This window comes from Bos grunniens, chromosome 5 (genome assembly GCF_055505025.1).
Source record: "Bos grunniens cultivar Pamir isolate PY7600 chromosome 5, Bosgru_T2T1.0, whole genome shotgun sequence".
NCBI classification, from domain to species: Eukaryota; Metazoa; Chordata; class Mammalia; order Artiodactyla; family Bovidae; genus Bos; species Bos grunniens.
This window is the reverse complement of record NC_141169.1, coordinates 113298234-113560305: the sequence shown is the minus strand read 5'-3', so window position 1 is coordinate 113560305 and position 262072 is coordinate 113298234. Positions and strand designations below refer to the sequence as shown.

The 262072-nt window shown below is 43.8% G+C and overlaps 6 protein-coding genes, 4 long non-coding RNA genes, 2 other non-coding genes and 1 pseudogene across 34 annotated transcripts; 7 read left to right on the top strand and 6 right to left on the bottom strand.

The window, feature by feature from the left end:
* Positions 1 to 2109: 2109 nt before the first annotated feature.
* Positions 2110 to 2216, top strand: LOC147373136 (U6 spliceosomal RNA). The gene has a single exon (XR_015165004.1). It is a non-coding gene; the product is annotated as a U6 spliceosomal RNA (small nuclear RNA).
* Positions 2217 to 38206: 35990 nt separating this feature from the next.
* On the top strand, positions 38207 to 40169 carry LOC147373135 (uncharacterized). The gene is made up of 2 exons (XR_015164540.1): positions 38207 to 38372; positions 38591 to 40169. It is a non-coding gene; the product is annotated as an uncharacterized LOC147373135 (long non-coding RNA).
* Positions 40170 to 58717: 18548 nt separating this feature from the next.
* On the top strand, positions 58718 to 65329 carry LOC147373134 (uncharacterized). 2 transcript variants are annotated; one of them, XR_015164538.1, is made up of 3 exons: positions 58718 to 58842; positions 59867 to 59930; positions 63759 to 65329. It is a non-coding gene; the product is annotated as an uncharacterized LOC147373134 (long non-coding RNA). The 2 variants fall into 2 exon arrangements; XR_015164539.1 differs by lacking the exon at positions 58718 to 58842 and adding an exon at positions 59262 to 59367.
* RBX1 (ring-box 1) lies at positions 64243 to 77220 on the bottom strand. 11 transcript variants are annotated; one of them, XM_086403002.1, is made up of 7 exons: positions 77132 to 77220; positions 75194 to 75272; positions 70318 to 70388; positions 67519 to 67568; positions 67275 to 67360; positions 66565 to 66694; positions 64243 to 65295 (listed from the first exon to the last, which is right to left on the bottom strand). In XM_086403002.1, the coding sequence occupies exons 1-6, from the start codon at positions 77207 to 77209 to the stop codon at positions 66636 to 66638; spliced, it is 423 nt and encodes a 140-aa protein (XP_086259128.1). In that variant the 5' UTR covers positions 77210 to 77220; the 3' UTR covers positions 64243 to 65295; positions 66565 to 66635. The 11 variants fall into 11 exon arrangements, with proteins under 11 accessions (XP_086259128.1, XP_086259132.1, XP_086259124.1 ...); XM_086403006.1 differs by lacking the exons at positions 66565 to 66694; positions 77132 to 77220 and adding exons at positions 75614 to 75695; positions 76538 to 76895; XM_086403009.1 differs by lacking the exon at positions 77132 to 77220 and adding an exon at positions 76538 to 76892 and having other exon boundaries at positions 65106 to 65295.
* Positions 77221 to 81657: 4437 nt separating this feature from the next.
* XPNPEP3 (X-prolyl aminopeptidase 3) lies at positions 81658 to 126036 on the bottom strand. Of its 9 annotated transcripts, none has more exons than XM_086402986.1 (11): positions 125519 to 126032; positions 116447 to 116563; positions 115513 to 115659; positions 107443 to 107850; positions 105403 to 105605; positions 98241 to 98303; positions 95414 to 95527; positions 90369 to 90454; positions 89040 to 89220; positions 87849 to 87969; positions 81658 to 84273 (listed from the first exon to the last, which is right to left on the bottom strand). In XM_086402986.1, the coding sequence occupies exons 4-11, from the start codon at positions 107792 to 107794 to the stop codon at positions 84107 to 84109; spliced, it is 1287 nt and encodes a 428-aa protein (XP_086259112.1). In that variant the 5' UTR covers positions 107795 to 107850; positions 115513 to 115659; positions 116447 to 116563; positions 125519 to 126032; the 3' UTR covers positions 81658 to 84106. The 9 variants fall into 9 exon arrangements, with proteins under 9 accessions (XP_086259112.1, XP_086259115.1, XP_086259113.1 ...); XM_086402989.1 differs by having other exon boundaries at positions 107443 to 111204; positions 125519 to 125613; XM_086402987.1 differs by lacking the exon at positions 125519 to 126032 and adding an exon at positions 118782 to 119297.
* On the top strand, positions 119365 to 120523 carry DNAJB7 (DnaJ heat shock protein family (Hsp40) member B7). The gene has a single exon (XM_086402997.1). The coding sequence runs from the start codon at positions 119564 to 119566 to the stop codon at positions 120476 to 120478; it is 915 nt and encodes a 304-aa protein (XP_086259123.1). The 5' UTR covers positions 119365 to 119563; the 3' UTR covers positions 120479 to 120523.
* A 92-nt stretch (positions 126037 to 126128) lies between the features above and the next one.
* ST13 (ST13 Hsp70 interacting protein) lies at positions 126129 to 148476 on the top strand. The gene is made up of 12 exons (XM_086402993.1): positions 126129 to 126329; positions 130306 to 130363; positions 131675 to 131750; positions 133750 to 133820; positions 136918 to 136984; positions 139387 to 139471; positions 139595 to 139705; positions 142192 to 142294; positions 143866 to 143982; positions 144829 to 144877; positions 146971 to 147104; positions 147600 to 148476. Exons 1-12 carry the CDS (start codon positions 126220 to 126222, stop codon positions 147726 to 147728), a joined length of 1110 nt encoding a protein of 369 aa, XP_086259119.1. The 5' UTR covers positions 126129 to 126219; the 3' UTR covers positions 147729 to 148476.
* Positions 148477 to 154833: 6357 nt separating this feature from the next.
* Positions 154834 to 202880, top strand: SLC25A17 (solute carrier family 25 member 17). Of its 2 annotated transcripts, none has more exons than XM_086402996.1 (9): positions 154834 to 154985; positions 173834 to 173894; positions 175685 to 175751; positions 177142 to 177293; positions 189118 to 189234; positions 190195 to 190340; positions 190429 to 190524; positions 192688 to 192770; positions 202607 to 202880. In XM_086402996.1, the coding sequence occupies exons 1-9, from the start codon at positions 154932 to 154934 to the stop codon at positions 202680 to 202682; spliced, it is 852 nt and encodes a 283-aa protein (XP_086259122.1). In that variant the 5' UTR covers positions 154834 to 154931; the 3' UTR covers positions 202683 to 202880. The 2 variants fall into 2 exon arrangements, with proteins under 2 accessions (XP_086259122.1, XP_086259121.1); XM_086402995.1 differs by lacking the exon at positions 202607 to 202880 and adding an exon at positions 196647 to 197695.
* Positions 171068 to 171171, bottom strand: LOC147373129 (U6 spliceosomal RNA). Its single transcript, XR_015165008.1, has one exon. It is a non-coding gene; the product is annotated as a U6 spliceosomal RNA (small nuclear RNA).
* LOC147373128 (small ribosomal subunit protein eS27-like pseudogene) lies at positions 180600 to 182085 on the bottom strand (annotated as a pseudogene). The gene has a single exon (XR_015164537.1). The product of XR_015164537.1 is annotated as a small ribosomal subunit protein eS27-like pseudogene (transcript).
* Positions 202881 to 234021: 31141 nt separating the features above from the next.
* On the top strand, positions 234022 to 235692 carry LOC147373126 (uncharacterized). The gene is made up of 2 exons (XR_015164535.1): positions 234022 to 234151; positions 235279 to 235692. It is a non-coding gene; the product is annotated as an uncharacterized LOC147373126 (long non-coding RNA).
* A 7683-nt stretch (positions 235693 to 243375) lies between these two features.
* LOC147373125 (uncharacterized) lies at positions 243376 to 248283 on the bottom strand. 2 transcript variants are annotated; one of them, XR_015164533.1, is made up of 5 exons: positions 248007 to 248255; positions 247253 to 247361; positions 246514 to 246627; positions 244651 to 244813; positions 243376 to 243518 (listed from the first exon to the last, which is right to left on the bottom strand). It is a non-coding gene; the product is annotated as an uncharacterized LOC147373125 (long non-coding RNA). The 2 variants fall into 2 exon arrangements; XR_015164534.1 differs by lacking the exon at positions 244651 to 244813 and having other exon boundaries at positions 248007 to 248283.
* Positions 248284 to 248633: 350 nt separating this feature from the next.
* Positions 248634 to 252193, bottom strand: MCHR1 (melanin concentrating hormone receptor 1). Its single transcript, XM_086402982.1, has 2 exons — positions 251710 to 252193; positions 248634 to 250496 (listed from the first exon to the last, which is right to left on the bottom strand). Exons 1-2 carry the CDS (start codon positions 251789 to 251791, stop codon positions 249517 to 249519), a joined length of 1062 nt encoding a protein of 353 aa, XP_086259108.1. The 5' UTR covers positions 251792 to 252193; the 3' UTR covers positions 248634 to 249516.
* Positions 252194 to 262072: the final 9879 nt, after the last annotated feature.

Sequence of the window (262072 nt, the reverse complement as noted above, 5' to 3'; positions counted from 1 at the left end):
GAGCCTCCAGAAGGAAGCAGTCCCATTACACCTCAATTTTTGGACCTTTTTTAAAAACTTCATTCTCTTTTGGCCATGCCTTGCAGCGTGTGGGATCTTAGTTCCCTGACCAGGGGTCAAACCCATGACATTGGAAGTAGGAAGTCTTAACCACTGGACTGCCAGGGAAGTCCCTCACTTTTTGATTTTTGGATGTTCAATCTCCAGAATTGTAGAAGAATACATTTGTCAATTTAAGCCACTAAGTTTGTGATAACATGTTACAGCAGCAAAAGGAAATGAATACATCAATCTTCCAAAGACTAGAAGGGCCAACTCTTCCAAAAACAGGAGAGAAAATTTCCCAATCGTTGCATGAGGCCAGTATTACTCTGATATCAAAACTAGGCAAAGACATCACAAGAAAAGAAACCTACAGATCAATAACCCTCACAAATTTAGACACAAAAATCCTGAACAAAATACTAGCAAAATGAACCCAAAAGTATATGAAAAGGAAAGAATGAATATATGTGTATAACTGAATCACTTTCTGTACAGCAGAAATTAGCATAATATTGTAAATCAACTATATTTCAATAAATAAGTAAATAAAAATAAAAAATATGTAACAGGATTATACACCATGATCAAGTGGGATTTATTCCAGAAATACAAGGTTGGTTTAATATCTTGTGCAGAAAGGAGTAAACACATGGAATTTAAGACTGCTATCCTTAGAAATGCTGGTTTGCAAGGTGGGCCCTTGGCTGGCATCTGGAAATGGGAATTTCAGGACTGGTAAGTGCAGTTCACTGTGCCTATACTGTGTATACAAATAATGTGGTTTATGCTAACTAAATACCTCCTTTCCTTCTAAGAGTCTGGAATTTTGGTCCATGCTAGGCAAAGGATGCCTGAATGACTGGTCTTTATTTAAAACCTTGGACGCTGAATTTCAAATGAGTTTCTGTGGTAAACAACATCTCACGCATTGTCAGGACTTGTTGGAGGTGTTAGGTATGTTTCCACTTGAAGAGCACGCTGAAAGCTTGTGTTGGTTTCCTCTGGACTTTGCCCCACATGCTGTTTCTCTTTGCTGATTTTGTGCTGTATCCTTCCACTATAATAAAACTTAGCTGTGAGTATGACTACATACTGAATCCTGTGAGTCTTCTTGACCTTGACGATGGTCTTGGGGATTTGAAAATTAATTAATGTAATATAGCACATGGATAAAATAAATGACAAAAACCATATGATCATCTCGATAGATACAGAAAAAAGCATCTGACAAAATCCAACGTTTAATAATAAAAATACTCAACAAACTAAGAATGGACGGTAACTCTCACAACCTAACAAAGATAATCTATGAAAAACCCATCATAATTAACTACAAACATAATTGTGAAAGACTGAATGGTATACTGTTCGATCACTGCAGATGGTGACTACAGCCATGAAATTAAAAGATGGAAGAAAAGGTTTTCTTTCCTTGGAAGAAAAGCTATGACCAACCTAGACAGCGTATTAAAAAGCAGAGACATTACTTTGCTGACAAAGGTCCGTCTAGTCAAAGCTATGGTTTTTCCAGTATGGATGTGAGAGTTGGACCATAAAGAAAGCTGAGCACCAAAGAATTGATGCTTTTGAACTGGTGTTGGAGAATACTCTTGAGAGTCCCTTGGACTGCCAGGAGATCAAACCAGTCCATCCTAAAGGAAATCAGTCCTGAATATTGATTGGAAGGACTGATGCTGAAGCTGAAGCTCCAATACTTTGGCCACCTGATGCGAAGAGCTGACTCATTGGAAAAGACCCTGATGCTGGGAAAGATTGAAGGTGGGAGAAAGGGATGACAGAGAATGAGATGGTTGGATGGCATCACCAACTTGATGAACATGAGTTTAAGCAAGCTCTGGGAGTTGGTGATGGACAGGGAGGCCTGGTGTGCTGCAGTCCATAGGGTCGCAAAGAGCTGGACACGACTGAGCGACTGAACTGAACTGCAAGATATACCCCTAAGATCAAGAACAAGACAAGAATGTCCACTATCATCACTTCTATTTAACATTGTTTTGGAGGTTCTAGATAGGGTAATCAGGCAAGGAAAAAAACTTCATCCAGGTGCTCACTTTAGCAGCACATATACTAAAATTGGAATGATACAGAGAATATTTGCATGGCCCCAGTGCAAGGATGACACACAAATTCATGAAGCATTCCAGATTATTTATTTATTTATTTATCTTTGGCTGTTCTGGGTCTTTGTTGCTGCTTGGGCTTTTCTCTAGTTGCGGGGAGCAAGTACCACTTTCCAACTGCAGTGTGAGGGCTTCTCAATGCAGTGGGTCCTCTAGTTGCGAAGCAGGGTCTCTAGGACACTCAGGCTTCAGTATCTGCAGCTAGAGGGCTCAGTAGTTTCAGCTCCTGGACTCGAGAGCACAGGTTCAATACTTGTGGCCCACAGGCTTAGTAGCTCCAAACATGTGGGATCTCCCTGGATTAGGGACGGCACTCGTGTCTCTGGCATTGGTAGGTGGATTGTTTACCACTGAGCCATCAGGGACACCCACATATTTTTAATTATTAGAGAAATGCAAATCAAAACTACAATAAGGTGCCAGAGTGAGACTGGTCTGAATGGCCATTATTTAAAAAATCTATATATAAGCTGGAGAGGGTGTGGAGAAAAGGGAAGCCTCCTACATCGTTAGTGGGGATATAAATTGGTGCAGCCATTATGGAAAACTATCAAGAAAGTGAAAAGATACTCTCATCCAGAATATGTAAAGAGCATTTACAACTCAATAATAAAAGGACAAATAACTTCTCTAAAGATGTATAAATCAACAATAAATACATGAGAACATTTTCAACATCATTAGCCATCAGGGAAATGCAAATCAAAACCACAACAAGATCCCACTTCCCATCCACTAGGTTTGTTCTTGTTGAGTCACTAAGTCGTGTCCCACTCTGTGATGCCATGAACTGCAGCACGCCTGGGTTCCCTGTCCTTCACAGGGAACATCAGTCAGTCTAGTGAATAGTCCTTCCACTAGGTTGGCTGCAGTCAAAGATAGACAATGACATGTGTTGGTGAGGGTGTGGAGGACTTGGAATCCTCATACACTGCTGGTAGAAATGTAAAATAATGCGGTTCTGTGGCAAACAGCTAAGCGGTTCTTCAAAAAGTTAAACATAGTGGAAACAACATGAATGGTCATCACTGGATGAATGGATAGAGAAAATACAATACACCCATACAGTGAAATATTACTTGGCTTTTAAAAAGGAGGGACTGATGTATACTACAACATGGATAAAACTTGAAAGCATAAAACATCACCATTATAGTCACAGCATGTCACATATTGCATGATCCCATTTTTTTTTTTTTTTGGCTGCCCCACTGGCTTGCAGGATTTTAGTTCCCCAACCAGGGATTGAACCCAAGTCCTTGGCAATGAAAGCGTGGCATTCTAGCCACTGGACATCCAAGGAATTGCCTGTATGAATGATCCCATTTTATGAAATGTGCAGAAATAAGCAAATTCATAGAGACAGAAATAAGATTAGTTTCTAGGGCCTGTTGAAGTTGAGGGGAAGTGGGGAGCGACTGTTAATGGGTATGGGGTTTCTTTAGGGGGTGATAAAAATGTTCTAAAATTGACTATATGATGATGGTTGCACGACTCCATGGATATATTGAAATTCATAGAATTGTACGCTCTAAGTGAACAAATGGTATGGTGTGTGAATTATATCTCAATACAGTTCAAAAAATGCAAGGAAGCAATCAGGCATGACTCCTGAGAGGAGAGGCTGGAGCAGGAGAAATAAATTGAAAGTTACTGGGCCACAGATGGGGACGGGAGAGATCTGACTGGAGAGATGAGTAGGCGGGTAAGAAGATTTGGGATCAAGTCCTGGGACCTTTCCTCGCTGGAAAAGAGGAGAGGAGGGGAGTTCAGGAAAGAAGGCCAAATAGGAGCAGATAATGGGGTGGGAGATACCCATGTGATGTGGGCCAAGGGAGAGGAGTGTTTTGTGAAGGGGCAAGGGCCGAGTATGTCCCAGGCAGCCGAGTGGGCAGGAAAGAGCAAGCAGGATGTAGGGCTAACCCCAGACTCTGCCCTCTTTGGCAAAAAGTCCATGGTGGGCCCCTCTGAAGCCCCCCCTGAAGCAGTAGAGGATGGAGTTAGGTGAAGAGGTAGGAAGAAGGGCACTAGGGCAGTTTCAGCCTGGCTGCTCATTGCCTACGTGACCTTAGAAAGAAGCACACCTGACTCCTCAGCTCCCAGATGGGGCTAGCTGCTGTTCAGTTGCTAAATCACATTCAACTCTTTGTGATCCCATGGACTGTAGCACTCCAGGCAACTCTGTCCTCCACTATCTCCTGGAGTTCGCTCAAATTCATGTGCATTGAGTCAGTGATACTATCTAACCATCTCATCCTCAGTCTCCCTCTTCTCCTCCTCTTAATCTTTCCCAGCATCTTTTCAGTGAGTTGGCTCTTTGCATCAAGTGGCCAAAGTATTGGAGCTTCAGCCTCAGCATCAGTCTTTCCAATGTATATTCAAAGTTGATTTCCTTTAGGATTGATTGATTTGATCTCTTTGCTGTCTGAGGGACTCTCAAGAGTCTTCTCCAGCACCACAGTTCGAAAGCATCAATTCTTTGGCGCTCAGCCTTCTTTACGGACCAACTCACAACCGTACGTGACTCCTGGAAAAACCAGAGCTTAGACTAGACAGACGTGTGTCGACAAACTGCCTTTTAATACGCTGTCTAGGTTTGTCATAGCTTTCCTTCCAAGGAGCAAGCATCTTTTAATTTTATGGGGCTAGTACTGCTGGCCTTTTAGAGTTGATGAGGAGATGAAATACTGTACCCTCTGCAGACCACCTGACACACAGCACCTTAGTTGTTAAAAGCTCTGGGTCCAGAGACAGGCAGCTAGCTGTGTGATCTTGGCCCGTTTCCTTCACTTTGAACCTCAGTTTTCAGGAGGTTCAGGGACATCTGAGTCAAAACTACCTCACTGGCTTGTTGCAGGAGATAGATGAGAAAATGCAAGGAAAGCATTTGGCGAGGGGCCCAGACACGGTACGGGCTTCACGAAGAGCTGGTTGTTCCCTTCTGCTCTCAGCCCCTGCCCTGATGCACGCCCAGGCTGGGTGACAGTCAGGGTCAACCGGGAGCAACTCCCACTAACGATGTTCCTGAAGGAGTGGACTCCCTGCTCCTAGACAACCACTCAGCTCTGCTAGCCTGGCATCAGTGGGCCACGGAGAAGATTGAGACCAAGGGTAGAGGCTGGGCCTTAGCTGGAGCTGGGTGAGGGGTGGATGTGTGCCTGCCTGCGGGGTGGGGGACTGTCGCCTCTCCTTCTCCGGTATTGGCTCCCAGACCCGCAACATGATCACCACCTTGACCCCGGGAGGGAACAACTGCACCGAAGCCATCCTGTGACGCGAGTCCCTCAGTAAGGCCCCCTTAACCTTGAGCAGCTGCCGCGTGCACGGCCAACAGCTGGGCCCCGAGGCCCATAAATCACCGATGGCACAAGCCAGCCAGAGCGATCCGCGGGGCGGCTGCCAGGGGTGGGGGTGGGGATGTGGGTGCAGGCAGAGGCTCAGAAACACTCCCCCTTACCCCCTCCCCCAAGCCATTCCATTCAAGCCCAGGGTGGCGGCTTTATAGGCTTGCTGGGCAAACTTTCCTTGAATCCACTGAGGTCTTCCGACACCACAGACCCTGCACACGGGGAAGCAGAGTGGACGTCCGGGGAGGCTACACTCGTCTTCCAGCCAGAGGCCCTGTGCATCTTGCCTGCGTCCTGGCGGGTGAACCCTGGGGCACACAGGAAGTCAGCTAATCCTGCGGATTCCACAAATGCGCCCAAATATATGCTCCCCGCCACGGCCACACGGGCAGAGGCAGGGAGACCACCATCCAGGGGACTCGGACACACGCCCCAGGCGATGTTAGTGCAGGGCACCAGAAGACAGCCTGGATTTTTCCATTATCTGATGAGAGTGCATTCCAGACCATTCATCCACGTGTTTACTTTGCTTCTGTGTGATTTGTCTAGAAATGTCTGTAATGGCATTTTCCCTTGAACATTGTAATAGGCCGCGGAGAGGAGAAGAGTGTTAACCATTATTTGCCATTAGACTCCTCACAGCAAAAACTGGCAGGTGGTGGAAACACACGTGGGTCGTTGGCAGGACCTTCTGGCAATCTGCCCTGCTTGTTCAGGTCTTGAAACGACTGAAAGGAAAAGTGCAAACATGGAAAGAGTTGTTTGGGCTGGTGGGGTGATTTGCTTTTAATTGTCCCTGGCAAAACGAATCTATGGGGTGGGGAGGACGGTAGCCCTGGCGACTGGTGGTGACTGGGCAGGGTTTCTGGGGGTGTCAGTGGTGTTCTGTGGTCCACACAGAAGTAGGTTATTACCTGGGCTGTTGCTGTTGTTCAGTTGCTCAGTCGTGTCTGACAGAGACCCCATGGACTGCAACACGCCAGGCTCCCCTGTCCATCACCAACTCCTGGAGTTTACCCAGACTCATGTCCATTGAGTTGATGATGCCATCCAACCATTTCATCCTCTGTCGCTCTCTTCTCCTCCGGCCCTCAATCCTTCCCAGCATCGGGGTCTTTTCCAATGAGTCGGCTCTTCGCATCAGGTGGCCAAAGTATTGGAGATTTGGCTTCTGCATCAGTCCTTCCAATGAGTATTCAGGGTTGATTTCCTTTAGGATTGACTGGTTTGATCTCCTTGGTTTCCAAGGGACTCTCAAGAGTCTTCTCCAACACCATGATTACCTGTGTAAGTTCGCTCTATTCACCTAGCTGGACACTTACCATTTGTGTGCTTTCCTGTACATTTTACTTTAATAGAATGTTTGCTTTCACAAATGATTGTGAATGATATTTTCTTATTTGTAAACAGTAAGATATTTTCAAAGGTACTCATAGAGTGAAAGGGAATTGATTGATTACTGAAGCCGATTCCCCTGCTGTGCTGATGAGAAAGGAAGAGTCAGGATGAAACTGTTCACCCAGACCCTTTGAGTCAGAGGCTGAACCAGAAAAGGGAGCTCAAAACCCCCTCATTTCTATTCTACCAAACCAGGTGATCTCTGCAAGCCTGGATTAAGAAAACTTCTCGTGGATCATGATTTTTTAAAAAAAGAATACTGACAACGTTTAAAAATTAATATGGTGTTACTTTAGTTTTTGGATTGGTTATATGTACAAAAGCTACAAAATTTAAAAAGTTACCAAAAAAAGTATATGCTGCAAAGTCAGTCCCATTCTAAGGGACTCTGTCCCACCCCAGCCCAGGTACCATTGCAGAGATTTCTGGGCATCTTTATGGAGCCAATCTGTGTGTGATTAACATGCTTTCCTTATTCACACAAAGGGAACACACTGAACACACCATTCTACACCTTGTTCCATCACTTCATAACTCACAGTGAACCCTGTTCATTTTACCATCTGAGCCACCAGGGAAGCTCTAACCCTGTTCATTTGAATACCCTTAGCTGCTTCCCAACCACACCCCTGCCTTTTAAAGGCTATAGAGTGCTCCTTTGTACGGACTATTTAAGCAAATCCTCTATTAGTGGACATTTAGACTGGTTCTAATCAGTTGATATTAGATCGATGCTGCAATATATAGATTTTTCATGTTATTTGGCAAAAGTGTACATAGATCATAGGATAAATTCCTGGAAGCAGTGGTGGCTCAAGGGTTCATCCACTTAGAATTTTACTAAATATAGCCAAATTGCTAGCCTAAACTGTGTCATCTTACAATCTCATAAACAAGGTACCAGAGCACCTGTTTCCCTCTACTCTTGCGACACAGTGTTTTCAAATTCTTTGGACGGTGCCGATCTGATAAATTCAAAAGGATATGTCAGGCTGATTATCATGTATGTTTCTCTTATTCTAGGCAGACTGAACACTTTTTCATTTGTTTGAATCATTTGTTTTTTCACTGTGAGAACCATCTGTCCATATCCTCTGTCCATTTCTCTATTCTTTTTTTAAAAAATTTTCAATTCCATTTTAAATTGAGTTGTTGGCTTTTTATTATCAAATTTTTATTTGGGAATGTCATTTGTAGAGTGAAAAAAAATCACACTCCTTCAGCACAAAAATCAGTTATACTTTGTGTGTTCCTTTCATGGTCTCTTCCAGGAGCATACATGCTTTGACACCGTTACAACCTATTAACAGTATCTACCATTATAGTGGATGTTTCCCAGGTGGCTCAGTGGTAAAGAATCCACCTGCCAATGCAGGAGACTCAGGTTTGATCCCTGGTTCGGGAAATATCCCCTGGAGGAGGAAATGGTAACCCATTCCAGTATCCTTGCCTGGAGAATTCCATGGACAGATAGACGCCTGACAAGCTACAGTCCATGGGGTCGCAAAAGAGTCAGACATGGCTTAGTGACTGAACAACAACAACCATTTAGTGAGTACTTCCTGGTTGCCAGGCGTTGTTCTAACAGTCCTAAGGGTACATGAAATTTCTAGTTCTGCTTTTTCACATAATGCAGCCGGAGTGGTTTTCATGTTGCAACATTGTCTTTATGACTCTCACTTGCAATGGCTACTTAGCAAGCTGTCAAGATAGTGGCTATCCTATTATGGAATCAGCTGTTTTCTAATTGTTAACTTTCAGTTGCATCTATTGCTTTATCATTTCTGATAAGTAAACTCTTCAAATATATTTAAATTAAATTAAATTCTTCAATTCAATTCAATTCTTACACTGATGTTGTAAGTTGCATCTTACTTTGCCTGCATCGTCACTCGTGTGTCCAGCTCCTTTGTCCATGGGATTTTCCAAGCAAGAACACTGAAGTGGGTTGCCATGCATTTCCTTCTCCAGGGGATCTTCCCAACCCAGGGATTGAACCTGTGTCTCCTGCACTGACAGGCAGATTCTTTACCACCGAGCCACCAGGGAAGGCCTCAAAGTACATAGCAGAGTCTTGATTGATTTCACTCATGCACAGCCAACTCAGAATTTAGCCTAGGCAGGATCTTTTTGCTTTGGAATAAAACAGCAGAACTGATGTCAGATGTGGGTGGAGACAGATCTGAAAGGAGCTTCCCACCCTGGTGATTAAGGTTCATTTGCTCTGTGAACCGACATCTAAATGATAATTATGGGGATAAGGTAAGCCAGCACTACCCAAAACTTGTTGTATTAATTGGTTGTGATTATAGATGATTCCCTATTTCCATGTTACGGAGCATTTTTTTTTTTTTAGTTATAAAGTAGGCAGTGAGGAGAGCTGCTGAAGAGATGAAGAGTTTCCAGGGTGGGAGACAGAGGGGAGTGGAATTCTGAGGAAGAAAATGGGAGGAGGGGTGGGGAGGGTGGGGGAAGGGGAAAACCAAAAGAGTGGATTGCCCCGGGTCCTTGTGACACAGCAAGCCCACAAGGGCATCTGACCCACTTTTAGGCAGGAATTCTGCTTTTAGGCAAGTTGGAACTCTTGCCTACACACCTGAATGGGTTCAGCCAAGACAGACAAAATTCTGTCGGTCCCCAGTACTCCAGAGTGAGGTGACCCGCCCCTTGGAGCACAGGCCGGGGCTGGCAAGTGGGGTTATTTCTTTGCTGTACTGGTGACTGGATGCTCAGCACCCCCAGCTCCTCATATCCAGGGAAATCACCCAGCTCCTTCCCAGAGGTTCCCACCCGGAACACCCAGGACACCGCTTGACTGTTCCAACCTGCACACAGGTTGTACGTTGCAGCTTCTCGGTGTTGTGGCTCTGAGGTTTTATCACTATCAACTTTGGTTGCCAAGGCAACCACACAGCAGTTTAGTCTCCTGATACTCACCCATCTAGGCTGGCTTTTACTGTAGTAGGTAGTCTATCTCTTCTCCAGGGGTTCTCCCTGATCTAGGAATCCAACTGGGGTCTCCTGCATTGTAGGCAAATTATTTACCAGCTGAGCTACCAGAGAAGCCTTCATTAAATCTTCTTTACTTTAAAAAAGCACATAGAAATGGCCACCCAGTGGCTGTTTGGGTTCACACTTCTAGGTCCAGTTCTTTCTCCCTTGTCTTCCTCCTTGCCTACTGGACAAATGCAGAGATCACCAGAGGGAAGGGCCGGCGTGGGAAGGAGGAGGTGTGTCCACAGAGAGGCTCAGTGGTGAGCCAAGCGGTGGTCCTTCATTCTTTTTTTTTTTTTTTTAAGATTTTTTTCTTGGACTTCCCTGGTGGTACAGTGGATAAGAATCTGCCTGCCAAAGCAGGGGACACAAGTTTGATCCCCAGTCCGGGAAGATTCCACATGCCTCGTGGGGCAGCAAAACTCGTGTGCCACAACTACAGAGACTGCCCACCTAGAGCCTGGGCTCCACAGCAAGAGAAGCCACCGCAGTAAGCAGCCCAGGCACCGAAAGGAAGAGTAGCGCCTGCTTGCTACAACTGGAGAAGGCCCTTGCTCAGCAATGAAGACCCAGCACAACCAAAAATAAATAACTTTTTTTTAAGATTTTTTTTTTCTTGATGTGGACCATTTTTAAAGTCTTTATGGAACTTGTTACAATATCGCTTCTGTTTTATGCTCTGGTTTTTTGGCTGGGAAACATGTGAGATCCTAGGTCCCTGATCAGGGATAGAACCCACACTCCCTGCACTGGAAGGCGAAGTCTTAACCACTGGATCCTTCACTCCTGCGTTGTTCTTCACAGCCTGCTGAATAGGTCCCTCCCTTGCTGGTGCCACCAGCCTGAGGTCACACAGCCAGGGTGCAGATCTAGATACAAGCTCCAGTGTTCTCATATCCAATCTGTGGCTCTTTTTCCTGCAACCAAGAGGGAGAATCTAGGGAATCATGGGAGAGGTGAGTCTCCAGGGAGAATGGGGGACAGTAGGGGGGGGGGTCACTGCTCAGCTGTGCTACCCCAGGTGCCAGGCTATGCCAGCCAGCCCAGCTTCCTTCAACCCCAGCTTCCTGGACTCAGACTCAGAACCCAGTACCAACCGCCGTGTGTTGAAATGAGTCCGTGATTTGCCTGCCTCCTTGTAGTGATGTCTGCTTTTGTTTTCCAAGCATCTCTCTTTCCACTGGGAGGCTGACTCTACCCCATCCCATGGCAGGATGGTCACTCCTAGGGACTTGTTGTTGCTGTTCAGTCACTAAGTTGTATCCAACTCTTTGTGACCCCCTTGACTGCACACGCCAGGCTTCCCTGTCCTCCACTATCTTCCAGAGTTTGCTAAATTTATGTTCACTGAGTTGGTGATGCTATCTAACCATTCCATCCTCTGCCACCTTCTCCTTTTGCCTTCAATCTTTCCCAACAACATGGTCTTTTCCAGTGAGTCACCTCTTCCCATCAGGTGGCCAAAGTATTGGAGCTTCAGCTTCAGCATCAGTCCTTCCAATGAATAATCACGGTTGATTCCCTTTAGGATTGACTAGTTTGATCTCTCGGCAGCCCAAGAGTCTCTTGTCTTCTCCAGCACCACAGTTCAAAAGCATAAATTCTTCAGCACTCAACTTTCTTTATGGCCCAGGGCCTTGACTGCCACCTAACTATGGGACTGGGTCCAGCAGTCAGGGTTTGGATAATGAAGGTGCCCAATGTCAACCCAGAGTGACTGGTCAGAGGAACATGCAGCCCTGTCTTGCCCAATCAGTTCCTTCCCATCCATTTGCTTAGGGACATCAGGAGGGACAGGGTTCCACTTTCAGGTTATGACCTTCAAAAGTGGGGGCTGGGGTTTGTCAGCAGCTGCCTTTCCCACCAGGTGGAGGTCTGGCCATGGCCAGAGGAATGAGACACACATTCGAGGAGAAATAGGGACAAGCAGGGTCAGGAAAAGGAGAGCCCTGCCCATCCTGTGCCTTCCAGCCACGCTATGAGAACACCTCCCCTGGGCTTCACCTGGTCACCCAGTTTCTACACCAACTCAAGAGGAGGGCCAGGTATATTTTCTGACTGGGATCCAGAGTTACCAGTGATCAGAACTGCCAGAGTTACTGATTATTCTTAGCATAAATGAAATGCCCAACCTCAGTGAATCAGTAGTGAAAGAAGTAAAGGTGTTAATCGCTCAGTCATGTCGGACTCCTTGCAACCTCATTGACTGTAACCCTCCAGGCTCTGTCCATGGGATTCTCCAGGGAAGAATACTGGAGTGAGTAGCCATTCCTTTCTCCAGGGGATCTTCCCAACTCAGGGATCGAACCCAGGTCTCCTGCATTGCAGGCGGATTCTTTACTGTCTGAGCCACCAGGGAAGCCTGGTGAAGTGAAATGAAATGCCCAAATGAAGTGAATTCCCAGTGAAATGCCCAAATGAAGTGAATTTCCAGTGAAATGCCCAACATCAGTGAATCAGTAGAGCACAGTGCTTAAGAGCACGGTTCTGAAAAGCCAGATTACCTGGCTTTGTGAATTCACTAGTAGAAATTTGGCTATATTAATTGTCTTCCTCTAAACTTCATCCTTTTTATCTGTAAAATGGGGATAATAAAGATACACTCGTGATAAGTACTCAGTATAGGTGGGTTGCTATCTTTCCTTTGTTGCTTGTTATACTATTAGTGGACTTCTCAGGTGGCGTTAGTGGTAAAGAACCCATTTGCAATGCAGGTAGATTCTGGAGACAAAGGTTTGATCCCTGGGTAGGGAAGATCCCCTGGAGGAGGGCATGGCAACCCACTCCAGTATTCTTGCCTGGAGAATCTGCGTGGACAGAGGAGCTTGGCGGCTACAATCCATTGGACCGCAAAGAGTTGGATACAACTGAAGCGACTTCACACGCATGCATACTGTTAGTATTTTCATTTTAATATTTATTATATGTGTTTGGATTATGATGATAAGTGTTGGCTAATGTTTTTTTCTACAATTAATATTTTTTGAAGGCCCATGTGCCAGGCGGTGTGCTGAGTTCTCTATGTGGATGATCTCAGGACAAGAATGAGAAATGGCAACCCACCCCAGTGTTCTTGCCTGGGAAGTCCCAGGACACAGCTTAGCAACCTAACAACAACAACAAATTGTCCTCTTGCAGAGATGCACACAATGCTATTACTGCTCTCACGGTACTCACAGAAGAGAGAGGGAGCCAATTGTGGACATGGAAACCAACAAATCCGAGGAAGAACAGAGTTACGGAAGACGCTGCAATATGGGGGTTCACGAAAGTTGGCAAGAGCAGAGACACCTCCACCCATGCGTTTCCAGCACCAGACACAGCTCCTGGTACCCAGCTGGGGTTTAGTTAGTGTTGAATGAACAGAAGAGCCAGTGATGCTGGGGAAAGGCCCCCTGGGAACGTGTTCTCCAGGCTGGGGCTTACAGAAAAGAGTTGTATTGGGCCGGGGGAGACTGAGTCTGAAAATTCCTGGCTTTGAGAAATCCAGATTTACTTTTAACATGGAAAACTTAAGGAATCTCATATTAAAACCTGGGCTTGGGGGCCTCTCCTGGAAAGTTGGAAGATCTTGCAACCTGGGGCCCACAATTCTTCCTAGTGACTGTCTCTTTGCTGAGCAGCAGTGGCTCCCTCCAGGCATGAGCCTCCTTGGCCTTCAGTCATTTGCTCCTCCTTTCCTTCCTGATCCTCGAAGGCAGCTGTGTAGACTCTTGTATTGAACCCACGCTCCTGGGTTTCCTCACTACTCTTATTTAGAAAGCTTTTAATTCAGGGATTCTCAACTTGAAGGGTGCAGGAGAGATGGCCTCTTACACACTAGAAAGATTCTAGCACAACTCCTTCCCCCGTCCTTCCTCTCCCCACGCACAACCAAGATCAGTTTTTTTTTTTTTTCCAAGATCACTTTTGGAGGCCCAACCTCACCCCTGGCACGCTGGCAGCCCTGAAGTGTGGAAATTCCACCCACAAAGTTTCCCTGATTCTGCGGGAAGATGTGTAGACTCTCATCTCACGCACCAGCATCACCCCCTCCTCTCTAATCATCGCTAGAGCTTGTCACCTAGCAACATAGCATCCGTGGGGTAGCAACCGCTCACCAGTTCATTCATCCCGTCAACAGACACTGACTGAGTTGCTCCCACGCCCTGGATAGGCAGAGACTCAAAAAAGATGGTTGTGAGGATGAATGAAGATACAGGGATGAATGAGGCCCAAAAGGAGGTCAGACTCTGGAGAAAAAACAGATTAAAAAAAAAAAGATTTGTAATACAGGCCATGATAGATGTATGTATGCATATGTAAATTCCAAAGAGGAAGCAACAGTCTTATACAGGGAAGTCAGAGACTGAAGATGGAATAGTTCAGTTAGGTCTTAAGAGAGGCAGGAGTTTGTTGAGACAGAAAGAAAGAACAGGAGAAACCACATTCCCGGGCACAGGAATATCACAGGCGAAGGCTCCAGGCAGGTGGAACCACATGGCAGGTCTGAGGCCACAGGGAAGTATCAATATCAATAGAGCAGAGAATGTACCAAGATTCTGAAAAATCTACATCCATGAAGGGTCAAGCCAGTCTCAACATTCAGACAATAAGATTGGGGTTTCCTTTGACAAAGAGGGTAGACTCACATCCCTGCACAGCCCCCTCTGAGCACAGGGCCTGGACTGCGCCCGTCAGGAGAATGTTTGCAGAATAAAACTGAAGATGAAACAGAGACAGGAAGGGAAAACAGGAACCATCCACACACCAGGCACAGCCAAGACACTGCCTGAAAGTGAAAGCTTCTCAGTCATGTCCAGGTCTTTGCAACCCCATGGGCTCTTCTGTCCATGGAATTCTCCAGGCCAGAATACTGGAGTGCGCATAGCTGTTCCCTTCTCGAGGGGATCTTCCCAACCCAGGGATCGAACCCAGGTCTCCCACATTGCAGGTGGATTCTTTACCATCTGAGACAGTAGGGAAACCCAGATGCTTCCTGGGTGCTTCCCAAATACTTTCTTACAGAAGTCCCCTACACACGAATGAGTTCCATTCCGAGAGTGAGTTTGTAAGTCCAATCTGTTCACGACTCCAACAAAGTTAGCCTAGGTACCCAACTAACACAATTGGCTTTATAGTACTGTACAAGGTTTAGAATACTTTTCACACAAATCATATGTTCATTAAAAAACAAACACAAAAAATAAAGAAAACATTTTTAATCTTACAGTACAGTACCTCAAAAAGTACAGTAGTACAGTAGACAGCTGGCATACAGGGGCTGGCACACACGTTTGCATCTTTGAAAGTCCACAGCCTGAAGATTCATGTATAGGGAACTGACTGTACCTGTTTCCTTCTGGAGAAGGGGACGACGGAGGACGAGATGGTTGGATGGCATCACTGACTCGATGGACATGAATTTGAGTGAGCTCCAAGAGGGATGTGAAGGACAGGGAAGCCTGGCGTGCTGCAGTTTATGGGGTCACAAAGAGTCAGACACGACTGGGCGACTGAACAACAACCCTAAGGCAGCTGGCACACAGGGGCTGGGCGCATACTCGTGTCGTATGCTGCCCCCTCACTCTGTTCTTTACCATGCTGCTCTGTGTTCTCCATTCATTAATTCCTTTGTTCATTTCCAGGCAGGAGAACAGAGACAAAACTAGCTGTTTTAGCAGGGAGAAATTAACGAGGGAAATTGGTTAAACAGATTTTTTTAAATATGTTTTATTGACCTATGGTGGCGCTGGGTCTTCTTTGGACTTCCTTTAGTTGAGGCAAGCAAGGGTTATTCTTTGTTGCAGCGTGCAAGCCTCTCACTGCAGTGGCTTCTCTTGTAGCAGAGCACAGGCTCTAGGTACATGAGTTTTGGTACTTTTGGCGCCAGGGCTCAGTATTTGAGGCTCCCAGGCTCTAGGTCTCCAGCTCAGTAGTTGTGGCACACAGTCTAATTTGTTGCGAGGTATGTGGAACCTTCCTGGACCAAGGATTGAACCCCTGTCCCTGGCATTGGCAGGCAAATTTTTATCCACTGTACCACCAGGGAAGTCCTGAACAAATATCGTAGGACTGAAAAGGCAAGGCTGGAGTTAACACAGAGACAGTAACTGCAGGTGGCCACCACCTGCCTTGGGCCCCGGAGGACAAAGGCAAGAGCTAGAGCTGGAGAACCTGCACACCTGGAGGAGGGGCCCATGGAGCTTGGACTCCGATGAGGCCATCATGATAGTACCACACCTCCTCCACCAATTCCTCAAAGCACCCATTATTCCTCTGCATCCCTAGGCTTCCCAGTGCAAGCGCCAAAGACTCTCTACCTGAAGGACTTTCTTGGGCCGCAGGAACTTACTCAGACTGAATGTGGGCAGTACGAAAGTGCCAGGAAATTAACACTCCAGGAGCAGCCCTGAAGGATGGGAAGTAGAAGTTAGTGGATAAATAGCGTGCTTCCCTAATCCAGAGTAGCACCATCCCAAGGACTGCTCTGCACCACTTCCAAAGGGAGTCTGTGATGATCTCTAGCTGCCCACAGTGGTGCTGTTGTTAGTCGCTCAGTTGTGTCAGACTCTGCAACCCCGTGGATTGTAGCCCAACAGGCTCCTCTGTCCATGGGATTTCTCCAGGCAAGAATATTGGAGTGGATAGCCGTTTCCTTCTCCAGGGGATCATCCCAACCCAGGAATCGAACCAGGTCTCCCATATTGCAAACAGATTCTTTAACATCTGAGTCACCAGGAAAGCCCCCAGGGGTAACCTATCATTAATGTACCCTGTATATCAACCACATCCTGGGCATCAGCTTCCTTACCTTTCCTGTCTTACTTTTCCACTCCATTTACTGGGACTTCCCGGTTTCATTTTCAAAATAAGTTACCTGCTCTCAGATTCTTGCCTAAGGACCTGCATCTGATGAAATCTAAGGTAAGACGTTACCAGAAGTGGTTCTAGGAAGTAAGCTCTCAGAACGGGATTTTGGAATTGGATCACTTGCCAGCCAGATGGCAATGAGGACTCTTATTCATGGTGAGTGGGATGGAGATGACCCCAAATATGCTGGACCAGCACAAGGACTGAGACTCTCATCTTTGGTTGATGGGGATGCAGTACCAGTAGAAGATGCTGCATTGGCATCTGCAACGATGCTACTGCATGAAAAACACCAGGATCAGGGATTATAAGGATCTGGGGGCTTTTTAAAAAATATATTTATTTATTTATTTGGCTGCGCTGGGTCTTAGCTGCAGCATGTGAGATCTAGTTCCCTCACCAGGGATGGAACCTGGGCCCCCTGCATTGGGAACACGGCCTCTTGGCCACTGGATCACTAGGGAGGTCCCTAGTTGGCTGTTTTAACTGCCACAAGAACCCAAAAGGAAGAAAACAATTGGCTCAAGTCAGTCAACAATCAACTCAGAGCATGATGTGGAAGCCAGAAAGTCACCATCTAAAGAGACCCTCATCTCCTGCACCCAGAGGACAGACAGTGCTGGAAATCAGATCCAAGATTTTATTTATGAGTTACAAAGAAGGCTGAACTCGCAGCCCAGCAAGTCTCCTCTGCTAGGGACTAGAAAGAGGAGTGAGGCTCTGAGGCCCGGATGTGACATTGAGTAGATGCCTTAAGAGAAACTTAAACACCTAGATTCACCATAACCACCAGAGACAGCAGGACTGGCTCCTCCCCTTCACTGAGAGAAAATGAAGGAAGATTCCTTGGGATTCCAGACACAGTTTTGTAGCCCCCTTTTTAAGTAACGATGCTTCCCCCATGGCTCAAGCAGTAAAGAATCCGCCTGTAATGCAGGAGACATGGGTTTGATCCCTGGGTCGTGAAGATCCCCTGGAGAAGGAAATGGCAAGCCACTCCAATGTTCTTGCTGGGAAATCCCAAGCACAGAGGGCCTGGCAGGCTACAGTCCATGGGGTGGCAAACAGTTGGACACAACTGAGCATGTGATGGATTTGTAAGTAACAATTTGCTTTGAGAATTCAGGTGAATCACTCCAGCCAGTAGAGTAACCTCTTTCTTTACCAGATGGGAAGTGCCAAACATCCAGATTCCAACTGAATGAAACCATAGCTGTGTCCCCTAATATTAGGACAAATTCCTTCTTTGGGAACTAAGGCCTCCCATCAAGCTAAAGGTGTGGGAGAAGGAGCTGAGCAGGTGTAACAGTGAGAGGTGCTGCTCCTGTCTAGACCTTCAAACAGCACCCACGTATTGACCACACGTGCAAGAAAGCACGTGTAAGACAGACTCCCATCCTTTCAGGGTGTTCTTCTCAACCGGCATCAGAAAAGAACTTCCAGTAGGTCACTCCACCATCTTTCAGGCCAGCTGCCCCTAGGTGGTGGGGTACATAGTAACACTACTGAATTCTATGCACGCGTGCTCACACCTACAGTTCTTTTGCTAGGAAGCCAGTCCCTTGATTGGATGTGCAATGGAATACTATGAAATACATGTTGCACGGAATACTATGCAAGTGCAAAAGGCATTCTAAGAGACTATGGACGGTGATGCAGGGAGAAGCACTGATGACAGGATGTATGTTTTTCTAGAGAGGAAAACTGCTGCCAACACGATGGAAGGGGTCCAGCGTAACCAGCCTACAAGCAAGTGGCTAGTCCCTGGGGGATGATGGCATGCAGGGTTGGGGAGGTGAGTGCTGGTCTCTGCTTGGGAGGTTATACACTCAGGAATGGCAGAAGCCAGGGCAGCTTGTTGAGGGGAGGGCCTTGTTAGCTGTGCATATTATCTTCATCCTCGCCACATGGACCCACTTGAACCAGGGTGGCCAGGGAAAGAGGCTGACTGACAGCCGCAGAATGTATCATTTTGTCCACTTGATAATACTGAGAGCCTCCTCTGCAACAGATATCCTGTGAAGAGCATTCAAATATGACACAAATAGGTCCACACTGCCTGTTCTGAGCACCCCCATCTACATAGCTCTTCCCTAGTTTTCCTGTTGGACTCCCCTGCTGGCTCAGTGGTAAAGACTCGGCCTGCAATACAGGAGACCTGGGTTTGATCCCTGGGTTGGGAAGATCTCCCGGAGTTAGGGCATGGCAACCCACTCCAGTATTCCTGCCTAGAGAATCCTGTGGACAGAGGAGCCTGGCAGGCTGCAGTCCATAGTGTTGCACAGAGTTGGACACGACTAAATTGACTTCAGCAGTGGCAGTTTTCTGGTTACTTGTCTTCCAGTCCTGTCCCTTCAAGTCTCTGTTAGTTACGGCCTGTAAGTCTAATTTCAGGTCATCCCCAAGTCTAGACCATGTAGACAATGACATACACTACTCCAGTTTTGCCCCTTGGGAGGATTTCTCTTCACCATTGCTTTTTCAAGAACACTCATGACTAGGGTTGTAGGGTGACAGGCTGATGGGGAACTTATAATAGAAGGATCAGGCTGAAAACACCTGATCAATCACCAAGAGACAACGAGGCTTTATGGGATGCATCAGGAAGTTCCCAGCACAATTAGAAAGATGTTGCTTTTGTTGTTTAGTTGCAAAGTCATGTGCAACCTCCTGGACGCACCACCAGGTTCCTCTGTCCCTGGGATTCTCCAGGCAAGAATACTGGAGTGGGTTGCCATTTCCTTCTCCAGGGGATCTTCCCAACCCAGGATTGAACTCTCATTTCCTATGTCTCTGGCATTGGCAGGCAGATTCTTTACCACAGAGCCAATGTAGAAAAACTCAGTGTGGAAAATTCTAAAATACAAATGATCTGGTTTCTTAAAAAATTTTTAAAGGAGAGGAAATGTTATAGGTTAAAAGAGGGTTAAGAGACAAATCAATCAAGTGCAATATATGGATTTATTTGTATCCTGACTGTAACACACAAATTATTAGAAAATCACTTATGGGATAATCAGGAAAGTGTGAACACTGGTGACTGGCTATTAGATAATTATTTAGGAATTACTGTTAATTGCTTTTAGATATGAAAATTATTTTGCAGTTATGTTAAAAAACTAAGTTCTTAACTATGAAAGATTGAATCCTTCCCTGTTAGAGATACATACTGAAGTCCATTTATGACTGAAAGAGAATGAATTCTAAGATTTGCTTTAAAGTAACTAGGCAGGTATGGATGAAACAAAATTGTATGTTGATAAAGACAGATGTTAGATGACGGGTATGGGTTCATTATATTATTCTACTCTCTAGTAAGTCTTAAATTCTCTGTACTAAAATGTCATTTCGTTTTAATGTATCTTGACCTTATGCTCCCTTTGGCCTCATTTCTCTAGTTTCTGCTCACATCACAGTTTCTCCAAAGATTAATCACTCCCTCACTCATGTTCTTTCAGGTCTCTCTGGTTTGGCTTTCAACTATGTTGCACTTTTGAAATTACTCCCACCAACTTCACCAAGGGTGTCCCAGTTATGAGATTAAATGGTCACTTTTTCTTTGTCCTCCTTTTCCTTGACCTCTCCATGATATTCCACACTGTCAATCCCTCTCTCTTTCTTTGGAACGCTTTCTTCCCTTGACTTCTGAGAGACCACTCTCCTGATTTCCCTCCAACTTCACTGGCCACTATCTATTCCAGTCCTGTGATTTTAAATACACTACAGGTTCTCAGGGAGAAGGCAATGGCACCCCACTCCAGAACTTTTGCCTAGAAAATCCCATGGATGGAGGAGCCTGGTAGGCTGCAGTCCATAGGGTCGCTAGTCCGACCCGACTGAGCGACTCTACTTTCACTTTTCAGTTTCATGCATTGGAGAAGGAAATGGCAACCCACTCCAGTGTTCTTGCCTGGAGAATCCCAGGGACGGGAGGCCTGGTGGGCTGCCGTCTATGGGGTCGCACAGAGTCGGACACGACTGAAGCGACACAGCAGCAGCACAAGTTCTCAACTTCCGGATTTAAATCTCTAGCCCTTGGGACTTCCCTGGTGGTCCAGTAGTTAAACTCCACTCTTGGAATCTCTAGCCCTGCTCTCATCCCTGGGAATTCTCTTTAAATACCTACCTCCCCATGGTATCTCCACTTGGATATCTCAATGGCAGCTCAGGTGTAACATACCAAACTCCATTTTGGTTTCCCCCAAATCTTCCCCTAGTCTTCTCAAGTCAGTTCAAAGCACTGCCATTCTTCTAGCTTCCCGTCCTCGAAGCCTCTCTCCTTCAAGACTTCTGTCTAATCCATCAGCAAATCCAGTCACTTCTACCTTCGGAATCACACCTCTTCTCCCTGGCTCCTCTCTGCTCAAGCTCTCACTTTGGGAACTTAATACCCCACCCCGCCCCCCCACCCCCGGAAAGCATGGCCTGGGCTTTCACCCATCATTTCAGTCTTTCCACTCCTTCCTCTGTTCAGTCTCCTTTATCTTCATGTTTATCTCCACTCCTTAATGTTTTAATCTATTCAGCTTTTTAAATGTTTTCTAAACAAACAAAGGGCTTTTCATCAAAAGCCAGTAAGTGTCTCAGGGGGCACAACTGAAATCTGACCCGATGCCAAGGATCTGTTTCACAATGACAGGTCGGGGCCGTGGGTGGAGAGTGAGGGTCAGGCAGAACCAGATGGTCACCTGCTTATAATTGTATCTGAGTGCTGCGCACCTGGGGGACTCATCTTACCATCGTGACTTTCGCTTATGATAAAAAATCCTCCATAATATGATTAAACAAAAAAATCCAAGATTACCAACTTTCCTGTAACTTTAAGGACAGGAACTCTCGCCCGGCTCTTCGGGTCAGCCCTTGAGGCTGTGATCTCACCCATATAGTGAGGGCTGACAGTCACTAACTACTATCAGCGTGGCCCTGATCCTGTCTATATTCTCCACCAGGGCAGGGGTCCAGGGCGCTCCAGTGGGCTCGCCTCCGCAGCTCCCAACCCCCGATTCGGTGCCAGCGGCCGGGACACCTGGGCGGCAGCGGGGCGAGAACGGGGCTCCGTGCCCCCTGAGGCCCGGCACGTGCAGCCGCCGGGACCCCGCGCGCGCGCCCACTCCCGCCCCGCCCGGGACCGAGACCGCGGGACTGCCCGCGGATCAGCGAAGGTTAAGGGTCGAGGTCCGCACTGAGCCCTGCGGCCAGGGTGGAGGGGCCCGGGGATCGCGCGCTGAAGCCAGAACAAAGGTTGGAAAGAGCGGAGCCCTAGGGCGCGGCTCTCTCCGCCCCGGGCCCAGGTGTCGGGGTGTGGCCGGACCGAGCCGGCCGCCGCCGCCCGGGTCTCCCTCCTCCGCGGAAGCCCCCGGGGCCCCGGCGGCCGCGGGGTCTCGGGGCGGCCCGCCCGCGCCGAGCTGCCCGCGGGCGCCTTTGTGTCCGGATCTGGGTGAACGAAACCGCCACCGTTTTGCTCTCGCGTCCGAGTTCCCTTTTCAGATTCCCCCCAACCCCACCCCCACCCCGCTCCCCGCCCGGGAGCCGGGAGGCCGCAGCCGAGGCTCCATCGCTAAAAAGTAGACGCGGGCCCCGCCACCCCTACCCCGCCTCCGGAAGTGCCGGTCCCCGCCACCCACCCCAGGCAGGTGCGCGGCCCTGGGGGCCACAGCGAGGCGGCGCGGCTGGGCCGGGGGTGGGAGGGCCTGGGCGGGCAGGCAGGCTGGGCCTTAGTGGGAGTGGAGGTGGCGGAGGGGGGGGGGGCTGCCCCGGGGGTTGCGCCCGGGTCAAAAAAAGCCCGCAGAGCAGGAGGCGGGTACTGCACTGTTGGGGGCCAGGGGTCGCAGGCTTGGGGACGGGATTGACAGGACGCTGCCCGAGCGGCAGGCAGCGCGGGCACACGGGTTGCGTGTGACCTCGGCAAGCGGCCTCTCTGGGCCTCGGCTTCCTGGTCTGTCTAATGGGAATGGCGTTTGTGCGCGCCACCTGCAGGGCTGGGCCGAGCGCCCCTCCGCTTCTGCCGGGCAAACCCAGTTACACAGGTCTGGGCTCCTTCCTCCCCTTAAAACGGAATTCCCTTGTGGCTCAGCTGGGAAAGAATCCGCCTGCAATGCGGGAGACCTGGGTTCCATCCTTGGGTGGAGGAAGATTTCCTGGAGAGGGGAAAGGCTACCCACTCCTTGGCCTGGAGAATTCCAGGGACTGTATAGTCCATGGGGTCGCAAAGAGTCAGACACGATTGAGCGACTTTCACTTTCACTTCCCATTAAAACAGAGGTCGGCAGAGGACCAGAGGGTTGGATGGCATCACCGACTCAATGTGTTTGAGCAAACTTCAGGAGATGGTGAAGGACAGGGAAGCCTGGCTGCTGCGGTCCATGGGGGTTGCAAAGAATCCGACACACAACAGCCCATTAAATATTCTGAGGCTTCTGGCACCGAGCCCATGCTGGGCGGGAGGGTGCAGTGATAAAGGCAGCGGGCTGGGCCTGGAGAAGCCAATAAAGGAGACTTTCCCTCCGGCCAGAAGGTGGGCCCTTGAAGCTGCAAGAAGTCAGCCAGCCCAGGGCCCTTCTGTGTGCCAGGCCTAGGCTCTCCAGGTAGTGCCAGCCACTTAGAGTACTTGCTTGCCCCTTGGCCTGTTTTTAGAAAGGCCATGTGACCTGAACACTGCTTCTAGATAAGATACTAGGTGTAGACTCTCAGAAGCCAGACCCCGACCCTTCAGTAGGCTGAAAGATCCTTTTCTCTTGCCACCTCTGCATTAGGAAGAGTTCTGAAGGAACCCCCTTTTCTCAGCTTTTCCCCATCCCGCAGTGCTTAGGGCCTCAGGCCATCCCTCAGTTAGTTTCAACACAGCGCCTTAGCTGGTCTTGTCCAGGGCCTGTCCCCAGACTGTTCAGTAGGTGAATACTGAGTGAACGGAAGAAGTCTTTTGTTCTCACCCCTGACCCCCACCCCCATGCTCCCTTTTTTGTTTAGTGGCTAAGACTTGTCCAACTCTTTTGTGGCCCCATGGTCTGTAGCCTGACAGGCTCCTCTGTCCATGAAATTTCCCAGATAAGAATACTGGAGTGGGTTGCCATTTCCTTCTCCAGAGGATCGTCCCAATCCAGGGATTGAACTCATGTGTCTTGCGTTGGCAGGCAGGTTCTTTACCACTGAGCCACCAGGGAAGCCCCGAGTGCTCCCTGCAGAGGCTTAATAAATAATCCCACCTACCATTTACTGAGTGTCTGTGCTGTGCCAGGTTCTATGCTAAGTGCTGAGTTCATGCTTTCCTATGAGGGGGCATGGAAGGATCACTTGGGTAGTTCAGCCACACCAAAGCTGGATGCTGGCATGGGACAGATTCTGGAGGCAATGGGCTGCTCCGCCTGTTCAGCTGAGCTGCACAGACTTGCACAACTCCATTGTCAGAGCGGCCTGGCATTCCCCATGCAGGGACTGAAGTCAGTTCGGGGGCCTGTGCTGCCATTCTGGAAGCTTGCAGGACTGTCAGCTCAGCCAGGGTCCAGGTCCTACTGATTCTACCCCTCAGTGTCCCTCCCATCTGCCTGGGTCTCCATTAGTCCCCAGACCATCATCCAAGGCACCCTTCCCTCTGATTGCCAGTTCTCCCTTTTTAACCCATCCTGACCCTCCATCTTCTGGAAAAAGCAAATTCCATTCTTGCTTCTCTGGTGGCTCGGATGGTAAAGAATCTGCTTGCCAAGCAGGAGACTTGGGTTCAATACCTAGGTCCAGAAGATCCCCTGGAGGAGGAACATGGCAACCCACTCCAATATTCTTGCCTGGGAAATCCCATGGACAGAGGAGCCTAGTGAGCTACAGACCATGGGGTCGAAAAGAGTCAGACACGACTGAGTGAGTAACACACACAACCCCAGGGAGCAGGCCTTTTGCCACATTTTGGAGGGAAGTTTATGAGGCTCTGGGCCATATTTTTAACCTATTCTCCAGCCACCCCACTGCAGGCTTTCCAATACAGCAGAACAAACCAGTTCTCACTTCCCTGCCTGGCTTCAGCTGGGCCTTCCATCTGGGCTCCCACCATCCACACCTGCATCGCCAGGCAGGGCCCAGTGGTCTGGATGCTGCCAGATCGAAGCTGCCTCTTGGCTCTTTTGATTCCTCTGTAAAGACTGTGAGCTGCTAGAGGGAGACAGGACTCCCTAGAGGGAGCTTAGACGTCACAGACTCCCTAATGTCCAGCACAGTGTGTGTGTGTGTGTGTGTGTGTGTGTGCAATTGCTCAGCCATGTCTGACCCTTTAAGACCCCATGGACTGTAGCCTGCTAGGCTCCTCTGTCCATGATATTTCCCAGGCAAGAATACTGGAGTGGGTTGCCATTTCCTACTCTAGGGGGTCTTTCCGACCCAGGGATTGAACCTCTGTGTCTTGCTTTTCCTGCATTGACTGTATCACTGGCTCCACCTGGGAAGCACAGCACAGTGTGTGCTGAGGCAAATGAATAATAGAATAAGCGAATGAGGGACTTCCCTGGTGATCCAGTGGCTAAGACTCTGCTCTCCCAATGCAGGGGGTCCTGGGTTCAATCCCTGGTCAAGGAAGTAGATCCCCCATGCTGCAGTTAAAGATCTTTCATGCTATAATTAAGGCCTGGCACAGCCAAAAAAAAAAGAATTAAGTGAACAAAGGGGCTGCAGATGGGACCAGCCTGTCCCCATGGGCTCCAGTGAGTTTCCAAGACACACTTCAAGCAAATAACCCTAACCTGGTTACATTCCACCCAACAGAGAATACCAAGGGCAGGTCTAGGGTGGGAGCTGTGAATCCGGGGAGCCCTAGGCCTTGCCACAGGGCACTGCCGAAGGCCCAGGAGGAGGGCCGGCATGCCCCTCCCCCACCTCAGGCCACCCAGCTCTGCTGTGTGAGGAGGTCTCTGGGCTTCCTGTCGGATTTTTCCATAGAGGATGGGAGGGATGGGAGGGATGGGATTTAATATTAACTAACCTTTACCACCTGCCAGGGATGTCGAAAGGCTTTCCATGTGTATTTCATTTACTCCTCACATAGCCATCGTACAGTTGGGGAAATGAACCAAGTAACTTGTGAGGACGCAGAGTGTCAGCACTGGGATTTGATTGTAGGTTGTCTCGCTCCAGGATGATTTGAATTTAGGATCAACAGGTGGGCCTTTCTCTGCTCACTGGCTTGCAGGGGCCATGGGCTACCTGGTGATAAGCTGGCTTTCTTTCCCTCTCAGTGCGCGAGTGGGGCCAGCCTCAGAGGGTGGGCCCAGGGACGAGGGGCCCTTTGACTGTGTTAGACTGAGGCAACTTACAAGATATAAAACATGCCTGATATAGAACAGTGCCTGTTGTGAAACAATCGCTTTTCTACTCAAAAGCCTTCAGTGGCTCCAGATAATTTGCCATGATTTACCCCTTTGGAATGAGTAGGGTGTGGACTGGCAATAATGTTTTCTCACCATTAAAAACAAACGTCTGTGGGACTTCCCTGGTGGCCCAGTGGTTGAGACTTCGCCTTCCAATGCAGGGAGTGCAGGTTTGACCCCTGGTGGGGGAGATGAGATCCCATGTGCCTCCCAGCCGCCAGCCCCCCCCCCACCAAAAAAAACCCCAAAACCGTAAAACAGAAGCAATAAAAAAAGAAAAAACCAGAAGCAATATGTAACAAATTCAGTAAAGACGTTAAAAATGATCCACATCAAAAACAACAACAGCAAACAAACAAACAAACAAAACGAAATATCTAGATTCTAGCTCTGTAAATCCTTTCGCATCTGGGCTTGTTCCTCTCCCTCTCCTGACAACCCCTGCCCCCACCACACGGGCTTCCCACATGGTGCTAGTGGTAAGGAATCCACCTGCCACTGCAGGAGACGCAAGAGATGCAGGTTCGATCCCTGGGTCACAAAGGATCTTCTGGAGTAGAAAATGGCAACCTCTCCAGTATTCCTGCCTGGAAAATTGCAGAAAAGCCTGGCGGGCAACAGTCCCATGGCACCGCAAAGAGTCAGACAGGACTGAGCGACTGAGCACACCCACACACGCAGGTAGCACAGACCTACTTTAATTTTCACCTTGACCACTGCAGTAATTTCTCCCTTATTCTCCCACTACAAGCATCCATTTGCTCAACATGTATGTCTTAGCTGGAGGCTGTGCTGGGAATTGGGGGCTCCGCAAAGTAGGCCTGCCCCTCTTCTCCTGGAGCTGGTGGTCCAGCAATGCAGGCAACACCAACAATTAGCCATTATCAAGACCAGTCGTGCTGGGTTCAGGGGTCCCCTAAATGCCCAGAAGGAAAAAGGGAAGCTAGGGGAGGAACGGGGTGATGGGCAGAGAGATGGGAGGGGAAGCTTGAGGGCTGGGCAGAGTGGGAGCCCAGAGGGTGTCATACACATTACACTGCAGGCAATGGACGTGGGGCCCACTGAGGGCAACAGAGAGAGGTAACAACTTTGTCCAGGTTCTTTTTTTTTTTTTTTGGTCACACCTCAAGGTATTCAGAATCTTAGGGACCAGGGATCGAACCCGTGCCCCCTGCAACGGAAGCACAGATGCCTAAGCACTGGACGGCCAGGGAAGTCCCAACTTTGTCCTAGTCCTAACCTGGCTACCCCACCATGGCTTACCAGGACAGACCAGATTCCAGATAACACCTTCCAGCCTAGGTCTTCTTTGTAAAAAGGGAGGACTGGGTGAGACCGTCATACATGGGACTCAGCCATACATATACATGTACCCATTCTCCCCCAAACCTCTTCCCATCCAGGCTGGCATATAAGATTGAATAGTTCCATGTGCTACGTAGTAGGTGCCACAGGTTGGTTACCTACCTATTTTGAATAGTGGTTTCCCAAACTCCCTAACTATCACTTCTCCCTGGCAACCATAAGTTTGTTTTCTAAGTCTGTAAGGTCTCACTTTTTTTTTAATCTGTAAAATGAGAATATAAAATAGTGTGACCTCACAAGCCAGTTGTGAGGATGAAATGAGTTTCTGCTCCTATGATGGGAACGATGCCTGTAACAAGGTAATCACTCAATAGATGTTAGGCATTCTTCCTGCTGCTGAGTCACTTCAGTCATGTCCAACTCTGTGCGACCCCATAGACGGCAGCCCACCAGGCTCCCCCGTCCCTGGGATTCTCCAGGCAAGAACACTGGAGTGGGTTGCCATTTCCTTCTCCAACGCATGAAAGTGAAAAGTGAAAGTGAAGTCACTCAGTCGTGTCCGACCCTCAGCGACCCCATCCACTGCAGCCTACCAGGCTCCTCCGTCCATGGGATTTTCCAAGCAAGAGTACTGGAGTGGGGTGCCATTGCCTTTCCTAACACCTTAAAATTATGTTGAAAACCATTGGAAGTGTGTACTCCACAGTCAAAACAGTGGTTGGTGGCCCAGAACTTACCAAGGGGTCTTCCTGACCCAGGGATCTGACCCAGGGATCGAACCTGGGTCTCCTGCATTAGTAGGCAGATTTCTTTACTGTCTGAGCCACCAGGGAAGCCCATAAACATGTAAACACTCAGCACAAATATGAAGTTATTAATTACGATAAATGCAAAGCAAGAAAATGGACCTGAAGGACAAGTGTGGGAGCCAGTAAAATAAAGAGAGGGTGAAAGCTTTGGGGTCTCCTACCCAGGCCACGAGTATTCAGTACTCAGGAATTAGGGAAAGGGAGGGACTTCTGGTGGCCCGGTGATTAAGACTTTCCCTTCCAGTGCAGGGGGCTCTGGGTTTGATCCCTGGTCAATTCCTGGATCGGGAAGATCCGCTAGAGAAGGGATAGGCACTTCAATACTGCCCACTCCAGTATTCTTGGGCTTCCCTTGTGGCTCAACTGGTAAAGAATCTGCCCACAATGTGGGAGACCTGGGTTGGATCCCTGGGTCAGGAAGATTCCCCTGGAGAAGGGAAAGGCTACCCACTCCAGTATTCCGGCCTGGAGAATTCCATGGACTATACAGTCCATGGGCTCACAAAGAGCAGGACATGACTGAGTGACCTTCACTTTCACTTGAGGAGCTAAGATCCCTTGGCCAGGAAACCAAAACAGAAAACAGAAGCAATATTGTAACAAATTCAATAAAGACTTTAAAAATGGTCCACGTTAAAGAAAAAAATCTTAAAAAAACAACAACAGCAGGAATTAGGGAAAAGGAGATTCATGGTGAACGAAGAAAGGTTACTAAATAGAAGCAAAGTAGACATTGTTGAGTGGAGTCGAGGCTTCTTCAGAAAGGAGTAGATGGAATCTTTCCCAAAATACAAGTTGGATGGTGTCATTTCTAGGCTTAAAATGCCCCCGTGGCTCTCTCTCCTGGGGATAAAGACCAAATTCCATGTTTTCTAGCAAAACTGGGCCCCACATTCCACCTCAATCTCTCTGATGCCTGGCTTTTGCTGCCTGGCTTTTCTCACCCGAGAATGGTCCAGGAATATTCCTGTGGAGCAGACAGCTTGTCCTCAGGACCACCTCCTCTCCCTTCTCCCAAGTCGTTCCCGTCTCCCTGGCGACAGCAGGAGCGAGTTTGCTTGCCACTGCCCCCACCCCCAGGACCCCGAGGGGCTCCACGACCTGCCACATGGGGGACCCTGTGCACACACATGCTGAGGTTCCCCGTGCCAGCCGTCTGCAGCACCCACCATACCCCGAGTGACCTGCTCCGTCTCACCTGTTTCCTAAAAGACTCTTCCTGACACGCTTCCATTCACCTCACTAATACCTGAACAACCCTTGGCTCCATGGCTTGGAGGCTTCCTCTTCCGAGAAGCCCTCCCTGACCACTCCTCAGGGCTTCCACACCGTGTTGATTTGTCCCCCCTCCTATTGCCTCACTGAAGTCAGTCCCCCTGCTCCTCCAGGCGCTTAGATCCAAGGGGAGGGAGACAGAAAAGGAAAGAACAAATAGGAAAAAAATATGTAGTGCAATGGGAGGAGGAGGGAGGCAGTGTGGGAAGAGAGGTGGCAGTTTGGGGTGGGTCGGGGGCGGTCAGGGGAGTTCCCGGGAGAAGACCTGCCGGAGGAGAGGGTCAAGCGACACCTGGGGAAGAGCAGGCCAGGTCAGTGCAGAGAGCCTGCCTCAGGGAGCACAGCCAGTGCAAGTGGAACCGGACGAATGAGGGACAGAGAGGAGAAAGGCGGGGAGGGACAAGGGGGCCCCAGAGTACGTAGACTCTGAGACCTTTGCAAGACCTTAGGCTTTTACTCTGAGTGAGATGGCAAACTAAAGGAACCAGCATTCACTACACCTGCCCTGGCCAGGCAGAGTCCTGAGGACAGAGAGAAAAACAGCCCTCCTCCCAGGGGCTCCCAGGGCAGTGCAGTGTCCCCCAGCCAACTCATACCTGCATTGTAGAACAGGCCCTCCGACCAGCACACACGGATGGACTGGAACACTTTACTTGACCTGTATGCTGTGTTCTGATGAAGGTTTATTACATACAGGTGATTAAGACAAGTTCCCTATCAATTTCTTCTTTCTCTTTCCATGCTTGCCTTGCTTTCTTCCAGAAACATTTATTCAAAGCCTATTATACTAGCTACAGAACTGGATTATAACCCATGGAATAAAATATCCACAAATCCATACTGATGTACGTGGGTGAATGAATAAATGAATACATAAATGAGGAAACATGGGAGAGGAAAGAACAGCTCTGTTTTACAGAAGGATTCCAATTAATAAGTGAGAAGGAATGAGGGGAACAGGGGCTCACCATTAGAACACCATAATAGTACTCACGGCAGCCAGCATCCACCGATGGATGGAAAATTAGTGGGAAAAGTTTAAGGAGAGGAGCGTGTGTGCGTTGTCTAAAAGGTATTTATTAACTACAAAAAGAAAAATAATAACTGAACAGTGGAAAAATATGGCAGACACCATCTTAACCAAGTGATTAAACTGCATATCTCAGGAAGAAGACATATGAACATCAGGTATCCCTAATGTAGTGAAAAGAAGGCCTCTTCTTCTGTTATGCTTCCCCAGAAGGCACAATCTCCCTCAAATGATGAAAAAACATGAGATAAACCCAAAGGGAAGGACGTTCTACAAAACACTTGACCAGTACCCTTCAAAAGTGTCAAGATCACGATTTATGTAAGGAAGGACTGAGGGACCCTTATGGGCGAGGGGAGACTAAGGTTACATGATGGGTAGATTTAACGTACCATCCAATGGGATCCTAGAAATGGAGTGGGGGTGGGAGAACATTGGTGGAAAAATTGCTGAAATCTGAATAAAGTCTGCAGTTAATTTTATTTAATAGTATTGTCCCCATGGTATTTTCTTGGTTTTGATCATGATACTGTGGTTATGTAAGATGTTAACTTGAGAGGAAGCTGGGCAAGAGGATACAGGGGAACTCTCGGTGCTATTTTTGCAACTTTTCTGTATGTCTAAAATTATTTCAAAATAAAAAGTAAAAAGAGAAAAAAATTTAAGAAACCAATTATACCCCTAGGACCCAGCTTATGGTCTCTAAACATGATTGCCTTCAAGAGGAACCAGAGCTCCTTAGAGAGTGGCTGATTCTAGATCTGAACCCCAGAGAATTCTGGAAGATCTGGAAACACCAGCTAGCAAAGAGGCTATCAAGACTTACAGGGTGTGGGACTTCTCTGGTGGTCCAGTGGTTTGATCCCACATGCAGCCTGGCCAAAAAGTCAAAACAAACAAAACCATACATACATGGGCTTCTCTCATGGCTCAGTGGTCAAGAATCCACCTGCCAGTGCAAGAGACACAGGTTTAATCCCTGATTTGAGAAGATCCACATGCCTCGGAGTAGTTAAGCCCGTGTGCCACATATACTGAGCCTGTGTTCTGGAGTTCCAGGAGCTGCAGCTACTAAGCCTGTGTTCTGGAGTCCAGGAACCTCAACTACTGAGCCCACGAGCTGCAACTGCTGAAGCCCGTGCAGCTGAAACCCTAGAGCCTGTGCTCGCAGTAAGAGAAGCCACTGCTTCTCGTTCTCCACAATGAGAAGGCTGTTCACTGCGACTAGAGAGTAGCCCCGGACCGCTGCAACTGGAGAAGAGCTCTCACAGCAACGAAGACTCAGCACAGACAAAAGTAAATATGCAAATAAAAATTTTAAAACATATATTAAAAAAACCCCATACATATGTATATGTTTTTGCTAAAAAAAAAAAAAAGACAAAGGACTCAGGAGCTGAGTTGAGGTTTCCAAAGGCCTTTGGTGGATGCTGGTGAACAAACTCAGTATTTTGAAGACTGGTAAATAAAGGGTGAGATTGAAGCGTTTTTCAGGCCCTTCCTTTAAAATCTATACCTCAGATGAGTCAGACAGGTGGTGACAGGAATTTCACTTCACAGAGGTATTCTGGAATTGATCATTCCAGAGAATGATCAATTAGATGATTTTCGTCTTGCAACTCCTCATGAATTTACGGACCTCAACACTGAACGACAAGGCTGCTCATGTCACACCAAAGAAGACAGCCAGACATTTTTTGCCTCCTAGTGAAATCACACAACACCTCTTCTGAATTAGTCTTGTCTAAAAAACTCTAATTTGAATCGAATCAGGCTTTAGGTGAAACTATCCCTTTACGAGAAATACAAAGAACAGAGAAATTTGTTAAATTAGACCGCAGAGATGCAATCAGCAAACTGTCAGCTATTTTAGGATAAATAATGTGTTTTGGAAGAACATAAAAAGAGATGAAGGGGGACACTGTAGATAAAAGATACCTAAACAGTATATCAGCTAATTACATAAAGCGGTCATGATTTTCATCCTGATTTTCTTTAAAGCAGCTGTAAATTGGAAACACCTATGCATATGTGACACTGTTGGAAATCTGAACACAGACTGGCCATTTGATAATATTAAGGAATAATTGTATATCTTCTTAGATGTAATGGTATCGTGGTTGCCATATATATGTGCATATATTTGGGGGGATCCCAGGTGGCTCAGCGATAAAGAATCCACCTTCGAAGCTGGAGATGCAGGAGATTCGAGTTCGATTCCTGGGTCAGGAAGATCCCCTGGAGGAGGGCATGGCAACCCACTCCAGTGTTCTTACCTGGAGAATCCAATGGACAGAGGAGCCTGGTAGGCTACAGTCCATAGAGTCGCAAAGACTCAGACACGACTGAGCTACTAACACACACACACATATATTTAAAGGTCTTCTTTTGAGAGATACACACTGAACTATTTGGAGAAGAGATAATATGATCTATAGGATTTACTGCCATGGAGTACATCACAGAGGGGTGGATGGAGCATGGTCAGGCATGGGTGGTTGGTTACTGGGCTGACAACAGTTCACTAAAGCTTTTGACTGTGTGGATCACAACAAACTGTGGAAAATTCTTAGAGATGGGAATACCAGACCATCATACCTGCCTCCTGAGAAACCAGTATTCAGGTCAAGAAGCAACAGTTAAAACCAGACATAGAACAAAAGGACTGGTTCCAAATTGGGAAAGGAATGCATCAAGGCTGTATATTGTCACCCTGCTTATTTAACTTATATGCAGAGTACATCATGAGAAATGCCGAGCTGGATGAAGCACAAGCTGGAATCAAGATTGCAGGGAGAAATATCAATAACCTTAGATATGCAGATGACACCACCCTTATGGCAGAAAGTGAAGAGGAACTAAAGAGCCTCTTGATGAAAGTGAAAGAGGAGAGTGAAAAAGTTGGTTTAAAACTCAATATTCAGAAAACTAAGATCATGGCATCCAGTCCCATCACTTCATGGCAAATAGACGGGGAGACAGTGGAAACAGTGGCAGACTTTATTTTTGGGTGGCTCCAAAATCACTGCAGATGGTGACTGCAGCCATGAAATTAAAAGATGCTTGCTCCTTGGAAGAAAAGCTATGACAAACCTGGTGGTGGTTTAGTTGCTCAGTCGTGTCTGACTCTTTCGACCCCATGGACTGTAGCCTGCCAGGCTCCTCTGGCCATGGGATTTTCCAGGCAAGAATACTGGAGTCGGTTGCCATCTCCTTCTCCAGGGGATCTTTCTGACTCAGGGATTGAACCCGGGTCTCCTGCACTGCAAGCAGACTCTTCACTGACTGAGCTACCAGGGAATTTCCATGACAAACCTAGACAGCATATTAAAAAGCAGAGACATCACTTTGCTGACAAAGGTTGATATAGTCAAAGCTATAGTTTTTCCAGTAGTCATGTACGGATGTGAGAGTTGGACCATAAATAAGGCTGAACACCAAGAACTGATGCTTTTGAGCTGTGGTGTTGGAGAAGATTCTTGAGAGTCCCTTACACAGCAAGGAGATCAAACCAGTCCATCCTAAAGGAAATCAATCCTGAGTATTCATTGGAAGGACTGATGCTGAAGCTGAAGCCACCTGATGTGAAGAGCCTATTCATCAGGAAAGGCCCTGATGCTGGGAAGGATTGAAGGCAGAAGAAGAAGGGGATGACAGAGGACGACAAGGTTGGATGGCATCACTGACTCAGTGGACATGAGTTTGAGCAGGCTCTGGGAGATGGTGAAGGACAGGGATGCCTGGCGTGCTGCAGTCCATGGGGTCTCAAAGAGTCGAACACGACTGAGCAACTGAACAACAACAATGGTTCATTATCCTATTTTATTTTTCGCATATTTCCATACTATTCCAGCATATTTCAGCATGATAAAAAGTCTTTTAAAAACATCTGCAATCTACAACCTAGAAATAACAACTATTAACATTTTGTAGTCTACCAGTGTCAATTTAAAAAATGTAAGTGTGTATGTACCTGTGTATTTTATAAAATTTGGATCATATGACATAAAATCACACTGCTGTACCAGTAAATACCCTACCCGTGGATAATTTTTACGTCTTTTTTACCCTGGGTGCTGCAGAGTCAAGCCTGATTTCCCACCTCCAAGGCAACCTGTGATCTAGGGGAGTGTGCAAACACAGCCCTGTGACTCAGTTTGCCCCTCTCTATAATGGGAGCACGCTTTCTACCTCCCAGCTGTAGTTTCAAGGACAGAATATTCACTCTGTTGCCCAGGCCTCCCTTGCAAGGGAGACCTGGACTTGATTCCAGACAGGGAACAACTGCCCAGGTCCATCCCAGGGGCCTCCAGACTGAAGGACAGTGTCCCCTGCATTTGGGCACTTAAGTTCTATTCCTGAGCTCCACTTCAGAGCTTGTCCTTCGCCTGTTTCTCTAGGCAGTGTCCCTGCCTTCCAGGCTGCATCAGGAGCTCCTTGGGGGCCCCAGAGCCACCCTGCCCCCGCCTGTGGCTGCAATGTGGTTAGCAGTCACCTTTCTAGCTTCCCCCAGGACCCCTCAGGCCCCCCAGCGCCTGGCAGAGGGTCCCGCCCAAAGGAAGCTCTCATAAATGTGTGTTGGCTAAACAGGAAAGAAAAGCCACGGGGCATGCAGGACCCAGTGTGTGTCTGTGTGTGTGTGTGTTTAATCAAACCCCAAACCCCAAAACCAACTCCTCAGTGAGGCTTTACAACATGAAGTGCCAGGCAATTGAGGATTAGAGGGACGAACTGTCGCGTCTTCCCCACCCCGCACACCCCTGCCCCCTGCTTTCCTTGGGAGGCTCAGGAGGAAGGAATAAGGGGGTGAACCACAGAGGGGCAGCCCGGAGGAGGCAGGCATGCGGGTTCTGGCGGGAGGAAGCAGTGCGAGCAAGAGGAAGGGCCCCTTCAGGCCACACTGTGCTCAGTGAGTCTCCGGGCTTGAGAAAGCAAGCGGGGAGGAAGCCCTGGGAGGGAGTCTGGGGCTGGCATCTCCCTGTGTGGCAATCATGATTGCTCCAGAGCCAGCACTCCCCCTCGCCCACACTTCCTCCCTGTCTTCCCACCCCTCGGCCCATCGGCCTGGGCCTGCACCCACACCCATGGCCCTCCTCTTGGCTTGTTTACCTGGTGAGGTGCAGTGGAGTGTGCTCCTTCAGGCCTCACTCAGCCTGATTGCCAGGGCTATGGTGTGGGAAGCTGCTTTGTTCCTGCTGTAAAGGGGGGACAATCAGTTCACATGGTCTCCCCTTTAGTAGAGCTCATGAGTGGCTAGGGAGACAGAGCCCCCTTGATCAGTTTACAAAACCCAGGAGACGGGTTGCCCAGAACTTAGGACCTGAGCTCCTCCCCCAGGATCCAGATCCATCTCTGTGAGTGTCCCCAGTCTGCAGTAAAGGGCCTGGCATTTCAGGAGAGGAGGAATGCAAGAGGCTTGGGAAATACTTGCTGAATGAATGAGTAAGTGAACCATGTTAAATACACTGCAGTGACCACAGGACAAAGTAGAAAAGAGTAAGAATTCCAGAGTCAAGCAGTCAGATCTGGGTTCCAATCTGTTCTCTGTCAAGTGCTAAATAGTCGCTTGGGGTAGGTTGCCTAAAAAGTTCTGAGCCCCAGGTTCCTGTAAAATGAAAGCAAAAGAATTCTACTTTGTTTATGAATTTTTTTTTTAAGACAACACCTTCTTCTTTTTTAAAATTCTTGTCTGTGCTGGGTCTTTGTTGCTGTGGAGGTTTTTCTCTAGTTGCCAAGAGTGAGGGCTACTCTCTGGTTGCGGTGCTCCAGAGCAAAGGCTCTAGGGCGTGTGGGCTTCTGAAGTTGCAGGTCCTGCGTCAAGAGCACAGGCTCAATAGTTGTGGCGTACAGACTTCGTTGCTCTGTGGCATGTGGGATATTCCTAGATCAAGGATCGAACCCAAGTCTCCTGCATTGGCAGGAGGACTCTTCACCACTGAGCCACCAGGCAAGCCCCTGTTTATGAAATTTGTGTGGCATCTTTGTAGAGGATGTGGCATTAATAGGCTTAATAAATGTTCACTATTGTTGTTAGTATTGTTTACTAATTCAGCAAATATGCATCAAGCACCCACTATGCTGCAGAGGGCGTAGGTTCAATCCCTGGTCAGGGAAGTTCCCCTCGGTATGGCCAAAAAAAAAAAAGAAAAGAAAAGTTTATCATGAAAAATAATAAATGGAAACCCATTAAAAGAAAAAGAAAAAAGAAGGTGACATTTGAGCCAAGACTGGAGGTGAGGGAGACAGACGTGCTAGTATCTTGAGGAAGAATGTTTGCACAGAAGGAACATGCCTGTGCAAAGCTCCCCAGGTGAAACGTGCCTGGCGGGGCTGGGGGTGGGGGCGGTCGGGGAAGCTGAGCTGAGAGATGATGTCACAGGTCAGGCCGCCAGATCCCATGGGGCAGTGCTGGTCATGGTGAACTTGGCCTTTACTCCAGGTGGAGCGGAATCACTGCAAGGTTTTGAGCAAAAGAACGACATGATCTGACTTACATTTTAAAAGGAGGTTCGGAATGAGGCTGGGAGAACCGGTGCAGAGGTCCTGGTAGGGCAGTGGTGGCAATGAGAAATCATCGGATTCTGGGTATATTTTGAAGCTGGGACCAGCTTGGTTTCCTGAGGGCTCTGATCTGGAGTGTGTGTGTGAGACAGAGGAGATGATGGCGATGCTGAGCCTGAACTAACAGAAGGAATCAGCTGCCACCAACTGAGATGGTTGAGGCTGCAAGTGAACCAGGTTTTGGGGAGGAGATCCACTTCAATGTGGACGTATTAAGATCTAGATGTCAGACATGTGCATGAAGATATCTAATAGGATGTTGATGTAAAACAGAGTTGTTAGCACTGGTGGTGGTGGGTTAGTCACTAAGTTGTGTCCGACTATTTTGATCCCATGGACTGTAGCCTACCAGGCTCCTCTGTCCCTGGGATTCTCCAGGCAAGAATACTGGAGTGGGTTGCCATTTCCTTCTCCAAGGGAATCTTCCTGGCCCAGGAATCGAACCCGGGTCTCCTGCATTGCAGGCAGATTCTTTACTGACTGAGCTACGAGGAAGCACTACAATGAATATTTTCCTTCACTTTTACACCTAATCCTCACACTAGCCAGTGAGGAAGGCAGGCCAGGGATTATTACCCCAGTTTGGCAGAATGGAATCTCTACAGAGTATATACCTGAAATAATTGTAAAGAAGTATTCAAGCAATTGCTGGTACATGAATCATAGCAACACTATTCACAATAGTCCAATGGTGTCCATCAGTGGCTGAACAGATGTGTAAAATGTGGGAGGCCCATACAATGGGATGTTATTCAGCCATAAAAAGGGATGATGGACCAATGTATGCTACAAGGTGGATAAACCTCAAAAACATTATATTCAGTGAAAGAAGTCAGTCACAAAAGACTACGTATTATCATTCTATTGATATGAAATATCCAGAATGGTTAAATCTGTAGAGACAGAAGGCAGATTAGCGGTTGCCAGAGGCTGGGGAAAGGGAGAAATAGGGAGGGATTACTTAATGGGCACAGGGTCTCCTTTGGAAGTGATGAAGGTGTTTTGGAACTGGTAGGGGTGGTAGAAAATGGGACTAAATGTCATTGGGTTTTACACTTTAAAATGGTTCAAATCATGTTTTGTGAATTTTAATCTCAATTAGAAAACAATCCTTCTATGAAGAACCTAATGCCAGGCTTGTGGTACTCAGCGCCCTGCGGTGACTCCCGGGCTAGCTTCCTTGAAGCCTGTGAAGGACTCTCACCGGTTCTTCATCCCCCTCCTGAGCAGAGTAGCCCAGCGAGACAAAGGGATGTCTCCCCTGCGAGGTCAGTTCCGGGCTATTGGCTCTCCCAAACTCCAGACCAGGGAATCTGGTCTGACAAGCACGGAACTCGCACCTGAGACCAGCCCTGCCCTGGAAAGCCTGTGGCTGGGGGGTGTTGCTGGCGTCCCAGGGAACCTGTACTTCCGGGTCTGTTCCTGGGAAGGAAGGAGGGGCAGCAGCCAATCAGGCTCCGCTGAGCGGCTGTATTTAACCCTTCAGGGTCCAGGCTCCCGAGACGGAAGGGTCTTTTACGGATCATCTCTGAAGAAATGGAAGCTCCAGAAAGATAAATACCTTCTCCCAAGTCACGCCGCCTGTAAATGGCTGAGTCGGGACGAGGAGGAAGGGAACCAACATGGGTACGGCACCTACTCCGCGTCCAAGAGCCTCACAGAAGTCGTCTTCGCTCCATCTGCAGAGGAGATTCAGGGAGGTTTAGGCACCACGCCGACATCACGCAGCGATGAAGAGGCAGGGCTGGCAGTTGGATGTAGGTCTAGCTGATTCTTTTAATCTGTAATTCTTTTCTTTTAAAAATATTTACTTATTAGGCTGCAAAGGGTCTTAGTTGTGGTCCACCGAATCAGTGGGGGCATGTGAATTTTTTTTTTTTTTTTTCTGGTTGCGGCATGTGAGAACTAGTTCCTTGACCAGGGATTGAAGTCGGCCCCCCTGCACTGGGAGTGCCCACTCTTAGCCACTGGACCACCAGGGAATTCCCATAATCTGTAATTCTTGCTAGACCTTTATCTGTCTGGTTCACACGTGTCTCCCCAACATCGAGGGAATGAATGAAGGAATCAAGCTCTTTCCAGTCTCCCACACCTCCATCCAGATTCACCCTGATCAAAGTTAACAGACCCTAGGGGCGATTACACGGTTGCCATGGTAACCGAACTTTAGAAGTAAGTGCTTCAGGCAACCCAGGACAAAACCAGTGAACCCTTCTCTCTCTGCAATAATTACAGCTTTTCTGTCCAAGCCGACAAAGGTTAACACAAAGCAGCAAAGAGGAGAGAGTCCCTGATGACAATAAAGTCATACTTTATTGCTCTTGACCATCCTTGTTGACCAAGGACCCTGTTTGTCCCACCACCGCCACCTTCACAACAAACCCATAGTTTAAAAAATGGTATCTACCGAGGACACTTGCCCATAAGTGGTAAATAAATTGTAGCCTCATTCTTTATCCATCAACAATTACAGAACTACCATCAGAGCTTCAGGAGATAACCATCCCCTCACGAGCTTTGATAGTATTTTAGCCCCAAATCAGAAACTCCACAGTTTTGTTAAGTAGTTCATGCCTGTAGGGTTTGGACTTTCTGAAATATAGGAAATAGCTTCCTGAGGCCTTTCTAAACAAAATCAGAAGTGAGACTGAGGAAATAATCACTGCTACAAAGAACCTTAAAAGAATTGTGATGATTATGCAAGTAAATGAGAAAGCCTGAACTAAATGGGTGGTTTTCTAGGAAATCATAAATTACAAAAATCAGTCCTTAAGGACCATTAAATTGTAAACAGACCAAATATTACATAAGAAAATGAAAATGTTTATTAAAGAGCTATTCTCCCACACGTAAAGGGGAAAGAAAGTACTGAGTCCAAACAAGACTTCAGGTGAATTCGAGCAGAACTTTATAAAGTGATGAGTAAAAATGCCATTCAAATGGTTTACGGCCCTAGAAGTGATAAGAAAGCAGCTACATTTGTAGAGTCCCAGTGGCACACACAGTTCTGAGTGCTGTGTTCATTTAATTCTCACAATAAAGGATTATTCCTGTTTAAAGATAAATTATTGTTCTCACTCTGGAGATGAAAAAACACAGGCAAAAGGAGTCAATAAGTAGTTCAGGGTGACACAGTTAGTAAGTGGCAGATCCTAATTTGGACCCAGTTGAGTTTAGCTCCAGAATTCACCCTGAACCACTATGTCAGGTCAACTCTTCCAAATTACCTTTATGAATATTACATATCAATAACCAAGTCTGTCACTGATGGCGCAAGACAGCAACAACACAAATTATCTCACTTATGAATACAACAGCAAAAGGTGTAAACCCAATACTAGCAAAGATAATCCAGCAGCACATACAAAGTTATATACTACAACCAAGTAGGTCGTACCAGGAATAAAAGACAGTTCAACATTAGAAATACCATCGATATTATTCACCATATTGACAAATCATTGGAGAAAAATTGTCTGATTATTTCAGAGATGTTGAAAAGGTATTTGAAAAAGTTCAAAAATCCATGTTTGATTTTTAAGACAATTCCTTAACAAGAGGATGGGAAAAATGCATCCTTAAAGTACAATTACACCCCACAGCTACCTCCCTCAACACACACACCCATACACATACATATGTATATACCTCAAGCCAAAAAGTCTAAAAGACTTCTCATTAAAGTCAGGACAAAACTAGTATATCCACTACCATCACTTTTATTTATAATTGTTCCAGAGGCACTTACCAATGTAATTAAACAGTTATAAAGATGGAAAAAGTGATATAATTATTATTTACAGGTGAAATGATACAATTATATTTTAGAAAGCCTACAAAATTCAACTAGAAAATTGTAGCACACAATTCAGTGATGCATCTCCGTACACATTTCATATACAAAAATCAATAGCCTTACTAGATATAAAAAGATTGGTCTGAAAATATACTGGAAGACTTTTTTTTTAGCCAGTTCCTAGTTCCCTGACAAGGGATCAGACCCCCCCCCACCTTGCAGTGAAAACATGGAGTCTGCACCATCGGACCAGCAGGGAGGTCCCAGAGGACTTATATTTTGACCCAGCAATTTCAGCTCTGGGAGTTTATCTTACCAACATACTTGTGCATACATTCACTCATTTATTCTGCAGTTACTACTGAATGCTTACTTATTCCATATCAGATAGCTTTCTGAGTGCCAAGATTGCAAATAAACAAGCAAATTGACAAAAACAAAACAAATAACAACAAAAGCCTTTTTAATCTAGTGGTAGGAAACAGATAAAAAGCATAATTTTAAAAGTAAATGATACAATGTGTTAGAAGATTACTGTCAGGATAGGGAGATTGGGCGTACTAGGTGGTCAGGATAGGCCTCGTGGAGAAGGAGGTGAGGGGCTGAGCCATGTGAATATGGGCACTGGGGGCAGGGGGCATGCACAAAGTCCCTAGGGTGGGATTATGCCTGATGAGTGCACAAGAGTCATGTGTGTAATAGCAAAAGATTCAAAGAATAAGTATTCATCGATAGGGAACCAGTTTAAACAAAGTACATCTACCAATGGAATACTATGCAGCTATACAAAAAACGAAGGAAACTCTCTGCGATGTGAAATGGGAAGATCTCCAGTTTAGTGGAAAAAAGCAAGGAGCAGAATACATTCTAAATCATGCTGGCTTTGCGTATCTAAAGGAGGTAAATCAGTGTTAGAAAGATGTCACTTTTTTCTCAACTAATTTATAAATTTAATATGGGCTGTCCCCAAAGAAAAAGAAAACTAGTTTTTAAGAGCTAAGAAAATTCTTAAAAAGAGAGTAAGTAGAGGAACTAGCCCAGCTGGATATTAAAACATATTATAAAGCTATGGTAATTAAAATTCTTTTGTATGGAAACATGAGTAGAGATCAATAGAGTAAAATATCCTGAAACAGACCTAAATACACATAGGAAATCATAGATTATGTAAGAAGTTTTCCTGGGAGTATGAGTAGCCATTTGGAAACAAATACATTTGTATCCTTCCTGTAGTACTTACACTAAAATAAGCTGCAAATGGCTCAAAGATATAAATCTAAACTACGAAACCATAAAAGTAGCAAATTTAAAAAAATTTATAATCTTGCAGTGGGATGGGCTTACTTAAGCATGACGCAAAATTCAGAAGTCATCAACTCTGACCACAATAAAAGTTTCAAAATTTTCCATGGAAAAAAATAAGAAAATCAAAAGACAAACTAAGCAATAGTTTATGCAACATATGTAACAGACAAATTTCTGTAACATAAAGACAACTCATATATCAAAATACAAAAAGCTAAGATCCTATAGAAAAATAGTCCCAGGATATGAACAAAGAGTTCACAGAAATGGAAATTAACATGGCTCTTAAATACATTAAAAAGATACTTGTGTGCTCAGTCGCTTCAGACATGTCTGACTCTTCGCAACTCCATGGACTTTGTCCATATTCTTTGTCCACAGGATTTTTCCTGGCAAGAATACTGAAGTGGGTTGCCATCCCCTCCTCTAGGGGATCTTCCTGATCTGGGGATCGAACCCACATCTCCCTCATCTCCTGCGTATTAGGCAGATTTTTTTTTTTTTTTTTTACCACTGAGCCACTGGGTAAACCCAAAATCGCTCAGTTGTGTCCGACTCTTTGCGACCCCATGGACTGTAGCGTACCAGGCTCCTCAGTCCATGGAATTTTCCAGGCAAGAGTACTGGAATGGGTTGCCATTTAGACTCAAGGATTGGCAAAGATAAGTGGTTAAGAATCTGCCTTGCAATGCAGAGGACGCTGGTTTGAGCGCTGGTCCGGTAAGATCACACATGCCGAGGGACAGCTGAGCTCCTGCGCCACGGCTGCTGAACCCTCACTGCGGAGCCCACAAGCCACGACCACTGAAGCCTGTGCACGCTAGTCTGTGCTCAGCAACAAGAGAAGGCACCACAATGAGGAGCCTGTGCGCTGCAACTAGACAGTAACCCCCGCTTGCCACTAGACAAAGCCTGTGCACAGCAACGAAGACCCAGAGCAGCCTAAAAGAAAAATAAATTCTTCTTTAAAAAAAAATACAGTGGTTTGATAACATATGGCTCATAATCTATTGTCATTGAATAGTGCTGATCTAGATTGAAACCAGTTCCCCCGTCAGCTGTTAAATCACTGAGCTACAGCACCTGGAGGACTCGTCCTTCCAAATCCACCAGGACCATTGCAGGAGCTGCCGGCCTCAACCCTCTGAGGCCCAGGCAGGGATGCTCATCCCGCCATGCCTGTTAATCCTCAGTCACTGCCCCAGATATCAGCTGTTTTGGCCATCTCTTTTCTCCATACCATTCTGTAATTCCCCTCTTGTTTTAATAGCCCTCTGCTCTCCACCTTCTGAAACTTTTTTCCTTTTCTCTTTGGAAAGCTGATTCTTGGTCAAAAAAATCACCTAAGGACTTTCCTGGTGGTCCAATGGTTAAGGCTCTGTGCTTCCAATGCAGGGGGCACAGGTTCAGTCCCCTGTCGGGGAGCCAAGATCCCATATGCCTCAGTTCAGTTCAGTTCAGTCGCTCATCGTGTCCGACTCTCTGCGACCCCATGAATCGCAGCACGCCAGGCCTCCCTGTCCATCACCAACTCCCAGAGTTCACTCAAACTCACGTCCATCGAGTCGGTGATGCCATCCAGCCATCTCATCCTCTGTCGTCCCCTTTTCCTCCTGCCCCCAATCCCTCCCAGCATCAGAGTCTTTTCCAATGAGTCAGCTCTTCGCATGAGGTGGCCAAAGTACTGGAGTTTCAGCTTTAGCATCAGTCCTTCCAATGAACACCCAGGACTGATCTCCTTTAGAATGGGCTGGTTGGATCTCCTTGCAGTCCAAGGGACTCTCAAGAGTCTTCTCCAACACCACAGTTCAAAAGCATCAATTCTTCGGTGCTCAGCTTTCTTCACAGTCCAACTCTCACATCCATACATGACCAATGGAAAAACCATAGCCTTGACTAGATGGACCTTTGTTGGCGAAGTAATGTCTGCTTTTCGTGGCCAAAAAGTTAAAAAAAAAAAAAAGTCGAAATAACCTGAAAGCCCATCAAGGCATGAATGTATGAACAACATGTGGTCTATTCATTTAACAGAATATTATTGCACTACAAGAACTAAGTACCAACACATGCTCCAACATAAATCCGGAGAACATGCTAAGTGAAAGAAGCCAGACACAAAAGGCCACTAATTTTATGATTCCATTCATATGAAATGTTCAGATTAGGTAAGTCCATAGAGACTGAAAATAGAGAAGTGGTTACTGGGAGAGAAGGGAAGATGGGGAGTGATTGCTAGTGGGTATGGGCTTTCTTTTGGAGATGATGAAAATATTCCAGAATTAGGTAACAATGATGACTATACACCTTTACAAATGTACTAAAATCCACTGGATTATGCATATTAAAATGTGAATTTTATGGTATGGGAATTATATCTCAGAAACAAAGAGAAAGAGGCCAACAATCTGGATCATTGTGAGAAACCTGATGTTTTTCACATTGACTTAAATTCCTTTTTTTTTTTTTTTTTGGCTGCACCACGTATCTTGTGGGAACTTAGTTCCCCAACCATGGATTGAACCGTGGCTCTAGCAGTGAAAGCACCGAATCCTAACCGCTGGATCACCAGGGAATTCCCTGACTTAATTTTTGAGCAAGCAAAGCAAAGTAGTATTTGGCCTGTAGGCCACCAGTTTGGAACCTTGGAACAGAAATCACGCTCTTTTCTGAGGTCACCCATTCCCAGGACCCTCCCTCACTCAAGTATTCCCCCTCCCTTTCTTGCACCCGCCCCAGTCTTCTTCCAGACCCTCGTCCTTCCGCCTCCTCTGAAGTCCCCATCTCGGCTGTGCTCATTCACTGACAGCTCAGTTTCTATCTTCGTCTCCCCTCCAGCCCCTCCTTTGCTCTGCTACCTTCGTGCCCACGTATGAGCCCCTCCTTTCCAGCTGTTAGTGGCTTGAACTCTTGTTTTGTGACCTCAGGCCTGTCTTTGACTCCACGCCTGTCCTCACTCCCTTCCCCTCCCTTGCGGATTCCACAATTCCCCACCATGGCTGCTCTCTTGACAACATCCTCTTCTCCCTGTTGCACCTCCCTGTTGAACCTGCCTGGAACCCCCACCTCGGGGTCAGTCTGATTGCCCTTCCTCTCCTGGGGAGCGCCTGGGCCCTGAGCTTTGCTGGAGGAAATCGTGTCACCACAGGGCCTGTTGCCATCGCTTCATGGGTGATGACTGTCACTGGGTCCTCGTCAGCTCACCCTGCCGCCCACTGCAGAGGCTACCTCTGACCTCACCTTCTATTCCACACAGAGACCGAAGGCCCTCAGACAGGATCTCCCCCAGTGTCCTGCCACCGAGGAGCCCACCTGATTGCCTCCTGAAGGGAATATGTGTCCTTTTTCCATCTTCTGCATCTGAATGTTTGTCCCCCCAAATTCATGTGCTAAATCCTAATACCTGGGACTTCCCTGGTGGTCCAGTGGCTAAGACTCTGAGCTCCCAGTGCAGGGGTCCCAGGTTCGATCCTTGGCAGGGGAACTAGATCCCACATGCTGCAACTGACATGGCATGGCCAAATTAAAAAAAAAAAAAAAAATCCTAACACCTAATGTAATGGTATTAGGAGGTCTTTGGGGGTGATGAGGTCACTCCATGAATGGGATTCATGCCACATAAACAAGGCTCCAGAGGGAGCTACCCTTAGCCAGTCTATCACGGGAGGCAGCGCCAGACACCAGATCCGCTGTTAAACTCCCAGCCTCCAGAACTGTGAGAAATACATGTTTATTGTTCGTAAACAACCAGGTCTGTGGTATTTTACTATAGCAGCCTGGATAGACTAAGACGTCATATAAGGCCAGGCCTCCCCACTGTGCGGACTCGCACACCCCAAACCCCACTTTCCACGCCTGGATGCCCCCTCAGGCTTCTGTGGGCTCTCTGACTCTTTGCCAAGAGCAAACCGAGCTCCTCATGTCTCTTCCTCCCTCCCTGCCTCTCTCCTCCCCTCTGTGTCCTTTCCTAACAACTAGCCTCTTCCCTTCCTAAGCCGATTCTTTTTGAATGAGTTGTCTACACTGGCTGCTTCAGTTTCCCCATACATCCCTTGATCCCCACAACAACCTGGCTTCTGCTCGCAGTTCCACCGAACCCTTTCCTGCAGGCCCCACCTGTCTCCACCTTGCTCAATCAAGGGCACTTCTAAGTTCTTAGCTTCCTGGGCTTCTCAGAGCAGCTAACAGCCCAGGGGTCTGCCCTGCAGCAGGTGATGTGGTGGAGGGGTCTGGGGGAACGCACTCAAGTGACATTTAATCCAGCCTGGAGGGGGCCAGACAGGGCACCCTGGAGGAGGTGACCTCAGAGCACAGCGGGAGAAGATGAGTAACTCAGCCAAGTGGAGAAGGGACACAGTGAAAGTGGAAGTCGCTCAGTCGTGTCCGACTCGTTGCGACTCCATGGACTGTCAAGGGAATTCTCCAGGGCAGAAGAGTGGAGTGGGTAGCCTTTCCCTTTTCCAGGGGATCTTCCCAACCCAGGGATCGAACCCAGGTCTCCCGCATTGCAGGTGGATTCTTTACCAGCTGAGCCACATGGGAAGCCCAAGGGTGCACGAGGGCTTTTTAAAAAATGAAAGAATTCCCTGGTGGCCCGGTGGTTAAGACTCCTATACTTCCATTGTAGGGGGCGTGAGTTCAATTCCTGATCAGGGGACTAATATTCCATATGCCTTGTGGGTTGAACCAAAAAAATAGAGAAAAATATGGACACAAATTTGAATTTCATATAATTTACATGTGTCATGAAAAACTATTCTTGGGAATTCCCTGGTGGTCCAGTGGTTAGAACTCCAAGATCTCACTGCCAAGGGCAAGAGTTCAACCCCTGGTCAGGGAGCTAAGATCTCAAGGTGTGCAAAGTGATCAAAAAATAAGATAAATAAAAAAGAAAACTTCTTTTTTTGAGTTTTTTCCAACCATTCTTAACTCCCAGGCTGTGCAAATACAGACAGTGGGCTGCATTTGGCCTTCATGCTGAAATTTGCCAACCCTGCCTGCGTGCTACGTCACTTCAATTGTGTCTCACTCTTTGAGACCCCATGGACTGTAGCCTTCCAGGCTCCTCCGTCCATGGGACTTTCCAGGCAAGAATACTGGAATGGGTTGCCATTTTCTTCTCCAGGGGATCTTCCCGATCCCGGGATCAAATCCATGTCTCTTACATCTCCTGCATTTGGCAGGTAGGTTCTTTACCAGTAGAGCTACCTGGGAAGTCCCTGGAACAACATGATGAGAACTGAGTTTTATTTTTTGTTTATCTTTTGGCCATGCTGCATGGCATGTAGAATCCCCAACCAGGGATTGAACCTGTACTCCCTGCATTGGCAACACCTGGTCTTAACCACTGAGTCACCAGGGAAGTCCCAGGAACTGGGCTTTATTTTTATTTAAAAAAATATTTATTTCTTTATATTTTGCTGCAGTGGGTCTCGGTTGCAGCACACGGGATCTTCGATCTTCATTGCAGCATGCAGACTCTATTTGCAGCACGTGAGATCTAGTTCCCTGACCTGGGATTGAACCCGGGCCCCCTGCCCAGGGAGCTCGGAGTTTTAGCCACTGAACCACCAGGGAAGTCCCAGAACTGGATTTTAGAATAATGAGGCAGAGTGGGAGTGAGTAAGCCAAAGAGACTTATCAGAAAGTGATCTCTGAGAGAGGATAAATAACCAGGTACGTGGCAATGAGGATGGAGCTAAGTGAGTGGACTAGGGAGCCTCTGGGCACAGACAGGACTTAGAAAGCTTCCCAGCCACAGCCACTCCAGGAGAGATTCAGTAGACCAGGCGCCTTTCCTCCTCTCCTCGCCACCCCAGAACAAAGCACGATCCCTGAAAGCTAGGGTAATGGGAGTGGGTATCACCACTGATCCACCCAAGCTAGTTCCGGATAGATCCTCCCCAGAACACATGCCAGGGGCTTTCCGCTACCACCAGCCCCGCAACTGTCCAGAGAGTGCTGACCTGTGTCGTGACTGTTGACAAGGTCTTCTTCATTCTCATGGATGCTTTGGACGGACTGAGCGAGGCTTCAAGGCAGAAGGACTTCGCCAGCTAGACCACCAGTGGGGTCAGTGCAGGCAGCTGGTCATGGGAGGCTCTACTCGGAGGGCGAGACACACAGCCCCGCCATCCTGGAAGTAGGTGATAGGTGGGCTGCTGGACCCGCTCAAGCGGTGGGTGTTTCCAACGGTCCCAGGAGTTGTTGGACTTTACAGGAGTAAACTCCTGCTCTTCTCCTGAGTCAGCAAGGCCCCACCAAACTCCTCCTGACTCTCTTTTCCTGCCTCTAACCTCAGATATAATCTCCTCCTCCTACCCCAGGTGATGCCTAACATTTTATCTCTTTGCTTTCCAAACTACTGTTGTTAGATAAATACCATGTCCCTCCCCATCAAAGGGGCTGCCCCTCTAGTCTCAAAACCACTATACCAACATCCCTGATGGTATAGTGGAAATGAATCTGCCTGCCAGTGCGGAGGACATGGGTTCCATCCCGGTCCAGGAAGATTCCACTTGCAGCAGGGCAACTGAGCCCATGAGCCGCAACTACTAAGTCCAAGTGCTGCAACAGCTGAAGCCTGTGTGCCTGGAGCTTGCGCTCCACAAAAAAGAGGAGCCTGCACAATGAGAAGCCCGCACACCACACCTCCAGCAAACCTGTGGGTGGCAAGGAAGACCCAAGATCCAGTTCAGTCAAAAAAAACCTAGCTGGTGCAAATCAAAGCTCTGGCTCTCGGCCACAACACTCGGCATGCTCTCTCAGCAGGATGGGTGGGCAGACCTCAGATCTCCTTGCCCTCGACATTCTACCCCATCATCCAGACAAAATGCCTACAGTACCAGTGCTGAGAAGGAGGCTCTACTTAGTACTGATAACTTTATCTCTGAGAGAGATGGGAGGAAAAATAAAAGGACCCACATTTTGGGTGAGGGTGGTTGTTGAGCAGCATGGAGGCCCTTCGTTGTTCAGTTGCTCAGTTGTGTCTGACTCTTTGCGACCCCGTGGACTGCAGCACACCAAACTTCCCTGTCCTTCACCATCTCCTGAAGCTTGCTCAAACTCACGTCCATTGAGTCTGTGAAGCCATCCAACCATCTCATCCTCTGTCACTCCCTTCTCCTCCTGCCTTCAATCTTTCCCAGCAAATGTTGTTACTTTGACTTTCATGTAATAAAGTCAAAGTAAGAACATTCAGCACGTGTACCACAGCTACTGAAGCCTTCGCACCTAGAGCCTGTGCTCCACCTCAGATGGGTGTTATTCCCCCAAGGACACTCAGCAGTTCAGCAAGGAATGAATTAAAACAATGATGGAGCCAATCTGGGTGACAATGGACATGAGGATGGGAAAGGCAGGGATGAGCAGTTAAAAGATGGACAGCCAGTAGCTTAGGGGTCCCAAACATGTGTGTGGGCTAATGGCTTAGTCGTGTCTGACTCCTGGCGACCCCATGACTGTAGCCCGCCAGGCTCCTCTGTCCATGGGATTCCCCAGACAAGAATACTGGAGTGGGTTGCCATTTCCTTCTCTGGGGGATCTTCCAGACCCAGGGATTGAACCTGGGTCTCCTGTATTGCAGGCAGATTCTTTACCATCTGAGCTATAAGGAAGTCCCAGGAGACTAAAAGGGAGGAAACATAGTTGGAGGTAGAAGTACCAGACTAGGGTGTTTGGAAGGTCTGGTTGCTGTGCTGTTTATTCGCTAAGTCATGTCTGACTCTTTGTGACTCCACAGACTGTAGCCCACCAGGCTCCTCTGTCCATGGGATTCTCCAGGAAAGAATACTGGGGTGGGTTGCCATTTTTCCTCCTCCAGGGGAGCGTTCCAACCCAGGGACTGAACCCACATCTCCTGAATTGGCGGGTGGATTCTTTACCACTAAGCCACCTGGGAAGCGCTAGAAGGTCTGGAAATGGAGCTGCAAGTGACAAGGTTTGGGGCATGACAAGATCAATGGTGGCCAAAGAACAGATTCTTGGCAGCACAGAGGTCAAGAGCCTGGGGGTTAGATGGGTGGTCTAACCCGTGGATGCCGGATTCACGAAGAAGGCGGGAAGGAATAGAGGTGGAGAGAGAGGCAGTGAGCCCTGGGGAGGATGAGGAGCACCTGGAAGGAAGGCAGGGGAGTGACTTGAGAGTAGGGACCTCCTCTAAGGGCCTGTGCACCAAAGAGGCGTCCGAGGAAAGGAGAGTGACCGCATCGGGGGAGAGGGGGAGAGGGACAGAGGGGGAGAGGAAACAGGAGCATGGAGGAGACTCACCCCACCTCTGGCCCTTTGGTCCAGGGAGTCCTGAGGAGAAAACAGTCCCCATTTAAGGACTGAGAGGAAGCGGTGTCCCGGGAAGAGTCAGGCTAGCGGAGAAGACGTGGAGACGGACAGGGTTTTGCAGGCTGTGAGTTCTAGAGTGTGGTGGGAGCATTTGGTTGATCAGGAAGTGCAGGGACTGGACCATATTAGGGGCTACTTGGAGTCACACGAGGTTGAGGGTCCAAGTGGTGAGGGGTGAGCTGGCTTTGGACAGTGTGAAACGTGATGGGCCCATGTCCTCTGCCTGTTCCTTGGACCCCTTCTCTTCTCTCCTGAACTCATTCCCAGTTGCCCTAACCCAGTCCCACACCTGGAACACCATCTGCCAGTGAAGCCCCAGTTACAGCTTCACCCTCAGCCTTTCCGTAGGGTTCCCAGCATGACGGTCTGCTGGACATCTCCACTTATTTAAAAGACCCTCCCAAATGGAAGCTGTGGGACTCTTCCCTGGTGGTCTTCCCAGTGGTTAAGAATCTGCCTTGCAATGCAGGGGGCCTGAGTTGCATCCCTGGTCAGGGAACTAAGATCCCACATGCCTCGGGGCACCTAAGCCTGAGCACCACCCTGGAGAGCCTGCATGACTCAATGAAGATCCCACATGCTACAACTAAGACCTGATGCAGCCAAATATATATATATATATATATATTTTTTTTTTTTTTGAAATGGAAGAGGTGAACCGACAAGTCCTCTCTTCCCCTAGTAAATGGCACTAGCATTCACCTTGTCACTTAGAACAGAAGCCTACAAGTCACCCTGGAAACCTCTGTTTGCGTTGTCCTGCTCTGTCCAGCATATCACCAACTGCTAAAAGCACCTGCTTCTAAATCCACCTTGTACCCAGCATCACTCGTGGCCTTCACGCTCAGTCCTGGTCCTGTGATGGTTACTCCCTCCTGGTCCCACACAGTGCCCCCATCGCCACATCTGCCCCACTATGGTCTATTCTCATGGAGCACTGAGAGCGAATGTTCTAAAACAAATATCAGAGCAAGTGACTCCCCTCCTTTGGCTTCCCAAGGCCCTGGGATAGAATTCCAAATCCACAACTTCAGAATCTGGCTGCTCTCCGCCTTCACTCCCACCCGCCACACCCCCTCAACTCCCACACCCCAACACACCCCCAACCCACCCTGGGCTCACCCTTGCTGGTGTCACCCTAGCTGTGCCAGCCTCCAGGTTTCACTCAGACACTGTGTCCGGCCCCAGCCTGGGCCTTTGCCTGGAAGACTTGTCCTCACCTTCAGGGCTCTGCTCCAAGGACACCTTCTCCTAGAGGCCCTCCTGATCGTTCTGCCCCAAATTGCCTCTCCCTCCACCCTCCCCCTTATTCTGCCTTGTTTTTCTTCATATGCATTGGAAGATTTCGTGTAAATCAATACTATGCTTATTTGTTCACTTGATGACATTCTCTCTGGGGGAATGATTCAGCTACACCTTTTTCCACCGCTGTATTGCCAGCTTCATTCAAGCTGCTCTCAGCTCATAGTAGAGGCTCAGTAAGTATTTGTTGAATAAATATCTGCTAAAGAAGGCTATTTTATCTGACATGGGATTCAAAAGTTCATTTTGAAAACCAGAGACTGGATATTGCAGTAGCATTGCATGCATTCCTGCCATAGTAATTCACATTCTCCCCCAAGGAGAACTGGGTGGAGGAGAAAGCCCATGTTTCTCAGCATAGTAACGAACGTGTCCTTTTCTTATAAGGCAGGGGCTATGCTCTGCCTTCCATGGCGTTAGCCTCCTTTGTCTCTGAAAAGAAGACACTGACCTCCACTCCTGCCGGTGGATTGCATTTCAGAGTCCAGGGGGGCTGCACATCAGTGTTCAGCTGGCTGAACCCTGGTGAGGGTGAGGGAGACTCTACTTGAACTTGAGGGAGGAAGAAAGGTCATTCCTGTTTGAGAAAATTAATACGGAGTGGGGATGGTAGTTTTCAAGAGAGAAAGAATGTGAATGTGAAAAGGCCTCCAGGAAACAAGGAGCAAGGAAGACTTGTTCTGAAGGTTGATGTCACTGGGGAGCTGGGGAGAGTCTCTCGAGGGAGAAAGTGGCTCCAGGTAGTGATAAGATCAGTCTGGGTCAAAAAAGATCCTGAGAGGATGGATTGGAGGAGGCAGAGCAGATGCAGAGAAACCAGAGAAGCTGTTGGTGAGTGTCTAAGAGGTGATGGTGCTATAGACCGGGTCGGGGAGATGGAGAGAGATACATGGATTTGACAGGACTGCAAGGAGATCCAACCAGTCCACCCTAAAGGAAATCAGTCCTGAATATTCATTGGAAGGACTGATGTTGAAGCTGAAACTCCAATACTTTGGCCACGTGACGTGAAGAACTGACTCGTTGGAAAAGACCAAGTGACATGAAGAACTGACTCACTGGAAAAGACCCTGATGCTGGGAAAGATTGAAGGCAGGAGGAGAAGGGGGTGGCAGAGGATGAGATGGTTGGATGACATCATCTACTCAATGGACACGAATTTGAGTAAACTCCGGGAGTTGGTGATGGACAGGGAGGCCTGGCGTGCTGCAGTCCATGGGGTTACAAAGAGTCGGACACAACTGAGTGACTGAACTGAACTGAACTAAGAGGTTAAGCTGATGGAGCTTGGCGATAAGTCAAATATAGATGAGGGAGAAGGAAGATGGAAGGAGATGCCCACAGGGAGTTCCCTTGTGGTCTAGTCCTTAGGATTCCAGGCTTTCACTGCCGTGACCCAAGTTCAGTCTCTGTTCAGGGAACTGAGATCCTGCAACTGAGCTGGCCAAAAAAAAAAGAAAAAAATTAGAGACAGATATCCATATTTCTTGGTGGTGGTTTAGTCTCTAAGTTGTATCCGACTCTTTTTGCTACCCCATGGACTGTAGCCCATCAGGCTCCTCTGTCCATGTACTTCTCCAGGCAAAAATACTGGAGTGGGTTGCCATTTCCTTCTCCAGGGGATCTTCCCAACCCAGGGATCGAACCCATGTCTGCTGCTTCTCCTGCATTGGCAGGCGGATTCTTGACCGACTGAGCCAACAGGGAAGCCCTCTCTTTGTTACCGGAGGCTAGATAGTCATGGTGCCATTTATGTGATGAGGAAGACTTCACAGGAAGAGGCAGAGGGAGAAGGACAGACGCTGAACCAGAGAGCAGGAGGGAAATCTGGGGAGTTTGGCATTACAGGAGTCAGTGCAGGTACCAGAACTGAAGTTACAGTGTGTGATGGGCCGAGAGCAAACTTTGCCATACATATATATTCGTCATTGAAAATGTAGAAGATCTTGGAAGAAACAGGAATAACCAACAACTCAACAGAAAACCAGGCAATTGGGACTTCCCTGGTGGTCCAGTGGTTAAGAATCTGCCTTGCAATGCAGGGAACTCAGGTTTGATCCCTGGTCGAGGAACTGAGATCCCACATGCTGGGAGCAACTATTGAAGCCCATGTACCCCAAGGAAAGGCCCCTCTTGCTGCAACTAAGACCTGACACAGCCGTAAGCAAATAAATTTTTTAAAAAGAGATAAAATGATTGAGACTTCGTGCAAGTGCACACTTGCCTTTGACTGTGTGCCCTTGGGCAAGACTCTTAAACACTCTGAGCCCCAATATCCTCATTTCCAAAGGGGGATCCTGATGAACAATCATGATTGCTCAGCATCAGAGAGGGATACGGATGAACAATCTGGGAGACCTGGGACTGAAAAAGGAGTCAGAAATGGTTCGTGTGAACCAGTTGTTATGTTTTATTCTTTGGACCTCAGAAATAGGGGCTGGGAGAAGGTCAGGGCCTGTGGTCAGGGCAGCCAGCTTTGGAGGCCCAGGTCTGATGAGCTGGGGTGTGTGGAGAGCCCCGCCCAGTCAAGGCGGTGACCCCAGGGACCATCCAAGCTTCTCTGGAGGACTGGTTAAGTGCAAGACTTCCACAGAGACTTGGGCAGCAGAGTGACACAGAAACCCGGAGATGCACAGAGATTAAAGTCAAGAGTAGAAGTCTGCTGCAGAGGAAGCTCTGAGCAGGCAAGACTGACGAAGCAGTAAGGGCTGAGGCAGCTAGCTGATGATGGTAGTTGAAGAGGCTGCTGGTACCCTGCCCCATCACCCCTTGGTCCTTTTTATTTTACCTGCAGATACAGGAGATGCTTCTCTGCATGCAGTTTTGTTTTGTTTTATTTATTTATTTGGCCATGCTGTGTGACATGTGGGATCGTGGTTCCCTGAGCAGGGATCAAACCCATACCCCCTGCAGTGAAAGCGGCCAGGGATGTCCCTGCATGCAGTCTTTACCTCCAGCACTCAGTACTCAGCCCTTTGTTCCGGGCAGCCCGGAAGGGCCGGAGACGTGAACCGTCTAGGGCGGTGGGAGTGGGCGGACACACCCCCGCGAGCACGGCGCTGAGAGCTCGGCGAGGCTCCTCCCAGTGAGGCGGAGCCCCGCTGCCCACAGGCGCGTCCTCATTTTCTCCTTTCACTTTCCGTTTCACTTTCCCTTTCCCTTGCTGCGCTTCCGGGAATCGCCTCCGAAATAAGCTCTGGAGTTCTTGTCTCAGGGTCTTCTTTGGGGGCATGTGAATTCAGACAGTAGCGCTGCAGAAACAGATGTGGCTTCCCAGTGTCTCAGTGGTAAAGAATCTGCCTCCCAATGCAGGCGACACAGGTTCGATCCCTGGATCCCCGTGGAGCAACTAAGCCCAGTGCACCACTATTACTGAAGCCCAGGTGCTAGAGCCTGTGGTCTGCAACAAGAGAAGCCCGCGCACTGCACCTCGATAGCATTTCCCACCCTCTCGCCACGGCAGTGACTAGAGAAAAACCTGAACAACATGGAAGACACAGCACAGCCAAAAATGAAGAAATAATTTTTTTAAATGGGTAAAGGATTTGAATGGGCATTTTGCCAAAGGCATACACATAGCCAATAAGCCAAACTGAATGACTGATGATGTTCAGCACATTTTCAGCTCTGGGAGCTGGTGATGGACAGGGAGGCCTGGTGTGCTGCAGTCCATGGGGTCGCACAGTCAGACATAACTGAGCCACTGAACTGAACTAAACTGAAATCAAAACTACAATGAGATATTGTATATACAATTTTTTTTTTTTTAAAAAAAGGGACTCAAGTGACCTGCCCAAGGTCTCATGGCTCCTTGGTGGTGGGCCAGGAGGGGACCCAGGTTTATCTCTTTCTAAGACCGCCTCCTCTCTACTCGCCCACGTAGCCTCTTCTACAGAAAGGCTAGTGTAAGGGAAACACGAGATAACGGAGTGAAAGCCCTTTGTAAATGCTTAAGGGCTGCACAAACATCAGGCCTTATCAATCAGGGAACATGGGGAACTCCTTGGTCAGGGAACGAGATACCACAGGCTGGCAACTAAGTCCTGGAGGAGCCAAATAAATAAATAAATAATAGATAAATAAAGTACTAAAAGAGAAAAAATAAATTACTTCTTTAAAAAAAAAATCAGAGAATATGGCTGTTTTCCCAAGCACCAATCTAATGAACAGCATTATTATTATTACTGATTTGTACATTCTACTCTGACCTTCAATATATTAAGAACTGAGCTTCTAAAAAAACAAAGCAGGGACTTCCCTGGTGGTTCAGTGGTTAAGACTTTGCCTTCCAAAAAAAAAAGACTTTGCCTTCCTTTAATGCAAGGGATGTGAGTTGAATGCCTGGTCGGGGAGGTAAGATTCTACATTTCACCCAAAAAAACAAAACATAAAACCGAAACAATATAGTAACAAGTTCAATAAAGACTTTAAAAGATAAATTAAGAAACAAAGCGAACACACAAAAAACTAACAGGTCTCATCTTCACTCTGTCCCTAAAGGTTGTATCTGGCCACAGTTTAAAAGAAAAAGACTGACAACTCTGGGTATGGATGGCAGCACACTGAGGGGCCAGGCTTCTGGAAGGGGTAGGGTGAGGTGGAGTCATCATCATCAGAGACCAAGAGAGAGGGTGAGTCGAATCCCCTGGGTGAGGCGGCGCAGGTAGAGCTCAGCGCCAACTGTGGGCCTTGGGATGAGCACACCAGCTTTTGCATCAGACCAACCTGCAGTGCTGGAGATCTGGGTTCAATCCTTGGGTTGGGAAGATCCCCTGGAGATGGCAATGGCCACCCACTCTAGTATTCTTGCCTGAAGAATCCCAAGGAAAAGGATTCTGAAGAGCTACAGTCCACGGGGTCACAAAAGTTGAACACAACTGAGTGATTAACACTTTCACTTTCAACCTCAGTTTAAAATCTGCCTCTGCCATTACCTACGGTGAGAATTTATACAGTCACTTAAGCTCCCTGAGCCTCAGTTTCTTAATCTGTAACATGGACTAGCAACAGCACTAATCTTGTAGATTCTACTTTTGTGAAGACTCAGTGGATGATAAAGTTCTCATTGATGCCTGGCAAGTCATCAACAGTAATGAATAATAAAATGGTAAATATAGACATCAACAATAATTACCAAACCCTTAGACTTTAAAAAGATAACATTAATTTCAAAGTGAACCATAGCTATTACAAGGATCAGAAAACTACATCTCCACCGTCAGTTTAATACTCTTTCCCAATAGACCACCAAACCTGGATCACAGTTGATTTGGTCAGCTTAAGTTAAATAAATGAGAGAGTCGATTGATCTCGCAGTCCTGTGTTTATTTCCTCATGCAGCAAAGGCACCTTGGTAGGTGCTGGAGATTCAGGGGTGAATAAGACAGGTGAGGTTTCTGTTCTGAAATTTCAGAACCAGGTAAAACAAGTGATCACATAAGGGACCAAGAGGATTTTAATAGCACCAAGTACTGTGTAGACAATAAAATGGGTTGATGTGATAGAATGAATGGGTGGCAGGGAAGTCCTGCTTAGGCAGTGGCAATTAAGGGGAGCTCTGAGACTTGAAGCCAGTCATGCTGAGAAGTGGGGGAGCCCCAGGCCAAGGTCCTGGCTCCCTTGGGGCAGAGAAGTGGGGGTCAGGAAGGTGGTTGGAGCTCTGTGAATACCAGAGGGAATGACATTCTTAGATGTGGGAAGGCAGGAGGGGTCAGCTCACCTGAGAAGGAGTTGCTGTGGGTGAGAAGTTTCAATTTAAGTTCAATGGGAAAGCCAAGGAAGAACGTCTTAAAGTTAATCAGATGATGCAGATATTTAAAGCAGGACTTCCCTGGTGGTCCAGTGGTGGAGGGTCTGGCTGCCAATGTGAGGGACATGGGTTTGATCCCTGGTCTGGGAGGATGTCACATGCCACAGGGCAACTGAGCTGGTGTACCACAACTAGAGCTTGTGTTCTGGAATCCTAACTCTAGAGCCTGAGTTCTGAAATGAGAAGCCAGAGCACTGCAACTTGAGAGTAATCCTTGCTCGCCACAACTAGAGAAAGCATGCCATAAATACATATATAAATAATAAAATCCAACAAAACAAACATATAAAGCACACAAAGATTTCCAAAGGGAGGTTGGCTTTGTCAATGGCTGTTACTAGTCAAAGTCTATTAGCCACGGCTGCTTATTCTGCAGGGAGTAGGGATGGGCCCTGCTTACTTTTGACTCAGTGAGGCTCAGGTTTTAGGTTGCTGAGATTAAGCCCCTTTAGAAGTCAACATATTATTTATTTGGATGTATTAATGCCATTAATCCCTTCCCAGTCCTTTCTTGCTTGCCTGGGATCCACTTTTCCTCTGTCTGCCCATCTGTAATCCCAGCTCTGCTCTCTTCGATATTAATCTCAGCAGGTGATCTAATTTTCTTTATTTCTCACTTTTCATGGTATCCCTTATACCTATTTTTAAAGATAAGGCTCCTAAGCTCAGAACCTTGTTCAGAGTCACCTCGTGTTGGTAGCAGAGCCAGGCTTTTAGCTTAAACTCATTTGACCCCTCGCTATGGGAAGGCAGTGGAGATCAAGAAGGCCTTAGGGAGAAATTTGAGTAGTACTGTGAAAATACAGATAATGCTGTATACTCAGGAGGATGGGATATAACAAAGGAAGATATAATGACAGCAGAGAGGAGCTTGGCAACTCAGATAAAGCAAGGAGAGAGACAGGCTCCTGAGCTTTATAGCATCTGCCATCTTTATAGGAACACCCAGCGGGTAAGCAATGAAGAGTAGGGTTGTCAGTATGACACAAGGGAGCTGAACATAGTCTCAGGTGTCTCCAAGATGTGCTGGGTTGGGAGTGGAGACAAGGAACCCAGCCACTGACTTTGTTCAGAAGCAAAGATCTGAGAGAGGCAGTGGTTAGGAAGATCAGATGAGGTTGTATATATGAGAACATGATGGAAATCGTGAATTTTGAGGATCATGCTTCCGCAGTTTGAGTCACTGATCTTGGTAAGTGGAGCCTTCCGGAGTCTGAAGACAACTTAGCATCTTGGTGGGGTTAGGGGGAGGGGGAATTCTTCTTTTTCTTATTTTATTTTTTAAAAAATTATTTTAAATTTCTTTTACTTTTGGTTGGCTGGGTCTTTGTTGCTGCTCAGGCTTTCTCTCTACTTGTGGTGAGCGGGGGCTACTGTCCAGCTGTGGTGCTCGGGCTTCTCCTTGTGTGGCTTCTCTTGTTTCAGAGTTCTAGGCACGTGGGCTTCATGGCTCTAGGCACCTGGGTTTCAGGGTTCTAGGCACGTGGGCTTCAGAGTTCTAGGCACGTGGGCTTCAGAGTTCTAGGCACGTGGGCTTCATGGCTCTAGGCACCTGGGTTTCAGGGTTCTAGGCACGTGGGCTTCAGAGTTCTAGGCACGTGGGCTTCAGTAGTTGTAGCTCCCAGATGCTACAGCATACTTGTGGCTCTTGGACTTAGTTGCTCTGCGGCACGTGGGATATTCCTGGACTGGGGATCAAACCTGAGTCTCTTGAATTGTCAGGCCAATTTTTTTTTTTCAGCACTGAGCCACAAGGGAAGCCCCCCTTTTCCTTATTATTTCCCCTTTAAATGCAAGAGGAAACATAGCAAAAAACAAACAAAACATGGTGATAAATGATCCACAATTTAATATACCTAACAGCAATCTCATTTTGCATATTATCTATGTTTTTTACTGGAGTATATTGTCAAATATGCTACATGGGCAGTCACGATGCCCATAATAATTCTATTTCCTTTTGGCATCACATAATAAATGCTTTTATGCATTTCTTATCAGTTTTCACAATTAAAGAAAATATTCTACCCTATTAAAGTTCCATCTTACAATTAGTATTCCATTTGATTAGTGTTAGAGCATGTCTACATGTTTATTTCTAGGCAGTTGTATTTTTGTGAAGTTTTGAAATTCGGTGAGATTTAAACATTAGTGGTGTAAAGAAAGAAATTGTTGGCAAATGTATGCTCCTTCATCTTTGCCTTGTTCCCCAACAGTTTTGAATGAATGAAGATGCCTTCTGCAGACTCTTGAGAATACAGCTCAGAAGAGTCAGAGAACGTGAGTTTGTTGAAGGGGCAAAATCTTTAGATGACATAAAACTGGACGTTCTGGATTATTCTTTTCTTTTTTTTTAATGTGGGTTATTTTATTTTATTTATTTATTTTTTTAAATTTTATTTTATTTTTAAACTTTATAATATTGTATTTGTTTTGCCAGATATTGAAATGAATCTGCCACAGGTATACATGTGTTCCCCATCCTGAACCCTCCTCCCTCCTCCCTCCCCATACCATTCCTCTGGGTCGTCCCAGTGCACCAGCCCCAAGCATCCAGTATCGTGCATCGAACCTGGACTGGTGACTCGTTTCATACATGATATTATACATGTTTCAATGTCATTCTCCCAAATCTTCCCACCCTCTCCCTCTCCCACAGAGTCCATAAGACTGTTCTATACATCAGGGTCTCTTTTGCTGTCTCGTATACAGGGTTATTGTTACCATCTTTCTAAATTCCATATATATGCGTTAGTATACTGTATTGGTGTTTTTCTTTCTGGCTTACTTCACTCAGTATAATAGGCTCCAGTTTCATCCACCTCATTAGAACTGATTCCAGTGTATTCTTTTTAATGGCTGAGTAATACTCCATATGTATGTATATGTACCATAGCTTTCTTATCCATTCATCTGCTGATGGACATCTAGGTTGTTTCCATGTCCTGGCTATTATAAACAGTGCTGCGATGAACACTGGGGTACACGTGTCTCTTTCCCTTCTGGTTTCCTCAGTGTGTATGCCCAGCAGTGGGATTGCTGGATCATAAGACAGTTCTATTTCCAGTTTTTTAAGGAATCTCCACACTGTTCTCCAGAGTGGCTGTACTAGTTTGAATTCCCACCAACAGTGTAAGAAGGTTCCCTTTTCCCCACACCCTCTCCAGCATTTATTGCTTGTAGACTTTTGGATCGCAGCCATTCTGACTGGCAATGTGGGTTATTTTAAAAGTCTAATTGAATTTGTTGCATTACTCTTTTTGTTTTATGTTTTGATTTTTTGACCTCGAGGGGTCAAACCTGTACCTCCCACACTGTAAGGTGAAGACTTAACCACTGGACTAATAAACCAAGGGAAGTCCTTGGGTTATTCTTTCATGATACTTTTTATCATGTGCATGAAGTGAAGTGAAGTGGAAGTCGCTCAGTCGTGTCCAACTCTGTGACCCCATGGACTGCATAGTCAATGGAATTCTCCAGGCCAGAATACTGGAGTGGGTAGCCTTTCCCTTTTCCAGGGGATCTTCTCAACCCAGGATCAAACCCGGGTCTCCTGCATTGCAGGCGGATTCTTTACCAGCTGAGCCACAAGGGAAACCCAAGAATACTGGAGTGGGTAGCCTATCCCTTCTCCAGGGGATCTTCCTGACCCAGGAATTGAAGCAGGGTCTCCTGCATCGCAGGTGGATTCTTTACCAACTGAGCTATGAGGGAAGCCCCATGCATTCGTGCTAAGTTGCTTTAGTCCTGTCTGACTCTTTGTGACCCCATGGACTGTGGCCCGCCAGGCTCCTCTGTCCACGGGATTCTCCAGGCAAGAATACTGGGATGGGTTGCTATTTCCTTCTGCAGGGGGTCTTCCCGACCCAGGGACCGAACCTGCATCTTTTAAGTCTCCTGCATTGACAGGAGGGTTATTTATCTCTAACATCACCTGGGAAGCCACTTTCTATTATAAGGGCTCCTAAATCTTGTAGGTGAAGGGAATAAGGGACACATTTCAACAATCCAGATGATGATCAAGGCCTGAATAGTGGAGACAGAGTGGACAAAAGTGGATTTGAGAGATGCAAAATTGAAGTATAATAGATAGGACACAGTATACACATGGATATTTGGGATGAGGGTTGAGGTGACATTAAAGATGAGTTTAATGTTTCTAGACTGTTTGTTTGGATATCAATGTCTCTGAGCAAGATAGAGGCTATCACTTCCAGAAGGAGTTTGTTTGGCAGAACATAGAATAATTATCAAGGCATCTGAAAATAGTTCCATTCTCTGCTAAGTATAGGATGATAGGCTCTACTTTTGTGTAATGGTTAGTTTCATGTCTCAGAACGCAAAATGTAGAAACAATTAGTTTGAAAAATTGCTACTCTGAGGTTGCTCTGAAGAAAGTAGAAGAAAGGGGACACTTTGGTGAAAGACACCACGCTGTTTCAGACTTCATCATAGCCTGGGTTTAGCTAGAAATATGGTCTCACTTTGGGGGAGATTTCAAAAAGTTTGGAGAAAAGAGGACACTATGATGCTGGAGGCCCTAAAGGGAGGCAGGGGCCCTGACCCTGTTTAGAGGAGTCTGGGGGAGGGCTAGCCTCTCAGGTAACCCGGCACTGAGACAAGGGAGTAGGGAGGGGGACTGGATTGGGCAGGAGGTATTCTTGGAAGGACGGAGGTTCAAGCAAATCCAGCTGAAGCTTCCACATGGCACTGGGATGAGGTCAGAGGAGCTCATGCCAGGCTGGAAAGAGAGGAACAGAGATGGGGATGTGCTTTGCGGTTACAGGTCGTGTGAGGCTCTGTATGCCATGGGGTGAAGACCCAAGTAAGAGGGCAGGGCAGTGGGCTCAGTGGGGACAAGAGGCCCTCAAAAGGTGTTTCAACAGTAGGCTGAAAAATTGGTCCAAGCAGGAAGAAAATAAAAGGCATTGAAGGAAAAAATATCACAAGAGGGACTTCCCTGGTGGTCTAATGGTTAATGACTCCTTGCTTCAGGGGAAGGGGTTCAATCCCTGGTCAGGGAACTAAGATCCCACATGCCAAGCAGTGCAGCGAAAAAACAAACTGATCAAATAGGGGACAAAAACCGAGAAGAGAAAAGACAGGCAAAGGACTCTCAGAAGTATTCTGTTGGCTGAAGAAGTGAATAAAAAATGTCAGATGACATTTTCATAAAATGATGGGCTTTTTAGGACTGTTTTGAGAATGAATAAGGAAACAGTGTAGACGTACCTGGCAGGGGCAGGAGGGGATTAATGATGACAGTTGAGAACCAAAGGCCTGGGTGATCGTTGCAGCAGACTGGATACGGTAAGAAATGTTGGAGAGCTCACCGCAGCACAGGGCATGTTGGAGAATCAGGCTCGGAAAATGGGCAGCAACTGGGACCACAGCCAAAATGATGCCACAAAACTGGTCTGGGAAGGTGCTGGCTATTGAGGCTATTAAACACCGGCTGTCACAACCCATTTGGCTGTCTGCACTGGGCCTTGGGTGCTGCCAGTGCTGCTGCCCACAGCCACAAAGGATGGCAGCCCGAGTGTCTCTGATGGAGGTGGGGTACCCTACCTCTCCAGCTGCTTGGAAGCCGGAGGAGCCGGGATGAGGCACGCTCGTCTACAATGGGAAGTGAACTCTGTCCATCAAGGTAGAGATTTCCCAGCTAGTGGAAGGGCCATCAGTCAAGTTAAAGATTTATTTCAGGTTGTAGCAAGGAGACTAACGATAACAGTTGGAGAACTGCAATTGTTTTAGAGGAAAATGAAGACAGCCTGTGCTGTCAGTGGCGATGGGAATGGAGAAGAGGGTGCAGGTTGCAGTGAGTGCTGCAGGTGAATGGAGTTTAATGACTACTTAGATGCAGAGGCGAAGGGAGAGCTCAGATGCCTCTGAATGCCTGTGGCTTCAGGAATTGAAGAGTTGCACCTCCATTAATCAGGCGAAGGTTTGATCCCTGGTCAGGGACTCCAGATCCCACAAGCTATAAGCATAGCCAAAAAAAGCAGCTGGTCTTTGTGAAAGAGCGATAGAGAGAATCCCAGCAGGGATGCCCTGGTTCTAGTTATTCATTCTTATGTCCAGCCCCTCTGTGTCCCTTTCTCCTTTCAGAGGACACAGCCCCCTGGCCCTCACAAACATTCCATGACCTAAGCAGAAGCTGGAGTTGGCTGCTCTGCAACCAAGGGTCCTTATGGATACCCAGGCAGAACTCTGCAAATAGGTGACGCCAGCTATGTGAAAACCGTTCTTCTGCATCGCTGAAGTGTTCCTGCAGTGTGAATGACCACCGGAAAGGGGTTTAAAGGAGGTGATTTCTGCCGAGGGTGGAAGGAACATGGACGGCAGCAGCCACCTGGCCCCGAGCACCTGCACAGTTGGCGGCCAAGTGGGGAAGCTGGGTTCCACCCAGGCTGGACCTCAAAGTTCTTACTTCCTAAGCCAGAGGTTCTCAGACTTTCGAGTCTCAGGATCCCCTTATGACCTTAAACACTGACGAAACCAAAGAGTTTTTATGGGACTTGCATCTACAGATATTTACCACTGTGGAAATCAAACTGAGACATTTAAAAGACTTTAAAAGAACAAAAATCCATCACGTTAACATAAATATTTTTATTCAAAGTTAGTTTTTCAAAACAGAAGTTAGAAGAGTGGCACCGTTTTACATTTTTGCAAATCTTTTTTATATCTGACTTAGCAGAAGACAGCTGGATTCGCTGCTCTGCGTCTTCATTCAATACGTTGCTTTGGTTGAAGGAAAAAAAGAAAAACTGGCCTTTTACAGACATGCAGCCAGAAAAGGAACTTCGTGAACCTCCTGAAAGTGTTTCTATTACTCCCACAAGTCCTCAGCACACACTTTGAGAATCACTGCAGTAAATTAACCCTCCTCTTAAAGGCTGAGAGACTGAAGTAGTGTTAAAACTGGCAGTTCCGTTCACGGCCAAGGCATTTTAAACAAATTACAAAGGGTGGTGGTGGAGAAGGGAAACCTGAATTCTCCCGTTAACTCTAAATGACACTGATTTCCAATTTGAGTTCACACATTACTCCACTGCCAGCCAAGATAACATATTAATTTTTTTTCAAGTTAACTTTTCTAAACTAAACTGAGAAAGCGACACGTCATACACAAAGTTAACACCTGAACAGCGTTCTCACAGTTTATAAGGCCTCTTTCTGTGCCCAGATGATCCTGTTTAGTCCTTGGCAGCCACTTCACGGAGGAGGAAGAGCTCGGAGCAGAGAGACCACTCGCCCAAAGATCACCATCAGCAGCCAGGCTGTGGACCAGGCTTCCTCGAGACCAAGCGACGTGCTCGCAGGATGATCCTGCTTTGGCTCTGATGAACAAACGTCTCACTTTCAAAACCTGGCCTTCCACCCTAGAAAGGGGCGGGAGGGCTCTTTACTTGCATTCACTTTTTGCACATACACAAGAGACAGCGTCTGTTCTAGAATCCAACTGGATTTTATTTGACACAGAATACAGTATGGCTGCCGGAATAGCAAACTGAAAAGACAAAGCAGAAGAGACACGGTTCTATCTAACTTATAATTAAGTAACAGGAGGGCAAGTCATTCAGTGGATAACAAAAAAACAGTTGAGCTTGATCGAAGAATTCTCTTTTTCTAGTGCCCATACCTGGAAGACAAAGTAAATTATTAATTCATTCCTTATTGTGATTCCCTGTTTGAGACTGTAACACCTGCTAAAAATATATCCGCCAATCTGGTTAAAACTTTGAAGACTGGGTTACAACCCTGGTCTCTGCCCGTTTCAGCCTACCAGCCTCCTGTAACATTGTCCCTACCACCCTCTTCATAGTGATGGTCCCCCACTCAACTGTACCCGCCTGACTCTTTCCAGGTGCCAGGCAGATGCAGGGCAGTAACAGGGAGGAGTCACAGCTGATGCTTGTGAAAGGGAGCTGCACCTGATGGCCAGTAAGTGGCTAAGACAGCTTGAATCCTCTGCCCCCCTCCCTGTGGGCCGCCTCTTCCCCTCAACTCCCGTACTCGGGCTAGTTTAGGGTAAGGCTCGTACAGAGAACAGTAACCGAACAGCCTTCAGTGTCAAAATCTATCACCAGTTCCAATGACAGCCCTGAGTCCACTGAGCACCGCAGAAAGAGAACTGTCGAGAAACTAGGTGTGGATCTCAGGGCCTTTCTGATTTCCCCAGAGGCCAAAATTTGGCTCCAGAAAGATTATAACCAATGACAGGACATTTTTTCCACATATAAGATTTCTTGAACACAGAATCCATTATTATCTTAATCTTTTGTCCTGGTTCTTAGCGGGTAGTTCGCCTCTGATGAAAATACTTCGTTACACAGATGGAGACCAGGGCACCAGAACTCTGCATTACTGTTGCCATCATCCTGAAAGGCTGCTAGATTCTTTAAGCACTCCTTATAAGAAATTCGCTTAAATATTCTCTAAAAAAGTCCTCACAGGGTAGAGCTCCAGCTTGTTAGTGAGAATAACCTGGAAGTTATCCATCAGATTAAAGCATGCTGAAATGAAATTTGCTTCTTATGAATTTGTTTTCCCAGGGCACTCATAACCACAGCCAGGCAAAGTCACCAGCTGGATAAAGCGACAGGGCCAAGCCCAGCAGGGGGACTCTTCACACCCCCACTTCTTAGGCTCAGCCCTGGGCACGCGTACGGGCTACGTGAGACAGTTTTGGTCCGAAACGGCACCCTGAGCCTGCTCCATGGCACAGTCAATTACAAAGGCCTCTCGAGAACTTCGAAAATCCCCCTTTCCGTTAAAAATTTGATAAATTAACTGAAAATTCAACAGATAAAAAAGTGTTTCACAGAAAAACACAACAGGCATAAAAACATGAAAAGTGGCCCAACTTTACTCAAAGTTTTAAAATATACAATTGAAAACTGATTTTCACCTGTCAGTAGCTAAGATGAAAACGTCTGATAACAGAGCACTGGCAAGAAATGGAGAATGCAGTCTTCTGCTTCACTGTTTGTAGGGGCTGTGAATTAGTACATATTCTTGGGAAAGGAAAAAATCTGACACTATCAAAAAATAGAAACATACATACTCTTAAACCAGAAATTCCTCTTTTAGGAATTACTAGTCCAGACCGACCATTTGAATTTTTGAAAATTTGCATGCCATGTATTAATTACACGCTACTACAATCAACAGCAGCAACAATAATGATTTAGTTGAGATAGCCATAAACCCTGTATCAGAATTAATCCCTGTGAGATAAACCAATGAAACATGATATAATTCTAGCCCAAAGCAAAGACAGGTGACATTAGTTATCCCCTGGAGCCTTATTATTGATGTGATTGTGGAAATATTTAATAGCTTGCAAAATGAGAATTTGCAAGCTTCTACTACTACGTCCAAAGACCCTACCTAGATGGCTGGCAAACTCTAGGCTGCAAGTTTCTAATGTTGGTTCACCTTATGCGTTTTAAAAAGACACGAGTCCTTGTCTAACCGAAAGCTAGTTTACGAACCGAGCATGTTTTATGTCTTCATCTTCTAAAACTGTGCACCCTCCAGCTTGACGTGAGTCCAAGAATGGCACTGACCACACAGCCCAACCTTACGTACAAAGTGGAAACAGCCAGGGACACCTACTTTTGGAATTCCCACTCTCTGTTGTCCAACGGACACACCTGCCGTGTTTTGAGCCAGCGAGAGATGCAGTGGAAGTGAAAAGCATGCTGGAAGAAAAGATACATTTTATTAAAAATAATTCTGTGCAGGCTCAGCCGTCTACGGACAATACGTCTCAAGGGGAGCAGGGTGGTGATATACAGCGGCTGGAGAACCAAGGAAGGCAACACACAATGGGAGACAAGAAGTCTACGAGGGGTTATACCTGGTTAGGTACCAGGCCACGGCCCACGAAACGTTTGCGAGGCTTCGTTCCTACCAAATGAAGCACACGTTTAGGACGCATGGTGGGTGTTCACGCAATGAGGTCTCTTTCCCTTTCCTAAGGTAAGATGGAGTGGGGCTCCCTGGGTCTTGTCGGCCTGGAGGGGAGGCTTGCTTTCCTCACACACAGGCAAAAGGAGGCCCTTAATCATCCGCACATTTCAAATTGCCCACTCTTGGTCTCCAGCTCCCTCCCCATCCTGGAGAAGGGAACCCCAGGAGGAGAGGGTTCTCCTTAGCACATGGCAGTGCATCACTCCCGCCAACCACCCAGAACTGCGATGGGCACGTCCCCGACCTTCCACACCCAGCTCAACACTGCCCAAAGGACTGTATTTGCAGATTTGCTCATAGAGGCATTGATATTACAAAAGCTTGGTACTTAACAAGCCTCTAGTAGTGGGTGAGACTTTGTCTTAAAAAAGGAATCAGATAAAAAAAATGAGGGTAAGAGGAAGCAGTGTGATGGGCATTCTGCATGCAAGCAGCTGGAAGAGCATCAAAGGGCTGGTTCCATGATCCAGATGGGAAGTAAAAGGGCGAAAGCACCAAGAACACTGGGCGCTGACAGGGAATGAGGGGTTGGCCTTTGGGTTTGGGGAAAAGCAAAGTCTGTGCGTGTTAGGGACATGCAGATGCTGATCACAGCACTTCTGCAATGATGCTTATCCTCCAGCCCTGCTCGTGTGAGCAGCATCAGGATGGAGCAACAAGGGTCCCTGCATCTGAGCCATGATGGGTCGGCTGAGGTGAGGACTGGGGAGAAGTGCTGACACCCCAACACACAATGAAAGTTTGGGCAGGCCTGGCTTACAGCCCTGAAACCTGGTCAGTGTGTCTACCCAAACATGCATGGAACTTAAAGAATCATAATGTGGATTATCATCTGTGAAAACTGACTTTCCACACAGACAGAAACAGAATGCAGTGATGAAGACTAGAGTCCATACTAGTGCACTGGGGCTACTCAGAGGGACAAAGACTCCCAAAGTGACGGCCCTTTGCAAGATCCTTTTCGTCCTGATGCTCACCTGACTTACGGTGAAAAAGAGGAAAAACAACATTTCCAAAGGGCAGAAAATGGAGGCATTTTTTCAATCCCCAGGCAATGGGGACAGGCTCACCTAAGGGCATTCAGGACACCCTTCTCCCTCCCAGCTGCCCCACTAGGCTCTTTGCCAGTGTTCAGGGTCCTTGTACTTGCGCCCCACCCTGAAGACGGAGGGAAAGAGGGGCTGCAAATGAGGCTGCTGGGCCAGGACAGCACCCCTAAACATCCTCGATCCCAGCTTTCCTCCTGCCAACAATCTAAGACCTATCAATGGACGTACCCAGCAGCCTCAAAACGCACTGCCTCGTGCTTTACACTTAACAGGAGGGCTATGAACACCTATCACCTCACTGGAGCCTGCAGCAACCCTGCCAAGCGTGACGGGTATCACCATCTTCATTTTACAGACGTGAAACTGAAGCCCAGATGAGTTAAGTGACGTGCCTAATTCACAGAGCCAGTCAGTGTCATAGAAGACCCAACCCGGGAACCCAGGACTAGTCCAAGGCTTCAGGCACACCTGCTGCTCTTCCTGGTGGCAGGTTCTCTGAGTGTGACTCTCCTGAGTCAAATTTAAGGAGCAGCGCACTGCTTTTCCTTCCACCACAAAGTGACATGGTTCTCACTCTACACCTGGATGGCACAGAGAGCCAAGAGCCCAATATGCTTTATTCTTTATCCTCGAAGGTGGCACATGCAGTCCCTTGACCAACAGGAGCTACTGTGAGACTGCCAAAGGGACCTGCAGGAGGTATTCTAGGCACTTTTTTTTTGAGCAGAGAAAAAGGTTTATTGCAGGGCCATGCAAGGAGATGGGTGGCTCATGCCCCACCCAAACCCTGAACTCCTCTAAGCATCTTTTTTTAAACATAAAATCATTTCATCCTGATTATGATGCTAAGCAGTCTACTAACAGCTCCACTTCATATGAGGCTTAGAGGGGCCAATACCTTGCCCGCAGCTGCCTAGCAAGTCAGTCACAGAGACAGGGAGTGGTGGTCTGACTCGAGTGTGGCTTCTTAGGCCTGTGTCATGCTGGGAGCTCTCTGTCCCCTGGGCACAGGACACCCGGACAGGACATTTTTAGCTCATATGACTGGGACTACATGGCTATAAGGATGAATTTTTAACGTGCTGGAAATAACATATTTGATGTCTATTATCCTTCACAGCTGTCACTCCCTGGAAGGCTGTACATTCAGTCCAACGAGGCTGCACAAAACATTTCTGTCACGAAGCACATTTAAAAAAAAACCCAAATGCTAACTTGGTACATCTGCCCCCTCCACCCCGACCCCCCAGCAACATACACAGGAATGCTCAATTTATTCACCTAACTTAGTTCCACAAGACACTCAGCCTTTAAGAAAATCTGGTAAGAAAGTACAGATTTCCACGAACATAATGTTCCAACGATTGTGCCGTAGGCTTTGAAGTCAATTCTCAAAGATAAAGCCCAACAATGTTGCTGCGGATGCTGGTATACTTCATAGTTGAGACAAACTGCTGCCTCTATAACTAATACTTTTTACAGGTGAATAGTACAATGGTTTTATATGCCTTTTTTTTTTTTTGCTATCTGTGTACCTTTGTGGAGAAAGGTGGGCTAGTCTTTTTTTCCCTAGTTACAAGATGGGCAGGCAGGAGAAGCGGTACAAGCCACGCTGGGAGGAAAAGATATTGCCTTACGTTACAGACGCCCCACGCCACGGTGCACTCTTCAGAAGTAGCGGACGCCTGGTTGGCTTGACATTCTATGCCTGTGGGAACAAGAGCGACACGATCACTGGCCCCACGAGCAACCACCTTTGACCTCCAGTGGCTCTACCCACACGTGAGGACATGACAGGGCAGGGGGTGATGATGATGGCCTCAACGGGAACAGAATCTCAAGTGGTTAATTAGTCATAATTGTTTTTTAATGAATGTGGAAAGGGGTGATGAACAGAGAAGGCAGAGCTGACTTAACAGCACGCTTTGCAAAGAATTCCTCCCCTGATTCAAAAACAGAGCAACGCAGCAAAGGGCACTTTCTAAGTCTCAACGTGACCTGACTTGTCCAAATGACAGTGATTCCTCATAATGTGGTAAATTTAGTAAATTTTTAAAGCCACCTCCTAACTCTTGGTGTTCTGAGAACTGGCATCTTCTCTACGCGGGGTGAATGTTTGCTGTTGGGCCCTTACACCACCCAGGTTTGCCACATGAAAGCCTCAGTGACAAGCTCCAGTCCCTGAAGGAGTCAGACAGACACATGGAGCTGGGACAGAGCAAATGAAAGGGGTGTAGAGGGCTGCGGATGCTCTGTGCGAGGACATCAGAACTCAGGTCCTCAAAGCGCTGTCAGCACAGCAAGTTTGTGAGGCCGACAGGTTGGAGAATTGGGGTCACCAGCTGTGATGCTTACTGTCCCGAGACATTTCTGACCAGTGAGTGGAACAAATTACTGCAAACTACCCGAATATCCATTTTAGAGGGGGAAGGGAGAGAACTTAAATGGAATGAAAATTTGACTGAGATCAAGAAAGGATGAGTAAAGCTCTATTGGGGATAAATATTCCAAGAACAAAAATTACTAACGTGTAATTTGCTTTCTCTGAAGGTGGTAACTAAATGGAGTCTTCTTTCTGATGAATAAAAAGCTTCGGGAAAGACTATTTAATAGGAGGCAATTATTTCAAACTTTCATAGGTAGAAGATAGTAAAACTGTAAGAAAATAATGCTGAGATGTTAACTTGGTCTTGGGAAGTGATATATAACATAATAATGCTTTTCCCCATCCTTCAAAAATATGAATGGCAAAGGATCTGAAATCACAGAACTTCTTTGCTACCCAGATTCAGTTTAAAGAGAGTAACTGGTTTTCCTTCTGAAAAAAGTGGAGAACCTAGGGTCTATGTCATATATTCAAAAATAAATAGTGGGAACTTCCCTGGTGGGCCAGTGGCTGACTCTTTGTGTTCCCAATGCAGGGGGCCTGGTTTGATTCCTGGTCAGGGGACTAGATCCCACATGTTGCAACTAAGACCTGATATAGCCCAATAAATAAATGAAGATTTTAAAATATTAAAAAAAAAAAAAAAGAATGCATGGGGTCTGTGAATGTACCCTGTTCAAAGAGATGGCAGAGAAAAGAAAATCTGATGTTCTTCAAGTGGAATCCTCTCACTTAGATGTGGACCATGTATTAAGAAATTAGCTAAGTAAGAGGCACAATTATTTCTATTTAATAATGAAACTCTTTCAAAGTATATTACCATGTTTAAATTTTTCTAGGCCTACATATGTTTAGGGGGCTGTCTTTCTATGCCAAGTGCAAACTAGGCTCTCAGTACTTGAATAAGGAAACAAAAATGGCTTCTATAAATAGAGAGAATGGGGGCCAAATATGTATCTATTCTTTATCAGAAAATTCTTAACAAAGAATAACAATAAACTGTACAGCACAGGGAATATAGCAAACATTTTATAATAACGTCAAAGGGAGTACACACTATACTTTCAATCACTAGGTTGTACACCTGAAACTAATAAAATATTCTAAGTCAGCTACACTTTAACAATAATTTTAAAAAGCAGAAATAGGACTGCAATCTAGAATGCCAGATAAAAGGGGATACGGCATGAAAAATTACTAACGTGTTCTCAAAGATAAAATGTTTTCAAGCTTTCGGTTCAGAGAGTGAGCATAGGGGTTTAGTCGTTTGCTTAAACAGGGGAAGAAATTGCTCACTGTCAGCCTAAAGCAGACAAAAAAGCAGCATGCAACAGGTTCTTATCAGACCCCTGCAAAGGCAGAAGTGTATTTCATGTGACTTACAAAGCTTGAGGACTTTAATACAAGGGCCATCACCACCAGAGGACTGCTAAAGAAGCAACAGCTTCTTCCCGGAAGTGAAGAGATTTCACCCTTTGAAAACACTGATGGATCTTTTTTGCGGTTTTAGGTTTTTGTGGTTTTAGGAAAAGACTAACTTATGGGCAAAGGCTGGGTCTAAGCACTTCTGGACAACCTTTTATCTGAGACAAGATTACCAGAGGTAATGGAGAAAATGACACCTAGCAGATTGCATTTTTCAGCAACTCTTAAAAGCACCAAGAAGCAGGGTAATGCAAAGTGAAGTCCGAGGCCATAGTAGGATATACAGTATCAATCTGGAGGCCAAAAGGGAAGTCTTCAGACCAAGAATGCTTTGCAGGTGGGTTCAACTGGAGCTCAGCCATAATTACTCATTTATTTACAACTATGTATATAATTATTCATTTAACACCAGGCCGGAATTTGTTAGAAAATGGCCACTGCTAAATCAAGATTCTTATTTTCATCTTTAACGAAAAGTTTTTTTTACAAGAACCATAATTCATTTTTGAAAGGAAGACAAGTCTAGTTGTGGCGACCAGATTTCTCTTTAGTGTCTGTAATAAGCAGAAGGCTATGTTTCATAAGGGTAGAGACCCGAGCCCAGATGCTGTTTTATCCTGGAGCCTTGCAAAATGCCCAGGGTGTGAATATTCATCAAATAACAAAACACACGACGTGAAATCACTTTGTTATAGGAGTTCAATGCTCTCCCTCTGCACCCAACATTTAAAATATATGATAAAGCAGGTGTCTACCTAAGAGCCCACATCAACCCCTCAAGCGTTCAACACTAAGAGAAGACGGTATCAATGGCCTTTGTCTGTCACTGTCTTCTCAAGAAGTACATTCTCTTGCAACCAGAGACACACAATGACTTAATCACAAGAAGTTAAAAAAAAAAAAAGTCAGGATTATATAAAATCATTAAGTATTTATAGAAGAGAGCCTCAAGAAACTAAAATTTTCTCTGGGAACAACTCCTTGTGAAAATGCACAGCCCCCCCCCCCCAAAAAAAGGGCAAGCATGTAATCAAAAACCCCACCCAAGCACATGTAAAACCGTACATGTGTTTTTCTGTGATGGGTCTTTTCTATCTCCATTAAACATCATGGTAGCTGCTGATCTGCTTTGACTGTTGTGTGAAAAAGTGTTAAAACAGGGTCAAAACTCAAAGACACCAAGGGCAGTAAACAACCAACACAGACCAAGACTACTTTCCAACGCAAAATATTTGCTTTGTGCTTTCCAAGTTGCAGTGATCACAGACTGGTCCCGTTTGTTTCTGTTCTTCACAGAGCAAGCACCTAGGGAGAAACTACTATGTACTAGAACACTACGCCCGATGCAGGAACACAGCTGTAAACAACATGGAATTATAAAGAGCCAACTAAGTTAAATGACTGCCACAGAATCTCAAAGGAAACTACAGGACATCTTGGAAACACTGAACAGAACTGTTCTAGCTTGTGTTTGTGTGTATGTAAGTACGGTCAGGGAAAACGTCTATGAGCAAGTTTAAGGTGAGATCTGAAGACCAACTAGGGGTTAGTTCTGCATGACCTAATAAGTAGCCCTGGCCACGTATGGCTATTGAGCACCTAAAATGTGGCTAGTCTGAAATGAGACGCACTGGAAGTGTAAAATGCACTTTGAAAACTTAGTACAAAAAAGACAAAAAGTAAAATATTTCGCTTTAAAATATTGATTACATGTTGAAATTTAAAGTATCCTGGATATAGGATAAAATACAAATCATCTGTTTATTAATATGAGTATCAGAAAACGTTAAATTATGTATGTGCCTGCATTTTTGACTTACACTTAGACAGTGCTGAGTCAGATAAAGATAGGTGGAGAGTGGTAGAGAAGAGATGAAGAAGATTCAAACAGGATATATAAGGGTTCTAAACAAGAGCATGGGCACTTCAAGAATGGAGAGAAAGTCAGAGGAACTACCAGAGTAAAGCAGGACAGCGGCTCAAGAGAAAACCGAAGAGACAGGTAAGTCATTTAAAACTAAGTTACAACTTCAATTCTAGAAAGCTGCACATTCTTTGCGCTATTTCTGATTTCAATCAAACCATTTTAGTATCTGGATGAAAAAAGGACTGTTCCTGGTGTGACCAATGTTCTGGCCCGTTACTCTAAGGATACTAACTTCCATCAACAATTAAACCAAACCTGCTACGTGTTGCCCACTATGTGTAATGAAATATGTGGAAATTGAAATGAAATTTCTTTAGAGCAATGAACTGACTACCGAGGTGTCGGCAGTGATGTCCTCTCACTACATTTGGGGCTAACACTGAAAATCCACTCTTGGGCCTCTTTTCGTCATAAATTTCCCCCAGCAAAAACTAGTGCTGGACAGAACGTTTTAGCTCAAAGTTAATTTTCTTTCCTTCACTGTTTTTGCCTTTGAGTGTGGTTACATGATGGGAAATAGGATATAGTCAACAGGACCTGGGTGTCCACAATTCATTCTAAATGTGGCCCTGCCATCTTTAGGTTGAGCAGATTTATTCTGAGAGATGGGTATGCCTGCAGGATATCATAAAAAGCTACTTTATTTGAAACTAGATGTAGAAGGCCCCAAATGCTCTGACTATATTTCTTTGTGGAGAAGAAAATTGGTCACATCAGGATAGCCGCAATCTCTGTAACCTTTTCAACTCCTCCCCATCCTCCTTCAATTACTTACAAAGATCCATAATGTGGTTCCTGCAGATGGCACAGTTATCAACCACAATATCCCAGGCCCAGAGGGCTACCGCATTCCACTGCAAAGAGAAAAGGGAGAACAATGCACTCCACTCCTCGTAACATAGACACACACACGATACAAACCACACACACGCTCTAGGATTTCATGCTGCACTTATCATCTTTTTGGCTACAAGGGCCACTAAACAAAAGAGCTGCTGGATATCACCTTACTCTCATTTATTATTTCAGAGAGCAAGGGCTACACTATGCACACCCATTCTCCCAACAGTTGAGTATATGAACACAGAAATGAATGTCATCTTTTAATTTTTACCTACAGTTTAGGTGGCCATGTCAATGTAAACAGATCAGGAATGATGTTTAAGTGCCTGTTTTAGGTCTAATAATCACAAACCTGAATTATTGCGCAGGCTCTCCTGGCAGTTGCAGGAGAGCTCAATTTCTGTATAAATGAATATCTGCTCTTCAAGGCAACTCTGGAACCAGGAATAGGGGAAAGCAAGGAACAGAATGAACTAAAATGATGACTGGATCATAAAACGGGTAATCATGGGATAAGCGGATAACCAATCACCCAGTGTCAGTACACACCAAGGTCATCACTTAAATCTTAGAAGATAATTGCACAACAAACTTTACAATTTTGTTTCCTATCTGCTTAGACTATTACATTAATTTCCGCAAGAGTTTATCTAAAAGTAGCATTTAAGTAACTCAACCTTCTGACTTCCGCAATTACAAATATTCCCAAACTCCTTTTCATCCACGAATCTGGTGCCACTTCCTAAACCTGCATCTCTTTCCAGCCTAATTCTCAGTGTCTGGTAACTTCTTCAGTACTTTTCACACGACAGCCTCAACTTGGAGGGGAAAAAAAAAAATCCTACTTCTATTCTTCAATATGGCTGCTGGCTGTACCTGAGCATGCAGTGCCCACAATGAAACGACAAAAAGCACCAGGAGGGGGAAAACTGTCAGGGTCTAGCCAGATGTTGCAGGAACAACATCTTCCCTATTTCAGAGTCTTCATTTTGTACATATTTGTTTTACCTTAGTTGGGAATCGGCACTTTACTCCCAAACTGTACAGTTGCAAACAACCGTAAGGCATTTCATGCAAAAAGACACGTTCCACACATTTCTGCTTTTCCATTTCTACCAGGTCGTTCCCAACTAGTACTCAACTCTCGCTAAATGACACAAGGTTTGAGCTCACATTTTCTTTTTAACGAATTCCACCATGCTTTTTTTTTTTTTTGGACAGGGGGTTTCTGGATATGACCGCAGGACCGGGGCAGCTTTGTGACAAACCTACAGACCTCTTAGAAGAGCCAAGAGTTACACTCGAGACACTTTCAACTTGGCAGGGGCGAGGGCCGGAGAGGGCTAATGGAGGCCTCGGTTAGGCGAACACCAGGTCGTGGTCCGTCAGAGGGACTCCAAGTTTCGCACAGGGGCAGGGCACGGAGATGTCCAGCCCGGGTCCTCAGAGGCCTCCAATGCGGTAGGACCTCAGGTTCCTGGCTTTCGCCGCACTGCCCCCATCCTCCACCCGCCGCAAGCCTCCGACTCCCCCCTTCCACCCACCCCACCCGCTCTTTCCCCACCCCTCCGCCACTCCAGTGACAGCTCAAGCGCTTGGCTCTTGCAGCCAAGTCGCAACCGCGCTATCTCAATAAGCACTTCCGTGATTGGCCCCTCAGCCTCTGAAAGAAACCTACACCGCCACGGACAGTGGGCCGCAGCCACGCCGATCAATCCTAAGGCCCGCCCCCTGGCTTCCTTTCCTGGTACCCTGTCCCAGGAACGCCCTGAAATGAAGCCCTTTCCTCCGCGCTTCGGTCATCCTCGGGCCTGCCAGCCAGATCCGCGCCTCTCTAGCTTCCCCGAGGAAGGCGCTGGCGAGACCCAACCTTTTTCACTTCAAAGCGCTTCTTGCCCGCGCCGCTGTTGGTGCCGCTCGGGGTATCCACATCCATCGCTGCCGCCATTTTGGAAACACAAGGCTGTCGGCCGGCTACTGCGCCTGCGCGCTAGCGCACGCCTCGCTTCCCCTCCCACCCTGGCACCTCCTCCCTCACCCCACCCCTCACTGGCGCGCTAGGGGCAGGTAGGGGCGGAGCGTGTAGCCACGCCCCTTAAAGGCGCTGGCGCTGGTTTCCCCCCCCAACCCTACCCCCTCACACACCTACCCCGCGTTAGCCGGGAGGAGGCGGAGGCCGGAGTGGCTGGGGCGGGGCGGGGCGGGGCGGGGCCAGGCCGACGCAAGCGAGCCGGGTGGAGACGTTCGAAAGGACTCGCTCTTGTTGCCCTCCCCCGGGAAGCCCCCAGCCACACTCTCAGCTGGGGCGGCGGCTCCTTCCTCCGCCTGCACAGCGACCTGCAGCACCGGCTCCGCCTCTCGTTTCCCGGCGCCGCGCAGCACCCCCTGCCCGCCGGTCCTCGTCGCGTTCTTCCGGGGAAGGTGCAAGGGTGGGCGTCCCGCCTCCTGCTGCCGCTGAACCCGAGACCTCACACTGGGCTTTCCAGATACTGGTCGGCTTCTGAACCCTTCGGAGGTGCTTACCCTCCCTGAAAGGCCGTTCGATTTCCTGATTCCAATCCGGGAAATCCTCAGGATTCAGTGGGAAGATGGTCTCCCCTCCTGCCCAGTGCCCTCCCCAGGACTGAACTGAACAGGCATTCTCCAGCCCTGCCTTCACCTGCCCATGAAGGAGGTGGACGGAAGAGGTTTAGGAGCCTGGGAGGTGCCGGCTCCAGCCTACCCCAAATATACCAGTCCGCCCTGGATGGGTCTGTGGTTAAAGTGCACGATTTCATCTTCACTCGCTTGAGCACACTCTTCTCATTCCTCAACGAGTGCTCATCTTTCTCCTTAATTTCGGCCCTCTTTCCTCTAGTTGCGCTATCATCGCATTTGAAGTCGCTGCACTTTTTGAAGTATTTGTGTGAGGTGTTTGCCACTTATTGTTACTGATCATTCCTTAACCGCAAAAGCACCTGTACTTTGTCACCCTCCCATCTCTAGATCAGGCTCCACTTTTTCATCTCTAATCCTGCAGAGGTATGTCTCTGCTCGATCACTCTTAAATCTTGTTTGAAACCTCATATTTTCTCTTAAAATTGAAGGGTGATGGATTGTGTTGACTCTACTGTTAAACCAGAAGAAATAGGATTTGCTTCCTTGTCTTAATCGTAAAGAACAACAAATCTGTGGAAACACCACCACAGCTTTAACCAGACAAGAATATACAAAATTTGTGTGAGAGGAAACCGTACAAAGCAAGTTTTATTAATGATTCCATTTTAGGAATTCAGTTATTTGTTTTCCTGCCGGAGTATTGGAAAACCAGAGTAAATTGAGGGCATATGTATCTTCATTCAACAAATTCATTGAGTATGTACTGAGTCCTGTTGTAAATGGGAGAGATACAGTGATGAGGAGTCAAACACCTGGTAGGGAAATAATATACAAGTCAACAAACATATCAGAAAATCGCAGGTATCAATAAGTCAAAAAAAGTCATGAGACTGAGGGGAGATGGAGGCAATATTAAAATAGGTGATTAGATAAGGCCCCTATGAGGAGTAACATTTCAGCTGAATTCCTTGCAAGGGCCTAAAAGACCCTGTATGATATGCTTCCCATTCATTTTACTGAACTTTTTCCTTTAATGGTACATGTACCTTCTAACTTTTTGTTTGTTTACTCATTTATTAGATTTATTGTTTCTGTGTGTCTGGCCAAGAGAAGGAATATTTTATTATTCTCTTTATTTTTGACTGCCCTGTGCAAGTTGTGGGATCTTTGTTTCCCGACCAGGGTTTGAACCTGGGCCCTCAGCAGTGAAAGCTTGGTATCCTAGCCTGGGAATTCCCTATTGTTTTATTGATAACAAACACTCCTAGAACAGTGCTCAGTCCGTTGTATGTGCCCACTATGTGTTGAATGAATAAATTTGAAGCTTACAGAGTGAGGGTGGTTGAGAGGAGACAGGCAAGTAGGGGTCAGATGAGGTGGGGATATTATTGTAGATGTTATTGGAAGGCATTGGAGGGGTGCAGTGTAAGGGAGGGGACTAACGGTGACGTGTGTGTGCACACATGTGCTCAGTCATGTCTGAGTCTTTGCAACCCCCTGGACTGTAGCCCACCAGGCTCCTCTGTCCATGGGGTTTTCTAGGCAAGATGCTGCAGTAGGTTGCCGTTTTCAGGGGATCCTCTCGACCTGGGGATTTAATACGAGTCTCTTGTGCCTCCTGCATCGACAGATGGATTCTTTACCACTGCGCCACCTGGGAAGCCCAAAAGTGACTTAATCGTATTTTAATTTTGAAAAGTTTTAAACTTTGTTGGAAGAAGGTATTGTAGAGATACAGGAGAGGAAGCAGCAGGAGTTTGCAAGTTGTTTGCTCTGTGAAGAGCTACAGTGGGGCTGTTCCATTAGCTGTGAAAGCCTCATGTACTGGTCTCTCCTTTGGATGTTTTCCTGGCTGTGATGATTGGCCATGCCTTTCTGTATACTAGCTCCTGCTGCGTAAACTTTTTGTAGACCCCATATAGATTCTTACCCTTCATAATTTTAGTTTACAATGCAATAGGCTGTTCAGTTTAGCTCTGTTCAGTTGATCCATCCATTCATTCATTCATTCAACAAATATTCCTAAAATATTCACAGAACCTGCTGTGTGTCAACTACACCATATTGCTTTAGATATTCTAAGAACTTGGAAAAGTCCCTTTTCATCATTGAATTTACCATATGTAGCAAAAGAGGCAATAGTCAGTTAATGATAATTCCAATGAATTTTAGGAAAGGAGAAGTAAAGGGTGCCTTGAAGCAGAAAGACTGCCTGGAAGGTAGAGGAAGTCCTCTTAGAGGAAATGGTATGAGACTGAAGGAGAGCCAGACAAAGAAGCCTGGATGCAGTGGTATGCTGGTAAAGAAAACAAAACAGCTGTTGGGACTCCCTTGGTGGCCCAGTGACTAAGATGGTAAGCACCCAATGCTGGGGGTCCAGGTTCAATCGCTGCTCAGGGCATTGGATCCCATGTGCCACAACTAACAGTCTGCATGCCGCAATGAAAGATCCTGTGTACAACAACTGGCACAGCCAAATGGATAAATACTAAAAACAAACAAAACCAGTTCTTAAAAACGAAGTCAAGTTCTGATTTGTAGCTTTAGCAGTCAGACTGCAAAATTCCCAAAAGGTTAACAGTTGCTCCTGCAAACTGATGCAATTTGGCTCCAGCACTCACACACACTGAGGGATGTGGAAGGTGCCATTCCAGGTACAACCAACAGCATACAGGAGGGGCTGCAAGCATAGAATGCACAGCACACTCGTAAAGAAGCCTGGAATGGCTCAAACATGAAGAGAACCGGTGAGATAAGAGTCTGCAAAGATGTGCAAGAATCAATTGTTAGCCTCTTCTCCCAGTTCTGTAAGTTGGTATCTTGAAATTGGCTATAATCATCCTGTTTATGCCATGGAAATTGGCAAATGCTACAACCAGGGATTCCCTTATCCTCCTAGAGTCAGTTGATAAACATTTACCACTGGTATGAACCAGGTCATGCAAGAATGTTTGGTAGAGCCATGCAAAGAGTTTTGGTCTTTATCTGCAGTGAGGAGAAACCACTGAAGGATTTTAACCAGTCACATGGTCAGATGGGGCTTCCCAGGTGGCACTAGTGGTAAAGAACCCAGCTGCTAACGCAGGAGATATGGGATGCGGGTTTGATCCCTGGTTCAGGAAGATCCCCTAGAGGATGGCACGGCAACCCACTCCAGTATTCCTGTCTGGAGACTCCTGTGTCCATAGGGTCACAAAGAGTCGAACACGCCTGAAGTGACTCAGCACAGGCTCAATAGTTGTGGTGCAGGGGCTTTGTTTCTCCAAGGCACGTGAGGTCTTCCTGGATTGGGGACTGAATGTCTCCTGATTGGCAGGCAGATTCTTAACCACTGAGCCATCTGGGAAGGCCCCCCTGACCCCTGCCCGCCCGCCCAGTTTCCTTAAGCTGTAATTGACAATACTGTAAGATGTTTAAAGTGTACATCCTGATGATTTGATACACGTATATATTGTGAAAAGATGTCTCCCATTAAGTTAATTAACACATCCATCACCTCACAAATTTCTTTCTTTTTTTGTGTGTGAGAACATTTAAGTTCTACTTTCTCAGCAGATTTCAATTTTACAATACAATGTTATCAAGTATAGTCACCATGTTATATGTTACATCCTTGAGTAAATCTAATCCATTGGTTCCCCCCTTCTATGACTGATAAGATTATTCCAAGTTTGCCAACATGATTTTGTGACAGCTGTCAATGAATGCTTTGTAAAACAAAATACTTTGTAGAACAAAAGTCGCATTTAAAGCTATGAACTTTAGATTTGAAAATAACACACAAACACCAACCACACATTCTTATATTGTTTTATAGTTTATTTTTAAAATGACAGTAACAAATGCTGTTCCCTTGTTTGGGAACCATGTATTTATTTTCAGTCAATAGCGCCTTAAAAAGTAACAGCATTTTGTCCAAATTGAACTTATATAATTGCACAAAAGTCAAACAAAGCATTAAGAAATGCTGGCAAAGACTGCAGTTCTCTCAGCTCCTCATGAAGCAAACCCCCAAAGGCCTGGGTTTCAGTGGAGACCCCTGACCCGAATAATACTGATGCTCACCCTGAGTTCCTCAGGGACACACAGGTGGAGGTGAGAGCAGCCAGGGAGACTCGCATGCTTTGTGATAGTGGAATTCTGCTCTACCCCTAGGGCTTAGAGATACAGTCATTAGAATTATTAAGCACTTCAGCTTGAAGTATATTTGTTCAGGCTTAAAACACACCCTTATCAGCTTACATTCTGGGATACAGATCCCACTTCAGGAAACTAAAAAAAAAAAAAAAAAATAGAACCACACCATAAAAACCTCTTCTAAGCGAGGTCCTGTATGCTGCCACCCCGGCCCTCACGTACTTTCTAACATACATACAAAAATAAGTTACACGATCGTTGATCATATGGCAGCTGAGGGATGGTAGACAGAGTCTAACTCAAAGCCCAGCTCCTGTTTTAGTGACAGCAGTTACTGGAAGGACTCTGAAGTCACAGCTGGGCTGGCGGAAAGCTGCTGTGCTGTGCTTGTGATCTGACATGGACACAGGACAGGGAGAGGCAGCATCACGCATCATGTCTGCAGTCTTTCTATTATTAAGAAAGTTAAGGAGGATGTTGCTTATGTATGTCTTAAAATATGTAACAAAGCCCATTTTTAAAATTTTAATGAGATATAGTGTCTTTATCTGGGGATTTAACTTATTTTATGGCTTTTAAACCCAATTAACATATAATGTCTATAGTAGTTTTCCTTTTCTGACCATACGAAAGTTAATGAAAAGATAATATTTTGAAAGAAGATACACGAAGACATCTTTAAGTCACCATGAGAGGTACCTTCCTAACTTGGGTACAATTATGGGAAGAGGAGAGTTATTATTCTACTTCTTAACTGCTGTGTTTCAAGTTAAAAAAAACATAGTTATAGTTTCTTTATCACAGAGAAAAATAGCAACTCCTGAATACTTTCACAGCCATAAAAGTATGTGGCAGAGGCAACAATGCTCCTCTCCTAGCCTATTCTTCCCTAAAGCAATTATTTTCTTAAATTTATGTTCTAACAGCATGTTTTATACATTTTGGGCTCACATTCAGGTTTAAAGGAGGTGAATACACTATTTCCTAAAGCAGCCCCCTATGACTGAAGCTCCCAAATAAACCATCTGCAGGGGTCTAGCCCCGTTCACTCTGCAAACTGAGTTTAACATAACTGCATTCAATGCTGTATGGAGGGAAACGCTGGCCTTTCCCATTGCCCATCCAGGCTGACGTCCAAGAAAGGAAAGGATCAGAGGGTGTTTACAGCTACTGGCTGGGTTCCATGTTTTGCTTTTATCAGCACTAGAGGAAATCACAGAATGATAACTGGGTGCTGTTCCCCTGACTCTTAACTCGGTGAGCAGAGGATCTGCCCTTGGCCAGAGAAGCAGCTTCAAGGCTGTGCTCTGAGGATTGGTGTGGTAAGAGTCTATAAAGACAGCAAGGATATCTGGGAAAGGAGTGCTCTTTAGATTGAAAACAGACAGATGGTGGTCTGGATCTAGAGCAGATACATACATACTTTTCTTTCTCTTCCATTTCCTTCCTTATCAAGAATCTAAACACCTTCCAGGTCCCAGGCAACCAAATAGTAAAAAAAGCTCAAAAATGTTCTGTTCGATAGCTAGTGTTGCTGGAATCTGGACTGTGGCTCAGTGATGGGGCTGGAGAACACCAGTGCCCTGAGGGCTCACGTGGGCTCCTGAACAGGTAAGGCAGGTATCATGGAAGGTACACACTGGCCACCCACAATCAGACAGGCGGCTTTCAATGTGGGCAGACTCTGGTGATTAGCTCGAAGTGTAAGCATTACACGAAAATTTGACGATATTAGGTAGATCTCAGGAAAAGTGCAGAAGGGGAAGGACCTGGAGAGAATTTTCCACAAGTTCCAACTGGAATGCATGGACATATGTAACCAACATCTTTCCTTATATCTTAACATTAACCTTGTCTCGGTCATTAATTCTACAGAATTAATGTTAATAAAGTTGCAGTAACATATAGTCCAAAAATGCAATTTTTCCAAGTTTCTAGCCACATAAAACAAAAAGACAACACACAGACTCACACAGACTCGCACAGCTGCAGCACTCCCCAAGGGAATGCATGAACAAGTATCCACACAGAGATCCCCGGAAAGCACACACGCACAGGTGCCTGCGTCCACCCTCCCTGCACCCGAGACCCACGCGGGCTGCCGTGAGGGTCAAGAGGCCCTACTGCATATCTGTTCGATGTCCTTCATCTCTTTGGGACAATCTGCAGAAAGGACGAGCGGGGAGGCCTCAGTCACCACCACATCATCCTCAATTCGTACACCGAGACCACGGAACCTCTCAGGGGCATCTTGGTCGTCCTCCGGAATATAAATTCCTGAGAAGTAGAAAAAAGAAGTCGAATGTTTGATTCAAAAATGGCAGTGACTGGATGATTTGGGGCAAGTAAGTTAACCTCTTTGTGTTACAATTCATCTGTAAAGCCAGGATCCTAACAGTACCTACCAATAAAAATGTGGAGTGAAAGTGAGATAATAGATATAAAAATGTCTGGTATATAAACCGTCAAGACTTAAATTGAAGAAAGTAGGGAAAACCACTAGACCATTCAGGTATGACCTAAATCAAATCCCTTATGATTATACAGTGGAAGTGAGAAATAGATTTAAGGGCCTAGATCTGATAGATAGAGAGCCTGATGAACTATGGACGGAGGTTCGTGACATTGTATAGGAGACAGGGATCAAGACCATCCCCATGGAAAAGAAATGCAAAAAAGCAAAATGGCTGTCTGGGGAGGCCTTACAAATAGCTGTGAAAAGAAGAGAAGCAAAAAGCAAAGGAGAAAAGGAAAGATATAAGCATCTGAATGCAGAGTTCCAAAGAATAGCAAGAAGAGATAAGAAAGCCTTCCTCAGTGATCAATGCAAAGAAATAGAGGAAAACAACAGAATGGGAAAGACTAGAGATCTCTTCAAGAAAATTAGAGATACCAAGGGGACATTTCATGCAAAGATAGGCTCGATAAAGGACAGAAATGGTATGAACCTAACAGAAGCAGAAGATATTAAGAACAGGTGGCAAGAATACACAGAAGAAATGTACAAAAAAGATCTTCATGACCCAGATAATCACGATGGTGTGATCACTCACCTAGAGCCAGACATCCTGGAATGTGAAGTCAAGTGGACCTTAGAAAGCATCACTACGAACAAAGCCAGTGGAGGTGATGGAATTCCAGTTGAGCTATTTCAAATCCTAAAAGATGATGCTGTGAAAGTGCTGCACTCAATATGCCAGCAAATTTGGAAAACTCAGCAGTGGCCATAGGACTGGAAAAGGTCAGTTTTCATTCCAATCCCTAAGAAAGGCAATGCCAAAGAATGCTCAAACTACCGCACAATTGCACTTATCTCACACGCTAGTAAAGTAATGCTCAAAATTCTCCAAGCCAGGCTTCAGCAATATGTGAACCGTGAACTTCCTGATGTTCAAGCTGGTTTTAGAAAAGGCAGAGGAACCAGAGATCAAATTGCCAATATCCGCTGGATCATGGAAAAAGCAAGAGAGTTCCAGAAAAACAGCTATTTCTGCTTTATTGACTATGCCAAAGCCTTTGACTGTGTGGATCACAATAAACTGTGGAAAATTCTGAAAGAGATGGGAATACCTGCCTCTTGAGAAATCTGTATGCAGGTCAGGAAGCAACAGTTAGAACTGGATATGGAACAACAGACTGGTTTCAAATAGGAAAAGGAGTACATCAAGGCTGTATATTATCACCCTGCTTATTTAACTTATATGCAGAGTACATCATGAGAAACGCTGGACTGGAAGAAACACAAGCTGGAATCAAGATTGCCGGGAGAAATATCAATAATCTCAGATATGCAGATGACACCACCCTTATGGCAGAAAGTGAAGAGGAACTAAAAAGCCTCTTGATGAAAGTGAAAGTGGAGAGTGAAAAAGTTGGCTTAAAGCTCAACATTCAGAAAACGAAGATCATGGCATCCGGTCCCATCACTTCATGGGAAATAGATGGGGAAACAGTGGAAACAGTGTCAGACTTTATTTTTCTGGGCTCCAAAATCACTGCAGATGGTGATTCCAGCCATGAAATTAAGATGCTTACTCCTTGGAAGGAAAGTTATGACCAACCTAGATAGCATATTAAAAAGCAGAGACATTACTTTGCCAACAATGGTCCGTCTAGTCAAGGCTATGGTTTTTCCAGTGGTCATGTATGGATGTGAGAGTTGGACTGTGAAGAAGGCTGAGCGCCGAAGAATTGATGCTTTTGAACTGTGGTGTTGGAGAAGACTCTTGAGAGTCCCTTGGACTGAAAGGAGATCCAACCAGTCCATTCTGAAGGAGATCAGCCCTGGGATTTCTTTGGAAGGAATGATGCTGAAGCTAAAACTCCAGTATTTTGGCCACCTCATACGAAGAGTTGACTCACTGGAAAAGACTGATGCTGGGAGGGATTGGGGGCAGGAGGAGAAGGGGACGACAGAGGATGAGATGGCTGGATGGCATCACTGACTCGATGGACGTGAGTCTGAGTGAACTTCGGGAGTTGGTGATGGACAGGGAGGCCTGGCGTGCTGCGATTCATGGGGTCACAAAGAGTCGGACACGACTGAGCGACTGAACTGAACTGAACATTACTAGAACTATTATTGTAGTTATTTTTTGTTATTAGTCTACAAGATCTCTTCAACTACAATAATGTTGATCATGATTCTGTCATGTGCTAATGGCTCAAACAAGCCACTAAAGTTACTTTATGACTATGTCAATATATGCTGGGAACTAGTGGATTACATAAATGCATTCTTTCTTTGCTTAACAGTCCCTTGGAAGAAGGGCACTTTGCAAAAATAAGGACATACAGAATTTTATCATGTATTTAAAAAACACTTATTAGAGATTATTAGTCTCAACAACCAGAAGCTGCAGAAATACTGAAATAAGTCATAAATGTAACTGATACACATGATATAAAGAAGATAAAAGGAAGAGTTTAATGAACATCTGAAAAATTCTAAGGCCAAGTTTCCCTTTCTAATCATAACATCAGACAGATACCAGGTCTTTTCATTTTAAGAAACTGTAAATTTCCTGTTCTATACTCACAGATGCTGTTCTGTGATAAGAAAAGGATCAGCAAAGGAAAGTGTAGTCAAAGTCTAAGGAAGTGCCAACTTGATTGGACTAAATGGTAAACAAGGCCACAGATAGCAACATACGCCTGGGCTCAAAGTGGAGCTTAAAAGACGTGTCCCAGCTATAACTTACATAATTTAGATGTGAAAACACTTGAAATTTAAGACTGAGATCTGCTTTCATGACAGAAACAGCATCTGTGTTTAAAAGTAACTTGTAGTCTCCATCTTCACACTCCACCATGGCCACTACTTCTCTCCTGCCCCACGCCTACCATCATTCAAGCTGGGGAACCATCAGACTGCCCACTCTCTCTGAAGCCCAGGAGAAAGGGTCTGGATCCTGAAGAGTGGAACAATGCAGGCAGTTCCATGCAGTTTGCAGAGGAGCTGCAACTATGAACGTGAGGAATCTGAGAATCTCTGGAGGAAAGTGCCAGGGGTCCACAAGCATCAGCAGCCCACCACAAAAGGAAGACTAGTACAAACTGGTCCTGGCACAGGCAGGGTTAAAAGAGAGATTTATTTCTTAATATCTACTGATAGGAAGTACTCCCCATCTGTTGTTTATTGGAGAAGTCAAATTAAACAAATTGTGTGATGTTAAATAAACAAGCTCAAGGAGGATCTAAAATAAAGTTCCCTTCTATACTGGAGAGATTCATTTTCCTGTTTCTTCTAATTTAATTACATTGGTTCACATAAGAAGAAAGTGTTTACCCTTCTATCTAACACTAGGATTATGTGTCCCAGGGGATGGGAGGCTGTTGGCACCTCCCCTTACCTGGCTCCACGGTGATTACCATCCCGGGCTGGAGAGGGAGGGAGCGGGGCATGTCTGGAGTGTCGTGGACGTCCATCCCCAGGTAATGGCCAACATGATGCGGGCAGTATTTTCGAGCAGCCTGGAAATGATATGACCACAGTGTTATCAGAGCAATGACCCTTAAGGGAGAAGTTGGGCCTGTGTAAATCCACGAGATACGTGTCAATACTGCCCCCTGCCCTTAGCTCTGCCGCCTGTGTCATCTATCCCTGGGCTAATGCTTAAGAGACTGAAAACTGCTACCTCTTGTGTGTAATTCTGCCAATGGCATTCTATTAATAACTAATCCACATTTCTGTTCCTACCATTTCATACTACACACATGCTAACTGGGGTCGCCCCAGCAATGACAACGGCAGGTGAAAATTTCTCTTCTGGGGGGGAGGGAGATAATTATGTTAGAACAGTTCTTTTTCCAGCATGCACACATCCCTCTCAGGGAGCCTTCTCTGGAGACCCTAAGTATCTCACAGCAGCTTGTGGGGTAGGTAGGAAATGTCATACAACATAGTAATTATGAGGCATTTACCAACCTGGGTACTTCTGTCCGTTAATTAAAGATTTGTTGGCATGAACAGGAGGAATTACAGCTTCTTCCTTACTGATAAAAGAAGCCCTGGCAGTCTAACTTGGAGATAAGAGATACCTTACTGGTCTGTCTGGCTTGACCACCTGGCATCTTAATTTAAAACTGAGTCTTTAAAGTTTTCTTCAACACCATCATACTTTGGATGCAGATGAAGTTCACTAAAGACATGGCAAGTGAGAATACTGTTAAAAGTCTCAACAATGTTACTGAAGCCACACACACCTTCACCCTTTGACCCCCACTTTTTCAAAATCATTAAAAAAGAATTAAAGAGTTAACCTCTCCTCCCTTTTATGTCCTTTCCCACCTTGTCTACACCGGACTTCATTTTATGTTTTCTGAAGATTGAGCTAGTCACACAGTATGCAATGAACTGCATGTGCTGCCATCTTCTGGGAGAAAGAAGTACTGTGCCTTTTGTTTTAATCTATGTTCAAAAAAGTCCCTCTTACAGCAGAATCACAAACTCCCATTTCTAAATCGAATTAGCTTTACATAGGATAAAGCCCAAGCAGCATGTCAGGTGTTCTTAAGAACTGGGATTGAAGGAAGTGAAATACCTTGAAGGGATTCTTCTCCTTAATGTTCTTCGTGATCCCCAGCTCCTTTAGCTTCTGGCTTATCAACGTCAGCATCATGCTGTAGACGTTCTCCAAGCTGGTTCCAGGGCAACAGAGGGTCAGACAATCTCTCTGGACTTCGAGAACAGCTTCATACAGCTCTGCCTGAGGTGCCGTGAACCTGGCGACAGGGAAATCCAAGAACGAGAATTTGGAACTGCCTGATATTGCAGGAAGTTTTCTTCTAAGTTTGATTAGAAAAACTCTCTCAACGGTCAGCAGATAGACATGGTGAAGTAAGAAGATGCACCCAGCCATGAATGCAGTTAGAGGGCCAGATCAGGCTTAACCTTGATCCTTCCCATTTTTTTTAACCATTAAAAAAACACAAATACAAACAATACCAACCAGTCAGCCAACCAATCAACCAAATAAAAAAACAGTCTAAAGATCTACTTCTTACAGGCAAAGTAGATGTCATGGGATAAACTAGTCAATACTTTGGCTACTAGTAACTTACTAGTTTCTGCGTGTCTTTAGAAGAATCATTTTTTTAGCAGTAATGGAGGAAAACTCTAACCACTTACATCTTACCCATTATAGCTCTTCTTTCAAGGACAGACTTACAGCTGCAGTTTCTGCCAGCTTTTAGAAAGCTCTCTGGTGTCTTCAAATACTTGTTTTTATTTTTCTTTTTTGTTTTTGGTTGCACCGGGTCTTTGTTGCTGCAGGCTGGCTTTCTCTAGTTGTAGAGTGGCGGCTACCTTGTTGTGGTGTGCAGGCTTCTCATTGCGGTGGCTTCTCTTCTTGTGGAGTGCAGGCGCCAGGCGCACGGGCTTCAGTAATTGCAGCACGCAGGCTCACTAGCTGTGGTGCACAGCTTTAGCTGCTCCATAGCATGTGGAATCTTCCCGGACCAGAGCTCAAACCTGTGTGCCCTGCACTGGCAGGTGGATTCTTATCCACTGTACCACCAGAGAAGTTCTAAATGCTATGTTTAATATTTTGTCCAGATTCTATAATTATTATCTGTGGAGGGTTAACCTAGCCAAACTATTCTACCAAAACCTAAATATTATTTTTGCAATCAGAAAGTAAAAACTTTAAATTTATTTTTTTTAAAGTGTGTGCACATGTTAACTAGGTGTCTTTACGTGCCTCGTCCTATGATATGATGAATAAAGCAGTCTCAGAAAAGAATCAGGGGCTTTGTAAAGGCAGTTAACCTGAGCTGGAGGGACCCTGTATATTTCTTTAGTCCTTTATTCCAAACATACCCATTTTCTAACTCATATTCCTAAGAAGCGGTGGGATCTGTAGCAGCCCTACCTGCCATTGACGGGCCAGGTACGAGTGATGTCACTCACGTAGCAGGAAGACTCACAGCCTCCATCCAACAGCACCATCTCCCCATCCTGGAGCAAGAATAAGACAGGTAAACAAAGGTGACTTTATGACTGTCAGTTGTATCTTCTAACTTAAACTCTTTATGCCTTTCATTAAGAAAAAAAAAAGTTCCAATTTAAAGGAGACTAATCTCTGGTTCCTTCTCACAAGAAACACCATCTAAGTGTTTCATATGAATTCACGTTGGCTCAAGAAAGACGGCACTACTGAGTGGTTAAGTGTGTTGGCTCTGGAATCATAGTGCTTGGGTTTGAATTACTAGATGCGAATATTAGCAAATCATAAATGTTACCTCTGTCACTATTAGTTAAAAAAAAAAAAACCTATGTAAGTTGGTATCCAAGGCCTTTATTCACATATAACTTACCCATTTAACTTTAGAATGTTACTCCCTCTTTTGCTCTCCATCAAAACATATGGTGGGAGCAAAAAAAAGAAAAAAAAAACATTTTGCGTAAATCTCTGTTTTACCACTTGTCACGTTATATTGCAATTTTCTCTTTATGCCTTTGAAGACAGGCCATATCTCATTCATATCTAAATAAGCACAGAACTTGGCACACAGTAGAATAATGGTCAGATAAATACATATATAATAATTATAAGAAGAATGAATGTGGTTTTTATTTCTGGCAAAATACAGAATAAATTTTAGAAAACAACTCAGTTCTGGATAAAAATATATTCTATGAAATGCTGACATTACATCATGTAAGATGTCTTAAAGACTTTTTTCCTTGAATAAAGATAGCCCAGAACTGAAACTAGCGCTGGGAGTGAGTATTACAGTATATAAGGTAAGTATTACAGTATATAGGAAAGAAAGTGTCTGCAGAGTGGGCAAGATGAGCAGGAGATTCCTTCAGTAACCCAGGACATTCACAGGGGTAACAGACCCTGGGGCATCAGGACCCACTTCACTTCTGACAAAGGCATATGCAAATAATATTTAGAGGAAATGGCCCCCAAATTTGGGACCGCACAATTTCCCCAAAATAACAACAAGCAAACATGAGCTCACAACCAGATGCTGTCACGGTCAAGCACGTGAGGCAGTAGGTCACGGTCAGTGAGACTCAGCAGGACCAACAAATACCAAATTCAGATCTTCCAGAATTCCAGGTAATGGAATTATCTGGAATTCATGACAGGATTGCTGTCATGAAATGTTTAAAGAGATACAGAATGGAATCACAAAGGTTAACAAGCAACAAGCGACAACTAAAAAATAACCATGTGGATTTGAAAGGAATGGAGATAAAAATTACTTTTGAAATAAAATACTATGTGTATGGCTGAAGGCGTAGGTTAGACAAATGAAAAAATGTAGTTTCCTAGAAGACAGACCTACCAAAAACCCCTAGAATATGACAGAGACAAAGCCAACGTAAACATGAAAGAAAAGTTAGCTTACTGAAAACAGAAAAGAGGTTTAACCTATTAACATATCTAACTGAAGTCCTTGAAGGAGTGAGCAGAGAGACATAGAAGAGATGATATCTAAAGAAATGTCTGAGCATTTCCTAGAACTGATAAAGACACAAATCTACAGATTCAGGAACCAGAAGGTATCATAATGAGACATGTAAAAATAAATTTGTACTTAGAAATACAATAAAACTGAGAAATACCAAAGAAAAAGAAATCTTAATGTAGCAAAAAGAAATTTCCCAAAGTAAAATAATAATTATTTTCTTTTCTAAGATCAGCAACACTGAAAGTCAGAAAAGAGAGTAAAAATATATTAAAACTGATGACTAAAAATAACTGTCAATCTAGGATGGTTTTCTCAGCATAGCCATTTTTCAAGAATGAGAATGAAATAAAGCTGCTCTGGCTAAACGAAAGTGGAACAAGTTTATCGGCTATATACCTTCATCTAAAGGATGCTGAGGTGGAAGGAAGGTGACCCCAGAAAGGCCGGCTAAGAGGTAAGAAGGGAAGATGAACACGCAGGTAGGTTTGTTTCAAGCCTCTGCCGTGACCTATTCCTGACAGCTGCATGCCGCTGTGGTAAGCCCTGAGGCAGAACTACGCGCAGCCTGCGGTCTCTCTGACCACAACTGTGCCAGGCTCCTACTAGCCAGTCAACAGCAGAGCCCTTCCAATACCGGGCGTTTCTCATGGCTTGTTGATAACCTTGCCCGCTAACTTGAATTGAAAACTTTTAGATAACCAAAGCTAGACTATGACCTATAGGTTTTCGACCATTTCCCCTTATTTCTTACTTGCTCTAATAACAGCAATATGTCTTCTCGCCTTATAAAGCTAGATTTGTGCTTATTCTCTAGTTTTTCAAGAATGAATACTATATTGTTTAGACACAGGTACCCTGGTGGTAAAACTATGAAGAAAAACCAAAAAATGGTTAAAATAAGAGTTAGGATGATAGGAGACAGAAAGGGAGATGTGCATGTGATTGCCTAGAAACTTCTAAGGTTCAAGCAGTGTTCTTCTTATCCTTGATGGTGGATACATGGTTGTTCATTTTATTATTATTTTAAACAGTACATTACATTTATTGTTTATAACATATGATAAATATGACAACTTTAAGAAAATACATGGAATGTAATGAAAGTGAAATATTAATTCTTAAATAATCATAATTAGAAAAGAAAAAAGGATGAAAATTAACGAATTTAGGGAATTCCCTGGTGGTCCCGCGGTTAGGACCAGGTGCTTTCAATGCCCAGGTTTGATGCCTGGGGGACTAAGATCCTATAAGTCACATGTCACAGTTAAAAAAAAAGAGTTTAGCACCTAATTTAAGAAGCTAGAAAAAGAACAAGAGAATGAACATAAAGAGCAGAAGAGTAAAATTAACGAAGGCCAGGACACAGTGTGGTAAGATAATAAGCAAAGACAAAATAGCATTAATATATGTGAAGTTGACTTTAACAGACTAATAAAAACCCACAAGCCTCTGCTGAGATTTCTTTGCACAGATCTTAAGTGTACAGACCTAAGTTTTGTCAAATCTATATACCCAGGTAACTATATGCTCATGCTCTGACCCAGGCAACGCCCCATCAGAAGCAACCACTGATCTGATTTCTAGCACCACAGATGAGTTTTGCTTATTCCAGAACTCCATATGAACATATGAATAGAATCATATAGTTTGCAATTTTTTTCTTTGGAGGTCATTTGTGCTCTTGGTAGTGCTGTGGTTTGCTCCTTTTTCTTAAGGATATACCACATGGCAACGTCCTCATCTAACATCCTAGTTACAAACTGGCTATCAACATTCTTGTACAGGGCATTTTGGGGGTATATGTTTTAATTTTTCTTGGAAAAGTACCTACAAAAGAAATTGCTGGTTCATAGGGATATGTACATTTACTTTTAAATAAACTGTCTATTAAGATTTATTAGAAAAAAAGAGAAGGCAAAAATAGTTCAAGACTGTAAAAAGGTACATAAAGGAAAACAAAAAACAAAAGGAAAGAAAAAGAACGTAAACGTGTAAATAATTCCAAACACAAAAGATTAAAACGTAAGATAATTCTATGAATAATTTTAAAAACTTGGTCAAAATGCTAGAAAAATATAATCTACAACACTGTTTCAGGAAGAATGGAAATATAAATTGATAAAATCACTTTGGGAATGTCTGGCAGTTTCTTTTTTTTTTTTGGTCTCACTGCGTGGCATGCAGAACTTTCTCAATCAGGGATCAAACATGAGCCCCTTGCAATGGAAACGCAGAGTTTAAACCACTGGACCACCAGGGATGTCCTAGGCATTATCTACCAAAGTTGCAAATATGCATACCCTGCTGCTGCTGCTGCTAAGTCCCTTCAGTCGTGTCTGACTCTGTGCGACCCCATAGACGGCAGCCCACCAGGCTCCCCTGTCCCTGGGATGCACACCCTATGACTCAGCACCTCCACTATCAGGTGAAGTTCCTTAGCAACCTTGATAACTTGTGCCACAAGAGAAGATGCTTAACTTCATTGGTAATAGAGGCAATGGAAATTAAGACCACAATGAGACCACACTGTCTTATTCCAACGAAAATGATAGAAATTAAGAAGTTTGATAATAGCAAGAGATAGAGAGAATACGGTCAACAGAATTAATTATACATATATGCTGGTAGGAGTGTGAACAGATACAAATACATGAGGAAAAAAATTATTTTATCCTGCTTGAGTAAAAAGAAAAGTTAAGCTCCCAAAACTACATATAGCAGTATGTAATTTTCATATAGTTCATAAAGAGGCAGAACTAATTGTTTGGGGAATCATGTCTATATGATACAACTATTTTTTTAAAAAACCCAAGAGAATGACAAACAGGAATTTAGGATACTGCTTAGTGACCTTTGGGAAGGAGGCTGTGGGATGGCAGAGCTTGAGGGTATGTAAGCAGATTGAACATACTGGCAATGTTCTTGAGTTGAGTCATTGGTTCACAGGTATTCATTAGAAAAAAAATGTATAATTTACATGTTTGCTATATTCATTTTTTTTAATTTACTGTAAATTTAAGTAGATAATTAAAAGTAGACTTAATAAAGGAATACAAGACTCTTTACTTATAAATCACTTGGGAAGAAAAACCATAAAATATAAGTTCCCTCATAGCTAATAGGCTATTGGTAAAATCTGCCTGCTCCCAAAATAAGCTTGGCCTGTTGTTGGCACAAGACTTCAGTGAAGAAGTTTAACCACATGAAATGAGCAAAGGATTTAGACTAGAACAGTTGGCTCGGCATTAATGAGTTACCGAAAGTGTCTTTTCCTCTTCTGTTAAACAGGCATGTTAATAACTGCTCCTATCTCACAGTGCTAATGTGAGGATCAAAGGATAGCATGTCTGTAAAAGCATTTTATAAACAAAGGGTTTTATAAACGGCAGTTAGCTTGTGAAAGCTGAAGGCTAGGGGGCTGTGAGGCTACAGCTGTTTCCTACTAAGGCACCTGAACCCAGGGGTGGTAGCCTGAAGGCCATCTACGTACCTTGATGAGCTGATTGTTCTTTACATAGTGCAAAGTGTTTGACCGGTTACCTCCAGCAACCACAGGTGGGTAAGCTAAGATGTCTGCACCACGGGCCCGGCATTCAAACTCAAACTGAAAAACAGCAGCAAAGTATGACAATACAGGATGGAAGAAAGGATTTCCTTAAGGCTGCCCTAGCCTAGTCTCTCTGAACAGCCCACACCTCCATCCAAGTACGTAAGTCAATAGCGGAAAACGATTCATCACATTTTTTAACCAAAGTTTTATGATATAATTTCAGTCCATTTCTTTTATTCTCACCCCAATACTGTCATTCAACTCTATTACTACATCTGTTCTTTTCTTCCAAGTGCTCTAACTTTCCTATGATTTTCAAAGAGTTAAGTCCTGAAGAGAGCACAGAAAACTTATGATCAGGCTGAGTACAGAGATATAGTCTAGATACTTTACATGTTACTTTTTCTTTCTTATTTAGGTAAACACTGGAATATAGCTTGCATTTTTAACAACAGCTCTAAATTACCAATTTCAACCTTCCAAATAGCTACCAACCTACATGCTCTGGAAATTTGAAAAAGGATGCTGCTGCTGCTGCTAAGTCGCTTTTCAGTCGTGTCCGACTCTGTGCGACCCCACAGACGGCAGCCCACCAGGCTCCTCTGTCCCTGGGATTCTCCAGGCAAGAACACTGGAGTGGGTTGCCATTTCCTTCTCCAATGCATGAAAGTGAAAAGTGAAAGTGAAGTCGCTCAGTTGTGTCCGACTCTTAGCGACCCCATGGACTGCAGCCTACCAGGCTCCTCCGTCCATGGGATTTTCCAGGCAAGAGTACTGGAGTGGGGTGCCATTGCCTTCTCTGGAAAAAGGATACTAGGTAAATGGTAAATTCTAATTTTGCTATGTCCTAGGATGAAGCTGGAGGCTGGTTCGTATCTGCTACTATCCACAGAACCACCTCAAATTCTCTGCTTTTACATTTACCTAAACACTATGATTCTTATTAACTCCCTCTTGTGAAAGTCCTTCCTTCTTTATCTGTTCTTTTCAATTTTCTCCATTTAATTGTGAAAGAAAGTAAAAGTAGCTCAGTTGTGTTCGACTCTTTGTGACCTCATGGAATAGTTCATGGAATTCTCCAGGCCAGAATACTGGAGTGGGTAGCCGTTCCCTTCTCCAGGGGACCTTCCCAACCCAGGGATCAAACCCAGGTCTCCCACATTGCAGGCAGATTCTTTACCAGCTGAGCCACCAGGGAAGCCCAAGAATACTGGAGTGGGTAGCCTACCTCTTCTCCAGCAGATCTTCCTGACCCAGGAATTGAACCGGGGTCTCCTACATTGCAGGCGGATTCTTTACCGTCTGAGCTACCAGGGTAGCACTACATATTTTAGATTCATTTAATAAATTACCAGTGACATTTAAGAACCAAATCTGTTGGGGGCCAGCGTTAGGTACTCCGCCCATGGCAAAGGTCATGAGGAAGGAGGCTCGACATACGTAAAGGCGGGATCAAGCCTCAGGAGTCCCCCTGGAAATCCTTGAGCATCTACCCCCATAACCAGAGCCTGCCTACTTTACTACTTTGTGCTCTCCCCTACACCTCTGACTTTACGGGGGGCTGTCTCCCACCACCTCTTTCGGAGAAGGAGTTAACTTAGAGCTCCAGTTAATAATAATTCCTGGACATGATAGGAGTGTTTCAACCTACAAACTCCTCTGAAGGTTCTCTAGCCTGCCTGACGGGCTTGTCCGGCCACATGTGATTGCTCACAGCTTCCCAACCGTGAGAGGCATGAGATGCTTTAAACCTTCTAAAAACAGGTTCCTTAGAAAAGTTAGAAAACTATTAGTATAATGGGCTGATTAGAAATTGTATTGGTGAAGGGTTTTTCATTTGTTGAGCCAATGTTTGTTGCTAAGTCTCCACATCCCCTGCCCTTACACACATTAATGAATATATAGAAGAAATAAGTATTAACCTTTGATATTAATCACGTTAGACCTTAGGCTAAGTAAATTCTTTCCTTAACTAAAACCCACTACACCCTCACCCTATAGGAATGTAACTTTATTTGGGTGGCGTCTGTTTTAAGAATAATCACCCTTGGAGAAAAAAGTGTTCTGGTTGACTGACCACTGTCACAAGGAGAGGGTCGTAAATTGTCAGCAGGCCCCCCTGGCCAGAAGATGATGTAACACCCCTAAGACCTCTGTATACATTTGTGTGAAGCACCTGACTTTAATAAAAATCAGGACTGCTGTCCCCACGTGACTTTTGTATAACATCTCAGTGTATAAAAGTAGACCATGGAAAATAAAGAATTGGGATCAGTTCCTCGAAAGACTGGTCTCCCCATGTCTCTCTCTCTCTCTCTCACTCTGGCTGAGTCTCCATCTGGAGCGCGGAACCCGCCATGCTTACTAACTATGCCTGGGCTTCTAAGATCCGACCGGGGAGGCCTCAGTGTCTCCTCTCCTTCGGGAGAATGGAAGGACGCCTGCGGCCTACGTAAGTGGTGCAAGCTTCTTGTCTTGAAGTTTTATTGGTCTCCCGCGTAAACCAAGCTACTCAGCCTCTTTTCTCCACTGAATTTTCCTACTGAGCTATCCTCATTCTATTACTTTTTATATCTTTGATGAATATTTAAATAGTCGCCTAAGCCGTCTCCCCTTCGAATACCCTGGATCAGCCGGGGCTGGACCCCGGCACAAATCCTCTTCATGGATACCCTAGTCATGTCCATGAAAGCCAACTGGATGCCATATGCAAATCAAGAAAGTACATTTGCCTCTGACAAAACCTCGCCAGGCATTTGAAGCTCACCTTAGCATACAGAAAGCCTTCTTCCACAGGGGCTTTACTGGCAAACATGGTCTCTATAAAAGCCTGCAAAGAGAATGAAGGAAGAAAAGAACATAGTCCCATTTTAACTACGTTGCTTATCCAAACATTCAAAATACTGGAGCTCAAATGAAAAACACAGTTCTCCCCAACTTTGTTGACCTGAAGTTACGGCTTTGTGAGCACGATAATATTTTCCAAAGGGAAAAATATTGCTTTCTGGAATAGCTGGCTGATGACAGACTTAGTGGAAGGGCATTCAACCTTCCCAGTTAGAATATACACTGTATGCTAGAATAAGCGGCAGGGAAACACATTTGTCATTTATCTTTCAAATGCTTCCACAGCCTTAGAATATATGCAATTATGGATGGACTCATCTCCAACCTTGGCACTATCAACATTTTGGGCCAGGTTCTTCTTTATTTGGGGGCTATCCTGTTCCATGTAGGATGACAGTAGCATTCCCTAACTGTGATAATTAGATGTTGCCAAATGTCCCCTAGGGAACACAAAACTGCCCCCGGTTGAGAACCACCAGCCTACAATATAAGTAATTTAATTACTGGATTGGCTAATAAGTTCATTCAGATTTTTCTGTAACATCTTACACAATGTGCCTTTGTTTTCATTTTGTTTTAGCTCCATTCCCCTCAAATCTTGCTTTTATTCAACTCTACCATGATTTTATGCTCTCTTGTATTTTATGTATCCATGTAAGCTAATCAAAATCCTTTTTGAAACGAGGTCCAGTGAGGAATTACAGACATGGATGTTTACAAAGACAGAAAACATACACATGTATAGTGTGGCTATCACAGAGAATTCCTGGGTTGGCCAAATAGTTTGTTCAGGTTTTTCTGTAAGATTCTTTTTTTTTTTTTAACCCTTTTCTTATTGTAACTATTCTTAAGGAAAACTATTTTGCCCAAATATCAAAAGTCTTACAGAAACAGTCTAGATTAGAATGTTGGGAATCCTGAAGGAATATAATCACTGGTAGCTAGAAGTTGTTTATTAAGAAAAATAAGGGCAAATTCTCTGTTGTCATTACTAAATTGGTAGATTATAAAGGAATTACCAGACTTAATACTTCTAAGACGGCTTCCCTGTGGCTCAGACAGTAAAGAACCCACCTGCGATGTGGGAGACCCAGATTCGATCCCTGGGTTGGGAAGATCCCCTGGAGAAGGGAATGGCAACCTACTCCAGTATTCTTGCCTGGAGAATCCCATGGACGGAGGAGTCTGACAGACTACAGTCCATGGGGTCGCAGAGCTGGACATAACTGAGTGACTGACACTTCCACTTTCTTTTAATACTTCTAAATTTTAGGACAACATTGCCTAGCACTGACCCTGGTCAAGGTCTGAAACATGTTGGTTAATAGTGCTGAGAGGAGTTCCCAAGCAGTCTGTTATCAGCTTATCAGTATTGATAACAGTGAAATTAACGGTTTGTTCTTGGATTCCCTGGGACCTCTGAAGGGCTTTGCTGCTTCATAGCAGGAATATACCAACACAATCAAAACCCTAGGATTCCTAGCTGAGATTCCTGGGGCTGCCTGGTTCTGAGGTGTTCTATGTGTGTATCTGTGGTTCCAGAGCCTCCGAGAAAATGCATCTTCCCCAGTCCTGACTGAGGAGGACAACAGGAGCCTGTACTCTGGACCTGGCTGATGGGTTATTGTTGTTGTTCAGTGGTTAAGTCGTATCTGACTCTTTGCGACGCCATGGACTGCTGTGTGCCAGGCTCTCTTGTCCTTCACTAATCTCCCCGAGTTTGCTCAAATTCATGTCTGTTGAGTTGGTGATGCTATCTAACCATCTCATCCTCTGCTGCCCCCTTCTTCTGCCTTCAATCTTTCCCAGCATCAGAGGCTTTTCCAATGAATTGGCTCTTTACATCAGGTCGCCAAAGTACTGGAACTTCAGCTTCAGCATCAATCCTTCCAATGAATATTCAGGGTTGATTTCCTGAATCAACTGAAAATTTTGACTGGTTTGATCTCCCTGCAGTCTAAGGGACTCAAAAGTCTTCTCAGCACCACAATCTGAAAGCATCAATTCTTCGGTGCTCAGCCTTCTTCATGGTCCAATTCTCATATCCATATGTGTTGGCAAAGTAATGTCTCTGCTTTTTAATACTCTGTCTAGGTTTGTCATAGCACTCCTTCCAAGGAGCAAACGTCTTTTATATTTCATGGCTGCAGTCGCCATCTGCAGTGATTTTGGAGCCCAGGAAAATAAAATCTGTCACTGCTTCCACTTACCCCCGCTTCTGTTTGCCATGAAGTAATGGGACCAGATACTATGGTCTTAGTTTTTGAATGCTGGGTTTCAAGCCAGCTTTTTCACTCTTCTTTCACCCTCATCAAGAGGCTCTTTAGTTCCTCTTCACTTCCTGCCATTAGGGTGGTATCATTTGCATATTTGAGGTTATTTCCCCTCGCAATCGTGATTTTAGCTCAAGCTTCATCCAGTCCAGTATTTTGCATGATGTACCCTGCATGTAAGTTAAATAAGCCGGGTGACAACATATAGCCTTGACGTACTCCTTTCCCAACTCTGAACAGTCCACTGTTGCAAGTCTAGTTCTGCTGCTTCTTGACCCACTGTACCCTTATAGTGTACCCTTCTCCTTTAGTAACTCAAGACTTGGAAGCACCACCACTGTCTTTAACAACTGATCCGTTTACCTGCCATTTGTTAGTACATCTGGCATCTAAATTCATTCACTTTTTTTTTAAACCCAATATGAAATCCATATTGCATAAAATTAACCAATGAACAATTCGGGGAATTCTCTGTGCTTCCACCACAGGGGGCATAGGTTTGGTTCCTGGTTGGCGGACTAACAGCCCACAAGCTGTGACTCGTGGCCAAAAAAAAAAAAAAAAAAAGTGAACACTTCAGTGGCATTTAGTCTATTGACAATGCTAGGCAGCCTCCACCTCTGTCTAGTTTAAAAACATTTTCACCACCACCAAAGAAACGCCCCACCCAGTAAGCAGTTACTTTCCCCATATCCCTGTCACCCTAGCCCCTGGCAAGCATCAATCTGCTTTTGGTTTCTATGGATTTACATATTCTGGCTATTTCACATAAACGGAACTACATAATGTGTGGCCTTTTGTGTCTGGTCTGCTTCACTTAGGATAATGGCTTCAAGGTTCATCAACGTTGTGGAATGTATCAGTATGTTATTCCTTTTTACGGCTGACCAGTATTCCACTGTATGTATAGATATATATACTACATTTTGCTTATCCATTCATCAATGGATGGTCATAAGAGTTGTTTGCACCTTTTGGCTATTGTCAATAGTGACTCAACTTCGCTGATAGCTCAGTCGGTAAAGATTCTTTCTGAAATGCAAGAGATCTGGGTTCAATCCCTGGGTCAGTAACACCCTCTGGAGAAGGAGATGACAACCCACTCCAGTATTCTTGCCTGGAGAATCCCACAGACAGAGGAGTCTGGCAGGCTACAGTCCACAGGGTCACAAGAACTGGACACTACTTAGTGACTAAACCAGCACCACCATTGTTTGAGCACCTGTTTTTAATTCTTTTGGGTATATACCTAAGAGAAGAACTGTCAGGTCATATAATAATTGCTTTTTTTCAGGAACCCCCAAGTATTTTCCACAGTGACTGAACACTTCTCCTGGTAATGTACAAGTAAGTAAGTACATGTCGCTCAGTCGTGCCCAACTCTTTGCGACCCCATGGACTGTAGCCTACCAGGTTCCTCCGTCCATGGGATTTTCCTGGCAAGAATACCGGAGTGGGTTGCCATTTCCTTCTCCAGGAGATTTTCCCAACCCATGGACTGGACCCAGGTCTCCCGCATTGTAGGCAGACACTTTACCATCTGAGCCACCAGGGTAATGTACAAAGGTCCCAATTTTTCCACATCCTTGCCAACAATTGTTATTTTTTTAATTTTTATTTAGTTATGGCTTCATTATTGCACTCGGGCTTCCTCTAGTCGCGGTCAGTGGGGGCTGCTCTCTCGTTGTGGTGCACGGGCTTCTCATGGTGCTGGTTTCTCTTACTGCCCAAGCTCTAGAGCACAGGCCCAGCAGTGTGGTGCTCAGGCTTAGCTGCCCTGAGGCTTGTAGGATCTTCCCTGGCCAGGGACTGAACCCATGTCCCCTGCACTGGCTGGTAGATTCTTTACCACTGAGCCACCAGGGAAGCCCGACATTTGTTATTTATTTTTAAATAAGGTATATTATTAGGTGTGAAGTGGTATCTGATTTTGATTTGCATTTCCCAAGTGGCTAATGATATTTAAAGCATTTTTTCATGAGCTTAGGTCATTTGTATATCTTTGGAGAGATGTCTATTCAAGCTTCACTCACTTTATAATTGGGCTGTCCTTTTTTTTCTGGTGGCCGTGCCAAGAGGCTTGCAGGATCTTAGTTCCCCGACCAGGGATTGCACCATCACCCTCAGCAGTGACAGTGTGGAGTCCTAACCTCTGGACTATCATGGAATTTCTTTTGTTTTTGAGTTGCAAGAATTCTTTACATATTCTGAATACTCGATCTTTATCAGATATATGACTTGCAAACATTTTCTCCCATTCTGGAGGTCACCTTTTTACTCTTAAAAAATGCCCTTTGAAACACAACTATTTTCAACTTTGATCAAATCCAATTTATTTATTTTTCTTTTGTTGCTTATTTTGGTGTCATATCTAATAAATTCAAATTCATAAAGATTCAGCCCTGTATTTTCTTCTAGGAGTTTTATATACTTGTAGCTCTTGAGGTTAGATGTTTGATCTATTTTGAGTTAATTTTTGTATATGGTGTGAGGTATGGGTCCCACATCTTTATTGTGCATGTGGACACCCAATTGTTCCAGCATACCTGAATTATTCTTAAAATACACAGTTAAGGAATTATTTTGAAAGAAAAAGGATGATTCTGATGAGAGGGGTGAAAATAAAACTCTTGAGCTTGGGTGACTGCCAAACCGCTGCTGGTTTGAAGTAGTACTGGCTTTTAAATCAGTGGAATCTGAAAAAGATAGAATCTGAACCTTAGCAGCTAGCATAATGGATTGGAAAGGAATCGCAAACTGACGGCAGGTATGGCTTTGGTTTGAGAAAGCTCACTCTTCTTCAGACGAGTCTCACTCACTTTGGGCAGCAGGTGGAGCTCTAACCAAAGCAACGTGAGCCACTGTTAGTGAACCAGTGAGGCTTCTGAGACATGCTACAACTAAGATAATTCAAGTATAGCAAACTGTCTGATGGAGGACAAAAAAAAAAATCAGAGACCCTTATCTAGTAAGGTTTAGTACGCAGAATACTATGTAAAGAACTCTGCAACTAAAAAACAAAAAGATAAATAGTTCTATTAGAAAATAGGCAAAAGAGCTGAATGGACGTCTCCAAAGATGATATATAAAGGTCCAATAAGCACATAGAAAGATGCTCAATGAGTGATTAGGAAAATGCTAATCAAAACCAAAATGAGATACCATTTCTTTTGTGTGTGTGTGTGTGAAAGTTATTTATTTATTTTCGGCTGCTCTAGTCTTTGCTGCGTGTGGACTTCCTCTAGTTACAGCGAGTGGGGCTACTATCTTGTTGTGGTGCGAGGGCTACTCATCGCAGTGGCTTCTCTTGTCGCGGAGCACTGGCTCTAGGGTGCCCAGGTTTCTGCAGTTGCGGTGCATGGGCTCAGTAGTTACGGTTCATTGGCTTAGTTGCCCCGGGGCATGTGGGATCTTCCTGGACCAGGGACTGATTGAACCGACGTCCCCTGCATTGCAAGGCAGATTCTTTTTTTTCCGCAAGGACGATTCTTAACCACTGGACCAACAAGGAAGCCCAAGACACCATTTCACATCCATTAGGGTGGCTATCACCAAAGCAAACGAACAGAACAAAACCCCCAAACCAAAACACAAGTGTTGGTGAGGATGCAGAGAAACTGGAACCCTTGTATACTGCTAGCAGAAATGTCAAATGGTGAAGCCACTATGGAAAACAGTTTCAAGGGAGCAATCAATGGGTGACATAAAAGGGAAAATTTAACGTAATTTTGTGCCTCAAGAGATGCTTAAAGCAAGACAATACTATTTCTCTTAGCCTTGACTCAGAAGCTCCTTGGGGTGGAGGGCTCTGATGAAATCTTTCTCTTTTGAAGAGCCTAAAACAGAGCTACACAATAGCCAACGTAACAAACACACTTCCCAGAGCGACATACGTTCTCAAAATGGACAAGAGATGAGAACTCTGTGTTTGACTATATGAAGCTAGTTTTTTGGGTTTGTTTATGATTCTCACGTCATAGGATGGATCTATTATAGAGGAGCTATGTTGGGAAGCAACCTGTGGGAATATTTAACAGGTTGAACTTGAAAAACACTGATTAATAATAATCTAAATGAACATTATACAGTCATCAATTGTGATGATGGTTTAAAAGAGGTACCACAATATGATGGTAGAATGTCATATACTCTATGTTGATGAGATCAAAGGTTTATACTTGGTCTCTGTGAGAGCTGTTACAGAGCAGGAATATGCCAATGAAACCAAAATCCAAAAATCCCTAGCTGAGATTCCTGGGGCTTCCTGGTTCCGAGGTGTTCTATGCATGCATTTGTGGTTCCTGAGCCCCAGAGAAAATGCACCCTGCCCGGTCCTTACTGGGGAAGGACAGCAGGAGCCTGCACTCAGCTTCTCTGGACACGGCTGTGAGACAGCCATTGGCTGTGTTAGCTATTTTCACATTAATGCTGTTGGTAAACTGTGCCTTTCTCCTGTAATAAACTGATAATTCGTAAGCATGGTCATTTTAGGTCCCATGAATCTACTTTAATAAGCTCTGTGGCCACTATTACTGTAATTATGATAAGGAAAGGAAATAAAATGAATTAACTTATGTTGTTCCAAAGAGAAACAATTAAGATTGTGGATAAAAAGATACAAGAAGGATATCTGATTTGCCTTCCTAAGTACTGCACAAGTCTCTAGACACACTCGGTAAACATCAGAGCAGAAGCTATATGTCCATGTGCCGTTAGACTACTGCCCTGGGTACACAACCTCAGGTGCCCACTGAACCCTAAAAGCTGGACTTTTTAATTTGGGAAGAACTTCTTCTGTAGGAACCATACCTGTGATGTCAGCTTCCCAGCAACCTGCATCCGTTCAATTTCTGCAGGAGATTTGATCAGCCTGAGGCGCTGTACCAGCTGCTGCACAGCCCGAACCTTGTTCTTGCTCCTGGCTTTGACCTCCGCCAGCTGCTGCATGTAGTCACAGTGGAGTTGTTTGTGAGCAGGCCTCATCCAGTCATACCACAGTGTATGTGTCTCAGCTTAAAAGAGATTTAAAATAAGACAGCGACAAGAAATACCACCTGTCATTGACTTGAAGAATCAAAACTATTTTTAAATGTGTAGTATAAACTCTAAAGGGTTGAACACACTCTCTCAGGACCTAAAGGAATGGGTCATAAGTCATTGGGAAGGCCCTTCCTGAAAATGGCAAGATATTCTGAGACTGGATATACAGCTTTTTCTGCCCTCAAACCTCAGTGTTTTTTTGTAAAGACAATAGATGAAACTAGAGCTTTACTCAAGCTTTGATTATTTTTAACCGTTTAAGAACAATTGCGACAACTGTTCTCCAAACCACAAGTCAGCTAGAGGTACTGTTAAATAACTGGACACAGAAGGACAGAGAAAGTACTCAGCTCACAACCTCATGGTTAAAAGTGCTCCATCCCTGAGTTTCAAACAGTCTCAGTACGGGTGGGAGGGGGTCTCACAGCTGATAATCCACATTCATCCAGAATACCCGTCCTCTTTCATCTGCCATGTGTTCTCATTACAGACAACCACAGTTCACCTCTCCACTTTGTAGACCCAAGGAAATGGTTGAGTTTTGCTCGAGACTTAAGATAAGGCACACCAGGAAAATTTTTTCCACTTACACCATGTCTCTATTTGTTTCCCCCCCTTTTTATTTTCTGACAGAAACCTATGAGTAGTATTCCCAACAATTTAAATCTGAAGATTTCTACGTTTCATACAGTGGACTGGGGACAGAAGAGGGGGGAAAAGCCCTAAAAATTTTGATTGGGTATGCATTAGTGATACAATCTCCAAAATATTTTTACTTTTTAAAATAAAAATGATTTTAAATATAGACTACATGTCAAACTCTAATCTTACTTTTAACACAAATTTAGTTGTAGTTTTTAAAAAGTAAAACAACCATGACTATTTGCTGTCATTTTATAAAGTCATAGGCCAACCTTTTTAAAACTTTCAATCCAGGATTGTTGGAAGCAATTTTGAAATCCTCTTTTAATAAGAGAATGACTTCAGAAATGTTTATATATCTTACAAGAATGTCAGACTGAAATTTTACAATCAAATACCTTATTTTGTCTAAAATCAGTATTTTATAACTTGACCATCTATCTTATTTACCAAATGTGGCTCTAAGTGACTTTTGGACACTAAAAAGTAAAATACTTCCTAGAGCTGTAGATGTATAAGAATCACTAAGGATAGTTTATAACGTAGTATACACTCTGAAAAGTTCTAGAAAAGGAGTCTCAAAACATTGAGTGATCACAATTCTACCAGAATAAACATAGAGAAAGTCATGTTTTTCAAGGGGCATGAACTCAACTGTGTACATGAACCACTGGAGAATCTTGTTAAAATGCAGATTCTGATAGGAGGTATGAAGTGGGAGCCACAGATTTTACACTTCCAGTATCTAGTCTGCATTTGTAATTCTATAACGCATCACCAGGTGTTTCTGCTGCTGGTGAAGGATAAACCATTCTTTGAGAATATTGTCCATTTTTGAAGAGTTGGCAAAAGTGGTAAGATAAGTAGTAGGCAAGGGTCAACGGACTGGTCAGTTATCTTGAAGACTGGCCCATGTCCATCCTCCACATTAAAATCCTCTTTCTGGGATTTCACACTAGAACAGACAGTCTCTGAATGAATAATCTAATGAAGATTTAGCAAACGAATAAAGGAAATCCTTAAAGTCTTATGGAAAAGCTTTATATTCTTTCACAGTGCCAAGGGAAATGTTGCCATGCTAATAGTTTTAGCAAAGGAAGAACAAATGGTCAAGAAGGTCTTAGTCCCAACCTGGCCTGTGATCTGAGTTCTGCTCCTATCTGTTACCTTTCAGCTTTGGTACAAGATGTTGAAATTCCTCCAGTGTATAGGCTTCATCCACTCCAGTTAGAGCTATTGCTCCATCGGTGCCAGATCGAGGGCCATCCCAAAGTTCTCGACTGGGGTCTCTCCGAGGCACAAAAAGCATGGCCTTGTGTGCTGGTAACTGCTTGCCAGGGAGGCTCTGAAGGACCAGAATGCTATCGGGCTCCTGGAATCCACACAGGTACAGGAAATTGTTGTCTTGGTGGAAAATATAGGGGATATCATTGCTCATGTAGTACGTAGGGTTGGACAGCAGTACCACTGTGTGGTCTGTACCACTCTGCTCTTGTGCTTCCTTGTGGATCAGAGACATTAGTTTGTGTCTGCGAAGGGCATATTCCACCTGGGATAGTCCTGGCGTCACCTCCCCTAGAAATGACAGATAACAGTGAAGCTTTGCATTTCTATAGTGGCAGAGTACTGATACTTAAGATAGTTTAATATTAGATGGATACACTCAAGTTCATTTCTTCAATTTATGCCCAATCTCCTCATAGCACATGGCAAAATTAAGGAGATAACCCAGGTTTCAAATTTCCATTCCACTGCAAAAATTTGGAAGAAATGATAGTTAAATGTGGTCCTGCCTGAAAACTGGGATCACGACCCCTTAAGATCTTTTCCAGCTCTCTGGTTCATTCTTTTACTCATTCGCTCAAATATTTATTAATTATTATGTGGAAGGCACTCTCAGGGACACAATCCAAGTTGCCCTTAAGTTTCAATATACAAGGTGAGGAGAAGGATCACATTTTCTGTGTAAGACTTCCCCAAAAGAATATAAGTTCTTTGAAGACATCGAATTTTGTCTGTTTGCCCAATGCTATATTCTCAGGGCCCAGAATAACAACTGGAATATAGCAGGGCTTTGAACTCTAGTAATATTATCTACCTCTTGGGGATGTCATGAGAATCAAATCCGATAAAGTAAGTGGTTCTTAAAGACTTAAAGATGTCCTAGAGAATCTTTTGAAAGCTACGGATTTATTCTGTTTACTAAACTCCGTGTAGGCACATACAAACTTTTGACATATAATTTCAAGAGTCTCAGATTCCCTTAAGCTCACTCAAACAACCCATTTTAAGAACCTTTGAAGGGTTATGTCTTAGTTCTTAATACTAGTACCTAGAAGACTGCCTGGCTGCTAGCCCAGTGATGCCTGTGTGAATGCTTCACTTCTGAATGGAAATTATGCCTGCTTTCACTTCAGGTTCTCAAACAAAAGAACTACTAAAACAGTTGTTTCCTAAGCCTGAACTTAACAATATTAAGAGTAAAACAACATCTAATGCTTACTGAATGCTTACTATGTGTCTGTACTATTCTAATTATTTACATGTATCAACTTTTTTGGGCTTCCCTGATGGCTCAGTGGTAAAGAATCCACCTGATAATGCAGGAGATGCGGGTTCAATCCCTGGGTTGGGAAGATCCCTCGGAAAAGGAAATGGCAACCCGTTTCAGTATTCTTGCCTGGAAAATCCCATGGACAGAGGAACCTGGTGGGCTACAGTTCAATGGGGTCACAAAGAGTTGGACATGACTTAGTAACTGAACAACAACAATCAACTTATTAATCTTCACAATGACTTTGTGATGTGGGAAAATAATTATTATTCCCTGTGGTATCCAGTCTCCATATGCAAGTATGAGAAAATGGCCATGAAACACTGCTGTATATAAGAAGTGAAATATCAAGATGGACAATATGTTCGCATTATTAAAAAAAAAAATTAAAGGAGAGAGGAAAAAAAAGAATTTAGAAAAGTTTGGAAAAGAATCACAATTTTTATAGTGGTAACCTATGGAGAATGAGATAAACTGAAATTCTCTAACATGATTTTTTTATTATTTGAATTTTGCTTCAGGGAGTATATACTCTTACAATTAAAATCTCAAATAGAGAGATAAAGAGGCTAAAAAAGGGACACCGTGGACGGTCCACTCCATACTCATAACCTATAAGGGTTTCCTATTGTCCATTAGATCAAATTCAAACAATTAAGCTATTTCGACACTTACATTTAATATTAACATATTAATGTTCTCTACCAGGTAACTTCAACTTATCTGGCCAACACTTTTGGTAACAGCTTTACTGAGATATTTTCATACTATACAATTCACCCACGTACAAGTATAGAATTCAACGCTTTTTGGTATATTCACAGATTTGTGCAACCATTACCCAAAACAATTTGAGAAAATTTCATCACTCCAAAAAGAAGCTCCGCACCAATTAGCAGTCATTCTGTTTCCTCTGAATCCACCCCAGCCTTTGAAAACCGCTATTTTCCGTCTCTATGGATTTGTCTATTATAGAGATTTCATATAAATGAAAATACACAATATGTGGTCTTTGGAGACTTAAACTTTTTTCTTAGTATTCCTCCAATTATTGTGAAATTAATTACTTCTAAGTCTCAAGTCCAACTTGTTCTTTCCCTATTACCTTTCTTACAATGTGCCCCTTTTCTAAAATTTCTTCTTCCAAAGCAATTCCACTCCAAGACTTGAAGCTCAAGATGTTTGCTTTTAGACCCTTCTCATTCAAAACACTTTAACTAACCCTGTTCATGCTCATTTGTTCCTTTGATCTACTTTTTAAAAAATTAACTATTTCTTTTCCATATATACATCTTATAGTTGTATATAAATGTACTCACACCATACTCCCCCCCACCATTTCTTCATTATTTGAGCCCTCATTCCCCTTCCCTCCTTCTACCCACATTAGAGCCATCCCCACGGTTTGTATTCTAGTAAGTAAACTTCCCCTTTATGGATCACAGCCTTGTCATGGGGGAAGGAACTTGTATAACTCAATGAAGCTATGAGCCATGTTGTGCAGGGCTAGCCAAGATAGACGGTCATAATGAAGAGCTCTGACAAAACATGGTTTATTGGAGAAGGGAATGGCAAGTCGCTCCAGTATTCTTGCTGTGAGAACCCCATGAACAGTATGAAGAGGCTTTTTAAAAAGATACGACACTGGAAGATGAGCCCCCCCGCAGGTTGGAAGGTGTGAAAGATGCTATTGGAGAAGAGCGGAGACAATTATGGACATGAATCTGAGCAAACTCCGGGAGATAGTGGAGGACAGAGGAGCCTGGCCTGCTACAGTCCAGGGGATCACAAAGAGTCAGACATGACTTAGTAACTAAACAACAACAACAGGACTTAGTGACTGAACAACAACATCATATCCTTTCCTATTTTTCTCAATATTCATATAAACGCATACATATTACCTGCATTCAGGGTTTTATGAGTCCCTAGTGTTTTACAAAAATGGGACACCACACAGTCTTTTCTTCATATTGCTTTTCTAACACAACAATACCTCATAGAAATCCCTCCCACCAACTCATCTGGCATAACTTCAACTCATTCTGCTTGATGTCTCCATATTATTTCTTGGGGGCACTGTATCATAATTTCCTGATTAATTTCCCTACTGCTGGGCATTTATATAACTTTCTGCTATCATAATAAATATCTTTATACTTATCCATAGGGTGCCTTCATGCGCTACGCACACTGGTGCTTTGATTTCTGTGGGACAGCCCCAGGAGAGAAACTGGTGGATCAAAGTTCTTCAAGTTTTCCCAGTCAGTACTCATGTCCAGTACGTGCAGCTCAGTTGTTTCTGCTTACTTGGGGAGTGTCTAGTTGTTCTACCTGTAGCTGTATCCCATTAATAATTTTTAACTTTTATTTACCTACAATAGAAACACCGACATTTTTATTAACGAAATTGGGGAGAAACAAGATAGATAAATGAGGGGTCTTGTGACAATTTGAATCGGGAAAGCAAGAGAGCTGGTCCTAGAAGAGCTCAGAGCACATTTCTTTCTCTCAGGATTAAGCTGGCTAAAAGTACCCTAGGGCTCCACCGCAGAATACTGAACTTTGTACCAGAGCCTAAGAATAGCTTAACTATTTATCTCCCTGATAATTATTCATGTTAATTCTGTTGCTGTTACTCAATATTGGAAATTTCCCAGTTTACCACAAACAGCACACACTCTTTTCTAAAAGCAGAGGCTGCTTATAACAAGTGAATTATCCAACTTTTCCTTTTTTTGTTTTACTTTTGTCCCTTTCCCTTTGTGCTTCACTTTTGGTTATTTCACAGCCTTAGTCCATGTAACAAAACTAAACTTAAAAAATCAATTCATTTTGTGTTTTTAAAAAAATTTTTGAAAGAAAACTCACAGTATTAATGATCTTAATTAATGAACGTGTTATCTCATTTTCGTTAATAATAGTATACACATAGCGTATTAGGAAGTAACTTCTGAAAAAAGATAAAAATTATTTAAAAATCAAAGCAGGATTGCAAAACCATCTTTCACATTCTTTAAGCATTCACCATTGCTGAATGTAATTTCATACAAATGATTATATGAGAAATATTTAAAACACTGGCTACATTTCCCCAAGCTTACTAATTATAAACACTATAGAGTGACTATTAACTAAATGCTTCTAAACTTCTGAAATTTCAAGGAACTCTTGGTCACAACAGAAAAAGTATCCAAGGAAAAACATACCTTTTCTTATCAATTGAAGGAGGGGTAAAAGTGTGATAAAGCAATGAACTTTAACTCTACAGGTAAACCTGACAGTTATTATGACCTTTGGTCATAGAACTAACCATTATAGTCAATGTAGCCTGAATTTCTTCAGATAAAATTGTATCTGAATAGACTTTATGGGTAATTTCATCAAACTGTAAAGTATTAAAAGGCACAGTCAGTATTTTGTCACTTGAAGTCAATTAAGGATAGAGGGGCTACTCGAACAAGCTTATTTAGTCAATCAAGTGCCTAGATGTCACAATCTGGACTCTAAATAGCAAAGTCTCATAATCAATCTCGAGAGTCGGCTGCCAAGAAGAAAAGCTCTTCCAGGATATCGAGAACTGGGCCTCTGAAGACAACAAAAAAATGTTCTTCATATTTTATCAGCCAGGCAGAAAACCCAGAGAGGAGTTTTATGAAGACTGAATATGGATGGAAAGATGCAAGTCTTTGCTACAATCTAGGTATGTATTTTAATTACTTCCTGAAACTAACTAGCTTAGGATTTTTTTCTTTTCTGGTTGTGCCTTGTGGCATGTGAGTTCTTAGTTCCCCTACCTGTGCCCCCTGCAGTGGAAGAGAGGAGTCTTAACCACTGAACTGCCAGGGAAGTCCCTAGGTTAAGATTTTAACATGGTCTGATTTGAAGAAGTGTCCCTGAATTTTGTTTAATATTAGGTAGCTTTTATTGTGTAATAAGAAAGAAGTGCATAAAATGATCTATTACTATATAGTTGGAAAACGAGGATAAAGAAAAAGTTAACAAACATTTCCTTTACAACGTAAAACATAGATATCTCTGAAAAAATGAAATGACCAAATAATTGAAAAAAATCTCTAAATGGATTTTATTTGCATATACTGAGCAAAACAAGCTAGAGAAAAAGGGTTCATACTGTATGACTTCACTTCCACAAAACTCAAGAACAGACAAAACAAGCATGCTGATAGAAACGAGGCCAGTGGTTAAGGATGGAGATGGGATTGACTAGAAGGGTATGCGAGGACCTTCTAGGTTGATGGCAATGTTCTATATCTTGAATGGGGTATGAGTTATATTGTTGTATGTAGGTATATGGACAATCATTATCTTTATAAAAGTAATTGTTTTTACATGAAAGCCCCAAATTATCTGGCTTTCTTGCACAATGACAAGAATGAGTTTCGAGTCATTCAGGAGACTTTTATTATTCAGTTCTTAGGAGATTTCCAATCCTTTCCTGGGGTAGATTCGTGCTAATCTTTACCCCAGAGAATTTCTTGATATGGACAAGAAATATGCACAAGGTGTTTCTGTAGTATCTATAATAGTATAAAAATCTCACCCCACTGAAATAAATCTTGATCTTTTAGATACTATTAAAGTCAATCATGTTTAACAAAACTTAAAAAAAAAAAATACACCCCTTGCTTAAGGCAGAACTACAACTAAACTATCACTAAAGATGATAACTAACTGGTTTTGAAACTTTCAAGTGAAGAAGATTAGGGAATGATTATGTATAATCCACTCTAGAACCTTTCTTTTCATCATTTTAAATATTACACTTAACAATAACCGTACAGTCTTAGCCATTATTTGATGATAAGGGACAAAAAAGTTCATGGTAAAGGCATTCCCTCAAATTCTGGGCCACACAGTTGTGTTCTGATTATGTTCCAGTGAATCTAGTCATTGCTGTAGTTGAAAGAAAACCAAGAAGTGGTTCTGCATAGGTCAGACAAGTCATTCTGATAAGCCCAACTCTTTGAATAACCCCTTTTTAAGCTCCAAACTATATCACATATTCCAAAATTAGTTTTGCTTAGGAACATAAAAATGTTAGAAATATAGGTTTTTGGAAATAATACTTAATTAGGCACTAATTTTTCCTATCCTCTGGAAGGGAACTGTTGATGAAGCTGCACACCTTGCAATGTCAAGGAACTAAGTGTCTTTCCCGTACAGATACTGTAAAAGTAGACTCATGGTTCATAATGGTATTTAGCTCAAAATGCCACTTGCCTTCCTTCATGGAATCCCTTTTCTTCTTGGTGATAGATACTAAGTAGAAGGCATGTTAATGATCAAGGAGGATGAACTGACATTTCTGTCTCTACATACATGGTTCTTAACACAGAGATGGCAATGTCATAAAAAGAAGAAATATCCTATAATGCTCAGACTTCTTTAAGCAAAGGACAAGTTTCAAAAATCACTGAGAGGACTTAGGGGAGTGAATCTGACTCTTTATTTCCATCTAAGGCAGTAGTAAGCACAGCCAACACAGAACTCCTTTATCTCCTACGTCCTTCTGCTGATATCTTCCAAGTTACTGTTGCTTCGGGAAACGCATAGGTATGGCCAAAAGAAATCCAGGGAAATTCAAAATTCAGGTGTTGATGCAGTAATTTCACTTCTAAGAATTTGGGGTTTTTCTTTTTTTGCCACATGGCTTGTGGGATCTTAATTCCCCGACCAGGGACTGAACCTGGGCCACCGAGTGAAGTACTGAGTCCTAATCACTGGACTGCCTGGGAAGTCCCACTAAGAATTTATTTTAAGGAAATAATTGATCAGTATAGAGAGTGTGTATACATGCACACACAATTCGATGTAAGAAATAAGTCTAGAAAAAGAAAGCACTAAAATCTCAATAGTTGTTTTCTCTAAATGGTGGAATTATGAGTAATTTTTAAAAAAAATTATGCTTATCTGTATTCTTTAATTTGCCTATAATATATGTAGAACTTGTATAATAATTAGGAAAATGACTGAGATGTTTTCCAAAAGTTTAAAGTACTGGCAAGTATTGGGAAAACATGCCAAACACGAAACCTTTGGGAGCAAAACATATCATAGAAACATAATTTTATATTTCAAACGAACAAACTGACTTTAGGTCTGTAAGAGATTTAAAAAAAAGGATTGCATGTCTTTTAATTTTTCTTAATAACTGACTTTTCCTACACCCCACAGTTATTTGAACACTTTGATAAGTTCTGCATCTCTACATGGTGCAAAATAAGTGATGAATACTTGGAAATTGTATGTGATGGCTTCTTTCACAATGACAGTTCTTTCAAATTCCATCCACGTCTATCCCTTCTCACTTACACCAATCCTTACTGTCCAGGAGGATAACGATTAGGACGTGCATTCCTCTCTCCCCATAGTATATGTGAACATATGAACTTGTATGTGTATGCTTACTCATACCCACTTTTTACATGGTTACCGTGCACGTAAAAGAATTAACAGTCTAGACACAGAGGCCATCACCCTGAGGATGATTACTAGTTTCAAGACCTGGAAAATGCAGCTCACCATGTAAAAGTATCTCACCACGAGAAATCAGTAATTTTCAAAGCTGGTAAAACTTAATATCAAACTGAAGCTACAGGCAGGTTGACTGGATAGAGAAATATTTAAATCAGCACCAACTGTACTGCTACAAAGCTTACCTTACAGCTTTGAAAAACTCTGATTTCTTGTGTGTTTCAGTGGTGAGCTGCATTTCCTGAGTCTCAGCCGACTTCGCAGCAGGTACTCTAGTCTGATGAAGATCAGCAACAGGAAGCCCTCACTGACAGACACACTGGTATCATTCACTGAGTGGAGATAGTGAAAGAGCAACATATTTCCAAAGGCAATTCAGACCGTGTTAATAATCTAGGCTTACACAGTAAATACAGATTTAACTTCCCATGGCAGAAGCCTGGGAAAACCTGACTGCATTTTCTACAAAGCATTTGGTTTCATCCTACCTACTTCTTTGGGATGATATTCATTCATCATAGTTCATCACTTAACTGTCTCTTTGAAAAAACAAGACAAAGAAACCTTAGGCATGAATTTGAACAACAGAATGACATATCTTCTAGCAGCAATATTGGAGTCTTAGAGCAGAAAAAAAATCAGTGAGGTAAACCTTTACCAATTTATAAAAATTGGTGAAGTAAACTTTTATCAACTTTTTGCATCATCTTTATCATCGTTATCACCTCTCAAAGCTGGGACAATCACATCTGGAAATCTTGTGTAGTCTCTATAGAAATATTTTTGTTAATACTGAAATGAGCATTTCATGTTTTCAAGAAAAATGTTTCCTAACATGTCTTTAATACAGTTCACAATGAATCGATAGTCAGAACACAGTTCTAGAAATCATGTTTTAGGAAACATTTCTTTAAAAACATCTTGAAATACATATTTTTTTCACTGATACTTTTGAATTTTAGCCTAATCCTATTTATTCCCCTAGATGGTGCTGTCTAAACAGTACTATTAGCCCTACAGCTATTTAAATTTACATTAATTAAAAAATTCTACTGGATGGCACGGTTCTAGACAAAGCATCTGAAGAGAGAGACGGTCATTACAGGTCAAAGGCCTTACCTGGTCTGAGGAGGTGTGGGTGTGTAAAGGGGCTGGGCTGGCCTAAGTATCGGTTTGGAATCCTCCTCTCTGGGATGGGCTGCAGGGAGTATCTTCGCCGAGAACATGACAAGCATCCTGAAGGAAAAATAAGGACGATGAAATGGAACAGTGCATCTAGCTAGTCCTCACAGTACATACACATTTATCTGGCTCCAGCAGTAGGTTGCTTTAGAAAAATGCAAATCGGTATCTCCTTCAATATTTGCATGGCTCTTCCTCTGAGCCAGCCAGAGCCTGTGTTGGGCCTCAGGGATATAGAAATAAGACTCTTTTTACCTTGAGTGACTTTGGTATACTATTACATAATAGAGGCATACATACCCACAGTATGATTAGCATATGAATAAGGAGCTAAGGGAACAGAAGAAAGAAAACAGACAAAAGCAGGGGAAGGGGTAGGAAGCATTTCATTGAAGTAGTGTTACGCTGTGCCCTAAAATTTAGAAAAAGTGAATGTTTTTACTGAGAATATGTGAAGTCTGGGGAAATATGCACATACTATCTCATTTAATCTTGGAATGTTAGAGCTAGAAGAAATAATGTATGAAAAATGCTTAATCACAGTTAGTACACAAGAAGCTAGTAACCTTCAATACCAGTACTGAATACTAGAGTTCAATACTCTAGTATTCAATGAGATCTATTAAGTGTGTGACTGGCACATGCTGGAAAAAACACAAGAATAACATAAGACTATCTGCCCTGGTCTTAAAAGAATATATAGTCTAGCGGATGTGAGACAGAGCAATGCCACATGGTGAGCACAGTGGTGGATTCATACACAAGGTTTCTGAGAGCACAAGACTAAAACAATGCTGTCTCGGTGACAAAGACAGGACACAGAGCTCTGGGGAACAGAGCAGCACACAATCGGTGCTCCTGTGGGGCTGCAGAAGTAGGTGCCGCCTACTCTGAGCAGGAACTGGTCAAGTGAAAGCGACAAGGGGAGTGGAAGGTATCATGAATGAGACACGAAAGGGAAGGCATAGAAGACACCGTGCTTACATGTGCGTGTGTGCTTACTAAGGGAAGAGGGACGGAAAAAGAGTTTCAGGTCAGTGCTGCTGCTGGAGGGAAAGTAAAATATCGGCAAGATAAGGATCAGACACCTAAAGGCTTTGTACACCAAACTAAGGAATTAGATTTTTAACTGTCACGAGGTTGGCATTATCGCTTTAAAAAAAAACAAAAAACAAATAAGGAATTAGATTCTGAAGTAATTTGGGCAATGTTGGCTCATAGGATAAATAGTCTACCTGCAATGCAGGAGACCTGGGTTTGATCCCCAGGTTAGGAAGATCCCCTGGAGAAGGGAATGGTAACCCACTCCAGTATTCTTGCCTGGAGAATTCCATGGACAGAGGAGCCTTGCAGGCTCTAGTCCACAGAGTCACAAAGAGTCGGACATGACTGAGGAACTAACACTTCCACTTTCTCATGCAGTACTTAGAAAGCTAGGATTTAAATTCAGTTTTAACTTCAAAATCTTTGCTCTTTCCCCTCCACCCTGCCACTCAGTAAGTCCTCTCTGCCAAATTCCCAATGACATTGTTAGTGCCATACAATCTCCCTGCATACATACAATCACTCCAACAGCAAAATGTGAACGTCTACACAAAGCTAAAGGTTCTAGTAGGGATTATCAAGTAGGAATGACAGTGTATGTATTTAAATTTCACTGAATACTATTCTTCCTATGATTGTTATTTTTAATCCCTGTTTCATTAAAAAAGTTTGTCTCAGTGCCCTAAAACGGTTTTATCACTGCAATATTTTGCATGGTAGCCCCCAAAAGATATGTCTATGCTGTAATTCCCCAGACCTTGTGACTGTTAATTTGGAAGAAAGGTTTCTGCAGATGTAAAACTAGATTAAGGAACTTGAGATAAAAAGATCATCCTGCATTATCTGGGTCAGTCCTAAATCCAATGACCTGTGTCCTTACGAGAGAAATGCAGAGGGAGGAGAGAGACAGAAGAGAAGGAAGCAATGTAACCACGGAGGCAGAAATAGGAGCGATGTGGCCACAAGCCAAGGAATACCCAGAGCCACCAGAAGCTGAGACGTAAAGGATGGAGTCCCTCCTAGAGCCTTTGGAAGGAATGGAGCCCTGCTGACACACAATGTCAAGCTTCTGGTCTCCAGAACTGTGAGACAATGCATTTCTATATATTTTTTTTAATGTATTTATTTTTAAAAAATTTTTCTTGTGCTGGGTCTTCGTTGCTGTGTGTGGGTTTTCTCCAGCTGTGGAGAGCGGGGGCTACTCTGTTGTGGTGCATGAGCTTCTCACCGGGTGGCTTCTCTCGTTGCGGAGCACGGCTCGAGGTGCAGCTTCAGTAGTTGCAGCGCTTGGGCTCAGCAGTTGTGGCACACGGGCTTAGTTGCTCCGTTGCATGTGGAATCTTCCTGGACCAGGGATCGAACCTATGTTCCCTGCACTGGGGATTCTTATCCACTGGACCACCAGGGAAGTCCTCTACTGTTTTAAGCAGACATGTTTGTATTAATTTGTTATGGTAGTCTCAGGAAACCAATATAATGACTTTCTAAGGTTGAAATAAGTATGTCAAGTGCTTGAGTACTTTTTCAGAGTTCACAAATTCTTCATTTTTCCAAACCAAAACATGGAAGAACTAAGAAGTAGGTTATTAAAGCTCAGTAACCCAGAGGTCATATTATGCAAGGGGCATGCTGCGGCCGTACTATAACAGGTTCCGCTGGTTTATGGGGCACTGTTTGAGGCTTCTAGGAAAACATAGGAAAAACAGTCCAGAGGGTTAAGGATGGTCTGGTTTGACTCTGGACTAGCTCCATTTAGAAGGTCTGGTCCCTACACCAAGCCCAGAGTGACACCACAATGCAGCCCTCTGACATAAGCTTGTAAGTCTGCTTGCCACATAATCAGTATCCTAACATCTCCTAGCAGTGGTCCAAGGTAATAACATTGTCCTCAATGTAAAAATGCCTATTTACAGTCACTGCCTCTACCACCAGCACCAGCAGAGCCTGAGCTGAGAGGAAACTACGGTTCTCACTCCCTAGAGCAGCCCTTTCCAACCATCTGTTAAAAACATGGTGGATTACTACCAAGTTCTAGGATTGGAGAGACATGCTTCACCTGAGGACATTAAAAAGGCTTATCGAAAAGTGGCACTTAAATGGCACCCAGATAAAAATCCAGAAAACAAAGAAGAAGCCGAGAGGAAATTCAAAGAAGTAGCTGAGGCATATGAGGTATTATCACATGATGAAAAACGGGACATTTACGATAAATATGGCAAAGAAGGACTAAACGGTGGAGGTGGAAGTGATTTCGACGATTCTTCTGAATACGGCTTCACATTCCGTAAGCCAGATGATGTCTTCAAAGAAATTTTTGGTGAAAGGGACCCATTTTCATTTCATTTCTTTGAAGACTCACTTGAAGACCTTTTAAATAATTCAAGGAGCTCCTATGGAAGCAGAAACAGAGGTGCAAGATCCTTTTTCTCTACATCCAGTGAATACCCAGTTTTTGAGAGATTTTCTTCATATGATATAGGATATACACCATTTGGTTCACTGGGCCATGAGGGACTTTATTCATTTTCTTCCCTGGCATTTGATGATAGTGGGATGGACAACTACATTACTGTTACAACTTCAGGTAAGATTGTTAATGGCAGAAATACCAATACAAAAAGAATTACTGAGGATGACCTAGAGAGAGATGAAGACGACAGTGAGTTGAAGTCCTTTCTTTTAAATGGTGTGGCAGATGAAGAGGGCTTTGCTGAAGAATATTGTTGGAGAAGACAGTCATTTAACAATTATTCACCAAAGTCCTGCAGCCCCAAACATGCAAACAATGATGAGCAGGGTATAACTTGGGTCACCAGCAACTGGAATCCCTCTATTTTCTCAGCAGGATTCAAAGAAGGTGGTACGAGGAAAAAAAAGAAGCATAAAGAAGTACAGAAGAAGAAGTCAACTAAAAGGAATCGTTAAATTGATTCTTCAGACACATTATGTTCATATAACATTTGAACACAACTCTGTGTGTGTTTCTGTTAGTCTTGTAGATAATATTTGTTTAATACTACACTAAGATTATGTTTTTAACGTGCTTAGCAGGATTGTAGACATCTGATGAGTGGTCGTTTGGATTAGATTTGTTAGGAAAAGATGAATCGTGGTAACAGTGATATTAAGAGTTTAGAAAACAGCAACGATTATTTTACTTTTTGTTTTTGAGATAAATGCTTATATGGACTTCCCTCATAGCTGAGTTGGTAAAGAATCCCCCTGCAATGCAGGAGACCCCGGTTCGATTCCTGGGTTGGGAAGATATGCTGCAGAAGGGATAGGCTGAGTGAGTGAGTGAGTGAAGTTGCTCAGTCGTGTCCGACTCTTTGCAACCCTGTGGACTGTGGCCCAACAGGCTCCTCTGTCCATGGGATTCTCCAGGCAAGAATACTGGAGTGGGTTGCTATTTCCTTCTCCAGGGGATCTTCCTGACCCAGGGATCGAACCCAGGTCTCCTGCATTGCAGGCAGACGCTTTAACCTCTGAGCCACCAGGGAAGCCCAAGGGATAGGCTACCCACTCCAGTATTCTTGGGTTTTCCTTATGGCTCACATGGTAAAGAATCTGCCTGCAATGCTTATATATTATATATATCACATACATACTTATATATTATGAAGCTTTTCTTTAGTCAAGTCTATAATCTATAATCATTCCTTTGATCTAATTAAAGCTACTTAACAGACTTCTGACATACATAAAGCATTAGCAGCTAAAAATGTATTAAAACACATGGGTTCAGTCTACATAGTTATTAATGAGATGACTTTTTTCAGTGATCACAGAGCACTTCAGACACAACTTAAGACACTATAAATTAAAAATGAACGTATAAAGGCATTTTAAGTTAAAAATAGCTACACTTATATCTGGACGCCTATGTTCATAGCACACTTATTCACAAAAGCCAAGAGGTGGAGCCAGTCCAAATGTCAATTGACAGGTGGATGGATAAATATTTATACATATAGGCATACACAGATTCTGAATTCAGCCTCAAAAAGTAAGGAAACCTTGTCACATGTGACAACATGGATGAACTTTGAGACATCATGATTCTACTTATATGAGGTATCTAAAGTCAAATTCATAGCAATAGAAAGTGGAAATACGGTTACCAGGGGCTGCAGGGAGGAGGACAAAGCGCTGTTAGTGGATACAGATTTAGATTTGCAAGATGAAAAAGTTCTGGAGATCTTTTCACAACTGTTTATTTAAAAGTTATTAACATGGAAAATTTGATGTTACATGTATTTTACATGCAGAAGGCAATGGCAACCCACTCCAGTACTCCTGCCTGGAAAATCCCATGGATGGAGGAGCCTGGTAGCCCAGTCCATGGGCTCGCGAAGAGTTGGACACGACTGAAGTGACTTAGCAGCAGCAGCAGCAGACAGACTTTTAACTGGCTACCGGGCTTCCCAGGTGGTGCTAGTGGTAAAGAACTCAGCTGCCAATGCAGGAGATCTCAGAGATGCAGGTTTGATCCCTGGGTGGGGAAGACCCCCTGGAAAAGAGAACGGCAACCCAATCCGGTATTCTTGCCTGGAGAATCCTAGGGACAGAGGGGCCTGGTGGGCTACAGTCCGTGGGGTCGCAGAGTCAGACACGACTGAAGGGATAGCATGCATGCACGTATTTTACCACATTTTTTTTTTTTTTTTAAAGCCAGACTTATCCTGGGTTCTTCAGAGCAATGTGGCTGTATCATGCATGGGTGGCCATCAGTGACTTATTTCTAATTTTTTGAGTATGTACACAGGATATAAAAATACATTACTCTAAAATACCAGCTTTAGCCATCGCAACCTAGGCTTATGATGGAAGAAAAACAGATGAGTTTCAGAGTTACAGATATATCAGATATTGAGCAACTGGTTTGAGCTCAATGTTTTACTATATTGGCTTCCTTTAAATGAATTTATTATCAACACAATTACTTCTTAGCTTCCTGTAATTATTTCATTTTCAAAATACATTGCTTTCATCCTAGTATTTTTATTCTTTCACTCATTCAATGGTATTTTTTGAGTACCCACTATTTGTGAGGTAGTATCCTAGGTACCTGGGATACAATAATGAACAAACAAAAAACTCTTAGCTGTCACAGAGCTTAGACTGGAGAGAGACAATAAACAAATACTAAGTAAAATATGTTAGTCATAGGTGTAAGTAAAAAAAATCAGGGGAAGGACATAGAAGTTTTGGAGCAAGAGCATTGACATTTCAGCCAAGGTAGCCAGGGTGAAATGATGGTTACATGTGAGAAAAGATCTCAGTGAAATGAAGGAGTAAGCCATGTGGATATCTGGTCACAGAGGATTCCAGGTAGCAGGACTAGCAAGTCCAATGTCCCTAAAGCATGTCGTATAAGGTGCATGAGGAACGTGGAGGAGATCTGCATGGCCCTTTCTGAGAGCAAGTAGGTGAAGTATGAAAGGTGACAGAAGTCCACAGTATGCAATGACTTCCAGAAAACAGTATAAACTACGGTATAACATTTGGGACAGGAAGTCACTGGAGGCTCTGAGGAGAAGAGTGACATACTCTGACACACTTAAACAGGCCTACTATGGCAGCTGTAAGTAGGACTTGCCTGGCTGTCCAGTGGTTAAGACTTCACACTTCCACTGCAGGGAGCAGTTAGGGAACTAAGATCCGGTTGCCAAGAGTCAGATACAACTTGGCCACTTGACAATATTGCCTTTCTTGAGCTTCCATGTCACTTGAGTCAAGACTCTAATCACTATCCTTTGCTATATTCTCATTTGTTGCTTCTCTATCATCTGACTAGACTGTAACTCTAGGCAAGTGGAGATTCGTCCAGAATGACTCCCTAACTCAAAAGTTATTGACTCAAGTTATTCTGGCTCAATAAAAAGTTCCCAAAGAACTCTACTAAGCTAGAGTAAGACCTAGCACAAGTATAACAGGAAAAGGACTATATGGCAAATCACAAAACATTCCTGATTTGCTACTTGTGATACTGTGTTAGTTTCAGTTCCCTATCAGTAAACTATTTGCTCTAACTTACTGGACTTGTGAAGATCCGATGAGATCATTCATTCAGAAAGCCTATATATGTATGGTGGTGGTTTAGTCACTAAGTCAACTGAGACCCCATGGTCTTAAGACCCCATGGACTGCAGCCCGCCAGGCTCCTCTGGCCATCGGATTTTCCAGGCCAAGAATACTGGAGTGGGTTGCCATTTCCTTCTCCAGGGGATCTTCCCGACCTGGGGATTGAACCCAGGTCTCCTGAACTGCAGGCAGATTCTACACTGAGGGAATTCCCCTATATATGTATATTGTGATATTAATAGAAGAGGTAGTTAAATTTACTTATTCTACTGAGGCAAAATGAAGAATGATAAACACATTTTTCAAAGATCTTAGTGTGTATAATCCAGTAAACTAAAAACTTAAACTACAGTCACTCAGTAGTGCTCAACTCTTTGCGACCCCATGTACTATACATTCCATGGAATTCTCCAGGCCAGAATACTGGAGTGGGTGGCCGGCCTTTCCCTTTTCCAGGGGATCTTCCCAACCTAGGGATTGAACCCAGGTCTCCTGCATTGCAGGTGGATTCTTTACCAGCTGAGCCACCATGGAAGCCCTGGTGTAATTCAGTACCTTGTCCTAAACCTTGATTAATCAGGTTTCACACAAAGCCTCAACAAATACAAAAAAAGAGAAGTCACAAGTAAATCAGTGGTTCCAGCTCTAAATCATAAGCTATGGCCTTTGTGTTCAAGACTGACTAACAGCCTATCTATTCACCTACTCTCGATGATCTCGGGACAGATTTCTGCAGCCTAGCTATTAGAAGCAAAGAGCAAGTTCTGTGCACTGGACAATTATTACTTTTTATTTTCATATTTTAGAGTTAGGAGTAAGTCTTGCTATAATTACCATCCCACTATCAATAAATTCAAGTATGAAAGTGAAGTCGCTCAGTCGTGTCCGACTCTTTGTGGCCCCATGCACTGTAGCCTACCAGGCTCCTCTGTCCATGGGATTTTCCAAGCAATAGTACCGGAGTAGATTGCCATTTCCTTCGCCAGGGGATCTTCCCGACCCAGGGATCGAACCCCGGTCTCCCGCATTGTAGACAGACGCTTTACCGTCTGAGCCACCAGGGAAGTCCAAATTCAAGTATAGCAACACAATAAATAAATGCCAAGACACGGTTTTGGTGTCACAGACCACATGCTCTGATGCACGCATTATTCATCTATCGCCTCAAAAAACTAAAATATGATTCAATGGCAGATCTGCCTGAAAGGCAGATGATTCAACCTTCACTGATCAAGTTTTCATGTTTATTGCATTAATTCCTCACGATACAATACACCGTAAAAATATCCTCCCCCCCATATTCCCAGAATACTCTACCTTGCCTTTACAAGCAAAACTTTCAGACATAAAAAGCCTCAGGAGTATTTCCAAATATTACCTCTTCCAAGAGGAACTACTCAAAGGATTTGTATTATTAAACTTAACGTTTCACGTCCATTTCGTGAGAGCCAGCTCTCACGTCAACTCTTTGAAAACACGAAAATACGATTTTAAGTTATCCTAAACTTACTAGGTTATCCTAACAAGAGCTACCTGATGCGAGACACCTTGTCACCAGAACAAGTGTGATAACTGACACAAGTTTCTTGAGTCCGCAAGACTTAGCCCCTCGGGGAAGACAGCACACACTTTTCTCTCTGCATGCATTTCAACTCCCAGAATACCTCAACGGTACAGAGAACACCGGGCCCACCCTTTGTCAGGGGCAGTAGGAGGAAGAGAAGAAATTTGAGGAGTGCACAGAGGGTTTGGGCGTGGAAGTCCCGGTAGAAGGGTCCGCCGAAGCAGGGGTCGCCTGAGACCAACTTGGATCCGGCTTGGCGCGCCTCAGGCTTCGCAGAGCAAGCTCCGGAGGGGACACTGTGGGAGGTTAAGTCTAACCTGAGAGGCTGCGGGCGCTTGCTACCGCGGGAACAAGCCTAGTTGCAGAGAATAGCCAACGCATAACTGCCACGCTCAGGCGTCAGGAGGGAAACGAGGAAACCTGCCGGAGAAGCGGTCGCCAGCAGGGCTGCGTCGCCAGGAAACCTGGCCAGGCGCCCCTCCCCTTCCGGCCGGCGCCGCTCGCCGGGCTTTCCTCCCACAGCGGCGCAGTATGTTTACGTCACGCCCGGATTTGTGAGGGACGCTCCGACCGGAGGGCCATCTTGGTGGCGTCATGGCATCATGTTCTATTTAATGGTCACACTCAAGAGACTATTCTATTCTAAATGACTCCCCACAGAGGCTAACAGCTTCCGCCTCCTTGAAAGCACCGGATGGGAGGATGATCCCTCTAAAGCACCGGTTCTAGAGTTAATATAAGAAAGAGTGTATGGAGAGGCAGGCAACAGCACGAACAGCCACGCTTCTAGAAGGTTCTGAGCAGTGCGCAGGGCAGCGGCAGAGGGAGTAGGAATGAACAGGCGAAGGACCCGGGGTCACGAGACCGTTGGGTGGGCGGAGCCAGCGGCCGGGGAGGTTCTAGTCTGTTCTGCCTCGCGGCAGCCGCCCCCTTTACGCGGTCACGCTGAAGTAGCGCCCGGGCCTGGAATCGGGCCGCCGCCCTCGCCGCGCCCGCCGCCTCCCGCCACTGCTTAACTATGGACCCCCGCAAAGTGAGCGAGCTTCGAGCCTTCGTGAAAATGTGTAAGCAGGACCCGAGCGTTCTGCACACCGAGGAAATGCGCTTCCTGAGGGAGTGGGTGGAGAGGTGAGACCCAGGCCTGAGGACCGTTGGGGGGAGGGAAGAGGGACGGCCGGAGCGGGTGCTGGGCCCCGAGCTGGCGCGGGGCGGAGGAGCGGGGAGCTCGGCGGCGGGGCTCGCTCCCTGGAGGCCACCTCGAGGGGCTAATGGAGGATCGGGACGCTTAGATGGTTCAGAGGCGCGGAAAGAAATGGCAGAGCTGGGTTCCCTGCACCCTGAGGTGTCCAGGGGTGTGTCTTTGTCGAAATACGGAGATGCAGAGTGTTGCGGGGACCTGGACACTGTAGACGTGAGGCGGGGAGGGGGGAGGGCCGCAAGACGGCTCTTTAGCGTGGAGTTGTTTTTCTTGCCGTCTCTGGTGTCCTGTTGAGGTCGCAGTAACACAAAGCAACTCTTACACGCACTATGCTCTTAAAAATTGGTGTGGTTAATAAGTTACGGTACAAGTGATAACTATGCGATTACGATTCCAAGTGCGTAGAGTTATTTTGTGAATCCCTTCTTGTCCTTTGGTAGTGGCAGTTCCATCACTTCAAACACTGAAAGAAAAATGATTTTTTAAGAACCCGCTTGTTAACACCGTCTGTTCTTGTTATCTGTAACTCCAGAGTACGTCGCTACGAGCGTAAAATTAATTGAACAGGCATTGTGCCAGATGCTAGCTATGAAACAGTATGAAAACAGTCTATTGAGTAATACAAATGAATAAACACAGAAACTCATTTTGATATTTAGAGGTTAGTATTCTGCGTTTTGGAGGGGAACTTAAGGAAGCAAGGGAACCCTTCCCCGAGATGATTTTTTAAAATCAATACCTCTGGTGAGGAATTTGAAAGAGATGACATACAAAATCGCATCTCACGGTGATACGTAGCGGCAGTACAAAGAAACGAGACCCTTAAAAGGTACTACCCTAAACATTGATCTGTTTTCTTCAGTAAGATTTTTATAGGGAAAGATGCACCAATGATGAGCCAACATTTGAAAGACTAATTCTTCCAATGAGCTTGTTGTAAAGAAGAGATTTAAGTTCAAATCCATCAACGTTGTTTGTGGTGGGATAGTCTTTTTTTTTTTTTTTTTCTCTTTCAGTTTCTCAGTCCTTGTTTATGCATACCAGTTTTCTCGCTACTGTAAGATTTCTGCTCCTGATATTTATGTAAAATTCTGAGCACACTTACAGTTAGTTACTGTAGTAGTTTAGTAACAGTTGTTAACAGTTAAGAATACTATTCTGCAAATTCTCCTTTTTGACAGAAAAAAGCCCATAAGAGTTGCAGTTAGATTTTCAGGACTAGAAACTGAGATCTAGATTTTAGTTGTTTATTGCATAACTTGATCCAAAAATGTCACTTAAGGTATTTGTGTGCTTTCCTCTTATTATCCATTCTTGAGAGGAATGAGCCTACAATTAGTCCAAGTTCTTAAAATTGCAGGAAAAGGGGACCTATACTGCAGAAAGAAATCACTGGCATCAAGAGTGAACGGTATACCCAGTGGATACATGGTCTGTGCCACCACTAGAGGGGTAGAGAGGACCCTGAAGAAAAGTTAAAGCGTATCTGAGAACATTGTTGTAACTTATCCCGGAGAGCTGGTCGCTGTGTAAGAGAATTATGATTTAAGGTCTGAAAAATACTCTCAGGTGTCGTTTAAAAAAAAAATAATAACCTTGTGTCTTACTTTAATGTTTCCCATAGGTAATTCCAGTTTTTCTTTCTGGTTCTTTTTATATTTTTCTTTTGGTAGACTAAATTGTTGGCTTAAGTGTGGAACGAAGGGTCTTTTTTCTGATTCTGAACACATCTGATTCTGAACGTTTAAGTTGAGGTACTAACCTACAAGCTTTTGTTATTTGTTTCCATCTAAATTTAAACTTAAATGGTTGTGGTCTCTGAAGTGTTTTAATTCCTCTCTTTTCTGCCTTCATATCAGCCTTCTTAAAGCAGTCCAAGGTTAATAGTAGATTGGGCTGAATGTGGAGACTTGGAAGGTCTAAGAATATTCCTAAACCTAATGCCACTTTAGGTTTCCATTTCAGGTTTTCCTCCACTCCAGTACTAAATTAGTCATGGATACCGGGGCTTAGACAGTCTCTTTGCTTATTTGCCATAATTTCTATCATTATTTATACCTTTAAACTTCATTTAGTTTTAAGAATTTATAAGTTTAATATACTGGACAAAGAAATATGAAGAAAAAATTTTGGCTTGGTAGCTAGTGGGAATTGGGGAGGCTACATTCTTTCCCAGAAATATGTTTTGGAATATTTTTGTTTCTCTAGAGGCAGAAGTGTTCTCTGATGCTGTTTTCTCCTATTTGACAACTCGGTCTACATTCTATCTTGTAGGTGCTTTTTATCCTTTAATTTTATGGTAATTTAAGATAAAAGGGAGTATCTTTGTATTCTGTTCTCCAGCACAATACATGGACCGTTGCTCTTCAGCAAATACTCTTTTTCTTTTTTTTAATATATATATTTTATTGAAATACAGTTTCAGGTGCGCAGCAAGGTGATTCAGTTATACATATATTTTAAAATTATTTTCCATTATGTGTCAGTTGCTTGGTCGTGTCTGACTCTTCATGACCTCATGGACTGTAGCCCTTCAGGCTCCTCTGTCCATGGGATTCTCCAGGCAAGAATACTGGAGTGGGTTGCCATTTCCTTTTCCAATAGTTCTCTGTGCTATATAGTAAACCTTTGTTTCAGCAAATATTTTAAATGAAGTGAACCGAATGCATTTGTACTGTCAGTGAATTTAGAATATAGCACCCAGTTTTTTGTACACGTGTGTCAGTAACTATAGCAAAGTAGACTGAATGTTACCAAAGTAAGAGAATTATGACTGAAGTCTGTGATTCCACATGAGAAGGTCTCTGCACTAGTCCTACGTAAACGCCTGTATTGACAAAGTCCAGTTTGCAATTTTGACAGGGAACTAGCTTGTTTTCAATCTTGGAAGCATAAAATAAAACTTGTGTACCTATAAATTGGTGTTACCTTCCAGTAGTTAACTAGAATTTGGAGTGTGAGAAATTCTAAATCTAGTTTATGAATAAACCCTCTTGGGTTTTCCTCCCAAGTTTTAAATTTTTTGGAAACTGTTTCTAGCTTGCAAACAGAATGCAAGTGTAGTATGAAGAACGTTTTTCCTGAACTATTTCCAACACTGTCCCCAGTGCCATTTAGTGTGTGTTTTCTACAAACAAGGACTGTCCTTTGCAGTGCAGTCATCAGCTCAGGAAACTGATGCATTAATATTATCTAGTCTGCAGAATTACATGTTGCGCTTTGTCGTCATGTCTCTTTGTTCTGAGATAGTACTTCAGTCCTACTGATTTTCATGACCTTGGCAATTTTTAATATTATGAGCCAGTTGTTTTATAGAACTTACCTCAATTTGGGTTTGTCTGATCTTTCCTTAGGGTTAGATTTTGTTTACTGCATTCCTTGGGAGGACTGTTACCTTCCAAGGTTGGTTTTTTTTTTTTTTTTTTAATTTTAATTGGAGACCAGTTACTTTACAATATTGCAGTGGTTTTTGCCATACTCTCCCAAGATTTTAACATGAATTAAACTGTTAGGACTGTGTTTGGATGTCATCCTAAATACATTCTGGAATGCTGCATTTTGAAACTGACTTAGTTTAAGAATTCTAGTGTCTTCATTAAAATTTAACTGAAAAGAACTCATATTTGATTATTATGTTCTTTTGAAAAGTTATTTTTAAAGAATCTTGTCCTGTTTGTATGCTTGTTCCTTATCATTAAATCCCTTCACTCTGCTGAAATGCATACTTAGTGTTTTGGATTGTGTAATGATTCAGTAATTGGTACACAGGAGCCATTTTTCATTATCACTATCAAAGATACTGAGTAATTGAAGATTCTTTTTGATAACTATCACATTAAATAGAATGGGAAAGGTGCACATTTAATTTTAGTTTTCTAAATATATTTTTTTTTCATCTTCCTCAAGCATGGGGGGTAAAATACCACCTGCTGCTCATAAAACTAAATTGGAAGAAAATACCAAGGTAAGTTATGAATTTCATTTGTATGTTTAGTGATAAAGTACTATCAGGTTTCTTAGGAATGTTTTTCACCTGCTGCCCTCAAATTACCACCCCTGATTTCTCCAAGAAATCACTTGGAAATATCTTGGTAAAATTTCTATTTTGCAGTCAAATCTCTGTAATCTGATTTGATACTTAGAATGTGGGGTTGAATATTCACTGTGTTGTAAAATAAGTGAGAATAAATGCTGGATGCATGTTACATGCATGAGCTGTAGGTGGTAAGCTCTGTAATTGTATGCATTTGTAGTCTTCATCATTTGGGGTGGGGGAGGGCAATGCCGCATGTCTTGCTGGATCTTACTTCCCCACTGAGGATGAAACCTGGCACTGCAGTGAATCCTAACCTTTGGGCCTCTGGGGAATTCTCATTCATAATTATCATCATTTTTTAGCACGTAGTATAGTATTTTTGTAGGTACTTTATTAATATTTGGAAAGTAAATGGAAAAACAGCCCAAATTTGTTGCGCTCTATTTTTTCTGCCTACTACCTGAGGGATATTTCTGAGTGTGATTCAGGGTGTTGCTTTAGCATATTTGCCAAAAAGGTGTGTACAGTAGGGAGGTTGCTCGGAGAGGTTACTAGTAGCTAAAGTTTGGAGATGAGGGTGGGGGAAGAGTGCTCTCTCCAGAATTCTTTTTCTCTTATTTTGTGCCTCTATGTCTAGAAGGTTTTCTCCCCTCAGAATTTTCTCGTTAGCTGTCTTAAATTGATAAGAAAATTTGCCGTTTTATTATTTAATGTTATCTTTGAAGGGTGAAATGAGAGAAGTAAAAGCTCCAGAAATAGTTAATTCTTTTTTTAGATGAGTCATTTGTCAGGTTTGGTAGATTCTGAGCCCTAGGTAGGCTGTTTTGCCATATGATAAATATGTATGAAGATAAAATTGTTTTTAATATGTATCTCTGCTAAAAACTTTATTTTGCAAAAGTAATAATGTGTTTGATTATGGGGAGTTGTGGACTGTAGTGCCTGGTAAGGCATAATATGTGGTATATCCACTTTATTAGCTTCCTAAAATCTTAACATTTTTAAAATTCTAAAACTCATTGTCTAAATGGTTTGGATAAGGGAGTGGACCTATACTTAACTTAAAAAGAGCAATAAAAATAGAAAACTAAAAGTAGTGTACCAAACACAACAAGAAAGAACATTAACAACTGAAATGTAATGCATGTGAATAGTATATATATAAATGTATAAATTAATAGAATATGTATTGGGTGTGTTATTAAATGCTGATAGCATTGTTTACCTTCCCTTTGCTAGGAAGAAAAAACAGATAGTAAGAAGGCGGAGGAAAACGTAAAGACAGACGAACCGTCAAGTGAGGAAAGTGATCTAGGTGAGGAGACGGTAGTTAGTGTGTATTTGATAATATAATATGATCACTATAATATGATCCCGTGTTGATTTTTTGTACTAGATACTAATCAGTGCTAATAGTAGTATAGCATGAACTACATATGAAACTTGAAGTTTTCTTCTAGTAGCCACATTTTAAAAATTAAAAACAGTTGAAATTAATTCAAATAATGGATTTAGACTAATATGTAAAATGTTATTAGCATTTCGACATGTGATCAGTGTGGAAAAATTATTAATGAGCTGTTTTTCCATTTTTCATACTAGGTCTTCACATTCAGAGTATTTAAGTATTTAAAGTATATCTCAATGCAGATGTTATATTTTTGTTGGAAATACTTGATCAGTATTCAGACTTCATGAAATTTGTAAAAAAAAAAAAAAATTTTTTTGTAGAAAAAGTTGGGTCACATACCCAGGTTTTTCTAGATGTGTGTAAAAGTTTTCAAATAACTGAATCAGGTACCAAAAAATTGTTTTCCTTTAGTATCTGCATCTATGTTAGTAATATTAGTTCAGTTTAGAAGAATTGATGTGTCATGGGCCTGGGGTTTTATTTGGTTTTTTTTTTTCAGACTGCAGACTGATAAATTTCTTAATAAATTAGGAGGTCCTTTGAGACTATAAATATATACCCTAGTTATTAATTGGATAGTCTCTTAATTCATAGAACCTATCTAAAAGCTAAAAAAAAATACTTAAAATTTTTAAAATTTCGAATTGGTTCTTGATCTTTGGTATGTTGGAAAGAGCTTGTTGTTTGTGGGCTTAATCAGATCTTTTACTTACTGTAAAATATTTTTTAGTCTTACAGTTTTATGAAAATTACCATGACTGTAATAATTCCTACAAAATTAAGCATTTTGTGCTTGAACTAAGCTGGGGGCTCAGCAGGTAAAGAATCTGCCTGCAGTGAAGAAGATGAGAGTTCAGTTCAGTCCCTGGGTCGGGAAGATCCCCTGGAAGAGGAAATGGCAACCCACTCCAGTATTCTTGACTGGAGAATTCCATGGACAGAGAAGCCTGGTGGGCAGAGAATCAGACACAACTGAGTGCACACACACACAAGCTCAGTTCCTGTTAAAAATTAATTAAAATTTTTTTTGTTGGATGTGAATTCTGATTTCAGGTAGCTAACTTTAATCTCATTCTTTTTTGACTGTTTAGAGGAAACTGCTTTTATCAAATTCACTTTGCTAAATATGTTTCCTAATACTGTATCAGTAGTATGTGCTGTGCTAAGTCACTTCAGTTGTATCTGACCCTTTATGACTGTAGCCCTCCAGGCTCCTCTGTCCATGGGATTCTCCAGGCAAGGATACTGGAGTGGGTTGCCATGCCCTTCTCTAGGGGGTCTTTCTTACCCAGAGATTGAATCCAAATCTCTTTTGTCTCCTGCATTGGCAGGCGGGCTCTTTACCACAAGTGCCACCTGGGAAGCCCTGTCAGTAGTATACTTTTAGTTTAAAATTTATCTGTTCTGTTTTCAGACAGAAAATGGTAAAAAAAAAAAATATATATTTTACCACGATTTACAGTAACTTGCGCTATCTGCGTAAAATTAAAAAAAAAAAAAAAGCGTAAATGTCTTGGTATGTAGAACAGAGTATTTGAATTGATTCGGTTTGTTGCAATTGACTAAAGCAGTGGTGTGTCTGTGTGTAATACGTACAAGGACTAGTGACTCTGCTCTTGGCAGGGTACCTACTACAATGTTATAACATAACCTTACATTATGTGCCTTTTAAAATGAAATGTAATCTTACCAAAACAATAGGATTGTGTTTTACAAGAAAATATTTTAGTATATCAATTTAAATAAAGCTAACAAAGTAAAATATTTAAGTTAACCTAGAGTAAAATGTTTCAGTTCATCAGTTACACAAGCCAAGGTTAATTAGTTTTTAATAGCCTCCTGTGGCCAGTGGCTACTATATTGGATAGCACAGTTCTTATTGGCATTTTCTTAACTTTGACAGAAATTGACAATGAAGGTGTGATTGAACCAGACACTGATGCACCTCAAGAAATGGGAGATGAAAATGTAGAGGTAAAGTCAATGGCTTGTTTTCTATTTGCTGTCAGGACTGTGAAAGCTTACCGGTTGCAGTTATCTTATGATGTGTTTCTCCTAGGAAAAGGGCATGTTAAATCTTACTCTGACTTAAGGCATCTAGGAAAGCATTTGTTACTTAAAATATTTGGGAAAACTCCCTGTATTTTTTATCATACTCTAACAAAATGCTTGTTTTCTGTTAACCTGTTTCAGTTTCACATCTGGTTGAACTGCTCTTGAAACCATAGAGTTCACCTCACATTTCTACAAGTGAAATTGCCTGTTAATGGGATATCTAGTACCAGTTGTTTTCTAAAATGATTTTGTCACAGCACACTATATTAATCTCAAGGTGGTGAAAATTGATTCTTAGGAGATGGATCTTGAAAAAAACCTTTAGGTGTTACAGTGGTTAGTAGTATTCCAAAGATCATAACACATTAACATGTATGGAGTATGTCTGCACAATTAAAATGGAGGAGGTAAGAAGTAAGGGGAAAATGCCTAGTAAGCTTTTTTGGGGGTTGATAATGAAATCGAGCTTGAGAAATGCTGTAATATACTAATCATAGCTTAATAGATTGGTTCAGGCCCTCATCACTACTTAATATTGTCATATTTCAACATTGCCATACTTACTTTGTAAAATGGTGGTGTTCATCTCAGTGTGTCTAGGTTTATAATACTTTGTATTTATCCTACTTGGGATTTACTAGGCATCTTAAATCCTAGGGTGGTTAACTTTTTTTTTAAGCTCTGAAGTATTTACAGCTAGTATCTCTTTCAAAAATGGCTTCTTTCCCATTCTGCTATCACTCAGGAGCCGTAGTTAGACACATTAGACCTTTTCATCATTAAGTTCCATCTCTTTAACACTGATGAATTATCTATACTTTCTTTGTCTAATCAGCTGTTCTATCAAGTTGGAATTTGAATGCTTGTTTTTCATTTTGATATTTTTGCTTTGATTTTTATTTTAAAGACGACTTGGTTATTTATAAGTGTCTTGCTCCTTACTCATTTTCAGATCTTGCCTAAATAGTCTCAAAACACATTAAATTTTTTATCACATTGTTTTGCTGGTCTTATTCTCCTGTTGTTTTTCCTGATTCTTGCTCATTGAGGTACTTTGTTTATTGTAGTTCACGTGCGAGAGAGAGACTGTGTGTGTGGATGTTTTATGGAAAGTTTTTGAGGCCTAAATAGAAGGTGTGTTTCTCCGGAGAGGGATATGTTTGCTTCCATCAACACTCTGATTTGGTGCTACTGACTCAAGGGCCATTTTAAATTTTCATGGTTTTTTCCTTGCATGTTCAACTACACAAGTAATGTGACTGTGGTTATGAATTTTCAGTGGAGATTTCTTTTTCGCCTCACTGCACAGCCCTCCCTCTTTGCACAGGTTTATGTTTGGAATAGGCGTTTGGGGTTCCCGATTGGTTCTGGAGGCTGTCTGAGCAGGCAGCATTCATTGTGTCACCTGAATCTAGACTTTGGTTCATGTGTCCTGCACTATCTTCAAAAACAGAATTGCAAGGTCACCAGGTTTGGTACCTTCCATAGTGTTAAAAGCAAATGGAGTGCCTGGCACCTGGCTGAATTTCATGTCTTCGTTTAATCTTGTTCTTTGAGGATTTCTACATTCTTAGGTCATAGATGGCTTTTGAAAGGTGTGCTTTAGACTTGTTCAGAGTATCATGTGTACCATATTGCCATAAACTGAAGTCATCTTGCAAATTATCCTGGCTGGGCAGGATACCTTACTATCTGACAAGCGTGTTTTCCTTTGTTCTTTTTAAAAGGGTTTTTTAGTTTGTCCAAAACTTGTATGAATTTTTGTTGGAATTGCTTTTAATTTATTGAGTAACTTGGGGTTAGATTGATGTAGTCAATAGATTTTTCATGAGCATAGTGTTTATCTGTGTCCTTTAACAGAATTTTATCTCTCACCCCTTCCCCTCCCTTGAAAGTCTGGTGTGCTCTTAGAATGGTATCCTCTTCTATTGTATTTTAGAATTGACTTTTACAGATGTGGAAGAACTCTGGGTTTATATTTTATGTAGCTTTTGTTTCTGAGAACTTCATTGAATTGTCATAGCAATAGGTATAAAGACAGCTTGGTATTTTCCTTCCAGTTTTTAAATCTGTCAAATCATTTTCTTAATGAATTAGCCAGCATATTTTATAGTGATGGTGATAGAGTGGATTTTTGTTTGTTAAATTGCTTCTTGTAGGACATTTGCTAATCTTTGTAGTGTCAACATCTTGTACAGTGTCTTGTTCTGTCTAGTATAGGTGCTCATGGATGGTTATTGGACCAAAAGAATGAGACGTTTTTCTTGTGAAGATTCAAGCCTCTTAGGAACTAACTTTTTCACTTGTGAGGAGACTGGGTTTTATAGTACAGGCATGCCTCCAAGATATTGTGAGTTAGGTTTCAGACCCTTAGGATAAAGTGAGTCACACAAATTTTTTTGTGCATGTAAGAAGTTTTCTTGACACTATACTGTAGTCTGTTAAGTGTGCCATAGCATTATGTCTCTAAAAATGTGCATACCTTAATTTAAAAGTACTTCATTGCTAAAAAAAATTGGCCATCTGAGGCTTCAGCAAGTCATAGTAATAACATCACAGATCACCATAGCAAATACAGCACAAAGTGAGCAAGTGCTGTTGGAAAAATACCTCCTGTAGACTCCTAGGGTTGCCAAAAACCCTCAGTTTGTAAAAGGTGTAATGTTTTTTTGCAAAGTACAATTTAAAAAAAGCTATGCCTATACTTGTGAATAACTAGAAAAGATTTGAAAAAAACTAGGGTGGGAAAAACCTGCTCTAATCGGGATGGAGGGAAGCAAAAATCATGTCTAGGGCAGAGTATAGGGAGTGAAATTTATTGTTTAGTATGAAAGATTAAAATGTGTCCTGTATAATTTCTTACTAATTATTTATCATAATTATCCTCTTTATTCCCTGAAGACCAGAGTCGAATGAATGAAAATGGGAGTTGTGATTACTACACCCCTAAGAAAATCCAAATTGTTTCCTCTTTCTCTTTGCTTTTCTACTGAGTTGATCTTCAATTTCCCCCTAGATAACTGAGGAGATGATGGATCAGGCAAATGATAAAAAAGTGGCTGCCATTGATGCCCTAAATGATGGTGAGTGTTTTTTTTTTTTTTTCTCTTTGCTATATTTCTGTAGTAGTCTGAATATTCTCTTCTCTAATTTTCTGCTACAGTAACTGTTAATAATGGGAAAGTGAAAGGGAATTTAAATTTTTTGAATATTTTGTGCTGGAGAAGAAGGTGTCCTGTTCTCCACTCAGCTCTTGCCCATTGATAGAGAAGCTGAAATGAGCACTCAAGTATCATTATCTTGCCTCAGAGTGTAGACAGATCCTGATTGTCACTCCAAGACTGTGCTTTCCTGACTATAGTGTTTTTCCCCTGACAAGAGGCCTTTAAAAGGTGGACGACTTCACCCCAAAGGGTATTAGATCAGTGAGCCTCAACTTTTTACATAGTAAAACCCTTGACAAATACTGTCCATTGACATAACAGTCTTGTTCTAGTCTCTGCATGTTAGAACCTCTTCAGAAAATCCTATCAGAATGGGAGAGTGCTGATAGTATTAAGTATATTGTTTAATTACTTAAAATGTATAACAACAAATTATTAATTGGGTACTGAGCAGACCCCTTCAGAACTGTGGTGTAGTGTCACAATGCCATTGCTGAATAGATGCTGTTGTATAATGCTGTTGTGCATTTGGACTTCATCCATCGTCTTAGATGACTAAAGTTTTATTTTAAAATGGTTTCCACGCCATCAGGGAAGGCCCTAGAATGAGTTCAGTACTGACTGTTATTCAGGTTCCTTTATACTATTGCAGTTACCTTAATCGGTTGTCTACCTGAAATGTCTCTGTTGCTTTTTGTTCACTGTTCCTAGGTTATTTGTACTTATAACTTGTTTTTATTGTTACACACTCCTTTGCTTGTAACCTGCAATTAACTTTTGCATACATTTTGAAGATAATTATAGCATTAGAGCTGCTAGAGTCAGATCCCATATTTGCCGTCCCAGCCTTGTTCTCTTTTTGAATATTAATCTTCCATTCTCACTTTCCTTCACTGTTCCTTTACTTGTGCTTTACTGCTTCTGTATAAAGGTCTTCTTCACCTATTTCAACTTTTAATTTGTACCCAGCAATTTGTCCCAGCCACTTCTCTTCCTGACCATTCCTTTTCCACAGTAATCTTTTCTTAATTGCCCTGCCCCATAGGATTTCTGTTTACCTAGCAGAATGAGGAGTGGTTAGATTCTAGATACATTTTAAAAGTAGAGACACAAGGAGTTTTGGTTTCAGATTGTGCAGTCAAGAATAACTGCAAGAATTGGGGCTTGAGGGTAGATCAGCAGTTTGCACACTGCAACCTCATGTTTTTATAGAGTTGGTGGAACAGAGCCACACCCATTTATGTTTTGTTGGAGGCTGCTTTCCCACTAAAACTGCAGAGCTGAATAGTTAGATTGTTAGTCTGCAAAGCCTGAAAATTATTAAATGGCCCTTTCTAGAAAATGTTGCTGACCTCTAGACTAGACTGAACGAAGGAGCCATTTAGTTTATAAAGTCAAATCTTTGTCTCTAATACATTTACTTGTGTTATTCTATTATATATATAAAAAGTGTTTAGTTGAGAATGTAGGGTAGGGGAATAGATTTGGAGATGGGGTAGGAATTAAGAGTTTCATTTTGAATGTGGTAGATGTGAATTGCTTGTTAGACATCCAGACCTAATTTCTAATAGACATCTGTAGGAGTAACTGATAAGACAGAACATTTTTCTGCATTGTTTCATGAGTTCTGTTAAGGTCCTTAACACTTGAGTTAACTGGGTAAAGATTTTTCATAGTGAATTGTGGCCTTTACTTTAAAACTGTTTGTTTTGTCTCACTGGTTTCCTGTGTATTATGTTTATTTATTAACTGACTTTACTGAAGGTACTAATAAACAAAAGAAGCAATTATGAGAATGGGATATTGAAAATGAATTTAAAATATGGGTATGGTCTCTCGTCAGTTCTAGTCCACCCCCCCCTTTTTTTTTTTGGCTTGTGAACCATCTCTGCTATGTATAGTTTATTGGTCTCTGATATGTTTAGTTTTTTTTTTTAATTTCTATATCAGCCTCATGAATGTAGTATGGGTACTTTTTTATAAGTTTAATTTTATCCTTTTAATGGATAGAAGAAAATTAATTAATGGAATAAAATTGCCTTAGCCTTTGATTTTATCTTAATTTAAAAAGTCAGTAAGTCTTACCAAGAGTGTGGTATTCTGATATTTTTAAGGGGGGTTGTGTTCCCCAAAATTATCTCTTGTCTTGGGTGACTTACAGTATAGGTCTAGTAAAGATTTGCTTTGAAGAGCTACTTTTGTGTATTAATTTAGAAACTAGTCTTCTACTGGACTAAAAGGGGAATGTGAAAGGCTAATAAAAGAGATAAACAGTTAATATTTTTTATCCACTATTTCTCAATAAACTTGTTTCACTTTAGGTGAACTACAGAAAGCCATTGACTTGTTCACAGATGCCATTAAGCTAAATCCTCGTTTGGCTATTCTGTATGCCAAGAGAGCCAGGTGAGAAATCTAAATAAAAGAGCTAATTTCTGCTTATTTGTTTAGATAGAATTGCTTCTATGGCAATCCTAAAGATGTTATTGTTTGAAATGAATACTTTTTAATACCAAACTTGTTTTTTAGTGTCTTCATCAAATTACAGAAGCCAAATGCTGCCATCCGAGACTGTGACAGAGCTATTGAAATAAATCCTGATTCAGCTCAGCCATACAAGTGGCGAGGGAAAGCACACAGGTAAATAGCGGAACCTAGTTATTTTCAGAGCTCTTTAAATTTAAAATCTGGTATTTTAATATACCTTCTTTTTATTTAAAAAAAAAAAGAAACCTAATGTGGTAGGTACATGCTTAATATGTAAAACTGAGAGACTATGTCATACGGAACAAGTAAGAAAATAAGAATTCTTTTCACTTCTTCCATTCAGTGAATATCAGTGTTAACATCTTTGGCCACATGTAGCCAAGGATTTTTCTGAAAGTTATCTCTAAGAAAAGAGAGTAACTTTATATCAGTGTCTTACAAACTTTCTCTTATTTTAAGACTTTGTCACTGTAACTTAACATTAAACAACCAGTATATTATGGAAGAAGGAATACAGCAACTTGAAACTACTTCAATCACTGCTCGGTAACATGAACTATCAGATAAAGGGGAAAATAAATGAATTTTACCCAGATTAGTAATCAGACCTGAAAGCAAAGTTTAATATGTGGATAAATCTTTGTGGTTTGGGGTGAAATGCCCTGTGCTGTTTACGTCTTACTGGCTTGGAAAAGGTCTGTGCTTCAAGGGGGATGCAGCTGGAGGTGAGCATGCTTGGGACCTGTTGTATTAGGTGACTCAGTAAAGTAGCTCTAATGATTATGAAGACAATGTTAAAGATACAGGTAAAAGATTGGAAAATTGTTATTAATGCTCTGTGGGTATACGAAAGGTCATGCACTGCTGTGGATTGTCTTGAAGACCCCATTTGTCTTTGAGCATTTCTTTGTCTTCTGGTACAAGAACTCATTCTGTACTTTGACTTGGAATAGACCATTTCTTCAGGAAATCATGGTTGGTTTTAGTGGGACTATTTTGTGGAAAACTGAAGTTTGGCCACTAGGTATGTTTATTGTTTCCAGGATATCATCACTGTCATTTCAGTTAACCTATATAATGTTCTTGGGGTGAAAAGTTTAAAAATTTTGAGTATATACTGACATTTTCAATTAAAATTCAGCGTTAAATGTTTTCCCTTTTGTATTTTTTGACAGTATTCTCCTAGAATCGTGCCTTAAGAAATAATACACCCTCTAAGTGGGGGGTTGTTTTTTTGTTTTGGTAGTTTTTTCTTATCCTTAGAATACTTCTGTCTCACTTAAGATATAGTCAAAATACTATTTTAAAAATTACTTGCATAAATTTTTCCTGCATGGTTAATGTTGTCAATGTGATAAACAAGTAGCCTCTTTTTATTTCTGTTTGTGTTCAGGGTTAGGGCTTGCTTTATTTCTGTCCTTTCTTATTTGAGTATGTGAAACACTTGCATGTTTAAGAGTCAAAACTGAGTTAATAGGTATACCCAGAGAAGTCTCATTTCCATTGCTATCCTCTACTCCATTTGGAGAATCCCATGGACGGAGGAGCCTGGTGGGCTACTGTCCATGGGGTTGCAAAGAGTCGGACACAACTGAGCGACATCATTCACTCACTCACCAAACTTTAGTTTCTTATTAATCTTCTATTTTAAATAAAATGTGTACACATGTATTGTTTCTTACTGCATATAGAAGGTAGCATGTTAAATACACATCATGTTAACTGTTTTTTGTTTCTTTGTTTTTGAGAAGCAAGGGCTCATGTTCACCACAGATGGGAGGCCAGTTGGGGAGAAGGTGGCAGGTGGCATAGCCACCTTATACAGCATGCCATACTGGTCCACTGTCAGACCAGTGATGGCCTCGGCTCCATTGCCCCCCAGGCTGACTCTGGCTCTGCCCGGCCACCACAATCCTTGGGGACCATTCAGAGGCATCGCTGGAGGGTGTGTGGTTAGTTGAGCAGCTGGTGGTTCTCCCCATATCCTTGTTGGTCACGGGGAGGTCTCTTTTTTTGGTGGAAGGCATTCCTGACTCCTCTCATGAACAGATTTCATACTGCTTTGTGGTGTTCTGGATCCTGGAAAGGGTCGGCTTACTCCTTGGGGCGTCAGAAGGGGCGGCTTTGTGACTGCCTTGCACCCCTCTGTGCTGTTGGCTGGAGCGCCCACATCTGAGCTTCCAGTGGCGCTTCTGAGCAGCTGTAATAAGAAGCAGTGTCCTCCCCACTGGCTTGGGAGCCAGCCCATCTTAACGGCGCTCCCTGGGCTCCTCCTCCTGGTTCCGGAGCCACTACAACGGCTACCACCGCCATCCCTAGCCCCAGAGCCACCCCACACCCCTTAATTCTGTTTTTGATGAGTTGAAAGTTGTGGCTCTACATAATTTTTTAAAATATATTCTGAATTAAAAAGAAATTTTTTTAAGTTTTTAAACGTTTTTTAGTAAAACAGCTTCCCAGTTACCATAGAGGAAATAAACTCATACTAAATTTTTATAGAGTGGAAATGTAATAATTAAATTAGTTCATTATCTAACTTAAACCTCTTCTGTTACAGTCCTATTTTTATAAAAAAGACACTGTGCTACATAAATGAATATGGATAAAGGCCTCCAAAAATGACTTTAAATCTGTTTCAGACTTCTGGGCCATTGGGAAGAAGCTGCCCATGATCTTGCCCTTGCCTGTAAGCTGGATTATGATGAAGATGCTAGTGCAATGCTGAAGGAAGTTCAACCAAGGGTATGTTAAAGTAAAGGAAGGGAAAGTCATTACGGTGATACTCCTTGGCTCTGTTACTTAACCCTTGGCAGTAAATTTACTGCAGATGCAAAGAAACGACCATTAGAAGTTACAATCTGTAATCACTTAAATTTGTGTTGAATTCAGGAACTATCATTGAGTTTTCATGCTTTAATTTCTCATGCAGTTATTTACAGCAAGCTCTGCAGGCCTGCAAAGATATAACCAGAAAGTTAGAAATGGTAAAGGGGGCATCAACTTTATAGCAAAGGAGAAAACAGAAAATCTAGAAAATGTGACCCAAGATTGAGTCTGGTCTGTCTGTATTTCTGTCTAAAATTGTTAGTTAAAATAACTTAGTGTATCTATATGGCAAATCTTTCCTTTTGTGTGAAATTCCATTCTGAAGAATTTACTCTCAAAGACTGTGGAAGTTTTATTAAATTTAATCTGTCAGATGATTTGATTTTCTTTGTTTTTGTAACAGGGCTAAATTAACAAGGTTACTGAGTGAAATATTCTAGAACACAAAGTTTTTAAATAATCATGAAGAAGCTAAAGTAACAGTTGAATATGAATCTTACATTTCTATTCTATGAATAAATGCTAGATTCCAAGTATTTGACATGTACTGTGTACTAGTGCCTGGCTGATCCTTATAGTTAAAACTAACATACTTCTCTTCCTTGCCCCTTCATTTGATTGATGAGGAAAACTTAAGTATAATTAAACTGTGGGAAATAACTGCTATATGTGTTCCCAGTCTCTGCCTTCCCATGGCATGTATCGGGCAAGAATTGTCATGCAATCTGACATCTGTTTATCATCTTTGTACTAGTTAATTGTTTGAAATTTTTAACACTCCTCTAACTTCAAATCCCAGCCTCTTTTCTCTGGGTCACAGTTGATAAGCCTCTGCTGTGCTTAGTCACTCAGTCGTGTCCTACTCAAAATTTTTAGACCCTGTGGACTGTAGCCCGCCAGGCTCCTCCCTCCATGGGAATTCTCAAGGCAAGCATACTGGAGTGGGTTGCCATGTCCTCCTCCAGGGAATCTTCCCAGCCCAGGATTCGAACCCAGGTCCCCTGCATTGGATTCTTGACCATCTGAGCTGCCAGGGAAGCCCAAGAATACTGGAATTGGTATCCTGTCCCTTCTCCAGGGGATCTTCCTGATCCAGGAATCGAGCTGGGGTCTCCTACGTTGCGGGCAGATTCTTTACCAGCTGAGCTGCCAGGGAAGCCCACTCACCTCATCACTGAGGTTCTAAGTCTCCCTGCTTGGTCATGGTAGCTCTAAGAAGATCTGCTGCCTGCACGTGAACTGTAGCTGCCCAAACATGGTTGCCTCTTCACACCCTTTAATGGTGGCCTCATTAATCCAAAATTTATCCACCATCTCCTTGTGCCTGAGTTAGGTCTTTTTCTGTAAGATAAACCTAATTTTTCAGAACTGTGTGTTAAGTTTACTCTTTCCCCAAATAAAAATAATACTTTAACAAAACCATTGATTTGTGTTGACCTTATTCCATTTTCAGAGAAGACATTTTTCTGTGACTGTTTCTTTCCTAGGCCCAGAAAATTGCTGAACATCGGAGAAAGTATGAGCGAAAACGTGAAGAGCGTGAGATCAAAGAAAGAATAGAAAGGGTTAAGAAGGCTCGGGAAGAACATGAGAGAGCCCAGAGGGTAAAATTTCTGTACCTAAACCATTAAAGAGAGATATGGTAGATAGACTTTTTTGGATATCATTCTAATTCCTGGCCTTTTTAAAATAAAAAGAGCTGGCTGCAGTTCTATAGGATAGTGATACTACTTAAAAGGAGGTTTTCCTTCTCTTCATTGCTTAGTCTTCAAGTTCTTAAGTGAGTTTTTATAGCACCAATTTATATCCTTGCTTGTGTTCTCCTAAAATCAATACTTCTTCCTGGCCAGGTAATTAATTTAAAACTTGGCAGTGTTATTTGCTTTGTTTTTTGATATTTTGAGTTTTATGATACCTTCTGTTTTAGTAGTGAATTCATAGCTATTTAAAATTGACTCACTATTTCTTAGTTTTAGTTCCAAGTCAAAAATACTACTTAAAATCATTACCAAAAGTTATGCTAGGTTGCTTCAGTCATGTCCGACTCTCTGAGACCCTGTGGACTACTGTAGCCTGCCAGGCTCCTCTGTCCATGGGATTCTTCAGGCAAGAATACTGGAGTGGGTTGCCGTGCCCTCCTCCAGGGGATCTTCCGACCCAGAGTTTGAACCTGCTCTTATGTCTACTGCATTGGCAGGCGGGTTCTTTACCCCTAGCTTCCACCTGGGAAGCCCACCAAAAGTAATAACTTCCTCATTGAGAATCCAATTGAAAATTGGTTTTTTGAGGAATGGGATGTTGTCTTTAGCCCAGTACTGCCTTTTGAAACTTGTCATTCTTGTACCTCCTCTAGCTAGTTTATTTTACAGTTTTTTCATGGTTTGTATGGATAAGGTAGGCATGGACAGCAGACTTCTTACTATGTAATTTATTTCCTTTTCATATTAAAGGAGGAAGAAGCCAGAAGACAATCAGGATCTCAGTATGGCTCTTTTCCAGGTATTTTGAAAGAAAAATTAAAATTCCTAATATTGTAGATAATTGGGGATTATTCATTTTGGGGCTCAGATGTGTGTATTTAGTACCATTAGTCCCTGGGAAAGTTTCATTCTTGGTAAAATTTTGTTATTGAAAGTACAGTGTATTATTTTCCTGCAAGCCTTGAATAGTAGCAGTGAAAGTGTTAGTCACTCAGTGGTGTCCAACTCTTTGCGACCCCATGGACTGAAGCCCGCCAGGCTCCTTCTGTTCATAGGATTCTCCAGGCAAGAGTATTGGAGTGGGTTGCCATTCCCTTCTCAAGGGGATCTTCCCGACCCAGGGATCAAACCTGGGTCTCCTACATTGCAGGCAGGTTCTTTAGCTTCTTTACTGTCTGAGCCACCAGCAGAGGCCTCTGCAATACAGGTAGAAGAGCTGTTAAAAGGTACTCAGTATATTTTTGGATACTTTCTGAATTGAGGCAGTGTGACGTTTATGTAAAGATGAAGAGTTTTTTTTTTTTGAGTTTGTCATTGTAATGGGGAATCGGCAGCTTCCACGTAACTAGCTTTCTTGTGAAGGGTTATAGAGGCAGCTACGCACCACCTCTCTACTTAGAATTTACGTGATCAGAGGCTAGAAAAGGTTGCTGCTGTTGTGAAAGGTCATGTGCCGGCAACTGAAAAGGGGTGGGGATGACTTGGAGCAAAAGCAAAAAAATAAATTTTAGCTCATGGCTTACTTTTTGTTTATAGGTTAATACCTCATATCAGGTTCCTTATTTTAGAAAATGACCACTAATGTGGGCTAGCACTTGAGATAATTTTTTGTATGATGGGCTTTATTACATAGATTTGACAAGCAGACTGGCTCACCGTTGTTGCCTTGGGTCAATAATTTTTGTGGAGACTAGTTAAGTCACAGCAGCATAGGAAGCTAGAAGTTGTTTTCAGGTCTCCTTATCTGATTAGGTCTCCTTACCTGTGATTGTTAGTTATTTATGGGCGTGTTTGAATTGTTGAGACAGATGGAAATCACTTTGTTGTATATATTTCTTCTTCAGAGTAGCTTTACTTAAAATGACTTGATCCATAGAATATGTTAATGTTACCTGTATTTCTCTCTAGGATGTCCCTATATTATTATAGTGTGTTAATTGTGATTTTAGAATATCTCCAGTGAATGTAAAGATTTATGGTAGTGAAAAATGGAGTAGAAAAATTTGAGTTTATAATCTAAAAATATACTAGAATTAGATTGGTTTTTGTTAGAACTTTTTTTTCACTTTCAGAAATTTTGATGCAATTTGGGTGAAGATTTAAAAATCCATAGGCTTTTTTTTTTTCCCCTTAAATTTTGGCCACGTTGTGTGGCTTAAAGGATCTCAGTTCCCTGACCAGGGATTGAACCCAGGCCACGGCAATGAAAACATCAAATTCTAACCACTAGATCACCAGGGAACTTCTAAAAATCCACAACTTTTTATAACATGTATTTAGGGTAGTTCTTGAAGGAATAACTGCTTAGAAGAATATTGCTTTTAAGAAGAAAAAAACACGAATTAACTTTAAATTGAAACAGATGAATAATATTAAAGACTGAGAAGATGACTTATTACACTTTTTAATTTTATTCTTTTTAAAAAAATACTTATTTTTAATTGGCGGATGATTGCTTTACAATATTGTATCAGTTTCTGCCATATGTCAACATTGGTGTGTGTTCTGTCACTTTGCGACTTCATGGACTACAGCCCACCAGGCTCCTCTGTCCATCAGATTTCCCATGCGAATACCGGAGTGGGTTGCCAATTTCCTTCTCCAATATCAACATTAGACTTTTTAATTTTATAATTCCAAGGGACTATTAGCTTTTTCTCTATAGTTTTGTTACTAGGGAAAAAGTATTTACAGCCTTATTTTTAAAGAGGAAATGTGATGATAAAAATTACATCTTGTATCATCCAGTTTGAATGTTCAGACTATTTAGTGTTCAGCAGCACCCTTGTTCTTTGTGCATGCACATGTGTTTTATCAGAAGGAAATAATATACTCTCAGACTACTTGGGAATATGGTTGGTGTCTATACAGATCTCTCATTTATTCTTGCAGGCGGCTTTCCTGGGGGAATGCCTGGTAATTTTCCTGGAGGAATGCCTGGAATGGCAGGGGGAATGCCTGGAATGCCGGGAATGCCTGGCCTCAATGAAATTCTTAGTGATCCAGAGGTCCTTGCAGCCATGCAGGTAAGACTTGGAAGAACAAAGTTGAACTTTATATCATTAAAGCATTTCTTTCTTAATTCTATGTGGGAACATATTAAAGTTACTCTGATAGCCATATTTTACTGAGCTGAATTATGTAGTCGTGACATTCATTTTCTGTTTTTCAGAATGAGTAGTTTAAGTTTTTAAAAAGCTGTCTATAGGGAATACTCTGCAATAGTTGGTAATTATATCCAGTTGTCCTTTTCTATCAAAATTGTATACCTTTTTTTTCAATTGTCTTGAGTGACATAGTTGAGTTTGACTTTGAAGTGCTCATTAATAATATTTATGCTTCAGGGGCTTGTGCAAATCTGAGTTGATTTAGCCATGAGGAAGACTGGAGGATGACTGCTTTCAGTGCTGTGTCGGTTTCTGCTGTATATCAGAACTGTAGGTCTAAGAGATAGGATTTAGGATAAAAAATTGATGACCCATAGAATATTTTTTTAATACTACATATACCTTTCTTTGCAGGATCCAGAAGTTATGGTGGCCTTCCAGGATGTGGCCCAGAACCCGGCAAATATGTCAAAATATCAGAGCAACCCAAAGGTTATGAATCTCATCAGTAAATTGTCGGCCAAATTTGGGGGTCAAGCATAATGCCCTTCTGACGTAAAGCCCTGCTGGAGGAAAAGCAACTTAGATCATCTAATGGATGTTGCAATAATACAAACCAGTGTACCTCTGACCTTCTCATGAAGAAAGCTGGGGTGCTTTGAAGATAATCCCTACCCCTTTGCCCCAAATGCAGCTGAAAACATTTTACAGCGGTTTGCCATTAGGGTATTCATTCAGATAATGTTTTCCTACTAGAAATTTAAAACTTTAAGCAATTTTTAAACCTTAAAAATATTTAAAATTAAAAAGGTGTATTAACCCCTACATTTTTCTTTACTAATGATTTTTATTTTTTCCTTTGAATTAATTAGGCAAGTCAGATACATCAGTGTGGAAGATTTATTGTTACAAGTTTGAGTGAAATAAAGATTTGTTAGTGGGAGGCAAATAGAGCATTTAAATAGATAAAGTTTGAATTGGACATATGGTTACTGAGGCATTTTGATTTGTCTTTTTAATTGCTTTGTTGTTACTATCTTAAATGATTTGCTTCTGGAATTCTTGGGACCACCAGTATTGCAGTAGGACCTGGGGAGGGACTGGAAGTACTTGGCAGGGCAGCAGCTGTCTTACTACATTTTATATCACATGTCCCCTTGTGCACATGCAGTTAAATCTTACACTGTGGTGAAGGGATGGTTTTTATAATGCTGCAGTAAAATTGGATTACTTAGCTCTGTTCTTGTCTCATACCTAAAATAAATTGTTTCGTATTTCCACATAGGGGAAATAAGGGAATGTTTTCCTTTTTGTATTTCTGTGTTTAAAAATGTCCTTTTCACATCAGAAAATGCCCAGTTCTTTGTCCGCTTTTTCTGCTCGTTTTCACAGTTTTTTCCTCCTACTCTTCTTGGGCTAAAAAGATGGTCCTTTTTCACGAATATCACTGCTATCATCATTCATAGCATAATTATACAGGCATATTTAACGCTGGGTTTAATATTTAATATAGTGACAATGTAGGGTAATACCCATAATAGCTTCAGTTTCTTACTTGGCAAAGAGATTTCATATTTAAGTGTTAGATTTTCTCTTTGGTGAAATCGTAACATATCAAAGGACCTTGGAAGAAGGGATTCCCTTTGATGTTTGGTCTCCTACTTAGGTAATACCTATTGCAGTTTGAGTTTATCTTGTAGTATTAATCTTTGGAGAAGTTTGAATTAATTGATACACAGAGAGGGAAACTTGACTTCCTAATCACTGAAGAATTAATGAGATTCATGATGATTCTTCATTGTGAAGTTGTCAGCATTGTGAAAGATTCATTGTTCTATTCAGTTTTTAAATACTGCAACTCTCTCTACTCTCCTTCCCTCTCTTCCAAGGATAAAGAAAATGATTTTCTGTCGTACATCCAATTCTTACATTAAATGAGACTTAAGTCCAAGCACTGTAACAGGAATTGCTGGGTTTCTGCTTACTATCTTTCAATGTAAAGTGCCAGTGTTTAACAGAAATTTCAAGGGATGAGACCCCCTATACTTTGCTTATTTGAGGAATCGGTGGGAGCAGTGAAGTAAACTCCATGGAACACATTTCTGAAATCATAAGTTAATTCAGGTTCTCACCCTTTGCTGTATACAAGCAAATAGAAATGCATCAATGAAATGAGAAAAAACTGCTGATTGAGCATGCGTTTTAAACCCTTTAGAAATACTCAGTGTATAAACCCGAATTTGAGCTTGCTGATGCTCTTTTTGTTAACGTGTGTTCTCCATTCTCAAAATCTCCAATGTGTGCTGTGAGTACCTCAGGACCAGCTACTGCTGGATTTTTTATTTGATTTATACATTACCTAAGTATGTTCTAACATAAGTGGGTAAAAGTAAAATTATTTTCCTGAAAATGTATCCTGTGCTTTTAGATTTCTAAGTTAATATAAAGTACGTACTCCTTTCATTAGGAACTCAACATCATAACATCATTTCTACACCAGAAATGTCCTTTTCTTGTGCCAATGATGCTATAAAAAGGAAAAGTAAAGGAATTTTTTTCTGCTTAAAAATACATAGTTACTGGATATTTCTAGCTACATTAAAAATAAAGTATGGCTTCAAACTGAATATTGACTGTTCCCACCACCGTCACTCCCCTTTTTTTTCAGCACATGTCCTATATTTTTTATGTGTCTATCACTCATCCTAAGGTATTTTCTAAGCACAGTATACTTTAGATTATACAGTGTTGTTAAGAAGGAGACCTACAAATACATTCTTTTGAGTAAAACGGAGCTTTACATATCCTCAGGTAGCAGTTCAGAGGCAAGCAGTTCTGCCATATTTAGGAACAGGAGAGGGCATCAAGGAAGCCTATGCTGAAATACTTTAAAAAATGGGAAACAAAATGTTCATTTGAAGGGCACTGGTTAAGTGAGGAATGTCACATCATTGGTTGTGATGAAGTGTATTAGTCCACTTGTAACGGGCCCTATAGTTGAGTTGCTCAGTTGTATCTGACTCTGAGCCCATGGACTGCAGCACGCCAGGCTTCCCTGTCCATCACCACCTCCCGGAGCCTGCTCAGACTCATGTCCATCGAGTTGGCGATGTCATCCAACCAATAAGGGACTGAAAAAATTCGTTTTAAAACTGGTGCAGTGATTAAAATTAAATGTATAGCAATATTTATAACCAATAAAGTACACTTTTAAGTGAAGTGCATGCGTTAAGTAGGCAAACAGTTAATGATAGCCAATAAAATTAAATCGAAACTAAAGAAGGCATGTTGATTTGGCGAAAGCTTTAAAACTATGGCTTGTAAGTAGGTGGAACCAGGGTAGTGAAGAGATAAATAGCATAAATATGTATAAATACTATGAAAATCTAGATATCCTGTTATATAATAAGGATGTTCTTTAGTACACTCATCTCATTGGGACATTTTCAGGTTGTGTAACCTGACTACATGCAAGTGTAGAAATGAATAGGAAGGTGATCAGTTCTAAGTTCCTATTTTATTTTGTACTGATAATACAGGTGTGAACAGAAGGAGGCTAAAGATTTAATATACTGTTTCTATAGTGTGGGACTTAATGCTTGTATAGTTCAGGGAGCTCTCTTTTAAGAAAAGTAGTACATAATTAGGAATACTGAGATGTGAAATTATTTTTTGACAGCTGCTATGCAAAAGATTTCACAGAGATGGACATGCTGTCTGCATATCATACCGTACAAAGGGGAAATAAGAAAAATTGTGTTCAATTACTGCTATAAAAGGATTCATAAAGTGTGTTTATAAGTCCATATGCTACATAATGCAGTGTGTTCTTGAGAGAGCTTCCAAATTAAGTAGAAGTCCACAAGGGCTGAGTCCTCCGATTAACGGCGGACAAGGTTCTGTGTTCCAGTGCAGAATCCTACCTTCGTTTGACTTTCGGGCCTGGACCTTCATGTCATGACTCTAGGGAGTGGTGGGAGTATTCCTGGGAGAGATTCCTAAAACAGATCTAGCAATAACATGTTAATACGTATGAATAGGTATTCCTAAATCCAGCTATCTCCCCAACTTGCTTGTAACTTAGCTGTGGTCACTGTAGCAACACTTAAATGAGCATGCTTAGTCGGTCAGTCGTGTCTGACTCTGCGACCCTGTGGGCTGTAGCCTGCCTGTCTCTCTGTCCATGGGGATTCTCCAGGCAAGAGAACAGGAGTGGGTTGCCATGCCTTTCTCCAGGGGATCTTACCAACCCAGGGATGGAACCCAGGTCTCACATTGCAGGATTCTTTACTATCTGTGCCACCAGTGAAGCCCCAGAGTTACAAAGGGATCTTAACCAGTAGCAATTGAAATACTTTCAAATTTTGTGAAAACAGGACCAGGTAAACACTGTTAGGGCCCTCTCCTGGGAGTAAATGTGATAAAAGGCGTAAAACATTGGGCCTCTGGCTGTAATAAGCAGTCAGTTCAGTTCAGTCGCTCTGTCGCGTCTCTCTGCGACCCCATGGACTGCAGCACGCCAGGCTTCTCTGTCCATCGCCAACTCCCAGAGCCTACTCAAACTCATGTCCATCGCGTCAGTGATGCCACCCAACCATCTCATCCTCTGTCGTTCCCTTCTCCCGCGTTCAATCTTTCCCAGCATCAGGGTCTTTTCAAAGGAGTCAGCTCTTCGCATCAGGTGGCCTAAGTATTGGAGTTTCAGCTTCAACATGAGTCCTTCCAATGAATATTCAGGACTGATTTCCTTTAGGATTGACTGGCTGGGTCTCCTTGCAGTCCAAGGGACTCTCAAGAGTCTTCTTCAACACCACAGTTCAAAAGCACCAATTCTAAGGCACTCAGCTTTTTTTATAGTTCAACTCTCACATCCATACATGACTACTGGAAAAACCGTAGCTTTGACTACACAGACCTTTGTTGGTAAAGTAATGTCTCTGCTTTTTAATATGCTATCTAGGTTGGTCATAGCTTTTCTTCCAAGGAGCAAGCATCTTTTTTTTTTTTTTTTGCATCTTTTAATTTCATTGCTGCAGTCACCATCAGCACTGATTTTGGAGCCCAAACAATAAAATCTGTTTCCATTGTTTTTCCATCTACTTGGCATGAAGTGATGGGACCAGATGCCATAATCTTAGTTTTCTGAATGTTGAGCTTTAAGCCAACTTTTCATTTTCATCAAGAGGCTCTTTAGCTCTTCACTTTCTGCCATAAGGGTGGTGTCATCTGCATATCTGAGGTTATTGATATTTTTCCCGGCAATCTTGATTCCAGCTTGTGCTTCTTCCAGTCCAGCATTTCTCATGATGTACTACTCTGCATATAAGTTAAATAAGCAGGGTGACAATATACAGCCTGGACATACTCCTTTCCCAATTTGGAACCAGTCTGTTGTTCATGTCCAGTTCTAACTGTTGCTTCTTGGCCTGCATACAGATTTCTCAGGAGGCAGAAAAGGTGGTCTGGTATTTCCATCTCTTTAAGGATTTTCCACAGTTTGCTGTGATCCACACAGTCAAAGGCTTTGGCATAGTCAATAAAGCAGAAATAGATGTTTTTTGGAACTCTGTTGCTTTTTTGATGATCCAGCGGATGTTGGCAATTTGATCTCTGGTTCCTCTGCCTTTTCTAAATTCAGCTTGAACATCTGGAAGCTCATGGTTCATGTACTATAGAAGCCTGGCTTGGATAATTTTGAGCATTACTTTGCTACTGTATGAGATGAGTGCAATTGTGTGGTAGTTTGAACATTCTTTGGCATTGCCTTTCTTTGGGATTGGAATGAAAACTGACCTTTTCCAGTCCTGTGGGCACTGCTGAGTTTTCCAAATTGGCTGATACATTGAGTGTAGCACTTTCACAGCATCATCTTTTAGGATTTGAAATAGCTCAACTGGAATTCCATCACCTCCACTGGCTTTGTTCGTAGTGATTCCAGGATGTTTGGCTCTAGGTGAGTGATCACACCATCGTGGTTATCTGGGTCATGAAGATCTTTTTTGTACAGTTCTGTGTATTCTTGCCACCTCTTCTTAATATCTTCTGCTTCTGTTAGGTCCATACCATTTCTGTCCTTTATTGTGCCCATCTTTGCATGAAATGTTCCCTTGGTATCTCTAATATTCTTGTAGCGATGTCTAGTCTTTCCCATTTTATTGTTTTCCTCTATTTCTTTGCATTGATCACTGAGGAAGGCTTTCTTCTTTCTCCTTGCTATTCTTTGGAACTCTGCATTCAAATAGGAGTATCTTTGCTTTTCTTCTCTGCCTTTAGCTTCTCTTCTTTTCTTAGCTATTTGTAAGGCTTCGTGAGACAACCATTTTGCCTTTTTGCATTTCTTTTTCTTGGGGATGGTCTTGATCACTGCCTCCTGTACAGTGTTATGAACCTCCATCCATAGTTTTTCAGGCACTCTATCAGATCTAATCCCTTGAATCTATTTGTCACTTCCACTGTATAATTGTAAGGGATTTTATTTAGGTCATACCTGAATGGTCTAGTGGTTTTCTCTGCTTTCTTCAATTTCAGTCTGAATTTGGCAATAAGGAGTTAATGATCTGAGCCACAGTCAGCTCCTGGTCTTGTTTTTGCTGACTGCGTAGAGCTGCTCCATCTTTGGCTGCAAAGAATATAATCAATCTGATTTCCGTATTGACAATCTGGTGATGTCCATATGTAGAGTCTTCTCTTTTTTTGTTGGAAGAGGGTGTTTGCTATCACTTGTGCATTCTCTTGGCAAAACTGTTAGCCTTTGACCTGCTTCATTTTGTACTCCTAGGCCAAATTTGCCCGTTACTCCAAGTAGCTCTTGACTTCCTACTTTTGCATTCCAGTCAAGGACTATCAATCACAAGGGTATTATGAAAGTAAACTTGATGGTTCTGAAACTGGCAGAGACCCATGACGATGGTACCTAAGTGACTGAAGTTGAAGTCCTGAAACCTGGTGTCACAGTATGTTGTGGGTGAGCGGTAGAATGTGGTTTTTCTAATTTTGTGTAGTTTGTTTTCACTTAGCAATATGGAATTTTCTTCGGTATTTTTTTTTCTTCAGTATTTTCTAAAGTACGTTTAAATTTACATAAATTAACTTTTGTAATCCTAGCAGTATTAACACTGTCGTTTCACAAAGGAGGAAACCAATAGGTTAAAATTTTTTTACGAGGTGCCAACTAGTTTGTTCCCACCTCCATCTGATCATTTTGATTTCCTGAAGCTCAAGTTCTCTTCCCACCAGGGTTTTTCAGAGGGGAGAACATTGCCCAATCAACATGTATGTCTTCTTGACGAAAATGTGACTAAAAATACTAGCTAGAGAAAATATGAGTAAAGTCTTAGAGAAACAGGAAGATGAGACCCCATCTTGCTTGTCTCCAGCTAGTCTTACGAAGAGATGTGGAGGAAAAAAAAGGTTTTCTTAAGTCCCCAGTGTTGGAGTAGGTGTAAAGCACCACCGGGCAGATCGCGACAACGCGAGGAAACAACAGTTGACTTCCCGGGTGCCGAGTTTCCGCGAGACCCAACGCTCCACGTGAACGCCGCAGCACCACTCTGCCCCGCCCCGCGCCAGCGCCGGGCCAGGAGACGCGGGCGCCCTGCGACCCGGAAATGGTTGTTCTGGAGGAGGCGGGCCTAAGGGGGTGGAGCTTGTGACTCTCCTGCCCGGTACTCTGGCGCAAGTTTCGCCAGTCGATTTGGCTTCAGCTTCTGCTGGGAAACTGCAGCCGGGTGTGCAGGAACCGCACTTATGTCTTCCGTGCTGTCCTACGAAAGCCTGGTCCACGCCGTGGCGGGAGCCGTGGTGAGGCGGGGTCTTCATGCCCGGGCCACTGCGGGGTGTGGGGCTTCTCTGAGGCCAGACCAGGCTTTGGCTGGGGGAAGGGGATGACAAGGCGATCGTGTCGTGACTGGGGCGTAGAGGAATGGGGCATAAGCTAAATGTTGCTGGGAGAATTTGGTGTAAAGGCCGACACCCTCTCCGCTCCTGGCTACAGTATCTGGGATGTGTGTGTGTGTGGCGGGGGCGGGGTGAAGTGTTTGTCCCACACACCCACAAGGAGGAAGGTATTGTTGTTCTCTTTGCCATCTGAAATTTAAAGGGCAGTCGTCCTCCTGTCCCACCCCACTGGGCGCACAAACTTTGACTGGACCAGAGGAAAACCTAGGTGTGAAGCTGTGTTGCTTAATCACATTCTTAACCAAACAGTCTCTTTTCACACACTAAACTGCAGGTGAGAGGCAGAACCCAGGAGGGATACATACCTCTGGCCAATATTGTTGGCAGGAGAAGATACCATTTTTTTTTTTAAGTCAAGAGCAAAGTTGCTTTTACTGCAGGTGTGGTTTACTATGAGGAATGCTCTTGGTTCTTGAGCTTCTGGATGTCTCACTTCCATTTGACACCACTCTTTTGGTTCAGTACCTTCCTCTCTGGTTCTCATCCTGGTTCTCATTCTGGCTCTCTGCTTTCCTACATCCTTCTCTAGCTATGCACCTGATATCACTGGGACTTCAGAGGCATATAACTGGCTGAATCCTCTCCTCTTCAGTTCAGTTCAGTCGCTCAGTCGTGTCCGACTCTTTGCGACCCCATGAATCGCAGCAGGCCAGGCCTCCCTGTCCATCACCAACTCCCAGAATTTACTCAAACTCACGTCCATCGAGTCGGTGATGCCATCCAGCCATCTCATCCTCTGTCGTCCCCTTCTCCTCCTGCCCCCAACCCCTCCCAGCATCAGGGTCCTTTCCAATGAGTCAACTCTTCCCATGAGGTGGCCAAAGTACTGGAGTTTCAGCTTTAGCATCCGTCCTTCCAATGAACACCCAGGACTGATCTCCTTTAGAATGGACTGGTTGGATCTCCTTGCAGTCCAAGGGACTCTCAAGCGTCTTCTCCAACACCACAGTTCAAAAGCATCGGAGCTCATGTTCTGTGCAGACTAATGGAGGCTGAGCCCCAACTCCATCCTTGTTAGATAAGTGGCCTAAAAACTTTACTTTCCTAATCTTTAAATGGAGGCATTGACACCTACCTCACAGAGTTGTTATGTGAATTAGATGACACAGTAGTTGATGGAAGTGCCTGATTTAGGAGTCCTAGTTCGCTCAGACCAGAAGAGCCTTTCAGCCAGAGTAAAGGCGCTGAAATGGAAGCTTGCTTGATATACCCTAGGATAGGCCTGGAGACCTTTGGAGTGGAGAAGCAAAGGGGGGCAAACAGGTTTCAGGAGACCAAATTGTGTGCGAATTTTAACCCTGAGTGTGAAAGGCAGCTGGCTAGCTGTTAGAGCAAGTTATTTTGAGCATGCAGCAACTTGCTTACATTTTAAACATGATCACCATGGCTGCTCTGTTGGCAGTAGACTGTAAGGGAACAAGGGTGAAGGCACGGAAACCATCAGCCCGCCAGGATGGTAGCAGTGGAGGTGGTGAGAAGAGCTCATTCACCTGGAATGTATTTCTAAGATAGAGCTACCAGGGTTTTGATGGTAGATTGGATGTGGGATGTAATAGAATAAGAGCTGGTTGACTCCCAAGTGTTTTGGCCTTGAGCAACTGGAAGGATTGTATTTCCATTTACTGAGATGGTGAAGACTATAAAGGAGCAGCTTCTGGGGGAAAGATGAGAATGGTTTTGGGTTTTATTTTTATTTATTTTTACTTCTTGGCCATGCCACTCAGCATGCAGGACCTTAGTTCCGGGGCTCGGGATTGAGCCTGTACACCCTGCATTGGAAACTCAAGTCTTAACCACTGGACCACCAGGGAAATCCCTGGGTTTGGTTTTTGATAGTTAAGTTCGAAATGCCAAAGAGTAGTCATGAGACTAGATGAGCTCACCAAAGAAATGAGTTTTGTGAATGGAGGAGAAAAGTCTCAAAGGATTAGCCTGGAAGCAATGAGAGGACTAACAAAGGAGAGTTGGAGAAGGCAATGGCACCCCACTCCAGTACTCTTGCCTGGAAAATCCTATGGACGGAGGAGCCTGGTAGGCTGCAGTCCATGGGGTCGCAAAGAGTCAGACACGACTTAGCGACTTCACTTTCACTTTTCACTTTCATGCATTGGAGAAGGAAATGGCAACCCACTCCAGTGTTCTATGCCTGGAGAATCCCAGGGGCGGTGGAGCCTGGTGGGCTGCCGTCTATGGGGTTGCACAGAGTCAGGCACGACTGAAGCGACTTAGCAGCAGCAGCAGCAGCAGCAAAGGAGACTAAGGAAAGGCTGCATTGGGTAGGAGGTGAACTATTAATAAGAGAATGTGGTGTTCTGAGAGTTGCACACAGGAGGGTATAGACCAACTGGGTCAGATGCTGCCTATGAGTCAAATAAGATGAGGACTGAGGATTGACCGTTGGATTTATCAATGTGTTTATCAACATGATAAATCCAGTGGTGAACTGAGAAGACTTGTTTTGGTGGATTTGTAGGGTGAATAGTGGCAGTGCATCAAAGAGAGAATGAGATTGGGAAGATGGGAAATGTTTCTTCTCCTTTCTTTTTCTTAATAAATAGCATTCATTCAGCATCTTTATTGAGAGCTTTGTATGTGCCATGCACCGATTTAGGTGCTAGAAATAGAGTGGAGAACAAAAGTTTTTTTCTTTACAAAGTTTGCTTTCTAGTGGGGAAGTCAAGACAATAATTGACTAAGTCAAAAAACAGATTTTATGTAGTGTTAAGTTTTATGAGAGAAATAAAATAAGAGTTAACAAACTTTTTCTTTAAGGAGGCAGCTGGTAAATAATTTAGGCGTATGGTCTCTGGCAAAGCTACTCAACCCTGCCAAGATGGTTTGAAAGCAGTCATTGACAGTAATGGACGGAGCGGTGTTCTGATGAAGTCTTAGTTTACAAAGCCAGTCATTGCATAGACTTGACTCTTGCAGCTAGTTTTCTGAGTTCTGCTGTAGGCAGTAATTAGGGGTAGAGATGATATAGCTTATTTTAACCTGCAAAGGCATTTCTTTTTTTTTCTGTCTCGTTTCCTATTTTCCTCGTGTTAACAATTCTGCTTGAAATTAAGCACCTGAAATTTTCAATGGTTTTTCTTTCTCCCATAAGCTATGTTAGATTATCTACTAGATATACTTTTGTAAGAATAATTTCTTTTCCTCTTGCTTCCTGGAACCTGTTAGAATGAGAAATTGAATTGTGTTTTGTTGCTTTATTGAATATCAGGCTGAGAGTGGTTCTCTTAACTCTTTGCAAATTTCTGTTTTAAGGATAAACTTCACAACATGGACCTACTTTCTTCTAATTGCTACCAAAGGAAAACAGTTTCACCACAAAATGTCACTACATTTGATGAGAAAAATGGCATTACTTTTAATGTATAGTACTGTGGTTTGATTGACTCATGTTTAGTTAAATGCCTTGGCCATACAAAGTTTTGAGATGATCCAGGAGAGCATAGGGGTTAGGAGCACTTGAGTGCCTGAGTGCCTGACTTGAGCAAGGCAGCCTGTATCAGAAATGCTGGCAGTTTCCCTCACCAGCTTTTTGTCTTTGATATAAACTGGTGTAATTACTTGTTGCTTCTCCCCGAAAGATTGTTAGGTCATTGTTTAAGATGTTGATTTACAGCCTTTTTGAGTGGACATGTTTCATGTTTGCTTAGTCACTTTTTTCCAGGTTCTATGCTTTCTCACCTCAAGTGTGGTGTATGCGCATACACATAATACTGTGAAAGTTAAACAGATTAGTGATTTGGAGTGCTTTATGGTACATTTTGGTATAATTGCAGATAATCTCAAGTATTTGAGAACCAGAATTGTGCTGTTTCAGGAGAATGCTTTATGGCTAGTCGATGACTGTTGCCTGATACAATTAATGGCCTCATATGTAAATAATTCTCAAAATTTTGAGTATAACTGGATTTATAATTGTATATTTTTGGTTCTCATATTAGCTTCTGAAGGTAGACTTTATTTGAAGAAATGTACATTTGTAATTAAAAAGAGATTTTATTAGTCTAGAATTTGAAAAGTGAGATTGGTTGGAATTGTCTAGGGGGTTTAGATGCTGAAACAGACATTGGGATTGTAATGATGATAATTAATTGGTAGCTTTCAAGAGACTTCTTTTTCCCTATTGTTTATTTAAAATAAAAAAATTAATTGCATAATTTGTTTTAAAAGAATTACATTTCATTGAATAAATGCTGATGGTTAAAGAATTCAAGTCTTATAGAAATATGAAAGTTTTCCTTTGTTCTTCCTTTTACCTTTTATTGTTCTGTGACTCAAAGCTCAGACAGAGCCATCCTTAGAACTGTGTAAGAAAGCTTATTCAGAGCACTTTTCACCAGTTGGTATCAAAAGAGAAAATTAAGCACAACTGTCTGACTCCTGGGCTTGTGAGGTAGCACGAGTGGTAAAGAACCTGCCTGCCCATGCAGGAGGTGTAAGAGAAGCAGGTTCAATCCCTGGGTCGGGAAGATCTCCTGGAGGAGGGATGGCAACCCACTCCAGTATTATTGCCTGGAGAATCCAGTGGACAGAGGAGCCTGATGGGCTACAGTCCATACGGTTGCAAAGAGTCGGACATGACTGAAGCAACAGGCACATCTGACTCTTACATACTTAACATTAAGTGGACTTTTTACCTTGTAGGCTCACTACCTGCCTTTTAGAAATAGAAACCAAGCAGAACTTGTTGATTTTCTGTCCAAGGCCTCTGGATATGAAGGTCATGGGAAAGTCTCTGTCCTCGGGAAGCTCTTCTTAGGTGTGTAGTGGTGGTGTATAGTCAACGCTATGGTTTTTCCACTGGTCACGTATGGATGTGAGAGTTGAACCTTAAAGAAGGCTGAGGGCCGAAGAATTGATGCTTTTGAACTGTGGTGCTGGAGAAGACTCTTGAGAGTCCCTTGGACTGCAAGGAGATCCAACCAGTCCATCCTAAAGGAAATCAGTCCTGAATATTCGTTGAAAGGACTGATACTGAAGCTGAAGTGCCAATACTTTGGCCACCTGTTGCGAAGAAATGACTCATTAGAGACAACCCTGATGCTGGGAAAGATTGAAGGCAGGAGGAGAAGGGGGCGACAGAGGATGAGATGGCTGGATGGCATCACCGACTCTATGGACATGAGTTTGAGCAAGCTCTGTGAGTTGGTGATAGACAGGGAAACCTGGTGTGCTGCAGTTCGTGGGGTCGCAAAGAGTCAGACACGACTGAACGACTCAACTGAACTAAATTGTAGGTTTGGGGAAGGTTGTACAGTTCAGTTGCTCAAGGTATCTTATCTACCACCTCAAGGTATCTTATCTACCACCAAGATAAGACCTTGGTGGTACCTAGGAAGAGGTGGTGGGTTGCCCCTGTGAAGGTGATGGGAAGCCCCCAAGGCTGACGTATTACCAAGATTGTGCACAGTGGAAAGAGGTAAAAAAAATCAGCCCACCCACAGGAAAAGAGAATGTTGCTGTGTGGCCCAAAACATGAGATATCCACTATATCATGTTGTTAAAAAGACTTCAGAAATCATTGGCTTTTTAAAAAAAAATATTCTTGTCATATGAGTATTCCATGCTGCTGCTGCTAAGTCACTTCAGTCGTGTCCGACTCTGTGCAACCCCATAGACGGCAGCCCACCAGGCTCCCCCATCTCTGGGATTTTGCAGTCAAGAACACTGGAGTGGGTTGCCATTTCCTTCTCCAATGCGTGAAAGTGAAGTTGCTCAGTCGTGTCCGACTCTGTGCGACCCCATAGACGGCAGCCCACCAGGCTCCTCTGTCCATGGGATTTTCCAGGCAAGAGTACTGGAGTGGGTGAGTATTCCATAATTTATGAATATTTCGCATTGTTTCTGACTTTTCACTGTGGTAAATATTTAGTACAAATGTTAATGTGACCTCACGCCACCGCGTTATGAAGGAACTATGGGATTATTTGGTTACGATTTGGAGGAAGACACGACTATCTGTGTCATCTTGGGTCGTTCATGTTTTCTTTTTGAACTTGAGTTTTCTGAGCTATAAAATGGAAACTTTGCTTACTGGGTCCTCCCGAGAAGTCAGTGTGGTAACACTTGTGGAGTACCTATCTCAATACCTGTGATAGTGTGGTAAACCCATACTCATTCGTTTCTTTATCAGATGTATTCTTGAAAATGCAGCATTTGGCCGATTTTAGAAATTCAGTGGAATTAAAATTTTCTCTCATCTTATGTGGTCAGCTCTGTCCATTCACTTGTGACAGATGACCTCGCCTTTTGCTCTAGATAAAATAGTGGCTACTTGGGATGAGCTTTCTAACATTTCCATTTTTTCTAATTACAGAATCAGCTACAGTTGTCCTCAGTATTTCCTCCATTGTGCTAATCTCAGGAAAGACGGATGAGGCTGGATTCTGCTACCTTTGATCTTGATCCTCCCCTCTTACATTACCCACAGTTATCTTTTGGGACTTTGCTCCATTCATTTTTCCTTCTTTCCTGTAACTTTAACCTTTTCCCAGTGTTTTTCCCTTCAGCTCTGTCCTGTAATGTAACCACACTGATCTGGTTGAGAAACTGCCCTCTTAGGTGCTGCTCATTTTCCTTCCTTTGATGCTAAGTTTATTTAATGACTAGTCTGTACTCACTGCCTTCCCTCCTCATCCTATTCTGATCACTGGACCTGCTGTCCCACAGACCAACACTGACTTCCAAATGGCTTAGTCTCCTGACTGTTTTTCATTTTTATTTAACTCAGCTTTGTAGTATTTCACACTATTGACCCTCCTACCTTCTTAAAGCTCCTTCTGAAAGAGCTGTATTTTTTTAATGAATTTACTGAGTAACAATTGCTCTTTTGGAAGGAATGTAAGTCAGATCAGATCAGTCACTCAGTCGTGTCCGATTCTTTGCGACCCCATGAATCGCAGCACGCCAGGCCTCCCTGTCCATCACCAACTCCTGGAGTTCACTCAGACTCACATCCATCGAGTCAGCGATGCCATCCAGCCATCTCATCCTCTGTCATCCCCTTCTCCTCCTGCCCCCAATCCCTCCCAGCATCAGAGTCTTTTCCAATGAGTCAACTCTTCCCATGAGGTAGCCAAAGTACTGGAGTTTCAGCTTTAGCATCATTCCTTCCAAAGAAATCCCATTGCTAATTTTAGGGCCCTGATTAATATTGAGCCCTACTGCTAAAAAATGCTATAAAAAGTACATACAGAGAGCAGCATTTCTTGAGTGCCAGCTGTGTGCCTAGTATGATATTGGGTCTTTCCATAAGTTAATTCTTACCTCTTACAGCAGCCCCCACAGTTTTTATTGGTCCCCAGATTACAAATGAGGAAATCGAGGCATGGAGATTTGAAGTAATTTATGTGTGTACTCTAGCTGGCACTTGAACCTCAGTTTATTTTGTTCCAAAGCCCATGCTCCTTCTGACACTCAGGTATGTTTAAGCCTTCTGTTTACCTTGTATATTTGTGTTATCAGTGTGAGGGTTAGCTTGATTGTTGTATCAGGGGAAAGACTTATATTAACTCTGGTTAGGTGAAGAACATTTTTTAATATGAAAGCCACAAGTGGCTTTCATCTTTGGAATTTCCTTAGCTCGAGATCTACCACTGACAGTGTATTTTAGTTGTTTTTCTTTTTAAAATAATCCTTCTGTCCAGTAATGCCGTGTACTGTATTAGAAGATGCTGTACACTGGTTTCAGGGGTGCTGCTCTGACTCAACCACTATTTCCGGAGTCCTGGAAATTTGCTTTGGAACTAGCATTGCATTGAGGGGGTCGGGGGATTGTTTTTCATCCTTCAGGAGAGAATTAGCATTTTGGAAATGGTTGAATTTGGTTGGTCGGCCAACCCAAACATCATTGTTTGTGCTGAAAGGGCACGATACTCTGCTTCTGTGTTTATATGTGCCCCTGTCTTGGTATTTCCAGAAGATTGTACATGCTTAGGAAGCCAAGCCTTGACCAGGCTCACCCCACTGTTTCCTTCTGACTTTGTGGTGTTAAGTACCTCACTTCAACTCCATGTGTGTTTGTGTCATTCAAATTAAAAGGTAGACTGGATATTTATTGACCTTTTACAGGAGAGACATAGCCCAGAAAATGAATAAACTATCTGTTTTGGACATATAACCTGAAACGTAGATATTGATACATTATTAAGGAATCCAGGTGCTGACGATGGGATCGTTCACAATAGAGAGAACCAGAAATGCCCAAGAACTTAGGCAAAAAGCGATCTGTATGACTCTGCTTGCCATTTTTATCTCTGGCTGTGATTTGTCTCCTATCTGCAGTATGGTGTTGCCAACTGCCTAAAGGTTTTGTTTTCTGTTTAGTCATTAATTAATTAGTTAAAAGTTCCTGTCCATAGTCTTAATAAGGAAGATAAACTCATTAACAACTAGATACCATACAGTGCTGCAGCTGCTGCTGCCGCTGCCAAGTCGCTTCAGTCGTGTCCGCCTCTGTGCGACTCCATAGACGGCAGCCCACCAGGCTCCCCCGTCAGTGACTGGGATATATAATAAGTCCCCTTCATATGAATCTTCAACTTGAGAGCTTTCAGAGATGCAGATACGCGTTCCATCACAGTCAGGTGTGAGTGAAATGGCAGCTTGCCCTCCGTCTCCTGTTGCTGACAATCCTTCAGCTCTGCGTCTCCCACCCCTCCCTCCCCTAGCCAGTAACTCTTTGCTTGTTCACTCAGTGCCAGACCCTGCATGCCAGCCGTCCTACTGTCCTGCTGTCCTTTTCAAGGTCCTGTACTATAAGGTTAAAAGTGTTTTCTTTATTTTTTGTGTTTTTATGTATATTTGCGTGACCAGTATTATAAACCTATTACAGAACGGTACTATAGAGCCGATGGTGTTAGTTGGGTGCCTAGGCTAACTTTGTTGAATTAATGAACAAATTGGACTTAAGAACTCACCCTTGGAACAGAGCTCGTTCGTATGTAGTGGATTTACTGTGGTAGAATTTTGTACCTGGAATATATAATACTGCTCGAACTCAAGTGAGAGGGTATTTAATTTTTCATCATCTGAAATTCACTGTGCCCAAGACTGAACTACTAATTCTTAAAACTATATCATTTTCATTTTCTATTTCCTGTCAATTTTCTATTTTCTATTTCTGTTTTCCTCTTTTCATTTACCTATTTCTGTCAGTGGTATCTTCATTTCTCTGCCTCTCCCATCTCTCTTGCGATCCACATCCAATAAATAAGCAGATACTATTGAATCTTCTATAGTTCTCCTGGCAGACATTCCTTCTCTATTTTCCTAGCCACCACTCAAAGTGATTCAAGGCCTTATTATTTTAAATCAGATGTATTGTTACTTTGCTAAAGCAGTATTAGTATTTGTGCTCTGGTCTTTCTGGTTGAAACTCTTGAGGCTGTGTGGATGGCCCCTTATAATGCCTCTGGTATGTCTTTTAATCAGATACTTGTGTACCAAGAGCCTAACTTCAGATTCTGGGTTTTTTCCTCCCTGATTTTGTCATTGTCCTCATTTTCATATTTGGGATACAGTGGTAGTTATTTTATGTTTGCTCTGATTTACTTTTGCTTGGTATTTTTTACTGTATAAAATTTTGTAAATTTTTTGGAGCAGGGGAATTAAGTTAAGAATGAATTTCTAGTTCACTTGTTAAATATCCAAGGAACATAGAAGAGAGGTGGTGGATGCTTAGGGGTAATAGATTCAAAATGTGAACATATATGTTTGGGAATTAAACACATTATTGAATGATCTGTGGGTTAAAGAAGAAATCAAATGGAAATAAAAAAGCATTTAAAACTGAGTGATAGGGAATTTCTGGTGGTCCAGTGGTTAGGACTCTGTGCTTTCACTGCGGAGGGAATAGGCTCAATCCCTGGTTGAGGAACTGAGATCCCACAAGCTGTGAGGTGCAACCATACACGCACAAAAAAGACTGCCTAAAATTACTCAGTGCAGATCAGATCAGATCAGATCAGTCGCTCAGTCATGTTGGACTCTGCGACCCCATGAATTGCAGCATGCCAGGCCTCCCTGTCCATCACCAATTCCCGGAGTTCACTGAGACTCATGTCCATCGAGTTGGTGATGCCATCCAGCCATCTCATCCTCTGTCGTCCCCTTCTCCTCTTGCCCCCAATCCCTCCCAGCATCAGAGTCTTTTCCACTGAGTCAACTCTTCGCATGAGGGGGCCAGAGTACTGGAGTTTCGGCTTTAGCATCATTCCTTCCAAAGAAATCCCAGGGCTGATCTCCTTCAGAATGGACTGGTTGGATCTCCTTGCAGTCCAAGGGACTCTCAAGAGTCTTCTCCAACACCACAGTTCAAAAGCATCAATTCTTCGGCGCTCAGCCTTCTTCACAGTCCAACTCTCACATCCATACATGACCACAAACAACTGATAGCTCTGGTGGCGCATGCTAAAACTTGTAGCTACGCTAAAAACAAGTCATTGAAAAAAATCCCTAAGTGGGAAGACATCCTCTGAATAAGTGGGTTGGAAAACATTATTCTTAAGGTGGCAGTGCTTCCTAAGAGGATCTGCCAGATTTGGCATACTCCATATCAAAATTCCAATTTGCTTTTTTGCAGAAATTGACAAGATGATCCTAAAGTTTATATGAAAACTCAAGGGATCCAGAGTAGCCAAAATAATCTTGGGGAAGAAAAATTTGGAGGACTCTTAGAATCCTAATTTCAAACTTAGTACAGAGCTACAGTAATCAAGAGACTGGTATTGGCATAAGGATAGACAGGCAGATCAACAGAGCAGCACTGAGAATCCAAAAAAATAAACCTCCAAATTTGTGTTTAGTTGACTTTTGGCAAGGACACCAAGGAACATCAATGGGGAAAGAACAGTCTCTCTAATAAGTTATGCAGGGACAGTGGCACATCCACATGCAACAGAATGAAGCTGGACCCCTGCTTCACGCCACACAAAAATTAACACAAAATGATCCTCAGACATAAATGTAAGAACTCAAACTACAGAACTGTTAGATGAAGACATTGACATAAATCTTCATGACCTTGGATTAGGCAGTGGTTTCTTAGATATAACACCAAAAGCACAAGTAATAAACATAATTTGGACTTGATCTAAATTAAGACTGTGCTTCAAATACTATTAAGAAAGAAAAAACAACAGAATGGAGAACATATTTGCAAGTCTGATTTGCTATATCTGATAAAGTGCCTAGCCTCCAGAATATGTAAAGAATGTTTGCAGCTCATTAATAGAAAGGCAAATAGCCTAATTTAAAAATGCACAAGTGGGACTTCCCTGGTGGTCCAGTGGTTAAGAATACGCCTTGTAAAAAAAAAAAGAATACGCCTTGTAATGAAGGGGACACGGGTTCGATCCCTGGCCCGGGAAGATCCCACAAACTGAGGAGCAACTAAGCCTGTGTGCTTAGAGTCCTTGCTCTGCAGCAAGAGAAGCCACCCCAATGAGAAGCCCAGACTCATCACTAGAGAAAGCCCTTATGCAGCAACAAAGACCTACCATAGTCGATAAGTAAAAATTAATAACTTCAAAAAAATGCACAAAGGATTTGAATAGACATTTCTTTTGTGAAGATATACTAGTAGCCAATAAATACATGAAATGCAAGTTATCAGAGAGATGCAAATCAAAACCACAATGAGATACTATTTCACATCCACTAGGATGGCTATACAACCCACTCCAGTACTCTTGCCTGGAAAATCCCATGGACGGACAAGCCTGGTGGGCTGCAGTCCATGGGGTCGCTAAGAGTCAGACACGACTGAGCAACTTCACTTTCACTTTTCACTTTCATGCATCGGAGAAGGAAATGACAACCCACTCCAGTGTTCTTGCCTGGAGAATCCCAGGGACGGGGAAGCCTGGTGGGCTGCTGTCTATGGGGTCGCACAGAGTCGGACATGGCTAAGTGACTTAGTAGCAGCAGCAGCAGCAGCAGGATGGCTATAATTAAAAGCACAGATAATGACAAGTGTTGCAAGGGTATGGAGAAACTTGAAACCTCATGTTTTGTTGTTGGGAATATAAAATTGTATTGTCACTGTGGAAAACTGTTAGTTCCTCAAAATGTCAAACATAATTACCATATGACCCAGCAATTCCACTGCTAGAGAATTGAAGACATATCCATGTAAAACTTTGTATACAAATGTTCATAGCAGCATTATTCATAAAGCCAAAAAGTGGAAATAACCCAAATTACCAACTGATGAAAAGATAAGCAGAAGGTGATTTATCCATATAATAGAATTTTTTTCTACCACAATAGAGAATGAAGTTCTGATTCTATAACATGGAGGAACCTCAAAAGAAGCCAGTCAGAAAATCATTTGTTATTTGGTTCCATTTACATGAAATGTATAGAATAGGCAAAAGAGAGACAGAAAATAGGTTAGTGGTAGCCAGCGTGCGAGAGGAAGAGAAAATGAAGAGTGACTGCTTAAAAAAAAAAAAAGAGTGACTGCTACTGGGAATGGGTTTTCTTTTAAGGTGATTAAAAATGTTCTGGCGTTAGCTAGTGGTGAATGTTGTACAACTTTGTGAATATCTGAAAAAACCAGAGTTGAAAAGGAAAGCTGTCAGGTACAGCGAAAATACCTAGATGGAAAGGAGTAACTTTTAAAATCAAGTTTGGAAAAGAAGAAAGACCTAAAACCAATGAGCTGAGCATCCATCTCAAGATGTTAGATAAGGATATAAGTTCACAAAGGAAAAGGGAGGTAATAAAGAGAAGAATCAGTAAAATAGAAAATAGAAACACAAAATGTTCTTCCATGTGGTATGTTTTCAGTTATTTGTTGAGAATGGAAATTTGATTACGAAAATAAAACAGTATATGATTGCATATTGGTAAAATAATGATTTCACCCACCCCTAACAAAAATCTGTCAAGCCATGGTACAATCATTATTGTCTTAAAGGTGAAGAAAGATGCTCTATTCCAGTAAGTTCCAAATCTACATTTCTGTCTCAGAGTCTCAGGAACTCCAGATGGATCTGGCTGCCTGCTGGATATCTTCATATAGAAGTCTTTGAGGCACTTAAAAGTCAGGCTTCCATGGTAGCTCAGCTGGTAAAGGCGCCTGCAATGAGGAGACCCTGGTTCGATTCCTGGGTCTGAAAGATTGGGCTTCCTTGGTGGCTGAGATGGTAAAGAATCTACCTGTAGGGCATGAAACTTGTCATCGATTCCTGTGTTGGGAAGATCCCTTGGAGAAGGAAATGGCAACCCACTGCAGTATTCTTGCCAGGAAAATTCCATGGACGGAGAAGCCTGGCAGGCTACAGTCCATGGGGTCACAAAGAGTCAGATACGACTGAGTGACTTCATTTACTTTTAATGCAAAAGCCAAGCTCAATATGCTTTTCCCGAAGTTGCTCCTCCTGCAGTATTTACCATCTTAGTTCATGACTACACTCTCACTGTTTTGGTTTTTTTTAAGCCAGAAACCCGGGGGTTGTCCTTGAAATTCCACTTCCTCTCCCCACATCTGTCCAGTCGGTCACAAGAATAGTCCTTAATATACTCAGCAGAAGCCTTTGACTTGACGTCTGCTTAACCCCAGACTTTTGTTCCCTTCTTAGTCATGCTCTCTGTATTCTGAGGATAATAGCCTTTGAATTTCCAGGATGTTCAGGTCACTTCCAGACTTGACTTGGTTTTCCTTTCAGAATTCTATTAGATGTTTTTCTCATCTAGTGTCTCTGTTACTTTAAAAAAAAAAAAAAAAAAAAAACAACCAAACCCAAGCCTCTGATAAATGATTCCCCTAAGGTATTAATTATAGGCTATATTTATTTTTTCTAGAATTATTTGCCTTTTATAGAGTTTTGTGGAAAGGTTGTGTCCAACCCAAAAGTTTGTGATGTTTTCAATTTCTTACATAACACGGGTATATCATCAGCTGAAAAGGATATTAGAAGTGATATGTTCAATAATTAAGTTTATTAATAATGTACTATTTTTCATATTTAATGGCATGTTTATAACAGAAGTTCTCAAGACTATCTGGTCTCATAATTTCTTTATACTCTTAAGAATTATTGCAGACTCTGAAGAGGTTTTACTTATTTGGTAATAATTTTCAATATTTATTGTTCTAGAAATTAAAGCTGGGAAATCATAAAGATACTTATCTGCTAAAAATATTAAGCCTGTTACATGTTAACATACATAGCATTTTTAAAAACTGTATTTTTCCCCCATTAGTAAGAGTGGCATTGTTTTGTATTTTTGCAAATCTCTCTAATACTTAATAGAAGATAACTGGATCCTTTTATCTGCTTCTGCATTCAGTCTGTTACAATATTATACATCACAGAGCCTCTGGAAAGCTTCACTACACACTGTGAGAAGATGAGAATTAAAAAAAGGCAAAAAAATGGAATTATGCAGTTGTAGTTTATGAAAACAGCTTTGATCCTGCAGACCCCTGGAAAGGGTTAGGGGACTTTCAAGGATCCCCAGCCCATTGCTTTGAGAATCTCTACACTGTCTTATTCTCTTGTATTCTGGTGTCTTTTTTTTTTTTTTTTTTAATTTCCTTCTCATTTCAAAACTAAAGCCAACATATGCTTATTGTTTAAAAATAATAATTATACAGAGATACATCCCAAGGGAGTTGTTAAGCCTTCTCCCTATATAATCCCTGTTAAGAATTTCCCAATTGTGTGTGTGTGTTAGTATTGTGTATACGTGTACACTTTTACAAGTAGAAGAGAAAAATGCAAAGTTGCTTATGTCTTGATTGAAAAAAAGATTGAGAACTGAGGTAGAACCGTGAACAGTAGAACCTGGAGTTCAAGAGACCTGGGTTCTGGCTGCCTCTGCCCCACTGGCTTTCAGCAGACTTCTCAGTGATGCTCTGATCCCCGTTGTGGCTCAGTGGTAAAGCATCTGCCCACAGTGCAGGAGACGGGTTCAATCCCTGTGTCAGGAAGATCCCCTGGAGAAGGAAATGGCAACCTGCTTCAGGATTTTTGCCTGGAGAATCCCATGGACGGAGGAGCCTGGCCGTCTACAGTCCATGGAGTCGCAAAAGAGTCGGACATGACTTAGCAACTAAACAACAACTTCTCAACCCTGGCCAGGCTCCTTGGTGTGCAGGGAAAGGGTCTGCAGTGCCAGGTGACCTGTAAGGACTTTTCCACCTCCAGGTGCCAGTGTGGTGTAGAAATTGTTTTCCCAGCACCAAATGGTTAAATGCCAGAAGGGGATGGTAGATTGTGACTCAGAATGTTTGGTTTTGGTGAGTTAGAAGAAGGTTGTTTCTGGGAAAGAGAGTCTTTTAAATTGTAATTGTTGTCAACAATAGAACTCCCACTCGGAAGGTTGGAATTCTGTGGGACTCAGATAATAGATTGATGTATATGCCTCTCTGGCACCTGGTGTAGTCACTGTCTCAGTATTTTGTGGTGTCTCATTTTATGTGAGTGAGAAGACAGTCCTAGAGAAAAAAACAACACTGAGTATTTATGAAGAGCGGAATTTAATTCAAATTTCTGAAAAAGTCATAAGACTGTAGCTTAACATAAGACTTTCATGTATAGAATTATGAAAACAGTCATCTGTGTGTTTGCTTGGTGAGAAGACAAATACAGCAAGTCCCCAAAGTACTGAATAGCTATGTTCTCAATTTACCTTTATCATTTGCAATATACTTTCTCATAGATGTTAAGTTTATTTGTAGCTGGATACAGCTGTACTTTTGTTATTAATCACAGGCTACCAGGTCGAATGGTGTAAAACAAGCAGGTCAGAAATCAGATACACAGCCCACGAGCTAAAATTAAAACGTCAATGTGTTCCTTTCTGGAGGCCAGAGGAGAAAATCCATTTCTTTGCTTTTTTTGGCTTCTAGACGCTGCCCACATTTCTTGGCTAGTGGCCCCTTTGTCCATCTTAAAAAAAAAAAAAATATGGAATGCTTCACAAATTTGTGTGCCATCCCTGCGCAGGGGCCATGCTAATCTCTGTATAATTCCAATTTTAGTATATGTGCTGCCAAAGCAAGCATCCTTTGTGCATCTTAAAGCCAGCAATAATGGGCTGAGTCCTCTTGCCTCACTCCCACCTACTCTTCTACTTTTAAAGACTTTTGTTGGGCCCACTCAGATAATCCAGAATAATCTCTCTGTTTTAAGATCAGCTGATTGGCAAAGTGACTTGCCATGTAATGTAACATGTTCACAGGTAACTGGGGGTTAGAATCTTTCAGGGGGCTATGATTCTGCCTACTCTATCTACCTTCTGTGCATTTTGGTTTGTGGTTTCTTCTTTCAAAACAGCCTTACTCTGTTATCCTTTTAATTTCTAATCCACCAATTAGATTCCTTTTTGTTTTTCTACAAAGCACTTTTATATTAATGTTCTAAATCTTCTGTCTCAGTATTAGTGATTGGAATGCAGAGGAGGCAGTGATGGGTTTTCAGTTTACCATCTGGATCCAGTCTTTCCAGTACTATTATATTTTTAAGTGTTTTTTAATTTTATAGATCTGAGTTTTTTATGCTAGTCCTTGAGGAGGTAGTAGACCTTTGAGCTCTTTGGACTGACTGTTCTCTTTATCTTGGTACAAGACGTACTTTAAGATTTCAAGATTGGAGGAGGCCATGGCAACCCACTTCAGTATTCTTGCCTGGAGAAGCCCATGGACAGAGGAGCCTGGTGGGGTACAGTCCATAGGATTGCAAAGAGTTGGACATGACTGAAGCAACTTAGCACACACACAGGGCAGGGTCTTCTAAGTTAGAAAACCTCAGGTGTCTACTTAAAGCTGACAGGGAAGAAGGATGGAGGTGATCCAATTGTTTGAGGAAGTAGTTTCCAGGCAGGACTTTTCTGTCTGGAGCTGCCCTGTCTACGCAATAGCCTGCATAGATGAACTATTGCAGCATGATAGGAAGTAAACTAACCTTGATACGTGTTCACCAGCTTTCCAGCCCCCATTTTTCTTGGAAATTGCCTGTAAGGTGAGCAGAGATGCCAGGAGAATAGGTTTGTAGACTGTACACCTTTACAGATCCAGAGTTACTTAAACCATTAAATATTATCTAGTTCTTATTAGGAAAGATCATTTGATGTGGGAGCCATCAGCATAGCATAAATAGCTGAGTTCAGTTCAGTCGCTCAGTCGTGTCCGACTCTTTGCAACCCCATGAACTGCAGCACGCCAGGCCTCCCTGTCCATCACCAACTCCCGGAGTTCACCCAAACTCATGTCCATCGAGTCGGTGATGCCATCCAGCCATCTAATCCTGTGTCGTCCCCTTCTCCTTCTGCCCCCAATCCCTCCCAGCATCAGAGATAGCTGAAAGTAGACTGAATTTAATAAACGTTTAAGAATCAATGATATTCAGAGATAAATAGATGTTCTCACAATCGAGTGGAAGAGTGAGATTTCACTGCAGCCTGAATGCTCATAAACAAGTGCTGTGGGAACACAGAGGACCTGATGGCTGGGGGTAATAACATTTAATCTGAGTTTCTAAGAGTAACTAACAGGACAACACAGTGTTCTCCCTTGTCAGACAGGCTCATCTATAAATAGATAAGAAACTTAGCACATTTTTGTTCTTATCTTTAAAGTTGACTTAGTTTCGCATTGTTGTCATGATAAAAATATTTTGTGTTACCGTTATTAGATCAATAGCCTACAACTTGATCTTATGCCCAAGAATGTACACCAGAGGGGTCTGCATCTAGGTTGATAACCATAAACCCACCTGGGGATTTCATGCATATGATTTTATCCCTAACTGTATGCTTCTAGTTTTTGTCTGTCTTGGGGCTTTATGAATGAAAAGACTGGTTGTTGGCTTCTTATTTTTCCCCACTGATAATTTTTGTCATTGGATTCTCTTGGATGAATTATTTATAGAAGTTTTAGCAAAGATATTTCCCCTCTTTTATTTACAACCAAGCTGCTGGTGCTGCTAAGTCGCTTCAGTCATGTCCGACTCTGTGCAACCCCATAGACGGCAGCCCACCAGGCTCCCCCGTCCCTGGGATTCTCCAGGCAAGAACACTGGAGTGGGTTGCCATTTCCTTCTCCAATGCATGAAAGTGAAAAGTGAAAGTGAAGCCGCTCAGTCGTGTCTGACTCTTATCGACCCCATGGACTGCAGCCCACCAGATTTCTCCATCCATGGGATTTTCCAGGCAAGAGTACTGGAGTGGGGTGCCATTGCCTTCTCCGTTAAAACCAAGCAGACAGAGCTGTTTTAAAGAACAATATGATCCTTAACCCTCTTTTACTTTGTGGTGAATGTATTATTAAGGAGAGAGTATAGAAATACGTATCTGATTACGAGATTTTTTGGTTTCTTGGGTTATCAGAGGAGAGCATAGGAGCAGTAACTGACCAATAAAAGGTTAAAAATCCATTTACCTGCTGTCTTTGACATGTGTCCAAGGTTGTAAATCCCTAAATTTGTCATCTCGAGGGACCCACTACATTTTCTTTTTCAATATCAGAAAGAGATTTCTTCTATCTGTTCAAGTATGTAACTAACAGAAGTTTGAACAATAATGATCCCAGTAGATTAAAATAATCTGTATATTCATTCTCTGAAAATTTGATTTGACCCATTGATAGCAACGAACTTATGTTCATTTAAAAGTTGTGGCTCATTATTTTTGTGATACCATAATGGCTAAAGGCTTTTCAAATTTTTCAGGGAAGCATGACAGCAATGACAGTATTTTTTCCCTTGGATACAGCTCGACTTCGACTTCAAGGTGAGTATCTTATTGTCATCACATTCCTGTTCATTTGACATCAGGAAGCAAACTTATTTCTCTACTAAATTCTAAATTAACATAAGGATATTCTGTTTCATTAGTATCTGCTGTTGTGCATTTTCACTGACTTTAAAGACTGGTCATCACTGCTATTTTCTAATTAACAGAGAGGTGTTTGTGAATGAGTCATAGCCTCAGCCATTTTCTAATCTGAGAGACCTGAGTGGGTTTGCATTAGTCATTTTGAATCATTACAGTTTGTTCTGATAAACAGTATGACTTTTGAAAGGCAGAATGTAGAGGTTTTTTGTTTTTTTTTTTTTCACTAGGAGTAGATTTTCTGGAAAGAGAACAGAGAATAGGAAACATGGACCCACACATCATTATCATTGCTCTTCTAGGCATGGAGTTCTAGGCGCCCCCCACTCATTTCACTTTATATTTATAAATTCTACTTGTTTTTTCCTCAGTATTTTTCAACTTGAAATTATAAGCCTATGCCCAAACTTACATTAAGAGATAAGAGTAAGATTAGCTTTGAATAAACTAATTGCTGTGTTAAAACCCTTCATGACTACTGTTTAATTAATTTTAGAGATTTTGGGCAGGTAGTACTTTTACATGACTTGAAACCTAAAATACATAAAAAGATAGATAGTACAGTGGAAAAAATCTCACTCTAGTCTGCCTCCTTTTCGCTTCGCTATAGATAATATCTTTTCTTAGTCTCTCAAGTAGCCCTGAGAGTCTTTATGGACTAAGAAGCAAATGATATATATTCTCAATTTTCTCTTTCTTACTCAAAAAGCATACTTTTCACACTATTCCATATCTTGCATTTTGGGGATGCCTTCCAAATCAGGTTCCTGGGGGCTTCTTGATTCTTGCGGTTGTAGAGTGGTCCATGGCACGGCTGCAGCGTAACCTGTGTACCCCTGCACTGTTAGAGATCTTTTGATTATTTCTCCTCTTTTGTGCAATAGACTTGTTCACATGTCATTCTGTTTCTGTAAATTCTGGGGGCTAAATCCCCGGAAGTGGGGTTGTCGGATCAAAGTGTGAGTATTTGTAATCTTGATGGTTATCGTCAGGTGCCTTGTACAGTGTTCCCTAGTTTGTCATCTCATGAGCTATGCAGGTACCAATTTTCTTACGTAATTCATTCATTTTCCCATTTTTAGATTCTCAAAATGTTCAGATATGGGTAGGAAATTTGAAATTAAAGTAGGTTTTGTTTTCATTGAGAATGCCAAGAAAAGTAGAGTTCTCCTTTTAAGACCTTTTTTTTTTTTAGATTAGGAAACAGAGCCCAAGGCTAACATTTTGAAAGCTTGAATTTTAATCCTGGCTCTGCTGCCAACCACATGTGTCCTTCACAGTGTTGTGTCTGTAACCTCTTCTCTAAAAGGGAAATGGTAATTTATTTTCTCTCTAGTTTATAAGATACTAAGATAAAAATGAGAATATATAACTTTGGGAAAAAAAACAACAGAAGAGCCCTATGAAATATAAAAAAATAAATTTCTCCTTTTACATCTTTTACTTTACAAATCAGGTATTGAATTAAAATGTTTTATGGTTCATGGATAACAGTTAAAACCCAGGGAATCAGCAGTTGAGAATTTAGCCCACGGGAACAGAGGAGAATCATTGAATTCTGAGGCAAACCAGGGAGCCCAGAGATTGAAAGACTGCTCAGGCGAGGTCAATGGCCTCTCAGTGAAATTTGTTGGTGCTGAAGATAACAATTCTCAAAGGATTTATCTTTAAACTCTTTTATCTTGTAGTTGATGAGAAAAGAAAGTCCAAAACAACACACATGGTGCTCCTGGAGATCATTAAAGAAGAAGGCCTGTGAGTACTACCGTCTCGTTCATCTTTGTCAAATGGAGCAGCTCACTGGGAGATTCCTGGGCGTCTGTCGTGTCTCTGCTCACTCTCTATCCATTTCTCATAGCCTCGTTGTGTTGTGAATTTGTAATTGCCTGACTTTTAACTACATAGTTGTTTTCACTTCCTTGAAGGTCTGTGGTTGGCCATTATAATTCTTGATCACAGAGACTTCACATGAAACCTATGCTTTGTTTTATGTACAGTAAGTTGAAGGAGGTGATAGCTGTTTGATTCATCCTATCAGATACATTCGGACCTGTGTACCTTTTAAAAAGCTTTTAATTTGGAAATAATTTCAAATTTACAAAAAGCTGCAAAGCTAAAATAGTGTTAATACAAAGAATACCAGTATGTAGTTTACCCAGATTGACCTGTTGTTGACATTTTCTTTCCTATTTGTTTTTTCCATTTCTGCTCATGCTTTCTCCTTCCCTCTCCGCCCGCCCCATCCTCCTTCCTTTACTACACAGACACACAACGCACTCAAGTTTTTTTCAGAATTATTTGTTAGTAAGTTATATACCGTACATCAAGCCCCTTACCCCTATGACTGACATTTTCAGAGTGTGGACCTTCTCCCGTTATTTTTCCTTAAATAAAATGTTTCTCATTTTAAGTTTGCCTCAAGTTTCTTCATGATTAGCATGAATCTATGCATTCTTGGGCAGAATAACATGTAGGTGAAATTGTGTCCTTCTTGGGATGTCCCATCTAGAGTCACATATTGTCCACTTGCCCTTTACTGGTTAATTACAATTTCTTAGATTTGAGTTAACCACTGAATAATTTTATTTTTCCTCTCTTGCACCTGTAAGCAGTCTATGAGGAAATACTTAATTTAGTATTATAGAGACTCAGAAATGCCGTGGTTTCCAGTCGATTCCTTAGTTATTTTGGTGGTCACATTGTCCCAGCTGTGGCCAGTATGAGCCCCTGCAGTCTGGTTCCCGTGCCCTTATGTCCCGATCACTTTTTTTGGATGCCCCCATCACTTCTGTTCTGTATTTACTTAATTTTAAATGTTCTTGCCTTGTAATAAAGTGAGTGATGCTATATTAACTAACAGTCATGAGGAAATTGTCTGTAATTTTATATAGTAATTTCTAAAGGAAATCAAGGGGAGGAATCAGTAAATCAGTCATTGAATGTATGTTGTTTCCTGTTATCTTTAATGCTAGAAAAGATTTCTTGGGCATCCTCAGAAGGTAGGATATGTGTACAGTTTGGAGTTTATTTTGATACAGGAATGAACTTTGAGAATATGTGAATGATGATCAGCCTTTTCTAGGACTTTCTTTTCTAGAGGCTTCTGTCCCACATCTTTACTTTGCTTATTGTGTTCTTCTCCTAGCCTGGCACCATATCGAGGGTGGTTTCCAGTTATCTCCAGTCTCTGCTGCTCCAATTTTGTATATTTCTACACTTTTAATAGCCTCAAAGCAGTCTGGGTCAAAGGTCAACATTCTACTACTGGAAAAGATCTGGTAGTTGGATTTGTTGCAGGTAACTTTAAGTTTTCTGAATATAAGGTGTTTTTATATTTTATTGTTTATATTGTATTCATATACCCTATATGAGGTTATTTTAACACACAGTAATACTACAAAGAATGTAATTAGTTTTCTAACTTGAGTCTGTGTGTGTGTATAGTAAAAATGCATAACATAAAATTTACCATCTTAATATTTTTTAAGTGTATATTTCAGTAGTAGGTTTATTCACATTATTGTGAGACAGATCTCTATAACATTTTCATCTTACAAATAAGAAGCTGCTGCTGCTTAAGTCACTTCAGTCGTGTCTGACTCTGTGCAACCCCATAGACGGCAGCCCACCAGGCTCCCCCGTCCCTGGGATTCTCCAGGCAAGAACACTGGAGTGGGTTGCCATTTCCTTCTCCAATGCATGAAAGTGAAAAGTGAAAGTGAAGTCACTCAGTCGTGTCCGACTCTTAGAGACCCCATGGACTGCCGCCTTCCAGGCTCCTCCATCCATGGGGTTTTCCAGGCAAGAGTACTGGAGTGGGGTGCCATTGCCTTCTCCAAAATAAGAAGCTCTATACCCATTAAACAGCAATTCCCCTTTCCACCCTCCCCCCAGCCCCTGGTAACTCCAGTTCTGCTTTCTGTTTGTATGAATTTGACTACTTTCAATGCCTCATGTAAGTGGAATCATACAGTATTTGTCTCTTTTTTTGACTGATTTATTTCACTCGGAATAATGTGTACTCAAGGTTCATTGATGCTGTAGGATGTGACAGGATTTCCTTGTTTTATAAGGGTGAATGGTATTCTGTTGTATGTATATACCGCATTCTGTTTATCCATTCACCCACTGATGGACACGGAGGTTGTTCCCACCTCCTGATTACTGTGAATAGTTGCTGCTGTGAGCGTGGGTTGTATGAATCTCTCTGAGTCCCTGCTTTCAGTTCTTCTGGATATGTTCCAAGAAGTGAGATTCCCGGATTATATGGCAATTCTTTTTTTAATTTTGAAAGGAACTACTGTGCTGTTTCCCACAGTGGTTGCACCGTTTCATAATCCCGCCAGCAGTTGGTTCCAGTTTCTCCACATCCTCATCAACACTTGTTATTTTCGTTTTTTTTTTTTCCCATCATAATGAGAGCGAAATAATAGTTCACTGTGGTTTTGATATGCAGTTTTCTGATGATAGTGATGTTGAGCATCTTTTCATCTGAAGCTGAGCATCTTTGGAGAAATGTCTGTTCAAATCTTTGCTCCTTTTTTTGAGTTACTTGATTTTTTGCTGTTGAGCTATAAGTATTCTTTATATATTCTGAATACTAGCCCCTTATCAGATATATGATTTACACATATTTTCTCCCATTCTGTGGGTTGCCTTTCACTCTGTTGGTTATGTCATTTGATGCTCAAAAGTTTTTGAGTTGGATATTATGCCATTTGCTTGTTTTCCCTTTTTTGCCTGTGCTTTAGGTGTCATGTCCCAGAAATCATTGCTAAGTTTAATGCCATGAAAGCTTTTTTCCTAATTTTCATCTAGGAGTTATATAGTTTTAAGTCTTTAATCCGTTTAGAGTTACTTTCTGTGTGTGGCGTCAGTAAGGATTCAACTTGATTCTTACGTGTGTGAATGTCCAGTTTCCTTAACACCATTTGCTGATGTGACTACACTGTCCATTACCCCATTGGCACCCTTGTAAAGCTCAGCTGACCACATACAGGAAATTTTATTTCTGAGCTAACTTGGCTTGTTTTCATCTTCTTAATAGGAGAAGAGGGTCAGTTATCCCTGTTTAGTAGCCTGTACCCGGAATTTATGGACATTAAGATCTCTTTTTTTAAAAATGAAAATTACAGTACCTTTCCTGCTTATTTTCTGGGGGTTTTGTTTGTTTGTTTTGTTTTTTGGACTGAGATGTTTAACATGAACAGGACTGGCTACATAATTTCCAGGGTCCAGTGTAAACTGAAAATGCAGGACTCCTGTTCACAATTGATTAAGCACTCCAAGATGGTTGACAGTGAAGCCTTACACCAAGCACGAGACAGGGTTGCATACCCATGAAGCCCACTCTTAGTGTGAAAGCGTTTAGTCAGGTGTGACAAAGAGATCTTAGTGCACAGCTCAGTGTAGTCAGTATCATCATAGTCGTTAATACTTTTGGGGTTCATAGGAGAAAGAGGGTCCCTTTTGGCTGGGAGATATCTGCATATAGAAAGCAGTGGCTCTTGCACTGTGCCTTGGCAGAATTAGTAGCACTTGGAGATAAGTGGTGGTGGTTTCCCGATGGAGGGAATTGAGAGAATATAGGACCTTGTTTAGAACAGTGAGCGATTTAGTGAGTGGGTAAAGTGAGTATAGGAACATGAGCAGTAAGTTGGAGAGTTAAGGAGCCCGATTTTAGAAGTCTTTGGATCCTTGTCACCTGAGGTTTCAGAAGAGCTGGGAAGCCATTAACCTGATACTGTGAAAATTTAGTTACTGTCTGTTTCTTCTTAGTGGAATAGAACACTGTAAGATATAGAGCAGTATCTTATGTATACCTCATATGTATGAGGTATATATTACATATGTAAGATAATATATGTTGCAGTTATATAGCTGTGTTTAGTTATTATATGGGCTTCCCTTGTGGCTCAGCTGGTAAAGAATCCACCCACAACCCGGGAGACCTGGGTTCAATCCCTGGGTTGGGAAGATCCCCTGGAGAAGGGAAAGGCTACCCACTCCAGTGTTCCGGCTTAGAGAATTCCATGAACTATATAGTCCGTGGAGTCGCAAAGGGTTGGACACGACTGAGCTACTTTCAGTTTCACTTTAGTTATTATATATACATATATATTCATATACATATATATTGCTATATATACATATATTCCCCCTCCCTTGCTAAATTTTCAGTAAGAACAATTCCTAACGTAGTAGGAGCTCAATAAATATTTGCTGAATAAATAAAGTATTTGTTGAGTTAATCAGAGTTTTATTAAAGAGATGGGAAAAGAGTAGATCTATTTCCTTTTGTGTGTGTGCTTATCTATTTAGTTTGTATCTCAATTAATTTATTTAAATGTTGTCCATTTAGTGTTGGTATTTTGTGGACTTATTTTTTGATATATTCTTTGAAAAATTACAGATTTGGAAGCTGCACAGCTGAATAATGTAAATGTCCAATTGAAATGCAAATGATCTGACTGAAAACCAGTAGCCAGGCCAAGAGCATTCATGGCCCAGCTCTTCCTCTTCACCTTATGAGACCACTGCTACTTTTCATTTGGTCTCTGAGCCTTTCTTATGCTTAGTAGTCTTATTTTAGTCTTTAGTTGATTTTTATTTTTATTTATTTTTTTTGCCCATAATCAAAACTTTATTGAAAAACTGACACCAAAATAGGAGAGTGTTGCTGTATACCTTACAAAATTAAATGTAATTACATTATCTTGGTAGATTAACTGGAATTACTGAACTGATAAGGCTTTCTGTGATAGAACACAAATTCAAGAAGTTGTGTGGATCATTAGTGTTGCTTCCTTCTAAATGAACAGCCTTCTGTGAGTCTGGCCTTTCCTCCTGTTGGCTGGCACAACACTGTTGAACAGCCTACGCAAAGCACTACTGTCTGAGCATGGCTGAAGACCGTGGTAATCTTGTAGCAACCTGGACATTTTACATCCATGAAGTAAGAATTTGGACTTTGAACCAGCCATTTCTTTTTATGTTTTTTCTTTTCCTCGTCCAGGGAAGGATGCAGTAAATCTAGGCATGTTGATCCTTTCGCAAGCCCAGCCCGTGCAGATCTCTAAGGCGACAACCCCAGCGAGCAGCACGCGACCTAGTCTTTAGTTGATTTTTAGATAATAAACTTTCCCTTGTACCAACTTTATTTTTTTTAATTGAGATATAATTGACATATAATATTATATTAATTTCAGGTTTACAACATAATGATTCAGTATTTGTGTATATTGTGAAATTAACACTGCAACAAATCTGGTTAACATTCATCATCACACATATTTACAAATTTATTTCTTTTCTTGTGGTAAGAACTTTTAAGGTTTGTTCTCAGTAACTTTTAAATATACAATACAACTTTATTAAGTAAAGTCACCTTGTACATTATATCCCCATGACTTATTTATTTTATAACTGGAAGTTTTCTACCTTTTGACTACCCTCACCCCCAACTCTGGGCTTCCCAGGTGGCTCAGTGGCTAAAGAATGCACCTGCCTATGCTGGAGGCTTGACTTGGATCCCTGGGTGAGGAAGATCTCCTGGAGGAGGGCATGGCAACCCTCTCCATGGCAACTCTCTTGCCTTGAGAATCCCACGGACAGGGGAGCCTGAAGAGCTACAGTCTATAGGGTTGCAAAGAACTGGACACGACTGAAGGCAACTGAGCATGCATACACAGACTCCCAACCTCAGCCAGACCAGCTTTCAAATAAAGAGTGTAATGCACTTTCTCTGAGGAAATGAATGAATAAGTAGGTAGCTCAGGACAGAAATCTGGAGGTCTTCATAGAGAGTGCTCTCTTTCCCTCTGTGTCTGCTCAGGCTTCATGAACCACCAGTCTGTCTCTTAAAGATCTCTTGAACGCATGCCCTCTTCTCCATGTCCATAACTGTTTCCCCAAATCAAGTATTACTATCCCTCACCTGGACCATTGCTCTGCTATGATCTCCTTGCTTCTCAAGTCTTTCTCACTAACACACTTTGCACAGTTCTGCTCAGGTAGCCTTTCTAGAAGAATAGTTTTCAGACACTTATAATTTGAAGAACTCAGGTTTGAAATTTGTTCACTGAAAAAAAAAAAATCAGAATAAATCCAGCCTATAGAGAGGGGATCTTCTTTTTTATATAACTGCAACAAATGGAAGTCTGGTATGATCTTTTATTCCTGAGACTAAATGTTTGTAATACCTTGATTATATTAGTTTCCATATATGTTTACATTGAAAAGGTTATGTCTCACTGTCAGGGACTAACTTAGGTAACTTTCCATGAAACTACTATTTTATGGAATATAGGATGAAATCTTCTCCCTTGTGCTTGTCCAGAGCTATTTGTTTGCTGTGTCTGGCTTCCCGTTATACATGAGGTATACACCACCCCTTGTTACATTCTCTCGCCGTGAAGTGAGAGTCGCTCAGTTGTGTCCGACTCTTTGTAACCCCAGGGACCATACAGTCCATGGAATTCTCCAGGCCAGAATACTGGAGTGGGTAGCTGTTCCCTTCTCCAGGGGATCCCAGTCCAGGGATCGAACCCAGGTCTCTCACATTGCAGGTGGATTCTTTACCATCTGAGCCAACCAGGGAAGCCCTACATGCTCTCACTGTACTCTGCTGATTTCCTTTCTGACTCTTACACAATTTACAGTTACAGTAGATTCTCCCACACCTAAAACAGCTAGCCCAGTATGGTAGGGTGGTTAGCTTTTAAAAAGTCAGTAGAAGTATGGAATGTCATAAATGGCCCATGTGCCTTAAATATTTTATTTTAACCTAAGATATATGAATATATACTTCTCTAATTTTCTGTATGGCCAAGGCATATCCACTCATTGATGGGAGTTTTGTGCTTTTTTTCTGGTATGAAAGTGAAAGTCGCTCAGTCGTGTCTGACTCTTTGTGACCCCATGGACTGTACAGTCCATGGAATTCTCCAGGCCAGAATACTGGAGTGGGTAGCCTTTTCCTTCTCCAGGGGATCTTCCCAACCCAGGGATTGAACCCAGGTCTCCTGCATTGCAGGCAGATTGTTTACCAGCTGAGCCACAATAACCTGTGCCTATAAATGCTTTGTCTACTGTAACAGATATGACCGACATAAACAGGTTTGAGAAAAGGCATAATTCACTCTTGGTAAGCCTCGGCCCCCGTGGGATGGAAGTAAAAGAGCATGGGGACACTAGAGCGTAGCCTCCAGGCCGCAGGAGCCAATGTGCCGTGGCCTCGTCAGAATGTCCGTAAAGGGAAAGAGGAACACAGGTTTATCTGGTGAGTCCAGTATGTGGAACTGATTAAAAGAGAGCCCACTGTGTTGGTATCATTCTCATTCATTTATTAGTACATTCTGAACTGTTTTCTTGAGAGTGTGAGAAAAGAATGGAATTGACGTACAGTTAGAACCCACGGGTCTGCGTGGATTGTGAACATCATCTATTACACGTCTTGTCAGAGAAGCAGTTGAGAACTGCTGTTCTGAGGTCTGAATCAGATTGTTAGGCCCAGCCTCAAACCCTTCAGTCCCTGCCGCCTGCTGATAGGATGATGTCACAGCGCCCTCAGCAAAGAAGACACTCCCTGCCTGGTACACATGCAGGATAAGGGTCCCCCGTACCACATCTGCTGTGGTACTGCTTCCCTCCCTAGCTTGGCCTTCCTGTGCCTGTCCTCCCAGGCCGTGATTCCTTCCTCGCCAGCTGCTGTTGTCAGCCTGAAGCAGTCTTACTGCTCTTTTTTGTCTCGTTAACTCCTGTTCATCCTTTTATTCTCCACTCACGCCACCTCCTCTTCAGGAAGCCTTCCCTGTTTCTCATACCCACCACCCCCAGGTTTATTCTGGGTTAGGTGCCCACCCTCTGTGCTTCAACTCAGTGTATACCTCTAAGTGCTTACGCTACTGGATAACAGTAGTCTGCATATTTGTCTTTTATCTTTTACTGCTGCTGCTGCTAAGTCGCTTAGACCCTCCTTAAAGGCAGAAATTACTTTAAAAAAAAATCTCTGCATATCTAGTACCTTAATGCAGTGGCTGATACACAGAAAGTGCTGATTAAATGTTGAATGAATTAAATTTTTAATGTTGTTTAAGTCAATTCAAAGGACTGCAGTCTTCCCCATTTTCTTAAGTGGCAACTCTCATCTTCTAGTTGCCCTACCAAGAGTCTTGAATTCATCCTCTTTCTCTCTGATCCCACCCCCAGTCCATGAACGAATCCTATTTCCTGTTTCTTCTTATGGTATCTAGCAGTTAGCCCCTTTCCCCTACTTGTACTACCCTGAGCCCAAACCACCATTGAATCTTGCCAGGATTGTCCTCAGAGTCTCCTAACTGATGGCCTGCTTCCTTCTTTGTCCCCTTCAATACGTGTTCAACACAGCTGCCAGTGTGATCACACTAAAGCATAGAGGGATTGTATTATTCCTCTGTTCAGAGGCCTCCAGTTGCTTCCCTTCTCACTCAGAATAAAAGCCAGAGTCCCCAGAGCCCAGTGTGTCCTGCCCACCTATCCGTGCCCCTCACACCACTACAGCCACGCCAGCCTGAACTACAGCCCAGAATACTTCTCCCTCGGGGCCCGTGAACTTGAAGCTTTTTCCTCTTCCTGGTTCCTGCGTGGTTCGCTCCCTCACCTCCTGTAAAGTTTTTCTCCGAATGGCTATACTGTCTAAAATGGAGTCCCTTTCTACCACCAAAACTCTATCTCCCTCCTCTGCTTAAATTTCTCCTTAACTTTATCCTCTGACATACTACGTATTTTCCTTATTTATCCTGTCTTACACTATTAGAACATAAGCTTCACAAGGACAGAGATTTTCATTTTTTGTGTACCTGTTGTATCATCAGCACCTACTTAGCACGTAACATTGTATGGGAAAACCCGAACGAATTTTTTTGCCAACCCAATACTAGACACACAGTACATATTTGATGAGCAAACCATAGGTGACTTACTTGCAGGTCATAAACATTTACTTCTCCTAAAATACACATAAAGTTACTTAAGAATTGCTAATTGGGCTTCCCTGGTGGGGATCAGTGGCAATGCAAGAGACTCGGGTTCTATCCCTGGGTCAGGAAGGTCCCCTAGAGAAGAAAATGGCAACCTACTCCAGTATTCTTGCCTGGAGAATCCTATGACAGAGTAGCCTGGCGGGCTACAGTCTGTGGGGTTGCAAAGAGTCAGACACAACTTAGTGACAGGCTAACTTTTTACTCTTCAGTTCATATCTCAGGTAAAAAAACACCTAATGGCTGGTTTTATATGTTTCCACTTGCTTTAAGAAGGTAGATTTAATACCAATAAGAATAAAACTTCTAACTGCTCTTGGAAAGAATAGACTTTTTGGGGTGATAGTGAATTCCTGTCTTTTGAGGTTTTCAAAAATAAAGTGAAAGTGAAGTTGCTCAGTCGTGTCCGACCCTTTGCGACCCCATGGACTGCAGCCTGCCCATGGGATTTTCCAGGCAACAATACTGGAGTGGGCTGCTATTTCCTTCTCCAGGGGATCTTCCCAACCCAGGGATCAAACCCAGGTCTCCCGCATTGTAGGCAGATGCTTTTACCATCTGAGCCACCAGGGAAGTCCCAAAAATAAAGTGAATAATCACCAATCCACTTGGTGATTGCATTAGGTCCATGGGGAACGTGTGACTGTGTCTAGAGATATTTTTGGTTGTCACAGCCAGAGGATGCTCCTGGCATCCAGTGGCTGGAGGGCCAGAGACACTGCTCCACACCCTACACATCTGCACCCCTGCCGCCCAGACGTGAACAGTGGCACAGTTGAGAGACCCTTGGTTAAATGATTTGTATAGTCCTTGATGATTCTGAGATTCTTTGATGATAGGTCCTCTCTTTTTCTGAAGGTAGGGAATTCCTTGGAAATTACTGTTAGGAGTTTTAACTTCTCCTCATAACATGTTTTTATATCTTAATGCCTACGAATTTTTGTTCGTTTGTTTGGCTGCACTGCGGGGCTTGTGGTATCTTAGTTCCCTGCCCAGGATGAACCCCTGCCCCTCAGTGGAAGCGCCGAGTCCTAACCACTGGACCCAGGGAATTCCCCAGTGCCTACGCATTTTTACAATGAGAACAGCTTTTTTCTCTTCCTTCTGTGAGCCCGGTCATTGTATTACCATCACTGTAGGAATGAGTTACATCATCTCCCAGGAGAACTACGCACAAGTGCTATTGTTACTCCGGCTGTGCTAGAAACTTAGATTTGTTACTATTTACTGTATTTTCACAGGAAAAAAACCCATGTAGCTTAATACCCTGGAGAAGAATTTGAGCCCAGAACCTGACAGATAACATAAATGAAGATACTTGCCATTTTTATGAAATTGGAATTTTTGTCAATAACTCTTTTTGAGTGCCAATGGTATTATCATTGTTGCAACAGTTGAAATTAATTTCCTGCCTTTATGCCTTAAATCTGGTAAGGCAGGCTTGTTCCTGCAGTGTATCAAGTCGCCTTCCTTTGTAGGGAGCCAAACTCTTAGATTGGTGACCTTGATCTGCCATTTTCTTGTCTCAGCGGTCATTGCACATGTTCCCCAGAAGAGCACCCAATTAATGTTCTCTGTTTTTGTTTTCTGTCCTTAACTCAGGAGACTCACTGCTAATAAAACTTCGTTTTCAAGATTTCAGAAGTAAATAGCTGTGTTCCAATTATTCCCTGAATCAGTGAATGATTTTAGTATGTTCAGTAGCTGTTCTTCATCTCTTATTTTTGATTGTGTTTTCCGGTAAATTATTTTTTATGAACAAAGAAAGAAAATAGAATCACTCGAATTGGAAAGAGAACAGTCTCCTATTCTTAAGTAGGTAAAGTATTGGTATTCTCATCTTAGAGCTGAAATAACGGCCATGACTTGGAACTGGTGAAATTTCCTACACATAAATAAGCAGACAGCTTTCTTTATTCTGCAGCCATACCCACTGTACCTTAGTAAGAGTTGAAATCGCTCATCATATTCTTTTGCAGCTGGTTTTTCCTCCACAGAGAAATGTCCTTTGCTTGCTTATGTAGGGTACAAGTTTTTGTCTTGGATCCTCAAGTGTTTTCTCAGAATTCATAAAATGAAAGTGGTTAAAAAGTAACCTTTCCATCTATTTGGCTTAGAGTATGAACAAAGATCTTCTCAGATAAAAAGCTTTGAAGTACAGAATGTTCTTACGAGGACTTTATATTCTCTTCTGTAAATGATATGATGCATTTTTGTACTTGACATTGTCCTTAGAATCCTCTCAGTCTTTCAGCTCATGTGGGTAACAGGATAATGTAAGCAGAATCCTGAATAATGGCTACATCTTCATTTAGCTGCATTTCCTCTGACCTGTTCTGTGTGTGCCTACCTCTCGAGTAGAACATGAAGGGAGTTTTTATTTCCAAAGAATTTCTTTAATGGGCGACCTATTTCGTTTGTTTAGAAAGGTGTTTGCACTACAGTACCCGCGGAAGCTTGTGATCTCTGGTTCTGAGCTTGCCTGTCTTCGTCTAAAACAAAAGCAGCAGACTGCTCAGTAGTACTTTCCACTCTGATTTTTCGGACTGTTGGTTTTTTTGTTAAGTGATGTGTACATTATATTGAATAGGAATACGTTATAAAGTCTGGGCAGATGAGTGTGTATTGATACTCTTTTATCTTGGCCTCTTGGGCACTGGTGCTTTTTTAAAATGAGACTTGCAAGAATCTTAGTTACGACTTTTTCAGATTATGACCAGTATCTTGACAATGTATGAAGATTTTGAGTCATAACTAAAGATGACTCCTTGGTGTTATATGGAAAATTCTAACAAATACAACTCATAAAACGATAATGCCTTTTGAGAAATATGTTCTCATAATGTTCCCGAGAGAGAGGTGCCAAAATGTCTTGCATTCCACTAATGAAAATTCAGGATTCGGATTTCCTGGCATTTTCACCAAGTTTATTAACTTTGGTGTTATCTGTATAGTATGTTTGAAATTCCTTAAATCAAAACATCCTTAATCTTGCTCTGTTGCTGTGGTTGTTGTTTGTTTTTTGATGGCACCATGGGGCTTGCGTGATCTTAGTTCCCAGACTAGGGACTGAACCCGTGCCGCCTGCAGTGGAAGCACCAAGTCCTAACCCTGGACCTCAGGGAATTCCCAATCCTGTTTGTAAAAGATTTCTCTTCTTTACGATTGTGCCTCTCACTTCTGAGCGTGGCCCGATAGCTTGGTATATGGTTGTTGGCTGAGTTTGTTCATTAGTTTACTTGTTAAACGTTTATTTAACACACATTTATAAAGTATATACTGTGCGTCAGGCATTTTTATTACAAGTCTGTCTGGTATTTTTCTCTAATCATTTCAGGACTGATGAGGAATGTCTTAATATCTCAAGATGGTGCTAAAATTGGGATCGTGTGTTTTCAAAACAGAAGCACCTGGCTCGTTGTATTGTTCCACTCTGAGGCCACCTTGGGTGGCCAAGATCCCCATCCTTAAGCTTGTAAGAATCACGATGCTTGTGAAGCTGTTGCAGGTGTTTTTGTGATGGTTCATAACGACTGCTTGCTGCCTGCCTGTCCTAATTCCCCAAGTGATGAGGAACTCTTCTGTGAGCCTCTAGTCCCTGTCGAAGTCCCTTCAAATGTCACACTTTCTCCCACCTGTCTTTTATGGTACTGGATCCGTACTCACTTAAAACCATGTGAGCTACTTACGTGAGAGTTGGAAGGTGTGTGTTTTATGTGATATTGTCATGGACTTATTTAGCATGTGATCAAGAAATCAGTTCCCCCATCTGAAAGCTGTTTTTAAAAACTGTGTTTAAAACTATATCAAAATTGCTACTTTGGATGCTGCATAAGTTGACAGATTGCCTCTTAGTGTACAAAGGAGGAAACTCTGCACTCTCCTCCCGTGGCGAGGCGCTGCTGCCGGCCAGCCCGCTCTCGGCAAGGCTTCTGAATTGCTTCTAACAGTGGTGGCTTGTGTTGTACCTTGGCACAAAGGGACACCTCACCTCAGGTCTCCTAGTAGGTCAGCAGAAAAATAACTGGAACAGGGACGTGTTTAGCTTTAACATAAAGGTTACATTTTGCTTTCCCTTTGTCTCACCCCCTTTCTCTTTACAGGGGTGGTGAATGTGCTGCTCACAACTCCACTCTGGGTGGTAAACACCAGACTGAAGCTGCAAGGGGCAAAATTTAGGAATGAAGACATTGTACCGACCAACTACAGTGGTATCATTGGTGAGTGTCTTTTGGATGTGTTCCTTTTTAAAGGTTCTCTTTTCTCTTTGTATCTGGAATTTATCAGCATGATAAGGACAGCCTCAAATCTCAATGTCCAACAGTAAGCATTTGTTTAGCTCCTGTGTCTGTGGATTGGCAAGGATTTGATTCATCTAATATGACTCCAGCCTAGGATTCTCAGCTCCATGTGTCTCTCTTCCATTTCCTGGGACCAGCCTCAGGATATTCTTCTCTTGGTGATAGCAAAAGCACAGGAAGACATGCCTGATCATACAAGCATATTTCAAGCCCCCGTTTGCATCTTGTCTATTACCATCGTCTTGGCCAACACACTCCCAATGGCCAAGCCTCAAGACAAGGGATAGAGAAATATACCGGTGGAGTATAGCCCATAGAGCGAAGGTGGGAAGGGATGAATATTTCTGAAGAATAATTTGCTACTTTTTCTCCCCCAGTGTTGTCTTTGAATAAAGATACAAAATTAGTGTCTGATATCTTTGAGATTCTACTTTTTAATAGTATCACACTGCCAGTTTCTTCTTCCCCATCTTTCCCTCTTTATAATGAGGACAGTGATTTTCTTAAAAGGCAGTCCTATAAAATGAACTCTGGAGAACTGTCTTATCTTTTTCTGTACTGGCCTTCACTGTGAAACCCACAGGCTGTCGTTCCCCATTCTGTCTGTGTAATACAGAGAGCTCAGAGGTGGAGATGATCAGTACTGAGGAAAACTTGACCTGCTAACCCCAGATTTGTCAGGAAGGGTTGCCAACAATTGAAGTTAGTCTCTCAATAACTCAGTGACTGTCAGTATCTGATGATTCTCCAGAAGCAGTTAACGGATTAACTTGTCATTGCCAGAAGGAAATCTTGATAGAATCAGTCTGGCCTGTGTTCTGGGCAAGTTGTCTTTCTAGTTAGGGGATTGTCCTCAAAGGGACTTGATTTCTCGCTTAGATGCTTTTCACCAGATCATCCGGGATGAAGGGATCCTGGCTTTATGGAACGGCACCTTTCCCTCCCTGCTGCTGGTCTTTAATCCTGCCATCCAGTTCATGTTCTACGAAGGCTTAAAACGGCAGCTTTTAAAGAAACGAACGAAGGTAAGCCCTGATCTTGAAAGCTGCAAACAGCCCCTGACCCCTTCTCACTGTGTGGACTGATGCAGTTCGTTCTTTCTTTGCCTTGCAGCTTTCTTCCCTGGATGTGTTCCTCATTGGTGCAATTGCCAAAGCAGTCGCCACCACGGTCACCTATCCTATGCAGACAGTACAATCAATTCTGAGGGTGAGTGCTGGGCTTCTCCTGCATTTAGACAGATAACATTCTAAAATAATGTGGTTTCTTTGTTTGAAGCAGTGTTAATAAAGCCGTGAAGTGCTCCAGAGCATTTCTCAGCCAATTTCCCGTTGTTTGATATTTTGCTAACTAGTCAGGCTGTCAGTTGGTTTTCTCTTTGGTTTGGAACAAAGTTTACACTTTGAATTTCTTTGGTCACCTGCTGTCTTAGAAAATCCAAGTATGGAGGAAGTTCTTTAAAGACCTCAGGAACATAATAAGCTTGCTTCCTTCACATTCAGGTTGATTGGCCTGGTGCATAGGGTAGATTTCCCTTTACAGAATCAGAGATTCATTCAGAAGGAATGAATGATGTAGCTTTCCTGAAGTATTTTCAAATTTCTAGTTTCTCATTCATTCAATTATTTATTCTTTGAAATATTTTTTTAAGTACCCATTCTACGAGCAACTGGGGCGCACGTGGTGAATAAAAGCCATAGTCCCTGCCCTTGGGAGTTAACCGAGGAGAGAGCGAACAAGTAAATCAGCATAAATAAGTAACTGCAGATTGAGGAAGGAGCTATCAAGGAAGTAAGCCACATTCTGTGATTTAGTGGAGAGGGCCACAGTGGGGGTCTTCTAAGATGGCACGATTGGGGTGGGTCCTCTGAGGAGCCCTGTGTAAATCAAGACTTAAAGGAAGGTAAGGACCCAGCCATGCAAAGAGCAGAAGAAAGAGCTTTCCAGGTAGAGGGAACATGGTGTACTAAGAGCTTGATGAATCCTAGCAACTGAAAGGGAGGCCACTGTGGCTGGAGGTGGCTCAAAAGGAGATCAGAAAAGAAGCAGGATGGCTATGAGTGATGACTGGATTTTATTCTCACTGCAATAGGAAACCGTTGCAAGGCTTTAGACAAGAATAATGTGATCTCATTTATAATTTGAGAAGACTACTATGACTATTCAGGATAAGAGAAAAGGGAGTTTCAGGTTAGGAGGCTATTTTGGTCACATGTGTATGAGATGCGATGGTGGAAAGGGAGGGATTCAAGTTGTGTTTGGGAGAAAAAATTCAAAGGACTTAAACCGATGAGTAAAATGGAGGCGTTAATGAAAGTATTTTAGTTTGAAAAGATTATTCCCTTCTGTTAAAAGTATTTTTACCAATGGACTATTTTTCAATTGGTACTTAATATAAAAGAATTTCAGTTGCAGTCAAATAAATGTATTTTGACATTTTTATAATAGAAACATAACATGCAGAGCTTGGACTACAGAGATTCTAACTGATTAATGTTTGTCATAACTTCTTAAAAGACTAGAAGCCATTCCATCAGTATCTAAATCTTCATCCTGGGCGTGATTTTTTCTTTTGAGGTAGAATTTTCCCCATGATTCTCTGTAAAAATGAAAACTCTCATGCTTGCTTCACTGGAAAAAAATTCTTATTTTCACTTATTTCATTGAAATATTTCATTTGTTTCATTGAAAAAATAGGATTAATGAAATCTAAATCTAAAAAAGCCACCAGGGGCTTCCTTAGTGGTTCAGATGGTAAAGAATCTGCCTGCAGTATAGGAGATCCAGGTTCGATCCCTGGGTTGGGAAGATTCCCCTGGAGAAGGGAATGGCAATCCGCTCCAGTATTCTTGCCTGGAGAATTCCATGGACAGAGGAGCCTGGTGGGCTACAGTCCACCAGGTTGCAAAAGAGTCGCAGGACACGACTGAGCGACTAACACTTTCACTTTCACATATTAAAAGGGTATTTTTATTACCATGTGCTGTAAGATGTTACTCCAACATAAGTGGAAATTAAGATTAAAAAAAAGTGATAACAGGGCTTCCCTGGTAGCACAGTGGTAAAGAGTCCACCTGCCAAACGCAGGAGACTCGGGTTTGATTCCCCTGGGAAGGTCCTGCATGCCGTGGAGCAGTTAAGCCTGTGCGCCACAACTGTTGAGCCTGTGCTCGGCAACAAGAGGAGCCGCCGCAGTGAGAAGCCCAGCGACTGTAACCAGAGGGTAGCCCCGCTCAGTGCAACTAGAGAGCAGCCCGCGCCCAGTGACAGAGACGCAGCACAGCAAAAAAAGAAACAAGTAAATAAGTAAAAATTTTTAAAAAAGAAAGCGGTAACAGATGGTAATTATTTGTCTTGTTCCTTCTTCCTTAGTTTGGACGTCACAGACTCAACCCAGAAAACAGAACACTGGGGAGTCTTCGGAACATTCTCTATCTCCTTCACCAGCGAGTAAGGTGAGCTTTGTAGATGTTTCACATTCTGTCCTCTCTTTTAACAGCTGTCTCTGCCAAGAAGTGGTTGGATTTGCTTATCTTGTATTTTTGCCTTGGCAGCGGCATCCTGAAAACTTCTCCCTTGCCTGCTGTGCTCAGACATTTCTCATTTAGGAGCTTAGTGACACATGAGAGCATTTAGGGAAATTGTGGAAAAGTTCATGTCCTTGGTTCTTCGTTAGTTAGAAATATTCAGGACTTTTTTAGAAAGGGAATCCTCCAGTGAAATCCTGCCGTTTGCAACAACATGGATGAACCTTGAGTGTTTTGTTAAGTGAAATAAGTCAGGCCGAGAAAGACAGATGCTTTGTGCTTTCACTCAGTGTGGAATCTGCAGACAGACAAACTCATCAGTGCTGAGAACAGATGGGTAGCTTCCAAAGAGGAAGAGGGTTTGAGGGTTTGAGGGCAAAGTGGGTGAAAGGAGTCAGCTGTATGGTAGCAGCTGATTATGGGACCTGTGGTGGTGATCACTGTGCGGTGTATAGAGAGGTCAAGTATAATGCTGTACACCTGAACCGTGGCATTTCCCTATAGCCCAGTTGGTAAAGAATCCGCCTGCAATGCAGGAGACCCCGGTTCAATTCCTGGGTCGGGAAGATCTGCTGGAGAAGGGATAGACTACCTACTCTAGTATTCTTGGGCTTTCCTTATGGCTCAGCTGGTAAAGAATTCACCTGCAATGCAGGAGACCTGGGTTCGACCCCTGGGTTGGGAAGATCCACTGGAGAAGGGAAGGGCTACCCACTCCACTGTTCTGGCCTGGAGAATTCCATGGACTGTTTAGTGCATGGGGTCGCACAGAGTCGTGCATGACTGAGTGACTTTCACACCTGAAACAAAGGAGAGCCCTCCTGTAATCTAATCTAGAGACTGCTCTGCTGAGTAGTGCTCCATTGATCACGTATCCCAAAACCCCTTGTTAGAAATAAGCAGGTGTCAGAGAGCCGCAGTCATCATGGGAAAGGGAAGGAGGGTAGGCAGAGGAACAACAGCTGTAATCTCAGTTACGACAACAGTGATGATGATGGCGAGGGGAGTTAGCGTTTTTGAGCTATTATGTGGCAGACACTAAGCCAGATGCTCTACTTGGGTAATCTCACTTAATCCTCACAACAGCCCTTTGAGGCAGGTACTGTCGTCATCTTCCCATTTCTTTTAAAGGGGAAATCAAATAGGTCAGCACCTTTGAGGCAGAAGCTATTATAACTTTATTAGTGTTCCTAGAGGTAAGATATTTTAAACTAAGTTTATTATAAAAATAGAATATGCTTGGGATAAAAAATCAAAGATAAAGAATTGGTGTAAAGCTGAAAAAACAAAAATGCTGATCATACCAAGTGTTGGCAAGAATGAGGCAACTAGAACTTTCCTATGCTGGTGGGAATTAAGAATGGCACAAGCATTTTGGAATGCAGTGTGGCATCTTCTTATAAAGTTAAGCATACGCCTCCTATAGACCCAGCCATTCCCTTTCAAGGTGTTTACCCAAGACAAATGAAACATGTCTACACAAAGACCTGTGCATAAATGTTAGTAACAGCTTTATTTGTTAGAGCCCAAAACTGGAAACATCCCAAATGTCCATCATTGAATGAGTAGGTACAAGTTGTGATATACCTGTACAGTGGGATACTGTTCAGAAAGGAAAAAGAAATAATTATTGATACATGCAAAAATGTAGGTGGATCTCAGAATAGTTCCGCTGAGTAAAAGAGATCAGACAGAAAAGAATTCATATTGTATGATTCCACTTTCATGAATCCACCTGCCAGTGCAGGAGACGGAAGAGATGTGGGTCCAATCCCTGGGTTAGGAAGATCCCTTGGGGAAGGAAATGGCAACCCACTCCAGTATTCTTGCCTGGGAGCTTCATGGACAGAGGAGCCTGGTGAGCTACAGTCCATAGGGTCGCAAAAGAGTTGGACACGACTGTGCACACACACATGCTCATCACTCAGACTTAGAAAATGATCTACAGTGACAGCAAAGGAACGTGAGGACAGCGTCCTCCTGGGGATGACGGATGGTGGGTACGTTCATGACCTTGAACGTGGTGATGGTTCACGGATGTACCCACCAGTCAAAACTCGTCAAACTGAAATCATTTAAACTTCAATAAAGCTATAAATACATGCATATCTACACTGTTTTCTGTCTCTTTTCCAGGAGATAGTCACTATTAAAAAGTATATGTATTTCCAAAATACTGTATAAAAAAACATATATTTTCCACTCCATTTCCAGCCCCCTCTCCTCTCTGGAGAATAGTAGGTGGTGCTGGAAATTCCCAGCTTCTGATCTTTGCTTGGTCTGTCTGGTGACCAGCCCCACCCAGGAGTCCAGCACGGATCACCTCATTAGAACAGAAGACACTGCTGCCACCCAGGACTTAAGGGATTTAGGAGCTCTGTGTCAGGAACTAGGATCAAAGACCAATTGTTAGAATAAAGAAATGTTCCTAGTGTTCTTTTCACTTAGGAAATTATAAGCAAGAGCTCCTAAAACTCTGTGCCAGGAACTGAGGACAGGGACTAATAGATTTTTTTTTTTTCTGTTATCTCCTAGCAGACCTCACCTTGAGAAATACCAAGGTGGAGTTTCTTGGGTTTCTTGGGGGAACATAAGTTAGCCAGTGAACGAGACATTCATGAGTCAAAGATTTTCATTTCTATTTATCACATGATTCACTCCAAATAATAGGTTTTCACACATAGCAAGTATGTAAAATGTAGAATAGCTCCTGAATGGAGCACTTGACTTTTAATATCTCAGTCCGCATGCGTGCTACATAGAGCCCTGGAGTTGCTGATGAACTAGCAGATGAGATTAATTCACTCTCAATAATTAGCTCTGGAGACATCATTTACTCAGCTTCTGTTTCTAGCTGAAGCATTCTTCTCTGTTGTTGGAGCAGTCGTTCTAAAGGGCTGGTGTCCAGGCGGGCCTTGTCATCCTCATCACCTGGGAGCTTATTAGCAATGCAGATTCTTGAGTCCCATCCCAGGCTTAATGCTTCGGAAACTCCGTGGATAGGACCCAGCAATCTGTGGTTCACCGAGCCTTCCCAGTGATTGTGACATACACTAAATTTGAGAACCACGGAGTTAAAAGGTCAAATGTACAGAAAGACTCGGTATTGGAGAGATTTTCATTCCTGTCACTTTCTCTAGTTCTGTTCAGGCTGCAATGATCTAAACCAATTGGCAGCTCTCCTACCATTTAGGGACTGTTGCTGCTGCTGCTGCTAAGTCGCTTCAGTCGTGTCCGACTCTGTGAGACCCCGTAAGCCCAGAGACAGAAGCCCACCAGGCTCCCCCGTCTCTGGGGTTCTCCAGGCAAGAACACTGGAGTGGGTTGCCATTTCCTTTTCCAGTGCATGAAAGTGAAAAGTGAAAGTGAAGTTGCTCAGTTGTGTCCGACTCTAGCGACCCCATGGACTGCAGCCTACCAGGCTCCTGCGTCCATGGGATTTTCCAGGCAAGAGTACTGGAGTGGGACTGTTAGGTTGAAATAACTTTGTTGAGAGAGCCTTAAAAAGTCAAGATCTAAAAGTTCTTTGTTAATCTTAGATGTTGGCATTAAAATGGTTTTAGGACTTTAGGATCTGTACCCTCTCTGTGAGAACCTATCATCATTCCGCTGATTAATCATGGCTTTGAAGAAATAATCAACTTTTGTCAATTCCCAAGCACCTTCAAAGATAAAGTACTTAAGTAACAGAAGTCTGTTAATATCTAAAACTTTGATTGCTTCTTTTGATCCTAAGAAGAAGCCTTTGCAAAGTAGTATGTTTCTTTGAAAACCTTTTGTTTTTTCCTCATCCCTTCCTTTCAGGCGTTTTGGAATTGCGGGACTCTACAAAGGCCTTGAAGCCAAGCTGCTGCAGACAGTCCTGACTGCTGCTCTCATGTTCCTCGTTTACGAGAAACTGATGGCTGCCACCTTCATGGTCATGGGGCTGAAGAGCACGCGCAAGCACTGAGGCACCTCTCAGCCCCCGGCGCTCAGAAGTGCTCCAGACGGGGGGCGTGCGTGATTCCACTGTACTTGCCCCTTCCTCTGAGAAGTCTACCCTCATTGGCTTGAGATACATCCAGGGTTGTAGCCAGCTTGACTCATTACCAACTTAACTCTTTTGATGGTTGGTTGAGTTTTGTGGAGGAGGTTGGACCAATGGCCATATGAAAAGAACACATGATCAAAAACCTAAAAATGAAACTTGATGGGGATTTATTGATTTTCCTGAAGGGAATGGACTATTGCTCTCATGTATAATCTTCTCCAGTTAAAGTCTTTTTGAAATTTACCAGCTATTCTCTTTCCCTGAACCACCCCCCGGCTCCAGGTTCTACAGCCGATTTGCTACCATGTAATTCTCTTGGTATTCTCCTCCTATATACTTTTGCACGTCTCCATCTGGGTATTTTCCTCACTAAAAATGTTATGACTATGCCACAGGCATGCCTATTATTCTTGAGCTTTTTTTCTCCTGATTCAGGAAAGATATCTTCTTTAGTGTGTGAGCTATTTATTTTGTGGGGGAAATGAAAATGATTAATTCCAAATGATTCTCTTATAAACTGTAAGCATCACTTATTCTTTCGTATCTGACATAATTAAAAAATATTTATTTTGAATCAACCTTTTCACTACAGAATTTGAGGTTTTGTGTTCATCCATATGGGCCCCAGTAAATTGTAAGCACAAAAGCGATTCTTCAAATTTGCCCTTTAGAGTATTACATTGGGTTTACAACCAGCTGGTAAAAATCACAGAAAAGGGAAAGGGAGCAGATACCTTGTTTAGGCTCTGGAATACTGTCTTCTTTTGTAAACTCATGGTAGAGGCTGTATATTTTGAGAATAAACTTCTGGTTAAGGTTATTTCTGTTTGAAAATGTTGCTTAGAGTCCTGCTACTCAAAGTGTGGATCCCAAACAGTAGCATCAACATCACCTTGGGAGCTTGTTGGACATGCCATCCCAGACTTTCTGAATCATCCTCTGTGTTTTAACAAGATACTTACGTGATCTATACTCATCAAAGTTCAAGAGAACTTAGAGCTCCTGAGTCCACCGAAGATGCAGTTGGTTTCAATTATGGAAACCAAACATCAATATCGAAGGAAAGGTAGACTAATGTATTATATTAGAGCATCCTGTGAAAAGACCAGAAGTTCTGTCATCATTTACATTCACCTCACAGCGCATGTTCAGGTTGGTAGGACTTTCATTATGTGGTCAACAATGAATTTTGACGTCTCAAGGCACTCAAGAAGCAAACCCTCTTGACATGAGTAGAACAGCAGCTTTTTTAGACCTTATTTTAGCCCCTATATCAAAATGACAGGTTTTTCATTTATAAGTCTTATTCAGTCAATTAAAGTAATAATGAAGTGTCTGTGTCTATTCTATACTAGTATTTAAGTTCAATTTTGAGAGTGGAAATTTATTTTCTCTCATCCTGGTGGTAATTTCAAAATACATGATTATTAGACTAGTAATAATCAAAAGATCATTGTGTTGTTCTAGAAAACAAAACCTAAGAGGAACTCATAATCAGAGAACTAGACTGAACACTTCTCTAAAAGCTAGAGAATTGGCCCCACTAACTGCTTTTTATTTTATTTATATATTTTATTTTTTAAAGTGTGTGTGTGTGTGAATGTGTCAAGGCTTGAGTGGGGAGCTTGGGAGAAGAATGACCATAAAGATGCCATGTGTACTTTTGTTATTCTTTTAATTTTTAATTTTGATGTTCACTTTGGAACTTGAATTTTGAGCTCAGGGTATTATGAATTGTTGGTATGTTAAAATAATTCCCAAGTCAGGATATGTAGTTATATTGGATGTTTATGATGTGGGAATGTATCTGATGCTTCTTTTTTATCTGATTTTATGAGGAAACAATTTCACTTTGAGGTTTATGTTCCCTGTGGAAGCTAAGCTCACTATGAGTTAATAACTCACCCAGTTTTATAACCTTTGATTGTTAATAAGTTGCTTGAGAAAACTAAGGAGCTGAATTCTATACTAGGGGAAGGGAAGACTTTCTTTCTGATTCTTTATGCAGTTTCTCTAGAAAATGAGGATTAAGAACCTTAGAGATTATGTTAGAAAATTTCATCTGTAAGCATTTAATCTGTGCTTTAAAGTGGACATTAAATGTCCATTCTTGTCTATTTTACTGTTAAGTTTGAAACACAAAAATAGGATTTACCATCAGAACATAAGCAGTTGGAGTTAGAATCTTGGGTTTTATTCTCAGCTCTGCCACTAACAAGTTATGTCATCTTGTGTTTCGGCTTTTTTATAAGTGGAGGCAATAATACGATCGATCCATCTCAGAGGGTATTTGAGAGCTCATAATGTCAGCTAAATCCCTTTATGATCGTGGGAGAAGGAAGATCTGAGTGAAACTTGTAACAAGCCCAGATTTATATGGCAATTTCCCTTCTTAAAGCTTATACACTTTCTCATTTTATAATCCCAATACCTCTGTGAAATAGGAGGCAAGTAACCATATTCCCATTTAATTAATAAGGAAATTGAGACAGCTATCAAATGACTTGGCTGGTTGGAGCCAGGACTAGAGTTGGGTTTCCTGCAGTCTAGTGTAATGATTACAAGAATGGGTTCTGGAGGTAGACCCAAGTTCAACTCTGGTCTTGCTCTCTACCAGCTGTGGGAACAAGGCAATTGCCAAACGGGTATAAAACTCCGTTTTCTCAACTATGAAATGGAGATGATGATAAACCTACCTCATAGGGTGATTGTGAAGATTGAATGAGATCATATATATAAATTTCCTAGCACAAGGCTTGCCATATAGGAAGAGCTAGATAAAAGTGACGACTATTACTACAGTATTATTATTGATGAAGGATATGACTAACAGATGCAATTGTAGTTCAGTGGAAAGCACTCAGGGTTTTGAGTCAGATCTAGGTTCAGACTTTCATTCTATCACTTAAAAGTATTGTGGTGTGGAGTCACAGATGTAGAGGATGGACTTGCCATGGGGAACAAGGGTAGGGATGGATTGGGAGATTGGGGCTGATATGTACATACACTATATATAAAATAGATGGCTAATTGGGACCTACTGTATAGCACAGGAAACTACTCAATACTCTGTAACTACCTATATAGGAATAGAAACTAAAAAAGTGTGGATATGTGTATGTGTGTAGCTGATTTACTTTGCTATATAGCAGAAACTGGCATGGAACTGTGAGTCAGCTATACTCCAATGAAGATTAATTTTTTAAAAAAAGCATTATAGCCACAGACAAGTCATTTCCTCTCCTTTCTTAGCCTTTATGTGTTTATCTGTCCAATAGAAATGATTACCAGGCAAGGCTATTTTATATATGTATGTGTGTGTGTGTGTGTGTGTGTGTATAATTTTTTAATTTTTAGAACCAGCCTTGCAAGGTAATCACTTCTGTTGGCTGGGTGAGGATGTATATGTATGTGTGTGTGTGTGCTTAGTCGCCCAGTCATGTCCAACTCTTTGTGACCCCATGGGCTGTAGCCCTCCAGACTCTTCTGTCCATGGGCATTCTCCAGGCAAGAATACTGGAATAGGTTGCCATGCCCTCCTTCCCAACCCAGGTCTCCCTCACTCCAGGCAGATTCTTTACCAACTGAGCCACCAGGGAATCCCATATATATGTATATATGCATCTGGCAGAGTATATGACCTATAAATATGCTTAATAAATGCCAAGGTTTTCCACTCAGATGTAATTGACATATAACATTTTATTAGTTTCAGATGTACAATGGAGTGATTGCATATAGGTATATATCGCAAAATGATCACCACAGTAAGTCATAAACATCTACCACCAAAACATGCACCAGATAAATGCTGTTTAAACCAAGAAAGCCAACTATATTTTACTTTGAGACAGTATTTCGTCTTCCCATTTGTTTTATTAGTGAACATTTCTTTTCTGGAAGGCTTTTGTGTACCTCATCAAAAGTGAAGCCAAACCCAGTAATTTTATGTTTTAACCACTACAAGAGTCCCTTGGACAGCAAGGAGATCAACCAGTCAACTCTAAAGGAAATCAACCGTGAATATTCATTGGCTCCAGTACTTCGGCCATATGATGTGAAGAGTCAACTCATTGAAAAGAGCCAACTCATCTTTCCCTAATACTGGGAAAGATTGAGGGCAGGAGGAGAAGGGGGTGACAGAGGATGAGATGGTTAGATGGTATCACCAAGTCAATGGACATGAGTTTGAGCAAACTCCGGGAGATAGTGAAGGACAGGGAAGCCTAACATGCTGCAGTCCATGGGGTTGCAAAGTGTCAGACACGACTGAGTGAATAAACTGATTGACTGACTAGACAGTAAAGAATATGCCTTCAGTGCAGGGGATCCAGGTTCAATCCCTGGGTCGCAAAGATCCCCTGGAGAAGGAAATGGCAACCCACTCCAGTATTCTTGCCTGGAGAATTCCATGGACAGAGGAGACTGGTGGGCTACAGTCCAGGAGGTTGCAAACAGTTGGACACAACTGAGTGACACTTTTCTTTAAGTGACTGAACAATAATCCAACATTCAGATGAAGGCACCCAAATGTTTATCAGTTCATCAGTAAAATATGAACTGGTTCAGTAGCACTGAGTCACTGGCTGAGCTACTGTCTCATCTTCGCTCTCTAGAAAAGCTAAAGAATTCTGACTTCATGGCACCAAATGCCACATGTCTCTGGAGAGCCCTGCTTCTGGGCTGATGAATTACTTACCTAGCAGTGTTGACTGTCACCAGAATACCAAAGATATACAAAGGCTCACTTGTAGAATATTTTTATATGCAGGAAATGCAACTGATGTGACCGCACAGGATTTTTACTATAGAAATGATTGGACCTTGGGTTAGGCTTTCTTTATGGGGCATACTGGTAGCCCCTGAAAATTATGTTCCTTGAGACACAACACGGTAAGAAAATAACTTACCATGGACTGCATGAGAAAAGAGAAGATAGAAAATAACTATAAAGACAGAGTGGAGAGGAAATTAGGAGACGGATATGAGGGTCAGGGGGAGGTGGGGACAAGGCACCAGTGCCTAGCATAGCACTCAAGGAAACATGCTCAAAAAATGCTCATAGACTAGGCGGTGAACTGTGGAACCCACCAAATGAGATCCAGTCTGGGGAAGGGGAAGGAAAACTTGGTTTGGAACTAACTGTGAGAATGGGTAATGGAATTTCTGTGTGTAGAGTGCCTGGTAAATGCCAGGCACAATGAACTTACATATATCTTGATACCTTTGTAATAACTCTAAATACATGAGATTGATTCCCATTAACAGATAAGATAGTTAAGGTTTCAAGGGTAATTTATCAGTGGTCACTCAATGACTGAGGGTCAGGATTTAAAATTTAGGCTGACTCCAGAACTTTCTACATTGCCACACCACATTCTTCAGATGTCCCTAAAAGTAAGCCTTCTGAGCCAGTGTGTGCATTCCCTTTTCAAACTTAGAGGAACATATGATTGAAGATGTGTAACTCTTTCTGTAATGAACTGTGTGAACCTCTATATGGTGCTACAAGGCTCAAGGGAAGCCTCTGGCCTCTGAATCCAAGGGTGGCTCCATAAATCCAAGTCTTTCTCCTATTCTTGGTGGAGATAAGGAATCAGCTCTTCCTGGAAGCCTTTCTGGAATTTTGTGTTCTCCTACCCACCCACCTCCAAAGACTTTTGTGCACCTGTACTATTTTGTATGGGCTTCCCTGGTGGCTCAGCGGTAAAGAATCTGCTTGTCAATGCAGGGGTCACAGGTTCAAACCCTGGTTCGGGAAGACCCCACATGCCGTGGAGCCACTAAGCCTTGCACCACAACTATAGAGCCTGTGCTCTAGAGCCTGGGAGCCACAACTAGTGAATGCCACGTGCCTAGAGCCCGTGCTCCACAAGAGAAACCACTGCAATGAGAAGCCCACGCATCACAGCTAGGAAGTAGCTCCCACTAGCTGCAGCTGGAGAAGACCCGTGCACAGCAGCGAAGACCCAGCACAGCCATAAATAAATCTTTTTTAAAAAAATCGAGAAAGTCCTTTCTATTTCTCTCTTAATTTACAGCTAGTTTATAGGTATGACATTTACAGATTTTTTTCTAATGCATTCATTCTCACTTTATTCTCTCTATTGAAAGGATTAATTACTTTTGTACTGTACAGGTGGAGAAGTGAGACACAAATCTGGGTCATGTCGCATAGCAAAGGATTGGGAGTCAAAAACAGGAGTTCAGGCCCCCTGGTAGTCTATCCAGTAAGCTTTCACTGGCTTGTACTGCTTGGAGGTTTAAAGTTTTTCTTTTAGTTTTGGAGATTTTTTTGGTTATAAAAAATAACACACAGTCATTAAAATTTTTCAGAAGATACAGAAAAGAAGAATGAAGTGAGTAAAGATATATTCCTGTATGCCTGTGTTTATATATATCTTCGTATATTCTTACTGCCCAGAAATCACTGCTAATATTTCACTATATCTATTTTCAGACTTGTTTAAATACACAAATTCACAGATATATTTAGGTAGGATTTTTAAAATGAGATCAAACTATGCCTAACTTTGTAACTTTTTGATCTCAAATATAACTTGCTGTCAATAAATATGTCGTAGTTTGTTATGTAGAAATGCATTGTATGAATGTACCCTTATCTAGTTAGACTCCTATTGATGATCGGGCTTCTGGGTTGTTTCCAATTTTTTGCTATTATGAATAATATGATAAAATCCTTTAAATATGATTCCCTTTATATTTTTTGATTACTTCTTTAAGAAAAAATTTCCAGGAATCCAGTTCCTGGGTTAAAAAGGTATGCCTCTTGCAAATTATATTATTAAATTAAAACTTCATCCTGTCTATTCTTTTTATGTTCATTGTCAAGCATTTTCTGGGACTTCCCTGGTGGTCCAGTGGCTAGGATTCCATGCTCCCAGCACAGGGGTCCCGGGTTCGAGCCCTGATCAGGGAACTAGATCCCACATACCAAAACATGCCACAGCTAAAGCTCTCACATGCCACAGCTAAAAATCGCACACGCTGCAACCAAGACCCAGCACAGCCAAATAAATAAATATTTTTTAAAAATAAAATTCTCCCTTCCTTAAAAAGAAAAAGAAACTTCTTTTCTTCACCTCTACTTTGACAAACAGCAGGAGAAATTCCATTCTGGGTGTGACAGGGAAGAAAAGTTGTATGCCAGGGGCTAAGCTTTATATGCTTTTTCATTTAATTCTTGTAACAATCCTATGAAATTCAGAGTTAGGTGTATCAGAAGTAATTGTTACAGGAGTTTCAATTTGCTGAAAATTAGATTTCTTCCGGCAGATGACTGGGATCATTGAACAGCACATGCTGATGCGTAATAATTTATTGAGCACCTACTATGCTCCAGTTGCCATACTAGGTGCTTTACATAAACTGTCTTATTTAAGCCTGCTACCGAGGTGCCAAAGCTGGCATACTTTCCACAGTTTTTCGCCTTCGAGCTTTGGTTCCAAATCTGCATCCCAGCTCCCGAGTCTTTGTTAGGTGGCAAATTCTAGAGGGCAGGGACTTACTCTGAATCATTCCCTGGATCACCCGTGAACATGGGGTCACTCTGGGCATGTGCCACTGTAGAAATGCTTTAAGATGATGATCTTACTTTTACTATTTATCTTTTATTGACTTTTTACTTTATTAGTAAGCTGTTTGATGGAAGATGGCTGTTTTGGTTTTGTTTTAAACAACTGCAGCTATGGAAAACCTTTATGCCACCAGAGGGCATTGCAGTCAGCCTCCTTTATCATCATCATAAATCCCTGCAGTCACTGTGGCTGATCCATATTGATGTATACCAGAAACCAATGCAATATTGTAATTATCTTTCAATTAAAAATAAATAAAAATAAACAAATAAAGCACTGCTGTCAGAGATGCTGAGAGAAATTTGTTCCCAATTAAACTGAAAAAGGCAGAATTCTTAGGCATGATGAGCAATCAGCATAGGGCCCGTGGCTTGCACTTGGTGGAGCGCTACCTTGAAGAGCCTTTTTAATCTATAAAAGTGAAGAATGGAGTAGGTAGTATTTGCTGAAATTATATTCTTTTACTTTTTCCTTTCCCCAGGCCTATGCCTGAACTTTTAATTCATCATCCACAATTTATAATCTTCTCTTGGCCAGATATTAAAGCCGGCTGCTCTGTCTCAATAGGAATTGAAGGCAGAGAACCAATGGACACAGTTTTTCTCCAGGAGCGTCCACCGCTTTACTGGTCTCTATTAACACTAATAAAAACTTGCAAAATGGACTGAGCCACAGCTGAGTAATTCGCTTGTTTCTGTTCACCATCTGATAGAATTGCTGATAGGCAGTGAAATGATTAAAAGGCAGAGCTGGAGGGAAAAGAGATCAAAGGCATTCTGATAATCCATGAATTTAAAAATTAGTTTAAATCTTTACTATTGTTTTTTTTTTTCTATAGACAGGTACATCTTACCATATAATTTGAAATACATTTTCAAAATATTGAGGCTTCTAAGATATAGCCAACTAAAGCTCTGTCCCCTAGGAACATTTGAGATATTTATTTCACAAATACTTTTCAGTATATTTGATAAAGACTGGGGCATACAGATATGAATAATAATTAATCTTTATATATTGCTTTGCAGTGTATAGAACAATCTGGCATCTTGGAGAAGGAAATGGTAACCCACTCCAGTATTCTTGCCTGGAGAATCCCATGGACAGAGGAGTCTGGTGGGCTATAGTCCATGGGGTCACAGAGTCAGACACAACTGAATGGCTAACACTTTCACTAAGGCTTTCAAGTCTTATGAATCCTAGCATCTTTCCCTAAGGTATGATTTATGCAGTAATACCTGTGTTAAAAAAGAACAGGCTCATCATTTGAGTGTCAAGCTTTGTCTCTAACACAAAGGTCTCTGTGCTCTTTTTTTTTCCTTTGGTTATTTGTGGACCATAGAACCCAGGCTAGAGCTCTATCAAGTAACTTCTGCATTAAGTTCTATTTCTCTGTTTACTTACCTACCTCCATGGATAGATTAAGGGCTCAAAATCCTCACCACCATCACTGTGTCCCAAGTGTGATTTGTCCACTGAGTATATGTATTGAGGGGGAGGTGGGGTATAGTGTAGAATTTAGAGTGCCTAAAGTTGCAATCCCTGGGATAATGCGTATTTTGACAGAAGTAACACATGGCTGCCCCAAAGTTCAGTTTCTTGGTAGTTTCCCCACACTAAATGCAACGGTATATGTACTCCTTAGTCTGAACTGAATGAAGTGCGAGATGTGTCCAGAGAGAAGGGAGCTGCAGAATAAATGCATAAGCTCGGGAGTGTGTAAGCAGAGAAAATACTGTGGAATTAAAACAAGAAAGCTGGCGTCAACCTTACCACGTGTTATTGTTCATCTGTTGCTCCGAGTCCTGGAGCACAGTTTTCATCTTTGTGTCTCGAGTACCTAAGCGAAGACTTAATAATAAAGGTGCTTAATAAGTCTTGTTGTCTTGTGCCAAAGGTATGCTGTTAATCAAGAAGTCAACAAAGAATGTTTGAGCGCGTGCCACCTGCCAGCTGTCTGCTTAGTAACGGGGATACACTGTGAGGAGAATAGACAAGGCCCTGAAAGTCCTGCAGCTCAGTGTGTCAGTTCCTGCAAACTACTCGCTTGACCCTCAGTTTTTCTGATCTGTAAGATGGACATGAGCTTCCCTAGTGGCTCAGTGGTAAAGAACCCGCTTGCCAATGCAGGAGACCTGGGTTTGATCCCTGGGTCCAGAAGATCCCCTGGGGTAGCAAATGGCAACCTACTCCAGTATTCTTGCCTAGGAAATCCCACGGACAGAGAAGCCTGTAGTCCATAGGGTCACAAAGAGTTGGACACGACTTAGCGACTAAAAAACAAGAGGGACATGATGTCAGGACCTCATTGGGTGAATTGAATGAGAGGATGATGTACCTAGTAGGTGCTGAATAAAAGAATCTGCCTGCAATGCCGGAGACACAGGAGACATAGGTTCAGTTCCTGAGTCAGGAAGATCCCCTGGAGGAAGGCATGGCAACGCACTCCAGTATTCTTGCCTGGAGAATCTCCGGGTGACAGTCCATGGGGTCGCAAAGAGGTAGACACAACTGAGCAACTGAGCACAGACACAGTACTGCAGAGGGCTGCAGGCATGGCCTGAGTTCCTTTGAAACCATTTAAACAGAGCCCCAGAGTTTTTATCACCCTGCTCATGCATTCAATTCAATTACGACAATATTTGCTGAGTGCTTATTAAGTATCAAGAAATTGTTAGTGGTTTAGCAATTATGGGCACATTTTTTCAAATGCTTGACACTTCTCAAGGATGTTATGATCTCTGGGGACAAGCAAAGACAAAGTGGTTACAGAGCACAGGGGAAAAAGTAATCCAAGGCCATTGCCAGCGCCCTCATGGATCCTAACTTAACTCTTGACTGGAAAACAGTTGTGGTCTCCTAACTTATCCCCTCAACCCCATTTCAGTCTCCTTCCAATCCAATCAACTATCAGGTCGCTCTTAAGACACAGTTTGGATCCTGTTTTCAAATGTCCAATGCCCATCTGGTCTTGGCATTCTTTCCTTTTTACAACAGGGCCTCTGCCAAGGGTTGAAAGCCTTCTCTCTCAAACAAGCCAGACAACTCCCTTGCTCAGATATGCCCCATATTGTCCTTCCTCCATGCTGTTACTCACAGTGTTCCCTAAGATGGAGGGCCATGCCTCACTCCCTCCTTTCAAACCTAAACTCCTTCACATGCTCTTACTGGGTTCTACCAGACACGAGCTGTCCCTTCTCTGATTTCATTTCTACCATCCTTACAGCATTGTTCAGATTGGTGCCATTTATAGTGCCAGGAGAAATATCAATAACCTCAGATATGCAGATGACACCACCCTTATGGCAGAAAGTGAAGAGGAACTAAAAAGCCTCTTGATAAAAGTGAAAGAGGAGAGTGAAAAAGTTGGATTAAAGCTCAACATTCAGAAAACGAAGATCATGGCATTTGGTCCCATCACTTCATGGGAAATAGAGGGGGAAACAGTGGAAACAGTGTCAGACTTTATTTTCTGGGGCTCCAAAATCACTGCAGATGGTAACTGCAGCCATGAAATTAAAAGACACTTACTCCTTGGAAGGAAAGTTATGACCAACCTGGATAGCATATTGAAAAGCAGAGACATTACTTTGCCAACAAAGGTCCGTCTAGTCAACGCTATGGTTTTTCCAGTAGTCATGTATGGATGTGAAAGTTGGACTGTGAAGAAAGCTGAGCACCAAAGAATTGATGCTTTTGAACTGTGGTGTTGGAGAAGACTCCTGAGAGTCCCTTGGACTGCAAGGAGATCCAACCAGTCCATTCTAAAGGAGATCAGTCCTGGGTGTTCTTTGGAAGGATTGTTGCTAAAGCTGAAACTCCAATACTTTGGCCATCTTGTGCGAAGAGTTGACTCATTGGAAAAGACTCTGATGCTGGGAGGGGCTGGGGGCAGGAGAAGAAGGGGACGACAGAGGATGAGATGGCTGGATGGCATCACCGACTAAATGGACATGAGTTTGAGTGAACTCCGGGGGTTGGTGATGGACAGGGAGGCCTGGTGTGCTGCGATTCATGGGGTCACAAAGAGTCGGACACGACTGAGCGACTAAACTGAACTGAACTGATACTGTATTGGTGTTTTTCTGACTTACTTCACTCTGTATAATAGGCTCCAGTTTCATCTATCTCATTAGAACTGATTCAAATGCTCTTTTTTTAATAGCTGAGTAATATTCCATTATGTATATGTACCACAACTTTCTTATCTATTCGTCTGGCAGGCAGATTCTTAACCACTGGACCACCAAGGAAGTCCTTTAATGATATGTTAGTTACCAGCATCTTTGTGAGAGAGATTATTCAAACAATGTGTGCGAATGCTGATATGAGCAAGGTAGGAGAGTATCAGAGCAGGAGAACCTGAAGCCATGCAGAGATAGAAAGGGGCTAGAATACAATACCATGTCACCAGCTAAGGGACTTTATATATTAAATGTGTATGTATGTATTGTTATCATAATTGAGACTTTTCCCTCAGCTTTGCGTCTTTGTATTTGTCTATGTGGCAGATTCTAGGTCCAGCAGGTAGTGTCTACAGATTGCCATGATTCTACTCCTGCTCACGAACTTCATGCCCTTTCCCCACCTATATCAGTTCAGTTCAGTCGCTCAGTCGTGTCCGACTCTTTGCAACCCCATGAATCGTAGCACGCCAGGCCTCCCTGTCCATCACCAACTCTCGGAGTTGACTCAGACTCACGTCCATCGAGTCAGTGATGCCATCCAGCCATCTCATCCTCTGTCGTCCCCTTCTCCTCCTGCCCCCAGTCCCTCCCAGCATCAGAATCTTTTCCAATGAGTCAACTCTTCCCATGAGTTGGCCAAAGTACTGGAGTTTCAGTTTTAGCATCATTCCTTCCAAAGAAATCCCAAATTCTGCCAAATGAGAACTTGGTTCATAACTGAATTTAGGCATGACCAACTAAAACCAGTCAATCCTAAAGAAAGTCAACCCTGAATATTCATTGGATGGACTGGTACTAAAGCTCCAATACTTTGGCCACCTGATATAAAGAGCCAACTCACTGGAAAAGACCCTGATGCTGGGAAAGACTGAAGGCAGAAGGAGAAGGAGGCAGCAGAGGATGAGATGGTTAGATGGCATCACCGACTCAATGGACCTGAATCTGAGCAAACTCTGGGAGATGGTGAAGGACCGGAGATCCTGGTGTGTTGCAGTCCAAGGGGGTTGCAAAGAGTCAGACATGACTTAGCAAATAAGCAACAACAACAGACTAAAATCTGAAGTAAATTAAGCAGTCACTTTTCTATTATTTTTTTTCTGTATAGAAATCTTACAAAATACTAATACATCTTTGCTGCCTTAATGATAATAGAATATATATAATCGACTATTACTGTAAAACTTGGACATCATTGTGATGTTATCATGCTAGTTAATAATGTGGTAACACCTTTGGGAGATTATCAAATAATTTTTCCTTTTAAGAAAATCACTCCAAATTGCTATGTATTTTGCATTTCTGTATCTGCTTTTTACAAATACAGATTTTCCTGTACCTAGTTCTTAATTGGCACTTTTTCTGACCTTAATATGACTGCCTCTGAAAGTATTCTCTAATTAGGATTCTTTTATTAGGCAACTTCTAATATGCTGAAGACCAGTCTGTTGGAAAACCAAAGTATCTAGAAATTTTTGTAAAATAATAGTAAATCACCCAGTAAATCAGATTTACCTGCAGAGCTTAAAAAAAAAAAGCAAATCCCAAACCCTACCAGAGGCCTGTAGGTTCAAAGGTGGTGCTAATGGTACTGAACCTACCTGCCATTGCAGGAGAATAAGAGACCCAAGTTCGATCCTTGAGTTGGAAGGACCCACTGGAGGAGGGCATAGCAACCCACTCCAGTATTCTTCCCTGGAGACTTTCCTGGACGGAGGAGCCTGGCAGGCTCCAGTCCATAGGGTCGCACAGAGTTGGACACGACTGAAGCGACTTAGCAGGCACACAGGCTTAGGTCTAAAGTGGCTGGTCAACAGGTACAAGGGACTTCTTATACTGGGTGAGAAACCCAAAGCCCTTTAACATCTAGTCTTAGATGTTAAGACTAGACTTAGCATCTCCCTGCCTTTCTAAATACTATTTCTTGGGACCTCCTGGCAGTCCAGTGTGTTTAAGACTTCACCTTCCACTGCAGAGGGCACAGTGTCGATCCCTGGTCCAGGAACTAAAAGTACAGCTAAACCTCACCTGTGTCATCTAGCCTTCCAGCTACACCATGCTGGTTATGACTCGTTTTCTTCGCATGTGTTTTTTCCTTCCCTGAAGCAGACTGCTCAGGTGCTTATTAGTACCACCTTCTCTTTCTTCACTAGCGACAAAAACCCGTTTTATTGAATCGTGACTATGTTCATAGTTAAATAACACATTTCCCAACCTTTTGTACAGATGACAATGCCCTCCTCCCCTCCTCTCCTTTTCCTTCTTAATTGGCAAAAGTTATACATGAATACATTGTGGTCATACAGGCTTCAGACAATACAAATGTACATCTTTGACCTGCTTGCCACCGAGAAGTAATTGCCTCTAACAGTTTGATATACAACCTAACAATACCCTTCTATGAATTTAAATCATTTTGCTTTCTACATAGTCATCCAATATTTTTGACTCCTATTTCCTCAGTCATGTTCATCCAGCCTTTTTTAATTGTGGAATTTCAAGGCATATTTTTAAAAATATGTTTTTTTCTAAGGAAAAGAAATTCTGAAAATTTAGATTAGAAGAGCCTTTGGGGATGCACTGCCCTTTCACCTTCAATCATGTCTCTCCTGATTTTGAGTTCTTGTTTTTCAAAGAATGGTGAAAATCTATTTTTCTCCCTTGGTCTTCTAGCAGCCAGATGAAAGTGAGGTCATCATGACTGTATTATCAGTCAGGATAATACAGAGAGAAAGCACTTAGGATAGAGGCACCTGGCTAAGGAGACAACGGGCCTAAAGATCTCAGGTTGACCTATAATTTCTAGTCCCAAACATCTACCAAATATAGAGCATTACTGCAGTAAAGGCACTGGAGAGGGAATGCTCCGGTTGTCCAGAGGTTAGAGTTCTGTGCTTTCATTGACAAGAGCCCCAAGTTCAATCCCTGGTCAGAGAACTAAGATCCCACATGCCCTGCAGTGTGGCCAAAAAAAGCAGGAATTGCAGAAACACTATGGGGTGTATGAAGAAATATGAGGCAATCCTAGCCCCCAAGAAGCTTGCAATTTATTTTGGAAGATCACCAAAAATACAAAATTGTTTGGTCTTCTATAAAAATTAGTATCTATAGGGACTCCCTGGTGGTCCAGGGGCTAAGACTCCGTGCTCACAATGCAGGGGCCCCGGGTTCAGCCCCTGGTCAGGGAACTAGATCCCACATGCCGCACTCAGTTCAGTCACTCAGTCGTGTCCGACTCTTTGCGACCCCATGGACTGCAGCATGCCAGGCTTCCCTGTCCATCACCAACTCCCAGAGCTTGCTCAGACTCATGTCCATCGAGTTAGTGATGCCATCCAACCATCTCATCCTCTGTCATTCCCTTTTCCTCCTGCCTTCAATCTTTCCCAGCATCAGAGTCTTTTCCAAGGAGTCAGTTCTTCGCATCAGGTGGCCAAACTATTGGAGTTTCAGCTTCAGCATCAGTCCTTCCAATGAATATTTAGGACTGATTTCCTTTAGTATGGACTAGTTTGATCTCCTTGCAGTCCAAGGGACTCTCCAGAGTCTTCTCTAACACCTTTCTTCAAAAGCATCAATTCTTTGGTGCTCAGCTTTCTTTACAGTCCATGTATAGTCCATATACATGACTACTGGGAAAACCATAGCTTTGACTAGATGGACTTTTGTTGGCAAAGTAATATCTCTGCTTTTTAATGTGCTGTCTAGGTTTATCATAGCTTTTCTTCCAAGGAGTAAGCGTCTTTTAATTCCATGGCTGCAGTCACCATCTGCAGTGATTTTGGAGCCCCCCAAAATTGAGTCTGTCACTGTTTCCATTGTTTCCCCATCTATTTGCCATGAAGTGATGGGACCAGATGTCGTGATCTTCGTTTTTTTGAATGTTAAGTTTTAAGCCAACTTTTCCCTCTCCTCTTTCACTTTCATCAAGAGGCTCTAGTTTTTCTTCACTTTCTGCCATAAGGGTGGTGTCATCTGCAAGATTCTGAGGTTATTGATATTTCTCCTGGCAATCTTAATTCCAGCTTGTGCTTCATCCAGCCTGGCATTTTGAATGATGTACTCTGCATATAAGTTAAATAAGCAGTGTGACAATATACAGCCTTGACGTACTCCTTTCTCAATTTGGAACCAGCCTGTTGTTCTATGTCCGGTTCTAACTGTTGCTTCATGACCTGCATACAGATTTCACAGGAGGCAGGTCAGGTGGTCTGGTATTCCCATCTCTTTCAGAATTTTCCACAGTTTGTTGTGATCCACACAGCCAAAGGCTTTGGCATAGTCAATAAAGCAGAAGTAGATATTTTTCTGGAACTCTCTTGCTTTTTTTATGATCCAACAGATGTTGGCAATTTCATCTCTGGCTCCTCTGCCTTTTCTAAATCCAGCTTGAATATCTGGAAGTTCACAGTTCATGTACTATTGAAGCCTGGCATGGAGAATTTTGAGCATTACTTTGCTAGCGTGTGAGATGAGTGCAATTGTGCAGTAGTCTGAACATTCTTTGACTTTGCCTTTCTTTGGGATTGGAATGAAAACTGACCTTTTGCAATCCTGTGGCCACTGTTGAGTTTTCCAAATTTGCTGACATGTTGAGTGCAGCACTTTAAAAGCATTATCTGTTAGGATTTGAAATAGCTCAATTGGAATTCCATCACCTCCACTAGCTTTGTTCATAGTGATGCTTCCTAAGTCCCACTTGACTTTGTATTCCAGGATGTCTGGCTCTAGGTGAGTGATCACACCATCATGGTTATCTGAGTCATGAAGATTTTTTTTTTGGTGCAGTTCTTCTGTGTATTCTTGCCACCTCTTCTTAATATCTTCTGCTTCTGTTGGATCCATACCATACATACCATATGAAGACCCAGTGCAGCCAAATAAATAAATAACCTTTTTTTTTTTTAAAGTACTATCTGTAGGCAGTTCTCTAATGGTCAAGTGGTTAGGACTTGAGGCTCTCACTGCTGAGGGCCTGGGTTCAATCTCTGGTCAGGAACTAAGATCCTACAAGCTGCATGGCACTGTCCAAAGGAAAGGGTAGTATCTATGATCTTCCTATATTGTGATTTCTTCATATGTAAATATCTCATTGGTGCAGCTAGATTGTGAACTCCATGAAAACAGATTGTATCCTGTGTTCCACTGCATATTCCAACATGGAAGCTCCTGGTGTGGGTTAAAGGAGATACTGAGTTATACAGATGATAATGTTCTCGAGTTTAAGCCTGTCTCTTCCATCAACAATGGGCTTATCTGGAAAGGAGATAGTATCAGTCGCCAGAGGTTTACTGTAGGGCGTCTGTGCGCCGTCAGGAGGCATGAAGTCCAGGCATGGATCGGCTGTAGAGCACACACGGTGTCTTATGTTCCTCCTCTTCTTTCCCTCTGGCTCCAGCCAAGTGGGCAGAAAGGTGAAAAGGAAAACATGGATTCAGCTGTGAGAGTCACAGGTGTGCTCTGTCAGTGACTTGTGTGAACCACTCTCTCCTGGCACGTTTAATTCTGAGCAGAAAGGAAGACTGGGGTTCCCCAGCTCACGTGGGATTGTGACGTGACACCAGGCAACACCACCCACTGCGTGACAGTCAGAGTTGTGTGCAACCATCATATCCCGTGATTATGCTTTCTTCCCAAGCTAACCCACCCCTTTAATGCCTAGTTCTAGACCCAATCCTGTTGCAGCAATGTGAACTTTGACATGTTTTCTAGTCCATACTCCTTACACCTCGGCAAGTTTTACCAATTTAAATTACTCCCAATTGTGACGTAATGTAAAATTCCCTACCTTATTTATACAGATTTCCTCACTGAAGAAAACTTGGGCCAATTAGATACATGGATGAAGAAAAAAAGTCACCTAGAGTTCTACCACTCCAGAACAACCATTGTTAATATTCAGTGTTATTGTTGTTGTTGTTCGGTCACTCATTCATGTCTGACTGTTCGCGAACCTATAGACTATAGCCTGCCAGGCTCCTCTGTCCCTGGGATTCTCCAGGCAAGAATACTGGAGCAGGTTGCCATGTCCTTCTCCAGGGGATCTTTCTAACCTAGGCATCAAATCCGCATCTCCTGCTGGGTGGCAAATTCTTTACGACTGAGCCACCTGGAATGCCCAACATTTAGTGTATTTCTCATTTATGTTCCCGTGTGTATAGTCATAAAACTAGGATTAGATGACATAATTACAGTTTTTTTAGTTTTTAAAAAAAACGTTATTGACATATAGTTGGAAAAGACCCTGATACTGGGAAAGATTGAAGGCAAAAGAAGAAGAGGGTGGCAGAGGATGATATGGTTAGATAGCACTACCAGCTCAATGCACATGAATCTGAGTGAGCTCTGGGAGATAGTGAGGACAGGGAAGCCTGACGTGCTGCAGTCCATGGGGTCACAAAGAGTCGGACGCGACTTAGTGCCTGAACCACAAAGTTGATTTACAAGGTTGTCTTCATTTCTGCTGTACAGCAAAGTAGCTTGGTTATATACATACTCTTTTCTATTCTGGTTCATCGCAGGATACTGAATACAGTTCCCCATAGCTACAGTTTTAAATCATAGTGTAAAAGGCAAGTTATACTTACTATTTTTGTCACTCTACATCAGATTATACCTATAGTTCCGTTGTTATGACATGGTTTGATAAACATAATTTTTAACAGTCCACCCCATTTTTCATGCAAACCAATGGATGCTAAGGATATTCACATCTCACAAATTAGGAACCAGTGAGGGAGTGGGGAGAAAACTCAGTAGTCTTCTGTCCAAACTGCTCCCCTCAGGAAGAAGAGTCAGAGACATCTCAGACTCCATCTCGTGGTTGAGACTCAGACTGGCCCCAAGCCTGCTCAATCTCCAATCTCAGCTCAGTGGAGACCTGGCTGGGTGACCCCAAGCAAGCTGCTTTGCCTTAGTTTTCCCATCTGCAAAATCAAGATGCTGCTGCTCCTTCCTCCTAGGGTTTTCAGGAGGATTAAATGAGCTAATATATGCAAACTGCATAGAACAGTGCCTGGCAAATCCTAAGTGTTATGTAAGTGTTGGCTGTTTTTCTTCGTCATGGCTGGAGGTCCTAGAGTGAGATTGGGGGCCTGGCAATATTTTTATTTTCTATGCCTCTGTGATTTAATGGAGCTTCCCTGATGGCTCAGACAGTAAAGAATCTGCCCGCAATTCAGAGACCCCACCAATTTGATCCCTGGGTCAGGAACATCCCCTGGAGAAAGGAATGGCAACCCACTCCAGTATTTTTGCCTAGAGAATTCCATGGACAGAGTAGCCTGGCGAGCTACAGGGCATGGGGTTGCAAAGAGTGGGACACGACTGAGTGACTAACACACCCTGTGATTTAATAGCTTTTATGCCCTTAGATGAGGTCTTCTATTTCACTTAGGGACAAATGTGTTGTTGCTTCAGTATGAATATTAGAATGTAATTTAATTAAGAAGAAAAAGAAACAGATTCCGGGGGGAAAAAACCTTTCATAAACTTAGCATATCATTAATGATTTTTTTCTCTCAAAAATGCCAAAAGCCTGATTCCTCTCTGTAAGTATGCCACAGAGTTCTCCTAGAACTCTGCTATACCAGCTGGTAAAAACCTCTCACATGGCCTTCTACGTGAGCTCTGTGATCACTCTCACAACATTTGCTTCCAGAAGGTCATCTCATCTAAGTTGCTTTTCCAAGAACTCAGGCAGGAAATTGAGTTGTTTTCTAAATCATCCCTGAGTATGATAGCAAGCTCACTGGACGAAGTAGGGTCAGGAGACTTGGATTCAAATCCTAGCTGCTTTCTTTCTTTTTAATTTTTATTTGTTCCTTTTCGGCTGTGCTGAGTCTTCGTTGATGTGCTCAGGTTTTCTCTAGTTGCGGTGATCGGGGGCTACTCCTCGTTGCCCTGTGTGGGCTCCTCGTCGTTGTGGCTTCTCTTGTTGCAGAACAAAGGCTTTAGGCCGCTTGGATTCGGTAGTTGTGGTACACAAGCTGTTGACCTGAGGCATCTGGGATCTTCCCGGACCAGGGATTGAACCCCTGTCCCCTGCATTGGCAGACAGACTCTTAACCACTGTACCACCAAGGAAGTCTCCTAGTAGCTTTCTTAGTTCTTTTGCTGATTGTCTGAGTGGCTTTTGGCAAATCACAAGACATCACTGAAGCTTGGTTTTCTTTTCTATAAATGAGAATGGGTATTGTCCATAACAGCCTTGGAAGGATGCTAGAAGACTAAATACAATAATATGCAAGAGAGTGTGGTAGAAATTAAAAAGCATCATGTGGCTGTGTCATTCTTATTATTAGGTGGAATAACATAAACTTCCTAATCTGATCCCCATCTGAAAGGGGTTTTGTTTTTTTCATTCTCCACCGTGTCTCCTGTGTGTGCCTTCTGGAAACATGCCATGTCCAATAGCTGAAGATGCATCACAATGAACAGATAATTGCAGTGTCCAGCTTTGTGTTTTTTCCTGGCTCCCATAATGAACCAGCCTGTTAATTTCCATCCAAGGGAAGCAGGCTGATTATTTTTTATCAGATCTTGTTCTGTCACATTCATTAATTGTAAGTTCCAAAGGAAAACTTTTCTATTTAAGCCAAGATCTACATCTCATGTGGTTAGCGTGAGCCTCTTCAGGCACCTACTGTGTGGTGTGCTCCCCAAGAGGTAGGCTTGTAGCTATGGTAACTGAAGCCTCGTCCAGACCCATGGATAGTCTGTGGATAAGGCAGGGGCAGTGCTGACTGTTGATTTCTCTCTTCTTCACTGTAGTTCTGAATCCCCTGGGAATGTTGGTGGGATTACTGAGAGCTGACTCCCTTGACTCTCAGCTATGTCTTTTGTTCTTTTGATAGCCTGCATGCGTGCTAGGTTGCTTCAGTCATGTCTGACTCTTTGTGACCCTATGGACTGTAGCCCCCCAGGCTCCTCTGTCCTTGGGATTCTCCAGGCAAGAATACTGGAGTGGGTTGCCATTTCCTCCTCCAGGGGATCTTCCAGACCCAGAGTTTGAACCTGGGTCTCCTGGGTCTCCTGTGTCTCCTACACTGACAGGTGGGTTCTTTGCCGCTAATGCCACTTGGGAAGCCCCCTTTTAATAGCACTAGATGTCAAATGAGAGAAGAGAGAACACCGAGAATTGCATGTTTTAATATCCTTGTGCCCAAATGATCTACAGCACTGAGCACAATACCCACACCCAGCAAGAATCAGGATTAGGTTATTCATCGGTCAAAAAACATTGATTGAGGGGGCTTCCCTGGTGGGCCAGTGGCTTAGACTCTGCACTCCCAATGCAGGGGGCCCAGGTTCAATCCCTGCTCAGAGAACTAGATCCCACATGCTGCAACATTCACCTCTACCAAACCTGTTCTTTACTGGTACTGCTTCTGCACCGTAGTAGAAATACAGTTCAGTTTCTCAGTAAGAGTGGTCATGGTGATCTGTTTCCCTCTCTCTTGCCCAGTCCTTCTCGAGAACTGTGAGGATTTGCCAAAACGCTGGCAGGGGTCAGGGCTGAACCCACACTGTGGCCAGATTTGAACTTGAACTCGGTGTTATTTGATCAGCCTTTTTTAGGTATTCTAACCACATGCCAAGCGTATGCTAAGTGCCGGAAAAACAGAAATAAATGGGACCTGGCCTCTGTCTGTGGTTCATGATTCAATGGGGAACACAGATGTGGAGTGACGACTATGAGGAGCTCAGTCAGGGAGACAGAGCACTGTGGGAATGTGCCTGCAGGGCCTGTCTCCACACCCCTTCCTTTGCACTTGCTGGTACCATGCAGAAGATGCTATTCCTCACCTTTTTCACTTGGATGATTCCCCAGCTGACCTTCCAATCCAATTCCAAGATCATCTTCTCTTGAAAGCTTTCCTGATAGTCTACCCTCAAACCTGTTTTCCCAGAGCCCTACGTTGGTTTGCTTGTCCAGTTCACCATTTTTGACTCTAGGCTATGTTTAGCACCATGCTTAGCACAAAATTAATTGGGCCCTTGAGGACTGACTCATCTGATTCACACAAAGCAAACTCACAGGGATCTAACCTATTAAACAGGGAGTCATTTTCCTCATCTCCTGGGGGTGGGGAGGACAGGAAACAGGGAGCAGAGGAGAAGGCCAAAACTTGGCAAGCCCCCTCGTGGGGCTCCTTTACTGTCTGAAGCACACCTCTGTGGCACACCTCCCATGGCAGAAGCATGGGAGCCTTCTTCCAGCTGGACTCTGAGAACCCCGAGGGCAAGGGCAGGGGCTTGATGAGGATGGAAAGAGGGAACAGGGATCCTCCCGGGCGGCTTATTGGTATGGGAGTTAATTTTATGTCAACATGGCTAGGCTACAGTACCAGTTGTAGGGTCAAACAACAGTCTATATGTTGCTGTGAAGACATTTTTCAGATAGGATGAACATTTATATCTGTAGACTTTGAGTAAAGCAGATTACCCTCCATAATGTGGGTGAGCCTCATTCAGCCAGCAGAAACCCTTAAGAAAATAGACTGGGGACTTCCCTGGTTGTCCAGTGGCTAAGACTCCCAAGGCAGGGGGCCTGGGTTCATCCCTGGTCAGGGAACTAGATCCCACATACCGCAACTAAACTATGGTGTTGGAGAAGACTCTTGAAGTCCCTTGGACTGCAAGGAGATCCAACCAGTCCATCCTAAAGGAAATCAATCCTGAATATTCACTGGAAGGACTGATGCCGAAGCTGAAACTCCAATACTTTGGCCACCTGATGTGAAGAACTGACTCCTTGGAAAAGACCCTGGGAAATTCTGGGAAAGATTGAAGGCAGGAGGAGAAGGGGATGACAGAGGATGAGATGGTTGGATGGCATCACTGACTCAAAGAACATGAATTTGATTAAACTCCCGGAATTGGTGATGGACAGGGAGGCCTGGTGTGCTGCAGTCCATGGGGTTGCAAAGAGTTGGACACGACTGAGCAACTGAACTGAACTGATCCGCAACTAAGAGTTCACACACTAAAACTAAAGATCCCGCATGCCACAGTGAAGATTGATGATCCTGTGTGCCGAAACTAAGACCTGGAGCAGCCAAATAAATATATTTTTAAAAATTTTATTTATTTATTTGGCTGCTCCAGGTCTTAGTTGTAGCATGTGGGATCTAGCTCCCTGACCAGGGATCGAACCTGGGCCCCCTGCACTGAGAGCTCAGAGTCTTAGCCACTGGACCACCAGGGAAGTTCCCAAATAAATATTTTTTAAAAAAGAGAGAGAGAAAAGACTGAGCTACCAGAGAAGGAAGGAATTCTGCCTCCAGCTGTCTTAGGACTCAAGACTGCAACACCAATTCCTGCCAGAATTCCCAGCCTGCCGACCTTCACTGCAGACTTCCAACTTGTCAGCCCCCATCACTACAGAAGCCAATTTTTAAAAATAAATCTCTCTCTATAAATAGATTTTTCAGTTCTGTTTCTCTGGAAACCTCGACTAAAACCTTCAGTCTCACATGGGAACTTATGATAGATCCACAAGACTTAGTACTCTGAAAGCTGTGGACTTTTAGTTAAAGTCATCAAATCTTAAGCTTTTAGACTTGAAAGCACTCTAAAAAGTTATCAAAATTACAGTTTTATTTTGTTATTGAGAAAACCAAGGCTCAGAGAGGCCAAGTTTCCTAACCAAAGTCACCCAGCAGAGAAGTAATTATAATAGATGGAGCTGGCACCTGGTCCTCTGACATCTCACTTTTTCTCGAAAGAACATCAGTGAAAAATGAAATATATAATGTCATCATACTGTGCCTTGATTTTATGATGGCACAAGCGATAAGTATCCTTTCAGGATCTGATTTACGTGTAAAAGAGTCATTCTGTTTCCACTATAGAGAATACAAATGGGAAGGGGCACTGTAGAGTAACTGCTACGGGGTGTCTTCCTGCTGTCTTTCAAAATTCATAGGCTGTCACTAACCACATCTAAGGGTAGAGCTTGGGACTTCCCTGGTGGTCCAGGGGCTAAGACTCCTTTCTCCCAATACAGGGGGTCTGGGTTTGATCCCTGGTTGGGGAACTAGATCCCACATGCTGCAATCCCACATCCCACATGGGGAACTAGAGTTTGCATGCCACAACTAATACCCGGTGAAGCCAAATAAACAAATAAATCAAATAAAAATAAAATTTAAAAGTGTGCTGCCTGCCCTGTGGGAAAGTGTTGAATAACAGAGGGGTAGCTGAAATCAGGGGGCTCCAAGATCTTTCCTAGTTTTAGTAGTAGGAGTAGGAATAAGTGCTTCTCTTAGAATTAGTTGGGGCAAAAAAACCTCATCATCCATGAGAGTTTGAGGATTTCCTTAAGCAGGTGTCACTAAATGGAGTTTACAATCTAGTTTACTTTATAAACTTACTTGTTAATCCATCTCCTTGCTTCTGTAATTTCCTCATCCCACATTTTGAAATACATCAGGAAGACTCTTTTTTAAAATTCATTTTTATTGGAGTATGTTGTTGTGCTTAGTCACTCAGTCATGTCCAACGCTTTGTGACCCCATGGACTGTAGCCCTCCAGGCTCCTCTGTTCATGGGGATTCTCCAGGCAAGAATAGTGGAATGGGTTGCCATTCCCTCCTCCAGGGGATCTTCCTGACCCAGGGATCGAACCCAGGTCTCCCAAATTGTAGGCAGAGTCTTTACTGTCTGAGCCACTGGGGTATAGTCGATTTAAAATGTTGTGATAGTTTCTGCTGTCCAGCAAAGTGAATTGTTTATACATATATCCACTCTTTTGTATTTATTTATTTTGGGTCTTCACTGCGGTGTGTAGGCTTCTCATCGCGTCAGCTTCTCGTGTTCAGAGCAGAAGCTCTAGGCGTGCCGGCTTCAGTAGGTTCTGCTCACAGGCTGTAGATCGTGGGCTCAGTAGTTGTAGCACACAGAGCCCCGGCATGTGAAATCTTCCCAGGCTAGAGACTGAACCCACATCCCCTGCACTGGCGGGCAGATTCTGATCCACTGCGCCACCAGGGAAGTCCCCACTCTTTTTCAGATTGTTTTCCCATACATGTCATCACACGGTGTTGAGTAGAATTCCTTGGACTGTAAGTAGGTCCTCATTAGTTATCTGTTTTATGTATAGTTGTGTGTATATATCACAGTTTTTCTTTTTAATGTTTGGAATTCACTCATCAGAAGCTGGATCATCTTTGTTAAGTATTGTCCTGGACACGTGATGAAATTTGCCAGTTTTGGGGAAGAGGCTGGCAAAATTGTTGTAACATCCTGGTTTATAAAATTCTTGTGGGGGGATTTTGTTGAGATAGTGGAGTAGGAAGCACTAGGAATCTCTCCCTACCTGGACAACAACTGCACGGGCACCTCTGTCTCATGTAACTGATATTTTAAAACTCTTGAGCTTGCTGAAGCCTTGCAACTTTCAGGCTTTGGCCCAGAAAGAGTTATTAAAAAAAAAAAAAAAAGTTTTTCCCATTTAAAAAACTTGTAAAATACAACAAAATTTACCGTTTTGACCATTTTAAGTGCACAGTTTAGTGATATTAAATACACTCGTAATGTTGTGCAGCCATCAGCACCATTTATCAGCATAGCCCTCGTCATTATGTAAAACTGAAAATCTGTACCCATTAAACACCAGCTCCCTATCCCTCCCTCTCCCCAGCCCCTGGCAACTACCATTCTACTTTCTGTCTCTGGATTTGACTCCTCTAGAGTCCTCCTACGAGAGGGATCACACAATATTATCTTTCTGTGACTGGCTAATTTCACTAGGGCTAATGTCCTCAGGGCTCATCCATGTTGTAGCAAATGTGAGAACTTCCTTGCCTGATGCAAAGGAAAACAGACTTTCTGCATTCTGCTTTATATAGAAATTCCTTATGAATTTAGGTGTGAGTTTGATCAGTGTGAAGCAGATGACTCAGTCCCTAAAAACCTGATCCATTTTGTATGCACTAGGAAAGGTCTGTTTCTTCACTCATTCATTTTTTGATAGACATTGATTGAGCACCTGCGTTAGGACCAGACACTAAGAGGTGCTCAGAGTACAAAGAGGAATAATATAGTCTGTGTCCTGAGGTAACAGTGTGTGTGCATGCCCAGGCTCCTCTGCCCTTGGGATTTTTTCAGGCAAGAATACTAGAGTGTGGTATTGCCATGTTCTCCTCCAGGAGATTTTCCTGACCCAGGGATGGAACCCACGTCTCCTGCATTGCAGGGGAATTCTTTACCCCCTGAGCATCAAGGAAGCCCAAAAGCCCTGAAATAAGGGGCTCCCTATAGTAAGTAAGGAGATAAACTGAAAAACCTTTAAAGCTCCTTTTATAAAAATAGGCATTTTTAGAAATAATTTATTTGGTTGCTCTGTGTCTTAGTTGCAGCATGCAGGATCTTTAGTTGCGGTAAGCAAACTCTGAATTGCAGCATGTGGGGTTCCGTTCCCTGAGCAGGAATCCAACCCGGGCCCTGGTGGCCGCTGGACCACCAGGGAAGTCCCAAATCACAGCTTCTGGATGCCGGCAGGCTCCCCCCTCCCCATCACTGAATCCTCTGTCTCCCAGCAGTACCAAAAATTTTCACTTGCTTTTGTCAAGGCAAATGACAAGGGAGCCAGGGTCCAGAGGGCCTAAAGAGAATTAATTTTTCACTGATTTTTACAGCGGGGAAAGCAGAAATCGATATAATGAATATTACTTTTCAACCAAGTTTGCCAGCACTTTGGGAGACTCTTAGTATAGGAATGAAAGTATCAGTGGCCATTAAAGTGATATAAAGTGAGGTAGCACTTCGTTTTTGTGGTGTGATTATCTTTATCTCCAACTCTTTCATTAGTTCTCTGGAGAAATCGGGTTGTAATTTACTCAAACATCTTTTATTTCATTTTCAGTGGATGCGCACTTATCTGTGATGGCGTAACTCCTAGCAGAGTATTGCAGCTCACTTACGGGACAGAAAGTAGACAGGGTCCTGGGCCTGGTCACGAGCCCAAGAACGGCTGTGGAATCCACAGCCCTGGCTCTGCTCTGTTAGGAGTGAGGAATTTTGGCCAAGTTAGTCCATATTTCTGACCCTCCATTTCAACACCTGTAAGATGAAAGAAGCCATGCCCCCTGGGAAGTTTAAAGAAAGGACTAAACGCAAGAGCACCAAAGAATTGATGCTTTCAAATTACGGTCCTGGAGAAGACGCCTGAGAGTTCCTTGGACTGCAAGGAGATCAAACCAGTCAATCTTAAAGGAAATCAACCCTGAATGTTCACTGGACGGACTGATGCCAAAGTTGAATCTCCAATACTTTGGCCACCTGATGCAAGGAGCTGACTCATTGGAAAAGACACTGATGCTGGGGAAGATTGAAGGCAAAAGGACAGGAGGGCAGCAGAGGATAAGATGTTTGGATAGCATCAATGGACATGGATTTGAGCAAACTCCAGGAAACAGAGGAGGACACAGGAGGCTGGTGTGCTGCAGTCCATGAGGCCTCAAAGAGTCAGACACAACTTAGTAACTGAACAAGAGCCCATGGTGGGTCTCCCAACAATATCTTGATTTTGCTTTCTTTGTGTGTGTGTGTTAGTCGCTAAGCCGTGTCCGACTCTTTGCGATTCCATGGACAGTAGCCCATCAGACTCCTCTGTCCATGGGATTTCCCAGGCAAGAATACTGGAGTGGGTTGCCTCTAGCCTGCAACTATTTATGTTTATAAGATGTTTGATCAAGGTTGAGGTTGTACTTTTTGATTTTTTAAAATTTTTAATTCTTTACACAATTTCTAAAAGTTATATTCCATTGACAGTTATTATAAAATACTAGTTATATTCCCTATGTTGTACAGTACATCCTGGCAGTACCTTGATTTTCTCTTAGCCATGTATTCTAAAGGAGGAAACACCCTGTCGACCTCCAGTCGTGGCTCCTGGTTGGCTTAGGATCAACATGTGTGTGTGTGCTTAATCGCTCAGTCATGTCCGACTCTTTGTGACCCTATGGACTGTAGCCCACCAGGCTGCTCTGTCCATGGGCATCTCTAAGCAAGAATACTGGGGTGGGTTGCTGTGCCCTGCTCCAGGGATCTTCCCAACCCAGAGATTGAACCCGAGTCCCCTTTGTCTTCTGCATTGGCAGGTGGGTTCTTTACCACTGAAGCCACCTCGAAGCCCTAGGAACCAACATACCACCACTCCAGTCACAGCAATCACAGCAGTAGGGCTACTGCTGGGCGCATACCTTAGTCAGAGCTGAGGGGAGACCAAGGAACATGGGCTGGGGGTTTCTGGAAGGAAAACCTTCTTTCATCCATGTGGACTTGAACAAGGAAACCTGTGACCCCAGGGGCAGTTGACAGCCCTTCAGACCATCAGGCAAGAGCCTGCCTGGAAGTGGAGCCCTTCCCAGACTCCTCTCACCTGAAGCCTTCGCTGTCCTAGACCATTCGTCTACTTTGTTATTTCAGCCAGTGTGAGATGAGTTTTGTTTCCTACAGCATCTGGTCCTAATTGATGGTCATGGGTTGAATGGTGGTCCCCCAAATGATACGTTTACATCTAAACTCGTGGACCTATGAATGTCCCTTATTTGAAAAAATAAAAAAGGTCTTTGCAGATGTAATTGAGTTAAAGATCTTGAACCAAGCATCCTGGATTGAACTGTAGGAGAATAAATGTCTGTTTTTGTTTTATTATTTAAAATTTTTTTAAGATTTTTTTTTTTTTTTTTGAGATGGGCCATTTTTAAAGTCTGGGGCTTCCCAGGTGGCGCTAGTGGTAAAGAACCTGCCTGCCAATGCAGGAGGTATAAGAGACTCGAGTTTGATCCCTGGGTTGGGAAGATCCTCTGAAGGAGGAAATGGCAACCCACTCCAGTATTCTTGCCTGGAGAATCCCATGGACAGAGGAACCTGGAGGGCTACAGTCCATGGGGTTGCAAAGAGTTGGACACGACTTAGCACACATGCACACATTTTAAAAATCTATTGAATTTGTTACAGTATTGCTTCAATTCTATGTTTTGTTTTTTTTTGCAGCAGGTCATATGAGATCTTAGCTCCCTCACCAGGGATTAAACCCACACTCTCTGCATTGGAAGGACCTGGGAAGTCCCGCGTCTGTTGTTCTAAACCACCAAGTACGGCTTCCCTGGTGGCTCAGATGGTAAAGAACCTGCCTGGATGCTGGAGACCTGGGTTCAGTCCCTGGGTTGGGAAGATCCCATGGAGAAGGGAATGGCAACCCACTCCAGTATTCTTGCCTGGAGAATCCCATGGACAGAGAAGCCTGGTGGGCTACAGCCCATGGGGTCGCAGAAGATTTGGACAATTGATGCTTTTGAACTGTGGTGTTGGAGAAGACTCTTGAGAGTCCCTTGGACTGCAAGGAGATCCAACCAGTCCATTCTGAAGGAGATCAGCCCTGGGATTTCTTTGGAAGGAATGATGCTAAAGCTGAAACTCCAGTACTTTGGCCACCTCACGCGAAGAGTTGACTCATTGGAAAAGACTCTGATGCTGGGAGGGATTGGGGGCAGGAGGAGAAGGGGACAACAGAGGATGAGATGGCTGGATGGCATCACTGACTCGATGGACATGAGTCTGAGTGAACTCTGGGAGTTGGTGATGGACAGGGAGGCCTGGCGTGCTGCGATTCATGGGGTCGCAAAGAGTCGGACATGACTGAGAGACTGATCTGATCTGATCTGAGGGACTTAAACTTCACTCACCCCAAGAAACAAATATACTAATCAGTGTGCATTTAGAAATATTACTGTCCTTTTCTTTATGTACATTTAACTTCTTTTTATGCCTTTCCCATTCCCCTTCCTTAAAAGGGCTGAAATAGTCACGCTTGAGCCAGGCTGCCTTGGTCACTTCCTAGCTGTGTGACTTTCAGCAAACTACTTCACCTCTCTGTGCCTCAGTTTCCTCTTCTGTAAAATGTCTCTACTAGAACTAAAGGGGTAGGTGCCTGGCATGCAGTGACCAATACACGAAAGTGGTGGTCATTATGTATTTGTCCCCTGTCCTAAGACTTATTTCCTCCCCTCATCAGAATGCTGCTTCTTCATGGTAATGAGTCCAGTTTTGTTTGTGCTTAGATTTTTAAAATTATTATTACTTGTGATTCATTCACCTCATTATGCTTTTAGGCCAGCAACATGGGGGAATTGTCGCTCAGAAAACTGTGAACAAACCAAGCCCAGGGGGAATCTTACTAAGCAGCCATACTTAATGATTGGAAAGGTCAACAATCCACACCATTAGCAAAACAGAGAGACAAAGAACCTGATTTAACTAAAAAGCTGTTCAATACAGCGGCTCCAATTGGCTCTCTCTCTTTCTCTGCACTTGCCTTTGAAATACGCATTTCAAAGGACATAAATAATTTAATTGATTTTCAGAATAACTGACTTGTTTTTGGCAGGTGTTGCTATGTTTGTTTGGTTTGTGGAGGGGGTAGATGCTGGGAGAAGGAAGGTTTAAGGAAACTTCTGACTATCCTATTTTCCAAATTTAAAGTCAGCATTTGTTTCTAAAGCAATTGTTGCCTCCCTTGCTTCAAAGGAATGTAAAAGTAGGCCTTATCTTAAAAATCACTTAGCTTAGAATAGCACAGCAGCTTTTATGACGGTTCCTCATCCAGACCCTGGCAATGTCAGAAAGTGTTTAATTTACTAGTTCAGCTGGACGTTCAGAGCTCTCCTCCCACGTTGCATTAGCAGCTGTTGCTGTTAAGTCGCTTCAGTCGTGTCCTACTCTGTGCGACTCCACAGACAGCAGCCCACCAGGCTCCCCCGTCCCTGGGATTCTCCAGGCAAGAACACTGGAGTGGGTTGCCATTTCCTTCTCCAATGCATGAAAGTGAAAAGTGAAAGTGAAGTCGCTCAGTCGTGTCCGATTCTTAGCGACCCCATGGACTGCAGCCCACCAGGCTCCTCCGCCCATGGGATTTTCCAGGCAAGAGTACTGGAGTGGGGTGCCATTGCCTTCTCCTGCATTAGCAGCTGACTGTTCCCAATTCTCTGCCCATCTACAGGGCCTGCTCATCTTAAGACTGGGCTGTGTTCTTTTCCGTTCACTCTCTCCTTCAGAGAAATGGAAAAGGAGAGAACGACAGATATGTCTGTTTCTCAAAGCAATTTCTTTACCATATTTGCAAACTGAAGAGGCTTTCAGCATACACATTGGCATGGTTGAAAGCCCTGGTTTAGGTAACAACTGATTTCCTAAAACTGGGAGATTTTAAAAAAAGAAAACAACTACTTCACTTAGTTTTGGCCACTCTGGGTCTTTGTTGCTGCACTCAAGCTTTCTCTAGTTGCGGTGAGCAGGGGTGACTCTTCGTCGAGCTGCGCAGGCTTCTCATCACGGGGCCTTTTCTTGTGGAGCACCAGCTCTAGGACACTCGGGCTTTGGTAGGTGCAGCACATGGGCTCTGTAGTTGCAGCTCCCGGGCTCTAGAGCACGACTCAGTAGGTGTGGCGCAGAGGCTCAGTTGCTTCATGGCACGTGGGATCTTCCCAGACCAGGGAGCCAACCCGTGTCACCTGCATTGGCAGGTGGATTCTTAACCACTGGACCACCAGGGGAGTCCTCAATTTGCATCTTTCATGATCACTGCAAACTTTGAGACTTAGATCAGGGAAAGAACAGATTATTCTGGAAGCAGCTGACAGTTTCAGATTGATATGGGACTACTCTGAATAAAGAAGACAGATCTGTCAGCAAAAGGACCTGTCAGGATGAACAGAACTGCCCTTTGTTGGGGCCCCGCAGGAAGGCTGTGGAGCAGCAGGAGGCTGAGGAGACAGGAGACAGCTCAGTTCTGGCAGCAGGAAATTGCCTGGGGAAGATGGATTTGCTTAGCACCATTATTAGACCAGAAAGGGCTTTGTGCGGAGGCTTTTGTGTGTGTTTGACTCACCCAGGTCATCCCACCTAATGTATTCTTAGCTCCCCTCTTGTTCATCAAGCAGTCACAGGCAGGGACACTTAAACAATGGCCCACGAAGCCCGACTTCCTGAGACTCCGATAATCTTTTATTGATACAAAATACACCTCCAGGGCAGATCTAAGCTCTCCTAGGCAGGGGCTGCTAGGGGGTGGGGATGGGGCTAGGACAGGGCTGTAACAACAGCCCATGGGTACCCAAGAGAGACATACATGACCCCCAGGGTCCCTATCTCCAGCCTCAGCTCCCTGGTGTTCCCATTCCGACAGCGGAAGAAGCCAGATCAGAGAAGTTACCTGACTTGTGGCACCCCACAGCTAATGGACGGCAGAGTTGGTATTATGGGTTGGAGTGTAATCCCCCCTGGCCCCCAGAAAAAGATGTGTTGAAGTTCTACCCACAGTAGCTCAGAATGTGATCTTATTTGGAAACTGGCTTGTGGCAGAGGTCATTAGTTAAGATGAGGTCATACTGGATTAAGGTGAACCCTTAATCAAACGTAACTGTGTGCTTATGAGGAGAGATGCACAGGAGAAGATGGCTGTGTGACAAGAAGGCAGGCTGGACCGGTGCATCTACTGGCCAAGGAACGCTGGCAAACACCAGGGGCTGGATGAGCAAGGAAGGATGCTTTCCTGCTGCTCTCAGAGGGAGCATGCCACTGTCCACCCCTCGACTTTGGACTTCTAGCCTCCGGAACTTATGAAGCGATACATTTCTGTTGTTTTAAGTGACTCAGTTTGTGGTCCTTTGTTACGCCAGCCCTGGAAACCAAGGCAGATGGCAGTGTGGTTTTCCCATTGACGCCACCAGGACACAGAGGGAACCATGTGGGATGCGGAGACCAGTAACATCCACACCTGCATGCCCACTCCAGACCCGTCTCGTGAGGTTGTGGTAGAAGGTCGACACGGTCGGCTTAAAAAAACGCACACACACAAAAAAAAAACGCACAAAGTAAGAGTTGTGAGTTGTTTTATTTGGGGCAAAATGAGGACTGCAGTCCAGCAGACAACACCTCAGATAGCTCTGAGAAACTGCTCCAAAGAGACGGGGCCGGGAGGGGAGGATGTATGGATTTTAATGAAGGGACAGTACATACAATCGAGTACATATTTCCCCAGGTTCCTTCTAGTCATGAGAAACAGATCACCATGAACAACTTTAGTGCTCTTCTAGATATGAGGAGATACAAGAGTTGGGCTCATACTCAGCTCCTGAGGGTGTCTAACTGTCTGAAGACCTATCCTACCAGCTTTTCCCCCAAGCATGGGTACCTCACTTCTCTTCTCTATCCTGAACTTTCAGGGGTGTTGAAAATCAGCAGCTACAGCAGCGCAAGATTGAATCCTTATAGAGGTAGATGGCAAGCGCTCGTGGCAAGTGCCAATTTATAGTTGACCCTCTTCAGTTGAAAAACAGGAAGGCCAAACTCCTGCCCAGAGGGACCCTTTTGAAACTGTAGAAATGCTCCTCGGGGATGCTCTGAGCCACTCTGGTTCTTTATGTTTTACTGCAGAAAGAATTCAGCGAGACGCACAGTGATAGATAAGAAATGATTTATTAAAATAGGATGTTTGTGAGGCTCACAAGCCCGTGGGCAAAAGGATGCCACCCTGAGAACTTAGTGGGCTATAGTTTTGTTTTTTTTTTTTCTTTTCTTTTCTGCAAGGGTAGGTGAGTGGGTGGGTTACAGTCTTATAATCAAAAGACAAGTGGGGAGGAAGAGGAGACCACCTTTTTCCCCATCAGCTCATCCTCCACGTCAGGTGGGTGAGTTTTCTTGTCCCTACATGGTCAAAGTGGGGTTGTCATGGCATAAAGGAAATAAGCAAAAAGGTGGTAACATACACGAAAATACAGCAAATATGTATAATGTCACTCTTTTTTTTTTAATTTTATTTTATTTTTAAACTTTACAATATTGTATTAGTTTTGCCAAATATCGAAATGAATCCGCCACAGGTATACCTGTGTTCCCCATCCTGAACCCTCCTCCCTCCTCCCTCCCCATACCCTCCCTCTGGGTCGTCCCAGTGCACCAGCCCCAAGCATCCAGTATCGTGCATCGAACCTGGACTGGCGACTCGTTTCATTCTCCCAAATCTCCCCACCCTCTCCCTCTCCCACAGAGTCCATGAGATAATGTTACCCTTTCCTTATAGTTTTGTTTTTGGTGCTCACAGAAGAGCATGTCCTAGGAATCATTAACTTTCCGACCTCCCTGGGCTGGATGTGGGTTTCATGCCAGCACTGTTTTCTTGTTTGGGGGCATGTCTCTTGCTTCTGTTGCACGGTTTTGTCACTAAGCCAGCCTGTTTGGTTTTGTGGTTAAGCAAACCTGTTTTTTTAAGTGATCATTAACTACAGAGTCTTCCATACTTTCTTCTTTACTTACAATCCCTTCGTAGGATTAACTATTTAATCACCTACTTTGCCCCTATCATTGTAAACACCATGCTTTTATAAAGACAGCAAAGGAGACGAAAGTGTCATAGTTAAGCCCCAGAGAAGCAAGACCTGAGGCTGTGGTGCTCATACAAGGGATTTATCAAGGAAGGGGTCTCAAGAGAAACGCTTAAGGGCCAGGGGCTGGGGAAAGACGCGGTTTACAGCAGTCCAGCCTCGGACTTCCCTAGCGGTCCGGTGGTAGAATGTCTGCCGGCCAACGCAGGAGACAAGCGTTTGATTCCTGTTCCGGGAAGATTCCACGTGCTGCAGGGCAACTCAGCCCACGTGCCACAAATACCGAAGCCTGTGCACCTACAGCCCGTGCTCCACAAGAGAAGCCACTGCAGTGAGAGGCCCTCGCGCTGCAGCTAGAGAGGAGCCTCCACTCACTGCAACTAGAGAAAAGCCCATGTAGCAACGAAGACCCAGCACAGTCAAAAATAAATGAATGAATAAATAAATAAAAATTTAAAAAAAAGAAGTCCAGCCTCAGCCTGACCCCATGGGGAGCTCTGGAGCATAAACTGTCACACAGAGGTGGTTGCCTGAAAAGGCAAGGGGTTTCAGTGTGGCTATAACCTCCCAGCAACGCCTCGGCCAAAAAGCGAGCTTTTAGAGGAGAGCGAAGGTGTGAGCCGTGAGCGGCCAACACCTGCAGCGCTGGGGATGGGGGCGCCCAGGACAACAGCAGCATCGGCTTGGCCCTGGGATGTGGGCATCAGGCGAGTCCCAGCTCTGCCGGCCACTGGCCATGCTCAGGCTGTCCCTGTCTGCGCACTGCTCACTTAGACATAGGAGGAGATGGGACAATGAGGGGATGGGATATGGGCGGAGAAGGAATAGCAAGAGGTTAATCAAAGTCTTTTCTTTCTGGTGTGACTCTGGAGGAGTACGGAGTGTAGGAGTAAAAAAAATTTAAAAAGTGGGTTCTGGTCAACTTCGTCACGATTTAATGGTCAGTGTTCCAAAAACAACAACACAACCTTTGACTTCTTCTTCCTCCGAAACTCATTACTTAAACTGAAGTTTGACTAAAAGTCAAAACACCTTAAGGAAAAAAGATTTAGATCAGTTAATGAGTGCAAGGTTGCTTATAAGTCGGGAGGATCCCGGGATGCTTAGAACACACTTGATGTGTGTGTGACGCAATGCCCTCCTCCTTCCCCATCCGTACACCTAGCAAAACAGGACAAAACAAAATGAAACAAGGCCTTCCTTGGTTCTACATTCCAGGATAAAGTCAAGGGATGAAGCCCTTGCTTGATTGGTGGGGTTGGGAGGCAGGAGGGTGGTGCGTGGGGAAACAGCAGAGGAGACTCGCTTCTGATCACAGGCAGGACGTTCCCTTGGTGAGCTTGATTCTGGGGACTGTGCAACTTCGGAGCTTCTTCGGGGCTGGCCTGGGGCCCTTGGTCCCTGCTTATTCACCTTCTCTCACCCAGTTTATCTGCTGCCTCCATGATCTGGGAGGCCAGCCAGTTTCTGTCCTCATGTCGCTGGCAATGGAAGTAAGGACAAGGCTGGACATGCTGGCACAGTCTGCCCCCTGCCCCCTCATGGTGCCACCTGCTCACATACACCTCCCGAGGAGGCCCTTCTTGTTTCTCCCTCTCTGCTCACCCCACAGGGCTTCCTGCATTCTTCCCCACTTCCCTACCCCCTGCCTTTGCCTCAGATGACCCGAAGACCTGGTTGGGGACCAGCCCACACTAGAAGTCACACCTCTCCGTGCTCCCCAGCCTCCCTCACACTTTCATTCATGTTAGGGTGCATGTGGCCAATAGTAGTCTGCTTGGTGGGGGCAGGGAGGTTGTCGTGTTTTTTTTTTTTTTAACATCCTTCAAAGTGCTAAGCTGAAAATCTTACTCCTAGTTCCATTGTTTTCCCTCCCTTTCTTTTCTTTTCTTCTTCTTTTTTTTCATATTTATTTATCTGGCTGCACTGGGTCTTCATTGTGGAGTGTGAACTTGTAGTTGCAGCATATGGAATCTAGTTCCCTGACCAAGGATCAAACCTGGGCCCCCTGCACTGGGAGCGCAGAGTCTTAGCCACTCAACCACCAGGGAAGTCCATCTTTCCTTTTATTTTTTTACTTTCCCTTCAATTTCCAAAGCTATCTTTTTTATTCCTTGACATCGCACACGTTTTTCTAAGCCATCTCAAGTTCTTTGGGTAATGAAGAAGTACCAGTAAACATACACATACATAAACACATAAACATACATAAACATAAACACAAGTAAAATACAAATTTGAGTTGAGCACCCAGAATCAGGGGCTTGCAGAAGCTCAGCGGTAAAGATTCCACCTGGAATGCAGAAGACACAGGAGATCTTGGTTCGATCTCTGGGTCGGGAAGATCCCCTGAAGGAGGGCATGGTAATCCACTCCAGTATTCTTGCTTGGAGAATCTCATGGACAGAGGAGTCTGCCAGGCTATATTGTCCATAGGGTTGCAAAGAGTCAGACACAACTGAAGTGACTTAGCACGTACACACCGAGAGTCAGACTTCACCTCTCTTAAACCCACTCGACTCAGGGTGGGTCAACACAGGCTCCCTGTCCCTGAGCCTCTTGTGAGATCCCCTCCCAGAAGCTGACCCTCTGTGGCCTAGGAGCCAGCTTTGCATTTGCTCCAGGAGATATTCTGGTCCATCAAAATGCTTCCAGGTGTTCCTGCCCCAGACAAAGGCTGAGGAAATTTCTGACTCAACTCCCACACTCTGCAAAGTCCTCACAGGGAGCAGGGGTAGAGGGGAAGGTGAGGTGGGGAGTCAGGGAGGAGGAAGAGGAGAGGCTCTTGGTGGCTGCCCTCTGCCCTACATGAGGCCCCAGAGTCCTCTTAGGGCAGCTGCCCACCCTCGTGCCATCTTTCAGCTGCGAGCCCCAGTCGCTGCATCCCACTCACCTGCATTCTTTTGCATCAGTGTGAGAAAGCAATTTGCATCCAACCAGCGGGATTAAGTAAGATAGATGGAGGCGGCCTGCCTTCTCATCTCAGAAACCCTTTTCATCTTGCAGAGGCTGCTGTGCAGAAGGCGGATAGAATTGTCTTGTTTTAATGTGGCCCCTGCAGGCTGAGTTTCGTTTTGTGATCCATCTGCCTTAGAGATGCCGAGTAAGTGAACAGCTGGGAATGCTGCAGGCTGAGCACCCACCTGCCTTGAACCTTTACCCCGTGGCCTCTAGTTCCTGCACAGCGTGGCTGTTTTAGGTCAGAGGGAGGACCAGGTCTGCTTGCGATACCTGGGATGGCATGGGGCCCCTGAGGTGCTACAGAAAATGGGATTCTGGTGGCATCAGCTGCATCTGGATGGCTGCTCTCTCCCAGGGTCCCTCCTCTGGGATGGAGAGCTATCCGAAAAGCAGAGAAGCCACGAGCTGTCCCTGTCCCAGAGCCGAGTGCCATCTTTGCCAACTTCAGTGTCTTTACCTGCAAAATGGGTATTTAATATTCCTGGGCTCATACAGTTGTTGGGAGGATCAAATAATAATAGCTGGTGCTTTAATAGTCTCATTACATGCTGGTCATTCTAAATGAGACTATTAAAGCACCAGCTATCATTATTTAATCTTCCCAACTCTGTGAGCCCAGGAATATTAAATACCCACTTTGCAGGTAAAGACACTATGAGCCCAAGAACTCATTTAATCTTTACAACACTCTTAGCTATTATTATCTCCATTTTTCAGAGGAGGAAACTGAGGACTGGGGAGCTTAAGCAATGTGTCCAAGTTCACAAAGCTAGAGAGTGACAGAGCTAAGATTTTTAACCCAAGTAATCCGGCCCCAGGGGCTTCTGAGGTGGTAAAGAATCCGCCTGCCAACTCAGGAGATGTAACAGACTCAGTTTCGATCCCTGGGCATGGAAGATCCCCTGGAGAAGGAAATGGCAACCCACTCCAGTATTCCTGCCTGGAAAATTCCATGGACAGAGGAGCTTGGTGGGGTACAGTCCGTGGGGTCGTAAGAGTTGGACACGACTGAGCAGGGACATGCACACAATGTTTACTTAAATGTTGCTTCTTCTTTGTTTTGCACTGGAGCCAAGAGTTTCATCAGGGAGGAGGTGAGCTGATGGCTGGGTGGCCTTGCCCTCCTCCTGGTGGCCTAGCCAGAGACTGCCCTTTCTAATCTGTTCTTCTGCTTTGTCGGTAACCGTCTCAAGCGGGTGGTTTTGAGAGCCTTTTGACTGTTATTAAGAGCCTTGATTGAGAGCCTTGATAACTGTTATTATTTTCCAGCACAACGCAAAGCATGCTTTTAAAAAAGGAATTTGAACGTTACAGCAACTTTGGAAATGAAAGTCCTTCATAAACTGCTCTTCCAAGTGTGGTTTGGCATCTCCTGGGAACTGGCCAGAAATGCAGAGTCTCAGGCCCCTTCCAGCATGACCTGCCGAATGAGAACCTGCATTTGACTGAATCCCACTGACTCACAGGCTCCTGAGAGCGAGAAGAGCCAGCTGCAACCCTCCTGTCCACAAGCCCGGCGAAGATAATAATGTCATCGGTTGTGTGTGCACTTAAGAGCCATTTAAAATGTGCACTCTTCTAACCTCTTCCAGTCATTACCTGCAATTTTCAGGCCTTGTCTAAAACCAAAATCCTCATCAATGTCATTCAGCAGGAAGCTAATAAAGACATCATTATCTTGTCTGTCAGCTGCCCTCTTGCCCCGTCTCCAACCCCAGCAGTCACGGTGATGGTTCTAAAACATAAACCGATCGCATCACTCTCCCGCTTAGACTCCTGCCCTGCCTTTCCCTGGGAGCGCAGTCCTCGCCCTCTGCTGCCTGTTTGTGACATGCTGACCTTCTCTTTTGGGCCATCTGGATCTTTGCACTCTCGCTTCTGTGCATGGATGCCCTTTCCTCCTTCCTCTCAGCTGGTTCCTTTTCATCCTTCATGTCTCAGCTTAAATGTCACCTCCTCAGAGGTGTGAGATGAAATGACCATATGGGGAAAGCACGCCCTTGCTCTTTATCACAGCTCATGTCAGTCACCAGCCATGGTCAGGACTCTCTCTCTGGAGGAGTGTAAATCCCACAAGGGCAGAGACCATCCTGTCTGCCTGCTCTCCCTTGGACCCTTGTACTTGGCACAGCATCTTAATAAACATCTATTGAATGAATGCCTTCTTTCTAGAGACCAGGTATCTGAATATCATCACCTTGTTTGTACTGACTTGTTGAAATTATAAAAATAATAGATCCTAATTTTATATATATTTAAACTCTGCAGAAACTCTGCAGAAAGGAATAAATGAAAAGTAACATCTTTTTCCCCCTCAATTCCTTCCAACTGCAAAAGTAACCAATGAGGGACTTCCCTGGCAGTCCAGTGGTTGAGAATCAGCCTTCCATTGCACAGGATGCGGGTTCGATCCCTAGTCCAGGAACTAAGATCCCACAGGCTGCAGGGCAACCAAGCCCACGTGTGGCAACTACTAAGCCCTTGAGCTCTAGAGCCCGTGCACCATGACAAAGACCCAGTGCAGCCAAAAGAAAGTAACCACTGATAGCTTATTTTGTCGCCTTCCATAACTTCAGAACCCTTTAGAAAGGCACACTAACAAGATCACGCTGTAACTATTAATTGTATTCTGCAACTTGCATTTCTTTAAAATTGTGGTAAAACCCACGTACCATAAGATTTACCACCTTAACCATTTTTAAGTGGACAGTTCAGTCGGGTTAAGTACATTCAGGCTGATGTGCAGCCGGTCTCCAGAACTGAAACTCTATCTCCCCATTTACCCCTCCCCCAGTCCCTGAAATCACCATTCTACTCTCTGTGTTTATGAGTTTGAACAACTGGCCTTTTGAACTTAACTATGAGAAGGAATCAGAGAAGGCAATGGCAACCCACTCCAGTACTCTTGCCTGGAAAAATCCCATGGATGGATGAGTCTGGTAGGCTGCAGTCCACGGGTTCTCGAAGAGTCAGACACGACTGAGCGACTTCCCTTTCACTTTTCACTTTCATGCATTGGAGAAGGAAATGGCAACCCACTCCGGTGTTCTTGCCTGGAGAATCCCAGGGACGGGGGAGCCTGGTGGGCTGCCATCTGTGGAGTCGCACAGAGTCGGACACTACTAAAGTGACTTAGCATGAGAAGGAAATGGCAACTCCAGTATTCTTGCCTGGGAAATCCCCTGGACAGAGGAGCCTGGCGGGCTACAGTTCATGGGGTTGCAGAGAGTTGGACGTGACTTAGAAACTAAACGACTACAGTGCATCTTGCCATGGGGGCCCATGGAATCTGTCTTGCTGTTCCTAAACCCACATAGCACTCTCAAGCCACAGCTGATATTTAACCAGTGAAACAAAGATGGCTCCCTGTTTGGAGTGACTACAGACAATGCTGCAATGCCAGGGTTAAACCCCCCAAGCTATAAAGTCAAAGGGTATGTACTTCCTGTCTGCCAAAGTGCTGCCCAAGGAAGTTGACCAGTTGGCCACAGAGGAAGAGGGGGCTCTTCCCAATGTGTTAGGGGAACACTGACTGAAACCGTCCACTCTGGCCAGACACCACAGTAAGCATTTGCATGAGTTATTTTATAACAGGAGGTCCTGGTAAGAAACAGAATTAATAAGCCACCACCAACCGGAAGAATTTGGGAAAGGTCAAAAGGAGATACCACATGTCCTACCAACTTCCCAGAATCCTCATCAATGGACTCCATCTTGACTGAGTGGTGTGTGTGCCGCCAGGAAGGACATCAAGTCAGAATGATTGACCAGATACAACCTGGAAACTAATCCCATTACCATAAAACCCCAAGACTGTGAGCCACACGTGGCAGAGCAGACCTCCTGGGTTCCCTTACCCTCCTGCTCTCCGCCCCGGTGCCCCTTCCCAGTAAAGTCTCTTGGTTGGACAGCATGTGTCTCCTCAGACCATTCATTTCTAAGTGTTAGACAAGAGCCCGCTCTTGGGCCCTGGAAGGTGACCCCCTTCCTGCAGCAGAGGAAAACTAAGTAAATACCATCCCATCCCAGAGCCAGGTCTTGAAGGGAGGGGAAAAGCCTAAGGGGGTGAGTTGGTGGCAAGACGGGGAATGGAGCTGCTAGATGTATACACAGGAGGAAGTCAAATTCAAAAACCATATAATGAGTGGACTTGGGAAGCAGCTCGTTGCTGTGGCAACCCCATTCCCCTGCTGCCAGGAGCGGTGGGGGGCGGGGGGTGTTTCTTTCCTCTGAACCTGGCAGGAGCTCCTCTCCCTCAATATCACTTAAGAAAGACAGAGTTGGGTGTCCTTTTATTGAGATCAGTGTGCAGTTTCTGACAGTGACTCCCCGTCACTGACCCGCTGTGATTCTCAGCGGTCCTCTACAGGCAAGGCACTCGGGCCCCCGTTCCCACAGTAGACAGATGCCCTGGGTATGTCGCCCAAGACCCTGACGTAAAGGGGCCTGCAGAGATGCCAGGGGGGCTGAGCCCCCAAGGAGACTGTTCTTTTCCCTTCACAAGAAAAGGTTTTCTAAATTTTTGTTTCTTTAAGATTGCCAAAGGTCAAGGTCAGGGGAAGCTTGCTTGAGCTGGCCCCTTAAACCAATTTCCGGTTCTGAGTCACTTTGCTCCGCTTCCTGCAGGGTATTTAACCCTGAACGTGCTGATTGGGTTAGAGCTGGGAGAGGGGGCGGCAGAAGGATGGATGGCAGAATCAAGTTAAACTACTTTTACCTGTTCCTGCATCAGTGCTAGACACACGGTGTACACACCCTCCTCTGAACCTTTTAACTGCTCAGTAAGGTGGGAATTATTGTACCCATAAGCCTCCAAAGTTTAAATGCTTTGCCCAAGATCTCCATGCAGGAGTATGAACGGGCTTCTGTCTGGGTCTCAGGCTCACATTCTCACCCCCAATCCCAGGAGACAATTTGGGGACACAAACCAGGCAACAGAAGGCTGGCTCCTCTAGGACGAGATGGCAGCCAACTTTAAATCTCCCCCTAAGCAAAGGGATCAGGGCTTGCCTGGTGGCTCAGATGGTAAAGAATCCACCTGCCAATGCAGGAGATGCAGGTTCGACCCCTGGGTCAGGAGGATCCCCTGGAGAAGGATATGGCAACCCACTCCAGTATTCTTGCCTGGGAAAATCTCATGGACAGAGGAGGCTGGCAGGCTACAATCCATGGAGTCGCAAAAGAGTCAGACACAACGTAGCAACTAAACAACAGCAAAGCAAAGGGGCCTATGGGGACGTGACCTACCAGCATCACCGGTCCCTTCTTCCTTTAATCAGGCAGCGGGTTAAGTGGGGACATGCGGGATGTGGAGTTTCTGATCCAAACCAGCTGTGCTCCTGACCTGGTGTGAACCCCAGCCTCAGAACACAAACATGGGGAAATGGTGCCTCTGGATTTTGTTTGTGTTTTGTATGAACACCCAGCGCTTCGGGGAGGTTTAAGTGAACCGAGGGGCAGGCTCTCGGACTGTCACTTTTAAAATCCAACAGCCCAGGTCTCTCTCTCACCTGGTGCTTCTCCTTAGCCTCCGGGGTATGTGACAGTACTGATTTGTACTCTTGAATTTGATTTTCCTACATCCTTCCCCCGAGGCAGCTATCCCCGGAGAGTCCCTGGGGAATTGTGCTCCACTCACACTAACGTTTCATCTCCAAATTCCAGACCCCCAAGAACCCTCTGCCGCAAGCTCTGCCCCCACCCCGTCGTTGCTCCCAGCCTCTGGAGCCCTGCCAGGGTGACCGTGGCCTGGGAAGCAGGAGCACAGATTAACACTCAAGAAAAAAATGCCCCGACAAACGTAGCTTCTCAGTTGCCTGTGACTGAGTTGATGAGCCCCTGCTTGCCTGCGGGGAAGTAGGAAGGAGCCCTAATTTGCCGAATCATGGTGCCACAGCGTCTTCCAGCTTAATTTGTCTCCAGTGGATGACTCAGTTCTCTTAGGGTACATGCTCAGTCCTTTTAAGTTTCTCCTCTTTTTCTGCTGTCACTGTCCGTGATGGTGGTGGCTGGGTCTACAGAGTATGACCTGAGGGCCTTCTGGAGTGCCCTGACACCCACTGCTGGAACCTTGCCCCGTGCATGAGGGCCCCCACAAGAGTAATAGCTCTCTTTTTCATACACGTATAAATTTTAAAAATTGGCCACATCATCTGGTATGTGGGGTCCCAGTTCCCCAACCAGACATCGAACCCCAACCCCCTGCATTGGAAGCACAGTCTTCACCACTGGACCAGCAGGGAGATCCCAGGAGGGATCCAGCCCTGAGACCTTAAGGGCCCCTAGGCCCTTCAGCCCTTCCAATCTTCTTGCCAGACCCGAGGTATCTCAGGACGCCTGCAGCCGTGGGGAGTGGGTCATTCATCTGGCCATTTTTCCTCCTCCATGTAGCTCTTCTCCCCTCTGACCTGCTGCACTCAGCTCTCACCCAATATGGATCTCCTCCCAGGGATTCAAATAGAAAAAGAGTCAAGAAACAAGTACTTTCATCTGTCCCCTCAACCCCTGGCTTTGGCTAGAAGGAGGACCTAGACCACGTGTTAGACCTCCTACGTCCCTGGCCCCTGCCTTTCTGCACGATTTTCCTGGGGCCATGCCCACTGCATCATACCCTGACTTGCTTCTCTTCAGACTCAGGACACAACTCTGGGTGAACTAGGCCACCCACCAGGCCTGTCTGAGTATCTTAATGCCTGCTTCCATTGTTTAGAACACCCTTTTCTTTCTTGGCAAAGATTGGCTTTCAAGGTTATTCCCTTGTTTTACACTCAGGAATATATTTTTGGATGTTCAAAGCTTAGCACTTCCTCTTCCTCTTTGCATTCCTAAGCCTCTTCAGGCAGAAGAGGAGGGACATTACCCGAGAAAGCACCTGGATGTCTTTCAACTGGCATCTCCCCAGTCCACCTGCTTATACAATGAGGCCTATATGAGTTTCTCCCGCCTGAAGTTCTGAGTTCTGTCCTTTCAACCGTTGATTTTGGAGCAACTTTTTCATTAGCAGTTTTGTTTTTTTCAAAGACCTTTTTTAAAATGACATTGCTTTTGCTCTGCCATAGCTGTCCTCCCTGCCATGGTCAAAATATCCTGGGAGAGTTGTTCCTAAGGCTTCAGAACCCACCAAGGTCAACCAACAACCTCTCTACTTCTAAATCCAAGCCCTGAATTCATTTCCTAGGCCTGCTGGGACAAGGTACCAAACTGGATAGCTGAAAACAACAAAAAAGAGAGAGAAATTTATTCTTTTACAGTTCTGAAGGCCCCAAAACTCAAAATCAAGTTGTTGGGCAGGATACGTTCCTTCCAGGACCTTCCAAGGGAGAAGACATCCCACGCCTCTCTCCCACTCTTTCTGTCTCTTGGCTCATGACACATCACTCTAGTCTCTGCCTCAGGCTTCACGTGCTTGCCCTCCGTGTATCTCTGTGTCTAAAATCTCCTTCTCTTTTAATAAAAACCCAAGGTCATGGAGAAGGAAATGGCAACCTGCTCCAGTATTCTCACCTGGGAAATCCCATGGACAGAGGAGCCTGGCGGGCTATATAGTCCAGGGAATCACAAAAGAGTCAGGCACGACTGAGTGACTAAAACAACAATTTAATAGGGATTGCACTGAATCTGTAGAACAAACGAGATTTTTATAAAACATAATTTAGGACTTCCCTGGGTTCAGTCTCTGGCGTGGGAAGATTCCACACGCCTCGGGGCCACCAAGTCCATGTGCCATAATTACTGAGCCCTCGTTCTCGAGCCCAAGAGCCCGACTACTAAAGCCTGCCCACTCCTGTGCTAAAGCCTTTGCTCCAGAACAAGAGAAGCCACCCCAGTGAGCAGGCCATGCACCGCAACTAGAGAGTATCCCCCACTCACGGCAACAAGCAGTAGTGAAGACCCAGTACAGCATAAAGACCAAAACAAAACCCAAGGACATCGCTCACAGGGTTTAGGACCCACCCTGAGTTCAGGATCATCTCATCCTGAGATCCTTAGGTTAATTATATCTGCATATCTGCAAAGACCCAGAACAGGTTAAAGTCTCAGGTGTTGAGGCTTAAGACTTGGACATACCTTTCTGGAAGACAACATTCAACCCATGACACATCCTTTTCAGCCCTCAACTTGACCTCTCTGCAGCATCTGGTGCTCTGACTCACTTTGTCTTGGAAACTGTCCTTTCCATTGACTTCCAGGCTGTCAAGCTCTCCAGGTTGTCCTCTTATTGCTCCAGCTGATCCCCAGGTTCCTCTCCTGGTTTCTCTTCTTCTGCCCAGCCCTGCAAGGTGAAGGTCCCTAAGATTCTGTCCTGTCCTTAGCAGGCCCTGCCTGTTTTCACTCTGACAGTGGGCACTGTGCCTCCTCACAGCCGTCTGGGGTCTTCTGTCTGACTTGGCTGTCAGATACCCAGATTCCTGCACTACCAGGGTTCCTCTTCGGGCACTGGGGAGGAGATTATAAACCTTCCAGACTTATGTGCTGTGTTTTATGTGCGTGTGCCACTGGGCACTCAGGGGGAAGGATCCAGAGTTTTCATCAGGTTCAAGGTTAAAGATTCTTTCCTGTGCAGAATTCTCCACAGTAATCACCTGGCTTCCTGGCTGGCCTCTCAATCTCTTTGATTCTCCTACCTGTCCTTTGTCCATTCTCTTTTCCACACCACCCTCTCTAATTATTGAGACCCTTCCTGGTGGGATGTCTATTGTCTTTTTGCCCATCACACTTCTTTCTACTTAAGGTGATATAGATTCTCTTTTTCTTTTCAGAACTACAAAACACACATATACACAGAATGGGCCTGCCGGTGACGTAACCCCACTCGGGTGAACGTGTGACCTACTCCAGCCAATAAGAGTGTTCCATGTTCCTAGATCTTATGCGTGGTTGGGTGGAAGGGGAAGGTGGGTAACTCACAGGGGATCATTCAGAAGCTTTTTTGGGTTTTGAAACAGATGTTGGAGGGAAAGATGGCAAGAACATGTCAGGTGGCAGGACTGAAGTCCCAGCTAATATCCTGTAGTTGCTGCCTGTGAGGACAATACAAGTTCACACAACTGCTGGAGGTCATCTTTGCTACTACACTGGGGACCCCATCACTTGAGGAAGAGGCAACAGAGAGGAAAACTGAGCAAAGCAATGGAGAGAGAGAGGGCATGGGGAAGACAGAAAGGGAGAGTCTGTCCTGAGGACAGAGCTTGAGCTGTTAGATCCACTCATGACTGAAAGCTTAGCAAGCTCTGAACTTTTCCACTAACTAGGCCAGAATTTTTTGCTCAAATCAATTGAGTTGGATATTTGTCATTTAGAACTAAAAAGGCTCTTACCAATTGTCTTAGCTTGGGCTGCTGAAATAAAACACCATAGACGCGGTGGCTTAAACAACAGACAATTTATTTGTCACAGCTCTGGAGGCTGGAAGTCGAAGATCAAAGTGCTGGCTGATTTATTTCCTGGTGAGAGCTCTTCTCCTGGTTTGTAAATGGCTGCCTTCCCACTGCGTCCTCACGTGGCCGCTCCTTGGTGTGTGTGAGTGGAGAGAGAGAGTCTTATCAGGGCACTAATCCTCTCGTGAAAACCCCACCCTCATGACCTCATCTAAACATAATCACGAGGACTTCTCTGGTGGTCCAGTGGTTAAGAATCCACCTTGCAATGTAGGGGACTCAGGTTCCATCCCTGGTCAGGGACTAAGATCCCACACGCCTTGGAGCAACTAGGCCAGTGTGCCACAACTACTGAGTCCGAGAGCCACAGCCGGAGAGTCAGTGCACTGCAGTGAAAGATCCTGCACGGCATAAGACCCAGCACAGCCAAAAATAATAATAATAATTACCTCCTGAGGGCCCATGTACAAATACCATCACAAGGGTTAGGCTCTCCACATATGAATTTTGGGCAAAGACAAGTCAGTCCACAATACCAACCTAATCTTTAAAATGTTCATATCTTTCTTTTATTAAAAAAATTTGTATTTGGCTGTGCTGGATCTTAGTTGCAGCAGGAGGGATCAGATCCCACATGCTGAAACTAAGAGTTCGGATGCTGCAACTAAAATGTTCATATCTTTCTCATCAGGACTTCCTAATTGCAAATAATAGAAAGCCCAACTGAAATAGCTGTTAAAATATAGGGAACTTATTGACTCCTATAATGAAACAGTTCAAGAGCATCCTAGCTTCAGGTAAGGCTGATCAAAGCCCAAACAATGTCAACTGATTCTCACCCTCTCTCTTTCAGCTCTGATACATCTGAACTGGCTTCATTCTCAGGAAGGTTTTACCCTAGCTTTACTCCAAGGTGGCTGCTGGCAGCTCGTGGAGCCGTGTGCTTCCTGGGTCAGGTCTAGAGTGGGGGGTTGGGAGGTACCCTGTTCAGTAGCTCTAAACAGAGAAGAATCAACACTTTCCTTCCCAGAAGTCCTGGCTGACTTCTTACTTCCCATTGGTTGTTCTTACCTCCCCTGAATGAACCACTGTGAACAGGGAGATGGGATAGCAACTGGTTAAAGCCAGTTGGGCCCCATCTGTGGAGCTAGGGTGGGGTCTGTACTTCCTAAACCAGGAAGATTTAGGTTGGAAGCTTAGGACATTATCACGAGGGTTAACAGAACAGTTGCTTAAACAAATAGGGATTTATTTTCTTGCACACCTAGAAGCCTGGAGGTTGATGTTGGTTCAGCAAGTCATTGATGCCCTTGGGGACCCATGTTCTCTTGGTCTTCCTGACCCATCAGCCCTGGAGCATTGGTTTGCATTCTTGTACTTGTCACTTCATGATCTCAAGAGAGTGGCTGCAGCTCCGGTTGATGCATCTGCATTCAAGGCAGGGAGAAAGGAGGAAGAGCCCAGATGCTACCAACCTGATCTGTTTCCTTTAGTCAGGGAAGCGAAATGTTTTCTAGAATTCTCCACAGCAGACTTCTGCTTAGGTCCTGTTTTTGTTTTGATTTTTTAAAAACCTGTTTCTTAAGGAAACATACGGATAGAAGGGAAACACAATTTTGCATTTTCCATATTCAAAGTGGACCTTATTGGTCTTCTCTTTAAGCTCCTTTTCATTGATTGATTAGGATTTGCTGTTAATTGATTAGGATTGATTGATTAGGATCAGTTTTAGGATTCGCACGAGAAGAGAGAATTCACACAGCTAGCATCCTTGCCTTCTGTCCTCATAGAGGTATATTCAGCTCTTTTGTGAGACATTCTGGAAGATGGAGGAATTTTATCTTAAAACTGACCAAGCCTTCATTGTGTAAGACACTTGCATCATTGAGGATTCAAGCTGTGATTTGAATTCTGTGACATTTTTATAAAGGTAAAATGTTACAACTACTTTAATTACTGTTATAAATAGCTTTATAATGTGGAAGACTCATTGCTTAACTCTAAGACTTTGGAATTCTCATTTTTTAAAAGGATATATAAGGCTACCCTTTTATAATAAATTTTAATTCAATACGTCAGTTACAATTTGGCACTTGTCATGGGCGCTTGCCATCCACCTCTACAAGGATTAAATCATGTGCTGCTGCAGCTGCTGATTTTCAACAACCCCTGAAAGGAGTTCAAAGTGGAGAGCAGAAATGAGGCACTCTCTGTTGGGCTGATGGGGGGTCTTCAGGGAGTTGGATATGTTCAGAAGCCGATTTTATGAGCCTAAATCTTGTACCTCCTCATATCTAGAAAAGCGTTAAAATCCTTCATGATGATGACTGCTCCTCATGACCAGCAGAAAGCTTCTGCAAAATATACGTGCTTTGATTGCATTGTGCATGTAGTCCCCCTTTACCAAAATCACATACACACTAACGCTCCCCCTGCCTCTCTGGAGCAGTTCCTCAGAGCTAACGCAAGTGCTGTCTTCAGGCTGCAGTCCTCATTTTGCCCCCCAATAAAATGTGACTCGCAACTGTCACATTGCACAATATTTCAAGTCGACATAGAGCAAGATTAATCACCTAATAAGTGGCATAACTTGGAAGTTTTATAGGAGCCCAGAGAATGACTGACTCATTGCAGGCTGGAGAGGGCTGGGAAGGCTTTGTGCGCAAGTAGGGAACTGAGCTGGAGTAGAAGGTGGGTAGGATTCAGGCAGGCACCGGGGTGTGTGCATGCTCAGTTGCTTAGTTGTGTCTGACTCTTTGCAACCTTTTCAACTGTAGCCTGAGTGGTTCCTCTGTCCATGGGATTTCCTGGGCAAGAATACTGGAGTGGGTAGCTATTGTCCTTCACCAGGGGATCTTCCTGACCCAGGGACTGAACTCTCATCTTTTGCATTGGCAGGTGGATTCTTAACTGCTGAGCCATCAGGGAAGCCCAGGCATGGGGCAGAGAGGTCAAATCACAGGACAGAGGCAGGACTTGTAAGTCAGTTGCAATCAATCAGAGAAGGGAAAGAACCTGGAGCAACCCATGGAGCTTCATGGAGGACAGGATAGGAAAAGTAATATAATTAACAACGAACATGGTTACATTGTATGCTTTCTGTGTCTAGTAGAAATTTAAAAATCACCTTTTTAGAATTATGTTGCAGGGAATTCCCTGGCAGTCCAGTGGTTTGGACCTGGTGCTTTCTCTGCCAATGTCACACATTCCATCACTGGTGGGGGAACTGAGATCCTACAAGCTGTGCGGTGCCGCCAACAAAATAAAAGTAAATAAATAAATAAGTATGCTGCAATATAGTACTTATTGCTCCTGAACAAGTGTTGCAAGTATAAATACTTTCAGGAACCAGGGGAAACAAAAGTGACTCAGACCGAGCTTTAGACAGTAGGGAGTGGTGGCGGGGATTGCAGCAAACTCGGGAGGATTTGTTTTCTCTAAAAAAGGGGGTCACTGCTCAGCCCCAGCCAGCTGTGGTCCCCAGTGACCACCATGATCTTACATCCAATGGGCCCTTCCATGTCTCATCCATCTGACCTCCTGGACAGCTTTGGTCCAGCCATCCACTGCTCCTTAAATGACTCTTCTTTTGTTTCTATGATGCCACAATTTCTGATTTCCTTCTACTTCTCTGGCTATTTCTTACTTACATATTACAGATGTCTCTACTGGCTTGACTGTTCCTTCTCTGTTCAACCTCTGCATGGAAATGTCAAGCCTTTTTCCCTCTGCCTCTGCACTCACTCTTTCCTTAGACCATCCCATCTCCCTAGAGGCCAGTGACTTCCAAGTTTCTATTTCTCCTTCATCCTCCACAGCCAGCTCATCCCAGGCCCTGTGGCTTCTGCTTTACAAATGTATCTCACATATGTGCTTCTTTCTCCATCTCCACTGCCGCCGCTCTAATCCAGGATGTTTCCATTGCCTGGACCACTGCTGTATACGCCAGTCTGTTCAGGTGACTGCTGGATTGGGCTGGGGAAAGACATATTGGAAGAGTTGCCCCCACCCCCATGATAACCTCTCTGTCCTCTTTTCCCTCTCCAGCCATGAGTTCACCTCTCCCCATTCCTCTCCCCTCGGTTCTGTCTACATCACCACCCACTCACGTTCCCGTCTCAAGCCATTTTGCTTCAGCTTCAGTTTTCAATATGGCATTGAGAGTCTCTGGGGCCTTCAGCAGGTCATTCACCCGCCCACTCACCCACCTGTAGCCTTGGTCACCTGCATTTCCTAGGAGAGGCCATCTCACCTATTTCCTCTCCTAGATTCCTCCTTGAAGGGGGAGGGGGTGGGGAAGACAGACCCAGGGAAGCCTTCCACAGGCAAACCAGATACAGGAAAAGCTCCTTTTGCAGAACCAGTGGGTAGGGGTTGCCTTAAGGCTCCCATAAGAGTTGCTTTTCTTTTGTACATCTCAAGTAGATTTGGAGCTTACCTGTGACAGCTAAAGACCCCACTGTTAGAGAGTAAGGAAAACTAACTATCCCCACCCCTTACCACCCCAATTCCCCATGCCCTGGGTGGAATGGAATGCAAGAGGGAAATACTAATACTAATGATTAGAAAAAGCTCCCCAGGACCCAAAGAAGCTGCCCAGAAGTTTGCTAAATAGGCTACCTGCTGCAACTCCGCAGTGAAAAATGAGGACCAAGAAGAGGCTCTGCTGATGCACCTGCTTTGAGGATGTGTCTGGATGAATCAGGACTCACAGTTTGCTCCCACTGTCTCATCCACGTCTTCATGCAGGACGCCTGGCTCCCGGCTTCTCTTGAAGAAGCTGAGACGCAGCATCCTTGGCTGCCGCCCAGCGGCCCCATCTGTAATCTTCTTGCTCAACGTGGCTCACGATCTTCGCAGCCGCAGCAAGAGGCAGGCTCAGGTTCAGGCTGCCCCAAGAAGCCAGCCCTGCAACTTGTGACTCAGCGGAGGAGGTGGTGGGTGGGACTCGTTACAGCCGGCAATGGTAACAACCAAGTGCTTTTGAGCAGAAGGTGGGAAGCTGAGTCCGAGAACAAGCCTGGCAGCGAATTTTTCGTTTAATGAATTCACAGTAATTCCATTTGTGTCATCTTCCCTGTGGGTTTAGACATGCAGATCCCCTGCTTCTTGCTTCCTACAATGCAGCCTGAACCAAGGTCTGGATTCCACAGCCAAGAGACCCCTCCTTCCCTATTTGGCCACCCACCCTCATCGCTTCCCCCCAACCCCCAGGCCCAAGCAATTATACAGGAGCATCCAGAGAGATGTGGGTGGAGATTTTCCTTTATTCTTTTTTTTTTTTTTTAACTTCAGAGAGAAAGGGCTGGAGCAAAAAGCTGATGTCCAAAGCTCCAGGCCTTAGAATGAACCCTGAACGTGCAGGACCCTGATGCGTGTCACTCTGGATCTGGTGACTGACAAATGCACCCCATGGAGACAATGTCCTCACAGCTGCAAAGCCCCCTCACCCCTCCCCATTTTTCTTAATTTCAAAGCCCCCACCCGCACCCACCCGATAGCCTTGTCATTCCCGGGTAGTGGATCTCCCAGCAAATTGGGCTTTTACCTCTGTGGGCTCAGAGCCCCATCCCCACCCCCCAAAGAAACATGCATCGCTTAGAGAGAAAGGGAAATTGACACAGGATGCTTGAACCTGGAGAGCCCGCATGCTTTATTCTTCATCATCCTCCAGCTTGGGAGAAAGGCTGCCTTCCATCCTACCCATGGGAGACAGGAAAGGGCGCTGAGGCTCTGGCACCTTTCCCATCTCCCCAGGGCCCTGTGCCGTACCACTGCGCACACCCGAGCCCTGCCTCATTTTAAACAAATTTGGCCAGAAGCCTTCTACTTCTCCTCTTGGGAAAAAGACATGTGAGAGCTAGCAGGTGTAGGGCTCAGTGAACATTTAAACCAGTCTTCCTGCTCAGTGTCTGTTCAACCCGAACGTCCATCCAGTTCTCAGAAGGAGATTTCTAATGCTTGGAGCCCCCAGACCCGGCGCCAAGCCTCCCCAGTGGTCTGTGACCACCGCTCACCACCCCATCTCCCCACAACCTCCCAGAGCGGTCTTGGGTTGCTCTCAGTGTCTCTCCCCATGGTCTGCTGTGGAGTCCTGACGTGGAGGTGCCCAGGGTGGCAGGGGGAAGCGTCAGGCGCCTTTGCTTTCTGTCCTCTCCTCATCAGCTGTCTGGGCGTTGCTGACGGCGCGGAGCTGCCCCTGGGTCGCTGGCTTCACCGACAGGACCAGGCGTTTCCGGAACGTCTCACAGAGCACGATGTACACAAAGGGATTGAGGCAGCTGTTGGCATAGCCCAAGCTGATAGCCGCGTTGTACAGGTAGACAAAGGTGAGCGTCGGGCGGCTGAGAGACAGCTGGGTCAACTGAAGCACGTAGTAGGGCGCCCAGCACACGAAGAAGACCAGGCAGATGGCGATGGCCGTGCGGGTCACCCTCTTTGTCCGCAGCCGGATGCTGCGTTGAGAGGCGGGGGCCACGGAGGACGTCATGCGCTGCAGGATCCTCACGTAGGCGGCCGTGATGACCACGAAGGGCAGGGCAAAGGCCAGGAAAAACTGGTACAGGGTGAACCAGTAGAGGTCAGTGTCTGGGTTGGGCAGGCGGATGCCGCAGCCCACGGTGCCCCCGGGGAAGGGGATCAGCCTGGCATAGAGCCACACGGGGGTGATACTGATGAAGGACAGGGCCCACAGGAGGCAGATCACCAGGGTGGCCACAGAGGGCTTCCGGAACTTGGTGGAGGAGATGGGGTGGACGGTGGCCAGGTAGCGGTCAATGGCCATGGCGGTCAGGATGTAGGTGCTGGTGAACTGACTGTTGGCGTCCATGGCCGTGATGAGGGTGCACATGGTCTCGCCAAAGTGCCAGACTCCATTGCCCATGAGCTGGTGGATCATGAAGGGCATGCCCAGGAGGAAGAGGAGGTCCACCACCGAGAGGTTGATGATGAAGATGTCGGGGACATTGCTGAACCAGTGCAGCTTGGACTTCTTCACCACTGCGAAGATGACCGTGGAGTTCCCGACAATGCCCAGGAGGCAGATGGTACCAAACACCGAAGGCATGATAATGTTGATGTAGGAGATGCTCCCTGTGCGAGGAGGCAGCCCTGGGGACAGAAGGAGCAAGGGTCGACCATTCGACATGGACTCTGCTCTCTGAGGGCTGAACTCCTACTGGCATGCTCAGCCTCCAGCCACGCGCCTGCCCACCTCTCTATCCACCTGCCATTTCAGTTCAGGGCCCATCTTTCATCTGGAATCTTCCCTGCCATCCTCTCTGCCCACACCGCTGCTAAACCTAACCCCATGCCCTCCTGCACCAGCTTCCTGCTCAATCCCACCAGAGTCTCCTGCACCACCTATTCATTAAAGGACCAGTCCCTTTGCCTCCTGCGTTTTCTCAGAAGGCACAGCGTCACAAACCACAGCTGTCTGCAGAGAATGGTTCTGTGGGCCTCGGGGCTTCACCAGGAAACATTATCGAAATAGCCAGCAGGACACGAACGTGTGTGCATGTGTGGGCATGAGCATGTGTTTCCTCGTTTCCTATTTGCAGCCCTGCTCATTTCATTTTAGGAGTCGCTGGTTGGAAGCCGTGCGCTGATTCCTGGGGATCTCTGTGGGTAACTGTCTCATGGAGGCTTTTGGCCATTAGGCCCACAGCACCCCCTCTCCTGGGTCCCTATCTTCTGAGCCTGGGCTTTCCGAGTGACTAGACTGAACCTGTGTGCCGCAGCCCAGCAACCCAAGAATTTTCTCCATGCAAACCTTTCCTCTGTTTTCTTCTCTTCCCCTTCAAAGCTAGAATTCCAGGGCATCTCAGCGCTGGAAATGTCAGGAAGAGTCTTTCACCAGCAAAGTTAATCCCCTCACATCTCTGGGAGTTATTCCTTCCCACACCTCTTTCGGGAAGGAGACAGTAAGGGTGTTTCAGACCCCACCAGATCACGTAGTTCAAGTGAAAAAACCAAGGGGATGGGTGAATGAGTGAGCTTCCAGCCATCTCCCTACATACAGCCCTCCAGGTTCTCTTGCTTTTGTAGCCTGGAATTTTTACGGCAAAGCATCTTTGGAACTCCTCAGCAGCCCTCCCCTGCCTCCCTCGCGGCTGGCCAACATCCGAGGCTAGCATGCCTCTGCCCCTGCCCCTTCCTCCCCGTAGTCCCCTTCTCCCCTGGCCCTCCGGGAGGGCAGACTGCCCATCTCATTCCCAAGAACTGGCATAAAGTTTCGCAAGCAGTTTAGCTCAGAGGTGAAACCTTCCTGTTTCCCACCCTCGGCGGCGCAGAGGAGGGAGGCCCGCCCTCCAGCGCATCTCACCGGCCGAGGTGAGGTTATCCGGGCTTTCCGAGGTGTTGCTGGCATTGGGGCCGGTGGGCAGCTGCGAGGCTTCCAGGTCCATCCCGCCGGCGCCGGGGGTGCCCGCTCGCCCGTCCACCCACGCAGGCTGCCGCAGCCTCCCGCGCCGGTCCCGAGCCCGGGCCCCAGGAGCCCCGCAGTCCGGAAGGGGGGTCTTCCTCGGGCTGCCCGGCAGTCTCCGCCGCCTGCGATCCCCACCGCTCTCCCCTCCCTCCTTCCCCGGCTCCCACTGACATCACCTAGACACATTAACATTCGGAGGCAGATGCGCGTTAACCTCTTCGGTCCTGCGCCGCAGCTCTGGCTTCCGACTGCCTGCAGAGCCCAGCCGGCCGGTCAACCCCATCGGGGACCGGGCTTCCTTCCCTCCTGCACTTGGGGCCGTGTCTCCTGTGCCACCGGGGGTGCTGCTGGCTGCCCGCGAGGCTCCAGTCTCTCCAGAGGCAACGGGCTGCCTCCCTGTGGAGGAGGAAGGGAGCCTGGCCCGGCCCCTCACCTCCCCGCCCCCCGGCCCACCCCCCCCCCCGCCCCCCGCCACCCCGGGCCGCTGAGCAGGGGCTGGGGTCGCTGTGCTGGGAACTTGGGAAGGGAAGGCTTGGACCACTGGCATGCCCGCCTCCAGGCCACCCAAGGCCCCTTCCCAGCGCCCCATGGATTCCAAGCTGTGGAGTTGCTGGTTGTTGAGCCGTTTGGCTGGTGCTCAGAGATGGCTCGGAGAAGGCGATGGCACCCCGCTCCAGTACTCTTGCCTGGAAAATCCCATGGACAGAGGAGCCTGGTAGGCTGCAGTTCATGAGGTCGCGAAGAGTCGGACACAACTGAGCGACTTCACTTTCACTTTTCACTTTCATGCGTTGGAGAGGGAAATGGCAACCCACTCCAGTGTTCTTGCCTGGAGAATCCCAGGGACGGGGGAGCCTGGTGGGCTGCCATCTATGGGGTCACACAGAGTCGGACACGACTGAAGTGACTTAGCAGCAGCAGCAGCAGAGGTGATTCAGGTCACCCCGAGCTGGTGATGCCCAGGGACTTGGGACCAGAAGAGGACAAACTCCTTTCTTCCCTGGGATCAGCAGGGACCAGGCTTATAGAGGTTTTAGTTTTCTAAATGCTCTGAGGTCCTTGAGGGTTTACCTGGAACTCCTTGAGACAAATTTCAGAGCAAAGACCCCCAAAGAGATCCTTGCTCAGTCACTTCAGTCGTGTCCAACTCTTTGCGACCCCATGGACTTAGCCCACCAGGCTCTTCTATCCATGGCATGCTCCAGGCAAGAATACTGGAGTGGGTTGCCATGCCCTCTTCCAGGGGATCTGCCCCACCCAGGGATCGAACCCGAGTCTCCTGCAGCTCCTGCATTGCAGGCAGATTCTTTACTGCTGAGCCACCCGGGAATCCCAAAAGAGATCCTGAGGAACAGCCTAAGAGGGCAAAGCATTGAGTGAATTCTCTGCAGAGGCTGCTGCCAGGTTCTGATTCAGCAGGTCAGGCGGAGAGGGGCCTGAGACTCTGCATTTCAGACAAGTTCCCAGGAGATGCCAAACCAGGTACAACATTTGGAAGAGCAGTTTATGAAGGGCTTTCATTTCCAAAGTTGCTGTAATGTTCAAATTCCTTTTTTTAAAAGCATGGTTTGCTTTGTACTGGAAAATAATAACAGTTATTAAGCTATTTTTAAAAGGCTCTCAAAACCACCTGCTTGAGATGGTTACTGACAAAGTAGAAGTACAGAGTAGAAAGGGCAGTCTCTGGCTAGGCCACCAGGAGGAGGGCAAGGCCACCCAGCTATCAGCTCACCTCCTCCTGATGAAACTCTTGGCTCCAGTGCGAAACAAAGAAGAAACAATGTTTGAGTAAACGCTGTGTGCATGTCGGCGCTTCGGCGCTCAATCAGGTCCGACTCTTTTGAGACCCCATGGACTGTAGCCCACCAGGCTCCTCCGTCCCTGGGATTCTCCAGGCAAGAATGCTGGAGTGAGTTGCCATTTCCTTTTCCAGGGGATCTTCCTGACCCAGGGATGGAACCATGTCTCCTGCATCGGCAGGTGGATTCTTTGCTACTGAGCCACCAGGGAAGCCCAAAAGGGAGGGTAGCAGGTGGAAAGTGCAGAAGGGGAAATCCTATCGGGCCTCAGTCATCGTCCTGGGACAAGGACTCATGTGTACATAGCTTTTCCAAGTGATGACACAAGGAGCAGGCGTGAGGAAGCAAGGATGATGGGAAAGGAAAAGGGACAAAGCTCAGAGAAGATGCTTTATCACCATCGCTGCTGTGGACAAGGGGAGCTTGCATTTAGCAGGATCCTTGAAAAGGGCATGGACTGTTTCCCAGAATCATCTGCCTTTTCCCAGTTGCCTCGACCCCCAGTGGTTGAGTGTTGCCGCTGGGGTGTTAACACTGCACTCCTGGGAGCATGGGAGGAGCAGACTCCTGCTGCATCAGATGCGGCAGAAAGTGAAAAGATGTGCAGCTCACGCTTGAGGCGAGAGGCTGTCAGTGCAAGGTGAATCTCGTGTGGGAGCCAAGAGGCTTCTGGGCGAAAAGCAGACAGACACAAGGTGTGTGCTGGAGGTGAGACATGTCGGCTCCAGACCAGTTAAGCCTGCACACACCTGTGTGCTGCAGCTGGAGCTGGAGTCAGAGGTGACCGAGGGAGATGTTACACGGGGGGACAGAAGCACCCGATATAGAAGACTATTGCAGGGCTTCTCTGGGGCTTCTCCCTGGGGTAAAGCATCCACCTGCCAATGCAAGAGACATGAGTTTGACTCCTGACCCAGGAAGATCCCAGATAGCCTGTGATCCGCAACAAGAGAAGCCTCTACAATGAGAAGCCTGCACAGCGCAACAAAGAGTGGTCCTCACTCGCTGCAACCAGAGAAAAGCCTGAGCAGCAACGAAGACCCAGCACAGCTAAAAATAAATAAACAAATGAAATTATTATTATTTTTTAAAGAAGACTACTGCAATAATCCAATTGAAATAGGATGGTATCTTAGATTGGGGAGATGGGAGTCAGGAGAAATGGTGGGTGTTTGTACATTATGTAGAGCCCTGAGGGTTGGCTGTAGTTTGAACCAGAAACATACAGGAGAAAGAAGTATCAGGGATGACCCCAAATGCCTGGCAGAGGGGAGATCGGGAAGGCTGTAGGAGGAGATGATTTGGAGGAGAAACGCAGTATTCTGTTTGGATATGTTACATTTGAGATGTCTGTTAACATCTGCGTGAAAAGGTTGGGTAGTTTTGGATATGAGTCAGAAGTTCCAGGGAGAGGTCACGCCTGGAGCTACGAAGTTAAATTGATGACACCAAAGGAGCTTACCTAAAGTGAGGGTGACTGGAAAAGAGATTCGAGGACTCAGCCCTGGAGCATTTCAGAGTTTACAGGTTGCGGAAATGAGCCTTATAGCCTACTGTTTCCTCCTCTTTTACCTGCCGTAGTCTACCCACCTCCATCTATCCATCCATCCACCCTTTCATCCAGCAGATCTGGATGAAATCTGGTTGAGCCTCTGTTATACCAAGTACTGTGTTAGGCTCTGTGGATGCAGTAGAGAAAAAAAAAAAAAAAAACGAGTGACTTTTATCCAGGAGCTTCAGTGACAGAGTTGGGAGAGACAGATAATAATAAGTCAGACAACAAGAGGAGGCCATGGCAACCCACTCCAATATTCTTGCCTGGAAATCCCATGGACAGAAGAACCTGGCGGGCTACAGTTCATAGGATCACACAGAGTCAGACATGACTGAAGCGACTTAGCATGCACGCACAAGCCAATAAGTAAACAAGATATCCTGCTCAAGGCTTCAATCCAGATGAGTCCTGGTAACTTAATCATGAAGGGATTTAAGTGTTTATGAAAGAACAGCTATGGAATCATGCCAGGGAAAATGTCTCTGCCTGACTGGAGAAATTTAAACCATGACCAAGCAGCCAAGGGACCTGGAACAGAAGGCTTTAGCTTCCTGGCCTGTCATGCTGGGGGTGGGGTGGAGTGGAGGGGGTGAACGCTGAGTCAGTCAGTCCACAATGGCAGATGATTCGTGTGGTAGGGAATGAATGGGATGATGGGAGTGACTGGGGTCCTTTAGAGAGAAGAGTCAAGGATGTCCTCTTTAAGGAAGCATTCAGGTAGAAACTTCAGCATCCATTCCATTACAAATGATCAATTTAAACCATATCTCCTTTCTGCTAGTGACTGAGAGCTGAGCATCCCTCCTGGATACCGACGTGTACCTCTTCAAATCCTCTCGACCACATCTAATTTTTATTCCATCCATTGCTACAATGACCCTGCTCTGCAGTCTCCGACCAGTTGCAGGTACAGGTGTGGGTAAGACCTGACCATGCTGTGTCCCAGGCCCACACCACGTACTATCTACCCTCAACCCCAATCCTCTCTGTGGCTGTCACAACTTAGACTAGGGGACCCCAGGGGATGCCCATGCTGGAGTGACCTGGAAGTACAGGGAGAGTTCACTCCTTAGGGTGAACTCTTGGCCAATGAAGTGTGGAAGCCATGGAAAGATGCTTTTCCTGTTTCCCCCTTTTCCTGAGACACATTTCATATGGTTTCTCAGGGATCCCGTGGAATGTAGCATCTGGTCACTTGTAGCGGTGGATGAGCCCATGTGTGCCTGTGTGCGTTCTGAGATGCTTCAGTTGTGTCCAACTGTTTGCAACCCTGTGGACTGTAACCCACCAGGCTCCTCTGTCTTGGGCATTCTCCAGGCAAGAGTACTGGAGTGGGTTGCATGCCCTCCTCCAGGGGATCTTCCTGACCAAGGGATCGAACCTGCACCTCTTATGTCTCCTGCATTGGCAGGCGGGTTCTTCACCACCAGCGCCACCTGGGAAGCCCAGATGAGCCCATACCGCGCATCACCTCCTCCTGAGAATGGAAATTTTGACCTACTTTGCTCCAAGCCATCCGACTCTTGACCTGCCCCTCCTAGTGCAGTCAGGAGGTAGATTCAGCCTAAGTATAGCAATGAACCTTTCCCCTCCCATCCATGTGCCCCTACTTACTATGCCTTACTCAGGGGACCCCTTATCTCCCCCCATGGTGACACCCACCTGCCCTGTACTTTCTAGGACTTGACCACCGTCTGCATGTGTCGAAGTCTTACTAGGGTTGCGGCATCGATTCTCACTTGCTCCCCTCTCTCCTGCCTCACCCCTTCCACTCTACTCCCACCGAATAGCAGGAGTAGTTTTGTTAAGATAGACATTTCCAGGGGACTTCCCTGGTAGTCTAGTGGTTAGGACTTGGTGCTTTTGCTGCCTGGGCCCGGGTTCGATCCCTAGTCAGTGAACTAAGATCCCACAAGCCGTGCAGCGCAGTCAAAAAAAAAAAGAAAGAAAGAAATTGCATCACCCTATACTGCTGAAAACACTTCAGTGGCTCCCAGTTGCTTTCAAAATAAAGTCACCCTCCCTAATGGAATGTAATGGACATGACACTCTTTGGTACCCAGAACTTGATCCCCCAAAAAACCACGGCCTTGAGAAAACCTTTGGGAGTAGCAGCACCACCAAGCAGCCCCTGGTGGGAGCTGCTGGTGGGAAAAAGGCATCCTTATTTCTGCGGGGATGTGAGACCCTGGGGTGGGAGAAAGCAAGTGGCAGCACTTATTTCCAGAGGAAAGTGAGCATGGGTATTGTAATAGAGTGGTTATCATAATAGACGGCACCAGTGGAGTTCTCCAGGTGATTGCCCTGCAGAGGCTGATGTAACTGATTGATCATAAATAGATGAGGGGCCTGCCCACTAAGTTCCTACTTGATTTGTATATCTGAGAAAACCCTTCAAGTCTGGTCAGCAGATCTCTGACTTCAGCCCACTTGGCTCTACTGATCAGGGTGTGAGTTAAAGTGGATCAAGTAGTAAATGGACGTCTTGTTTTTTTTCCCCCCAGTATGGCCAAGTTTCTTTTATTTTGTTTTTACTAAAAAAAAAAAAAAAAGGTCATACTATAAAATTTTGCACCTGGCTTTTTTCTCTTGAAGCTCCCTCCACATCAGCATATACCATATATCCATTAAAAAAAAAAAACAAAAAAAAACTACATTCATTGTTTTAAATGGATCCTAGGGGGTAGAGCCAGACATCTTGGAATGTGAAGTCAAGTGGGCCTTAGGAAGCATCACTACGAACAAAGCTAGTGGGGGTGATGGAATTTCAGTTGAGCTATTTCAAATCCTAAAAGACGATGCTGTGAAAGTGCTATACTCAATAAGTCAGCAAATTTGGAAAACTCAGCAGTGGCTACAGGACTGGAAAAGGTCAGTTTTCCTTCCAATCCCAAAGAAAGGCAATGCCAAAGAATGCTCAAACTACTGCACAATTGTACTCATCTCACATGCTAGTAAAGTAATGCTCAAAATTCTCCAAGCCAGGCTTCAGCAATACGTGAACCGTGAACTTTCAGATGTTCAGATGTTTTAGAAAAGGCAGAGGAACCAGAGACCAAATTGCCAACATCAGATGGATCATCGAAAAAGCAAGAGAGTCCCAGAAAAACTTCTATTTCTGCTTCATTGACTATGGCAAAGCCTTTGACTGTGTGGATCCCAATAAACTGTGGAAAATTCTTAAAGAGATGGGCATACCAGACCACCTGACCTGCCTCTTGAGAAACCTGTATGCAGGTCAGGAAGCAACAGTTAGAACTAGACATGAAACAACAGACTGGTTACAAATCAGAAAAGGAGTATGTCAAGGCTGTATATTGTCACCCTGCTTATTTAACTAATATGCAGGGTACCTCATGAGACATGCTGGGCTGGATAAAGCACAAGCTGGAATCAAGATTGCCAGGAGGAATATCAATAATCTCAGATATGCAGATGACACCACCCTTATGGCAGAAAGTGAAGAACTAAAGAACCTCTGGATGAAAGTGAAAGAGAAGAGTGAAAACGTTGGCTGAAAGCTCAACATTCAGAAAACTAAGATCATGGCATCCGGTCCCATCACTTCATGGCAAATAGATTTGGGAAACAGTGGAAACAGTGGCTGACTTTATTTTTGGGGGCTCCAAAATCACTGCAGATGGTGATTGCAACCATGAAATCAAAAGACACTTACTCCTTGGAAGCAAAGTTATGACCAACCTAGATAGTATATTAAAAAGCAGAGACATTATTTTGTCAACAAAGGTCCATCTAGTCAAGGCTATGATTTTTCCAGTGGTCATGTATGAATGTGAGAGTTGGACTGTGAAAAAAGTTGAGCACTGAAGAATTGATGCTACTGAACTGTGGTGTTGGAGAAGATGCAAGGAGATCCACCAGTCCATCCTAAAGGAAATCGATCCTGGGTGTTCATTGGAAGGACTGACATTGAAGCTGAAACTCCAATACTTTGGCCACCTCATGCGAAGAGCTGACTCATTTGAAAGGACCCTGATGCTGGGAAAGATTGAGAGCAGGAGGAGAAGGGGATGACAGAGGATGAGATGGCTGGATGGCATCATCAACTCAATGGACATGGGTTTGAGTGGACTCCAGGAGTTGGTGATGGACAGGGGGGCCTGGCGTGCTGCAATTCATGGGGTCGCCAAGAGTTGGACACGACTGAGGGACTGGACTGAAGGGGGTGGATCCACCTCCCTGGTGGTCCAGTGGCTAAGACTATGTTCTCCCAATGCAGGGGCCCAGGGGTTCAACCCCTAGTCAGGGACCTAGATTCCACATGTCACAACTAAGAGTTCACATGACACAATAAAAAAAAAAAAAAGATTCCACAAGCTACAACTAAAAAAGCCCCACATACCACAAGAGATCGAAGATCCTATGCGCCCCAACTGAGACCCAGTGCAGCCAAATAAATAAATAAATATTTTAAGTGGATCCTATTAATATTACATGTATATATCAGAGTTTAGTTAGCCACCTCCCTAGTGACGGGCATGTCAATGACTCAGTTCTATTATTTTGGCATAGGATGCTGCATATGGACATCCTTCTCCAGGTAATAAATTGAGTTTGACTAGACTGACTTCCAAACAGTCCCCATGGATCTCCAAAGCTTTCTGTTTCCCTGCCCCTGCATCTGTAGCTGGAATAGGTATCCCCAGCCATTGACAGAACTACTGTATTGGCTCCTGGATTGGCAGAGTAAGGGATTCGATGAGGACAGAAGTCAAATGGAGATCCCTCCTCACTAAAGTGATAAGCCAAAAGCAATATTGCACCCCCGGGGGACTGGAGAGAGTAATGGTGTCATCAAGGCCTTTAAATAGGCTGGGTGGTGATTTTATCACATCCTGCTCTCAGTGTGGCCAGTGGAGAAGGCAGATGGGTGTCAGAGAATGCCAGTGGGTTACTGTAAACGTAATTATGTGGTGACTCCAATTGCAGCTGTTATTTCAAATGTGGAATTGTTGCCGTGGAAAATAAATACAGTCCCTGACACCTGGGATGGAGTTATTGATCTAGCAAATGCCATCTTCTGTATTGCAAGAAGCAGGAAAAAATCAGAAACTGTGCTTTTATTTGTCAGAGTCATTAGCACACCTTTGCCATCTCTCCTCGGGACTTCGTTATCTCTTTTGATGGTTCTTCAATTCTCAGACTGAAAGGTTGTTGTTGAATCACGCGAATACACCGGGATTCTTGGCCCCCGGAGGAGAAGAATTCAATCCGGGGCCAGAGACGAGGCTTGATCGCTCAGAGCTTTTGTGTAATAAAGTTTTATTAAAGTATAAAGGAGATAGAGAAAGCTTCTGACATAGGCATCAGAAGGGGGCAGAAAGAGTACCCCCCTGCTAGTCTTCAGCTGGATGTTATATAGTCACTAGCAGTCTGTTAATAAAAGAAAGGAATGTCTTAAAATTCAGAATGGCACCAGGCCCCTCACCCATAAGATGCATTTTGGGATAATCTTGGCACCAAATGGTTTATCCTGGGCCATAAAATGATTAACTTGAATCTTGAAGAACGGCAGACCACCATACAAATGGTTTCATTTACATAGATTAGGGGAACAATATCTGAGTATAACATACTGGTTTGTCAAGTAGGTTCTGGGCCAAGAGGCAGCGGAACCGACTTGGAGACAGAGTTTGGGGTAAAGGCATAGCATATTAGCATAGCTTAAGACACACATTTCCCTAAGAAAAAGGCATTGGATATCTCTAGGCTCAAGAATAAACCAGGTGTCATTAAGGCAACACAGTATTTTAAGAGAAACCTCCCTTTAAATTTGTATAGAGAAGGAAAAAATATTGCTAGTTTGTTTCCTCCTGCCGCTTAAGAGAGATAAAAATGTCTGACACTTGCAGGCTATTTCCTCCATTTGGAGACCCCTGGCCTTCCTGCCTGTTACCCTCTCATTTTCATCGACTCCAGTCCCCAGGTCCTGGTCTACAAAGACTGTGAAAAGTTTGTCCTTTCTTCCTCCTTGAGAATTCCAGACCCCTCTCTCCTTGGGGACCCCTAGATTTCCTATCAACCTGCCTAGGAAATGACTCTCTCAAGACTTTGAACACTTCATCGTCACATGAGACAGTATGCTATGTTGATAACATCATGAGCTAGGGCCTGGAGAGTGGAAGGGAGCAGATGCCAGAGGTGTGAGACAAATGCCGTGAAAATATGAAGGCCTGACATCTCAGGAAAGGTTTGGGGTCCGGTGTTCTGAATGTGTCACGGTTTTCTCTCCAAAAGTAAAGCACAGTTTACCTGACATCTCCTACCACAAAGGAGGGGACCCCAGAGACCCTGGAAACAGGAGCAACAATTCCTAAAAGGGGCAGAGAACAGAGGGGGTGCTGGACATGCAAAACCCAGGGGAGCCTAGTCCACCCAGTCATCTCTGTTAGCCTGGCATGCCTTGCATGCAGGGACTGTGACCCTTATTCTGGTGTTAGGTCATGACTGCCATGTCAGTCAGTGGGTTCTTAGCATAGCCCTGGTCCCCTCTGCAGCCTGGCACCCCATTTTAGACATTTGCACTGTACCCTACACTTTTTCTTCATGGGGATTCCCAAGTGGTGCAGTAGTAAAGAATCTGCCTGCCAAAGCAAGAGACAAAAGAGATGCAGAGTTCAATCCCTGGGTCAGGAAGATCCCCTGGAAGAGGAAATGGCAACCCACTCCGGTATTCTTGCCTGGGAAATCCCATGGATGGAGGTGCCTGGTGGGCTACAGCCTATGGGGTCGCAGTATCGGACACGACTGATACAGTTGTGACACTGCACAACTTCACTTTAACTTCATAGCAGTCATCACAATTGTAAGCAGACATTTATTTATTGAGTGGTTGATGGTTTAATTCCTTTCCCTCACTACGTTATAACTTCCAGGGAGGCAAACC

Coding starts and splice junctions, on each gene's coding strand:
- RBX1 (XM_086402998.1), bottom strand. CDS start 77,209: ATGGCGGCAGCGATGGATGTGGATACCCCGAGCGGCACCAACAGCGGC. Junction 70,389..75,193: donor GAACCACATTATGGATCTTT/GTAAGTAATTGA, acceptor TTGTTCCCACAG/GCATAGAATGTCAAGCCAAC. Junction 67,361..70,215: donor GCCCACCTTTCTCCACAAAG/GTACACAGATAG, acceptor CTTTTCTTCCAG/CATGCTTTTCACTTCCACTG.
- DNAJB7 (XM_086402997.1), top strand. CDS start 119,564: ATGGTGGATTACTACCAAGTTCTAGGATTGGAGAGACATGCTTCACCT.
- XPNPEP3 (XM_086402983.1), bottom strand. CDS start 125,582: ATGCGTTGGCTATTCTCTGCAACTAGGCTTGTTCCCGCGGTAGCAAGC. Junction 116,564..125,518: donor AAGCGCCCGCAGCCTCTCAG/GTTAGACTTAAC, acceptor TTTTTCCTTCAG/GATGCTTGTCATGTTCTCGG. Junction 95,528..98,240: donor AAGGCTTTCTGTATGCTAAG/GTGAGCTTCAAA, acceptor GCTGTTTTTCAG/TTTGAGTTTGAATGCCGGGC.
- ST13 (XM_086402993.1), top strand. CDS start 126,220: ATGGACCCCCGCAAAGTGAGCGAGCTTCGAGCCTTCGTGAAAATGTGT. Junction 143,983..144,828: donor AACATGAGAGAGCCCAGAGG/GTAAAATTTCTG, acceptor TTCATATTAAAG/GAGGAAGAAGCCAGAAGACA. Junction 144,878..146,970: donor TCAGTATGGCTCTTTTCCAG/GTATTTTGAAAG, acceptor TTATTCTTGCAG/GCGGCTTTCCTGGGGGAATG.
- SLC25A17 (XM_086402995.1), top strand. CDS start 154,932: ATGTCTTCCGTGCTGTCCTACGAAAGCCTGGTCCACGCCGTGGCGGGA. Junction 175,752..177,141: donor ATCATTAAAGAAGAAGGCCT/GTGAGTACTACC, acceptor TTCTTCTCCTAG/CCTGGCACCATATCGAGGGT. Junction 190,341..190,428: donor TTTTAAAGAAACGAACGAAG/GTAAGCCCTGAT, acceptor TTTGCCTTGCAG/CTTTCTTCCCTGGATGTGTT.
- MCHR1 (XM_086402982.1), bottom strand. CDS start 251,791: ATGGACCTGGAAGCCTCGCAGCTGCCCACCGGCCCCAATGCCAGCAAC. Junction 250,497..251,709: donor GGATAACCTCACCTCGGCCG/GTGAGATGCGCT, acceptor TTCTGTCCCCAG/GGCTGCCTCCTCGCACAGGG.